Source organism: Miniopterus schreibersii (genome assembly GCF_964146895.1).
Source record: "Miniopterus schreibersii genome assembly, chromosome: 4".
Taxonomy (NCBI): Eukaryota; Metazoa; Chordata; class Mammalia; order Chiroptera; family Miniopteridae; genus Miniopterus; species Miniopterus schreibersii.
The window spans coordinates 81,618,138-81,841,405 of NC_138105.1; the positions used below are offsets into that span (position 1 = coordinate 81,618,138).

Consider the following 223,268-nt stretch of genomic DNA (forward strand, 5'->3'; position numbering starts at 1 on the left):
CAAGAGCTAGCACCGTCCGTCAGGAAGCTGAAATGCTGTAGAGCTAGAGCACAGGCGTGGGTAGGGGTGGTGGGTGCAGCGAGAGATGGCTTAGGGAGGTCAACATAGTAAGGAGCTTTGGTTTTTATTCTGAGGGCCATGGGGTGGGGGGGGGGACACACACTAAAGGGTTTGAAGTGGAGGAGAGACACGCCCAGGGCTGTATTTTAGGATGCAAGCTCTGGTTCACCCAGGAGTCTGTCATGTGCCTCAGGTGATAGATGTTCTACACATATTGCTCAGATGAACATCCCAGAGGGGAGGGGAACATGGGAGCCCTGTCTCTGAGGAGTCTCCCAACCAGCTGGGGGGGCAAGGCACATGAGCACCAGGCAACAGTTACCTGGTACCACAGGGCAGGAGACGAGGGAGATTTGAGGGGGCTGAGGTGGTCACGGAGGCTTCTCGGAGGAGGTGGGGCAAGTGGGATAAATAGAACTGGGGAAAGCAGTGTGGCCTTCTCAGGCCTGAGAGGCAGTGTGGTGGTGTGAGAAGTACCCAGAACTTTGCCTTAAAAAACGCGAGTTCAAGGCCTAGTTGACCACAGGCAAGTAGCAAATGCACTTATCTGCACGTGAAGATGTTTGATGAGGTCCCCTAGTCTCACCCTTCCCCTCTACTTGGTCCCAAAGTGCTCACTGTAGAGTTCTGGCTTATCTCAAGGAGCCCCTGGCTCCGTTCTCCAGGACCTAACTTCCAGTGTAGAAGAGTCCTTGAAGCAAGGACTGGGGTAAGGACAGAGCTGGTTTCTGCTCCTGGCAAGGTCACAAGGAGCTAGGATCCTGAACAATCCATTCACCGAACCTTGCTTGTCTGTTTTATTTATTTCAATTACAGTTTACATTGAATATTATTTTGTGTACAGCATAGTAGTTAGACAATCATATGCTTTACAAAGTGTTCCCCTTGAGCTCATCTGTTTTCTTTTTGGTAATTTCTGAACTTACCTTTTCTGTTTTCTCATCTGTAAAATGGGCACAAGTCCTGTTCTCACAGCGTGGGTGAGAGGAGTAAATGAAACAATCAGCACAAATGTTACCACATGAGGAGCATCAGAGCTGTGCAATAGGGAAGAGGGGAACTGTGACCACCAGATGGCAGTAGGGCTCTACAATTCAACTGAAGGAGGACCCAGAGGCACCACGGGGTCAAACTGGGCAGGTGGTGCAAATCAGAGGAAGGACCAGATGAAAGACATTAGGAAGCGGTGGAGGCTGTGCTGGACCCAAGCATTCCTGCTCAGTCTAAAGGAGCAGCTTCTTGCTCTGGCCGGTGGGCTCAGTGGTTAGAGCATCGGCCCTCACATCAAAGGGTTGTGGGTTAGATTCCCTGTCAAGGGCACTTACCTGGGTTGCAGGTTTGATACCTGCCCCGATCCGATCCGGGCTGTGTCTCTCTCACATTGATGTTTCTCTCTCTCTCTCTCTCTCTCTCTCTCTCTCCCTCCCTCCCTCCCACTCTCTCTGGGGGGAAAACTATCTTCTGGTGAGGATTAACGAAAATAAATAAAGGAGCAGCTTCTGAGCTCCAAGCTGTGTTGCCACATCAGAATGAGGGCCCAGTGGTGCCAGAGAGTCTGACTTTTTGAGAGAAGCAGAAACCAGATAAGAAACCAGATTTGAGAGAGAGAAAGAAAAAAAACATCAATTTGTTGTGTCACGCTCTTATGCATTCATGGGTTGAATGTGCCCTGACTGGGGACTGAACCCACAACCTGAGCACACCTGGAATGTGCTCTAACCAACTAAACTACGGGGTCTACAGCCACACCACCCTGAATGTGCCCAATCTCATCTGATCTCAGAAGCCAAGCAGGGTCAGGCCTGTTAGTACTTGGATGGGTTTTGTTTTAATCTTTTGATGTGAAGTCTTCCGTGTGGAGAGTGTGTGGGCTGCCATAGGCCCCGTCTCCGTATCTTCTGCCTGAGTGTGGGTTGACCGTCCCGGGTGGAGGATCTCTGAAGAATTAGTTTCACATTTTTACATTTCCTGTGAAATGCCTTTACCCATCAGATGTTCCTTCCCCTTTGGTAGATCTCTGGGGAGCACTGTTTCCTTTTATGCTGCCATTACTTGTTGTCTCAAGCTTTTATTAGATTGTGCGCCGTATTTTCTGACTCACCCGTGAGGATCTCCACAGCACCTGTCTTACAAGACTGTTGAGGATTAAATGAGATACTGATGTAAAATCACTTAGCCCAGCATCTGGCTCATTAGTGCTCAACAAACACAGTTATCATCATTATGGGGATTGTAGAAGAGATGGCATGACATTTGAGAAAGGTTTGCAGGGCCTGTCTTTCTCTGGGATGGTGACAAGTCCTGGCCATTCCCCTATGTAGATGAAGCCCCATGGTCCTGGCTCCTGAGGGCCTGAATGAACTTGGCCGTCACACTCCAAAGACATTCCTGAGACTTTCCCTTCTTGGCCATCACTGCCAGCTGGGTCAGGGCGGGCAGGTTTCCCATCCAGGACAATGCTCATGGGTGCGAGTGGCCCAGATTCCCCCACCTCTCTGCAGCCATAGGACTTCCTGCTGCCTACTGCACCCAGGCATGCCGGGCAGGCACTCAGCAATAATCAGGCACACTGATACTGCCGGAGGCCTTGCAGCCAGGAGCATCCTCTTGGGGTGTTTCCAAGGGACCCAGCAGCTTCGGGGCCCCAGATTCCTTGCTAGGGAGTGAAGAGAATGAGAGGACCAGGTTGTCATGGGCTCTGACTATGGCTGGGCTCATGGGCATCAGCAGCTGCTGTTCAGTTAATACTGAGGTCTTAGGCAGCCACTCTGTATCCAGGACATTCAGGGTGGTCCTGGGTTCCCTACCTCGGGCCCATCTGCCTGTCACCAGGGGTTCGGGCATCCTTGGGCCCTGTGAGTGGAAAGAGCTCTAAACAGTGGCTGCAGGTTTGGGACAGTCCTGAGCCCCAAGGAAGATTGGACTAGAGTGGGCATAGGAGTTGCAGCCACCCCTCTGAGCATCTCACATCTCCAGGGGTTAGATGTTTGTTCGCTCTCATAGTCATTCCCTACCCTGCTCGGCTCTGTAATTCAGAGAACTACATTTCCCAGGCCCCTTTGCCCTCTGATTTCATGGTGGGTTTGGCCAATGGGAAGCACTGGCAGGCAGGAGGTAGGGAGAACCCTAGGCATTCCTCCTTCTCTCTGCGTCAGGCAGCATCTCTGCCTGTGGCTGGTCTTCTCTGTGGTTCTAGCTCCCACCGGACCGCCCCTTCCTCAAGGTCTCAGGTCCTGTTGGACAGGTCTGGCTATGTGTCCCATTTCTGTTGGGTGGCCCTAGATACTGGACACTAATAAAAACTGCCTCTTTTTCTTCTCCCTCCAGCCTAAGAACTGGAGTGTCTTTTTGCTGTTGTTAATCTCTGGGGCACTTCTCAGATCTCCATTCACCTGTGTAACCTCCTCCATGTATTAAAGTCCTGTTAAACATGAATAGAGTGGTTCTCTCTGACCGGACAGTGACCAGCATGCTGCTCAGCAGCTGGGGATACAGGATGGGCCTGGGCAGTGAAACTATGGGGCTCCCAGGTACCTCTGCACCTCAGGGAAGACTGGGACCATCTCCAGGTCAACTGCACCTCCCCTGGATCAGGAGACTGTCCTGCTTTCCCCACTTAGAACTCGTGGAAATGCCTGCAGCTGCACAGAGCAGCCAAGTGGGTCACACTCCAGGTCCAGTGGCTGTGAGGGTCTGCTGAGCCGCCCCTAGTCATGACCAGCTGAGGCCATTCCTGCAGGGCCCAGAGCAGACAGACACAAATGAGGTCCCAGGGGTGCTGTGTGAGAGCAGAGCCAGGCTATGGGCAGGGGAGAGGCAGCCACCTCCTTCCAGCCATATTGTCTCAGCAGCATCTGCGTCTGGCCCTGGCTCGGGAAGGGGTGGGCAGCGAGCCCAGGCAAAGGAGACGGGAAGTGGGAGCGGGGCTCCTGGCCAGGGAAGGCTGCTCGTCTTGATTCTGTGGTCTCTGGGCTTCTGAGCACATCAGCCGAGCCTCCGCCTGGGGAAAGACCAGTGTGCTGATAGCATTCACCTCGGCTTTCCTTCGCCGCTCACGGGGCTGATGGAGCGTTACAGGAGGGAATCCACTTTACGCGATTAACCCAGTGCCTGACACATAAGAAGCTCTCAAGAGCTGCAAGCTGAAAAACAAACGCAAATCTCTTCATCAGCCAGCTACCCTGGACCTCATTCTGCAGGCATTTCACGGGATGGGCTGGTGTTGCAGTTGGGATTGAGGTCCTGGCCTCTCCCCTGGGGCAGAGCCGGGGCTGGGGACACAGATCCAGCTGCCAGTCCTAGAAGGGGGTCAAGGCAGGTGAAGGAGTTAGGAGGTTGGGAGGCATGGTGATCCTAGGGCGCACTCCCCAGGGATGCAGGGGGAGGCAGCTGGTATCCGGCAGGCAATTGGAGCCCCAGGGGGGCACCTGATGACAAGTATCTCTTAGTGTCCAGGCAGGACAGAGATCAAGGTCACAGAGTGGGCAGTAAGGTCCCATCTTTAGTTTGAGATTTGAGTACCAGGTTCTGGAGACTCTAGGATCAGGCCCACTAAAGATATGGAGATCATGGCAGAAGACAGGGATGAGAGCTGGGTGCAGGGTTAGGGGCCAGCTTTTAGCACAGGGGACTTCATACTGAGCCCCCGGGGGTGCTGCCTAAAACCCTCCCACCTGAGGACAGCATTGAACCTAGGGCTCGGATAGAGGCAGGGGTGGTCGGGAGCCCAGACTTCACATTGCAAAGTGCCTGAGTTTCAATCCTGACTCCACACTTCCCAGCTGTGTTGAACAAGTTGCTTCATCTCTTTAAAACCTCACTTTCCTCTTTGTGGGTAAACCAAGAATAGCCCTACCTCAAAGGGTTGTTGAGATGTTGAAATGGGATAAGGCATGAAAGCATTTAGTACTGTATCTGGGCCGTATGGGAGCTTAAGAAATGATTGATCCTTGATCGCAGGAGCCAGTGTCGCTCCCTCCCACCCCCTCCTCGGTATCCCTTCCTCACTCTGCAGGCAGTGACCCTGCCCCCGTGTTTTCTGGGCTAACACTCGCTGGGCCTTCAACCTTTCCTCTAACGTCTGTGTGCTCCTGACCCTTCACCACCTCGGACTCTGGAAAATAGCCCCTTTCTGCCTGAGCTCTTTCAAAACTGAAAGCAAGTGGATGTCATAAGAGGCCAAAGGTTGTAACTGTGACCACGTCCTCAGATACTCTGCGATTAGAGCCGCCCATCTTGGACTACTTCTTCCTTCCACGGCGCACTTGTGGATGGCCCTGCTGATAAGACCAGTGTTTGTGGGTCTACCTTCCCCCTACTTTTTTCCACCTAAATTTCTAAATGTTTGTATCACACTTTTTTTCCCCATCCCTCCTGAAAAAAAAAAAAACAAGCCAAAAAAAAAAAGCCATAGGTCAGAACAGGAACTATAAAATAAAACAACAGCACAATGACATACACACAGACTATTGAAAACATTTCAACATCCATCCCCTTCCCTTTCATAGCAGCCCCCTGGCCACCTCCCAGGCAAGAGATTCCAAGGTGTGGCACCTCCTTAGGATTGATGTGTCCCCACCCCCAACTGGAGAATCAGTGACCAGCCAAAACCAAGAACACTTGATACAGATTTATCCCCTGTAGTTTGCATTGTGACAATGATGTGCTCTTTGTGTTTCTTAATGTATTGCAGAATGCATGTAATATGTTATTTTTAATACAGTTGAATGTGGAATTTGAATTATATCACTTCGTCCCCCTAGTCTGACACTTCTTGGCCTCCTGTAAGGCACAGCGCCAGCCAATACCTAACCTGCAACCACAGCTTCTCTGCCCACCGTTTTTCCCCTCAGTAAATGGTGCCACCATCCACTCAGTTGTTCACACCAAAACCTGGGATTCACCTCAATTCCTCTCTTCCTCTCAGCCCTTCACATTTTATCCGTCAGCAAGGCCTCCAAAACCTTCACCAAACTGGTCACCGTCTCCCATGTCCCCCATCTCCACTCCAGGTAAAGCAGCGTCATCTCTCACCTGGGCTCTCGGTTCCCACCCTTTCCTTTACCCTCAGTCCACCCTCCACACAGCACAGTGATTCTTGGACAAAGCAAATTATAGAATGTCACAACTCTGCTTGAAACTGAACAAAACCCAAGCTCCTCTCCTCTAAAAGGCCCTGTGTGATGGGCCCCTGCCTCCGTCTCCCCATACCCTCCCCCTTGATCACTGTACTGTGGCTTTCTCACTGTCCCTGCTTGCTTTCTAGTCCCCAATGACTGTAAGCTCTTTCCTGACTCGGGGACTTTGCACTGTCCCTTCCCTTCCCTGGGGCACTCTTCCCCCAGATCTACCCAAGGCTGGTTTCTTGCCACGCAGGTCAGCTTCTCCATGATGCCTTCATTGACCACTCCAACTGGGAAGCCTCCAACCCTCCCCACCCCAATCCCTGTCACTCACTATGGCACCAGCCTGTCTTACTGTCATTACAGATGGTACCACTCCCTCTTATTTTCCTGTTTGCATCTTGTCTGACTCCCCCGTTAGAAAGTAAGCGCCTCAAAGGCAGGGCTTTTATCCATCTCATTCAATGCTAGATTCAAATCCTCTGTCATATCACCCAAATGAAACATGCCTATATTGAAAAAGGACTCATGGTTTATCTGAAATTCACATTTAACTAGCTGCCCTGTGTTTTAGCTGCTACACGCACATCAGGTTTGTTCAGCTCTCAGCCTTGCAGGCCTCTCATCTGTAGCAGTGTCTTGCAGAATAAATGGGATCCCAACTCCTTGTTTGAATTCTGTGGGATTTTGAATAAATAAAATAACGTTGCTCCTTCAACAAGAAGAATTTCAGGCGAGAGAGGGCTTACTTGCTGGTGAAGGGAGGAGGGAGAGTCGGGGCCTCAGCCCAGTTTCAGGATGGCCTCAGTTGGCCCCGGACTGACTAATAAAGTGTGAAATTGACTTCATCCTGCGCCACATCTCTGCCCAGCCAGTGTGTCCCTGTAGCATCTCCCTCTGCTACAACTGATGCAGGCGCTGCGACATCCCCTCTGTCACCAGCAGACAGGCGGTCATCAACGCCCACGCATCCCAGGGCCTGGCGCTCTGCAGAGCCCACAAAGCCTGTTGGCCTCCAGCCAGGATGGGCTTTCAAAGCCAGAAGCATCCTGATGTGGCATGTCTGACGCCCCTTCTAAGTCAGCCACTGGCCCCTCTTGTCCCTATTTACTCCAGGGGAGCCCCTGGGGACCTTCAGGATTGTTTGGGGGACGATGGGAAGCCCCAAACCCCTCCCACCAGCGCAGGACCATTTTTTTATCTATTTTATTTTCTCCTATTTAAGAATTCCTAGGAAGAAAGGGATTCTGTGGCTCTAAGAAGTCCTAAAACAAGTGTTCTCATCAGAACTCATTCCCAAATGTGTCTATGCAGCAGAATCAACTGGGCGACTTGGTAAGAAATACGGATTCTGAGCCATGTTTGCCTGCTCAGTACCCACTCCTCTTCCCCTGAGGATAGCCTGTGTGTTCCCTTCCAGAGCCTTCTTTGCCTCATACACAACCCATGTGGTTTGGCTGGAGACCCACTCGCTTGGTCTCCAGGGGTGAGCATGTTTCTCAGACTGGGCCAATCACAGAGAAAATGATTAGCCCAAGGTCAAAGCTTGGCTGGAGTGGCAGCCCCAGGATCTTGGCAAAGCTGTAGGGGAAGAAATGCTCTCTTTTTCAGAGGCCTTAGGCTGGTAGCTGTCAGGTTGAAACTGCTGGCTAAGAATGAAGCCAGTACAGAGGCAAACCATGACCTGGAACGAGAGACAGACAGGCAGACATACCTCCAGGCATGTTGTGACCACCTGGATCCAGCTGTGTCTGAAGTTTATCTCCCTAGGCTCTTCAGATACATGAGCCAATAAATTGCCTTTTTTTTTTTCTTTCCTTCAACCAGTTTGAGTTGGGTTTCTGCCATTTGCAATTGAGAGAATCCTGACTAATTCACAGACCCCATCTCAGATCCATTGAATCATGATCTCCATGAATGGAATCCAAAATCTGGACTTCTCAAAAAGCTTTTGAGGGAATTCTGATAAAATGTCACCACTTTATAAGTCATTGTTTGGACATCATTGAGATCCTGGTCCAAGGCTATGCAGAAAAAAGCGATCCTTCCATAAATAGCCATTATAATTGTATGTCAGGACTCTATGCATGGTCTCAATCCTCACAACTCAATGAAGTGCGGGTTATTCTTCCATTTTATAGATGAAAACACTGAGGCCTACAGGGGTGAATTAATGTGTTCAAGGGCATGGATCTACGAGCATGGGCCTCTGAAGCTCATCCTCTTTCCACCATTCTACACTTCCCAGCATGGCAACGTGGCTTGCCTAGAGCCTTAATAGTTAGTGTTGAAAGTTTCAGTCCTCTCTCTTTAGAAATGCTCTCAAAAAGCAAAGCTTATTCGAGTCACTTAGTGTGCTACCGCTACAGTAAGAGAGGGCACCAATAGGATTGGCCTAAACAACAAGAGATATTTATTACATTAGGTTTTAAGAAGTCCCAAAGTAGGATGGCTCTAGGGTTGGTTAATTCAGTGGCTCAATATCATAATCAAGGGCTAAGGTCCTTTCCATTTTTCTGTTCTGCTCTCTTCTGGTTTCAACCCGCCCTCAGGTTGGCTCCCTTCTTGGTTACGAGATAGCTGCTCCACTTTCAGACATGACAATGTCCAACATAGGAGTTTAGTCTGTTTCTTCTTGTGTGTTTATCAGTGAAGAAAATTGTTCTGAAAAGCCCTCTGCCTCTCATTGGTCAGAATCTCATCACATGTTCATACTTCGTCCAATCATTGGCAAGAGGGGCGGGAGCATTGTGCTGGGCCTGGACTAATCCTGTTGCACCCCGTGCCAGGTGCACCCCTGAACAGTTCAGGGATCTTCAAGAGAAAGGAAGGAAACAAAGGATGTTGGATACTGTCTGGGCACAATTTCTCTCCTGCTCCCTGGGTCTCCCTCTCAGATTCTGGGCCCAGGCTCCAGAGGCATCTCTCTTTTCATTAGTCATGATCCTTGCAGTAAGGTCAACTTTCGAAGTTCAAAATTTTCCCCACGGTTCCTTTGCTCTTTCTTCCAGTCTTCTCCCATAGCTGGTAAGGCATCCTGAAGAAATGTGGATGTTCCCTCCAGCACCCAGAGTGCTCTTCCTGGCTTTACTTCCTTTACTACCAGTCTATGGGGTTGTTGGGAGGACTGATACCCCTTGTGCTGTAGTGGGCACATCCCATCACCTGGTTCTCCTGCTCTTAATTGCAAAATGCAGATTGTCCCTTAGCGACTCACTCTTTCCCACTCTCAAGCCCTGTGGTGTAAGCAACATTGACCCTCATGGAATCCCCAACTCTTAGGAGGTTTCATCCCCTGTAGCCTGGGGTATGTGACTTAGGTCTGTTCAGTCACTGTGTTTAAGGTTTCTTGCCACAGGACTTGATTTGGGGTGGACAAAGCTCGGTCCTGTCACTAGTTTTGTAACTTCGGGAAGGCCACTTAATCTATATGCGCCTCAATTTCTTCTGTAGAATGAGAATAACAATTGTTCTCACAAAACCCCAGTCTGGCCCAGCCAGCTTGGCTCAGTGGTTGAGCGTTGACCTATGAAACAGGAAGTCAGGGTTCGATTCCCGGTCAGGGCACATGCCTGGGTTTTGGCTCGATCCCCAGTAGGGGGTGTGCAGGAGGCAGCCCATCAATGACTATTATCATTTATGTTTCCATCTCTCTCTCCCTTCCTCTCTCTGAAATCAATAAAAATATATTTTTTAAAAAAGAACCCCAGTCTGTTCTTTGAGAGTCAATTCCTGGGCCTTGGGCTCAATCTCTTGGGGGAGAGAAATTCTATTTCTATTTAGGTTGTTGAACTGCAAGCTTTTAGCCACCATTTTGCAACTTCTGAGGGGAAAGCTGGTCTGAGAATGAAGTTAACATAGAGCTGAGAGACAGAGACAGAGACCCTAAGCTGCTGGATCCAACTGGGCCTGATGCCAGCAACCCTGTACATCTCAGTCACATGAGCCAATAAATTTTCCTTTCTTGGTCAACCCAGTCTGACTTGGCATTCTGCCCCTTGCAATGAAAAAACAACGAATATAGCATGTTTTTTTTTGAAAAGCTGAACTGTGCTCTCCTTTGGCTGAGTCGTGTATGTGTAAAGGGGGGTAATAGAAGATAAGGTTGGGAAATTAGGCTGCAGATACATGGCAGGGGGCCTTGAAGTCTTGGAGATGGACTGCGCAGTCTCAGAAACCACTGGGGGGGATGCAGGATCTCCTGAGGCAGGTGATCCCAGCAGTTGCCAAACAGGCTAACCTTTGCCCCCAGGGATCGAGTTAATGTTTTTGTAGCTGCTGATGAAGTAGAATTCTTGACCTGCAGCAGCAGGACTCATTTTCCAGGCATGCTTTCACCTGGAGAGAGTTGGGTGAGTTCTGCATAATTGAGGATGTTTAGAAGACAGGAGCTACTGGCACTTATCAATTGCTCCTGATGGCCAGGGATAATAAGGGTGAGGAGAAACCCAGTGCAACTAATGAGAAGGTCTGGGGATTTCACCAAATGTGTTCAAATCCCTTTTAAATTGCCCGGGATAGGACATGAGCTGGACAGAGTAGAGCAAAGGACATCACCTCCCTTTTCCTACAAGACCGTCTTCTATTAATGCTGCCTGGGATTGCACTCACTTAGGTGGCAGCACATTATGCTTTGTATTTAAATGATGTCATATATGCTCTACGTCATGTCTCTCTGGTCACCTCAAGTCTTCCAGTCCCTCTCTCACCTTGAGAAAACGGATTCCACCTTCAACTGCTTTTCAAGATTGCATGAGTCAAAAATCTTTTCCTCTTGCGGAGGTGAAATGGTCAAGGAGGAGACAAGAAACCAGCTCTCATTTAAAAAAATTCTTCAGTGTAGCAAAAAACAATAAAGCAAAACATATATGAATATCTTTGTGGAATACCTGGCCACACTTAGGTTTTCGCCTCCAAATCATCATCTCTATACGCAGCGCATCTGTTACCGACAGAGCCTGTGGGAACCCTATCGTCTCTCCCCGTGACTCCCACTCACCTGCACACCCTCAGTGCATTCTACCTTCTTACATCAGACGTCTACATTCGAGCGTCTGATTTTAAAAAAAGTTTTCTGGGACAGTAACAGGGATGAAGCCGCCATTTTTTTATTTTGCTTAGTTCTTCATACATATGATCTCATTTTTTATTTACATAATACTAAGTCCAGACATTGGTCCTGGTGCTCTACAGACATTAACTCATGTAATCCTCAAGACAACCCATAACCACAATTATTAGTCCCATTTTACAGAAGAAGAAATTGAGGCACATGCAGATTAAGTGACCTTCCCAAAGTCACAAAATTAGTGACAGAGCAGAGATCTGAACCCAGGCAGTTTGCCCTCTTAAATCTGTGACAAAGACAGGCAAACTTTTTCTATAAAGGGTCAGTAGTATTTTAGACACTGAGTCTCTGTCCCAACTACTTAGTTCTGTCACTGGAGTCCAAAAGCACTTGTAGACAATACATACACAAGTGGGTGTGACTGTGTGCCAATAAAACTTTATTTAGAGACACTGAAATTTGAATTGCATGTCATCTTCAGTGTCATAAAATATTACTCTTCTTTTGATTTTTCTCTCTTCTGTTTAGAAATCAAACTCCTTTCTTAGCTTGCAGGTCACGTAAGAGCGGGTGGCGAGCCAGATTTGCCGGCAGGCTGTGTGTCGAGTGCCCACTGCTGCTCTGCGCTATGCTGTTGACCATCCTGATCCTTACAACTGCACCTCACTTCTCATCACCTCCATTCTCCAGACAAAGAAACTGAGGTTCGAAGAAGTTCATGACTCGCTCAAGGTTACACAACAAGGAGGTGGGGGAGGCAGGATTGGCATGAGGTCGGACCCCAGAGGCCGCAGCGGCAGGACAGCTGGCAGAGGCCGGGATGGGCAGGAAGGAGGGCTGCCCTGGGGGCATCAGTGCTGCCACCTTGGCTTGAAGCCATCAGTCACCAAGTGCTGGAGGATCCCCCTACCTTTCTCTTCCCCAGGAGCTGACTGTAGCAGTCTGGGGTCTCTCTGCCCCCATCTGTCACTGAGGTCCCCTTTCCACTCACTCCTGGGACTTGCAAGAGACTGAAATGCCCTGCCTTCTAATCCTGGAGCCAGAGCCCCAGAAAAACCCAGGGGCTGTTTTCACTTAGTCTGATCTTGCCAATCACAGTCATTAGGGGAGGGAAGAACTGATTTAAAAGGGCCCTGAGCTGCCACTTGTGTGAACACCTCAGCTCTGGTCTGGCTACAGCTGGGAAAAGGTGGGGGAGGAAAGGGGAAGGAGAGAGAGAGCTGGGGGCAAACAAAGAGACAGAGAGACAGAGACAGAGAAAAACATGGAATCCGAGAGAGATGGACACATACACACATAGAGAGTAAGATCCCTTAGCAGCTCTTTTTCTGAACCAGAACCCTATTTCCTAGTTACTCAACTTTGCAGACACAGAAAAGCCAATATTGCAGCAGAAAATCTCCCTGTGTTACATATTGTTAATAATTCTTTGTTTATTTTGTCTTTTCTAGGCGTCTACAACCTTAACTTCATTCAAACCAGTGAGCAGGCCCTGAGATGGGCAGTGCAGGGGTTATTTGCCTGAGGAGGGATGTGGGGCTCAGAGAGCTCCAGCAACTTGCTCAGGATCACACAGCAAGCTAATGGCTAAGCTGGGATTAAGGATCAAGACTCCTGACTCATACATACTGTCCCTAGAAGCAGCAGCCCCCAAGCGCTGGCTCTCTCTATGCTCACTAGTGGGTAGCTCTTGGTTTGGGACTGTCCAGCACCCATTCCCTTCCTAAAGGCATCCCAGTGTCATTGAGGGAAATTGTCTCTCCCCGACTGCCTTGGGGCAGGGGGTCATTCTTGTTTCCTTCCTCCCACTGCTGGCCTCCTCTAGCTGAAATCAAAGGGGCAGCTCCCTCATCTCCTCACCTGGGTGCATCAGTGGACAACGTGACTTAAGATGGTCTTTCTAAGGATGTTGACTCTGGCAAGGACTAGAGAATAGTTTCTGGCCGTTCCCTTTGTGGCAGTGCAGCTGTGTGTCATTGATAGCACCCTCATCTCTGCCCCTGTTAAAGGCAACGACTGCTTTGCCTACCTCCTGCTTCTTAGCCCTCAGAGTTCCCTTAATTCCTGCTGACCCAAGCCTGCTCTTAGCGTCTTTCATCAATTATGTAGGCTTCCACCGGCCTTTGAAAAAGTCCCCTTTGCTTTAGTTTCTGAGGCTCACTCCAGAACCCTGTCTGATACAGCCCCCAAGAGTGGAAGGTCTCCCTCCCACTCCCACTTCCAAACCTCACCCCAATTCCTTCCTCAGGAGAATAGTTTGAGTCCCTCAGGGCTAACCCCCACCTTGCCTGATTTAAATTTTTTAGAAAAAGCAAACAAACACAAAAGAATATGCTCCCCAAATCTCAGTGTCAGTGCACGTGGTGAGGTTGTCTGAGGATTTCATTTTCCCCTTTTTGTTCATCTCTGTCTCCTGAAAATCTTTTTCCATGTCCATCCACTCCATGTATGATTAAAAACAATTTATGGGCTTGTTGGTTCCATTGCAATTAGAGAAAGTGAGACACAGAAACGGCAACAAAGCTCTCTTTTGTGCTGAAAGAGTGAGCCCCTGTCCCTGTGTGGGTGTCCTTGAGAAGGAGACCTGGTCAGCGTTTTGGCACCGCTCCGCTGGCTGCTATCACCCCACTGGAAGCGGTGTATTTATTGACAGAGCCAAGCACTGATATCCCATTGGCTTTGTTGTGTGGTTGACCCAGGATAAGTCCTCACCCCTCCTTGCCCCCCCGTGCCCCCCAGGTCTCCCCACATGAACGAGGAGGGGATGGGACTAAGTGACCTCTAAGAGTTCTGCTGCTCAGTTCTGGGGCCTTTTTGAAGGTCATTGCCTGATGGAAGCAGCATCCAGGAGAGAAGCTAGAACCCCACTCTCTGGGGGAAAGACGCTTAAATGTCCCATGTAGTCAGCACTCTTTAAGTTGCACGGGACAAAACCCCACCTCAATCTGGCTTAAGCAAAAAAGGACATTTACGCTCATATAACTGAAAAATTCAGCTCTAGAGTCAGGTTTGGCTGGATCCAAGGAGAGAGGGTGTCGTCAGGACCTGGTCTCTCTTCGGCTCCTGCGTCCCTTGGCTGCCTGATCCTCTCGCGGTCCTTCTCATGCAAAGGCAGATGGTCAGCAGCAGCTCCAGGCTTACATCTCGCCAGCTTAGTGCCTCTTCCCGAGGGTTCCAGCAAAAGTCCCAGGGCTAAGTCTCACTGGACTTTGCTAAATGACATGCCCGCGGGCGAACCAATCACCCACTGGAGCGGGGGGATGGACTTGGGTGGTTGGCCAGACTTGGCCATGTTTCCACTCCTGAAGCTGGGGGGCAGGGTGAGTATCACTTACACCTCATGCCCTGAGAGGTGAGGGGCAGGAGTCCACTAAAGGCAAGTCAGGAGCTGTTACCAGAAAAGGAAAGGATGGCGGGAAAGAAAACCCCATCTCTGTGGGCCTACTCAGGTTCATCGACATCAGCAGTTATCAATCAAAGTGTGTTCCACAGATCACCAGCATCACATGGTAATTTGTTAGAAATGCAAATTCACAGGCCCTGCCCCAGACCTACTGAATGGAAGGGGCCCAACTCTACAGGTGATTCAGATACACTCAGGGCGGTCTTCAAACCCGTGGCTCTCACACCTAACTTCAATTAGAATTACAGGGCAGTTTTTAAGCTGCCTGGACCCCCCTCACAACCAATTTGACCAGGATAAGAGAGGCGAAGGGGCTCAGTCCTTGGTGTTTTGGAAACATTCCCCTAAGTGATTCTAATGGCGACAGGTTGAGAGAACCACTGAACTCAGAGGAAATCTTGTTCCCAGCTCCTTCCACTTTACCACAGTGGAGATAAATGAGGGTGTGGACAGTCACTCTGCTGTGAATGGTGATTTATTAAAGAACTTGGGAGGCAGCAACTCAGGCCAAGCCAGATGAAGTCACGGTGATCCCCCACCTGCGTGGAGCCTGACCTGGGAATTTCCTACACTGTGATAAATTAATCTTTATACCCTTACAGCTGATTCACCAAGAAGAGAAGTAGAGGGAAAAAACAATAGGCAGTTTATTGAGTGCTTACTGTATAACCAGGCAATGCATTTGGCTCATTTAAATCTGACACTAAACTGCGAGATGGGTAATGTTAAATATGACTATAATCCTGTGAAGTATGATTATAATCCTGGTAATATTAACTGTCAAAGAGGAAGACATTTCTGGCCAAAGGGTAAAGTCACTAGGCCTCCGTGACTGAGACGGGATTTGAATCCAGAACCGTCTGGTTCAAAAACCAGGACCCTTAAGCTCCACTCTATGCTGCCTTCTGGGAAAGGTCATGGTCTCCAGTTAAGAGTAGAGGATCTCAGAGAGGGGCTTTGAGGCAAATCCTTCGATTCCACACATTTTGAGGAAAGAGCACTGGCTTGGAATCAGAACCTGGGCTGCACTCACAGCTTCACACCCAATTAGCTGTTCGACCAGGAGCAAGTCACTTCCCTAGCTGGGGCCTCAGTCTCCTGATCTGTACAATGGGATGGCTTTCACTGACACCTAAGGTCTTTTTCAGTTCTGTTTGAATGATGGTATGAGGATGTTTCCAGCAAAAGAACTTGCTTCTCAGGATCCTAGGACCTGTTCTGAAACACCCCTGTGTTCTAGCCTGACCTAGACATTCTGCTGGTTACTAATGAAATGCTCCCTGGACCAGTCGAGAATTGTGGGTTCCTTCAAGGCTTGGAAGACTACACAAAGTTCTGTATGAACTGCTGTGGCATGATCTCTAAGACATATCACCAAGTGAGAAAATCAAGGTCTAGAACAGTGTGGATAGCATGCTCCCCTCATGTAAAAATGAGAGGAAAGAATGATCGCGCACACTTGCTTCTTATGTGGCTAGACTAGGTGAGCAAACTACAGCCCATGGGCCAGATCCAGCCTGTTCTCTGTCTTGGTACAGTCAGTGAGCTAAGAATGATGTTTAGATTTTTCGGCTGGAAGACAATCCAAAGAGTAATAATATTTCATTACATGTGAAAATGACATGAAATTCAAATCTCAATGCCCGTAAATAAAGTTTTATTGGCACACGGCCATGCTCATTCATTTGTGCGTTGTCTATTTATGGTTGCTTTCTCAATACAATGGCAGAGTCGATTAGTTGTGACAGAGACCATAAGCCTGCAAAGCCTAAAATATTTATGATCTGGCCGCTTACAGACAAGGTTTACTGACTTCTGGCCTAGCTTAGCTGGAAGGAGGCACTGGAAGCTGGCGATCTTGACCAGCTGCTCGGAGGGAGCATTGAGCAGCTGGGGGGTAGGGTAGGAGGAAGACTTTTGCATCTATTTTAAAAAGTCAACAACACAAAAGCACTATATGTCAGCATGTGGACATATTAGGATGTCTATACGTAGACAAGTATTTTAACAGCTATTTACCAAATGAATGAGGTTACTCATTTGCTGTATAGCCATCAAAATACTTTCTGAGTATTTTTGAGAAAGAGGCTGGCTGGAGTTGGGAGTCAAGCAGTTTCAGTAGTAAATATGTTGTTGGAATATTTTACAAGGAGAGTTCATGTCATGCATAACCTGTGTAATTAAAAGTAAAGAATGCTCACTTTCTAGAGCTGTGTGCTCTGTGAGGTTGTGAGCTATACCTGGGGACTCACTGTAGCTGCAGGCCCAGGGCATGGCTCCCTGTAGGCACTAGTCTAGTTATTGAATGAATACAAGAACCCAAGGGATGTGTATCAGGAGTGAGGGGGTGTACTCAGAGGAGGAACGCATAGTTCAGAGGGTGCTAGAGTGGGGTGGCCTGGGAAGAAGGGGGAGAGGCGAGAGTGTCTGAGCAGGGTCATTACCCCTAACCCCTCCCCAGCCAAGGCTGCCAGCTCCCCATAATCTATGGGTGCCTTGGCTGAGAAGCTCTAGGCTTTTGGAGAGCTGGAGGCATTTTGGCCTCTCCCCACTCCCCACCTCCATCACCTCCATCAGGTCCCTGAATTTCCTGTCCTTTACAACCTCTTTGAAGGACACTAGGCGAAAGTAGCTGAAGGCTTGCGCAAACCAGCTGTGCTTGCTGCTCCTGGAACTGCCTTTTCAGCAAGTACCATCTGCGGTGCCATCGTTCTGGGGGGAGAGTCTCCTCCTACCTGCCCATCGGTGCTGCAACAGTCCCCCACCCAAGGAACAAGCCTGTGGTGGCCGCAGCAGAGCTACACGAATGTTCAGGTGCCCAGGTGCTTGGCTCCAGAAACAGCAGACCACACAAGTGTCTCGCACACAGACAAACTGAGGATACCCCTTGTTGTGCTTGCTCTCATCCCTTCTTCTAGAAACAGGGCCCCGATCTTATTCAGGGAACTCCAGGGCTCAGTTCAGTAGTTTGGATGGGGCTGCTCCCCCCCCCCATTGGATATGTGACAAATACCTGGCCAATCAGAACATTCCATTTCACTGGTCACAGTGGTTGATTCGGAGATGGGCCTGTGACCCAAGCCAAGCCAGTGACTGTCAGCCTCAGGATTTCGCTGGAGCAGTTGCAGAAGAGGTGCTGTCTACACTGGGGTTGCTACCTGCGGAACTACACTTGGAGCTGCTGGTTGACTTTGGCCACTACGAAGAGCAAGCCTGCCTGAGGACAGAGTTAAGATGGAAGAAAGTAGAGCTGAGAACTGGAGAGTGATTTCTGATGATCCTGTAAAAAGTGGATTCGGCTACCCCTGACCTTTTTAGTTAAATGAACCAAATATTCCTGTGTGTGTGTTTTGTTTTTGCTTAGACTGATTTATAGTGGCAAGAATTATGACTGTTATCTAGAGTTGGCAGAGCTGAGCTTCCTATCAGATTCTCTGAACGTTTCATGGAGATTTTATTTCTACCTCCTTGTGCTGTGCAGTTGGGACCCTCTGTTACCCTTCGCAGCTGCCCAGAGGCAGTCTGCTTGTCTGTCCTGCTGGCTCTCACCCTCCTCTCTGGGTAACCTGTCTGACACCCCTAGGCCTTCTCGCCTCCCTTCAGCATCAGCCTGCTCCTCTGGATGTGTTCAATCCTAGATTCTAGCCCCTGATTATCCAGGTCTGCTGCCGTTAACCCCTGTGCCCACTTATGACTGAAATGGGGCTCAAGACATGACCGTTTCTGCCCTTAATCTTTATTGAGCCCTTCCTGCATGCCAGGCTCTGAGCCAAGGCATCGAATGCATGACCGCATCTACTTCTCTCAATAACACTGTCAGGTACAGACTATGATTTTTAGTCTCACTTTCAAGAACAGGAAGCAGTGGCTTAGGAAGGTGAAGTAACTGGCCTAAGGTTGAGATGAAGTAACAGCCTAAGCTGAGCCGCACGCAGGTTGAGGCAGGGCTGGGACTGGACCACGGAGGGAATCGTCCCTGAGTCTGTGCTCTGACCACTGCACCTGTGCTTCTAACCTCAGTGAGCAGCAGTCACCTGGGGCACTGACGCCCCTTCCAGGGCCACCCTACTCTGAGTGAGGACTGAGCAGGCCTGGGCTGGGATCTGGGAGGACGCTGGTGCAGAGTCCCAGGACCTCACCCCGAGAGTAGCCATTGTCCCCCCTCAAGGACTTTGGCCCTCGAAAGGAGTTTGGCACTCCCAGACCTATTCTTGCAGGAGCTGAATCTCTGCCCTGGCTTAGGAATGATTACAATGTGAGGAAAACTTCTTTGCTGACAGAAGGAAAAGAGAGATCAAGGGCATGTGGGACGAGCAACTCGTGCCTGGGAAGAAGACAAAAAAAAAAAAAAAAAAGTAACATCATGCTACCCTTGGAGGGGGTGGTTGTGAGGGTATGGACTCTAAGAGGAAGGGGTGTAGGCCAGAGCCTGGAAGAAGTTCAAATTCTATAGTCTTCCTTAAATTTTCCCTGAAAAGAAATGGCTCTCACTGCTCCCAAGGATGAAGCTCAAAGTTCTTAATAAAGCTTTTAGACTTGCTGTTCCCTCTGCCTGGGAGACTGTCTCGTCCCTTCCCCTCCTTTGCTTAATGAATTTCTACTCATCGTTCAGGTCCCAACACTGATGGCACTTCCTCTGGGAAGTCTTCCCTGACCATTGAATCTGGTTTAGGGGCCGCCTCCTCTGTGCTCTGTAGCTCCCAGTGATATGTCACGAATCTACCCTCATATTGGATTTTATGTGTGTGATCCCCCCACTAGGCTAAGAGGCTCCTCAAGGAAAGGCCATGTCTCTATTGTTCTCTAGTATAGTCTCAGCATCAGGCCACAATAACAATCGATTGAATGAACAAATAAATGAATGAGGTGTAATGAAATCAAACCAGAGCCTGAGGCAGTTACTTGCAGTGATCATTTTGACCACTAGGTGGCAATGGGCTGGGAGTGGGGGTAAAAATTGAAGAATGAACCGGTTGATGGGGTGAGGCTGGACTTCCCAGTGGGCCTTCAGTGTTTTCCAGACTAATAGCTTGAAACCTTTGTGAACCCTAACTTTGTATGTATGGAGATCTTTGCTCGGGTAACTGCCTTACTCCAGGACTCCATTTCCATCAATGGTTACATCTCCCTGCCACCCATCAAATACTTTTTCAACTACTAAGTTTCTTCTCTTGTTTGCCAAAGAGATTTTTTTTTTGGTTATTGTTATTGCTGTTGACTGCTCGAAATGGTTTAACAAATTGCTTTTTAGAAAATTACTGTTTAGAGAAAAAGAAGAACTTTGTCACTTTGGGGATCTGAGCCCCCACTGGGTCCAATCTTCCACTATGCAGTTTACCCCAAACTTCCATTTTCTGGCTTAAAGACCCACATAAATTTAAACTTCTCTTACTTTTTCCTTCTATCACCAAGACAACTTGACTTATTTTTCAAGGGACCATATTTTATAGAAAGCTAATTTAAAAAAAATATTACCTCTTGAGAGTTCTAGGTAGATGACAAGTGGCACCAATGCAGTAAAGTTGAAATGTAGCCGCTGGGCAGCAGTCTGGGCTTACTTACTGGCTGTTAGTATTTCCAGTACACCAGCCTCCAAGGGCTGTGATTTAAATTTGGGCCCTGCAAAATGACACATCAGTACATGCCATGAGCATTCTGGTTCACTCACAAATCATTAAAACCAAAAATTTTAACTAAACAATGTCAAGAATCCAGCGTAACAAACCGATGGCCAGCTAGTCTGCCCCTGAGACCCCAGCAGTCCCACACTGCTATTACAATGGTGGAATCATTTGGAGCAGTTTTTTCCTCTGGAAGGTAATGAAAAACCTCAGTTGAGTAGGCATTCAGTAGCTTGGATCCTTTAAGAAGTCGGGGATTAGGGATTGTTCTACTGAGGTTAATTCTTGACTACCCTATTTACATCCATGTGACTGTGTTCACCTCTCTGCCTCTCTGTGTCTTTTCTTCTTTATCTCTCCAGTGGAGGCAGCAAGGCGGCCAGGCCTGACCCAGCAGGCGGGGTTCGAGCTTCCTATTTGTACATATATTTGACTTGGAGCTGGTTCCAGACCAGTACAGGCACAGTAAGCAGTTACAAAGGCCTCTGGCAATCTCGCTTTGCCTGGCTCCCCAGCCCATGCCACCCTCTGCCCATTACAACCTTCATATCTCAACGGTTTGGGAATTATTTAGAAACAGGCTTATTTGTACTTCCTACAATCTAGCTAGTACAACAGCCATAAAGATTGCTTTGTGGTTCCTTGAGCTTGATTGAAGGGTGTGGGAAACAGAAGCTGAATTAGTCAAGGTTGCCCAAAGTGGCACATTGGTATCGGGGCCCAGGTAGTGCCCTTGCCCTTCCCTGGGCTGTTTCCAAGTTCAGTGTGTGTGTGTGTTTAGAGGGGCTGATTCGAATCATTCAGTCACAATTCTCTCTCATTGAGGATGTGGGCTGCCACAAAAATGGATTCCATGCTGAGCTCACTGTTACTGGCTGGGGCAATGAATATAGCACAAGAAGCAATGAGCCCCAGTCCCTGGCCCTAGAGAATCTATAGTCGAGCTAGGAACGCAGAGTGTTAATAAACAAGAGAGATAGTAACACAAAGCAAAGCTCCTTGTAACTCCAGTGTTGGCTGAGGTCACGTGTCCTTTGAGATTAAAATTGACTGGAGCTGTAGTCCTCCTCCGTGGGAAGCCCTGATACCCTCTCAAGGTTTCCGCAAGTTCCCAGGGCCCTTCGTCCTCCCTGTGTCCCCAGGCCCTGGCTTCCTGTTCTCTCTGAGGCTGTTTGATATCAGGGCAATTAGACCTACCTTTCCTTGTTTGCCCCCCAAACATTCCCTCCAGGAATTTGAGTGCAGCCAACTGTACCTTGATGGCTTGCTGTGGCCAATAAGGTAAGCAACAATAACTTAGCGCTGGCCCTGGGCCTGGAGGTCCTAGGCCACCCTGCCCTTCACACACCCTAGAAGTCCATGTGGATGGTTGGTCCTTTGCCCTTAGGGTCCATTTTTCCACCCTTGGAGATTCCCCCAGGAATGCAGTGTCCCTCACTGTCTCATTCCAATGAGACAATGGATTCTCCACCCCCACCCATACCTCTCTCAGCACATTCAAAGATTCCTTAATGTGGCGTGCAAAGGAAAGGCCATCTGCTGTTTGAATTTTGTGCCATGTGCAAATTCTTGTTTATTTAAAAACCAACAAAACCCAAGTAATTTCTTGAAAGAGGCCTTCCTCTTAGGATCCCACCTTTACTTCAGAGAAAAACCAAAAAAGGCTTTGTAATCTCAGCCAGTTGTCTCTCCTCCCACCAGCCTCTCTAAGGAAGTAAATAGTTTAGAGATTTATTGTTTCCACTGACAGGAATTATGCCTTTCCTCTTAGAAAGCAGAAGTCGTTACAGTGACTTTGAGTTTTAAATGGCATAGTTTTCTCACTGTGCTCCATTTATAATTCATTCATCCATTCAGCAAATAAGCAGATGCCACAGGGGTTCTGTGGAAGGTGGATTCTGTCTGGGCTACAGTCATCAGGGGTGGCTTCCTGGCAGAGGTGGGAATTGACCTGGAGCATCGAGGCTGGAGAGGGAGCAGTTAGACGAAGACAGAGGGGAGGGCAAGTAGGAAATGGGCGTGGGGATCGATAACCCTCCACTCAATCGACAAGAATTTCTGGGGCTCCTCTCAGTCCTGGTCCAGTGCGAGGCACTGTTTTAGCGTGGCGAAGAGACACAGGTGATTCCAACAGAGCGTGAGAAATGGGAGAAGCGCAGAGGCATTCAGTGGGAGGGGGGCTGCCTCCAGGGAGAGCAGGAGAGGCTGCTAGGAGAGTGACATTTAAGCGGAGACAGGAAGGCGGTGTGGGTGACGGCGTGAAGCAGAGGAAACGCTGTTTATGAAATTCCCAAGTCCGAGAGAGCCTGGAAATGAAGAAATCCCACATGGTGCCGTCCTAGAGCCGAGGCAGGAGGTGGGAGGAGTGGGGCTGGGAGAGGCGTGGGCAGGGCCTCCTAGGCCTGCGAGGAAAGGGGTGGTCCTGAGAGCAGGGGGAGACCCGAAGGGGGTGAGCCAGGGAACAGCATGGTCAGATCTGAGCTTCAGGCAGGCACCTGGGCTGGGCGTGGAGGACAGGAGAGAAGGGGAGACCGGGAGCAGGTGGAAGGGGTTGTAGCAATGAGGCGGAGGCTGGGTTAGAGAGAAGAGCTCGGGCCGGACATGAGTGGCAGGGATGGAGCCTGGGGCCTCACAGCGGGGAGGCAGAGGCCGGGGGACTTGCAAAGGTCAGCTTCTGAGGCAGGTCAGGGTGGCTGCTGGGTTGGTGCTTGGGGGAGCCAAGTTGAGGGTTGCCAAGGGCGAATCCTCTCCTCTCTAGGAAGGGAGCCCCGGTGCAGGTTTCCCCAGGGGCGAGACTACAGCTATTGGTGTGCAGCATCCAAGATACAGGCCTGGCACAAGTTCACTCGCATAGCAAGAAAGGTCACCCTTCCTCAGCTCTCCTTCAGCCCTTCAAGGAGAAAGCCTCAGGGGGTGCTAGCCTGTCTCTAGCGCCTTGACACTTGCTCTTCTCCCTTTTTTACGAAGAGAGAACAGGCCTCAGGCTCGAAGCCTTCAGCAGGCAGCCCTGTCTAGCTAGGATTTGGTAACATTTGTTTGCATTTAGTCCTATGTCTGCCTTCCATTTACGGTAAGTGAAACCAGATTTCCAATTAGGGCAGTGATATCAACTTTCGTTTTTAAATGAAGGCATTTAAGCTAAGTGGTGGGGGGCAATGGGCCACCTTTAAAAATTATCAAGTAAATAATGGTCCAGGTGGTCCAGAGATATGGCAAAAGTCAGAGGGAGGATTTGAGTGACAGAAGGTTGGGGACACTGGGGTGGCAGAGAGCACTGACTTGGGAGTCACGAACCTGTGTGTATGTATCGCTCAGCAGATGACCCGCTGTGCTTCTCCCATGTGTCCTGAAGACGGGCTGACATCATGGACAGCAACAGGACTCCAGGACTCGGAGGTGCAGGCCAGTGAGGATGGCTCTTGGGACAGTCCTTGTGTCAGGCTCACAAGACGAGGTGGTCTCTGCCCCGATCCTTCCACTGGCTTTGAAGGTAGGAATTAGAGGTGTGGAGTGAGATCAGTGCCGTCTTATTCTGGAGACCTTTTTGGATCCTTGAAGAAATTAAGCCTGAAACACAAATCTCCCCAAAGATAAACTATTTCAGATAAGTCGTCCAAACAGTACCAGGTAGACTTCACTTTCCTGGACTGATGTCTAAAAATCAAACCACAGGGAAGTTCTGAATGTCAAGCTGGTGCTGGCGCCAACTCAGGACAGTTCCTGGGGCACCGAGGGCAAGATGGCCTCGCTCAGGTCAACAAGGGGAAGTGGCCCCTTTGTGGCCCGGAACTGCCATTGTCGCAAGACTGAGAACTCCGTGGCCCCGGCCTAGGGGCTTCCTGTTGTAAACTTTCAGTGCAGATGGTGTTGGGGGTGCTCCTGCCCACTCCCCAGGACCTGGCGGCTGGGAGCCTGACTGGGCATTGGTGTTGCCTGGCCAAAACCCAAGGGATGTCCTGGAGAGCAAGTGGCCGTAACTTATCCATCTCTTTGTTTCCTGTTTATTGGCAGTTGTCACCCCTAGGAGCTAAGCAGAGCGAGGACTTGCTCTGCCTGAGCCCCCAGCGCCTTGCACAGGGCCTAGCCCTCCATCAGTAAGTGCTGAACACGGGCACGGAAGGGCCAGAGACGTGATCTTATTGTCGGCTTCCTTCCAAGGCTCCAGGCAGACTAGTTAGAGCAGGACAGGACTAGGGAGCTGGGACGGAACTGCAAACCGGCTTTTTCTTTGCCCTGTGACCCCATCATCTATAAAAGGGATTAAAGAAAGAATCCTTTTCAAATGAAAGTTTAAAGAGTTTAAAACTGCTCTGAGTTAAAAAAGCTAAAGCAATATTTTAGGAGCTTTGGTATGCTTTCATCAGCTACCGAAGTCACAAGAGTGTCCCCGTTGTGGCAGGGCCTGGGATAAAGAGAGGGTCCGCATGGTTCCACCTGACGGTGAGGCTGGAGGAGGGGAGTTGGTCCCAGTCAGTTCATCGTGAGGCGGTAACTGCTCTAGAAGAGAGGTGACTGGAGCCCGATTTTCATAGCCAACCATCCACCCCTTTGCTCTCGACCTGGGTTCAAATCCTAGCTCTGCCGCTTGGTAGCCATGGGTCCTCAGGCAGGTCACTTCACCTCCTCGAACTTCAGTTTTCTCACCTGTAAAATAAGGATAATAAAAGTACCTATGTCCCAGGGCTGTCAGAAGGATTCGATGAGCGACGGCATGGAAAGTCCTTAGAACAGTGGCTGCCATATAGCAGATGCTCAGTAAATGTCAGCTTCATTTTAGATTCCAACAACCTAAGAGCACTGCAAATTGTTAAAAAAAAGTGTGAGTTACAGTCACTAGAAAACAAACATACACTTACAATGATGAAATAAGTTCCAAGGGACAGCTGTTGTCATCAGTCAGTTGGAGTTTTTCCTCCTACACTGTCTTGGAAACTTCCTTTTTTTAAAAAAATGTTTTTATTAATTTCAGAGAGAGGAAGGGAGAGGGTGAGAGAAATAGAAACATCAGTGATGAGTGATTGGTTAGCTGTCTCCTACACGCCTCCTCCTGAGGATCGAGGCCACAACCCAGACGTGTGCCCTGACTGGGAATCAAACTGTGACTTCCAGGTCCATGGGTTGATGCTCAACCACTGAGCCACACCGGCAGGGCTTGGAAACTTTCTTAAAGATGAGTGGCCTCTCTTTATAGACCCTTAAAGTTCACAATATCAGAGGCCTTATTGAAGTTAGGTGTGGGAGACCTCTGCTTCTCTTCAACAGGCAAATTGAAGAGATTCCTTAAATTTAACAGCTAAAGCTCCATTTGTGTTTTTTTTTAATTCAATAAATTAAAAGTCAATCACAGATTTAAAATTATTGCCTGACAACTAGGATTATACTTTGAAATGTAACATACTGATTGTGTGATAATTTGCAGCAAAATCAACTTACACATAATACATTTTTATGTCCCCAAATTAATAAGATGTTTTTGATCTGAAAAGGACTGTATATATTTTAATTTTCACTTACATTTTCATCAACCCCACTCCATTGCTTCCAAATGCAGTAGAGCCTTTCCCCATGGAGTCAATATCAGAGGAAATATTAATTTCTCCTCTTGAAGGCTTCCCACTTCCTCTGGGATTTGCTTCCCATGACTACACTCACATAGGCCCATCGTCTCTCTAAAACTTAGCTTCCCTCTGGAGAAACCAGGAGAAATCAAAGCCCCAGGATGTAAGTGGCATATAGGATTGCATCCTATAAACCATGCCTTCAAAAGGGTTTTGCTTTGTTTTGTTTTGAGCACCCACTCTGGGCCAGGCCCTGGGTCAGGCACTGAAAACACAGATAAGCAAGGCCCACCTGTTTTACTGCAGCATTAGTGTCTTTATCTGTATAATGGGAGCAATAACTATGGAGTAATAACTTAGCCCATCTCAAGGGGTTGCATGGGGATCAGATGAGCTAATGGACGTGTAAGTGCTTTATAAATTATTAAAACACTCTATAAATATAAAGAGTGATCAGGTGTAGCGTGAAAGATGTTAAAAAGGAAGGCTTGGTTTTCTACACCACTTATTGAATGATAATAAAGCAGCGACAGCCGTTTATTAAGCACCTACTATGTGCTAGCTATTTTACCCACACTCTTGCTAGTCCTCAACACAAGCCCACAAGAGAGCTTTACAATCTGTTGCAGGAGGCAGGCCATCTTGCCCCAGGCCACGCGGCTAGTATGTGGTGGAGCCAGGATTGGAGCCAGCTTGGCCAGATGGTTTCACTTTTGCCAGACTCTCATGCGGGCTGCGGGGCAGGGCCTGGGTATCCTGGAGAGAAGGGTCTAGGGAAGGCTGAAAGTAGAACTGAAGAGGAAGTGACAGATACATTTGTGTCTGGATCACAGAGGCGAAGATAAGGCCTGGGCTCCAGGGAACTTCTCAGAAAAGAGGTAGGAACTAGCAACCAGTGACAATGACTTCAGGGTTTTGTAAGTTGCTAAACCACTATAACTTCCCTTTATCGGTTCTTCCATTATTCAGGCCTTTTGCCTATAGGGAGAAGCAGTGAAATCCATCCTTCTGACTCTACACTTTTCAGTGTCTTCTCTGGTGACCGGCAGGCCCAAGGGGATGTGCCTGGGATACCTCTTCAGAGGCAGGAGGAAGGGGGTGCTGAGGAGCCCTGTTCCACACTCACCTTATTTAAGTACGACAGCCCTAAAGCATCAAGGGCATGGGGGTGTCTGGAAAGAGGGATAGAAGACCCACAGTCTCTAGGGCCTTCAGGGGCAAAGAAAAGGGGAACACGGGGGGTCACGAGTCCAACCTGGCCCTGAGTTGGGGTGAATCGAGAAGGGAGAGGACTCGGCCCTGTCCTTGCAGGAGGCTGTCACAGGGCTGAGCTAAGGGCTTAGCAGCCGTGTCCTCCCTGGCCCTCCAGGCCCTGAAGTTTCCCTTCCTCCTCCCTCCTCCCTCCCCCTGCTCCACAGTGGCCCACCCGAATTCTTGGGGAATCATAGGCTAAAAATAGACCCTTGCCACTAGACTCTGGGCCTGGGGAAATGAGTTCAACACGAGTCATGTGGACAGTGGGCTGGCACTGAGCTAGGGGATGGAAGGGATGACAGCTAAAGGTCCTAGGACCCCCCAATTGGTGATGCAAATAACCTCCCCACCCCAGCCTGACCCTTTGAGAACCAGCCCTTGTAGCCTTCAGCTCCATGACCTTCTAAGGCTGGGCTATTTGGATCCCAAGCAATGTCACTGTGCCTGCCCGAGAGATAGAGCATGTGGCAAAAAATAGCTTCACCCCCTTGCAGTATTCCTACCCATAACTGGACACGGCGCGTCTTTATCAGGCCGAAGGCACGCTCCCACTGGAGCAAAGGTGCTTTTCTGGGCAGGCAGAACCCGTGACTCCTCCGCCCAGAGAGGACTTCGTGGGGCTCTCATTACCGACAGCATCGTTGGAATCCTTTGAGGCTAAGTCCAGCCTCCATGGTGGGACGTGGGGGTGGGGGTGGGCGACAGTCAACCATCAGCACCCATCTGTCAACTAAGGAAACTTCCTGGGTCTTATCTGTCTTCTACTCTCCAGCCTGTGTCATTGACAAATGTGGGTCCACAATCAAAACATACTTGATGGATTCAAAGAATGTCTTTCCAATGGAGTCACTCCTTGGACTTTTGCCTACAGGAATCCAGAGGCTGGAAGACCCTCCCTGGCTCTGCGTTAACTCCATATTTGACCATATAGAGATGGCTCCTCCAGGGTCAGGCACCCTCGTGCCTCTCCTAATAACAACACTAGCTCCCATGGACTGAGCATTACCGAAGCACTGTGATCATGACTTCACACAGCTATGCGATTATCTCATTAAATCCTCACATGTTACCGGTGGGGAAAATGAGGCATGGAGGCAATAAGCTGTGGCCCACCTGCACACACATAGTGAGTGACAGAGCCCAGGTCTGATGGGTTTCTATCAGTCTGTCTCCAGATCCCATACCCCGGAGCCCCTAGAGGGAGCATTCTGTTTCAGATGCAGGACTCTAAAAGAAAGGGCAAGAGAAGCCACAAAGCCAGTGGCAGAAGTTCCCAAAACGCTTCCCTGGAGAGCTGTCACTGTGCCCTGTCCACTTCTGCGACCCCAGCTCCTGCTGGTCCCCACAATACATGTGAGCCACCCTGACCTCTGGGTCTGTGCATGTGTAATTCCCTCCACCTCTAATGCTTTTCCCTCTACTCTGCACAGGGCCAACTCCTGCTCATCCTGCAGGGTCTCAGCTCAATGGCCCTTTCCTCAGGGCAGCCCAGCCTGGCCACGTTTATCCTCACCATGCCATGTAGTTCCATTCTCTAGGCTTTAGTACAGTCACTATTGAACTGCGTGTTAGAATCATCTTGCAGTTCATTGCTGCCTCTCTCACTAGAATGGAAGCTCCGGGAGGGCAGGGACTGTGTGGATCTTGTTCACTAAGGTATTTCTGCGACTCAGCACCGTGCCCGGCACACATTAGATGCTCAGTAAATATTTTGGAATGAGGGAAGGGACAGATGAATGAATGATTTGTTGAACGTTGACCAGATGACCCAAACAGTGATTGCAAGGGGAGCTGGCTGAGTGGGAAGTGGGGGGGGGGGGGGGGGGGGGAACAAAGGCGCCATGAGATACAGAGCTTTGGGCAGAGAGGGACAGGAGGGACTGGCTGACCTTTAATGAACTAGATCACCCTAAGATTCTGTCCAGCTGTGAAATGCTTTGACTTGATGTGAGAATGGGCCGGCGTCCAGGATGTTCCTCTTTCAAGGTCGGCTCCCCAGGGCCCTCCCTGTCTCCCTGAGCAATCAATCGGAATAAATCCCACCATATGGGTTCTGAACCTTGTGAGGAAACAACGGCATAAAATTGCTTTGAAATGGTTCTGGTGGAAGCTTCTCCCAGCGGCGAGTTCTAGATGGTGGGATTCCTGAGGACCTGCGCTTTCTGTTATGATTGAATCCTCCCCCCCTCCCTGCCTTCCTCCCTCTTTCTCTCCCTCCCTTCATTTTCCCCCCCAACAAAAATGTATTACCTTCGTATGCAGAGTAACAAAACCAAGTCATATAAGGATGTCTTCAAATATTTAGGGGGTAGAAATGTTTCTTTTAGAAGATTCTGGTTGCAGAGAAGGAGGAAAAATGAGGGAGGAGGGACTGGAAGTGAGTTAGATAAACAGATCATCGATCATTTTTTATTTTGCTTATTTTATAAATTAGCATGCAGCAAAACTGACTTTTTGTGTACATTTCTATGGATTTTAAGATATGTGTAGATTTGGGTGCCCAGCACCGCAGTCAGGATACACATCAGTTCCAGCAGCCCCCAAACCACCGGGGGAGCCCCTCTAGCCGCAGGCAGCCCCGGAGCCAGCCCCTGACAACCGCGCTCTGCGCGCTGTTGTTCTGGCTTTGCCTTGTCAAGGGTGTCTAATGACTGGATCGCGCAGCGTGTGGCCTTTTGAGACTGGCTTCTCTCCCACGGCACGGATCAGTCGTTTGTACCTTCTTTTATTTTTTTTTCCTGATAACTTTCTAGTGGTATTGACTTACTACAGTTTATCTGTTCACCCCTTGAAGGACATTTGAGTGGCTTCTAGTTTTTGATAATTTCAAATAGAGCTGCTATAAACATCTGTGTACAGGTTTTTGTGTGAATATGACTTTTCACTTCTCTAAGGTAATTACCGAGGAGTGGGATGGCTGAACGCTAAGTGTAGGTATAGATTTATGGGAAACTGCCAAGCTGTTTCTAAGATTGGCCGTACCACTTTGCACTCCCACTTTGCACTCCCACTTTGCACTCCAGGAGGGTTGCAGTTTCTTTGTATCTCGCCAGCACTTGGCATTGTCAGAATTTAGCTTTGTTTTTTTAAGCCATTCTAATAGATGTGTGGTAGTTCTCATCATGGCTTCATTTTGCATTTCCTTAGTGACTAATGCTGTTGAATATCTTCTTATGTATGTTTTTATTGTTGTTGTTGTTTTGGTTTGGTTTTGGGTTTTTTTGCTACAATCTGTCTTCTTTGGTGAAGTGTCCATTTCTTAATTGGGTTGTTGTTTTGAGTTTTGAGAGTTCTTTTTATATTCTGGATGTCTCAGCCTCTTGTCAAATGTGTGATTTGCAAATATTTTCTCCCAGACTATAACTTGTGTATTAATTCTCTTGGCATTTCTGTCACAGAGCAAACATTTCTCATTTTGATGAAGAAAATTTCTATTGGTGTTTTTTTCTTTAATAGATCATACTTTGCCTAACATCATTTTTTGGATCACTTTCTAAATGCTAGCCTGGGCAGCCCACATTACCTAACTCATTTAGTCTTCACTGTGATCTTATGAGAGTGGTACTATTATTATATAACCTCATATTACAGATGAGGAAACTGAGGCACAGAGAGCTGAAGTAATTGGTCCAAGGCTCGCCCGGCTTTCAGTGGCAGAGCTGGAATTTCACTGCGTGTCCCCAGACTTCAGAGCTCACCCACTTCACCAGGATCACGTTGAAACTCTGCCCATAAAATCTCTCTTTGGAACGTCATCAGAGCAAGGAAACCGGTAACATTTGCTCCTATTTGTCATTCAATTTTTAGCTTAAATGTCACCTCCTGAGGGAGCTCTTCTCTGGCCACTCCATCTAAAGCAGGTCCCTCTCTTCCCCTCCCTTCCCCTTGCTGTCTCTGCCCCTGCCCCTGTATCTTAACAGAGAATGAGTTTCTCCAAGGCACATTTCATCACTTGAAATTTGCTAATTTTCTCCTATTATTTGTTTTCTTCTACATAACTTGTTTCTTCCCCACGAGAAGTTTAGCTGGGTGAGAGGAAGGATTTATCTGCTCACCTCTCTGTCATCGTCAGCTGCTAGCCTGGTGCCTGGTGCAGAGTGAGTGCTCACCAAGTACTTGTTAGTGGGTTTTAGCGGATGGATGGATGGATGGATGGATGGATGGATGGATGGATGGATGGACAGACAGATGGGACAGATGGATGGGTAGATGAATGAATGGACGGGGAACTGCCTCAGCTGGGGAAATTCGGCTTCTCAAGCAGGAGGGAACTGCAACTTTGGAACTAATTAGGGAAGAAATGAAGAGGTATCTCCCATATGAACATATTTATTTGTGTGTAAAGACATTATATACAGCATTTGTGTTTTTAAAAAAAATAGAACATAGCCCAACCAGGTGGCTCAGTTGGTTGGAGCATTGTCCCAAGCACCGAAAAGGTTGCAGGTTTTGTTCCCAGACAGGGCATGCTCCTAGGTTGCGGGTTTGACCCCTGGTCGGGGTGTGTGCGTAAGGCAGCTGATTGATGTTCCGTTTTCACGTCAATATTTCTCTCTCCCTCTCTCCCTTCTGCTCTCTCTAAAATCAATAAAAAAGAAAGCAAACCCTCCAGTGATGATTGAAAAAAAATAAGACATATACATGTATATGCTAGTATATGCCTAGAATGTCTCTGGAAGGATATACAAGGAACTGGTGTAGAACTGGGTGGCTAGGGTGTGAGGGAGGGATCAAGGCTCACTTTTCACTTTTCACTCTATACTCTTTTCCTCATTAAAAATTTTTCACCATGTGCATGAGTTGCATATTCAGAACTTACATTTCTTTTCAGAATAACAATAGCAGGTGTCCCCCCCTCCCCCCCCAGCAGAGCAAGCCAGGAGGTTGGCCAGGGGAAGTGACTCAGAAGACAGTGAACACCTTCATCCAACCAGCGGCATCGTTTGTAGGAACTGCAGCAAGGTCAGGGTTAAAGCAGAGAAGGGTTTACAAGAGTAGACCGGCAGACAACACGTATGAAGTCATTTTTAATGAGCAGGGCTTATTAATTAATTTTTAAAGAAAGCACATGCTCATTGCAACAATAGAAACTTTAAGATGTATCTGAAACAAAACTCTTTTGATACTATAATTAGAAATTTGACTCCCCTACCACTTTCTTTGCTTAAACAGGGCTTCGGGGCAATTTGCGTATGTTTATTTTGTTTCCTATGAAAATGGAATCAAACCATAGGCATTGTTCTTTAACACCCCCTTTTCGCTTTATATGTTTTAGAGATAATATTAAGTTGGCACACATGGATCTACCTCATTTGTTTTAATAGGTATGTAATATGCAACTGTATTGATGCAATCAGAGTGTTTCTAGGTTCGTGTTACTACAGAAATGTTGCAATGACTATTCTTGTCTGTCAGTCTATCTATTGATCTGTATCACTATCTATTATTGCTTTCATTTCTGGAAGTTGTCGCACATGTCTTTTTTTGACATAGTATTTTGGAAAATTTTTCCTAGAAGACTAATTTTTTTTAGCGAGAGAGAGGAAGGAAGAGAGAGAGAGAAACATCGATGTGAGAACGAAATATTGACCAGATTGGCTGCCTCCTGCACACCCCCTACCGGGGATCAAGCCCACAGTCTGGGCTTGTGCCCTGACTGGGAATCAAACCAGCGATCTTTCGGTCCGTGGGGTGATTCCCAACCAACTGAGCCACACCAGTCAGGGCTGTACATTTTTTTTATAGCCCAACAGTGGGTATGGTAGTGTTGGTTTTCTTATGCCTTCATCAGCCATGAATGTTACCAGTATTTTTCATTTTTGCCAACATTAGGAGACATGTGGGAGCTCATTATTTAATTTTCATTTCCCTACTCACACATACATTTGCTTCCCAGTTTCATTTCCTCTTCTGTACACTGTTCACATTCTTTGCCCAGTTTTCCATTGGGTGTCTGCATTTTTCCAGTTTATTTGCAGGAGCACTTTCATACCAGGGATAGTAAACCTTTGTTATATGAAGTTTAAATATTTTCTCCCACACCCTCATTTATCATTTGACCTCATTCATAATGTCTTCTGTTATATAGAAGTTTAAGATTTTTATGTAATCAGATCCCTCTGTTTTTTCTTCAGAGCTATTAATAACCAGTGGTTTTCAGTTGGGTTTCATGGGGATGAATGGATGTCAAGGGGGTGGGTGTGAATGGGGCTATTGGCTGTTAGGAGCTCACCACAGCCCCTTCCTCTTTTTTTTTCTTTTTTTAATATATATTTTTATTGATTTCAGAGAGAGGAAGGGAGAGGGAGAGAGAGAGAGATAGAAAGAAATGATGAGAGAGTCATTGATCGGCTGCCTCCTGCACACCCCCTACTGGGGATCGAGCCCGCAACCCAGGCATGTGCCCTGACAGGGAATCGGCAGGGATCTCCTGGATTGGCTGCCCCTGCACACACCCTACCGGATGCTCAGCCTCTGTGCCACACTGGCTGGGTCCCTTCCTCTGTTTTTATTGATCTTTCACATGCAGCTGTAGTGGACAAGGGCCTAGGATCTGGAGCCAGAATTATCGGGCAAAATATTTTACCTTCCTGGGCCTTAGTTTCTTAATTTCTTCATCTGTGAGATGGGAACGTAGCACAGTGCCTGCCCCTGGGACTGTGGTGAGGCTTCAATAGCTGATACATGGAAAGCCACTGCTTAATTAACACCATGTGCCCATTGCTGTAGGCAATGTACATCCATATATTCTCACCCTGTCCCTAAAGCCTGTCTAAGAGGCCAGCAGCATCATCCCTGTTTTACAGAGGAGAAAACTGAGGCCTAGAGAACTTAAGTAACTTGCCTAAAGGCCCACAAGTAGTGAGTAGTGGGGCCAAGATTTGCACCATTGCCCCAGTGTCACTCAAAGGCCTTGGCTCTTCTCTTATCCACTCTCCATGCTACATGGATATTTACTGAACACCTACTATATCCCTGCCCAGCAAACATGCCCGTGTCAGTCTCTTATTGCTCACAGTTCTCTGGGCGAGGCAATCATCAACAACCAGACAATTTCAAGTTGTAGTTAAGTGCAATTATGAGCCGTGCAAAGGAGACCATATTGGTTATTGCTCTTTTAGACTGGGCAATTAGGAGAGGCCCTCCTGAGAATTTTCTCGTTGACCTGAGACATAGAGAGTGAGTCAGAGCTGGCGAGTGGGAAATGGCGGCACATCAAGCAGGAAGGTCGGTACAGAAAGTTGATGTGGCGGGAAAGTGGTCTGTGCAAAGTTCGAGGTGGGTAGGAGGAGGTCAAGGGGTTCCAGAGCATGCGAGGCCTGTGGAGGTTGAGATAAAAAGTTTGGACATGATTCTAAAGGCAAGGGGAGCCATGAGGGTTTAAGGGAATGCTGCTTCTGATTATACTTCAAAAATATCACTCTGTGGACATATTCAGACCCTATGACGAAACAATTCTACTCCTAGGTAGTTACCCAACAAGAATGCATACTTATGTGCATCAAAGATAAAAATATCGACAACTGCACTCTTTGTAATAGCCCCCAATTATAAACCACTCAAGTGACTCTCCATACTCATCTAAATAAATAATGATATAGTCAAATGATGGAATACTACACAGCAATGAAAATGAACAAACTAGAACTGCTTATAACCATGTGGATGGATCTTACAAACAGAATGATGGGCGAATTAAGGCAGATGTAAAATACTACATATTGCATTAATCCATGCACATAAAGTTCAAAAATAGGTGAAACTAACCTATGGTTAGAAGTCAGGATAGTAGTTATCCTGTGGAAGAAAGAGGGGTGGCTAGGAGGGGGCACACAGGGGCTTCTGAGATGCTGGTGATGTCTGCTTCTTGACCTGGGTGTTGGTTACACAGGTGTGTTCAGTTTAGGCAAACTCATCAAGCTTAATGCTTATGATTTGTGCACAGTTGTTGTATGTTGCATTCTGGCCAGGACGTGAGCTCTGAGCTAGAAGAGGGGTAGGCACAGTCTGGGTGAGACGAGGTAGGGCTATTGCAGAATCCAGGTAAATGACGGTTGGCCCAGAGGGTGGCTTGGAGAGAAGAGTCCATGGGACTGGCGGTGGTGGGAAGAGTAGGGGCCTATGAGCTGGAGGAGGGTGGTGGGTTCAGGGCTGCCTCTCCAGCTTCTGGCATGAGCACCGGGTGGAAGGAGGTGTGAGAATGAAGACGGAGAAGGTGGGGGAGGCACCGATTTAAAGAGGATGGCAGAATCCAAGGCCTTGGTTTTGAGATGTAAAATTTGAGATGTTTCCAAAGGCAACATCATGGGAGTGGATGGATATACAAATGTACAGTAAGATTCATTTGATAAAAAGACTTCTGCTACTTCAGAGAGAGAAAAATTAAAAGCCACTGTTCTAGCCCCTTTTCCTTGTACAAAGCACTTTCAGTTCCATTATCTCCTTCCATTTAATTTCATGACAAAGACTGTTGTATGGGAGGCTAGGTGGGGGTGAGGTGTGGGAGTGCTGTTTCTTTCTGTAGAGAGTAGAGATATATTCGCGTGTACGCTGTTCCGTGAACATGCTGTATTTCTCTATTGAAAGAGCAGGCCCTGGGATAGGAGCCTGGGCTGACTCGCAGGGGCATGAGCCACGATGAAAAGGCTGGCGGAGGCCCTGGATTAGGCTCCCGCTGCAGTGGGGCTGAACTAAGGGGCCTGAGACCCAAGGGCAATGGACAGAGAAGAAGCTTTCAGGTAGCCTTGGGCCCCTGGGACAGGCCACGAGTGCCAGAAAAGTTGGCCCTGTGACTTTTTTATATTTTATTTTAAATATATCTTTATTGATTTCAGAGAGAGGAAAGGAGAGGGAGAGAGATAGATAGAAACATCAATGATGAGAGAGTCACTGATCAAGCCCGCAACCCGGGCATGTGCCCTGACCGGGAATCGAACCCCAATTGCCTGGATCCGCTGAGCCACGCCCGGCCGGGCTGGGCCCTGTGACTTTTTGATTCTATCTGTCCCTGCCTCTCTCTAAAGAACATGGTCACACCTCTCCCCTGCTGGACCCTCCAGAGCTCCCCATGCCCTCAGGGAAGAGTCCTGAGCACTGGCCTGGAGGAGGCCTTACCAACTCTGCAGCCTTGTCTTTCACTCTATTTACTGGCTCCCCCTTGTTTCAGCCATGCGGGGAATTTCTTTCTGTCTACTGAGTGCTCGCCATGCTTTCCTGTTCCCAGGACTTTCCGTGGTCCGTTTCCTCTGCCTGGGTACGTGCTCGCTCTCCGCGGGTTTACCACGTCTTCACGTCTCGGCCTGGTCCATTTTTTTCAGGGGGCTTCCCCCCTCCCTGAACAGGATGAGCTGCCGACCTGTTTACTCCAGGCCGCCAGCTCTGCCTGATGAGACCCTCACTTCTCTATAGTAGGACACATTCAGCATCTGCCTTGGCCACCAGGCTGAGTTCCAGGGCAGTGGGCACTCTGTCTGCCTTCTTGTCCCCTGTAATCTGACACAGTGTTCAGCACAGGGACGGTTGACTGATTTGTCCCATGACCTCCCAGACTGAGGACTGTGCCCTGCTCCCTGGCATCAGGTGCCAAACATGTCCTCACAGCCATGTTCTTTCTTTGCCTTCTGGAATAAACCCTCGGGACCCAGTTGATGACCTTGAAGCTGGGAGACCCAGTGTCTGCTGTGCACTCAGGGACTTGTCCTTGTGTTTCAAAATCCCCTGAAAATGCTCATGACCATGAGTGACCCCATACCTACTTTTTCAACACAATACTTGGACACAGTTTACAGGCAGATTGGAGCCAAAACCTGCCCTCACCCCTTGCAAAGGACTAATTAGGGTCAAACTTACTGGGGCCAACTCAGTCTGAAATAATGTAATCCAATGAGGACATCCAACGACAGTGTCAACAGTGTGGACAGGACCCTGAAGAGGCAATAGTTACAGAACATCAAAAGTTGTGTCATAAAGCCTTAAAAATATGACTACCTTTTGCTGCAGTAATTCTACCTCAAGAAATTCATTTTGATAAACTAATGCATGGGAAAGTGAGAGAACTCCATCTCAAAAAGGAAAAAGCACAGGGAGGATTTGTTTATCCATGAGATCCAAAGGGGAGTTGGACAACCAAGTTTTGGGAAGGACACTGGCCAGACCTTAAGAATAGCTGGGATCTGGATTTGGACAGCTGCAAGGCGCCCTGTCTACCATCCATGCTTGCCTCTCCCTGCATGCCCGATTCACTTTCTCATTGCACACTGAGAGTGGGGAACAAGATTTGGGACACAGAAAAGAGTCTTCCTGAAGCTGTCTCTAGCGCTTATTCCAAAAGTCCCAAGCCAGGAATATATTGGCCACCTTAGGTCAAATAACCCAAATCAGAACCAGTCAACTGTGAGCAAGGCAGCTGGGCACTGCAATTGGCCCAGCTGGACCAATGCCTCTGGACCAATGAACTTGGATGGGCGAAGGGGTCTCCTTGGCCTAACATGGGAGCTCCTGGGTTAGACAGAGAAGGACATTATTTCCCAGGAAAGGGAACTGGGCTGATAATCTCAGTTATCCTCTACCTATTGTTAAGGGAAATGGGTAACAAAACAGTAAGCACAGTGAGGTCCTATTTCTGTGAAAATGTGGGATAGAAGAGAGGCCGTAAGAGGAGAAAGAAGTCTGAAAAGATGTTCTAACATGTTAAAAGTGTTAAAATGTTCTTGCAGCTGTGTTGTGTATTCCACAATGAACACCAATTTTGTGAGATTAAAATTTTTTAAGAGAGGAAAAGCTATATTGACTCCACGAGTATTTGGAATGTCAACTCAAGAGGCCATCGTCCCTGTCTCTTGCCTTCGGATAGCCATTGTTAGATTTGAAATACAAGTGATTCTGTGAACCGCAGAGCTCATTTGTGTCTTTAGTCATCCATCCATCCATCCATCCATCCATCCATCCATCCATCCATCCATCCAACAGATAGACATTTACAAGGGGCCCAGTAAGTGCCAGGCAGCAATCCATGCTGGGGATACAGCGACAACTAAGGGCCAGACCCTGCCCGCAAGGAGCTCACAGCCTGGCAGAAAAAACAAATGAGTTCATAATCAGTTATGTTATAAGAATCTCAAAACAGAAACGTGAACAGTGTGCTAGGAAAATGCAGATCAAAGAATAGCATTCTGTTTAGGGGGATCTTGGAAGGTGGTCTTGAGCCAATCGTTGGGCTTTGAACTGGGCCCTGAAGGTAAAGCATGAAATGAAGGGCTTATTGGGTGAAGGAAACAGCATAGGCAAGGGTCCGGAGTCAGCAGGACTTGAGTTGGCAGGTAGTTGGGTGTGGCAGGTCTGAGGGAGCAGGTGGCGAATTCCATTCCCTAAGCATTTAGTGAGCAGCTGTTGTATGCCAGGCTCTTGGCTAAAGGCTTACTGATGAGGTTGGAAAGGACCTTGAATGCCATTCTGTTTCTTCTCCAATAAAACAAAATTTAGATTAAAATGTGAACTTATCACTTGTCCCCTAGGAGAGGCAAAGCTTCCCCTTCCCTGGGCCCCCTCCAGTCCCTCCAGCTCGCTCACCTCCACATTAGGGGAGGGAGCGAGACTGGATGTGTGTGTGGAGGAAGCAGGATGCCAACACCCTGCTTCCTGGATTTGTAATTCCACTCGAGGGCTAAGGATATTGGGGAAGCAGATACTTGGAGAATTCTCCCAGGGGTTGTTCCAGAAGTCGAGCCGTGTACAGAAGGCCCTACCTGGGCTTTGCAGTGGAGACCCGCAGCCACCATCGTGGCACTACCCTCCCAGCTCTGGGTCTCAGGAGGGGCTCTGGGGAAGGGGATCATTAAGTCTGAAGTGTCTTTCATGCACTAAGCCAAATGACCTTGGCCTGAATCACTGAGGGTTATGTAAGGTTAGGTAGCCACTTAGTCAAAAATAGCTCTCATGCTGACTCCAGCCCACAGAACAGCATCCAGGCGAAGGGGGCACAGATGGAACAGAGCTGGGCACGCACAGGGAAATCCCCTCCCTGGTCTTCAGCACTGGAAAATCACTCAAGAATGTGAGATGGGACTTCAGGGCTGCTGACAGATGATGTCCCATGCTCCTATGGCAGCAGAAATGTGACTGTTTCGCTGACACACAGAAACCAAGGGACCATAAAGACAGAAACCCAATGCAAACATTAAAAGTGAGTAAAGGAGTGCAGCAGGCAGAAAGAGCACCGAACTAGGAGTCTTGAGATCTGGGACTACCATTGACACTCTAGAGCTGGGCATTTTTATCGAATCACTCTACAAATACTGAGCAGCCACTATATGCCAGAGACTGTGCTAGCACAAGGGACATGAAAGATGATGGCAGGTGCTGTTCCTAGTCTCTTGGAGTGGAAGCTTGTGGTGAGCTGTCTTGGACCCCATCCTAATGATAACGAACATTTTCTGAGATCTTCCCTGTGCCAGGCACTTTGTCAGACATTGATGAACAAACCCGACACAGTCCCTGGCCACATGTAGCTTACAGTCTAGAGGAAGAAACAGACAACAGATGAAAAACAACAGACAAATTGTCTTTACAATAAAAATTCCAAATAAAGATTTGCTAAGGGCCCTTCCAGATCTAAGAGTAGGACGTCACTGTTGAAGTGGGACTGTTACCAGCTTGTTCAAGGTCTCTGCCCAGTGAAAGATCATGTCAGGGCCCCTCCAGTGTCCCACCACCCTCCCCCCCCAGTAGTGACATTGGAGAAGTCATTGGACCCTGTGTGAGGAACAGGCACCTCTTCCTGCTGTTCAGAGTGGGTGTTGGTTTGACATTTTTGGAGGACAATTTGGCAACATTCACCAAAGCTTTAAAAGTATGCCTCTCCTTTGACCCAGTAAGTCTGCTTCAGGGTTTATCCAAAGTAAATTGGATAAGTACACAAAGATGTATATTATAATAAGCTCATTGCTTCCTTATTTATGATAGTTAAACATTTAAAATAACCAAAATAGCCAATATGAAGAGATTGCTGAAACAAATTGTAGTATATCCATAAACTGCTGTGGAATGATTAGGGAGCCCTCTATATCGCTGAATTGGAAAGATATTCATATGTTAAGTTAAAATGTTTGGTTTAAAGAGTTGTGAGCAGAGAAATTTAAATTCCAGTGTATACTGTTAGTGAGAATGTAAAGTGGTATAGCCACTGTGGAAAACTGTTATGGCAGTTCCTTAAAAAATTAAAAATAGAATTACCATATAACCCAGTATACTTCTAGGCATAGACTCAAAAGAATTGAAAACAAGGTCTTGAAGAGATATTTGTGCACCGGTGTTCATAGCAGCATTCTTCACAGTAGATAAAATGTGGAGGCGACCCAAGTGTCCATTGACAGATAAATGGATTAACAAGATGTGCTATATACACACAGTGGAGTATTGTTCAGCCTTAAAAAGGAAGACATTTCTGACATGTGCTGCGACATGGACGAACCTTGAGAACATTATGCTAAATGAAATAAGCCAGTCAGTCACACACAAAAAATATTGTCTGGTTCCACTTATATGTGCCACTTGGAGTAGTCAAAATCATTAGGACAGAAAATAGAATGGTGGTTCCCAAGGCAGGGGGAAGGAGGGATGAGAGTTACTGTTTAGTGGGTATTGAGTTTCAGTTTTATAAGATAAAAAGAATTCTGGAGTTGGACAGTAGTGATAATAGCACGGAATTATAAATGCATTTAATATCACTGAACTGTACACTTATAACTGGTTAAGATGGTAAATTTTATGTGTATTTTGTCATAATTAAATATTGGAAAAAAGCATGTGCAACAGCACCAAAAAAGAATAAAACATTTGAAAATAAATTTAACTACAAAGATGCAAGACTTGAATACTGAAGCTACAAAACATTACTGAAAGAAATTAAGAAGACCTAAATAAATAGACATCTGTGTTCAGAGTTGAAGACATAAAATTGTTAAGATGACAACACTCCCTAAAGGATTCTATAGATTCAATGCCATCCCTAAAAAAAAAAATCCACAAATTCCATTTTTCAGAAGCAGGAAAGCTGATTCTGAAATTCATATGGAATTGCAAGGAACCCCAAATAGCCAAAACAATCTTTAAAAAGAAAAACAAAGTATGAAGACTCACACGTCCTGATTTCATAACTTACTACAAAGCTACAATCATCAAAATAGTGTGATACTAGTATAAAGATAATCTTATGCACGTATTGATCAATGGAATAGAACTGAGAAACCAGAAATAAACCTATACACCTTTGGTAAGTTGTTTTTTAACACAGTTGCTAAGACCATTCAATGGAGGAAAAATAGTCTCATTCACAAATGATGCTGGGACAGCTGGATATCAACAAGTAAAAAATGACATTGGATCATTGCCTCATACCATATACAAAAATTAACTCAAAATGGGTAAAAGACCTAAATATAAGAGCTAAAACTGTAAAAACTTTTAGATGAAGACATAGGAGGTAAGTCTTCATGACCTTGAGCACAAGCAACAGAAGAAAAAAATAGATAAATTGGACTTAATCAAAATTAAAATTTCTCAAAAATTGAGATATAATTGATATATAACATTATATTAGTTTTAGGCATACAATATAATGATTCTATATTTGTATATATTGTGAAATAATCACCACAATAAGTCTAGTTAACATCCATCACCACACATAATTATGTAGTTACAACGATTTTTTTTCTGGTGATGAGAACTTTGAAGACCTGCCCTCTTAGCAATTTTCAGATGTACAGTGCGGTTTTGTTAACTATGCCTGCTCTGCTGTACGTTACATCCCCGTGACTTATTTATTTTACAGCTATAAGCTTGTACCTTTTGGCTTCCTTCATCCATAAAATTAAAAACTTTTACGTATCGAAGGACACTACCAAGAAGGTCAACAGAAATCCACGGAATGGAAGAAAACATTTGCAAATTATATATCTGATAAGGTTTTTTAAGAAATCCAGAATATGTAAAGAAGTTGTACAACTAAGCACTGAAGAAGTAAACAACCCAATTTTTTAAATGAGCAAAGGTCTTGAATAGATATTTCTTCAGAGAATATATACAAATAGTCAGCAAGCACAGGAAAAGATGTATAATATCATTTGTCACTAGTCTTAGGGAAATAGAAATGAAAACCACAATAAGATAACACTTCACATGCACTATAATAAACAAACAAACAAACAACAAAAATGGACAATTACAAGTGTTTGCGAGGATGTAGCGAAATTAGAACTTTTGTCACTGGTAAGAACGTAAAATGGTCTGGTGTCTCCTAAATAAGTTATTATAGAGTGACCATTTGACCCAGCAATTCCACTTCTAAATATATACCCAAAAGAACTGAGTCCTGGCCGGTGTGGCTCAGTGGGTTGGCCGTCACCCAGAGCACTGAAAGGTAAAGATCTATATTTTTTCTCCTGAATACCTGCTTTATGTCATAAAAAGAAAGTTTCAAAACATAGGACCATATATTTTTAGGTAAAAATAAAACACTTTTTGTTTGTTTTTACCCTATTTGGTATTTACCAAATCGACAACAAGCATTACTTAACATAAATAAGGCAGGTATTCCTTTTAACATTCAAACAACACAAATGTTTAAAGTAAACACAGAACACTCCTCATGGCTTACTCTCAAAGGAAAAATATATTTAATAATAAAATGTACTTTAAAATAAAATAAAGGTATCAGAGAAATGGCCTTTTTTTCTACATTTTCTCTAATGAAATCTATTATTCTATGCTGGAAAAGGCCCGTAAGTAACCGAGTTGTTCACCAGAAAGCCACCGGTTTTAGGCAGCCGGGGAAGCAGTCCTGACCTGACCTTGACCTCCGAGCAGCCCTGGCCCCTTCTCCCTGGCCTGCTCTGCGGCCTCCTTGGCCCAGGCTCCCGCGCTGCCCTCAGACGGCCCGGCCTGCCTGCCAAGCTGGTCACCGCGCCCCCCCACCCTCGGGACTGGCTGGGGGGCTCGGACACGCGGAGGGCACAGTGCTTCCCGATTCCTCTCTAGGGGGGCGCGGGGCTGTTTTCAAGGTGTGTGTGTCTAACAAGCACCATGTTTTACTCTCATAGTATGTTATAGACAAAAACAAAGTTTTCAAGAGATTTTTTATTCGTGCTTTATGTTAGGTTGAGCAAACAATGCTTGTCCATTTTAAAGAAGGGGGTACATAGCTCTGGTGGGGTGGCCCAGTTGGTTGGGGCGTCGTCTACACTAAAAGGTTGCAGGTTCGATTCCCAGTCAGGGCACATGCCTAGGTTACAGGTTTGATCCCCGGTCAGGGCCCTTATTGAGGCAACCCATTGATGTTTCCCTCTCACATTGATGTTTTCTTTTCTTTCTCTCTCTGTCTCTTTCTTTCCTTCTCTCTCTAAAAAAAAAAAAATCAATAAAAACATAGGGTGAGCATTAAAAAAAAAGAAGGGGGCACACAGATGTTGGGGGAGAGAGAAGGAGAAGTGGGCTAGCCCCGAGACCACCTGCCCTGCCCCTCGCCCATGGTGTGGCCGCCTTGGTGAGGTCCTTGCGGTGTGACTGCCAGTCCCCACCCTGCAGATGGAAGAGGGAAACAAAGACGCCTCCAGCCTCCCTGTCCCCAAATATGTCATTGGAAAACCTCCCTGGGTTGCCCCCATGGTCTGAGACCGAGGGTTTGGAAGTTTTCTCCTGGGATTGTTCTCTGAGCCTTTCCCTGTTTCGGCTTCTCTGCTCTGCCGCTCCCTGCACATTTCTGAGGTGAGGCTGGGTCAGACTGAAGTGGGCCCATCAGAAACTTTCACGGTCCTCTGGCAGCTGCTGGGAATTCTAAATTCCAATTTAGAAATGAACAAAAAGTTCATTTTCTCCCTGAATTATAAAAATATATAATGTGCGAAGCAGAAAAAAGTAGGAGCTCCTCCACCTCTCAGAGTCATATACCCAGTACCTAGAGAACCAGTGTAATATTATGAAGTATTTCTTTGAAGTCTTTAAAAATAAATCTCAGAGTCATCTTTATTATTGTTGTTGTTGTAGAGTGTTGTGATCATTCCATATATCAGCTTGATCTTTTTAAATAAAAACCATTTCAACAGAGCAGTTGTTTATATTGTCATGAATCCTGGCTCTGCTGTGCTGTGTAATCTTGGGCATGCTGCTTAACCTCTCTGTGCCCCCATTTCCTTACCTGCAGAACGGAGGTAATACCAGTATTTACCTTACGGGGCCCCCCCGCAAGGATCCAGCGAGATAATGCAGGAAAAATGTCCTGCCAACAGCCCGATGCTGTGTTAGCAACTCGTCCATTGCTGGTGTAGACATGGTTGATTTCGTTTTCACCCAGTGTACACGCCTGTGTCCAGAGCCTCATTCCTATTAAAGGTTAATTCCTTAGGAGAGATTCCTGGAAATGGAATTGCTGGACGAAAGTTCTAGAAGCTGTTGATACAGATTGCTATCGACACTGCCAGAGAGGAAGGATCCTGGTTTGGTTTACTATGTATTTGTTTGTTTGTTTATTTTTAGCTTTATTGAGACCTAATGGACGTAGAACATGGTGCCACTCGAAAGTGTCCCATGGCCTGATTTGATACATGCACATATTGTGAAACGGTCACCACGTTAAGCTTGGCTAACACCTCCGTTGCCTCGAGTAATGGCCATTGTGGAGAACCCCGGCTTTAAGTGTAACCCTGTCCTCTGCCGGACAGGACATCGACCCGCACCCCTGCCCACACGCACAAGTGCAGCGGGTGTGCGCTTAGAAGCCGGCCTGCCTGGGAGTCTGATAAGACATCTTGGCATCATCTAGGGACCTGTTGGAGTAACCCTGAGACCTCAGTTTCACACTCCCTAAAGCCGGGGCAAGGATCCTGCCCAAGGTGTGGTGACGAGTAATCAGTGGCTAATGGCTGGAGCTGACTTTTGTCCTCCTGGTCATAAAAGACCTTTGAAATACTTAAGAAAAGCGATAACGCTGGGCCAAAGTTCGTGCCAGTTGGCCACAGCCTGCCTCCCTCTCCAGCACCCACGAGGCTGAGGGGAGAGGGGATGATCGCGGTCCCTTGTGTGTTGGATGGGTTCACTGGGGTGGGGGTCACGGGGGTGGCAGGCATTTCCCTGTTGATCCTTTCACACATCACACCCCAGGAAACATCCCCACACTTTACCTACCACCCCACCCCTGATACAACTGAAGGGGGTAGGTTTGGACACACCGGAGACAGAGGACTTGGCATGAGATGAGGCTCAGCCTTGGTACGCGGAATGGGCCAAACCACGTTCGTCCCTCCCTCCACCACTCAGCCTCCCACCAGCACCTCCCAGAAAGACTTAATCAAAATCCTCTGCAACCTGGGTCTGGGATCTGTATTTTATCAAGCTCTCCGGAGGGTTTTTATCATCCAGCAAGTGTATGAAGGAAACATAGGGACCTACATACCCAAATGATATCTGCTCAGATGTCTCTGTGCTCAGAAACCTTCAAAAGCTGCTTATACTTCAAACGGAAGCCTCACTTCTTAAGTGTGGCATGCTAGACTTCAGTTCTCCTGCCCAGACCCTTATCCCACCTCTCCCCACCCACTGTAGGCTCTCTGGGCAGTCCCTGGTGCCTGGAGCAGGCAACGTTGTTCTTGATGTTGTATTAACTTGGTGAAATCCTTCCCAACACTTAAGGCCCAGCTCCGGTGCTCCATCTCCAGGAGCATCCCCAGGCCCAACCCAGAGAGAAATGACCCCCTTTCCTCTGAGATCTCGAGGACCCTCCTTATCTGTACCCTCACATGGCTCTGGTCACTTTCCACCTCATTTTATAGGCTCTGTTGACCTCATCTCCCCAAACAGCCTAGAAACTTCTGAAGGACAGTCCCCAAATCTGGCTTGTCTCTGTGTTCCCCGGAGACCAGTGCAGGACTTCATGCCCCCTAAGGCAATTAGTAAGTATGGCTGAAATGAATTAATTCCTGCCCACCATACCAAAGAGATACCGGTAGAAAAAGTAAATTAAATAGAGATAGTTACACTTCTTTCTTTCCAGTCTGGTGCCTCTTATTTCATATTCTTGCTTAATTGCTCTGGCAAGACCTCAAGTACAATGTTGAATAGAAATGGTGAGAGCAGACAGACTTGCATTGTTCCTGATTTGGGAGAAATCATTCGGTCTTTCATTATCAAGTGTGATGTAACTGTGGGTTTTTTGTCGATGCACATTATCAAGTTAAGGACTTTTTCTTCTATTCCTAATCTGCTGAATGTTTTCACCATGAAAGGGTTTTAACTTTTGCCGACGGCTTTTTCTGCATCAATCAAGATGGTCGTATGGTTTTTGTCTGTTAGCCTATTGATAAATGGTATATGCATTACTTGAGTTTCAGATGTTAATCCAACATTGCCTTCCTGGGGCTAAATCCTACTTGGTCATAGTGTCCAATTCTTTTTATGTATTGCTAGATTCTGTTTGCTAGTATTTTGTTGAAATTTTTTTTTGGCACCAGACAGGGCTCAAGCTACTTGAAAAAAAATGAGCTCAAAGCAAGTGGGGTAGGAAAAAAAGTCTATGGTGAAGAATTGGAATTAGAACACTGATTTCTCATCCTCATTTCCCTTCTAGGAACCTAGTGTGAGCAATGGTGCTGCCGAACTTTTATAGAATGTGTGTTGTGAGCCAGGCCTAGTGCCTGATTGGAGTAGGGAGTGGGTGGGTAAAAAAGACCAGTCACCACTCTCAGGGATAGATAATAACAATACAACCCAAAGGAACAACAGTATGGCGGCCCATGGGGCTCAGGAGGGGAGCTTCTCAGTTGGAGGCAGTTGGAGAGGGTTTTCTGGAGAATTGCTTCTGGTTGGGCCTTGAAGGATGAGCATTTGCTTTGAGGAGCCAGTGAGATAGTAGCATGTGAAACTGTAAAATGTAACAATGTCACAGTGATCTTTATTATTAGGATACTATGATGCTACAAAAACGCTTAGTCTAATAACTATTGGCCTGCCTAGGAAAGGTTTTTTCAAGAAGCACTAGCAAATTCCTATGCAAAATTTTAAGACAAATTTGCTAGGAGACAAGACTCAAAGCTCATGTGGCTCAAGCTGTTGTAAATTCATGTTTTCCTCTTGAAAAAGTGTTTTACTTTTCTTCTTTTTTTCATTTGTCACCCAGTAACCAAATATGTAACATTGGGAAAATATTTTTTCTTGACCTTTACCTTCCTACTTAGTAAAATCTTTTTAGATTGCCATGACAAAAGCAAGATTGGTCAAGGGAAAGATTTTATTTATTTATTTATTTATTTATTTATTTATTTATTTATTTATTTATTTAATTTTTATTATTTTTAATTCTCACCTGAGGATATTTTTTCCATTGCTTTTCAGAAAGAGGAAGAGAGAAAGCGAGAGAGAGGAACATTGATATGAGAGAGACACATTGACTGGTTGCCTCCTGCACACACCCTGTGGGGATTGAGCCTGTAACTGAGATACGTGCTCTTGGCCAGAATTGAACCCAGGACCCTTCAGTCTGCAGGCTGATGCTCTAACCACTGAGCCAAACTGGCTAGGGAAAGGGAAAGGTCTTTGAAAATAGTGCAGTGCAAACCAGAGCCACAAAGATGTTCACTTCAGCGCTGTTTACCACAGGGAGATGGAGAACGGGAACTGACATAGATGCCCCAAAAGAGATGACTATTAAAACATGTTACGAGACTTCCTTCAATAAGGTTGTAAACAATGAAGAATACAGGTCCCATGGGAACCAAATTATTTTTCTCTTGTTGAGTGATGAATCTCTCAGCACCCAAAATACCTGTCATAGCATAGGTGTTTGGTTTTATTGAAAGAATGAATAAGTGCTGTAAATTAATTTCCAAGGGACATCTGGAAGGATGCCATTGACTGTTGTTTTACTGCAAGGCATATATGAGTGGACTAGAAGATCCAGAGGTGGTTTTGAGAGGCCGTGGGAAGGGGGGAGCGGGAAAGTTAGATTATAGAGAGAACAGAGCTATCGAGTAGGGTGTTTGAGGGTGTTTACCGGCTGAAGAGCAATATGTCTCTCCTCCACGGCTCACAAAGTCTTCAGTAAAATATACGGTGCCTGGCAGTGCTTTGGGGATTGGATGTTTTTTGAAGGGTGAAATGAAATACAGAGACTGGCCTCAATCAGAGAATACCCATGGGTATCCAGTTACATCTGAGTATCATAATGTGGAAGAAAATGTAATGATGTGGAAAGATGTCCACAATATATTGTTAAGGAAAATAATTGGGTGCAGAAGGGAATGTGCAATTGCAACCCCATTTTGGTTAAAATAGAAAAACATCTGTTTGTGTCAAAATGGTGAGATTAAGGAATATTTTTTCCTTTGTGATTATTTATACTTCGCATTTTCTTTAATGAATATGTACTGCCTGTGAAATTAAAAATAATGTGAAATATTTGATGAGCTTGAGCTGTTCTTACTGTGTGTGAATGGTTGGTAAAGGAACTGAGCTACAGCTGAAGTGACATTGTCAAGGTCAAGCCAAGGCTCAGTGGCCCATTGATTCATGGCCAGTTCAGTGACCTTTCCGTTTGACTGGAAGGAAATACCTCCCCAGCAGTGTTCTGAGTGCTTCGGGCAAACAGCATCTGAAATACCTGAAAAATAGGACCATTCCCTCTCCCATTCACTCCCTTTTGCTAGATTCCAGGAACAGTCATTGTCCAGGAAAGTGCCAGTGGTTATAAGTGCATTCCTTCTTCTTTCGTTTCAAAGGACACTCACCAGGTTTTCTTTTGCACTTCAGGTCAGTAACATGACCCTCGAGCTCCTCTGGGCAAAGAATCATGTCAGCAGGATGGGCTGTGAAGCCTCCTGCAGACTGAGCCAGTTATAATCTGTGACTCATATCTGCAGATAAAAATTTTTCTGTAAAGATGTCTGTTGAGCGAGAGGGACACCCAGAGAGGCAGAGACAGAGGGGCAGCCAGGGAACGTACCTAGAGCATAAACTTACAGCTCTGGACCTGAAAGGGCCCTTCGAGATCACCTGTGCCATCACCGATGATTGGGGAAACTGAGGCGTAGGTGGCTCAGACCAATAGCACAGCCAGGGCCAGAACCCAGGTGGTTTTCGCTTCCTAAACATCTCTCCATGCCATCCATTCCTATCCCTCCTCCCACACTTGTCACAGGGATACCACAACACTCCCTAGCTGATCTTCCTTCTGCCCAGGGCTGGGTCACAAAATGCCCTGTAAACCAAATTGAGGAATTTGGACTCTAACCAGGGGCAATGAGACACCATGGAAGAATTTTGGGTCAGGAGAGCCATGGATCAGGTGTAGCTGTCAGGTGGCTGCTGAAAGCCTCTGCTGTATAGGGAACGGGCCCAAGGAAGTTAGAATGGACTCAGGAAACCCCTGAGGGAGCTGCTGTAATTGTCCAGGTGAGAAGCCATGGCAGCCTGGACCAAGGCCGTGGCAGTGGAGATGGAGATACGTGGGCGTTCTCCCTCACTCCTTTGGGCCCTCGCTGATCTCCTCCTTTGGCACTTATAGGCCGTATCACCCAGTTCAATACTTGGTAAAGGGCTTATGTTTGTTGGGCTTCTTTTAGGTGTGATTGCACAGAGCCCCAACTCAAACTAGCACATGGTCTGTGTTCAGTAAATGATGAATGAATGAAGGAATGAACAGCTCTTGCCTCCTAGACCATTGTTTTTGCTACTACCCATTAGGCAATACTGACCTTAAGCCTAAATTCCATAACCTTAAGTACTCTAACAGCTAGTTATTCTGGGCTTCCACCCAACTCAGGAATCCCCTCTACAACATGCCTGACAGATACTAATTTGGCCTGTCTTTGGAATTCTCCAGGGACAGGATACTCACTACTTCAAAAAGCACTCCATATTTAAAACAAACAGTAGAAATGTATTTTAAAACTCATCTTTGGTGAAGCATAATTTACATATGATAAAATGAACCAGTTGAAGTAGAAAATTCAGTGAGTCTGACAAATGTATACAGTTTTGCAACCACCGCCACGATACAGTTTAGAACATTTCCATCATGTCAAACAGTTTGCTTGTCCCCCTTTGTAGTCGATCTGCTCTTTCCACCCCTGACCTCTACCTCCGGTCGCTACTGTTTTGCCTTTTCTAGAATTCCATTTGAGTGGAGTTATACACTGTTTGGTCTTTTGAGCCTGGCATATGTCACTTAGCATAATGCATTTGAGATTCATCTATGTTATCACGCATGTCAGCATTTTCTTCCTTTTTAACTGCTGAATAATATTCCACTGAATGGCTGTTACCACAATTTGTTCATTTGTTCAGTTTGTTTACTCAACCCACCATTTAGGTCCTTTCCAGTTTTTGTTCTATTGTTAACGATGATGCTATGATAATTCACATATACACTTGTATAGACATACTTTTTAAAAAATTTCTATTTTATACACACCTAGAATGGCATTTCTGGCTTATATAGAATGTATAAGTTTAACTTTTCTAAAAAAAATGCCAAACTATTTTCAAAGCGGTATCATTTATGTTTGTATCATTTGTATTCCTGTCAATATTGCATGAGGGCTCCAGTTGTTCCACATTGTCGCAAACACCAGATATGGTCAGTTTGTAAGATTTTAGTCAGCATAGGGAATGTGTAGTGGCATTGCACTGTGATGGGCATTTGTGTTTCCTTAATGACTAATGATGTAGAGTATCTTTCCGTGTGCTTATTTGCTATTTGTAAAAAATCGATGAAATTTTAAAGCAATATTTTCTGCTGTTAGAAATCTCTAAGCTCTATTGGTTTAGTTCAGTTTAACAAAGATTTATTGATCACTTACTTTATGTCACTCACTGTGAGGTCTGATGTACCTAAGATTAAGGCCCAGTCCCTGACTAGAAGCACCACCTATGGAACAGGTGTCGTGATTACTTAAAGGTTTGTCAAAACAAAGGTAGAAAGATTAAAAAGCCAGGCACATAGATGGGGGAGAACAGGTTGCAGAAGAGTTCAGATCATTTTCCCTTTGGGCAGAACTTGGTTAAAAACAGCTTGGGTAGAAAAATTAGAAGCAGAATTGGAGAGTTTTATTTTCATTGATTTCCTTGCTCCAGAATAGGGCTGATCCTTCCCCATCTCTCTGTCCCCTGCTACCTAAGATTTGGGTTTGGCGTTACCAGACCGTCAAGCTGTCCGGTTTTGGGCGCAGGCTGAGCAAAGCCAGTGAAACTTATTGAGCCAAATCCAGATCCTCAAAGCACCTCAGCCATGTGGCCTTCTCTCCTTAGCCTGGACCAGTGTGGTCTCCCATGGCCAAGAAGGCACACACCAGTGACAGAAGGCTTCACTATCACAGTGGTAACATGAGTGATCTCACGTCCAATGAGAAAAAGGGCTTAGATAGGAGCAGTTGCCTCCAGTTACAGGTTGGGGCAGAACTAAAATTTGAACTCTATTTGTAAAAACTCCAACTTCTATGTTTGTCTTCTATGTTCCTCTCACCTTCCTACCACGCGGCCAGAGGCATTTTCTTTAAGCCCAGTATCAGTATCTTTTTGTATGTGCCAATTTTGTTACCATACCCTGATGAAGTAAAGCTGAAAATTATTTTAATTTTGTCCAAAAAAAACCCCACAAAAAAACAAACAGTTCCTGGCCTTGATTTTCTCAGTCTCATGGGAAATGGATACTTAGAAATTTTCCTCACTGAAGGCGTTAGTGCCTTAATAGACGTGAGCCCAGGAGACAGGGAAGAGCACTCTCCCCAGCCAAGGGTGATGCTGGGGGGGGGGCAGTGGCAGGTGGGGCAGGGGGCTCAGGGCAACTTCCGCCCTGGCTCTGAACTCTGTCATTGCAGCGATGCAGGCATGGTGTCATTCAGTTCTCGCTGAGCACCTACTTGAGTGGCCCAGACACTGAGATGTCCATGAACCAGAGAGACATGATCCCTGTCTCAAGGATCTTACAGAATGAGGACAAAAAGTTCACTATTTTCTTCTTGGCACCTTATATCAAAAATATATATCCATCAATCAAAGAATTGCTGTGATTAGAAAACACTGAAACATATAGACTTACGTTAATAGTATATGTTATATAATTTTATATTGATGTCTTATTAAATGTCTTTTATTTATGATATATATATTGAGCATTTGGTTCTTTCACATGGGTTATCTCACTGGATCCACACCTGTTGTTCTTTGTCCTGTCCAGTTTAGTGTTTGTCAGAGGCAAAAATCCTCCTAATTTGTATAGTAAGTTATATGCTTACTCTACCTGCCACAGAAACTTGGGTAAATAATTTTTCTGCTCTGAGCCTCAGCTTCGTCATCTGTACAGCAGGCCTGGCTACCATTTCTACAGAGATGTGGATCACTTAATAGCATCCTGACATATGGCAGGAACTGTACTAGGCTCTGGGGGATACTGTGGGTAACAAGATACTGTTCCTCTTTGTCCGCCTTCCTTGTTTTACAAGTAGACAGGCAAGATAATGTCAGAGATTTAATTTAGATCAGATAGTCAGTGAAGAAGGTCTCTCTAAGAAGGTGAGCTGGGACTAAAGCATAAAGAGTGAGAGCAGAGCACAAGGGGAACCCAGGGAACAGCATTCCAGGTTAAGGGAACAGCAAGTACAAAGGCCCTGAGGCAGGAGATAACTTATTACAAGGAATAGAATAGAGTTCATGAGCAGGATCATGTTCTATAAACAGTGAAGAGTTCTAACAATAATAATACTACCACATCCCTTATCTTAAATGATCCTCAGAATAATTCAAAAAAGGTTGGAGCGATATGGCAGACAGGTATTATTGAGTTTGCTTTATAGAACAAAACATTTCTTATGGATTGCCTTGCATATTTTTACGAAATGGTCCACTCTATTTCCATGCTTAAATTTAATTTGATGTGTCTCCATTATCTTTTATTGCTTTTGATGATGGAAATCTTCTGGGAACTTGGAACATCTTATATATATCTATTTCACTTCTAATATTTAATTCTGTGGTTAAGTCTTCATGTATACTGCTTCTACATCCATACTCATAAGAGATACTGGTTTGTAGTTTTTTCTTGTAATGTCTTTGTCTGGTTTTGGTATCAGAGCAATACTGCCCTCGTAGAATGAGTTGAGAAATGTTCCTTTCTCTTCCAAGTTTTAGAACAGCTTGTGAAGAATTGATATTGATTCTTTTTAAAATGTTTGGTCGAATTCACCAATGAAGCCGCCTGGGCGTGGGCCTTTCTCTGTGGATAGCTTTTTGATGACTAATTCAATCTCTTTGCTTGTTTTAGGTCTATTTAAGTGTTCTCTTTCTCACTGAATTAATAGTTGTGTCTTTTCAGGAATTTGGCCACTTTACCTGATTTATCTAATTTACTGGCATATGGTTGTTCACAGTATCCCCTTACAATCCTTTTCATTTCTGTAAGGTTGGTAGTAATGTCTCCTCTTTCATTTCTTATTTTAGTAATTTGAATCTTCTCTCTTTTTTTCCCTCTTAGATAAAAGTTTGTCCATTTTGCTGATCTTTTCAAAGAACCAACTATTGGGATTTTCTCGAATGTTCTGTTGATTTCATTAATTTTGGTTCTAACTGTTATTATTTCCTTTCTCTGCTTGCTTTGGGCTTAGTTTGTTCTTCTTTTTCCAGGTTATATTATTGATCTGAGATATTTTTAAATAGAGACATTTTATCCCTAGAGTAACAAATTTATGATATAGTAATATATTTCTTTATTAACACCTTAAATAACAAGATCTAGTGAGTCTAATAGCAACCATCATTTCAAAGTCCTGATGAACATAAATAGTATTTTGAGGTATCTATGACAACGGAGATGTGATATGAAATATCTGTGATTTCTATTGGTGATAAAGTTATAGGTACTTTTAATAGTTTACTGTGACTTATTTGCTATTTTCATGATAGAAGGAAATGCTAAATTTCAGTTAGAAGTTATCCAAAAGAGATATAAATTTTTCCCATTCAAATTAATGGTCCCCTGTTAAGAAACCTTGGTTTTGGAGGTTTGTATAAAATGGTTTGATTCCTGGATTCAGAAGTAGGCATGTAACTCAGTGCTGGCCAATCAAAGCAGGAGTTGGCTTAACGATGGGCACTGGAGCCAAACTGATGCGATCAGAATGAATCCTGGACTTTTGCTGGACAACTGGGATGGTTCCTTTGTGCTGAACCCACTGAGGGGACTGGATTTGGTCCCGGAGCACACCACCTTGCCATCACCCAGACTCAGAATGAAGCAAACACATGGGAGAGCAAAGCTGAGAAATGATCATTCATATCTTGGCAACATTCCCCCTTTTAATGTGTTAATTATGGAAGCCGATACATTATCTGTTAAAGCCAGTTTGAGTAGAGTTTTCCATTCATTGCAAGGAAAGCAGTTGACTAATGTAGCCCTGCAAAGCTTAGCAGCATGCCTGACACAAAGTACTTCGCCGAAGAAAGAATGATGAATTTCAAACAATGTAGCCACATGATTAATATATTGACTAAACTCTTCTATGCAGACCCGACTTGATTCTGTATTAAAAGATGAAGGATATACTCAAAGGAAGCATTCCTTGGGCTTTTGTGGTTGAATGAATAAAGGAACACATCCATTGTCATTCTTTTCTATCCCAGTTTTCCATAGTCTTCAGTGACATCACCTGGACCGTATAACCTCCTGAAGAACATAAGTCTAGAATCAGGACGGACAACAGGTACAAATCAGTCCCAGGCAAACACACTGGGGACTACCACACAGAGACTTAAAGACTCAGGTGTACCTATATGTGCTGGTATGGAAAGAGCCCCGAGACACATGAAGAAGGAAATTACAAAGCAGTAATTACAATAAGATTCTACTTTCATTAAAAACAAAATCTCCCAAGCAAAACTCTGAGTTCTTTATAAACATAATAAGTATGTAAATCAAAGAAAAGGTCTGCAAAGCCACTCATGAACCACTCTATCAGTGGGCACCTCTGAGGAGGGAGTGGTATTGGGTGGGGGTGGTCACAGAAACTTACCCGTTTCCTGTATTATTTACATTTTTTGTGCAAGGATAAAATAAATATGGGTCAGCTGTGTAATTTAAAATAATTTATAATGAAAAAAATAATCTAGCAACTCTGATAGAAGGTGGAATATTCCCTTTTAAGCTGTTTTTTTAACCCTCTGAGGTGTCTGTCAGTATTTTCAGGAAAGCTGAAGAGAGCGGGGCTGTGCCCATGCTGCTCTGCTGTGCCCATGATACCATCCTGTGCCCATGGTGCCTTGCTGTGCCATCTATACCTTGCCACGCCTGTGAGGCCATGCCCTTTCCCTAGGATTCTGCAGTTCTGGCTGCTCCAGGAGCCAAGGAGATTCCACCCCATATAAAGCGGCCCTGGGGCGGCCTACTGACCTAGATTCTCCTCTCAGTATCCTGACTCCAGCCACCTCTGCTGCCAAACTCCTCACGGCCCAGATGATTCTCCCGCAAACGCAAACGGGAGAGGGAATGAGAGCATCTCACGTCAAGGCAGAGGCCCAGGGAAGACACCCACCTGAGGTACGTTCGGGATGGCTGATCCAGTCTGAGCCCATCGCTGTGCAGACTGGGAATCTGAGTCTCAGAGTGGAGAAGAGATTTATCCAAGTGAGTTCATGCCAGAGTGGGGCTCCATCCTGACTCCCAGTTGACAGCTCATTTTAAGGAAGGTTCCCAAAAGGTCCACCATCATAGTTCCTCCTTTATGTTGAGATCTTGGTCAACAAAATATTTGTCACAGTGTGTATCTGTTACTTAAATAACACACTTAGCACCTGGAAACAGTTTATCAGAGGAGCTGGTTTTTAGTATAGAAAGCAGAGAGTCAGTTACATTTTACTTCACTTATTGCAAAAACAAAATTGTAACAACACAAGTGAAAATATGAAAATAAATTGTTTCTGCCATCCTAGTCATGTTTCATTTGTTTACATTTATGTCACTCTAACATACATACTTTACATGTGCATTTATGCTTAGAGCTATAAACACTTACAAACATTTTATAATCCTGTTTCATTTAATATTGTACATGTTTCCCTGGACATTTTCCATATAGCTTTCTACCTTCTGCAGAGTATTGCATCATACATAACTATATCTTCACTGTTCTTATATGATAATCCACTTCAAACACACAGAAAAGCATAAGGAGCAATACACTACACAGATTTAGCAAGTATTAATATTTAAAAATAGTTTTGAGATTTTTTAAGAAAATGAAACATTACAGGTATAGTTGGAGCTCTCTTCCGTACAATGTACTCTAAGCCTCCTAGGACAAGGTACATAAATTGCGAGGCCCAGTGCAAAATGAAAATACAGGGATGTATTAAAAAATCATTATGAATTTCAAGACGGCCATAGCAGAGCATGCGGCCCAGCATGGGCCCTCTTGAGTGCAGGGCCCAATGAGACCGCACAGGTCACACCCCCCTGAAGCCAGCCCTGGCTCCCCTTCTCCTCTGTCTTTCTTAACACTGATCTGTGTCTCCGTGGTCCCATTTTTATGCTTTTATTTCATATACATGTATTGACCAACATAATGGAGTGTTATTTTGTGTATTTAAAAATATTGCATAAGTCGCATAGCACTGTATGTGTCCTTAGGCTTCTTGCTTATCTCCTTACTGTTTTTGTGATTTATCTGTGTAGATTGGTATAGATTTCACTGATTTTCTTCATTGTCTCATATTCCAGTGTGTGATCTCGCCACAGTTCATTTTTTCCAGTACCTTCTATTTTTCTTTTTTTTTGGGCCACAATTAAAAATACCGCAGTGAACACAGTTCTTTGTGCATGTGTGAGCTTTTGTCTACTGTCTGTAACTAGGTGTAGGAACAAACTGTCTGTCTTCCTAGGTGTTGAGGTTATTTCCAATTTTTTGCTTGGCATCAGTGTGCTTTGCTTGTATGCCTCCACTTGGATGTCCCATAGTCATCTAAAAATCTCCCTCAGGGACTCCCACCCCCCAAGTTGCCTCTCCTCTGAGACTCATCCTTCATGGAAGACAACAACAGGGCATCCTGACTCTTCTCTTTAAATCCTGTACCACTTCTTACCTATGGCCCAAGCCTATTGATTCCCCCTCTAAACGATGGTTCTAACACATCCACGCCTCCACATCTCGCCTCCTTTCATTGTCTTGGCTCAGGACTCCTCTTCTCCCCTGGGTCGTCTCTGAGCTCCTAACTAGTGCCTCATCCTCTCCAGCCCCACAGCTTCCTCCACTGAAGAACTTATTCCACCCTAGCAAACTGCATGTTCACTCGTCTCTCTCCTGCACATTGCAGAGATCAGAGCTGTGAGGTACATGAGCAAAGACTGCAACACTTGTGCTACATGCAGATTCTAAAACTATTTATTGAATCAAAGTATAGAAAATATATATCAAAGTATCTGGCATGCTATAGTTTTCCCATCTTTTGAATCAGACCCTTAGGATAAATTCCCCGAGGGAGCGTTAATGATGGCTTAGGATAATGAATGTAAAGTTTAAAGCCCTTTGTAAGTGACCTTGATCCACACAAACTCTAGGTGAAGTAGTACAGACAGGATGATCCTCACCAAGGACTAATTTTTACAAGGTTCCAAAGTCAGTAAGTGACAGTTGTAAACAAACAGGTAGTCCAGTATTCTTGCCATCTGTTTGCCTTATTTGATAGGGATACTAAATTTAGATGTTGCCCTTTAATGTCAGTTGACTGTCTGTTTAAGTGTTGCTGTTCTGGCACACACACACACACACACACACACACACACACACACACTCATCTGATAGAATTTATGCCTCTATTTAAAAATCTCACATAGCTGGACCTTTTTTCCTCCATCTATCAAATGGGCTTAAGGAGGGTCCTGTCTAAGATCTTTTTGGGCAGGTGAGAAAGAAAACACATTTCTCTCTCTCCCTGCTTTATTATTCCACATTCTTGGACCTGGACAGTAAAGTCAGCAGCCAACATGCTCTGCAGTGCCCCTCCACAGGCCTAAAGTCTTATCACTCCATGGAAGGTAGAGATGGCTTTCAGAATTAACAATACAATACAGGTGCCTTTTTAATTCATCTTGGCTGGAGTCCCTGCCTCCTGGACAGAAGCTGGGAAGTAGGTGTGTGTCTGGCTCGCTGGCCTGGGTCATAGAATTACAGAGTTGTGGGTGGCTGGCAGGAAACCTCAGCGATTATCAAGACTCACGTCCTATCTCCCTCACTCATTCAACAAAAATTTACTAAGCAGTTGTGTTGAATAGAATGTGGGCAGGAATGGCAGCTGCTGTGTTCGCTGATTTATCCATGGCACCTATCGCAGTGGCTGGCACATAGTAGGGGCTCCTTTACCACCTGCTGAATGATGCGTAGTTTCCTGCAGCAGATTCATCTAGGGGAGCTCATTAAATGCAGATTCCTAGGCCCACCGCAGACCAACTAAATGATAATGTCTAGTGACAGGGCCCAGGTGACTGTCATGCCCTCCGGAGTTGGAGAACCATGGCTGCAGTGTATGTCTGATGAAAGCATTCTCCTATTACCAGAAGGGAGAAAATGCTGATGTTTTTACTTTTGAGCATTTGTCGGTAGGGACTGCAATATTAAAGTCAAATAGGTTCATTTTGCTGTAGCCATTTCCGTGGAGCCTGGAGGAGTCTGGGCTTTGCCCGGAATATGCGCAGGGCGAACTTTCACTAATCTCGGGAGAGGCGAGGCCAGTAAAAAGGCAGGGAAGATAGGAGTTGAGCCACATGCAATCCAGGTTTGGCATTATTATTGTCCTTCACTTGAAAGTCATAAAATAAGAAATGTGCCACCAATCCTGGGAGTGGTTAGCTAGTGTGAGGCTTTTCTCAGTCACTTTCCAGGGACTGTGCCTTGGACCGAGCACAGTCCTGAGTTCAGATCTCAGTGTGTCTTTAACTACTTGGTCTTGGGCTCATCACTTTAACTCCTTTTAAGCTTTAGTTTCCTCGGTCACAGAATGGACATCGCAATACTGATTACTCAAGATTGTCAAAAGCAAGCTGAGATGATATACACCCAGGTGTCTGGCACATGCCCAGGACAGAACAACTGTCAAGTTTTGGTTGATACCTATAAACTGCCAACATCTTTGGGCTGGAAGGTTCAGTAGAGGATCATTTACCCCAACTCTTTCATTTTACAGGTAAGGAAGTAGCCTCCAAGAGGGTAAGCAAATTGCAGAAGATCGTCTAGTACCTTAGGTTTCTTGAGAGCTTCTAATTTCAATGAAGAATCTCAAACTCCTCCATGGACTAGAGGGGGTGATGAGGCTGAAGCTGTGGGGGGCCTCAATGAAGGAATTTCTGGAATAAGATGATTTTGAAAAGGAAGCGAGACATCCCAGGTGAGGTGGCTCTCACCTGAGTTTCTTGCTAGCCAGAAGTCCATTCTGAGGATACAGTGATTAGTGAGAAAGTTCCTGAAGCTGGACAATTTCTGGCTTTTCTATCAACACTGGAGTTTTAAAGACGAACACTTTTGGGTGAGCACTGTTGAGGCCTTCCCTGGGAATCCCTATCTGGTCTAGCAGCTCTGCAAGGTCACGGCTGGAGATGGCTCTCCTTGGGAACCCTCCAAGTCCAGCCTCTGGGCTATAAGGGGCACAAGCCGAAGCTGGATCGCCCAGAGACATCTCTGGAAACTATCCTGCAGGGCTCTGATTCTGGTGGCAGTGGGCAACAGCAGAAAAGCAGGGCTTTCAGAGAGTTCAAGTCCCAGTGCTCATGGTCATGATGTTGGTGATGGTGACATAGTGAGGATGAGCATTTCCACTCTGCCAGGCGCGGAGTCAAGCAATTTATTTTACATGCATTGTTGCATGCAAATCTCCCAAGATTCCTGCTTGGAGGAAACAGAGGCTCAGGGAGGTTCAGTAAGTAACCAAAGGCACGTAGCTAGTGAGCACCAGGGTTCAAATCTAGATCTATTGGAGACCAAGATAGCCAACAGCCTGTAAGTGCTGGGGGAGAGGAAAGTATCACCCACCAGTGCCTTCACGGGATATTGCCATTTTTACAGATGAGGAAACAGAGGGCCAGAGAGTTTTGCGTATCTCCCATGAGGTCAGGCACCATGCCAAGCACTTTACATGTATTATCTCCTCATTTATCTTAACAGCTCTACGAAGTAAGCAATTTTATGATCCCCATTTGTGTAGGTGAGGAAACTGAGGCCTGAAACTAAGTGACTAAGTGTGGGGGTTCAAAACTCAGCAGTCTGACTAGAGGGCCCATGTGCTTAACTTTCTGAGTTGCCCAAGACTGGAACAAGATATGGCAGGGCTGGTCCAGCCCTCAGGACTCCTGACTCCCAGGCTAGTGCTCCAAGGCTAGATGTGAACTCTCTGTTGTAATTAACTGTTCCTTAAAAGTGTGTTGGCCTAAAGCCCGAAGAGGGAAAGCACACTCCGTGGTTCTGGGAAGTTCAGGCCTGAGAAGGAAGCTCTTGCTCTGGTGTTCAAGTCTGAGCAGGTGTACTGGGACTCTCCCTGTTTCTTCTTCTGGCTGCAAGGGAGTCGGTGCTAGGGCAGGGTGGGGCAGCCCTTGTGGGTGCAGGTGGGGGAAGAGCAGGAGGCAGGCATGCCCAATGAAACAGGTCTAAATCTTCCCGCCTTCGTGCCATTATCCTGCCTATGCCCTCATCTCCTGCCTGGCAAACAGGCATCACCATCATCATGATGAGAGTTCAAAGCAGGAGTCAGGAAGCCTGAGTTCAGTTTCTGGCTCAGGTGCTCAATCTATGTGCACTTTTGACTCTGGGCAGTTTTCTTATCTATACAATGTGTGGTGGTGGTAATGGGGGTGAGGGGTGGGAATTAAAAACATCCTGGCTTTTCATTAACACATTATTTTTGAACTACCTACTATGTGTGAGGCACTGGAGTCATGGCAGGTGGAAAAGCAGATTCGAGTCCTGCTTCCGTGGGTCTTGGAGTCTAGTAAGGAGGGATATGTAGATCAAATTTTCACTGAAACAAATGTCAAATGGCAACAGGGACCAGTGCTTTAAAGGAAGGTTTCAGAGCTAAGAAAACCCATGATGGTGGGGATGTGGGAAGAGGGAATGGGTTGAGAGTCTGAGGGGCAGTGGGGGAGGATGCCCTGAAGATAAGGTTATTAGGTGAATGGCCATGGGGCAGGGGACAGCTCCCCCCGGAGCCTTGAGGCCCATTGTGAGATGGTTGGTGAACTCAGAGAGGGCTAGTGGGCCTGAGGAAGCCGGCAGAAGCCTGGCTACTTCAAGGCATTGTGGGCCACGGTAAAAGAGGTTATTGGGGTTTTGTTCTGTTTTGGTTTGTTTTTTTCTTGAAGGGGTTTAGGGGATTGAAGGGAGACTTGAGAGAGAGAGGTTGCCAAACTTAACAGAATATGAATCAATGCATCTTCAAATTAAAGATAAAAACGCACCCCTTCCGAGGAGCCTTCCCTGATTTTTCCACCTACGAACTATGGTATCCCCCCTTCTCTGGCCTTGCAGCGCCGGTGGAGGAACTCAAGCCTCTGGGGCAGTCAGACCTAGGCTTTGTCTTCCTTCTAGTGAAGGGTGCTGTGGCTTCAAACGCGGCCCTACGCTTTCCGGGGCCTCAGTTTCCCTATCCGTGCACAAGCAGGTTGTCTCCACAGACCCGCCCAGCGCTAAGGCAACGTGATTCGCTCTGGCAAAAGCTGGGGGCTGCCCGCATTGCTGCGCAGGCATCGGGCTGCAGGCTGGGGGGTACCGTCACCCCGTTTCGGCGGCTGTCCTCCAGGCCAGGGGGCTGCCGGCTCCGACCGCGGCTCCAAACCTGGATCAAGAGCGTGGGGGCGCGACCCCCGCCTCGCCCGGGCCCGCGGGCCCCGCCCCCGCAGCCGGCGGCCCTGCGGCACCGCGGCCGGAGCTCCGCCCTCCGCCTCCCCGCTCCCTCCGCCCGCCTCCCCTGCGCGCCGGCTCGCTCCCTCCCCCCGGCCGGCTCGGCGCTGACTCCGCCGCACGCTGCAGCCGCGGCTGGAAGATGGCGGGGAACGACTGCGGCGCGCTGCTGGACGAAGAGCTCTCCTCTTTCTTCCTCAACTATCTCGCCGACACGCAGGTACCGCCAGTTGGGGGCCGCGGGCCCGGGGCCAGGGGTGCTGAGGTGCAGGGGTTGCCGCTGCAGCCGCGGAGGCTGGGAGGGAGCGGTGGGCGCATTGAGGGGATCGGGGGTTCCAGGCTGCAGAGCCCCCCTTCCGTGCACCCTGCGATACGCTCGGTGCGAGGAGCGGGGAGCTGGCGGTCCCCCCGCGCAAGCCGGAGCGTTGTGGGCGCCACTGCCGCTGAGGAGGGTCTAGCCTCGGTCTCCTGGAATCCGCCCCCCCTCGCCCGCAGAGCTGGGGGGGGAGTGTACCGCGTTTCCTTGGGGAGATGGAGCCGCGCCAAGGTGCGGGGGACCCTCAGGCTGGCTCTGGGTGCTGGAGGCGCGCCCTCACGCTCCCAGCACTTGCTGCCGTACTTTCACGTGGACTTGTGGCCCCGGCACGGGCGCCTACCCCCGTCCCCGGAGTCACCTGCTCCTCCAGTCTCCAGTCCCCCCTGACTCCCCGTCGGCCCAGTGGCTCCTCAGCGGCGCCCTCAGCGCGGAGTTTCCTGCGAGTTGCCCGCTAAAGGCACAGGGTTCTGAGGGGCACGTGGACATGCGGGCGGGTATAGCACCTTCCTGGTTACGCTACTCGGCGGAGCGCCGCGGGGAAAGCGCGGCGGGATGGGGGCGGAGAGGCTGTCTGGGGGCGCCTGGGTCCCCCTGCGGCGCGCGGCCCCGGTGCGCGCTCGGCGATGCTGGGGGAAGGGAAGACGAGGCGGCAGTCCGGGCTCGGGCAGTGCCCCGGAGCCCCGCTGGCTACACGCGCGTGACAGGAGAGGGTGCTCGGGGGTGCGGGGGGCGGGGGGTGGCGAGGAAGCTGTTGACTTGGAGACCGAGGTGGGGGGCGGGGGCCGCTGGGACGAGCGGCCACGGAGAACGCCTGAACACAGCGTGCGCGCCCCCCACCCCTTCCCTGTTGTCCACATCCCCACGCCTGTTGAAGGCATAAAGTTTGGCCCCGTAGTTAGGGCTTTTTCTCGGGGCGCCGGGTTGCAGGAAGCCGGGAGAAGGGGGCTGCGGCGGAGCCGAGAGTGAGACCCCGGATGCGGGCGCACGCCCGGGGCTGGGAGCGGGGCCGCCGCGCGGAATTGGGCGCGGCTCGCGGGGGCTGGTTTGGTACCTGGAGTCGGTGCGCCGGTGCCGGCTCGTTTTGCATAACATTGGAGCGGGGGGGGGGGGCGCGAGGCGGGAGGGAAGGCGGAGGGGGGCGGGGGCGGGAGGGCAGAGAGGGAAACTTTGCTTCTTGTTGTAATCCGCCTGTCTTTGGGCGGCAGCAGCTGTCATGGGACCGGGTGGGCGGGGAGAGGCTTGCAAGCTGACTCCTTAGCCGCGAGACGCGACTTGGAGGGGACGCAGCAGCCCAGACGTTCAGCTCCAGGAGGACTCCCGGTGGCGACTCGCGGCCGGCGGCGGGGATGGCGCGGCGCGGCCGGGCGTCGCGGAGAGGAAGCCCGCGGCGAGCGGGAGGAGGCCGGCCCCGTCCGCCGCAGACGTCCCTGCGTCAGGGAGGCGCGGGGCCGCGTGGTCGGTGGCGGGCGCGCTCGGGTGGGTTCCGGTCCGGGGCCGGCGGGGCTGGTGGCTTGTGACTGCGCTTCTCCAGGCCGGGGCCGTGTGTGCCGAGTGGGCTGCGCGCGCGGGGGTGTGCGTTTGTGTGCACACGCCGCGCGCGCCGGGCGCGTACCTTTCCCTCTGACGAAACCGCAGTGGAGCTCCCGCGGCGGTCACCCGGCGCTGTCACACGCCCGGAGCGCGGAGCCCAGGGCTGCGCGGACTGCGGAGCCTGGCCCGGCTCCACCGCGCCCCCGTGGACCGCGGGGGTTGGGGGGACTGGGTGCGGGCGGGACAGGGTTGCCCCTGGGAAAGTTCTGCCCTCGGCCGTCGCACTTGTCTGGGAGTGTTTCCAAGCCTCTGGATTGAGACGCGGGTGAAGAAGGCCTGAAATAGCCCGAGACTTGTTCAGGGGCCCAGAGCAAGAACTGGCGGTGCGGGGGACCCGACTCCAGGTTTTAACTCCATCTTCAGTGTTCTTTGGCTCACCAATAAATTATTTGCCCTGTTAGCCGCCTAGCGGGCCTACCCAGTAGGGATATTTCACCCAAGGAAACTAGAAAATTGGGTAATCAGGTGTCAGCAGAAGCAGCGCAGTGAAAGTTAATCTGGGACGTTTGCTTTTTTTATTTAACCACGTGACAGGCCGAGGATCTTCGGGTGATCTTTGCCGGCCCAACTTGGGAAATGTAATTGATAGGGAGAGCTTTGCAGCCTTCCCTAGAAGGCTTAGGGAGCCCAGCGGTAAGAGGCCTTGGGCGTGCCATCCCCAGCCTCCTCATTTTACACCTGGGGATAGAGGCTGTGAGGGGTGAGGGCTTGTGCGGGACCACGCAGCCAGCGGGTGACAGAGCCACCCAGGGCTCCTGACTCCAGGTCCTGTGTGTTACCTCGAAATAGCACTGGACTTGGAGTCAGAAGGCCTGAGTGGAGTCGCCTTCCCCACTCTCTGGCTGGGTGACCCTGGAGCAAGCCATTTTAACCCTGGGAGCCTCTTTTCCTCCATCTGTCAAATGGGGCTGGTGGTATCCTGCGAGAGAAGCCAAGGGCATGGCCCGGTGGTGGGGGTGAGCACTCTTTGCATGTGAGATGGCTGGTTCCTGCAATTCCCTCTCCTACCCCAGACCCTTCTTCACCGTCCTCTCCTCCCATTGGAAGGGGTGGGGAAAGTGAATAAAAAGATTATATTGTTTTTCTCCAAAAGACTTAAGTTGTCTTTGGTGGCTAATCCAGGGTTAGACAGAGGGAAGACTTCTGTTTAGGAGACTTAACTTTCACACATTTGGGCCAAAGTTCAGAAATCCAGCAGACCAAGGATTGTGAAAGTTTCTTGGAAAGATTTCGGACATGTATTCCAAAGGACTTTGGGTTGGCTTCACCTTTGCTCAGGCTCTGCCCCTTGCCTGCAATGCTCTCATCCGCCCATCCTGCATGGCCTCTTCTCTCAGGCCTTCCCAGCCTGGCTTGCCCTGCTTTCTTTCTCCTCTGGTTTTCTTAGTTTGTGTTATACAACCAGGCACTTTGTGTGTGAGTCCCGTGTCCCAGTAAGATTCTAGAGCTAGAGTTCTGCCTTTCATCTCTTTGTGCCCCCATGGCACCTGTCGCTGTGCTGAGTTCCTTTTCTCAGCTCTTGGCTAGGCACGTGAATTACAGGGGAAGCTCCCAGGCTGGCTAGGGTGACAGCTGGGCAGAGAGTAAGGAGAGAGAAATGCAGAGGGCTTTAGCTGTGGGCAATGACTTAGGCTCCAAAGGCCACACCAGAAGCCCACGCTAAATATAGGCTGTTTGAAGTCAATTGGGACATCAATCATAAATGTCATAGTTGTCAGGAACTTTATAAATCATCTGGTCCAACCCCTTATCATTAGAAAATATAAATTTAATTGTAGAATTAAATTCTAGCAATCTGGCAAGCATAGAGAAAGAAATTGAAAATATGTAATCTTACCCAAAGATAACCACTGTTAATTTTTATGTATAATACTTCCAGACTTTTTTCTTTCCTGCCGATTCCTATTGATTACATCTTTGTAGAAAAACGGAGTCATTCCTTATATACTAATTGTAACTTGGAATCACACTGTTGTAACTTGTTTTCTTCCTCTCCTCCAAACAAAATACTGTGACTATCTTGCCTGATTATCCTACTTAATATCATAATATCTTAATGGTTATATTAAGTATTTCTTTAAGGGTTGAACCGAAATGTATTTAATCAGTCCTTTATTGTTAGTCATTTAAGCTGTTTTTATTTTTTTGCTATTTTAAGCCTTGCTGAAATGAATGTCTTTGCATATGTCTTCTTTCCTTCATTTAAATTGCTAGAAGTGAAATTACTCTGTCAAAGGAACTATGCAGGCGTTTGGTAAACACATTTCTGGATTGCTTTCTAGAAAGATTGTGCTAATTTACATGCTTCCCAGCATTGTGTGGGGAACACCTGGTTCCCCATTCCCAGATAACTCTTGGTATTTTCATTGTTTTTCATTTTAACCAGTCTGTTCATCAATAAATTCTCTGCCACCCTTATTAAGTTTTAATGTGCATTTTTGATTACTTGTGATTTCTGAACCTTTCCCCCATATGATTATGGACCATTTATGGTTCTGTTCTGTAAAATGCTGTGCTTGTAAAAACTTGGCCCATTTTTCAATTGGTATCCTCTCCCGTTATTGTGCTAAAGCTGGATCTGGGCTCCCAGAAGGGACCCCCACCACACGGAGAATTGGGAAAATGGGTTGAAGTCCTAGTGTTCACTTGTGAGGAATATTGCTGCCTCCACAGCTCTGGAAGCAGGGCCAAATCTTTTCCAAGTCAAAGTTCTAGCCTAGTCACCTGTAGGAGCAAATTGAAGTGAAGCCTTTGCTGGGCGCCTTTGCCCACCCTTCACCTGTGTGAGACCAGGGGGAATAATTTCTTCACCTGAGCCCAGAAGGGGGCAGGTTTGCTGGCTTTATCAGAGGCCTGGGAGGCTCCATTTTCACTGGGGCTCACTCACTGGTGCTAATGATTGGGATGCCTATGAAACCCAGGAAAGGTAATGGCCCAGCAACTGGGCCCCCAGGGGCTCATATTTCCCCTTCACCTTGGGGCCACCCTCTCCCAGGTGGTGCAAGCCGGCCAGAAGCTCCCCCGTTGCCAGGATGTGAGTCACCCTGTTCCTTCTCTCTGGAATAATAGGATACTTCTTTGAGTCAGAAGCAACCTTGCAGATGGGGGCCTGGGCTTGGAAGTTAGGTCATAACAGGAACGCTGCAGGTAACAGCTGTCTCCACCTTCATCATTATCATCATCGTCAACAACGTTTATTGAGCATCCTCTAGATGCCGTGCACTCTGCTGAACCTTCTATATGCATTATTATGTTTCATTCTCAAAAAGATTCTACAAGGGTAGGTGCTATCTCCATTAAATAGATGAGGCTTTACAGTTTCAGCGAACTTACTGATGAGCTGATGACCATCTACCTACACTACCTTTTGAGTAAGTAGAAGAGGCAGGATCAGCGAGTGAGGTTTCCAGACTGCTTGACTCCAGGCTCCATGAAGACAGGGACAGCTTTCTATTTCTGTCTCCACTGTATTGCCAGCACCTTGACCAAATGGAGGCATAGTGTATAGAGTGAAAACAGTACTCAGAAATCCCTTTGCTTCTCTAGGCCTCAGTTTCTCAATTTGTGAAATGGGGCTGATAGGCCCTAACTATCAGGGTTGGGCATTAAATAATATAATGTATGTAAAATGAGCATCTGCCTGCTACTCAGAAAACTTGGTATTCTCTTTGAAGCACTTCAGAGGGACAGGATCCACTAGAGATGACTCCCATCCATTCAGTCTTTTTATGTAAAAAGTGGGAAGCATAATTCTTGTTATGCAAGGGTGAAGGGAACCCAAGTAAAGTCATTGGGAAGAGAGTGAGCAGTGAGTACTCTCTCTCCTCCTCCAAGGTAGTCAAGCACCTCATAGTCATCCTGTGGACACTCAGTCGATGTAAAATCCACGTGACTGGATTGACCTTCCTGTTCCTCTCCCCCTCTCCTGGTCTAGACCCTTGCCCATTCATAACTAGGTTCCTGCAAATACTACCAAACAGATCTGGCCACATTAGACTTTGCCTTCTTCCACTTGTCTTTGGCCCTGATGGCAGATCAGTCCTCCTAGGGTGGATGTCTGATGTCACTCCCTTGCTCACATACCACCCATGGCTCCCCACTGCTTTTAAATTAAATTAAAGCTTTTAAATTAAACCTGCTGTTCTTTAAGGGCCTTCAGGTACTTGAAGTTGGAGAGTTAGGCCCCCACTTTTATCCTCAGTTGTCTGCTTTCCCTTTGAGATCCTGGTCCACCCAGTATTATGAATTTTCTTCCTGGAAGCTCAGGCTGATGTTCTTCTTTTCTGTGTCCTCTGTCTCCATTTCCACCATTTCCATCATCCTGCAAGACCCAGCTCCCAAACCACTGTTTTGGGGAAGCCTTCTTGCTGACTTCCAGGCATAGCTGCATCCCATGTGTGGCAGCCTGCCCTTACTTCGAAGTCAGCCTACCTGGCTTTGAGTCCTGGTTCCGCAAAGTGTTGGCTGTGGGACCTTTGGTGGGTTCCATAACCTCTCTGAGCTTCCCTTTCCTCATCCATAAAGATAAATGTTACTTCCCATATAAGGTTGCAGGGAGTCGATAAACATCAAATGACAAAATGGATTTAAAGCTCCTAACAACGCCTGCCATGTACTAAGCACCAAATAATAGAAGCATCCCATCTAATCCAGGCCACCTTAAGTGTTATTCAGGAAATCACTCCAGATTATTAAGCTCCACAAGGGCAAGGGTTTTTGTTTGTTTTTCTCAGCATTTTTCCCCCACAGCGAATAGACAAGTGCCTGAAACACAGCAGTCATTCAAAATCCTCACCGAGTAAAGAAATACGCAAGACCACGAGCCTCTTCAGGGTAGATGCTGCTGCTCCTTCTGTAGCTTCAGTCCGTGTGTTCCCGAGAAGGGACAGACTAATCGGTGCTTGTGGAATGACCTGGAATATCCTCCCTATACCCCCACTCCCACCATGATCATGTATTCATAGCCTGCCTGCACTTTAAGCCTCTGCTCACACTTGTCCTCTCTGGAAAGCCTTTTAACTTTTAAGCTACCTGTCTGCCTCTACACCAACGTGGAGGGTGCCACTTACTATCCTGGGCTGCCTGTGTTCCTTCACCCTACAACTAGGTTGACAGCTCTGGGAGGGCAAGAAATAATATTTTTAACCTAGACTAGCATTTTGGTTACCCATTAAGTAAACGAGTTTTTGAGCACAATAATGTTTTTTATACGACGAGGTGTCAGGGTCTCTAAAAAGAACTTTGTATTTAAAAACATTTTACTATGGAAAATGTCAACGTTATACAGAAGGGAGCCAGTGGAGGGAATGGTGTAGTGCATCCCCATGGCCCTGTCACCTGGCTTCAGGCGTTTTGGACCCGTGGCCACTCTTGTCCATCCACCCACACATTACATGTCATCCATGACTTTTGCAAAGAGACTCTTGAGTACTGTCGGATGGGGTTCTCCCAATAACTGTGAGCTTGGTTCTGTTTTCCCCATTTTGTATGTGATGACATTGAGGCTCAGAGGGTTAAGTCACTCAGGGTCTTGTAGTAGTAAGTGTCTAACCTGGAATTTGAACCCTGGCCCCTGAGCAGCTCCCTCTCCCACTAGGCTTGGGAGGGTCCTTAGAGATCGTCTTCCCTGGCCCTTTCCCGAAGAAGGTGCACTGAGGCACAGAAGGAGAAGCCACCCGCCTGGACAAGGCCCAGGTCCCTGGCTCCCTGGCCAGTTCTTTTTCAATATCAAGACTTGTGTGTATGTGTGGTGGGGAGGGGACAGAGTGGAAAGTCTTTGGAGAGACACTGTTGTGGGACCCTGGGGTGCAGTCCATCCACCACCCCTGGACAGGCAGCATTTTTTTTCTGCTCTCACTGTTCCTAAACCCCAAAGGCCTCACCCAGCCCCTTGCGTTTGACCTTGAGTTTTCTCACTAGGTGCTCAGGACCACCCAGTGGCCGAGAGAGGGCTGCAGGAGCAGCAGCCTGGTTCACAGAGCTGAGAGGAGAGGCCTGGCTTGATGTCACACTGCTGGTCTGGGCACAGGATCTCCAGGCTCCTGGTGGCAGCTGGACTCCTGGGCTCCCGCCTTGCCCTTTCCTTAGGGCAGAAACTGAGTTGCTGCCAGGTCTAGAGTAGGAGACCAGAGTGACTCCTGGGAGAGCAAAACCAGTTATCCCCAAAGGTTATAATTACTGCTCAGTCTTAGGTAAGAAAACAAACATTTGCCCTAGTTATTCCTTTAGGTAGCTGAGGGCTTTGTATCCCAGGATTCAACTCCGGGCTTGGCACAAGATTTCTTTGTGCCTCAGTGTTTTCATCTAGGTAATGGGACTGGTAGCAGCACACACTCTAAAGGGTTTTAGTGCAGATTCATTGATGCCTGTCAAGTGTTTACAAATGCTCAGTCAGTAGGAGCCATGGCTAGTATTAAAAACAGTCACATGTAATGCACACCCAAACTCTAGATCCTTGATCCTGTCTGGGCCCCATGGTTCCTCTTTCCAAGTATTATATTCTTTTCCCTAAACCTCTGGGGGAACTGAAGAGGAATCCATCCAGCCTTAGCAAGTGTTATAATACTGGCTTTGAGGAAACCAAATTCAGTTAGATGCCACTTCAAGAGAGTAGAAATATCAGATAGTGGTTAAGAGCTCTGGGCTTTGGAGTTTAACTGCCAAGGGTTTAAATCAGGGGTCTTCCACTTACTAGCTGTGTGACCTCGAGCAAGAGTCTTCTCTGACCCCAGTTGCCTCCTGAGAATTGGAGATAGTAATAGTAGGTTCTTAGGCTAACTGCAGAGGATAAATAATGCCTGCAGCTTTGCTGGACCTACAGCAAGCGCTCAGTAAATGGCAGCCACTGTGATGATGACCAGGACAGTGATGTAAATACACTAATGTAAATTTGAGATTTCAGGGAGTCTGGAGTGCTTTAGAGACCATCTTGCTCAGTTCCCCTACCTTGAAGTGAGGAGGCAGACTGGGAGCAGACCAGGGGATGCCTTTGGATCACACAGTCGAGGCAGGACAGGACCCCCATTTGCTGTCTGCTTGGCTAGGGCTGGCTCTGTGTGGCAGGGGCTCAACTGTCTGGGACCTACTGTCTGGGAACTCAGCCGGGCGAGCCCTGCTTGGCTGAGATGGATGCTTCCCAGCAGTTCTTCCGCCGTGTTTTTCCCTTGTGCTTGCCTGGCAGAACATAGTCATGTAGCAGAGGGAGAGCGAGGAGACGGTAGAAACCTGGCCCTGATGTTGCCATGGCAAACAGCCTTGGCAACGTGGCTGCTTGAGCCTTTATTTCTAGTCTCAGGCTCCTCGCAGGGGAGTGTGGTACCCAGGACACTGGGGAGGGCCCTGTCCTGGCCCCTTGGCACTGAGAATGACCTGGCCTTCATGCTGCTCGTGATCCCAGGCCACAGAAATCCCTGGTCAAAACATCTGCACCCTGCACAACCTGCAGAGCAGACTCCTGGGTATGGCATTCAAGGCCTCAAATGCCTATCCATCAAACTACTCATCAAATACTGAGTGACCACACACCACTGTACCCACTGCTACAAGAGCAGAACAACATAATATTCTTAACATGGACCCTGGAGTTAGGTATTCTCAGCCTGGCCTCATCTTTGACGTATCTTTAACAATTATGGTGATGAGAACAGCTAACAACTACTAACACTTTCAAGCAATTACTCTTCTAGGCCCTGTGCTAAATTAGCCACATGTATAGTCATATTTAATTTCAGAGGAACCCCATGAAGTAGTCCTCACTGTTATCCCTATTCTACAGTTGAATAGACTGCGGCCAACTCCAGAGTTTGTGGTGCTGGTGCTGCTCTGCAGTTCCTTCCCTGAACCAGGCAACCATGAGGGTCCCTACCATGAGACTTCTGTCTCCACCCTCATCTCCAACTGTATCCTTCAAGGACAGCTCAAGTGCCAATTCCCCAAAGTCCCCCTCTCAGAAGTGGCCCCTTTTTGTTCTGTGATCCCACAGTTTGTTACAGATTCTTTGTGTGCCCCACCTTCACTTTGTATCTGTCACCCTGATGGGTTTCTATCTGCCCTCCAGCTCACCAAAACAAAACAGGGGAAACAAACTAAAGGGGAGAGCTTCGAATGTCCTGGTGAGGAGTTTGGACTTGGCAGGCAGTGAGGAGTCAGCAAAGGTTTCCATTAGTATTGTGATTAATAACAGTCATCATAGAACATAGTGCACCTTTAGTGACCACTTGGAATGCGCTGGGTACTAAGCTAGGCCTCAGGTACATTATCTTGTTTAATCTTCAACTACCTGGTGAGGTTGGTACTATGACAAACAAGAGGACTGAAACTATGAGAAGTTCAGGGACTTGCCCCAAATCACCCAGGCAGATAGTAAGTAAAAAGGCTGAGATTTGAACCCGGGTCTGCCTGGCTTCAGAGCACATGGTGTAAACCACGGCAGTGTGGCTAATCTGACTGGGCACGTAGGAAGGACTGGAATGGAGGGAGGAGGCATCTGCACGAGGCCTCGTTGCGGGCGGCTCAGTAGAAGTGAGTAGGATGTGGGAGGAAAGGCACAGTGCAGGGGGCTCAGAGTGGCATCCCTCCAGCTGAGAGAAGACTGCAGATGAGGATTTGCTTTGGGGGGATTTGTTTGGGGAGAGAATAACCATTTATTCAGGGTCCACTGTGTGCCAGGTTTGTGCCTGGAGCCTTGTTAAATGAAAAACTCTGATCGCAGCCGTGATAACCTTTGTGCATTTATTCTTTACCCTTCTCTACCCAGCCAGGACCGGAGTTGCCTAAGCAAAAGGACCTCATCAAGCTGGCTCACCATCAACCCCCCCCCCCCATTGCCTTCACAGTTCCTGGCAGGCACACTATAGTCCCCCCAATAACTATTTGTTGAATATTTGATGAATATTGAATGAATGAACAGATGCTGTTTGATCTTTCAGAAAATTCACCAACCATTTGTCTGGCTCCAGAGGCCACATCTCTGTACTAGGATGTGTGAATGAGGGGAATTTAGGGTGATTGTACTGGTCTCCATGGGAGTCCACTGCCTTGTCTCCAAGATCAGCCTTGCCCACAAAGGAATGAAAGGCAAACACTTTTCGGAGTCTCCAGAACCCTCTATGAGAATACACTTCCAGCAGGTAGGTCTTTGTGGAATGTTAAACCACTGTTAGGAATCTAGTCTGGTCAGACACAACTGGGAAGGAGCTCAGAGCTTCCGGAGTCTCAGTATCTGCCGGGAGGTATCTGGTCAAATGTCCCTACACCTTCCAAAGAGATTGAAACCAGCACCTTACACTGGGCTCATGTCCATTGCCCAGTGGGACTGGGCAGGCTGGCCTCCACTCTGGGGGATCCAGGGAGGTAAAGGGGTGAGGGGGTACTTGGGGACCAGTGACTGCACTCTCCAACCCAAGAGGAATAACTCCATACCATATGGACCTTTCCTTGCTCAGAATCCCATCAAGACTCGGTCCCTCCCACATCTGATCACCCCTCATCCTTTCTGCTTAGGACCAATTAGCTCTTAGTTTATGCATCATTCTTACAAGCCTGGCAGTCTTGTCCTGGCCTCTGTGACATTAGCATCGGCAAGTTAGTTCTGTTAGTGTGTCTCTGCAGGCACGGGTCAGGGGTGTGGTTCCACTAGAGTCAGAAACACGTGGACTGTGGCACTGAAAGCCATTTGGGGCCTTTAAGTGAAGGGGCAGGGAGGCGCCTTGTTCTTGAGTACATCACTGTATGAAAGTGTAAATAGTGGGTCATTGACAGCGTGTCATCCCGAGGAAAGGTGTATTTTGTCCAGTGTTCTCTGTTTAAGGAACCAAGGAAGAGTGAAATACCTTTGGGTATTACCATCTAAAATAGGAGGCCTATTAAAAACAGGAAAAGTTTCATAGTTAGCCATAAACGTAGCTATTGCATGAACACTATTCCTTGAGAATACCAGATGATTCAGGAATTGGTCTAGTTATAACAGTTTCTTTGAAGGTGAGTGCTGTCTCCTAATGTGATGTCTTTTGTATTTCCAAGACTGCACAGGGTGGTAGAAAAAGTATGTGGCAAATGCTGATTGGCCCTGGCTGGGTAGCTCAGTTGGTCTGAGTGTCATCCCAATATGCCAAGGTTGTGGGTTCGATCCCCAGTCAGGACACATACAAGAATCAACCAGTGAGTGCATAAATAAGTTGAGCAACAAATCTATGTTTCTCTCTTTCTCTAAAATCAATTTTTAAAAATGCTGGTTGGCTTCAAGAAACCGTGTTGCTTAGTGATTAACGAGCACAGACTGGTTCAAATATTAGCTTTATGACTTAATAGCTGTGTAATCCAAGGAGTGAGATAGCTGCTCTGTGCTCTAGTCAGCTCCCAAATGGGAATAATAATAAGGTCCTACCTTCCTTCCATTGGTAGAACTAATCAGTGGTTGTCAACCATGTAGTTAAAAAAAAAAAAAGTTATACATCTGGGGCCATCCCAGACTTAATTGATTGAGAATATTTGAGAGCAGGCCCTTAAGCTTCTTTGTTTTTAGACAGCTCCTCATGGCACTCCCTGCTTTGGTCCTAAATAATCAGATACTATTTGTAGAGTGTCTGGCATTAACTTTGTTGGTCCCCTCCCCTCTCTGTCCTTCCTGTCTTAGTCCAGATTATAGGGTAGCTCTTAGGATCCAGTTGACCAGACAGCAGATAGAAGGCCCCTTTATAAGGCCTGTGTAAAGCAGGACAGTGTCTTTATCTGGCATAACCATTTGATCTTCAGTCTTGCATTGTGGGCAGGAGGAAAGGAGTGTTCCCATTTTACAGATAGAGACATGGAGGCCCAGGGAGGGATTTGATAGGATCCTGCAGTGAATAGATTTTCAAATATTTGTCATGATCCCTGTATCTGATCTCTGTGATCCTCAGACACATATCCACTGGTGGGACAACTCAGGAGGTCAGGGGACCACCATGACCTCAGAGGGGGAAAGGAGGGAGCCTGAGGGAATGCAAGCCATCTATGGACCCTCAGACCAGTGATCGTTTTATTTATCAGGACCCTGAAAGACCAGAGGGTGCTGGCCATGGTCCCAGGCTGTCTTACGGTGGTTTAGGGGTAGCAAGGGGATTAGAACCCACTTCTGATGCCCAGTTCACTTCTGATGTCCATCCAGCTGTGTTCTGCTTCTACTTAGTGGGTGGGGCGTGGCTTAGTGATAATAGAAGTGGTCTTTGAATAGAAGTGGTCTTCGAATAGAAGTTGTCTTCGGGAGCTAACGTCCCTGCCGTTCCCTCTTCTGGGAACGCTGTGGCTTCAGGTGACTAGCCACTCCCTCACCTCCTCCAGATCTGCTGAGACACCAGCTCCTCAGAGAGTCCTTTCCCGACCTCCCTCTCCATCCACTTTCCATCCCAGTACCTGTTCCTTCTTCTGGAAGGCCTGTAGCACTCCCAGACACTTTATTTAGTTTATGGATTTGTTCCTCACTGGTTGCCAGTTGCCCCTGTGGGCATGGAAGCTCCATGATGACCGGACTTGCCGGTCTGGTTCCCACTGTATCCCCAGGGCCTAGCCTAGGGCCTGGTACGTGGTTGGTGTTTGTTGGATGTTTCTTGAATGAGTAAATGAGTTCATTCAGTTCCGGTTGAGCTCTTATCTGTACTGGCCTCTGTGCTGAGCCCACTTGGCTCTTCCAACAGCCCCAGAAGATAAATACTATTAGCTCCATTCTTCAGATAAGTGTCCTGAGGCTCCGAGGGTGAGTGGTGGGGCCTGGGGATTTAGATCCTTTGCTGACCAAGCCATGCAGAAGCCCCCAGGGGCCCTGCAGGCTGGTGTGACTAGGGCCTTGCCCCAAAGGAGGCATACCCCAGTGCCCTGTTGACCTCACACCACTTTCTCCTTAGGGTTGGGCAACAGCTCCTCCCTGTCCTGTGGGTGCAGTCACAGGTACCTTCGAGCCTTCTCTAGCACTTGTTCTTTGTCCTAGTGGGCGAGGGAGTGGCTGCCTGGCTTGAACTTTGTGGACCAGTGCCCAGCAGGAATGTGGCAGTCTCCCACCTCTGGGGGTGCAGGTGGGAGTGGTGTGTAGGTGGGGGTGGTCTGAAGCTGGGCACCATAGCAGGTGAACCTAGAGAGGGGAAGCCCTTCTCCCTAGAGCCAAAGTAGGCCCATATTAGTGGGTCAAGTTGGGGGGAGAGTGAGGTGGGCTCAAGGATGTGGGGAAAAGCATGAGAGGGAGGAGGGGGATTCCGAATCCACCCCAGAATGAGATGGAAGACCACCTTTGCTCATATCCTCTCTGTAAATTTTTGGTGATCCGTTTGCGGGACCACCAGAGGAGGAGCAGCCAGTTCCAGGTGATAGACTCAGCCCAGGTCTGGGTTTTGAGGGTCAGTGGGAGGCAGACTAGAACAGTGATGAAGACCAGAGCTCTGAGTCAGCGTCTGTCATCTAGCAGCTGAATGAATTAAGGCATGTCCCTGAATTTGCCTCTGCCTCAGTTTCCTCACCTGTGAAATAGAATAATTATATGTGTTTCACTGAGTGGTTGAAATTACAAGAAGATACACTGTCCGAAGAGCCTAGTGAAGTGTCTGAGTGTTATTAAAAATAATAGTGACAATTAGTGACTGGATGGTTTGATTACAGATTGGTGGGGGAAACTGATAGACCCCATGAGTTACAGACCATGGATTCTCATTTGGTGCCTTTTTTCCTATCTGTGCAGCAATCACTCCCTCTGCGCGGGAAGCTAGGATTGCAGATTTGAATAAGGTTTGTTCCCTGTCCTGGAAAGAACAGATCTGCGGTGACCTTGGAGGGTGGCCAGTGCAGAGGAAGTGTCCAGACGGCTTGTGTAGCAGAAAGACTACTGAGGGATTAGTGGGAGCTGCGGACAGGATGGGGAAGGGCATCCTAGGCAGAGACCAGCCTGTCATAAGGCCCAACACATCCTGTGGCTGTGCCCGGGGGGAGACATGAGCTGGAGACGACTCCCATGAGGGTGAAGAACAAACAGTTGGACTAAGTGCCAGGAAGAATCACCAGCGGGAGCACCAGGATTTCCAGCCTGAGAATCTAGCTGGAGGCTGCTCTGGGGGAGTGGGGGAGGTCTCAAGACAGTGACTAGGTTTTCCCCAGGCCTCACAGGCAGGATGGAATGACTGGTATCATCCTGTGGTCACCCGTAGGTGAAAATCAGGCCCTAGGCGGGGATTGGAGGTGCAAGGCTGGGACACAGCTTCTCACCTGCAGTCCTGCCACCAGGTATGGGAGGTTAGTAGCTTGACAGAGTAAGCCCTCAATAAATTTAATCATGCCCGGCCGAGCGTGGCTCAGCGGTTGAGCGTCGACCTAGGATCTAGGCGATCGGGGTTTGATTCCCGGTCAGGGCACATGCCCGGGTTGCGGGCTCGATCAGTGACTCTCTCATCATTGATGTTTCTGTCTCTCTCTCTCTCCCTCTCCTTTCCTCTCTCTGAAATCAATAAAGATATATTTAAAAATAAATAAATAAATAAATTTAATCATGAGAATTATCGCCGTAATGATAGTTACTCCTTTCACCACTACTGTTCCCCGTTAGCATGTGACTGAAATTCACATAGCATTTTCACATCCAGAGTTCACATCCTTGTGAAGATTTCCATTTCCATTTTACAGATGAAGAAACTGCGGCCCAGGGATGTTGAGGTGTCTTGCCCAATAAAGTCACTGTTGCAGGGACTTGACAGGAATGTGGAACTTGTGGCTCGCCAAGTCCGCCTGTTGGAGAAGAGATGGTTTTTGACCAGGGCCCCTCAGCCATTCATGTCTGTGCCTTGTCTAGACTGAGTTCCCAAGATTATCTCCTTGGAGCAATGATCCCCAGTCTTTTTTGGAATTGCAACATCCTTCTATTGTATGATTTTGCAATAGTTGCAACTCCCCCAGAAAAGTGTAACTTCCATTGATTCCTCTTGAAGTGAGAGTTGTGAAGAGAAAATCTCCGTGAGAAAATTTTGTTGCTGCACTGGAGATGGTGAAAGCATTGCACCTGGGAGTCCAGGTTCAGGTCCTGCCTGTCCCTCTTTGCTGTGTGACCTTGGACAAGTCTGGCCCCCTCTCTGGGCTTGCATTTCTCCATCTCTCCCATCTCTGCCATGCTGTGATTCATTATTTCTCTATTGTGGGGGCTGTCTTGCTTTTGTAAAATCTGCTTGAGGCGGAACTGCCAGGACGTGGATAGAGAGGGAGGAAATTAGTTACTGAAGATGGAGGAGTTTGGGAACTGTCACATCTCCATCAGGCCACGTGATTTCCCTACATCCAGACTGCAAAGCCAGTTGCAGGTTCTGAACTCCCCAGGTTGCGTCCCCTTTCCCAGTGACAGGTACGGACTTCTCTTTGAACTGCAAGTTGGAAGAAATTTGTCATGGGAGCATGTGCCTTAAATGAGTGGGTTTGGAAGGAGGCGAAGGCAGAGGAGGAACTCCAGGCAAGAGAATCCCCGATTTCCAACCTCTCCAGTGAATCATGGAACATTTGGATAAGTCACTCGTGGGGGTGGAAAGATTAGGTGAAAATCAGGAACTTCAGGCCAGATTTTGTAAAAAGGAGCCAATTATTCAAAATCCTCTACTGATAGATTCTATCTACAATGGATTTCTTCCTTTTTTCCACATTAGTGTTTTATCCATCTTGGATCATTTTTTGTAATCTGGAAAGATGCCTCTTAGCTCTCTGTTGCAGCTAAAACCTATTTTAATAGGGGAGGCAAGGTGTCAGTGAATTCTCAGATACCCCAGGGGACTGCGGTCTTGGCCTTGGGTGCTCTTTGAGGCTCGAGATGGACATTCTTGGGCTCTGGTCACCAGCAGAGCTGCTGCTGGCTCAACCTCGAGGTCTGCAATTATTTAAAGAAAGCTCACATCAAGTGGAAAAACAGCAGCCATACTTACCATACCATGTGGCCAGTAGGCAATTCAACACCAGAGCTACCTAACTCCCTCCGGCCCTCACCAGCTGCTGCGCTCTGCAGCCGGGTGGATTAGGTGACGGCGGGACTGACTGACGGGCAGGGCCATGTGCACACAGTGGGTGCCCGCAGGAGGCCTGGCCCTGCTTCAGCCTGGAAGACAGGATCTGCCTACACTCGGGGGAAGCTCTGCTCTGAGCCTTACAGAACAATTAATTTAAAAGCAATTTTGTCAGGGAATAAGGGAAGCTAAAAGATTATGGAATTTAAAACAAAAATTCTCTATTGTTATAACTCAGACAGTTGTTTAATTGCTCCATAGTTCACCATTGACCCCAAAGGCTTTGGAGAAATAACTGATTGTCTTAAATCCTTTTTTCATTTTATATTTTAGCTGGTTGTTCAGCTAAATTTATATTTATGTTTTTAAGTTAATATTAAAAATCTTTTTTATAAAAAAATTTAAGTAGTAATAAAAAAATTTCCAGTGTTAGGAACTAACTTGTTAGAGAAAGTGAGACCACCTTCATCTTATAATCTCCTCCCCTCAAGAAACAACTACTCTTAAATGCCTTTCAATTGAATATCTGGTTATCTGCTTAACATTTTTATATACATTATATTTTCTTATTACAAAAGTGACAAGTGTTAATTTATTGCAATTTGAGAGAATACAATTTTGGGGGGAAAAAACCCAGCTCCCAGAAACAGCCAATCAAACACAGTGTTTTTTTTTTAAGTAACATTGTAGGTTCCACCTCCAGCCAAACTTCCCTCCTTGGGCACACTTTTCCTGTTTCCTAGCGGTCATTTATGGGCTGATTTCTGCCTGTGACCTTGAGAGGGAGAGAGCCCAGATTGTAGTCATGGTTTAACTGTTGCCCACCATGTGACCTTTTCCAGCCTCTCTTCCTCTTCATAAAATGGGAACAATCCTTGCAGTGCACAGATCACGGATTTCGAAGCTATTTGCAGGTTGTAGAGTCACAGACAGAGGGAAGGCCTCGTAAGGACTTTGCCAGCCTGAGACCACCACATTAACTGCTGTTGTTTTAACTCAGATAGTATCTTATCACACTATCTGATCACCTCCAAGCATTTCACATGACCGATCACCATTAAACCCCAGAATTTAATCACCCCCGAGATTTGGCTTTTATTCCACTACTGCGTACCACATTGGTCTATATATACATTTGCTAATATGTACCGAGCAAGATAAACACCCTTGCTGGTAGAGAAGGCATTCAAACCTGGGCTTCCTGATTTAGAATCTATTACTCAGCCAGGCTGTTTGAAGTGTTAACTGATCCACCTTGTGATTGAGGCTGCAATTGGAGCCAACCCAAGGGGAAGAGATTTGGGGGGGTAGGGTCATGCAGAGCACATCCCAGGAAAATCCAGCTGCCTAACAAGTTAATTTTCGTATTGGTTTCAACATACAGCATTGTTCAATGGGCAAGAAACAATAGATTTGCTTGTGTTTATTTTAAACATGTAATAGGTGATCTTTCTTGAAAAAATTGTAGAAGTTACAAGTGGAAGTCCTCTCTCCCATTCTTGTGTTCCTATCCCCAGAGCAACCCTGCTACCAATTTCTAACATGTTCTTCCAGAGATAAACCGTACAGACACCAGCGAATATATGGTCTTACTTCCTGCCTCTATTTTTGTGCACAAATAAATGGCATTAAACTAAAAACACTGCCATGCAAATTGCTTTTTTTTCTACTTACTAATCTATCTTAAAAATAATTTCATACCAGTATACAAAGAAAGATCTACTTCATACTTTGGTTCAACTGTAGTTTTTTTTAACCAGTCCTCAGTTGGGACTTAGGTTATTCCTAATTTAGTGCTGCTATTAGTCTGCATGAATATCTTTGAGTGTCATTTTGTGTGCATGTGAGTGGATGTGTAGGGTAAATACCACAGAGGGGCACTGCCCAGGTAAAGGGTGTGTGCCTTTAAAGTTTTGGTGAATATTGCCACATTCCCCTTCATGAAATTATCCGTTTTACATCCCCACAAAAAGGAATAAGAAATGTTTGTTTCCTCCCACCTTCACCAACACGGCATGGCCTTAGATCTTTATCAGTCTGGTGTCTCTTTGGAGTTTTGTTTCCTTTCCAATGAACTGCCTGTAGTGTTGTTGACTCTTTCACTGTTTTCCCCACCGTTCCCTCACAGTACCCTGGGACCGTCTCAGGCTCCAGCCTCCCTCTGGCGGCCTGGCTTGGAGGAGAAAGCCCTCTGGGATTCGGTAGATCTAGACCCTTGTCCTGCCAACCTGCCCGCTCTGTAACCTTGACTGACTCACCTACACTCTTGAGTCACTGACTCCCACTCAGAGGGGTGAGAATATTAGTTCAGCAGCAAGGTTGGTTGGATAGATGAGATAATCAGTGATAGAGTGTTTTATAAACTGTAGAAAACTGTAAAAACATCACATCACATTAATATCTACTTAGTTTTGTTGTAGGCGGTGGGAACAGCCCTGGGGTGGGGGCGGGGGGGGGGGGGGTCAGACCAGGCTTGGGTTCAGCAGTCTCGGTGCTTGGGTTCTGGCTAGGAAAGAACTCAGAGTCAAGGCCCAAACTGTGAGAGAACATTTACTTGGTAAAATTACAGAGGTGGAAAAAGTAGTTCCTAGAAGAAATGGGCTTAGGAAACAAGTTATAGAGGTAAAGGAAGGGCCCTTGGGGCTTGGGAGTGAGGAAGCTAATGGTAAATCCCTGAGGGGGTGGGGGGATGAGGCGGGGGAAGGGAAAGGCTCCGACGAGCTCTCCGGAAGGAGAGTGCGCTGGGTCCTCCGTCCTAAAGGTTTTTTGTTGTTTTTTTTAAAAATATATCTTTATTGATTTCAGAGAGAGGGAGGGGGGAGAGAGGGAGATAGAGACATCAATGATGAGAGAATCATTGATCGGTTGTCTCCTGCACGCTCCTGACTGGGGATCAAGCCCACAACCAGGGCATGTGCCCTGACCAGGAATTGAATCTTGATGTCCTGGATCCTAGGTCCATGCTCAACCTCCGAGCCAACCGGAGGCTGGGCCGTCCTAAGGGTTTTAAGGGAGGAGATTTTAGGGGCGGCCCCAGGGGAAGATCTCAATAGAATATTCAGCAGTTTTCCAGGTGTGTCCTTTCAGGGTTGTGGTCTCCACTGATTGACTGGTTGTCGTCCAGGTAGGGGGGGTGTCATTATCCAAAGCAGCTGGTCCTGAGGTCAGCTGTGGCTGGTTTTGTTGCTTTTCTGGGCCTGGAGCTGAAACACAACTGAGGCTTAGATGTTATCTCTAGGAAGGAAAGATCAGGGGGTCCAAACCATAGGACCAGTGTGATATGCTAGGGGAGGGAAGGCCACCGTGGGGGCGAGGTTCCACCCTACGATTGTCCTTTGTTAGGCATCCAGGGCTTCCCATCCTGGTGACCGTCTGTACCTGTCCCATTGTCCTTGCTCTGCTCATGTCTTCCTAACTGCCTATCAAAGTTTCATATGCATGATAAGATTTTAGATTCCTAAAACTTTCAGGCTCAGTCATTTGGTTAAAACAGGTGGGCAAAGTGTGGCCCAGAGAGAACGGGCCTGCCAGAATCCTATGCCAGAGGCTGGCCTGAGCGGGAACGGGGTCCTTGTCATGTTACATACAGTAGGAGCCATGGGCGATGTGCAGAGTTTTCGAGAGCAGCCTGACTTTTATAGTAAATTATACCAGCTTCCACGACAACATTTCCCAGGAAGCCCATACCTCAGAGCTGAAAAATACCTGCTGTTAGTTGCCGACTCCACACCAGGAGACTTCACCTTTTGGGCCACAGTTGCCCTCTGTTGAGAGGATTACTGTGACCACAGCGGTTCCCCATTTGGCACATGATAGGGCTTGGTTGATGATGTCATTATTACTCTTTGGCTTTGCAGGAGGCATGCTGCCTGTAGTCAGGGAGCCAGTCACTGTGGGGTTGACACCCTGGGTTCAAGGCCTTGCCCTGACCGCCTTTGATGGTTGGGCATCTGACTTCGCCTTTCTGAGGTACTGATAGGAGTCCTGGCTGTACAAGGCTGATCGGAAGAACCAATGGACTTTGTATAGAGAGTGCTTACCACGTAGGAGGCACTAAATAAAAGAATGTTATTAAAGAGATAATTACCTCTGTTATATGCCCGCCCTGGTCCAGATGTTGGGGATTTAGCAGAAAAGAAGCGGGGCCCCTGGCCTTGGGGAGCGTATATCCTAGTGTATTTTTGCTTTATGTTTCGTCTGTTCTTGGTCATAATAGTGGCAGTGTAGTCTTCTGGCCAGTGTTAGGTTCTGATGGAGATTTTGCGTGTCCCCTGCCTAGAAACGGCAGGACACACACTCTGAGGGGATTCAGGGATTTCTCCTGCCTATAGACTCAGTAGATCACTGCCTATAACCTTAGGGAACTTGACTCAGCCGGCCTCCCTTGACTTCCCACAAGGAGAGGGGGGCCTCACCTGCTGGCTTATGAGCGGAGGGGATCAGAACCTCCTTGACTGGGCCAGCAGCCCTATCGTCCTGTGCCTTGTCTGATGTCCCACTGAGACTGGATCTGGCTTCACCTGGGTCTCTCTGGCTCATTCATTGTTCGGTCAAGGGGCATTTCCCTCTCATCCAGCCCATATTTAATGTACTTTTCCTGTGTGCCACCACTGAGCTTGGACTTGGGGACACAGCAGTGAGCTGGACTCAGTCCTGCTGGTGACAAGCTAGCATAGGGATGCAGAAAATAAACAAGATGACTGCAGCCTAGACATAAGTCCTGAGAAAGGGAATCAGTAAGACAAGAACATGTGATGATGAGGGTTGTGAGCCACTTTGGAAGGGGTGGTCTGGAAACCCCTCTGTGATGATAGTCACGCTGATGTCCCAGAAACCAGAAAGGAATTAACGCTTTGGGGGAAAGGGGTTCTTGGCAGTGGAGTCACCAAGGGAGCTGGCCATGAGTAGCTGAGCTTGTCATTCTCACAACCTACACCCACGACTTGTGCAAACCAGATCCAGGGGGAGGCTGTGTAGGGACTTGGGGTGTTTGAGCATCTTTTCAGAGTAGGTGACGTGTTAGTTATTAATCAGAGCAGACCCCACCTGAGGGGATCATCAAGTCAGCCTAGGTGAGGTGAGTGACTGAGTAAATGCGTTTTAGGCCATTGCTTGAGGTACAGTATTTTTTTGAAATGAGTAAAATCTTCAAGATCTTTGTAAGTTGCAGAATTGAGGCCTTCTGGAGTTCAGAGTAGCTCTGGCAGGCTGTCTTAACGAATGAGGACTTCCTCACTGGCTCTCCATCTAATGGTGTCAGCATCCACAGCCACTGCGGACACAAAGTCAATTTCCACTCTTGGATCCGCGATTTAACGCCTGGCTGCTCAGATAGCTGCAGAGAGTTGAGGTCAGTGGGGCTAATTGGGTGGCTTAATAAGAAAGAGGTTCTTAGAATTGGAATAGCTGGGCCCAGGGCAGGGTCAGGATGCAGGGAAGCCAGCAGGGCTAGACCCGGGGGTGGGAGGGTGGGGGGGTGTAGGCCCGGAGGAGGAAGGGAAGCCCTGCCAGAGGGAGCCCCTGGTCACAGGGCTGGAGTGACACAGATTAATATGGAGGCATTGGACTCTTATGGACACCCCTGCCCAGGTGGGCAGCTTGGGGCATTTTCTGGCCTGGATTAATCTCCCCTAACAACAGCCTGGGTGATGGGGACCTTTCTCCTTCCCTCCCCTTTATACTATGACTCTTGTCCCCCATCTCACACATAGCACTGTCTGTGGTCTGTGCCAGCTGGTGTTGGGGACCATGATGGCCGTGTGAGGGAACATGGTGGTAGGGCTAAAGGTCACTGTGCCAACTCATGTCCCACTGTGGGTGGATTCTGGCTGGGTAACTTGCCTCTCACCTTACTCACATCCTTTAGACTGATCATTTGGTCAACAAATACTTATTGAGCTATAGTTTGTGCCAGGCTCTGTGTTGGGTGCTAGGGGCAGTCACAACAGGACAGACCATCCCACTGTCTTAGAGCTTAGTGTCTACTGGGTTGAGGAAGAAGTGGGCCTGTGCATTGCATACATTAGCATCATTATGATTGAAGCTGCACACGGCAGTTACTGTGGTGAGACTTACCTCAAAAGACAAGTACCAGGACTGGCTGGGGGATCTGAATCCAAATGGGATCTCCTGGGTGGTCACTAGTTCTGCCCATTGTACTCTAGCCTTCCTCCCAGGCTCCATGGCATCTTATGTCTCCACTGTGGGGTCATAGCCCGCTTTAAAAAAAAATAACAAATATTTAATAATTACAGTTTTTTCACATTTTACTCCCAGTTTTAAAGCAGATATAATCAATTGAAGAATTGGCCATTAATTTTATACATTCACAATTACTCTTATTCTTATAAGAGTTACTTCTGCTTTATGTTTTATATATTTAAAAATTTTTTATTATAAAAGAATTAAATCTTTATTGAAGAACATTAAAGAATATACCCTCCAAAGGGAAATAAAAAGCACCCTTAATTTCACTACCTAGAAGCGACTGTCATAAACATTTCTTTTGTCCTTCTTCCCATATACATTTTTCCTTTACAAAAAAATCAGGTTATATTGTCTTTGTGACTTTTTCATTTAACATTCTACTGGATTATACATCTTTATGAAAGTCTCATTAATCTTTATTAAGGCTTATAGTCGGTCTTTCTCTGTGGCCTTACATTTTTTAACTTGCTGTTTTGATGACAGCAGGTGATGTTCCTCATGGATGTAGATGGAGAGTCTGTTTTTTTTTTGTGGTTTGGTCTCTCCCCTTGAGAGTCGGGTCTTACTCATACCTTCAGGCAAGTAATTGACTCCTCTTTGCCTCTTCATTTATTTGTAAAAATGGGAAATAACTACCTGCCCCTTGGAGTGGGCGTGGGAGGGTTAATCTAGAGATGAGCCCCCTCCAGGAGAATGCCCTAACAATAGCTGCTACCTAGGAGCCAGAGAGAGGAGGTGTTGCCACCATACCTATTTGGTGGCCAGGAGCTTGAGACTCTGAGGGTTAACTTGCCTGCTGACCGGAGTGGAACTTAAGCATGAATGAAAGTTGGGCTATGCCCCTGACCCTTGTGCTGGTTCATGCAAAGATGGCACTCCTGCTGCTCCTCCCTCCTCCCAACCAGAGGAAGTGCATTTGGTTAAGAATGACCCACATCCCTCACTGGGCTTGCTTCCAGCAGCAGTGTGGGACAGCTCCTTGGGAGCTGGTGGGCCTGGTCACCAAGAGTCCCTCAAGCTGAGGGGCATTAACACCTACCCACACTTGCCCTGGATATTGAGGCTCAGAGACTAAGCTACTGGCCCATCAGGTGGTGTGTTAATAGCAAAGCTGGGATTCGAACCCAGGGCTTTCCTACCACATCTTCCATGCTAGATTCTGTGGGGTCCAGAATGACTCACCCCAAAATGTGTCTCTAGTATGTGCATTGTTTTGAGGTAAAGGCAACTTTAGCCACAGGCTCAAGAGAAACTTCTGCCCTCCCTGAACTACCCAGAAGAACTTGGATGAGAGGCTTTGCCCATAATAAGAGATTAGCAGAGATAACATCTTTTGATTTATCTATTGGGCAGGGTGTGCATTGGGGGCTGTGTCTCTGACTCTCTCATGTATTCGCGTTTCCATACATATGTTTGTATTAAATTTGGTTATTTTCTCATGCCTCTTTGATTATTAGACCAGCCAAAAGGACATTGAGGGTAGAGGAAAGTTTCTTCCTCGCCTGTAATTCCTTCACCCCATCGGATGGAGCATCTATAAATGCAAGGAGCTATGGGGGGACAGACAAAGTAGGGTTCTTGCCGAACCGGCACACACAATGCAGGAGAGGCTGCAAGGGGCCAAGGTCATGGCCGGGATGTCCACTGGTTCATTCCTTAGGCATATGCTGATCCAGGCCCTGTGCTCAGCGCCTGTATACAGCCATGGGCCAGCAGACTGCGTGGACCAGCAATCAGCAAACTGTCGGACAGTCGAGGCTGATGGGCCCAGGCAGGAAAAGAATATTGTGTCGGCGGTTCCTGGAAAGAATTCCTGGAGTGGGACTTAATGTTGGGCTGGAGACTCGCTGCAGTGCCCCTGAAGCCAGGGGCAGGGCCCCTTGGCATTGGATGGTAGCTAAGGGCAGGGCTTTTGGCTCAGACCAACTTGAGTGCTGGGTCTGAGAATTCTGCCATTTAATGTGCTCTGTGGCTTTGGGCAAGTGACTTGGCTTTACTGAGCTCCCTACCCTGTTTCAAAGGGTGCGAGAATGAAATGAGAATAAAGGGCCCTCATGTATCTATAGCAGCCACGTGGTTATCATCACAACTTCTTTATGTCATTGTCCCTCACGGCGGTGACAGCAGGTGTGCGGAAGTCTGGGATCCGCTTGGGATTGGCACTGCTTGTACATTGTGGAGTGCAATATAAGCGGAGCCCAAATGCTATGCAAATATGACAGACACTGTCCTACTAACAATCTCATGCACCTGCCACACAAATAAGAAAGGGACAGAGGCCTGCTGTGCCTGGCTGCCTCTTAAGAGGAGGAGGGGCAGAGTCATTTTTGGAATTTGCCCTGAGAGGTAGCAGATCCCAGTTGACCTGGTCCCACTGTGCACACCTCGCTGAGCATTCAAGGAGAGCCTGTCCATCCTTGAAATAAACATAAAAGAAAAGGCTCATGCCCTGAACTGGGGGGGGGGGGGGGGGGCAGGCCGGGGGAGCAGGAAAGTTTCTGGAATCGGGGCATATTTCCTGCTGCTCTAGTTAATAAAGCAGCACGGGCACCTGGGTAAATTTGTTCAGTGACTGGTGCTGGCCCAGCATCCAGTTCCTTCTCACACTTCACAACCTTGTTTTGTTTTGTGGGCCCAGGAGGGGCGGCTTGGGGTCTAATCCTCTGTGGCTTGTTAACTTGACAGGCTACGGGTCCCCGCTGTCCTCAGGCCCCTCCTCCATAACAAGGGGAGCACACCTTACCCCGCGGATGCCAGTAGCACCGGCTTCATGGCGGTGCCCTGAGGGTGAGGTGGGAAAAGGCGTGCTTAAAGAGCCTAGCACAGTGCTTGCCACCACGGGCACTTGTGTTTTGCTCTGCCTGTCTCTATCTTGCTGTTCCTCCTTAGCTCAGTCTACTCCCCATCCTGTTCTCTGGCCAGACCCTCCTCCTCCCTGGGTTCCTGCCAGGACTTAGGTGAGACGGTGGGTGTAAAATGCAAGGGCAGTGACAAGCGGAGGAGCAGGTGCGGTGACTTAGGTCAGGAGATCCTGTGACAGCCTCCCTGCGGATTCCCCACCAGCGCCTCTCTCTAGAAGTCTCTCCCGCCTTCCCAGGCCCCAGCCTTCTCTTTGGCCATGAGGGAGGGTTCTGAAACTCTCAAGAGTGGAAAGGTTTTTAGAGGGCATCTCATCCAGCATCCTCCCGGGCAGGGCTTGGATTTTCCAGCCGCTGCTTGCCCATGTGGAAGGTCAGGGTCACTGTCTCTGGAGGCCGCCTATTATGTTTGGGGGACAGTGTTGGTGATGTGTGGGTGTTGAGCTGAATCTGTAACTTCTGTCCCTTGGCTCTCCTTGTGGGCTGCCCCTCAGGTCTCTTCAGGGAGGTGACCTGCCTGTCCCCTGCTCCCTTTCTTTCTCCTTCCCTGGCCCTGCAGCCTCCCTCCCTCTGGCCCTTAGCCCAGGTCCTGCAGTTTTCATTCTGGTTTCTGGGGAAACCACAGTGGAATTGAGAGTTTCATCATGGCCCCAGGTCCTGGGGTGACTCTTCACCTTTTCTTTTTATCTCTTATTAAAGTTATCACTCGCTTTGGCTCTTAAGTTGAATGAAAGGCATTAAACACTTGGTGTGTTTCCATTTTTTTTCCTGTACTCAGGGCATGTTGACTGTGAAGGGTGGAGTTGAGGGCAAAGAGAGGGTGTTTTATTCTCTTATTGATGCCCATTGCTCTCGGTCCCAGGTGTGGAATGTGTCTGGAGACAGCCCGAAGGCCTCAGACACCATTGCTCCTGGGGCTTTTTCCCTTTTGGGGGGCAGAGCTTCTGTTCAGGAGTCTGAAGACAGTATAGACTCTTTTTAGATAAGAATTTCAAAACACAAGATAGTTTGCATGTGATTTCATAGACTGATAGCCAGGCACAGGCCCAAAATAAGAACTTCTATTTGAGTCCTTGTGCCTTCATTGGATAGAGAAACTGAGGTCCAGAGATGCACCCCCACACTTCACAATAATGGTAGGGCAGACGGGCCCGGGGATCAAAAGCAGAAGTAGTGGTAGGGTGGCTCATCCAGAGGCAGGGCTGGTGGGATGTATGTGGGAGCAGGATTAATGGGGCGATGAGCAAGGACAAGAACCCACAGGGACATCAGCCCTGGGCACGGTGGCCTTCAGCCCTGCAGAGGAGGCTGGATCAGTCATGGAGGCTGGAGAGCGGTGGTGAGAGTTGGTTAAAGATATGGAGCCAGTGAATTAATTCGTGGTCGAATTAAGACAGGCTCTGGTACAAGGATGACCTGATCCTTGGCCAGTGAAGGTAACAGACCCGGGGAGACAAGGTATTAGGTTGGAAAGACCTCAGATGCTACCGTTCCAGAATTTTCCCAGAGAGGAGCTGAGGCCCAGCAAGGACTAGGGGCTGGGATAAAGTCAGTGCGCTCGTGTGAGGCTCAGAGAAGAAGCAGCTCCTTAGGGCTTCTCTCCAGAACCTGAGCTGAACAGGCAGCCCGAGTCCAAAGCTTGTGTGTGATCTTAACCTTCTTTAGTTTTTTAATTAAAAATTTTCAAATGTGCAATATTTGAAGGCCACCTGTTATGTTTGGGGGACAGTGTTGGCAATGTGTGGGTGACTATAGTCACCATGCTGTATATTACATCATATTTTATTTAATTTATTTATTTTTGAAATATATCTTTATTGATTTCAGAGAGAGGAAAGGAGAGGGAGAGAGAGAGATAGAAACATCAATGATGAGAGAGTCATTGATTGAGCCCACAACCCGGGCATGTGCCCTGACTGGGAATTGAACCCTGATCACCTGGGTCGATGTTCAACCGCTGAGCCATGCCCGGCCGGCTCATATTTTATAACTGGAAGTACTTTTTGACCACTGTTACTCACTACCTCTACCACCCCTAGCCTCTGGCTACCACCAATCTGTTTTCTGTATCTATGAGTTCGTTGTTGTTTTTTTTAGATTCCACATGTAAATGAGATCATATGGTATTTGTCTTTTCTGTCTGACTTATTTCACTTAGCATAATATCCTCGAGATCCATCCATGTTGTCACAAATGGCAAGATTTCCTTTTTTATGGCTGAGTACTATTCCATCGTGTATATGTACCACTTCTTTCTCCCTTCACCCATTAATGGACGCTTAGGTTGTTTCCGTGTCTTGGCTACTGTAAATAATGCTGCAGTGAACACGGGGGTGCAGATATAATTTTGAGTTAGTGTTTTTGTTTCCTTCCTGTAAGTACCCAGAAGAATTCATCTTTTTACTGCCTCTCAACCAAGCCCAGACCAAGTATCTATCCAGCTCCTGGATCCCAGAGAGTTTAATGTGCTCTTGGTTTCTGTCTGCCGCCAGCCTACAGAAGCAGCGTGGTCACCCCCCTGCCTATATAGTTCTGCCCGTGTCCTTTTCAGAGCCTGGCAGCACCCATCATGTCTTCATTGGATTCCATGGAAGGCAAATGTGAGATGATGGGGTGATCTGTTCTCCTACTTCCTGTCCCCTGGCCCCCTTAAGTCAGGTGGCCCAGCCTCTTTGGGGAAGGTGGGTGTTCTCTGAGTGGCTCTGAGAAAGAAGCAGGTTTCCTGCTTGCACTTTGAGACCCTGACTGTGGACCCAGCCCTCACTCAGGGGAGGTGGCAGGGGTGTAAGGAATAAGCATGTTTCTTTCCAAGTCACTTTGGCTGGTGGTGCTGGCCTGGTGTGGCTGGTGTGGCTGGCGTGGAGATGAAGACAAGGTCCCTGCTTTGAGTGGGTGGAGAGCTGTCCTAGCAACTTCCTGGCCCCTGGCAAGGATGCCCTGCGCTGGGGGAGGAAGTCTGCCCCGAGCTAGGGAACAACAGTCCTCTTTCTGTAACATTGGACTTCTCGGCCCATTTCCCACGCTGGCTTGGCTCAGAGGGAAGGGTAAGGGCTGGGTGGGGTGTAAAGTTCAGGGAGGTGGGCTCTGGGGCCTGAGGGGGTGTTTGTGCAGGGAGGTACGAGAGCCCACGGGGACATTCCTTTGTCTCCAGCGTTTTCCCCGGCTCTGGGTGAGGCTGGCTGCAAAGATTCCTTGGTAATAAAATTACTGTTTAGAAATGATGGTTTATTTAGGGTTCCCAGGGGAAGAGTCTTCCTGCTTTTTTCTCTGAGTCAGGAGGCTTTGAGGATGTGAGGAGGGATGCCTTTTGGATGTCTCACAGGCAGGGGGTCTCAGACTTTATTGAAGGGCAGAGGCGGGTCTTAGAACTGCAAGGGCAATCTAGAGCCTTGTTCTCAATGTAGGGGAATTCTAGAAATCTAGAATCTTCTCAAATCATGAATTTTTGTGGCTATCCTTTGGTCTACCTTTCTTCCCAAAGTGAGAAAGCTTCTCTTAGCATTCCTGAAAATGTTGTACCCACTCAGCTGTCACCTCTAAGGGCAGAACACTTATTCCCACTGGGGGGTATCACCTTCCCTTTGGGCATCTGACAGCTTAGGTGTTCCTTTCATTGAGCTGAACTGTGCTGCTCTGGAACTTTCTAGCATTTGTTCACATTGTTCGTTCTGTCCTTTGTTTCCCCTTTACAAATGATAACCAAGAAGGCTAAATGATGAGCTGTGGAGTGGGTGGGTTCTCACTGGGACTGGAAGCCCTCCATCTCCCCTCTCCTTGGGTCTTTCCCCAGAGTTGAGGGACACCAGCCACTCCCTTCTTTCTGGGCCTTGGTTTTTTCACTTACACATCAAATGAGGGTTGTATTAGCTTTCTAGGGCTGCTGCAGCAATTAACCACAAACTCAGTGGTTTAAAACAAATATTTATTATCTTAGAATTGTGTAGGTAAAATCAAGATGTTGACCTTCCTGGAGGGTCAAGGAGAGAGAATCCATTTCCTTCCCTTTTCCGGCTTCTAGAGGCTGCCCATATTCCTTGGCTTGTGGTTACATTGCTCTGACCTCTGCCTCCATCATCATATCTCCTTTTTTGACTCTGATTCTCCTGTCTCTCTCTGATAAAGACCCTTGTGATTATGTGAGACCTACCCAGATAATCCAGGATAATCTCCTATCCCAAAACCCTTGATTTAATCACATCTACAAAATCCCTTTCACCATGTAAAGTGACACATTCACAGGTTTGTGGGATTAGGATGTGGACATCTTTGGGGGACATTGCTTGCAGTAGGGGAGAACTCCATCATCTCCAGAGCCCCCTCAGCTCTATGACAGCTCAGCTTTCCTTTGAGAGTTCAGCCAGGGTGACAGATGGGAGCATGTATCTGGAGAATGTACCAGGTGGAAAGATACTTAGAATGTTGGGGTGGGAGAGGGGTGGGGTGGAAAAGACAGGTCCCAAAGGGGCCAAGAAGAACATTGGGATGGGAAACCAGACTTGTGAGTCCTGGTCTTCTGTGTCTATGGTGTGTGGCCAGGATGGACCTCATACAGCGTGGGCTCAGCAACCAGTGGAGTTAAGAAGCAGATTAGGAAGAAGCAGATTAGGCAGGCTATAACTACAGTGTTAGGGTGGAGAGCCCTCTGAGGGGCCTGCTCTGATCTGCTCGGTGTTGGGATCACCCCGTGATCCTTGGATACGCAGGCACAAGCATAGCGCTAGATGTTGGGTCAGAGTTCGTTTTAGTAGCTTTGGTGGTGAAGGCCTTTGCTGTGAGCTTGGGCTGGCAATTGAGACACATTGCTGTGAGGGTAATTTGGCAGGGACATTGTTGTGCTTTGTCAATGGTGGGTTAGGGTGTGATGGCGTTTGTGTCATGCTGGCTGTTGTGGGATGTAGGGTTTATGCTAGAGATGCATCCATCGTGGTGTTTGGTACAATGGATTTGGCTATGGGGATTGTGTGGTATTGCTGTGCGTTTACTATATATTCCATAACTGCTAACTGGGTGACAGAGGTGGTGGCATTGTGGTGAGGTTTGGTGCAACAGTGCTTGTGACCTTGCGTAGGTGTTGTGGTTTCGTATGATGGTGTCCCCGGTGATGGTCACACCATGAATGTATCTGGTGTGTAAGGTAATGGCCTGGCTGTGGTGGGTTTGCAGGATGCTATTTGCTACTGGGGTGTGGCACCTGGTGTTTTTGGTTAGCAGTGCTGGCTGGGCTGGTGCTTTCAGTGTGTACCTTCTGGTGGTTGTGGGCAGACATTGCTGTGGTGGTTTGTGCAGCCAGATGAGATCTACAGCTTCTTCGTAAGCAGCCTCCAGAGGAATCACAACCATGTCTCCCAAAGCCTGACGTTTCCTGTGCCCCTTGGTACCCTGTTACGGTCTCTGCCTAGTGTTTTGTGTGGGCTAGTATATGACTCAGTCTGTCAGTTGACGTTTCTCAACTATTGCTGCCCACAAGAGGGAAGACACCGCTGGATCCTTCTGTGGCTGGTGGGCAGGGGTGGGGCGACGTAGCCTCTACTAGAGGTTGTCTCAGCTTGGTCCCCGCCCTGCGGCTCTCCTCCAGCCTGATCCCCTCCTGGTCTTCTCTCTACCTCTGCCTTGTGAAGTTCCACTCTCTTAAAATGACTGTTGAACTCCTACCCATCTTTCAAAGCCTAACTCCTCTTCCAGGAAACCTTCCCTGACTGACTCCCTTTTTCCTACCTGACCCAACCCTGAGTGATCTCTGCCCCTTGGGGTTCTGTCAGTCCCTTGCTGTTGGGACCACTCACTCTTAACTTTGCATGTTGCCTCCCCATTGAATTTACTCCTTTCTTGAATAAGCATTTATTGAGTGTTCACTGTTTGTCAGCACTGGGTAAATGAACAAGATAGACAGCATCCCTGCCTTGGTGGAAAGGGATGGGGGGGGGGAAGATATAAGACAGACAATAATTAATATACAAATCAATGTGTAATTATGCGTTGCACCAGTGCTTTGAAGCTAACTGATAGGGTGGTGGGAGGCCGAACAGCCAGGGAGATGGGCTGAGGTGGGGTTGGCACTGTGGCTGAAGCGACAGAAAGCAGGTGGAGAAGTGGGGCAGGTTTTTCGGGGAGGGAGCTGAGTGTGAACTTCTGAAGGAGGGAACCTACTTGCCTGGCCTGATGGTGACTCCCTAGGACTGGGTGACTATGGACAGGGCCCGGGGTGCCAAACCCTCTTGCCAGGCACCCTGCTGACGTTTTCTGTAGGATGTTGGTGCTCTGTCCCCAGGATCTCACCCAGCCCTGAGCAGGGCCCCATGGCAGCCTGCATACCCTGTCAATCAGAAAGGAGGTGTGTCTACAGGTGTGCCTCAGGGCTCCAGCCCCAGCTTGCCTGTTTGGGCTATTTTAGTATCACTTAGGAGAGCAGATGAGGCACTTGTCCTGGATTCTCCTGAGCCCCAGCAGAAGTCCAGGGGTTGGTACCTTGCAGCAGCCATAAGGCAGAAAGCCTGGTAGAATCCCCTGCTCCCTCTGGTGAGAGGCCAGGTGCCATAGTAGAGAAATTCAAAGCATGGGCATGGGGCTGGGGGTAAAGTTAGTGTTGCTGCTTATGGTGTGCACCAGACCCCAATTTTTTTCACCTGCAAAATGGGGCTGAAAATATTACATGCCCCTGAGGGGTAGTGAAATTTAAATGGGATGATACAGGTAAAGTGCTTAGCAGTGGCCTGGCACTGAATAAGGGCTCGATAAAGATTTGATGCTGTTGTCATCCTTCTGGAGACTGGTCCCATGATGACCTGCCTGACTACAGGTGCCACATCTGAGCACTGAGGGGGGATTGGGGTGACCTCTGAGGTTCCCAGCTGTGACATTTATTCATACGGCATGCAGGCTATATCCCTTATAAGCCAGGCCCTTTTCGGGCTTCCAGGTGTTCAAGGATGAGCATGGCTGGGTCCCTGCCCCACAGGTGATCTGAGTCTCACGTCCTCTCCCTCCCACCTCTGCTCTGTATTGGTCATGGACACTCCCCTCTGTAGCTAGGCCCTGTTGACCTCCTCAGAAAGTGGCTGAGATTCTCTGGGACCCGCTCACGGGAGTCATGGAGATGAGGCTGCTGGTCTGGGAGCTGTGAGGGCCTTTTGCCCAGGGGTTGTGTTCTGTCCCCAAATCTGAGTCCTTTGGGGAACTGGTTCACAGTGCAGACTCCAGGCTCTGGGCCCAGGTATTTGCTCGGGTCTGGGATTGTGATTGGCCTATATGTGCTTACACAAGTCCCCGTGTGTGGATGGCTCTGCTGTGGCTGGTCCATGGAGTGGCTTTTGGGGGCCATGAATCTTCATTGAACAGAGAGGAAACTGAGTCTCAGGGTGAGGTAGGGACTTGGCCAGGCCCCAGGGTGGGTGAGTGGCAGAGCCCAAACCTTAATATAAGTCTCTGTGGACTCCAAGTGCAGTGTTCCTTGCTGTCCAGCGTGACCTTTTGATGTGGTTACTCCACCTTGGTATTTTCTAGGGTCTAGGGGCTCACCTGAGACTTGGGGCTATGACCCAGCTGAGGGACATGTCCCTACAGTCAGAGAGGAGGGAGAGCTGCAGCTGGTGCTAGCAGCTGTTGGGTAGGCACAGACGGATGGAAAGGGTCACACAACTCCACATGAACTGGTCTCCCCTTTCCTTCTTTGGTGAGGTGTGTTCGAGGACAGTTGAGGGGTGGGGTAGGGCAATTCCCTGCTGTGGAGGCCTCTAATAGCCTCTTGATAGCCTCACGTGGCTGAACTCTCACCCCTCCTACAGAAGCCATAACTACAGGCCCATGAAGCTGCTGAGAAGGCACTTCTGTGGGTCCCCAGGGAGCAGGGGGCAGAGCAGTAATAGGAAGAGAGATGGAGTCCCAGGTTCTTGTCTCCATGATCATCATTGACTCATTGTGTATCGTTGGGCAGTTTCATTGGATCTTCAGGCCTTCACTTTATTTCCTTTCAAAGCGGCTCAATCATTCTTGCTCTGCCCACTACCCAGGTTGCTTGGAGGATGCAGTAGAGTGAGGCCTGCCGAGGATTCCTGGAAGGGAGAAAGTGATGCCTGAGATGGCACAGGAGCTGAAACTCCCCTTTCAGCACCCATGGCAGACAGAACTAATCAATCACCACATTTCCCCCCCTGAATCTGGACAGGCCTCAGAATCCTTTGCAACAGTGCCTTAGGCAGTCCTCCCAATCAATTGGAGCTGGCACTTGAGATAAGCATTTTTTAAGAGATCTAGGAAGGGATGCTGAGTCTGCAGTTGGGCATCTCTTGTGTTGAAGGCTTCAGCTAGTGCTACCTGCTCCCCTACTCTGTCCTAGCATGGGAGCTAGGAAGTGCTCAGGCCTCTGGGTCTCTGTGGCTTTACTGATCTGCATCTGTCTTTGGACCTCTGTCTCCAATTCATTCATTTTCTTGTAGCTCTCTCCACAGGCAGCGTGGAAGGGAGTTGGAGCATTAGGTGCACTGGATGGTTTATAAGGAAAGTATGTCAAGTGAGGTAGAAATCAGTGGATAGGGTTCTCCCGTCTTCCCCTCTCTGGTCTCCTTCTAACATTCTTCCAGCACAACCAAGCTGGCTGAGGCCAACAGTACCCCCTAGTGATTAGCATAGAGAGAGCACTGACTGCACAGCCCTTTGCCCACCACCTCCTCTCTTCGCTGACCAGCCATGACTTCACCCCTTTTGCTCCATCATTGTTATTAGCTTCCTCATACATAAATATTTATTTATTTATTTATTTTTACTATATCTTAATTGATTTCAGAGAGAGGGAGAGAGAGCGATAGAAACATCAGTGATGAGAGAGAATCATTGATTGCCTGCCTCCTGCACACTCACCACTGGCGATTGAGCCCTCAACCCGGACATGTGCCCTGACTGGGAATTGAACTACCATCTCCTGGATCATAGATCAATGCTGCTCAACCACTGAGCCAAGTCAGCCGGGCAAGTATATTTCTTTTGGACCACTTCTGCACTCTGTTTTAACTCTTACAGGTATTGTAGAAAAGACAGCAGAGTAGAGCACAGGACGGGAGTAGGAAGAGCCTCATTTCCATTGCTACCTTATTGTGTGACCATGGGCATATTCCTTTCCCTCTGTGAGCCTTAGTTTCCCTATCTACACCATGAAAAGTTTGCCTGTGTTCAGTGTTTTGCAAAAGAAATGCCAAGCAGCTTTTTTTGTATGGGACTGCCTGTATATCCAGGCAGCTTTTTGTTGTATGGGACTGCCTGTATATCCAGGACATAGAGCATCCCAGGCTCCCAAATCAAATCATTGTGCCAACCTGGAACTCCAAAATGACCCCAGCAGTGGTACCATCCATGGCTGGCATTCACAGATCTTGCAATCATGTGTGAGGTGGGTGTTGGTGCCAGCCACAGCTAGGCTGCAATGACTTCATCCAGGAGCCCCAGGAGTGAGCCACCCAGAGGCCGGTGCTGTAGAGTAACAGAGGGACCTGAGCAGTTAGACCTGAGTTTATATCCCTGCTCTGGCACTTACTAGCTCTGAGGCTTGAAACAGGTTTGAACAGGACTGTGTGTAGTTCTCAGCGGAGGGTGGAAATAGCCCAGTAACCTTTTTCCTTTGGCAGCAGACAGGGTGAGGCTCTCCCAGGCTGCTTATATTCTGCACGTGCACACACACACACGTGCACACATCCTCACGTTCCTGCCTAGCTCTTGCCCTGAGTCCTAACCTCACCCTCCACCCAGCTCTCCGATGACAGAAACAACCATTTCCTGGTCCGTTGCACTTGGTTCACAAGAGGGAGGTTATTATCTCCATTTTGCAGATGCAGGGCCGGAGGCTCAGAAAGGTGATGGGACTGGTCTTCATGAAGCAGCAGGGCCAGGGCCAGAACTCAGTCTGCATCCATTTTTGTTGTTGTCATTATTGCCAAGGAAGTTTTGTGGTTTGCTTCATCTACTTTTTATCAAGGACTTCCTATGTCCAGGGCTTTAGAGTAATTTTCTCAATCATCTGAAATGCACACACACATAGTCTGCTCACTTTACAGATGGGGAAACTCCTGTTCTGAGAGAAGTCCCCAAAATCATGCCAAGGTTGCCCAGGTTGACATAGCAGGATCTGAGGCCACTCTCACTGTCTCCAGAGTCTGTTTCCCTCGTCCCAATGCTCTCCTACCTCCTTCACAAAGCCCACCACCCCTGGGCCATTGCCAGCCCTGGGCAGTAGTAAGGCCTGGCCAGAGTAGTGCTAATGGTCAGGAGAGGGAGGGGGTTTGCTGGCTCCATGCCCAGGAATGTGTTGGGAAATTCTGTTACTGTCCCATGCTGGCAGGGAAGAGTTAAGTGTCTCTCTTGTCCCTCATGGATCACGGAGGCCTCTTCACTCCTTTTACAGCCTGGGTCTCCTCAGGAAACTGCCTGTGGCCTGCCCCCTCCCCCTCGGTCCTAACTTCTTGCCTTCTTTGGTCCTCTCTCCCCATGAGAGCTGCACCGCCCCATGCTCCTCCCAGAGCTCCAGCTTCCCAAGAGGGGAACACTTGGATATAGGGATTTAAAACTCTCTTCACACACACACACACACACACACACACACACACACACACACACAGCACCAGGCTGCTCACACGCATGGACCAGCATTAGCTGGGTCTCAGCAGATGCCCCTGAACTAAGAGCGGTGAGGAGGCCCACGCTCCTGGCAAGAAAACTTTAGTCTATTTCTTACCCTCAGCCTACAACTTGGCAGGTAGGAGGGGGAGGGGTCTGTGAGGCATCCTGACTTTACCTAGAACTCCAGTAGCAAGAGGGACCCCAGAGGCAGTGAGTGAGAAGAGGCTCAGAGCAGGGCTCTCAGTCTCTTTGGGTCAAGGGGACTTTCAAGGCTCTCATGGAGACCGCCCACCATCCAGTGCTTGCAGCCCCTCCCGTCCCGCCAAGGAGCTCAGGTTTGCATGCGCCCAGTCCCAGAGCCCTCGCTACCTCACAAGGCTGCCTGTGACCATCTTTGGTCGCTACCTCACAGACTGACTGTCACAGGTGCTTCCTTAGGATACATGAGCTGCAGTCTCAGCTCCCATCCTTGGCCGTGGCTGAGCCCTGTGGGACCTCAGAGTGAAGCTCACCCTTCCTACAAGTCACAGCTCTTCATGCCCTTCCAGGTCCCCCTGCCCTCCTGCCCTGACATCCTGGATCTGTAACTACCTGGAGGTGGTTTAGGATCTCAGGCAAGACCCAGCCCTTGTGCCCTCAGTATCCTTGTTTGAAAAAATGGAAGTCTGACTGACTCTGTGATCTTAGAATTATCCTCAGTTTCCAGGATTTTATGGAAAGAGAGTATCCAGAAGGTTCTAGAAACATCTCACAGGGGAGAAATGACCTGTGCCCAGTGTCTGTGTTTGACAAGGAGTTTACTTACAGACCAGTCTTTTATGGAGTATGTGCCCTAGAAAGCTGTTACTCTCTATGAGACCTATTTTTTTAATGTCACAGATCGAAGGGCTCATGTCAGCCCCTTCTCAGTAGGGTCTTTCCTTGGTTTCTATTAGCTACTAGGTAAAGTCTAGATGGGGGCCAGGCTCCAAATCTGAGTGCAGCTCATGGAAGAGTCCTGAATTTTGAATTCCGTCTCTGCCACATCGTGGGTACACGTCACTAAGCCTCTCTGAGCTTGAGTTTCCCCATCATTTAGATGGCGGTGAGGGTGGTTAGAAATCTGCAGTGAATGCAAGTACCTGGTGTATCATAAGTGCTTAGTAACGGGAAAACCACAGGCACTCCTGCATCTGGGAGAGGGGCTGCGTCTCCTGCCTTCAAGGTCAAGTTTGGTACCCCCTTTCCCAAAAGTGTTATTGGACCATCTCAGGCACCATGCAACATTTGTGCCTTTGGGTTTTTATTGAGCATTTACTGTGTGCCAGACTCTGAGGATACAACTTCATGTAAAGACTGATAGGTTGCTGCATCCATGAATTCTCCAGAGACATAGAGACAAGAAAGCAAAATTGTGACAAGCTCTGGGATGATGAGGGGGTGCATAAGGAAGAAAAAATCAGGGAAGGCTTGTTTCAGAATTGACTTTTGAGACCTCTTGGAAAGAACGTTTGAAAGAGCTGAAGGGATCCCAAGACAAAGCTGGTGTGGTAGGAACACAGGTATGCTCAGGAAGAAGACACAGTTGGGGGGGGGCACGCAGGAGTTGGGGAGCCTAGCCATGTGAGGTTGGAGCATCGTCAGCCCACACACCTAGGAGGGTAAAGCCCCAAGCACGAGTTCTAACACAGGATGAGCCCTGTGTGGAGACCAGCGGGAGCTAAGTGTGGCCCAGGGCCTCGCCCCATGCCTGCAGGGCTCAAATTCTCATCCTGACCTGTCAGCAGTCCTCAGTATGACCCAGGCTGACTCGCCTGACCTTGAATTGGGTGCAAGATTTCAAGCCAAACATTACCTAGTGTTTGGTGGACAGAGTCCAAGACTGGGAGGAAGATATTTAGGTTCTAGTCTGGCACCATCTCAGCATTGAACCTGAGACAGGGCCCTTCTCCCTCGTCGGAGGAGTGAGAAGTTTGAACCTAGGGGTCTCTGAGGCCCTTCTTTCTCTAACAGCATTATTCTAGTTGTGTAGATAGATCCCTGGCAGAGGAAGGGTATTTGGAGGAGATGTATAGTGTGAAGAATGGGGAAGCTAAAAAAATTATTATTTTTAATATATATTTATTGATTTCAGAGAGAGGAAAGGAGAGGGGGAGAGAGAGAGAGAGAGAGAGAGAAAGAGAAACATCAATGATGAGAGAGTCATTAATCGGCTGCTTCCTGCACGCCCCCGATTGGGGATCGAGCCCGCAACCCGGGCATGTGCCCTGACGGGGAATTGAACCCCAATTGCCTGGATCCTAGGTTGACGCTCAACTGCTGAGCCATGCCTGGCTGGGCTCAAAAAATTATTGATAGTTCTGAACATTTGGCTGTATTAATAGAAGTCTGGGGTCTAGAATGAGGGAGGAGATGGTTCTGTTACCAAAATAGGCAAACAGATGTGCTCTTAGAGGAAGGAATGGAAGCAGAATGACTCTAAACCAGGTGTTCTTCCAAATGGCAGGTGCTGTAGAAGTGTGTAACTTAGAGGAAACAAGATTCCGGGAAGGCATGAGAGCTGCCTGCAAATATTTGACATGGGAGAGGGGTGGCCCTGGCCAATGGAGGTCATGAGGAGAGGTTCCAGCTCAGGCTAAGAAGGAGCTTTCCAAACAGCCAGAACTGCCCCCAGATGGAATGAACTGGCCTGCATTGGATGATAGGGAATTTCCTGCCATGGGAGGTATGAGAGGGCAGGTGGAACGGTCACCTGGCAGTTTGGCTGTCCTTTGTCCTTTAGGGCACTGGACTGGATGATTTCTGCCAGTTCTGGATGGCTGCCATTCTGTGACCTGGGTTCAGGTCTGAACTTGCCAACTCCTGTAGCTGACTGATCTATATAGCTCAGCTTCTGTCTTAACTGAAAGTTAAGTCTTAGTTTAGTCTTTGCGGGCAGCAGAGTGAAGAGTAAATGCTAAAACAGGGATAGCAAAACCTGGCATGAGAGTTGACATCTTCTGTGACCAGGCAGACATCACTAATCAATCACTGCACTCTTTCCTGCTGATTTTGGATATGGCCTCACAATTCTTACCTGTATGATGACAGCTACTACTAAGAGATGGACTCTTATTCACTACTCCTAAGTAAAGGAAAATAATATTAATGCCACTTTTGGTCAACTCCTAGCAAGTGACTCAGTAAATGCATTATTAAGGGGACTATATCTGTTGGTGGGGAGTAGGGTTTGGGACATCTGTGATGCCTTCCTGGTGGAGGTGGTAGTGGGCTAAACCCAAGAAGGGTGATATTAAGAGAAGGGGAGAGAAGCAAGAAGGGCACTCCAGGCCATTGGCACGGCATAAGCAAAAACCCCAGTTGGTGTTGGGCTGGGAGTAGGGCTCGTGATCAGCTTGAGGCTGGGTGAGTTGCTGACCTGTGAGTCGGGTCCCTGCTCTGCCAGTCGTTTACTTCGTGACCTTGAGTAAGGCTTACTTATTCCCTTTGTGAAAGGTAAGGGGCAAGGGTTGGTCTAATATCCTCAAAGCTGTAAAGGAGCTCTAAAATTTTTTTCTGCAAAGACCAGCATCCCCAATACACACACACACACATACACATGCATGCACACACACGCACACCCTCTTCCCCTGGGAGTGGCCAGTGGGTCCCTAACGAATACCTTGTTAGTGGCAGCGTATTAAAGTGTGATTCAAATGACTCAGAAATCTGGGGGCTGGAAGCAGTAGCTACACCAGGATAGTTTTTGGGGAAAGAAACAAGATGTGGGCTGAGCAGGGCCCGGGCTTTGACAGATCCTCAGATTTCTGGAGGATGGAGCATATTCCCTGAGCTTGGCAGAAGGTTTGGGTCCAGAGCAGCTGAGCTGGTTGTCTGGGCCTCTGCACCATTTCAAGGCGCCCTTTCATTCTTGGCCAAGAGGATGGGGAGGCTGGGTATAGGCAGGGGGGGCTGTCAGGTTCTCATCTATTTATAGCTGGGATTTGGGGTCACGGGGCCCTGGGTGCTGGGATGGCTGGATGCCAGGTCTTTCCAGCCAATCACAGGGCGGCTGGCCCCAGGGTCCTGCACATTAGCAGGTGCCCTAATGTGAACCCACAGGGCTGGCCTGGGCTCTGGCCAGATGCTCAACATTCCCTCCTGACTCCCAGCGGGCCTCTGGGGTGCTGCCAAGTGCCTGCTGGGACAGAGGTGGGGAGGGGGCAGAGATGAAGAGAAGAAAGGGTTTGTGTGAAGGCCGCTGGTTCTGAGCTCACAGGGTGGACGGAAGGTCAGGGTGCTTAGGGCAGAGGTTCTGGAATGGGCATCGGAACTCCTGGGTCCTGGTGTCTATGTCACACTGGAATAAGACAGAGCAGAAGAGGCCATTGGCCCACTCAGGCCTTCCTCACCCTTGGGACACATCTCTCGCCCTCCTGCCACACTCAACACCCCAGAAACCAGTTACTTAATTTTCATCAAGACTCGAAGCCACTGACGGCATAAAGGAACTTGTCTTTACCAGCACATCTGCCCCATTTTGCTCCCCTGGAGACTCAGTTAAGGCTGTGCAGAGTTTTTCATAAAAGAGTTAGGGGGAATCAGTGACCTTCATGATTACTGTGTGGGGCCTAGAAGACAGCACACATGGGATGGAGTTGTGACCTTGGGGCGTTCATCTGATCTCTTGGGTTTTAGGTTTCTCATTTGTGAAATGGGGAGAACTCACTAGGATGCTTTGAGGACCAGATGAAAGGATTGGGGAGTGTGTGAATCTGCTCTGTAGCATTATATGAACAGGAGCATGGTAACAGCCATATTCACACCCCCTCCGTGCACATGCACATGCACATGCACATGCAGATGCCTGGCCCAGTCTGGGCAGGGTGGGCACTGGAGACTGCCTGCCCCGCCTGCTTGAGGCTGACAGCACTGCTCATCTGCTTTTAGGTGCCCCAAATCTAGCAGGCCCAAGGTGGAGCTCCTTGTTGCATTTCACCCCCACCCCAGCTCTGTTCCCGCTGCCTCTTCCACCCAGGTTGCCGCAGTGCTGAACCAGGGAGCCCTCAATTTCTCCTGCCTACTTCCCACAGTCTGGCTATCACCAAGTCTTTTCAGTCCCACCCCAGAATATAGATCACAATCCATCCAGTCTACCTGCTTCTCTTCATTTTACTCCTTTCCACTCAGAGGCCACTCTGTCACACTGGGCAATGAGACAGCCACATAATTGGAGTTCCTGCTGCCATTTTGCCCCATCTCTCCATGGCAGCCAGAATGCAGATTTGTCATGTCCCTGTCCAGCAGAAACCCCTCAGTGAAGCCCCGTGGTCTTAGGGCAAAGGCGAGCTGTACCACCGCTGTGGCCTAGAAGTCCTTCAGGCTCTGGCCCCCCATATATCCCCCTCCTCCCTCCCAGGCTCCCTGACCCTCACTCCAACCAACTGAACTTCTTTCAGTTCCTTTTCATGTTTTGATCACCTGAGCACTGGTCTGGGGACTCCCCCACCTGATTGGATGGTGGGGACCCCATCTTTCTATCACTGCTGTAGTCCCAGTGCTAGGTAGTCGCCTGATACAGGTTAGCACTGAAATAACTGTTTGGGAAAGAGAAAGTGCTTCTATACTTTCAGCAATAGAGAATTCTCCATACTGATATTCAGGGTTCAGGAGATCTGGGGAGAGGCCTCACCCAGGGCTGCAGGAACCCCGGGTCCCAAGCAGGCCTCTTCCTTTGAGGCCTCAGTCTGGTCTGTGCAGCAAGGGGTTGGACCGTATGCTCTTGTCCGAGGGCTCTTTTAGTTCTAAAGGTAGAACAAACATAAGGCAAAGAGACCAAAGGCATGAACTTTGCAGCCAGACAGACCCAGGTTTGAATCTTGGCTTTCATCGCTTGTTGGCCAGGTGATCTTGGGCCTCTCTGAACCTTGGTTTCTTCCTCTGTGAAGGAGGGGGTGGAATAATAATTTTTTCTGTCTCCAATGATACAGCACAGGGCCTGACACTTAGTAAGCACCCAATAAATGCGGGCTCCCGCCTTTATAGTTTATAGTCTGATGATGGAACGTCGCAGTTCAACTGACTCATAAATCTTTATCATTCAGAAGTTATTTTCTCCCCATATATTTTAGTGCTGAGTATTTATAAAGAGCCTGCTGTGCATTTGGTCTTGTCTTCTACTTGATGGTGCCACACAAGTGGTCCAAATGTGTCTGTGGAGCCTGCTGTGGCTTAGAGTTGTGACTGTCGGGGGCAGGTGGCACCCCAACTCAGGATGGCACTAAAAGAGGCCAGAGAATAGAATCATTTGCTGACCCTCCCCCCACATTTACAAGGCTAGTTGCCCAAGGGTCTGGGCCAGGCTTGGCTTAGAGTGAAGGCAAACTGAGGTCTGAGCCCGACACCCGTTCTTTGTGGGAAGACACTCCAGGGGCAGGATCCAGGATCTGGAATCAGGTGTATCTGTGCAGATGCTTGCCCAGACACCCCGCGTGGCCTCAGGTCTAACCGCAGCTACTTGCATGCTGCAGACTCTGCAGAAACCAGAAATTGAGATGGTCAGGAGGAATGTCTTATGTGGATGTCTTAGGAAAGGTAGAGAAGAATTCAGAGGGTTGGAGTGAAGACCGTTCAACAGCAGTAAATGTCAGTAAAATGAGTAAAGCAATGAATGAACAGATGAATGAATGAAGGCCTCCTGCCCACAGAAACAGAACCCTTTCCCTGGCCTCAGAAGCAGAGCACGAATCCCTTCGGCCGAAGCAAGCCCTTTCAATTTTATTAGGTGCCTAGAGTAGAAAAAAGACATCAGAAAAAACCCATGGGGTTATGCTCAATGATTTTGAAACATTTTTAATTCTACCCCAACATGTGTGTAAGAACACAGGCTCACTCCCCTACTTACCAGCTATGGTGTGGATAAGAGGAGCTGCAGGGCCACGCTCCTGCTCGATTTTTCCCCCACCCACATCAGAATGTGAGTATTTAACTGCCAGGATTGTTTTGGTTATAAGTGAAAGAGAGCTGTCTCAAAATGGTCACCCCACAACCCCGCCCCCAAGAAAGGGAATTTATTGGGTTCAGAAGCTCCATCTCTCAACTGTGCTTTGCTTTGTGGGGGTTTCATTTCCACAAGCTCTTCCCAATCAATGGAAAAAAAATGGCCACAAGGCTCAGCTTAGCAACTGCAATAGGAGGAGAGCATCTCTTTTCCAGAAGCACCAGCTAGCAGCCTGGGGCTGTCTCCTTGTCTAGATTGGGGCACATGTTCAGCCCTGAGCCAATCATGATGTCTGGGAAATGTGGGTTCAGTAGCACTGGTGCATGATCTAGAATGGGAAGGTACTGTTCTCCAGAGAGGGTGGAGGGATAAAAATCCTGTTGAGGGTGCCCCTTTACTTAAAACCAAATCATTCTCTAGGTTGGAGTTTTAAAATATGATTAGTAACTAGTTACCTACCACACCTTTCACCGGTGTCCATAGCCACAGAGAGCAGACCTGCCTATGTCTGCTAAGAACAGCTGCTTCCCCTAATAGCTGATGCGATTGCCAGCTCTAAGCAGGCCATCTGTATTGGGCAGTTTTGTGGATGTAAGGAAAGACGGATGTTGCTATGACCACATTCTATCCACAGGGACACTAACTTTTGGGAAGGATCTGCAGGGATGTTGACACATGTAGTGATGTGACTGAGCTATAGGCACCCCTGTCTCCCAATCATAACTAGATTTGGAAGTAATCTGAACTTGGATAGAAGAGCCTGTTTATACAGTGGAAGGGCTGGGTTTGACCATCTACCATCTGTGATCGATTGGTCATGACTATCAAGAATATTGTGTTGAAGAATCCAAAGCTTAGATGCTGGCTCGGCAGGAAAGAGGCCTGTGATTGATTGATTAGCAGTGTCTGCCATGGGCACAGGCACTGAAGGTGATAGTATGATTGTCAAATAGTAGGCAAACTTTTTTCCCCCTAGCTCTCTCCTTTTAGACATGAATCAGCAGAACAAATAGAGGCAACTTTGGGGCTCAGAAGAGAAACATGCAAAGTGGGAGCCTGCCTGGGAAGTGACTTGAGACCTCACAGGCTTAACGTTGTTTGTTTGCTGTGTGTCTTTGTGGGAGTTATTTTTCCTGTTGAAGCTCACTTTTCTCATCTGCAAATGGGGACAAATAATCCAGCTGTCTGAGCCAAGCAGGGTTGTTACAAGGATCAAATCAAGTAATAAATGTGAAATTCCTTGTCATACATATAAAAGCAAGCAGTTAAATGTGTCAGACACTGTTGTAAGTGATTTACTTCTATTCTCATTAAATTCTCAAAACAACCTTATGAAGTGGTTAATATCGTCATTCTCATTATATTGAGAATGATACTAAGTCACATGCCCAGGGTCACATAGCTGTGGGAGCAGGGTTCAAACCCAGATAGCCTGGTCCTGGGGTCACTGCTGGGAATCCCTTCATTATGGTGCTTCTCACTGTAAACTGTAGAGTGCTCTCACCTGGAAGGGATTACCTGAAGCAGCATCTCTAATTCCTTTCTTGCTCAGGCAATGCCTCACTAACTCACGGCCTCATTAATACCCATGGGGGTGAAATTGTTCTGCTGGTCTGCATGTCAGCCTTTTAGGGCTCAGTGAGACCTTTTTAAGACTTTGTGGAAGGTAAGAAAGGGGAAGCAGGGGCAACCTAAGAGTCTGGCCCAATTGCCAGTCAAACTGCCTGGGTTCACCTGGTTCTGCTACTTCCTAGCTGTGTGATCTTGAACAGATTACCTAACGTCTCTGAGCCTTGGTGTCCTCATCTGTAAATAGAGCTGATAACCGTACCTATTGTATAGGATTATTCTGAGGGGTCAAAGGGATAATGTTAGGGATTTGCTTAGTCACATATTAAGTACTCAGTATGGGTGGGGTGGGGTGGGTGGATTGGGCATGGACTTCTCTTCTCAGGACCAGGCAAAGGACCAGAGCCTTTCTGCAGCATCATTTATTATGACACCCTGGTCAGCCCTGAGCTGGTTCTCTCCACTCAGGTGGAAGCTACCACCACTCAACCCAGGCTCCCAGACTTGAGGCTCAGTAATCCCTCTCCTCTGGGGCGTGCCTCTGCCCTCACCCCTGCATGCCTCTGCTGGCTCTCCCGTCTGCAGGCAGCTCGACAGGCAGCCACACTCCCTGTCCAAGCAGCAACAGCCCCAAGACCGCCAATTCCCGAGTGAGCTGCTCTGCAGCCTGTGCTTCCTGGGGGCCTCTGAGGCTTAAAGAATTATAACAAAAGGAACACAATTGGTAGAGGGTCTGACTCTAGGATGATGCACCTTGAGAGTGTACAAGTGCCCTTGTTTTTGGACCTGACGAAATAAGCAAAGACATGAATGACAAAGCTCATTGGTGATTTGCTTTCCTGTCAATCACCCTTGGTGCATTCCTTCTGTTGGGAGTGGGTCTCAGTGAAATGGAACCTGATGATTCAAAAGGAATATGTGAAATATAGATTCCTAGGCTGGGGCAGGAGTCTGGACAGTGGACAGTGATGGTTGTATCATCACTTGGGAGCTCGTTTAAAATGCTGATTCCTGGATCTCCTCCAGAGATGGATTCAGAGCTTCTGGGGTAGAGCCCAGAAAATTATTTCTCTCAGCTTCCCTAGGAGATTCTGCAGCAGGGGTTCAGGAACCAAACCTTGGGAAATGCTGAGTCTCTTAACTACAAACTTCCAGTTATAAAATAAATAAGTCCTGAGATGTATTGTACAGCACAGTGACTATAGTTAAAAATACTGTATAGCATATTTGAAAGTTGCTAAGAGAGTAAATCTTAAAAGTTCTCATCATAAGAAAAAAAATTATGACTGTGTGATGGATGTTAACTAGACTTACTGAGGTGGTCATTTTGCAGTGTATACAAATATTGAATCATTATGTTGTATACCTAAAACCAATATAATGTCATATGTCAATTATACCTCAATAAATAAATAAAAAGACTATCCTTTGATTCTATGAGGTTTCTCCTTGGCCCATTCTCTGAGCCACCTACCCCCAGCTCTTGGGGCAGCCAACAGACCTTAAGATGCCCAGAGCTCCATCTTAAGAGTTTTTTTAAGATGACCCCCTGCTTCCTTATTAGCTCCCATCCCTGGAGGTGTGCAAGGAGCTGCAGAATGTGCCTGCTCTGGATTGGGGCTGGGGAGCCACTGAAGTGCAAAGTCTCCTTTGGTGCTGTGATTCTGTGATTTCATTGCCTGAAGAGGCTAGTCTTTTAGAGCAAAAGTCTATATCTGCAGAAAGGGTGGTAATTAGAGAATGTTGGAGCTAGAAGGGAGTTCTTTGTTTTTGTTTCTTTCACTGTGGGAATGCTTTTCTTCCCTCTGTGTACAGAATCTTCCCCCAAGACCCAATGAGTTAAGGAGTCAAGGAGAGCTGGTCTGATTGGACTGGCACCCAGCTGTCCTCTTTCCCCCTTTTTACAGCCTTTACAGATTAAGATGAGTGCCGGCCCCTTATCCCAGTGCCTTGTGGTTTTTCTGTTTAAATATAAAAGGATACACCTATAACAGTTTCACTCATTCAACAAATATAAGATGAATGTGTACCTGCTGGCCTCAGGGCTCCCCAGGTGACCCCAAGACACACACCATAATCCCCTGGCATTGGGTTCCAAGCCTCCCCACTGGGAAGTGATGCTGAGGCACTGGAGGGGTGGAAACAGGCCAGAGGGTGTCTGTCTTCCAGTAATACTTGGAAGGGCAGGGCCTTGAAGACGTGGTGCAGAGAACAAAATCACCTTAGCAGGGAAGGCGGGAGTGGGCTGAGTGGTGAAAGGTATGTACAAAGGTGATGAAGAGGGAACATTCAGGGTGTTTAGAGTAAAGGGTAGGGCAGGGCAGGGCAAGAGGCTGTAAAATGGGTATTAGCATGGCGAGTCCTGGAGCCAGCAGGGCTCTTCCTGATCTCTGGTGGAGACTTCTGATCCTTGGCAGTGTGTGTGTGTGTGTGTGTGTGTGTGTGTGTTTGTGTGTGTACACGTACATAAGTCTTCCCTCTTGGGGCATCTAAGACGTGGATTCCCTACCCCATCATTTCTCACATCAGCAGCTCACCCCAGAGGCAGGAGGGGTCAAAGAAAGACCACGACCACCTCCCACATGAATTCATTCCACTCTGGGGATGGAAGGGGATGGGGTTCGAATTCTGAGTGTCACTTAAGGAGCATGGCTTTGTGCAGGTGCTGATGCTGGGAAGCTGCGGTCTTATCCTGGCTGGCTACCCTACTTTCCCCTCTCATTACAACCTTTTTGAGCCTGACTTTTCCCATCTGCAAAGTGGGACTATTAATTTCTACCTGAGGATCGTTGTGAGGCTTAAAGAATATACTAATGAAGGATCAGAAACGGAAGAGCACAGACTTGATCCACGTTAATTAAAACCGCGTGCATTCTTGGGTGCCTGAGCGCCCTTTGCTGTTCACTGTCGACCTCTGTACTATAAATTGCAGCAAAAGGAGGACTTTATTGGAACATTCTTCCTTGTACAGAAAATATATGACTTCCCCGTATTGGTGTCTTGGATCTGCCCTTGGGGCCCCTTGAAAGAAGTTCATGGGTCTTCTCCTTGAAGACCTTCAGAGATGTGCAGATGAAAGGACAGGGACCGCAGCATTGGGACCCAACATCCTCCGCTTCTTCATGCTGTCGGAGGGAGCCAAGGCCACTGGGTTTGGTGGTGGGTGTGCCCTCCCTCCCTCGGGGCTACTGGTCTGCTGGATCACCCCCAGGACAGCCTGCGGGGGCAGCAAGTGCTGCCTGCTCTTGCCTCATCGCCTTCCCGAGAACTGGGTGGAGGGCTGGGTGGAGACTGTAGGGAAGGTGCTGGGCTGGGCAGTGGTTTCTGCTGGCCAGGGGAAGCCCCTGACTCATGAGATGTTTTCCTGTCAGAAGGGAGAAGTGGTTATAGCAACAAGTCCCAGGGGAAAGACTGAAAGAAGTTGGTTCGGTTCATCAGAGCAACCTCTGTCTTCTGAAAATCCCAGGGCACTATTAGTAATAGCATAAGTGGCCCCTTGTTTAAAAGAATGCCCATCCATGCAACAGATGTTTGTGGGGAGGACAGCCCACAGCCCGGCTTCCTCACGCCTCCACACACATCTCGTCCAGCAGCCTCTGCCTTTGGGATTCTAGTGCAGAGCCTGTGGTAGCCAGACCATTATCATGGAGACCAGGTGCTGTTGTTCCCCAAGGGGTTCTCTTCAGAGCCCACTGACTCTTGGTTTAGAGTGGAGCCTCCACTTGGAGATCTGGTTGACCAGTCCGCTGAGGATTGGAACTGGCCCCTAAGCAGACAGAAGTGGAACATCTTGAAGACAGCAGGCTCACAGAAGGAAGACGCACAAACCAAGAATCCAAAGGCCAGGAGATGATGACCGAAGGGCAGAGACAAGCAGCTCTGAGGACGCCAGGGCCCCAAGGGGAGGGCCAGCGCTGTGTCAGGGCAAAGGACCACTTTGAGGGGGTGGTGGTTAAGATGATGGTTCTGGGGATCAGCCCCAGAGGCCCCGAGGGCCAAATTCAGTCGGCTGCCTTTCTTTGTAAGAAAGTTTTATTGGAACCCAGCCACACCCCTTTGTTTCCACATTGTCTGTGGCTGCTTTTACATTACTGCCACGGAGCTGAGCAGCTCACTTTATGGCTTAAAAGCCTCAAATATTTACTATGTCTCTTTACAGAAAAAGTCTGCCAACCCCTGATGACTTGAGTTATCAAGGAAGGGTAAAAATTCAGCCCAAATTAGAGCAAGACCAGGAGGTGTGAGGGGGAAGGATGTGCAGACAGACTGGCTGATGGCGTTGTCACTCATGTGTTGGTGCTGTAATGAGTGGGAAAGATTTTTGGATCATCTGGATTTCATAGAATTATCAAATGTTAAACCCAAGAAGGACATTAGACAGTGTCTCGTTTGAGTCTTGCATATCCATATGGGGAAACTGAGGTCTGGGGAGGCAAGGGGACTGGGCTTGGAGTATATGGTTGCATCTCAGTCTGAAACCCAGGCAAGAGCACTTTGTTCTGATTTGCTGTTTTATGGCTCACGCCTGCAAGTGCACACACGTGCGCGCAGACACACAGGCATACACTTCTCTAAGCAGGAAAACGGCAAAGAGATGTGTTTGCCTCTAAAGGGCAGTTGCTTATTTTGTCTTTTCTGTGTCCATTGCCTTTGTGTTAGGAGAAGGGGGGCAAGGATTCCTGCTTTGCCCTATATAAGGAGACTGCTGTCCCAGCCTGGCTCATCCCATAGCAACGGGGCTAAAATGGAAACAGGGAGTTCTGTTTAAGGCAAGCTCCCGCACAACAGCTGCCTCCTGCCCGCTGTGGACGCAGCATTGTCTGCCGAGCACCTGCCCTTCCTGCGTAACAAGATTGGAATGCAGGCTCCAGGGGTGCAGTCCTGGAGTGGGTCCTTTGGGGGGGGGTCGGTGCCTCCCACTCCCAACATGCCCCCTGTACACCCCGCCTTGTGTCCAGGGCCACAGGAAACAGTGTGATGCAGTCAGAGGGTTAGTCAGACCTTCCCTTCCTGAGCCTCAGTTTCCTCCCATGGTAAACTGGAGAGTTAGAACCAGCTCGAAGGGCCCCTTTCATTCTGTTCTCTAATTCTGGCACCTGTGCCTCCTTTGAAGTGGCTCTGAAACAAAAAGGGTCTTGTTTTTATTCTAGCACGGGGTGAAGTGTCACTGCTTAGGGAGTCAGATTGCCTGGGTTCCATCCCAGCTCGAGGATTTATTTATCTGGATGGCTCCAAGGGAAGTTAGCACACCTCTCTGAGCCTCAAGTTTCCGCATCTGTGAAATGGAGATAAAGAGGTTGCCTACCCCAGGAAGTACCTGCAGCTGTTGTTTGGTTAAGGCATAAGGAGGAGGTGGGACTAAATGGCTGTCCGGGTCTTTTCCTACCTGCGGTTCTACGATCCCATCTCTGGCCTCTTGGTCACGTCTCCCGTCTGCCCCAGAGTTGACTAGGGAATTTCCGAAGCAGAGGACACTCCACAGCTCTGGAAACAGATCTGGAGATTAGAGGCTGGGAAAAGGCAGGTGAGGAGAAGGGTGCTGTGGGGAGTTTCCCGGGCACTGCAAGCAGAGATGAATCAGGTGTGGGCGCCACATCCCTGCCAGTCGCTCCTCTAGGCAGAGTGGTCCAGGAGGGGACGGCTTCTGGGCAGGATGAGGCCACGGCATCATGAGGACTGGGATACCATCAATTTAGCTCTACCCCCCTGCATCTTCCTGTAGAGTCATCCTTCCCTTGTCTTCTGTTTGAGGATGATTTTGGTGGGGTATTTTTTTAAAGCAGTATAATGCAGTGATTAAGAACCTGGCTTTGGCCTCAGACCTCAACCAGCTGAGGAACCTCCTTAGGCCTCCTCAGTTTCTTTCTCTGTAAAATGGAAATAATAGCAGCTGTGAAGGTTAAATGACAGTGCATGTCAAGAGCCCAGCCCATTTTCCTATGCAAAATAAGCTTACTCAGTAAAATCTGAAGAGTGCCTAATATGTGCCAACATATAGTAGGAAGTAAGATAGACTAGTTCCCAGCAGTCGGGAGTGCCCATGCAAGTGGGAGATGACAAACATAAAAAAAATAGATAAGATTATTTCAGCGATGTGGGTAGTGCAGAAAATAACACAGCCATGTGGTGGGGAGTGAACTTGAGTAGGGAAGGGTGGCCACTTTATAGTGATTGGTCAGGCAAGGCCTCTCTGAAGAGGTGACATTTGGTCTAAGTGTTAGAAGAAGACAGCCATGCAAAAATAGCTTGTGCAAAGGCCCTGGGGCAGTGACCAGCTTTTAAGCTCTCATGTTAAGAATGCCAGTATGCTGGGGGCATGGTGAGTGAGGCAGAAAGTGGCTGGAGAGGGTGCTGGCAAGGTAGGGAAGGGCCTTGTAAGCCATGGGTGTTTGGATTTTCTTCTAAGTGCAATTGGAGAGTCTTTGAAGTTTTGATTCGGACATGATCTGATTTCCATTTTTTAAAGGTGATTTTGGCTACTTTAGGAGAGACCAGCTTGGGGTGAGATGGGTAGGTATGAAAGTGGGAGACCTGTTAGGCAGCATTGTAAGAGTCTAGGCAAGAGATGATGATAGCATGAGCTAGTATGCTTAGAGCAGAGATAGAGGGAAGAGTACTTTGGAGAGGGAGTAGACAGGACTGGCTGATGGATTGAATGTGAAGGTGAGGGAAAGAGGAATCCCAACTTTTGCTTCTGAGCAGCTGGGTGAAGGGCGTGCTATTTACTGACAGAGAGGACTGAAGGAGAAACTGCCTTGGATGGAAATAGAATTCCACTGGATATAAGCTTGAGATACCAATAGACCACCCAAGCAGAGGTGTCAAAGAGGGAGGATTTGAAAGGGCTTTTTTGCAGGAGTAGCTGAGGACACAGGCAGGACATGGCCTGTTTTGAGCTGAGACAGCCCGAGTGTGTATCTAACTGGGGCTTAACCCTCTTCCAGCCCTAAGCTTCCGGATTAGCTTTAAGGGCCTCCCTCCCTCACCCAATAACCAGGCATGACCCTCAGCCCTCCCTGAGCCCCTGCAGGGCTCAGGGCTGCTCAAGCCACTCCCCTAGAGGACTTCTAAGGGCATGCTGGTGGAACCTTGGGCCCTATTGTGTCTGGGGGCAGAGGCTGGCATAGCTTGAACCAACTTGCCCTGAAGAACCTTTACAGAGCAGGCCAGGCATATGTAACGTGCTTTACAACTGAGCCTCTTAACCTCATGTCCAACCAACCTACCCCAGGGGATAGAATTCAAGGGGGTCTGTGAACTTGGATGGAAAAAATTATTACATTTTTATTTTCGCTAACCTCTGAGTGAAATTTAGCATTTCCTTGCATTGTGAATGTAGGTGACAAACCATAAAAGTCTTAGGGGTACCTGTGATTTTTGTCACGAATGGAAATTATAGATATTTTCGTATTACGTTGCAGTTATTTCAGATATCTAGAAATACTGATGTTCATCGCTACTTTGAAATTACTGGTGATCATTGCACTTGCTACTAGGTATTATTTAATACAGTAATAAGGAAGCCTGTTATATTACTGTAACATAAATTTACTCTTTTAAATAGTTTATGAATGTATTTTAATATTATTGGTTTCCTTTATAATCCTGTTTTATTTTAGGCTTCCCAGATTGCCAGTAGGACCCAATGGCTCAAAAAAGGTTTAGGACTCCTGCTTTAAAAGCATGATCTTATTCCCATTTTACAGATAAAGATGCCAAGGCTCAGAGAGGTTGAGTATCATGGCCAGGGTCACACAGCCTGTTAGTGACTGAGCCCACCTTAATGTAGCTCTTTCTGATTCCAAAGCTGATGCACATAACAGTCGTGTTGCTGCCTCCACAGTAGCCGCATCAGCGAAACCTACAACCAATTTAAGCAGAATCTACAGCACGAAAACCATTCATAATTTATCTGAAAAAATTAATACAGCTTTTGCCTTCTAGTCTTTAGCATATTTATTTATTTTTTTAAAAAGAATAGAAGACAGATTGTCTTACTAGTGAAAATATTTAATTTCCTATGATGCTGAATCATGGGAGAGAAATGGAGGTCTGAGAAGAGGCACCGTGCCTGTCCTGTGCCTTCGAGTGTTTCTCAGCCCACCCCTGTGCGCCCAGTGGGTATGTGCAGAGACAGAGAAGCGTGATTCAGCCCAGTTGATTCTCATGCTTCCTTGTTGGCAGGCAGCCCATTGAGCAGATGAGAAAACTGAGGCTTGGGGCCGTTGGGTGGCTTGCCTACAGTCACGTAGCTTTTGCAATGAAATTCTAGTTGAGGCTCTTCCTTGCCTGCAACCTTGGTTCAGTTCCAAGGTCACAAACTTAGCCGTGGGATCTCAAGCACAATACTTACCTTCCCTGACACTCAGTTTCCCCATCTGTAAAATGTACTGGCCAGCGTGTCTGCCTGTCTTTACTTGGTTGTTACACAGTATAAATGAGATGTCTGTAAAATGCATGGCACAAAAGGGAGGCTCAACAAAGGATGATGATTATCACGGGCCAAATTTCACCAAATTCTCAGAGGTCCTCAGGCAGGGGCTGGGTGCTGAGGAGGGCAGGGACCCCGTTGCTACCTGGCAGATGGGACTATCACCCAGTTCCTGCCAAGACCAAGAGCCAAGTCCAACCTGGGGTCCAACCTTAGCCCAACCCTTCCTAGGTGAGCAGTCAGGACTGGGGAATAGGGGACAGACTCTGCCTCTCATCCCTGTCTCTTTGTTCCTTCCTCAGAGCCCCAGGACCAGAGTGGAGGCTTCATTTCACGCACCTCTATATTTAATAAGCAGGACTATGACAAGGTTTGGTGACCTCAGGGCCCAAATGGACTGTCTGCTGGCATCAGTGGTGCTTGACTCATTTCCCAGGGACGAGCACTGGGCAGGCTTCCAGGAGCTGAATTTACCCTCTGATCCTCTGCTTTCTTCTCCCCACCCCCAAGCTCCATTTTAGAGTATTCAACTTCCTTGTTTTCAGAAGGCCAAGGACCAAGATAGAAAGCAAAACAATTTTTCATTCACCAGGGCTGTCCACGCCCCCACCTCATCAGAGGCTCAGGCTCAGTGTTGGGGGAGACCCTAGAGGCCTGAGACACTGACCCAAGCCCTGGGGCTCCTGCTTGGCTGGGGGCTTCCATGTTAACATGCATGTTGAGGACACAGGTTCAGTGACCTATGTGCCCAGAGAGATGCAGGCAGAAAACGGTAGGAACTGATAGGAAGAACAAGCTGGGACAATCAGGGCAGGCTCCACGGGGGAGGTGGCATATGAATTGGGCTTTGCAGGATGGGTGGAAGCATGCGTATGACTAAATAAAAATAAAATCTTCAAAGAGTAAAGAAACACGTAAAATAGAAAGTCAGTATTGTCTGACCTCCCACTGTCTCCAACAAATTCCTTATTCCTGTTCCCATACTCTTAATGTTTTCTTGTGTGGTCTTTTAGCAATAATCTCTGAACATCTAAACAACCCATCTGTCCTTCCATCCATGTATCATTTTTATTAAAAAAGTAAAAACAGGATCACATAACGTTGACTTCCCCTGTTTCTTAACAGCTCAGCTTGGCGATCTTCCCATAGAAGTGCACATGAGATAGGTGGCTTTGACCAGTGGCGTGGTCCTTACAGATAGCTGGAGGGGCATGGACCAGATGAGAAAACCCACAGTATGTAAGAGGACCTTTGGCAGGGAATGAGGGAAGCAATACTGCTGAGTGGTTAGGAGCCGAGCCTGACCTTTGAATTTGAAAGATAAGGGGTCAAATCTCAGTCCTAGCACTTTCCAGCTGTGTGACTCTGGACAGGTTTCTTCACCTCTCTGAGTATCTATTTCCCCATCTTTCAAATGGTGCTAATAATATCTCCCTTTGGTACTGTTGGGGACTTTCAGTGAAAGCACTTACCATTCACAGAGGCACTTGGCACATGAGAACAGCCCTCCATTTTTGCTGCTGTCGTGTGTCAGATGGGACAGGGGGCAGCTGAGTCCTGACAGGTAGGCCAGGTGTGTGTTGGGTGTTTCTGGAGCGATATTTTGAGAGAGGAGGGGCAACAGATCAATCTGAAACTTAAAATAGCCTGGAAGTGCAGGAACAACAATAAATAAATGGGTTCCGATGCTTTTAAATCTTGGCATTTCCTCATCTCAGCTTAGCTGGTCCAGACAGCTTCATCAGCGTTTACTGCTGAGGCTGGCAGCGCACGCCTCCCCTGGCCATGGCCCAACACTGCTTTCAAGAAAATCAGATCTAGAAACATTTGAATCTTTGGTGCTGGGCCTGTCAGTCATGGATGTAAGTTGAGGATCAGGCAGCATTGGGGATTGTCCTATGTGTGTGGAGAGTTAAGGCCTAGGGGATCAAGTGAGAGGGAAGGTGGGACCTCCTAGGACATGGGGGTGAGGTGGCTGTCAGAGAATGGGGTTATTTACTTCCCAAGTATTTATTAAGCACTTACTATGTGCAAGGTGCTGGGGATACAGTGGTGGGCATTAATCAAATGCCCAGGCAAATAATTACCAATTGTGATGCGCTCTAGAAGGCTCAGGACCTCCCGATAGCTGAGAGCGGGTGAAGTAGGGGTCCTCATTTGGTCTTCGGGGCTCAAGGAAAGCTTCCCCCAGGATGTGGAGTGAAGGATAGATAGGAGATAACTAGGCAAAGCAGATCTATGTGTGGGGATGATGTTCCAGGCATAGGGAACTGCATGTGCAAAGGCCCTAAGTGGGGGAGATTCTGGCAAGTACCAGGGGTGGAAAGAAGGCCAGTGGGACCAAAAGTTGGGATAGAGCGTGGTACATTAATACTGGGAAATGATACAGGACAGGTAGGCAGGAGTCAGATCATGCAGGACCTTACGGACTTGAGGGAGGGTTTTGGTCTTTATCGGGGAGAAATCTGGGACAGGCCGTTCTGCATCTTGGGAAGATGGCTGTGGCCCCTCTGTGTCCAGCAGCCTGGAGGGAGCTGGAGTGGAAGCAGAGGCTGTGGCTGCCATTAAGGTGCGAGTTGATTGTGGTGTGCACTGAGTCAGTCAGAGCTTAAAGAGTTTACCCCATGATTATATGGTGAGGAAGCTCCAGTGTCACAGAGAAGCTGCAGCTGTTCCAGCAGTTGCTTCAAGACTCCCATGTAATCTCACTAATGGTCCTTGTCTTTTGAGCACTTGCTTTGCACCAGACACTATGCAAAGCCCTTCTCATTAAATCCTCATTAGAACCTAAGGTGGTGGGTGGGGCTATCATCCCCTTTTTACTGAGGCCCAGAGAGGTTAAATCACTCGGCCAAGATCACATGGCTCAGCCTCCCACTGTCCAGTTTCTCTGGGTTGACAGTCCCCTGGATTGGTGTCCTCAGAGCCCAAGCCCTCAGCTTCTGTCTGTTGCTGTAGTGACGGTCGGCCTTGTGTCTGCCCTGGCCATAGAACTGGTTCAGAGCTGGGCTGGAAAGGCATTGTCACGTGTGACCTGAAGGGACACAGGCTTGTGGCCCTTGCTCGCTCGTCCATCCCTCCCAGCCCGCTGGCTTCTGGCAGTGCTTGATAGCCCTAGTTTAGGACATGAGCTGAAATGGCCATGTCTCTTGGTTTCACATGTTGCCTGCCTCCTGGGAATTCAGATAATCTCTGTTGCTTGTTTTTATTTTGCTTCTTTATTTCCTCTCCTCTCCTCTTTCCCTCTGCTCCCACCGTGGCCCCATCTGTTGCTGCCCCGTGGGGTCTTTCCTCACCTCCCAGATGTATAGGCAGGACTTGGAATGGAAGCAGAGGCCTTCTTCCTTCTGGCCTTTCAGGAAGAAAGAAACTGGCAATTTGGGCAGCTGTTACCTGCCAGGCACTGGGCTAAGCTGTGGGCATGTGTGATCTTACATAACCCTCACAGCGGTCCTGTGAGGTGTACAAATCATCTCTACTCTACAGGTGGGGACATTGGGGCTCAAAGGATTTAGGTGTCAAACCCAAGCAAGGTCATGTGCTATGATCTGACTCCTGATTTAAAAATTTTTGCTTCCCAAACTGTGCATGTGAGTCACCTGGGGATCTTGTAAAAATGCAGATTCTGATTCAGGAGTTCAGGGATTCAGCATGAGGTTTTGCAGAATTTAACAAGCTCCAGGGAGGCCAATGCTGCCGATCTGTGGACCATGCTTTGCGTAGCATCTCAAGGAGCTAGCAAATCGCCGATACTTCCTCCCCAACATTAGTGCAGACACACACCACCATGACACTCCATCCCACAGTGCTCTCCACCTCCACAGGCTTTCCCACCATGCTTAGGACATCATGGACTGACTCTGTATGTCCCAAACTCCATGCTGACTGACAATGGTCTCCAAGGCTGACCAGGTGGGAATATGGGGGAATGGGGACTCAGGGAAGTGGAGGGGGCTCATCCAAGGTCCCATGCCCATAATGCAGAAATTCGGGCTTCTGACTCCCAATCAGTGCTCTCCATTATTGCTTCATTTAGGAGTCAGAGGTCTCGGGATTCTAGTCTTGCTCCTCTTTAACTTGCTTTGTGACTTTAGACAAGTTATTTCCCCTGTCTGAACTTCAGCTTCCCCATCAGAAAAATACCTTTACCTCTGTCCTGTTGTGAGGATCAAATGGGAGAATGTCTGGTTTACAGCATAAAGGGTTTTTATAAGCCTCAAGACCCCCAATCTCAGTAGGTGGGAGAAGCCTAGTAGGGCAGGAAAGTGGGTTCAGGTGGCACGTTCTTGTAGGGATGGCAGGAACCTCACTCCCTGAAAGATCTCACTGTTCTCAGTTTAGAGCTCCCCACTTCCTGCCTGTTTTCCATCAAGCTTTGGTGATAAGCACTGTCAGATGGTTACCCTTTTTCACAGTTCGGTGCCTGTAATTCCACCATTCATGCATAGTACAGAGGACCTGGCCCCGGCGGGGTCGGGGGGGAGGGAGCCTGTGGCAATACCACCCCATGGGACACATCCCTGTTACATGAAAGAAGGGAATGAAAATGTGTTACTTGTTTTACACAAATTTACTTTACGTGCCCAGTGAACATGGTTCTCTACATAAGGCAGGTTCACCTGTGGCTGTCAGGAGCCGGGGCCTGGGCCACACAGGACATGATTGAGTGGGGGTCTCCTAAGCAGGCCTCCTTGGCCTCCCTTCTCCTCTGGCCCTCACTGACCACATGACCAGGGAGGGCCTGCTGAGGCCCAAGAGAATCTGTTTCCCACCAGCTTTATCTGGGAGCTCAAGGATCTGGGATTCTCATCATCTGACCTACTGGAAAAGCAAAGGCAGGGATTTCCATAAGGGAATGAATGGATGGGGAAGGAAACCAACACCACCCCCAGTGAATAGGAGTGCATGAGAGGGAGACCTTGCAGGCATCATAATAAAATGAAGCAGAGATGCCCAGCTGACCTGGGAAATGGGGGCTCTACTCACTGCCCCACCACCTGCCCCACCCATCCCACAAAGGTTTAGTGATCACCTACTCTGTGCCAGCTACTATTCCAGGTATTGGGAGTCAGCAGAGGACAAGCCCACTGCCCTCATGTAGCTTACATTCTAAGGGGACGCAGACAGTCCCTGGGTTCATGCTGTGGATAATACATGGCCATATAATCTACAGTGACTGGGTGGGATAGCTATTGGGGAAGGTCTCTGTCACTGAGATTGAATGCTGGGCAAGTGGCCTAGGTGTCCCAGGTGGGGCCCAAGCCAAGAAAAAGATCACTATGTCTGCAACGGGGGGAGGGCAGGAGAATCCAGGAGATGGTGGGAGAAGAGGCAGACCCAGGCTGCGCCAGGCCTTGCAGTCACAGCGAGGACTTCGGGTTTTTGTCAGGGGCAGTGAGGAGGCAGGGATGGCTTTTATACAGGAGACTGAGCAACTAACTCTAGTCTCAGCTCTGCCTCCAGCTCCCTGGTGATGGCTGTCGTGTCCCCTGCCTTGGCTCACTCTTTCGCCATCCACACCAGCGACTTGTTACCTGGGATTCCTGAACTCAGAAAGACTCGCAAAGTACTAGCAGGGCTTTGAGAACTACTTTCCCCTCCCCCTTATTTCAAAGTCTGGTCGATAAACCTGCTCCGAGTAACGAAAAGAGGTTTCCCCCCACTGTGTTATTAACAGCTGTGGTCAACCTGAGTAGAAGGCTGGAGGTTGTGGCACAGCTGGAGGCCATGGCAGCAAAGAATTTGGGGATTGAGTCTGGATTCACACTTTGCTTAGCAAAGTCATGTTACTTTCCTGAGCCTTAGCTTCTTCATCTGTAAAATGGGTGAATTTAAATTTTTTTTTCAATCTTCACCTGAGGATATGTGTTGTTATTTTTTTAAATTGATTTTAGAAGTGGGGGGAGAAACATCAATGTGAGAGAGAAACATTGATCCATTGCCTCCTACACATACCCTGACTGGGGATCAAACCTGCAGCGTTTTTGGTGTATGGGACGACACTCCACCTGAGCTCCCTGGCCGGGGCAGAATGGGTGAATTTTAAATACCCGCTTTGCTGGGCTTCCATATGCCACTCAGGAACTCTGAGTGGTGGATACCACCTACTGGGGGAATGGCTTTTTAGTTTGAGGATTCAAATTAGCTTCCTAGAGCCCTTAAATTGCCATGAAATAGTGTATGAATAATAGGTATGGGCACGTGGGCATGGGAGGCTAAAGAATTCCTGTGCAAAATACAATGCCACTGTATTTCTAATACGTAAGAAAGAAATAGAGATTTGGCTTTTTATGTGTTTGTTTTTTTGCCAAGCTCCTAACATTCAATTCACTCAGGCTAAATAAGAGTATGATGGGTTGCCACTATATGGTTTTTAGTTCATAAAAATGGAAAACCTAGTTAATCAGCTCTCTCATAATCCCTCCCACTTCAAAGCCCAGCGTCCTGGTGGGCTGCGGGGGTGGAGATCCTGCAGGGGGTTCCCCTGGGAGCCCAGCGTGGGAACCACAGGGCCAGATGGGCTGTGAGGCCCCTCCTGGCTCCCACGCTTGCAGCAGCCTCAGCAGGGGCAGTTGCTGAGTCATCTGTCCCTCAGCAGGATGGTCCTGTGTTGGCTGACGAGCCGAGGCTGGTGTGTTGGTGACAGAACCCTGGTCCCGGGTTCTTGTGGAGCTGATTTCAGCCCTTGTCCTCTGGACTGGGGGAATCCTTAGGTATCTAATGCCTTTCCACCCATGCAACAGTCTCCTCCCTGCTCAGATCCCCCAGGAGCCAGCCACCTTGGGGCTGCCCTTCCTGGGTGGCAGAGCTGCCCCAGGGGCTCCTGGCACGATCGCAAGGCTACAGTCGACCCTGGGCAGCACTGCGCTGAAGATGTAAGCTGGCACCATGCTGGCCTGTTGAGCATGACATTTCCTCAAATGCCATGAAGGGGCTGCCTGACCTTCACTCTCCTGCCAGGACCCCCTTTCTGCCTCTTTCTGGGTTATTTATAACAGTGTTAACAGGTTAAAAAAAAAAGTTGCTCAGCCGAGCCCTGGCCCAGCTCCTTCAGTCTCCCCTGCCAGCCAGGGCAAGAGACACATAAATAGAACCCAAGAACACAGACACTGTAGGACCCCAGAGAACACCTCCACATGGAGTATGCTGGGTACTTTTCTTTATTTTTTTCTTCTTCTTTTTTTTTTTAGGTCTCTGGTACTTTTTTAGATTTATTTTTATTTTATTGTGGTAAAATATACACAACATAAAATTTGCCATTTCGACCATTTTTAAGGGTACATTTCAGTAGCATTAAGGTTATTCACAGTGTTGTTAGAAGTTACCACTCTCTATTCCCAGAATTTTTTCATTATCCCAAAACCAGGTACTTTTTGGTCCATCTGACATATGAGGATGGCTGGCACGTGCCGGCCCCCTCACCCCTTGCCCCTGGGCATGTTCAGATTTTGAGGAAACCCCACAGAAGGAAGGCGCCTGCCAGTTGATCACCACAGCTCAGTTAGATTGTCAGTGGGTGCCCCTTTCAGCCGTGTGGGACAGGCATGCTTCCCACGGGCATCTGTACCCTCTGCCTTCCTTCATTTCAGGAAAGGGATCTGAACGGATGGAATAGGAGGGGATGTCCTGGTTGCAGGGAGACCCTGAATCTGCTCTTATCTCTCTCTTCTTAAGCAAAACCTATTCATTTAGCAAACTTCATTCCTTTCATTATAAAGAGGGCAAGTATTTTGCAAAACTGAATGCTACTCGCCACTCTGTTAGACCATTGATTTTTACCTTAGATAAAAATTTAATAACAGTGTCTTATATAGGGACAGCACTTTAGAGTTTTCCCATACACTCTCCCATCCAAGAATACCTCATTGGACCAGGCAGGGACAGTTAATTCCACAGCAGCCAGAGGGTTATGGGCCCCATTGTAGAGATGTGGAAACTGAGGCATGACATGATCTAGAATGCGATCTAATGTTATTTTAGTCACTTGCACATATAATAACTCTCACTGTCTCATTCCACCCAGGCCGGGATTAGAGTGAGGCCAAGGAGATACCTTGGCTCAGGCACAGAATTTACAGAGATGCCAAAACAGTAATCAAGATAAATCATATTTTAATGCAGCATGTTAAAATAATAACAACGGATGCCAAAATATCTATGCTGAGCAGAATACCAAATTAAAAAGAAAGAAAAAAGACAGGAACAATAAGAGTGCCATGCAGGGACAGACAGGTGCCTAAAGACAAGGCACCTATCAGTACCACTGACCCTGTCTTTATTGAGAATATTGATATTTTGCTTAGTGTGGGGTTTTTTTTACATTAATTTTGATTAAAAAAAAATTTTTTTTTTTTTTTTACAATGTTGCCTTAAATGTGATCTGTCTTTATTATTGAGTTCACCCTGATTCTGGCTCTGATTCCACCTTCCAATCTCTGCGCCCTACTGTGACAGAGAAGCCCCCTCCTGGGTTCCCAGGCCTCAGGTCCCCATATACTAAGGCCTTTTCAGCCCACCCCTGAGTGTCAAGAGAGCAGCTGAGGGTGGCATTTGATCCTGGCGGTCTATTTTTGTGCCTGCCCTTCAGCAACTGATAAAATGTTGCTCTCTGTAGAGCTGATGTGTTGAAATGGTGAGTGTCGATGTCAGGTGGTTTGTGTGATCGAATATCTTCATTCTTGACCTCACAAAGGGGCCTGGAACCAGGAACGTAGCTCTCGGCAGTATTGCTCCCCCACAGCTGGACAGGACTCAAATCGCAGTCTGGTAACAGGCTGCCAAGCAATTTGGCCTGGTCTTGGGATTGTTATAGAAAAAAATGTCTATGTTGCGTTCTCTTGCTTTTGTGTACTGCCCTTTACAAGGTGCTGCCACACTGATCTCATTTGGGTTATTGAGCACCTGCTATGCACTCAGTGGGCACTGGTGAAACAGCAGGGAACAAGACTCACGGCCCCTGCTCACATAGAGCTACTCACCAGAGAAGGCAATGATATTTTTCATTTTAGATAAATGAAAAATGGGGGAAAGTTCTGGAGAGGGACAGTGGCCATGGTGGCACAACATGAATACACTTAATGCCACTGAATCACACACTTAAGATGGTTAAAATGGTAAATTTTATTTTAGGTATATGTTACCATCATTTTTTAAAATACTGGGAAATATCAGAGAATTAGAAGCACTAATTGAGGGAATTACAGCATGGTGATGGGTAAGAGAGAGACAGGCTGGCCACTTTAGGATACAGTGGTCAGGAAGGCCGTCTGGGAAGGACACTTAATCAGGGGTGGGGTTGGTACGAAGGGGCTAGCCATACAGAGATGAAAGACCGAGGAGGCATCTCAGGCCCAGGGAGCTGCCAGCACTGAGGCCCCGGGATGGAAACTCAAGCTTTACAACAGTTCTTGAGGGAGCTGATCTCTGGAGATGCGCAGAGGCTCAGTGACTCCCTGGAACTAGCGAGTGATGAGCCAAGGGCAACGCTGACTCAACAGAGCTCAACAATGGATACCTGCACAGGCTTTGCAGTTTACCAAGCACTTTTCCTGCCACTCTCCTTTGAATTCAAGGGCTCTTGAATTTAAGTGCATAAAATTGACCGCAATCACAGGCAAACAATTGTGCATGTTACGCTGCCCCTAAAACACCTTGGCTCCCTCACTCACTTGTGTCACAGAGTATATTTCAAGCTTTTGTTGTTTTAAAATAAAAAAATGAAACATACACTACCTTCCCAGGCCTGGGGCAGCCTGTGCCTGCTAAAAGACAGTCCCCAACAGATACCAGGAACTACAGTGGGGAGGGGAAATAGCTGATGGCCCCCTCTGAGACCTTAGTGCCCTGGGAGAGGAGTCTGGGCTCTGCACAGCCACCTGCCAGGACACCCAAGAGCTGTTCCATCCCAGGTAACCTCACCTGGGCACAGCTACAAGAGACTTTACAGATCTCTCTTGGATAAAGGGCTGCTTGCAGGCAACAGGGAGTGGGAAAGGAGATGCCTGAGTAAGATAACACTCGCCCCAGGCGACTATGTTCTTGTTTTCCCTTGCCTTTTAAAAGGGGATAGATATAACACAAAACATGTTGGTGTACAGGCCACAGCTGTGGAGGAAGTGGCCTATCATTTTGGAAAGAGCTTTGGATGGGGACCCTGGAGATCCCAGTTTGTGTCCTGGCCCTGCCAGGAAGGAAGTGGCTGTGTGGATCTCGGGTGATAAGGCATTAGTCTCTTCCAGGGCCCCCACCCTTGGTTCTGTGGTTTTGGCAGTTCATTGTATGGATTTATTTCCTGTGCTGTGGAGGTGGGAATCTATATATAATAGTCACCTTATCTGATGAGAGTGGGAACTATAGCTGGGGGTAGAGGTATGGAGAGGGGAATTCCGAGGAAAATGTCAGTGAAAACAGAATCAGAAAGCGTAATACCTAACATTATCTTTTAATGAAGCCATAAGACATGTCCATTCATTTTGCCAGTCTTTTGCTACAGGACAGCTTCTGGTGCTGGCACTGAAAATCCAGATTGTCTCTCTGCATAGTCTACACCCATAGTTCCAGGGCTCTGAGTTCCAGAGTGGGATTCAGTCAGTGGGATCAAGAAGTTAGGCTCTTGGCAAGCAACCTGAGTGCAGAATCCTTCCAGATTCTTGCCACTTTCTCCTAACCTTTTACTATTATCTCACCAACACATAATTTTATAGCGCTTTTTAAAAACATCGCAACTTTATTGAATCCTTCCAAAGCCTTCATCTTAGTTTCCCTTGAAATCACTTCTTTTGTAGTCGTATTTTCTGTATATGAACCATTTAATTAAATTTTGTAATTATAGTAACCAACGGATTTGGGAAGAGACACAACTGATTCCCAATAAACAAACAACGCAGCTGGTGGGAGCAGACGTGCAGGTGACCTAGAGCATCTTCTGCAGCTCTGTGGCACGTTGGGCATTTTTACTGGACGAGATGGTGGAGTTGGTTAACCTGGCTGGTTGGTTAGGTGGAGGCTGGTCAGGGGAGCTCGCCTTGTACCAAAGTCCTGAGGGGGCCTGGTTAGGATTAGCATTGGCTGCAAGTAACAGAAAAGCCCCCAAAATGACAAAAAGTTCAATAAGCTCCAAGTTGAGACCCTCTCACATCCTAAGTTAGATGGATGTCCCAGGGCCAGTTTGGCATGTCACAGCACAGGGACCCAGACTTCCTTCATCCTATTGCCTTGCCTACCATACAGAGCTGCCTTCCCCAGTCACTAGTAACTGGTCATCCCCCCTGGTTGGCTGGGTCTGGCCTGGCCTTGCGGCCCAGTTCTGAGCCCTGGACCCCATTTTGCTCTCTGGACTGGAGAACCCACTCTCGCCAGAGCTGGCCACCTTCTGTTGGGTCGCCTGACACTAAGCCCTGAGTAGGCAGCTGCAAGACTGGGGCTTGGAGCCCCACTGTACAGGGCTGCGCATCACGAGGTTGTGCCTGGCAGGTGTGGCGCCAGATGCTTCCGCATGGAAAAGGTCTTGAATGCCAGGCTGAAATGTTGAGCTGGGAGGGTTTTTGTGGGAGATCCTGTCAATGATTTGGTTTATCTCTAAGTTCAGGGTCTTTTGTTCTTTTAAGCTGGGCTCAGAGCCCCTCCATTTGCTACTTACTTTTTCTGGAACTAACCTTGTGTTTCAGGATCCTGAGCCTTATTTCAGAGGATGCTGTAAGTATTCCTGTGGGGACTAAGACCAATGACTTCCTACTTTTCTCCTAGAAGCCTCTTTAGGAGTTTTGAACTAATTTGAAAGACAGTGGAAAGATTCAATTTTTTTTTTTTTTTAATGTAAGAGATATGAATTAGTCATAACTTTTTTACTGATAGGTGACAGAAACTCCAACTGGCATGTAATCTAGAAAGGAAATTTACTCACAGTACTGCAGAGTACAGGGAATAGCCCAGCTTCAGGCACAGCTGGATCCAAGTGTTTATATTATTATTAATTTTTTTATCTGCGGACTCTACCTCTCTCTGCTTCGTGGTTCTGCATTCCCTGTGCTGGCTTCATTCTTAGACAGGCTTTTCCCAGGTAGTGACAAAGATGACCGCCAGCCTCTCCAGCCCCCTTGTCCAGATGCTCCAGCAAATTTCTGCATTTCACTCTGACCCAGTCAAACCAGTTGTTGTGGTCACTAGACGAAGCACATAAATTAGCCAGATTATGCTTACTTGGACCTCCTGGGTGGAGCAGAAGGGGGCTTCCCCAAGGAAAAATCAATGGGCTGCCACCATTAGGAAGGGCTAGGGTGGGGGGCTAGTCAAATCACAGAGGTGGGAGGAGAGAAGATTGTCTAATGAAATGGCTATGTGAGGACTTCATGAATACTTACGTCACTTCCTTCCTAGAAGGCAAGTAGAGGCACAGGGTCACAGGTCTAGACCAGGCCAGGTCTAATGGATTAATAGTGGCTGCTAAGGCTCCATGTTGGGCAGGCTCGGGGCTCAGCAACAAGTAGAGCTGTGATCGCTCCATCAACAGAAACCGTGAGCGCTGATGACACTGGGATCAGGGGCCGGCCAAGGTTGAAGGAACATGGGATGAGAGAGCCAGTAGGTTTAGAACTGAGGGGAAGGGTCAGAAGACAAATTTGAGAAGCAGTGACCCTCTGAGAGCCCCCCTTTTCCCGTCAGTCAAATGGCGATGCTGTGATCATTGACTACTTCCTGCATCTTGGGGGAGGGTCCCAGTGAGATCATGGCTGTGAATGCCACTTGAATGTCAACTGTGCATGCTGTATGCTTGGCTCCCAACTTACGTTACTTTATCTTTATAAAAACCCTGTGAGGTAGGATACTTTTTTCCTCCTCGTTTTGTCAATAGAAACTGAGGCAGCAAAAAGTATGTCCTGCCCACAGAGCATTAGTGTTAGTAGCAAAGCCAGGGCCCAGCTCTTTGTCCTTCTGTCTAGGCCTTTTTCCATTTCAGCACCGCCCTTCTCTCTGCACCCTTGTCTCCCCCTCTGCAAATGATTTGCTCATTAAATACTGAGTTTTACCTAAGTATTTTCCCCAGGCCCATGTGGATCTCAGAAACTAGATACATACAGAATTGTATCAAATGCTTGAGCAAAAGGGGCCCATATGGTCTGTCTGTTTGATGTTCTCTTTTCCAGAAGGGGCAGTGAGAACCCTAGTGAGGAGGTGACTCATAGAAGGATGCATAGTGAGTAGGGACAGACCCAGAAGCCAAGCTCTGTCGCTGTAGCCACCCCCTCCCCCTCCTGCTTCCTTCCACTCAGTTAACTCAGAAAATGCACTCTGGGCCAGGCACTAAGCGAGGCGATTTGCTGATTGCAGTCGGCAAAGTGGAGCCACCAATTTCTCTTGAAGATGCATTCTTTCCTAAGCAGGTAATCGATTTCCAACAAGATACACAGGCTTCCAGTGAAGCCACTTATGTGAATCTGGATGAAGCACCATTAAGTCACTGCCAGGGGCATTTATCTCCCTGGCTTGGGTCAGCCACAGCCCTTTTCAGAGTAGAGTGTGGTGTTGCTGGAGAAATGGGTGTGGAAGGCCCAGCAATCAGAAGGGTCCCATGGCAGGGATGTGAACAAACCTATGGGGGGGTCCCTGAGGGGCCATCCAGATGAGGCTGGTGCACAGTGCAGCGCGTCTAGCCCCAGAACTGTCCTCCTTGGCCATGAACTTACCGTGTGATTGCGTCTTTCTCAGCCCTCGCCTGGAGCTCTGTCTCCCCATCTCTAAATGGGAATAAATGGTCTTGAATGGTCCTTCTCACATTCAGAAGCAGGATATTGGGTGATGACAGGCTTTGTAGGGAGTGAAGAGAGTTGGACTTGAATCTGAACTTCACCTTTCTGGGATCCTGGGTGCTATGGGTTGAACTGTGCCCTCCAGAAAAAGATATGTTGGAGTCATAATCCCTAGGACCTCAGAATGTGACCTTATTTGGAGATAGGTTCTCTACAGAGTTAATCAAGTTAAAATGAGGTCACTAGGGTGGAACCTAATCCTGTATGACTGGAATCCTTATTAAAAGGGGAAATTTGGACAGAGAGACAGGCAGACATAGAGGGAAGACATGTGAAGAGATAGAGGGGGAAGACAGCCATCCACAAGGCAATGAGAGAGGCCTCAGAAGGAGCCAACCCTGCCAATGCCTTGATCTCAGACGTCCGGCCTCCAGAACCATGGGGCCATACATTTCTATTGTTTAAGCCCCAGTCTGTGGTGCTTTGTTACAGCAGCCCCAGCAAACTAATACAAGTGACTCAGTCTCTGAGTTTCCTGATTAGCACGTGGGGACCGTGACACCTGCCCTGCAGGGGTATTTGAAGAATCTGATGGGAGGATACATGCACTGCACTCAGCGTGGTCCTTGGCATATAGTAAGCGCTCAATAATAGCAGTGGCCTGGTCCTGTGCTGTGACCTCCCAGTTCCACTGCTGGGGCCCACGGCAGGCGGCCGGTGCAGAACAAGGCCTCAAGTCAGACCTTTTAGAGAGAACTGGGTCATCCCTAGCACCCTTTCAAAAGCCTCTCCAAATATGGAGAAGGCCAGAGAGATCACTACTCACGCAGAGCTTAAAGGTTTTACCGAGGGTGGCCTCAGCCCTGACAAGGCCAAGGAGCTGAGGCTTCTTTATTTTTATGTCCTGGATACACTTCGAGTGTGTCGAGCTGTTATGGGTAGTCAATAAGTGCAGCAGTCATGGCCGTTTTATGGGTGTTTCTAAAGGAGGTGGCATGGTTTTGATGGGAAGGACCCTCACTGGATGACCCTGAGAGAATTCATTATCTTTCTTGGGCCTCAGTTTCCATATCTGGAAACTGCAGAGTGAGGGAAGGAGATCAACCAAGTCGGGAGTCCTTAAGCTGCATCTCTGAAGGCTTAGAAGTTAAGTATCAGTTCCTTGCGCACATATGCATCACACACACATATTTTATGGATAGCATAAAAGCTCTCCATAGCTTTTATCTGGTTCTTGAAGGGGCCTCTGACTTCCAGATTGTCTGCATTAACTCTCCTGGACAACCTCTCAGGGCTGCTGGTTCCTGGCCTATCTGGGATTCTGGGATTCTGATGATAAAGTTGTTTCTGAGCCTCAGGGAGCAAGTCCTACAGAAGTGGCTGCTCTGAGTTACTGGGATGAAGGGGATCAGGAACATACAGAAAGAGCCCCCCACAGGGTTATTGTTAGGGGCTTTGCTGGCCAGGGAGGCCCAGCTGCCCAGCACCCTTGTGTCTTTGCTTTGGGCCCTCCCTGTCCCACCTCCTGTACCTCTTGGATGCTCCACTGGCGTAACCCATCTGGCTGCTTCTAGGCTGGCCCCGCCCCTATCATACTTGTAGTAAACCCCAAATCCCTTACAATCCCTACCTGATCCGCCTCCACCTGCCTCTCTGAAGGCATCTGCACACCCCCCCCCCCCCAGCTTACTGAGCTGCAGCCTCACTGACCTCTGGTCAGTGCCTCATGCTCTGGGCTTGGTCCACACTTGGGCCTTTGCCTTTGCTGGGCCCTCTGCCTGGAACGTTCTTCCCACGTCTTCTACCACGTGGCTCCTCCTTCAAGTGTCAACTCAAATGACAGCTTCTCCAGGAAGCCTTCCCAACCCCCCTTCCTCCAACTAAGATAGCACCCCCCCTTATCCTCCATCAGCTCACCTGGTTTGTTTCCTTCGCAGTACTGACATGATCTATAATGAAATATTTATGTATTTTCTTCCCCTATGAAGATGTCAACCCCCTGAAAGAATGAACTGAGTCTTCTGTGTCACTGTACCTGGCTCATAGCATTTTATAAGTGCTGGAATGCACCCACTAGCATGGCTAAAATTAAAAATGAGTGACAATACCAAGTGCTGGTGAGGGTGTAGAGCAATTGGCACTCTCATACAGTTGATAGACGTACAGTGGTACAACCTCTTTGGGAAACAAGTTGTAGCTTTTATAAAGTCACACACATACCATAGGACCCAGGAAGTTCATGCCTAGATATCTACCCAAGAGAAATGAAGACATGTTCACACAAAGACTTATGCACAAATATTGCAGACTTTTCATAATAGTCCAAAACTAGCAACAAACCAGCCTTCCATCTAGAGCAGGCAAGACAGCAGTCCCCCTGGGCAAGAAGGAGAAGGGAGCCCCCAGAGGTGGCTGTGAATCCACCTGAGTGTCCCTACAGCCATAGCAGTTGAGTGGTGGTGACTTGTGGTCAGGGTGTTGGCAGGGCCCAGAGTGATGCGGTGCTTAGTATTCGTGGTTGCTGAATTCGTGGGTTGGAGAAAGACTGGGTAGGTGGAGGGCAGGGTGGTTAGGGGTGTCCCTGGAGACAGAGACTGCCTGAGCACCGTGGTTCCTCGCCTGAGAGCAGAGGGCGGACCACTCGAGAGAAGCTTGCCCCGGTGTAGCCCACGCATGTAGGATTCTTGCAAAATGCCAATTAAGACATTTGACCTAAATTCGGATAAAAGCCTTTTTCCTGTGTCAAGTTGAGCTAATAATATACATTTATTCATAATTTATGAGGCCTAGTAAGTGGAAACAATTAAGGAAAGGCCTGGCTAAACCTATTTCTTCTAAGTGTCACACAAGCCCTCTTTTCATTCTCTAATGCAGTTCCGCCCCCTCTGCCTGCCAAAAAATGCTGTTGTTTTTATTATTTTTAAAAAATTTGTTACCGTGACTGTGAGCTACAATTTCTTGAACACTTGCCAAGCCGGGCTATACCATTGTTTCATCTTAACCTTATGAGGCAGGTGGGGGTTTCCCATTTTACAGATGAGGTAGCTGTGCTCCACAGAGGTGAAGGGACTCGTCCAAAGTTTCACAGCTACTGAGCAGGGATCCACCCAGGGCCTATGCTATGCCATTTCAGTGTCAGCCTCCGAACTCAGACTATTTCTAAATCGGCAGGGCAGCCCTTCTATTGGTAACTGTTAAATTTGGGAGATTGGGATGAGAAAGTGATTGCCTCTGATTCAGGGCATCTGGGGTTCAGCCCGAGAGCCTGCATTATTTCTAACGTGGTCCAGCTGCTGCTGACACCGCCAATCCTAGGACCACAGTTTGAGAAGCACTGGTTCAGTCAGTGATGTTATCAGAGTCCTCCAGAGTCCACACCCGCCACTGGCAGGTGTGCTTAGGGCCTTCTCGACCTTTTCCTGTGTGTTGCATATGTGTTAATTATGCAGAGAAACGTGTAGCCTGGTTTTGCTCTCTACATGTATGGGATAATATTCTACCTACTGATATTCTGCAGTTTAGTTTTTTGTCTAACATGTCTTTTTTTTTTTTTTTAATATATCTTTATTGATTTCAGAGAGAGGAAAGGAGAGGGAGAGAGAGAGAGAGAGAGAGAAACATTGATGATGGGAGAGTCATTGATCGGCTGCCTAGCCCACAACCCGGGCATGTGCCCCGACTGGGAATCGAACCCCCATCTCCTGGATCCTAGGTCGATGCTCAACCACTGAGCCACGTCTGGCCGGGCTGTCTAACATGTCTTAAAGAGCATATACACCCGCCTCGTTCTCTTCAACAGCACCGTAATATTCCATGATGCAGGTGATATTGGTTTTATTTACCTGTTGTCTAATGTCTTCCACATTTTAGACTTTACAGATACTCCTGTAGAGTCCTTGGGAACATGAGCAAGTGTTTGTCTACAACATAGTAATAACTCGATAACATCAGGCATTATTATTATTGCTGTTTTTGTTGTTTCATTATTAATATTGAGGGATTGTTGCCTTCCAGAAATCCCCTTTCAGCTGGGGGCAAGTATGTAAAGGAGTACGTCTCTATTTATAGGTTCTCATAAAGTTTTCAATAAAACATTGCTGCTAAGAAAAAAGAGGTGCTACGTGGGCAGGCCTTAAGGGATATATAGGAGTGCAGAGGAGAGGAGGAGAGAACAGCGGGCAGTATTGTATTGCTAGGGCCTGGCTTAGCTCCTGGTACATTCCACAATTGCAAGAGAGTGGGGCAGAACTTGACATTTTTTGGTCATTTGGCAAAATGGCTTTGGCCAAGGGCAGCTGAAGGTCTGGGCTGGCAGCATCATGAGTAAGATGTCCCCGCTTGGGTTTAGCCAAGCTTTGCTCTGACCAGCCTCCTTCCTTCCTGTCTCCTCAGGGTGTAGAGTCCGGGGAAGAGCAACTGTGTGCTGACTTTCCGGAGCTTGACCTCTCCCAGCTGGATGTCAGTGACTTCGACTCGGCCACCTGCTTTGGGGAGCTGCAATGGTGCCCCGAGAGCTCCGACACCGAGCCCAGCCAGTACAGCCCCGACGACTCGGAGCTCTTCCAGGTATGTCCTCCGAGCCGTGCCACCTCTTGCCCAGCCAGGTCCCTCTCTGCCCCTGGAAGCCTGGCTCCACTTGCACCACCTTCTTCTGCACTTGCCTGTGCAAAGAGGTCCCCTCTTGGGACCACCTAAGCTCTTGGGATCGTGTCTCTTGTCCTGGATCTGCACTTGATCTTGGGCAGCTGTCATCCCTTGCCGGGCCTCTGGAAAGTGAGGGCTGGGAAGAGCTGCTCTCTCTGTGCGCCCCAATCAGAACCAGTCCCTCTGTGGGTCAAGGCAGGTTCCAAGTCCTCTCTTCCCTGTAGTATCTCATGCAGTTCTCTTCTCTATCCTGTGAGACAGGCGTGATTATTTCCCCATTTTGCAGATGAGGAAACTGAAGCTTGAAGAAGTAAAGTCATGTGTGCAGAGCCATTTACCTAGACAGTAGCGAGCTAGATTCAAACCCCGTCAGCCTGCCTCCCAAGCCAGGGCTTTATAGCCACGATGATGCCATAATGGGAGTGCCTCTCGTTTACTGAGCGGCTGCTCTGTGGCAGGACTGTCCCTGTTTGTGTAATTACTTCACTTAATTCTCTTAACAACTCTCAGACATAAGTACAGTTATCTCTGTTTTTCAATTGGGGCCTAGAGGGCCTTTAAAATACTCAGTGCTGAGAACTGCTATGTATCCATATGCCTCTCAACCCATGTGCTCCCACGCCCAGCCTAGGGGCAGGTAATGGGTGGCGTTTCCTTTGAGAAGCCCTCTAACGAGGAATGATATGTCTGAGGTTTGCTCCAGAATAAAGCAAGCCCAGGAGCATTTGGGATCTTGCTTCCCGGCACATGTCATCAGTTTGGCTCAAATGAACTTATAAAAAAAGATAAATAAAATACATTCCACATTAATTTGCGTGTGCGGGTGTATTGGTGGCTCGGGGGGTAACAGATGAAAGAAGGTTGGCAGAGTTGTTGAAGCTGGGTGACGGGTGAAATATGCTCCCCCATGAAGACTGGGGAGAGACCTATCCCCCTGCGCCTGGCTGGCAATCTAGTGATAATAATAACAAATACTATGTGCCAGTTGACATGCAGGTGCGCCATAGCATCATTTCAGATAGTCCTGAAGATTATATCTTTGCTTCTAGAAATGTTTATGGAGCTCGCTCTGTGCGTAAAGCACTGTGTTCACCAGTGGACTGGACAGTCTAGAGGGGAGCGTGACCCTAGATCAGCTGACACATAAACAAACAGTGGTCATTGTGATGGGGGCACAAAAGGAAATAAACCTGGGGCGAGAAGGGGTCTAAAGATTGGGTGGTCGAGAAACGCCTCTTTGGGGAGGAGATGCTTCAGCTAAAGGGTGAGAGGGAGGAGCCTCGTGAAGACCAAAGAGCAGGGACAGAGGAAGCAGTAAGTAAAGAGTTGGGAAGCAGGGAAGCTTGCCCTGTTGGGGAATGGAAGGGCTGGAGGGTAGAAGCTAAGGGGAAAGTGCCCGGAGGTAAAGTCAGAGAGATAGGCAGGGGCCATATTGTGCAGGGTCTTGTGGGACATGGTAAGGAGTTTGATTTTTCCCCCTAGAGCTATTCTAATCTATAAGTAAAGGACTATTAATAACCCATTTTACAGGTGAGGACAGTGAAGCTCAGAGAGGTTAACTAACTTGTTAGCCCAAGATCCCACAGCTAGGAAGGGTCAAGGTGAAGACTCTAACCCAGGAACCCATGCCCCCCACTACTATACAACCTCTCTGCCAACGCCCTGAGGATCAGCAGGGCTGGGCTCCAGGGCTGGTTCCATTTGGTGACCTTCACTCTTTACATGAACAAAAGGAATGAGACCTATGCTATGCTGTTCCCTCCCTTAGAGGGTGCCAACTTCCAGAAAATGCTGATGTAAGAGGGGTTTAAATGCTGTGTGGAGACCATCCCACCTAAACTGTACAGGCCCCTGCCTACTCAGAGACTGGCCAGTCTCACTAGCAAGGTCCTGCCAAGGTCCTACCATGTACATGACATGGTCTCAGACACAAGTCAGCCTGGCGCAGCCCCCCCCCCGCAGGCTCCCAGCCCAGCAAGGAAGGCAGAATCCTCACAGCCGGTTAGGACTGTGCAGAATTCCGCCCACCCAGCCCCTCGCCCCTTCCTGGCCTGTGCTCCCCACCTGCTCTCTCAGGACCAGGCCAGCCCTTCCCATTATGCATCGATGCACGTCTGTGATGCATGCAATTGGTGTCTGATTCCTCCCCTGTCCCTGTCATCAACCCTACGAGCATGGGGGCTATGAGGCATTGTGCACTGTTATAGTCCCAGGGCTCTGCACGGAGCCCGGCACTTTCTCAGGGCTTCATACGTATTTATCAAATGACTACGTCCTTCAATTTCCAGCCATCAGGTTGGCTCCTTCTAAGGCAGTTGGTCAGTTACTTCCTCTCCTGGGCTCCCATCTTGTGTGTGTGTGTGTGTGTGTGTGTGTATGTGTGTGTCTACATGTGTGTCCTTTAGACTTTGAGCTCCTTTAGGACAAGCAGCATTTTATTGGCCGATGGGCCCTCACACATTGTCAAGACTCAATCATATGTGTTGAATGAAGGCACCGATTGTAATATTTTCTTTCCTGCCAAGGACCAGACATGACCCATTTCCACAACCCTGTGCTGGGACTCACGCGCCATAGGTTCTGTCCTTCTGCCACTAGCTGGGGCAGTTTCTTCATTTGACCAGTGGGACTCATAGAGCCGCACTGCCTTGTCAGAGCCATGTTCTGACAGTCAAATGACACCATTGCTATGGAAACAGAGTGGGAGAGTGGAGAACACGCTGCTGTGACAGGTCTGACAACCCCTCGGGGCAGGAACGGTACCTTCCATTTCTCTCTGTGCCCGGGGTCCCAAGGTCCTAGGGTCCCGGGGTCCCTGGGTCCCAGGGTCCTAGGGTCCCGGGGTCCCGGGGTCCCTGGGTCCCAGGGTCAGGGCCACAACACGCACTTCGTAAGTATTTTTAGAGAAAGCAGGCATTTGGTTGTCTGTCATGATGTGCTGCATGGCCCTGGGCAAGTAGTTTCTTTTGGTTGGGACTCAGTTTCCCCATGTGAGGAATGAGGAAGGAACATGGATTCAATCAGTGGTTCTTAACCTGTTGGGGGAGAGTCACAGGGTCCTTTAGACTCTGATGAAATCTATGGACCAACTCCTGGTACAAAGGGTGGGGAGGGGGAATGGATTTCCTGGGTTTCTGGAACCCCAGTTAAGCCCCTTGGACAGCAGAGGATTTCTGAGCATCCTCCCAGCCCCGATAGCATAAATTCTGTTCTGTGTCATTTCTTCCAGCACTCTCCGCCCAAAATGAAGCGTTTTCCCTCAGATTTCGTAAAGATTCCTTTTCCTCCTTCTTGACATCAGCTTAGGAAGGTTGGGGGTGGGGCTGAGGCTATTAATATCCCTTCCTCAGCTGATTAACTCTCCATTAATTTACACTCCGTTTCCAAGCAGAGCTGGGAGAGTCGAGCTAATGGGCCCAGGAAGAGGAGAGGGCTGGCCCAGCTCTCCCTGTTGTATTATTCTGTGGGGCCAACTCTGTGGTCAGGAGTGGCCTTTCTTCCCAGGCCAGGTCAGAGCCTCCAACCCCAGTTGGAGCAGCTCAGGGAGGGCTGGGGAGATCGTGGACGCCTTTTGTTAGTTATTTTGTTTATACCAACCTGTTAGGGGCTTCTTGAGGTCTCTGCCATTTTGTATTCATTTTAGCACAGTGCCTGGCACACAGTAAGTCCTTGACCCCCGTCTGACTAGCTGTCTTGTGTGACCTTGACAAGTCTCTTTCCTGGACCTTCATATCCCTACCCTAAAAAGAATGGCAAATAAGTTTCCTCATGAGTGCCATGGGCAGTTGTTGCCTGGAGGGCTGTGTTAAGAAAGATGCTGGTGAGGAAGGAACAGCCCCATCTGGTTAGCAGTAAGGGGAGTGCGAGCACTTGGGTCATGGTTTAACATCCCTGGTCACTGTGTGATCCCTGAGGAATCAGCTGATGTTTGATAATTCATAATATCTCTGGGCCATCAGCTACCTCTGTGAAAGGGAATTCTCATTCCGTCCGGTGCTCGATGACATCATTTCTGAGTAACGTCCCTCTAGAATCTATTCTTTGAAACCCTGATCACAGTCTCTCCTCGTGGCCAGAATTCATTTTTTGGTTCATTTCTTCTTTCATTCAAAAAATCTGCCTGGGTGCCCCCTGTGCATCAGGCACTGCACTAGGCATGGAAGCACTTTCATCATTACTTCCAGACTTGCCTTCTTAGTAGACCTGGGAGGGAGGCTGGCCTGGGATCATGGCTTCCCATTTTACAGACAAAGCAGCGAGGCTCAGAAGAGGGAAACGACTTGTCCAAGATCAGCCTGTTGTGGCAGAGCCCCACGTGGTCAGCCCCAGGAGTGTTCATTGAGCCCCAGCTTCCAAGACATTAACTCCCCATCAGGCTAGACAGATCGCTCTGGGAACACGGGGGGACTCTGGTCTTTGGGCGGGAGTGGGACAAGTCAAGTGAGCTCCTTGCATCCTTGAGCCATAGTCCTTGGGTCCAAATCTACCCTTGGGCTCCCCCACCCCCAGGGCCTGGGTCGGGCCCAACCAAAACCTTTTGACCTTTCTTTTATTCTTAGCTGTGTTCCAAAAATTACAAATCCGTTTGTTCTCTTCTCCCCATGTTCCCCTTGAGTTACTCAGCTGCTGCTCCGGCTGCAAGGCCTGGAACAGATTTAGTGGGGCCAAAAGGCCGTCACGAGATGGGTATTTCAGATGAACTTCCTGAAGAAAGGATAAACAGCCTGACCTGGGATGGGAAAGAGTGCTGGGGGAGGCATCATGTGACAGAATGTGCTTCCTGCCAGAACAGGCCCGGCAGCCAGGGATTACTAAATGAGGTCCTCGCTGCCTCACCTAGAGGCAGTGTGATCACCATGCTCCAGGCCCTCTGGGCGTGGGGGGTAGGGGGTGGGGGGCTAGTGTCTGGGTGGGCTAGAGGTGTGCTCGATGACCCTCCTTGTTATAGATCTTAGACATCAGAGAAGGAAGGGTCTTGGTTCATCTGTGCGTGGTGTGCTCAGTGTAAGCCCTGCCTCTGTCCTGGATTTGTTGTATGACCCTGGACACCTCACTCAGTCTCTACGAGCCTCAGTTTCCTCACCTGTAAGATGGAGATTAGAGCAGTGCCCTGCTCTTAGAGGTTGCCGTGAGGCACTATTTCCAGAGCCTTTCTGGTCCTCTTGTCAGCCAAATCCTTTGTCCCAGGCCTTTGTTACTCGCTTTTCCCTCTGCCCCGAATCTCCTTTCCTGCACCCTTTGCCTGGCCGGTGCCATCTCAGCTTTCAGCCTATACTAGTTTCAGTTTCAGCTGCTCAGAGCAGCCTTCTTTGACCCTCGAAATGGCTTGTAAATCTTCGCCATGTTCTTTTCCTCACGGCTTCCTTCTATTTTCCTCCCAGCCTTTCTCAGTCTCCAAAATGATCTTGTTTGTTTCCCTGTTCGACTCTTCCGCACTGGAGTGTAAGCTCCCCGAGGGCAGGGGCTGTACCAGTGTTGGCACGGTGTATCACCAGTGAGAATGGCTACTCCACGCCAGACGACGCCACGCACGGAGTAGCCATTCAGTACGTATGTGTTAGGGGAAGGCAGGGAGGCAGGAGATGGGGGAGGAATGGTCGCTACCACCACTGCCACAATCATCATCGTCTCCGTCGTCATCACCACTATCACTGTCGTCACCACCACCACCACCACCACCACCGTTACCGCAGGAATTCTCGTAGTAGCAGTGAGAGCAATGAGTGCCTGCTGTGTGCCAGGTACTCTTTTATGTTGACTTGTTTAGTCTTCAACAATAACCTTATGCAGTAGGTACTGCTGTTATCCCATCTGACAGATGAAAAAAACTAAGTCACCTGCCTAAGGACACAGAGTTGAAAAGTATGGATTCTGGGATTCAACCCCAGCTCCAGAACCTAAACTCCTGACCATAACACTAAGTGCCTCTCTCTGAGTGAATTAGAGAGAGCCCACAGGGAAGTGGTAGCTGTGGTTGTCATTGTCGTGGCTGAACCCTGAAGCTTCTAGCCTTTCCACTGCCTGCCTGGGCCCAAGGGTCAGAGGGGCTGGCACCTGCCGTGGGATGCTGCTACCAGGGGCGTAAACCAGCCTCAGGGCTGTGCCCCCGGGTGGGATGCAGGAGGCTGTGGTGCAGAGCCACTTTCCTTGTTGGAGGGGACGGGTGTCTCCCACACCCCCGATACTCCCGGGACTCCCAGGGCAAGGCCATTTTCAGCATCACCTGCTGCCTGCTCCTAAACTTCTGAGATTTTTAAAGTCGATAACACGTTTCCCGGGCATCTTCTGCCACAGCACCGAGAGAATCTGATAGGGAGGCATCCGAGGGTTTGGCAGGAGGGCGACGATGGTGCCGCTGCGTGTGCACAGCGGGCTTCTGCCGTGGAGACGGCTGAGCCCAAGGTACCGACTAATCGTGTTCTCTCTCTGCCCCCCCCGCGTTCCAGATCATCGACAGTGAGAATGAGGCCCTCCTGGCAGCGCTCACCAAGACCCTGGATGACATCCCCGAAGATGACGTGGGTCTGGCTGCCTTCCCGGCCCTGGACTATGGAGACGCACCATCCTGCGCTTCAGTGTCGCCTGCCCCCTCGTCTGCGCCCTCCAGTCCCTCCCTGGAGAGCTCCCCGGTCCCGGCCCCTGAGGTGGACGAGCTCTCACTGGTGAGAACCTGTTTCCAGTTGACAAGATGGTGGTGGCCTGGGATATGGTGCCTGTTTGTAGGGCTAGTGGGTATAGAGAAACCAGCTCCAGACCCTGCAGAGGTCTCTGTGCATCAGTGGCAACAGGGTTCACAGCAGACAGCCTGGGTGGGGCATGGGAGGCCTCCCTGGGCCTCACCTTTACCACCTGTACAGCTGGACTCGTCACAGAGTCTTCACGTGCATTCTGTAGGCCCTTGGGGATTTCATGGATTGACCTTAATTGTGTTGCAAAACCTTGAAATTACATGCAAGCATTTTCCTTAAGATTATACATACACACACAGTAAAAACTCAGGCAGCAAATGTGAATAGTTAGAAGCAAAACTTCCTTACTCATCTCATCATCGCTTTTTCCTTCGCCATCTGTTACCATGGTTACTGATCTGTTATATAACTTTCCTCTTCCATCTTTTTTTAAAAAAAAAATCCAAAAAGGGAGCCTACATTATACTCTGCTCTGCACCTTGCTTTTCTCAGTGAACTGTGTGTCGTGGCTACGCTTTCAGATGAAAACAGGTAGCTCTGTTCCATCCTTTTTATTGGCTGCATAGTGTTCCTTTGTAAGGACGTACCATAGCTTATTTAACCAGTCCCCTTGTTGATGGATATATATGTTGTCCCAACTCCTTTATTGCTACAATGCTGTGACCCTTACTACATGTAAGTGGATAAATTTCCTAGAAATGGAATTCTTAGTTCTACAGATATGTGGGCTTCTTTGGTTTTTTTTTTTAGTTTAGACACGTACTTCCAGATTGCCCTCCAAACAGGTTAGACTGGTTTATACTTCCATCAGCCAATGTTAAATGCTATCTGTGTGAGTATATGTGGAATGTGGGAATGTGCACATGAATCACAGCTTTCTGGGGAGAAGATCTCAGCTTTTATCAGATTCTCAATTGTGTCTAGACCTCAAGAGTTGTTCATAGCAGTTGCCCTTGATTCAGGCTGAGGGTACAAAAGCCGAGATAAAGTCCAGCTACACTCGCCTGTGTTGGGATCCTCACGTTGGTGCTATGGCTCCTGGGGGCTGGTGAGACTCAGAAAATCAGAGCCTGTTGGATCTGGGGAGGGGCCTGGGGTCATGGAGAATTTTGAGCTGGAAAGGCCCTTGGTAACCATCAAGACCATGGGGAAATGGAGACCCAGAGTGGGGAGGGCCTCTTCTGTGGTCACACAGCAAGTCGGTGTGCCAGTGAACACTGGAACCCAGGTATTCTGCCTCCTAGCCCAGGATGCCTTTTCTTCTTTCCTGCTTCCTTTAAGTTCTCCAAAGGAGTATGAACCATTTGGTAAGCACCTTGTATGTGCAGTCCCACATTGTGGCTCCTGCTGATAGGGGTCATGCTTCCTTTCAGACTGGAATCAAACCTCCTGGATTTGAATCCCCGCCCCACCAATGAATGCTTGTGTGTCCCTAACCTCTCTGACTCAGCTCCCTGGTCTATAAGGTGGGGTCAAAAACAGTGTCTATCTCAAATTGGGCTGCTAGGAGGAATACAGTAGGTAGTACATGTAAAGCACTCAGAACAGTGCCTGGCACATAGTAGTTGCTCAATAAATGCTCTCTAAGTAATAGTTGTAATATACAACCATTAATAGTAGTAACAAGAATTATTCTCAGTGCCATTTCTGTATGGGCCTCTGGAGAGGGACCAAACCTCTGAGAGATAGAGAGCGACCCCTGCTGGCCACAGGTTGTTCCCTTCTGTGCCTTAGATTACCTTCATTTCACGTTTTTGAGCACCTCTGTTTCAGGCACTGTGCTAGGCACACAGGAAACAGATTCACCCTCTAGACTCTCAATATACTCAGAGTTCTAGAAAGGCCCTTATATGGCATCCACATGCTCAGTTCTTAACCTGGTGTCATGGATCCCAGAGAGTCCACCATTGGACTGATAAGGACCGATGGACCTCTACATTCCTGTGCGTTTTTCTGAGGTCAGCAGCTTCTAGCGTATTCTTAGAGGAACTCCTGAGTCAAAAAAAAGCTTCAGATATAGTCATTTAATCTATCTGCCCCTGTTATACCATTGGAGACACCAAGTCCCAGAGAGGGAAAGGACTTGCCCAGGGAGGTTCTCATGATGAGTTGGGTCTGAGCTGGGCCAGAACCAGGTCCCTTCCCTCCAGTCTGCAGAACTTTTCCTGTCCATGTCAGAGAATCACAGATGTGTGTGTGTGTTGGTTTGGGGTCTAGGTGGGGATCCTCCAACTCCTAGGGTCTTTTCTGTGTTTCCTGGGCCTTTGGCACTTCTTGCTGGGATGTCCTGGGGGGCATGACCCCCCCAAGATCACTTGGTACTTTAGCAAAAACCTGTCATACTTCCTCACTTGCTCTCAACCTTGGCTGTGATAGGATCCCCGGTAGGACTCCGTTTGCACCTAGCTGCCTGCTTTCTTGGCTGGGATACGTTGTGCATCTGCCCTCTGGGTGCGGAAGTGTAAGGTCTCAGCAGTCATTTTAGAAAAATTAGAAATCCCAGACAAGCTGAAGTGTCTCGTTCTTTCACTTGTGTAGAAGCAGCTGGGTGGCCGGAGGTGCTATGTACATAGTATTAAGTACGGAGAGCCAATTGTCTAACAACCCCAAATACACATAAGCATCCCAGTAAAATGTTACTCCTTTTCAAAATTAATTGCCTAAGAAGAATATCTGTGACTTTGAGAAACCCAAACAGCCTTGAGTAATGCCTGCCCATTCTGTTAAAATATAATGTCTAGGGTGGGGCAAAAGCAGGTTTCTAGTTGTGAGTATGCAAAACACAGAGTTTATTCTTGTGTTATTATTTATTAATAATTGTATTATTTTTCATACAAACAACTGGAAACCTGTTTTTGCCCCACCCTGGACATTATATTTTAACAGGATGGGCAGGCATTACCCAAGATCTGTTCGGGATTAGAATATACTATTGGAAACGTATTTTGGGTCATTAAATGCCCATCACATGCTCTTTCCATGGTCCTGTGATGACCTGGGTCAGGGTGTGGTCAGTCCCGAGGGGCCAGCTGGGGCTCGGGCCTCTTCCCTTCTCCATGGCTGTGGTCAGCCCTAGCTCCTCTCCTCTCTGCTTCTCCCGCAGCTGCAGAAGCTCCTGCTTGCCACATCCTACCCAGCGTCAAGCTCCGACACTCAGAAGGAAGGGACCACCTGGCGCCGGGCAGGCCTCAGGTCGAAAAGTCAGCGGCCTTGTGTCAAGGTATTTCTATGCATGCCTGAAAACCCACCTGGCCCCAGGTGGCTTCGGGGGGTGCAGCCTTCAGCTCTTGTTAGGGGTTTCAAGTTCAATCAGCTTCCAGCTTCCCTCCTCCTCCTCATACCATCCTTATAGCTGGTGTGCTGGGCGCTTCTTGAGACCCAGGCCAGGTTGGGGTTCTAGAAAGAGCCCCAGACATTCTCACACACATCCACGTTCCAGGCACTGTGTCAAACACTGGGCTAGAGCAGGGACAGGGAAGATATGGCCTGTCCTCAGGGGTTTTTTTCTATGGGGTGACAGTCCGACACAGAAGATCTCATGGTTGTAGAGACCACAGTAAGGAGCTGGGATTTCTTTCAGGGAAGCCACTGGAGAGTGGACAACTCTACTGGGAGCACGTAGGAGTGAAGCCAGCCCTTTTTTCCCCTTCGGCTCCGTCTTCCGAGACTTCCAAGGAGAGGTTTCAGGGGCAATTTCCCAGTGTTCCTGTTCCTCAGAGCCTGCACACGGCCCTTCCCCTCTTGTCCTGCAACATTCCTGCAGGGACTGGCCTGCAGTCCCACACCCTCACAGCAGAGTCGGATGGCCTCTCTCTCAGACAGTGGATCTGTGTAGGAACCTGTCCCTGTGCCCCCTCCCTGGCTGATCTCCCAAATCAAATGTCTACCCCTCGTGTTCTGTTCTGTTGAGGGGACAGCAGCTAAGCTCCTTGGTGAGCCAGCTTTTTGCCCTCTGGGGAGCTAGAAAGTGCCCCAGGGATGTGAGACACACCTGACAGCCATTCTGGCCCCAGCAAAGAGACAGGTGCCCTGGAAGAAAGCCTCTGTATTGACAAGTGGGGACAGGTAAGGCTGGTGAGAGCTGTCCTCGGGCCACATTGCAGAGGTTCCCAAATGCCTGGCCAAGGGGCCTTCCCTTTATCAGATGGGTACTGTGAAGCTATTGAATTTTGCTTTTTTTTTTTTAACAGCTTTATAGAGGTGCTACTTAAATATAAAAGGCACCCATTTTAGTACAATTCAGTGATTTTTAGTAAATTTACAGAGTCATGCAGCCACGACCACAGTCCAGTTTTAGAGCATCTCTACCAACCCAGGAAGATCCCCAGTGCCCCCATTTATAGTTAATCCCTGCTCCCACGCCTGCCCCAGGCAACCGCTAATGTACTTCCTGGCACTCGTACTGAAGGCTGTACACAGGGCTGCAGGATGCTCAGAGCAGGGCTCTGCTGTGACTCTGGAAGGGGCGAGACCCATGCTAGGGGGCTGGTCATTCTTTCGTTCCTCATCACCTGAGCGCAGCCAGGTGCCAAGACTCTGTGCTGGAAGCTGGGGATAAAATGGATGAAACCTCACAAGTTTTGAGGATCTTTGCTGAGCCCCGCCCGTGGCTACAGGGGTGAGGCAGAGGGAGGAGCAGTGTGGGCCTCCCTCCTCACTCTGGTCTCTTTTCCTTTCTAGATGGACAGCACCCAAGAGAAGAAGGGCCCCACGACGCAGTCTCAGAGCCGGAGCTGCACAGAACTGCATAAGCACCTCACCTCGGTGCCATCCTGTCTCCAGGCTAAAGCCCACTCCCCTGATCGGGGCCTGCAGCCACCAGCCCCCCTGAGTCCCCGGCTCCCTGCCAAAGAGGATGAGGAGCCTGGGAAGGACTGCCCGAGCCCCCAGCCAGCTCCAGCCTCTCCCTGGGACTCCCAGGTGCCAGGCAGGGCAGGCCCTGGCGCCCAGGTCTCCCCTGAGGACATGCAGGCAGTGGTGCAGCTTATTCGTTACATGCACACCTACTGCCTCCCCCAGAGGAAGCTGCCCCCACAGGCCCTGGAGCCCGCCCCTCAGCCCTGCAGCAACCCCTCCAAGCAGGTCAGACCCTGGGCCCGGCCCCAGCATCCTTCCAAAGCCGCCTGGGCTGAGTTTTCCATCCTGAGGGAACTCCTGGCTCAAGATGTCCCCTGTGATGTCAGCAAACCCTACCGCCTGGCCACGCCCGTCTATGCCTCGCTCAGGCCCCAGCACAGGCCCCGAGAAGGCCAGGTGTCCCCCGGCCGCCCGCGCCCTGTGGAGGAGGTGAGGGTCGCGGCTTCACCCCGGGGCGCTGGGCCCAGCCCCAGCCTGCGCCCGCTGAGGCTGGAAGTGAAAGGCCGTGTCCAGCAGGAGGAGGAAGAGGAGGAAGAGGAGGAGGAAGAAGAGGAGGAGGAAGAGGAGGAGTGGGGCTGGAGAAGGCCAGGCAGAGGCTTGCCGTGGACCAAGCTGGGGCGGAAGCTGGAGAGCTCGGTGTGCCCCGTGCGGCGCTCCCGGAGACTGAACCCTGAGCTGGGCCCCTGGCTGACATTCACCGACGAGCCGCTGGGCCCCTTGGAGCCCCCGGAGCCCCAAGGACCTTCGCCCTCACTGTGCCCGGCTCCTGAGGCCTCTGACACAGAGGGGGAGCTGGGCAGCCCCACCGACGAGGACAGTGGCCGAGACCAGCAGCAACTCCGGGGACCCCAGATCCCAGCTCTGGAGAGCCCCTGTGAGAGTGGGTGTGGGGACACAGATGAGGACCCCAGCTGCCCACGGCTCCCTTCCAGAGGTAGTCGGCTTCTGTCTGCAGGAGAGGGCAGGGGTGGGATGGGGTGCACCCCCTGTGCTGGGAGCCAGGAGCCTTGCATTGGGCAAGTTCCTTCTCTCTGGATCTCAACTTTCCTTTCTGTACAATGGTCTAGCTGGGCAGATCTGCAGGAATTACCCATACATCATGCTTGGGCCAGGTGCCACTTCATGAGCAAGAAGTGGGATGCCTGCCTCGATGGGGCTTGTGTTTCAGTGGGGGTAACAGGCGACCAAAAAATAAGCAAAAACGGAAGATGATTACATATTGTGATAAGTGCTCTAAAGAAGACTCCGTGGGTGATGATGCGACAGAAGGTGTGTCTATAAATTCGGCTCCACAATGAAGGTGAATTTTAAATGGTAACAATAGGAGTGGTAATAATCACAATTATCTGTTGTGTACTTACTATGCCAGGCACGGTCTAACACAGTGTCCCCGTTGACTCCTCTCAGCAAGCCTGTGTGCAGGTTCTGTTATAATCTCCATTCTCAGACAGAAATGGAGGCACAGAGATACCTAGTGATCCCTTCAGCTAGATCTGCCAGCTGTTAATGTTGCTAAGATCCTGGGAATGGAGGTGGCTCTGGGTTGTTCCTGCCCTTCCTTAAAAATGGCAGAGGCTTTGGGTCACATGCCTGAAGGGAGCTTTGCTTGGTACCCGTGGGAGTTTGGGTCTCCTCCTGAGGGAGACATTTGCTGATGGTGCCGTGTTGAGGAATCTTAATATTTTTCTTTTTTGTCTTTTCAGACTCTCCCAGGTGCCTCATGCTGACCTTGTCACAAAGGTAGATTTTGGAAATTATTGTTTTATTACTCCATGAGACTTTGTCCTGTTTGGGGGGGTCAGGGGGTTGGGTGGTTCACCAGCCCTGAGCCTGGCCCTGTTCCCACTCCATGCCCTCATTGCCCAGTGGGGGCCCTCAGGAGCTGGGCTTCCTTAGAAGGGAGTTTGTTATTAGAAGCTGGTCTCTGCGGGCCCAGGGAAGGATGGGGAATAAAGGCCTCTGCCATTTTGTAAGCTGTCCTCTCCAGGACCAGGGAGGTAGCTCTTTTCTGAATGGGGAAAAGCTGGAGATGCTGTGTGGCTTTGGGCAAGTCTTTCTCCCTCTCTGGGCCTCAGGTTCTCAATCTGTAAAATAAGGAGGCTGAGGATCCTTGTTCTCTCTCCACTCTCTAGTAGATCTCTTTTGCGTTTTTGAATTCCTCTAAAAGCCAGGATGGGAGGGGAGTCCCCAGAAAATTCTCCTCAGCCTCACTTCCATGGGCAGCAGAACCAGCGTCTTTTGTGGTGTCCCTGTGCCCTCCTGGAATGCTTGGGGGGGGCAGGGGGCTGCTGCTGACTGGCCTCTTTCCTTTCTGTGTTCCCCGCCCCCACCAGTGACCCTCCCTTTGGCAAGAAGAGCTTTGAGCAGACCTTGACGGTGGAACTCTGTGGCACGGCAGGTGAGCCGGGGGCTCCGCTGTGGGTTGCCATTGGGGGAGCTGGCACAATGCCCAGCAACGAGTCCCCCACACTGAGCAACCCCTCAAGCAGGGAGGGGTGCCCCGTTGAGCTCTCCCTGTCACTGTGGCACTGGCTGTGCTGGGTCTTGAGATCTACAATGAGGGTGTTATCAGGAGGAGAGTCACCGGCCTGCTCAGCCATTCATCTGCCAGCTGGCCTGTGAGCTGATGTCAGGGTCAGAAAAGACAGAGCCACGCATGTCTTCCCCTGAAGGAGTCATAGTCTTATGTGGGAGACAAACACACCGTAATGAGGACTGTTTTGTTCTCACTAGTTCCAAAGTATGCATAAGAGCTCTGGGAGCACAGAGGTGGGGGGGAGGTTAAGACGGGAGCCTGGGCAGATCTGCAGGGCACCCAGTGCAGGGGGCATTTGAGCTGGGCTTGCAAGATGAGTAGTAGTTGGAGAGACAAAGAAGGGTTATCCCTGGCAGCGGAATCAGCGCGAGTAAAGCACAGAGTGAAAAGTACAGATGCACCTGAGGAGACTGCTCACCTGGTGTAGTGACATGGCAGGACATGGGGTCAGGAAAGAGCAGCCACAAAAGACTGCAAGGAATACCAGGCTGAGGGGTTTGGTCTTGATCCTGCAGACTTCGGCAGCCCCAGAGAGGAATTGATCTGTGGTATTTTACCAAGTTCCCTCTTGTGCATGGGGGAGAATGGAGGCCAAGGTCAGATGCAGGAGCACTAAGGACGCCTGGTGGTCACCTCCGGGTTGCGGGCAGTTGGGAGGAAGAGTTAGGAGGTCTTGTTGAATGACTGTGGAGCAGGAAGAGTTATTCTGGGTGACCCGGAGGCTTCGGCTGCCATTGCCAGGCTACAGAAGGGAAGGCGAATGGATTTCATCACATGTCAGCTCCAAAAAATGGATGGTGGACTCTGAGGAGTTCCAGGCCACGTCCAGGCTCAGCCAGCAGTGCAGTAATCCATTAGCGATGCCTGCTGGGTTTGGGAGTGGAGTCACATTTTGCCATCCCAAACTAGGTGCCTCTTAGAGAAGTGATCAGTCTCCAGCTCATGTTTCTTCTCTTGCACGGGTAGGACTCACCCCACCCACCACGCCTCCGTACAAACCCACAGAGGAGGACCCCTTCAAGCCGGACATCAAGCACAGCCCAGGCAAAGACATAGCTCCCAGCCTCCCCACCCTGGAGGGCCTCCAGCTCAGGGCTGCCACAGGGGCGGCCCACAAGCTGCCAAAGAAGCACCCGGAGCGGAGTGAGCTCCTGTCTCACCTGCGGCATGCCACAGCCCAGCCCGCCTCCCAGGCTGGCCAGAAGCGCCCCTTCTCCTGTTCCTTTGGAGACCATGACTACTGCCAGGTGCTCAAGCCAGAGGGTGCCCTGCAGAGGAAGGTGCTGAGGTCCTGGGAGCCATCTGGGGTCCACCTTGAGGACTGGCCCCAGCAAGGTGCCCCGCAGGCTGAGGCGCAGCCCTCTGGCAAGGAGGAACACAGAAGCTGTGACGCAGGTGCACCCCCCAAGGACAGTCTGCTGCTGAGAGACCACGAGATTCGCGCCAGCCTCACGAAGCACTTTGGGCTCCTGGAGACCGCCCTGGAAGACGAAGACCTGGCCTCCTGCAAGAGCCCTGAGTATGACACTGTTTTTGAGGACAGCAGCAGCAGCAGTGGCGAGAGCAGCTTCCTCCTGGAGGAGGAGGAGGAGGACAATGACGAGGACTCGGGGGTCAGCCCCCCTCGCTCTGACCACTGCCCCTACCAGAGCCCCCCAAGCAAGGCCAGTTGGCAACTCTGTTCCCGCAGCCGCTCCAGCTCTGGCTCCTCATCCTGCCGCTCCCGGTCACCAGCCATCCGCAGGACCTTCAGGTACAGATGGGTGGCCTCAGGAGGGACGGTGGGCACCTGAGAACCCCAGTTTCCAGGGTGCCAGGGGAGGGAGGAGCCTTGAAACTGGGTGTGCATTTCCCTGTGTGGTCCATGGCCTTGTTACACGCCTGAAGGTGTCTCCTTGGGGGAGCCGCGGGCAGGTGCCGCAGGTGAGTGAAGCCTGCTCAGGAAGTCAGGAGTGGCCCAAAGTTCTTACTCATCTGTTTTCTGCTTACATATTTGTAAAATGGATAGATTTTTGTGGAAACATACTTACCCACACAGTTTAATATCTATGTGACACTAACGTGTAAAAGGAAAATCAGCATAATTCTATTCTGTGTTCTGAAAAAGACCTGGGTTTAAAGCAGTGAAAGGTTTATTCCCATTTCTCGGTACTGCTGAGCTGCGCTGTGACTTTCCACAGCCAGCCACCCCCCGGGGAGCTCTTCTACCTTTGCACAGCGATCAGGCGGTGGTGCGTCATGAGCCTGTTCGCTCACCCCATCTTTGCTCATTGAACCGGACTGCAGAGGGAGTCGGTCCAAATGTCAGTAGGGAGCGGGGCATAAAGAATGGAGGTTTGACAGGTTTTGGTGGAGACAGGTTGCTTCTCTCCCGGATCCCAGCGGGATCTTCCTGCGGGGAGGCCTGAGGTGTGCTGGTGCTGGTGCTGATGCTGGCGCAGGTCCCAAACCCTCTGCCTGAGGTGCACCTGGGTGACCACTAGATGGTGCTCAAGCCGCGCAGCTGAGTCACCTGGAGGGCTTGTTAACAGCAGATGGCTGGGCCCCATCCCCAGAGTGTCTGATTCTGTAGGTCTGGGAGGTGGGGGAAGATAATTTGCATTTCTCACCAGTTCCCAGGTGATGACGCCCAGAGTTCCCAGAATTTGATAATAGAAAGATACCTTTTCTTAGAGAAATTCAGCTTTCTATTTACATATTTACACCAGCTGTTTGAAAATCTGATTAAAGCAAAGGCTTCTTCTCCCCCATTAAAATGTGCATAGACATCTAACTGGGCATTCAATTTTAAGGGACTCCCCAGACACTAATGTTTAGAAGCCCTGGGCTGTTACTCAAAATGAGTTCCCCAGTGATTTCTCTAAAAGCCCTTCTATAGAATAAGCCAGGGTGATCAATCAGAACGTCTTCCGGCAGACCTCTGAGCTCTCTTTCTTTCCGGCTTCGCTCTCCTTTCCCTAGGGGTTGCTCTGAGCTAAATGACTCAGTGTTTACATTAGGCAGTTTCTCTGCCACGTTTGCTCAGAAGCTACTGACGTTCCATTTCTGTTGTAACCCAATGGAGCTGGAGCTGCTCAGCCTCCTCCCCCCCCCCCCCCCCCCCCCCCCCCCCCCCCCCGACAGGTTCAGGGATGTTTAGGTAGGGCCTGCATTCATGGGCTTGCTGGCAAAGAGTTGGGAGCCTCTCTAGAAACCCCCATGTCTTCTCGCTCTTTGGCCAAGTTCAGGCCTGGCTTTTTCTTCTCACTGGGAAAGTTCCTGCTTGGCTGCCTGGCAGAGCTCAGCACCTGGTAAGCCTGGTAAACTTGTCGTCAGCCTTCTCCAGACCCACGATTCTTTCCCTGTGCTTCACTACCAAACATTGCTCAACCTGAAGCATGTTGAACTGGTTTGAAAACACAAACCCCAAACCCCTCAGAACCTTCCAGTTACTCTCGACTCTTTATGGGAAACTGCCAATTCTGTTGCAAATGGATGATGGTACTATTATTGTTTAGCAAGCACTTCAAAGTTCACAGGTTACGCCCCCTTCTTTTACCCTATTTGAGCTTCACAGATGCATTTGGAGGGTGCATCTGCTTCTTATCCCCATTTTATAGATGAGGAAGCTGAGGCTCAAAGAGGTTCAATAGAAATACATAGCAAGCAGTTACTGAGCAGTTCCTGGGCTCAGCACTGACGTGCATTTTCTGACTTGATCCAGAAGGCCGAGGAGGTGGAGACCATTGCTTTTTCCTATTTTGCAGATGACCCGACAGGGCTTACTTACCTGCCCCAAGGTCACCCAGCAGGGAGGTGGTAGAGGGAGGATTCAAGCACAGGCTGTTTGATTCAATAGCCCTGCTCTTATCTTCTGTGCTGTATCGGATTCCCAAGGATGCAGACAGCATGTGGCAGAGCTGGACTCGGCCACACCCCACATGCCGTGCTCCCTCCAGAGGGTGGGGTAGCCTGCAGACAGACAGGAAGGCACAGGCATGAGGCACCCATGGGCCTCCTCGGGCTGTGCATCTGGACTGAGTAGCCTGATATCCAGACTGGACATGGGGCTGTGATGGCCGGGGTTGCTTCTGGGCCAGGCACCAATAGAGATCAGTGGGTCCTTCTATCTCTGGCTTCCCTGCTCTCTAGTTTCAGCAAATTCCATATTTCCCCTGAGCCTCAGGGTTTTCATATGGAAAATGGGGAAACATAAGACCTCGTTGGTTTTTTCCATCAGATCAAATACTAGAATGAAGTAAAAGGGCCTTGCTATTCCTAAAGGCATGGAAAGGCCAGGTTCAGAAGGGTTATGATCAGCGATGCAGTGGTTCCCAGCGATCTGGTCCCAGAAGGGGGCAGAAGTTGTGTGTCAGTGTTCAGCCCCACTTGAGGGGCTGGCAGTCGCTGCTGAGGCCAGGGGGCCCTCAGTTCTGCCCTCATGAGTGAGTTCCAGAAAGAAGCGGCCCTTGCCTCCTGGAGCAGCTCCACCCCTGCCCCTCGTGGTCCCTCCTGAGAGTGAGTGCCTCTGCTTTGCTTGTTCACTGACAGATGTGAGAGCAGAGGGCCGTGTTCAGACGGAATGCCAAGCGTCCGGCATGCCAGGAAGCGGCGGGAAAAGGCTATTGTAAGTGACCTGGGGTCCCCAGATCCCGTAGGGAATGGGAATCAGCAGGGGTGTCAGGAAGGGCCGGGATTTGGTAGCTCCAAAGCCCTTTGAGGTTGTCTGTGGCCTGTAGAAGATAATTATATTTCTCATTTGGAAAAGCACAAGGGTCACCAAAGGGCATCAAAGGTGGCACCATGCAAAGGAGCTGGCTGTGATGCATACAGTTGCTGGTGATTTAGGGCCCAGCATCTGGGGCTGCACAGGACCCAGAGGGCAGGTGCCATGGTAGGGGGAGCAGAGTTGGGCTGACCAGCCCCGCCACCACCTTCTGTGTGACCTTGGGCAGGTGTCCCAATTTGCTCATCTGTACATAAGAGAGTTAGGCCTTATGCTTCCTAAAGGTCCCCCAGCTTGATCAGGTCTAAGGGATCAAGAGAGTCTGTCCCTTATTCCCCATTCTCCATAATCCTTCCCCAAAGTGAGTCCATAGACCCAGCCCTGCCTGGTGAACCTATTGCCGAGCACCCACCCCACAGGGAAGATTAATCGGGAATTGCGGGGGATGTGTTAGGGTGCAGCCAGCCCCTCTATGTCATTGGAAAGGAGGGAAGGGATAGTAAGACAGAAGCACAGAAAGAAACAGACTCTCACTTGATTGCTTTCCCCATGACGGATGCCTCAGGAGGAGTCAGGGGGCACACATGGGCTATGCCTGCGCAGAGCTGTCCACAAGCAGGTGCTTATGACCATAGGCTGCGTGGAGCATCTTCTTAGAATCTCTGTGAGACCATTCAGCAGTTGTGACATGCCCGGCACTGTCCTAGGCCTGGGCGACAACAATGAACAAGACAGATGAGATCCCCACTCCTGTGGTTGGGGCAGAAGAGAGGGAGAGAGAGACAACAGACTCATAAACCAAAAATAAACACTTAATTACAGATCGGGAGAAGTGCGGTGAAAGTAGTCAGTCAGGACGGGACGCTCTGGCTGTCCGGGAAGATGTATTTAGGTGGTGGTCTGGGGTGGGGGCATCTTTCAGGAGCTGGGCCCTCAGGGATGAAAGGTGCCAACCAAGCAACAATGGGGCCAAGGCAGGAAAGAGTGTGATGAATTCAAGGAACTGCCAGGAGGCCGGGGGAGGGGATTTTCCCATTGAGCTTAACTGAGCCCATTGTATCCTGGTGTGGGATGCATGGTTCCCATGGCTGTTGACAGCAGAGCCCTTCTGTAGGCCCCAGGCCTTTCCTCCCTACCTATCCGTGGTATAAGAATGGGGTGGCTCCAGAATCACTGGCCTTAACCTGTTCCAGAGAAAGCCTGTCCAAACTATGGGAGCACAGGTTTCCAGGAACATGGCTGGAGTTTCTCCAGCAGGTCAAAGCCATTCTTCCAATGGTAGTACTGGGCTTTTAACTGGATGCCATCAAAGATCATGAGGAGAGGCCAGGCATCCCCCGACCCCTTCCCTTTGCTGGGCTGTCCTAGGGGCCCTCGGGCATGGTCCCGAGCCCACCTGAAGGTGATCTTGCTTCCAGTGTCTACACCAGGGGGTGGGGAACATCCACCAGCCTGTGAAGTCTCTTGGTCTGGCCCTTTCAAGGCAACCACAGGCGGGACTCGCAATTCAGTAAATCTAGGAGCTTTTTTCATAGCTAATTTTAAAGATGATTTTGTATGGCCCACGAATGATGTTATAAATATCCAAATGGCCCTTGGCAGAAAAAAGGTTCCCCACCCTACACACTGCCCTGGCAGAACCAAGGCTAATGTTGGCTCCAGTAGCCCTGTGACCCCGTCCTATCGCTTTTCTCCCAGCCCACTCTGACTCCCAAGGCTTGCCCGCTACCACCTTGCCTTTCCACCTCAACACCTACCCCACTACCAAAAAAATGTCTCAGACTCAAAAGAAATGTGGAAGCTGTTGAGTACGCAGTTATATTAACAGCAGTGAGCCCCCCTGCTTTCTCCACCCAGTCTCTGCTCATTTTCTTCAAGGAAGCAATTGCTTCCCTTGGGGGGTCACTACCCCATTCGACCTTCAGCAGCCCCCTTCTCCAGCAGGACAGGTCCTCTGGGATAGTGACTGTCAGTGTCCTCTCTCTGACTCCAGCCCCAGCTGGTGTCACTTGCTCAGCCAGGTGTCATGGACTGGGGATGAGGAATCCATGGGAGCCTGCCACCAAGGGGGCCCCGGGAAGGCAGGCAATGACTGGGTCCCTCTGTGTCCCCCTTCTTGAGCAGGGTGAAGGCCGAGTGGTGTATGTTCGAAATCTCTCCAGCGACATGAGCTCCCGCGAGCTGAAGAGGCGCTTCGAAGTGTTTGGCGAGATTGTGGAGTGCCAGGTGCTGAGGAGAAGCAAGAGGTCAGTGGAGTCAGGCTGTGGTAGAGGAGGGGGCGGGGAGGGCAGAGGCCCCCATCCAGGGCTGGCCACACAGGAGGTGTCCTAGAAGGTTTGTGGAACAAATTTGATGAAATCCACTGCCTGGACCTGGACCAGTAAGGATCCTGCAGCCCAGTAATAGCAGCGAACACCTGCTGATGGTTCACTAAGTACCAGTTAGTTTCCTTGTGCACTCTCTTAAACTTCCCAACACTGTGCCTGTAACGTATACATTCATTCTTTCTATGACTGTCCTTTCTGGGGGAGCTCTAGACAAGTTAATTGAGCATCTAGTTTGTGGCAGAGCTAGATCTGCAGCCCACGTGTCTGCTTCAGGTGGCACAGGGCAGCAAACAGCCCCTGGGGGTTAAAGGCATACGTGCACTGGGACATCCCTGTGCTGCAAGCCCTACGCTTCTCACACCCCCTCCGTTCCTCTGCAGCAGCCACTCCCAGACCTTCCATTCTCCCGGGCAACCTGGTTTTTCCTCACTCACCTGGGGAAGCAGTGTTTCATCTGGCAGGGGATCTGCAAGAATAGGTTATATATAAATGCACAACTTAGATGTCAAAAACTTGATCACTTTTGAAATAATTCTAAAGTATCTCCTATTATACTTGCAAGCTAAGTTATTATGGTTTTTAAATCCTAGTTTAATAATAATTTTTTAAAGCCTCAGTGAGAAAATAGTGTCTGCATAAGAATCATTGCTTACCTCACATCCATTAGGATGGCTACAGAAAATAACAACTGCTGGCAAGGATGTGGAGAAAAGGGAACCCTTATGCACTCTTGAAAGGAACGTAAAATGGTGCAGCAACTATGGAAAACAGTATGAAGTTGCCTAAAAAATTAGACATAGAATTACCATATGATCCGGCCATCCCACTGCTGGGTATATACGGGTCTCAAAGAGATATTTGCACACCTATGTTCATAGCATCATTGTGCACAATGATGGTGGGAACCACCTAAGTGTCCATCCACAGATGAATGGATAAAGAAAATAATAGTAAAAAAAAAAAAAAAGAAAATAATAGTATATACATATGATGGAATATTATTCAATCTTAAAAAGAAAGGAAATCCTATCACATACTATAAGCATGGGTGAATCTTGACATTATGCTAAGAGAAATAAGGCCAGTCACAAAAAGACAAATACTGTATGATTCCCTTATGTGCGATCCCTAGAGTAGTCAAATTCATAGAAACAGAAAGTAGAATGGTGGTTGCAGGGCTGGGGAGGGGGAGTAGGGAGAGTTGTTGAAGGGTACAGAGTTTCAGTTTTGCAAGATGAAGTTCTGGGATCTGTTGCACAACAGTGTGAATATATTCAACACTACTGACTGTACCCTTAAAAATAGTAAAGATGGTAAACTATGTTACGTGTATTTAGCACAATTTCCAAAAAAGAGCCATTATACAAATGGCACTGTTAAATTCTATGCAGTCTTCAGGATACCATATGGCAATAACATACAAAAGCAAAAAGCAAATCAGTATTTAAAGAGAAGGGTCAGTTTGTTAATATTTTAAAAGCACACCCAAGTCTGAGACATACTACCAGTCTCAGACATATTTAAAGAGGCAGAAGGGGTTCGACTTTGGCCTGACTCAGAGAAGTGTCAGGAAACATGATTCAGTGGAGTATTTATTAGGTGCCTACTGTTGGTAAGCCTGTCATGGGTGGTAGGGAAACTCCATATTGTCTCTGCCCCTGAGTCTTCATCGCAGCCAGGTATATCAGTCAGGATTCTTTCTCTTGTTCATAGAACTGAAGAGTCGGGGTTGGGGATAGAACTGACTTGAGGCTCCCCGAGTCTTGGCATCCTTCTGTGGCAGGCTTCCCTCATGGTGGCAAAGTGGCTGCCTCCGCCTCTAAGCTTATCTCCTCCCAGTGGAAGCAGGAATCTCCTTTACGGGTCCAGCAAAGACCTGGGGTGGATTCTCTGGGGTTCTGCTTTGGATGACAGGCTCACCCTTGAACAAATCACAGTGGCCAGGGAGGGCCACAATCATGTGACCTATTCTGGTGCCCCGAGTCCAGCTGAGCACGTGGTGCTGTTGCCTGAGAAAGGGGAGTGGACGCTGAGCAGGCAGACGTAACAGATGTCAACCATGAAGGATGAGATGTGCAGAAAATTCCAGGGATAGGGAAGGTGAGGCCAACTTAGCAGCCAAGGAAGTGGTAGCTGGGGCTGGCTTTGAAGGATGGGGGCGTAGGCGTGGCAAATCCGGAAGATGGGGATCCTGACCGAAACGGGAGTGTGAAGCATCAGCCTTCACGGCGGGAGGCCTGAGTTCGGATCCCCTGCTCTGCCACCGCCTCTGGGCAGCCTCTGAGCTCCACTGAACCTGTTTCCTCCTCCCCGAGCAGCAGCCACTCCCAGGTGGTCCTGGAGAGCACGTGGGGCGCTGCGTGCTGACCGACACTGCCAAGCGTTCAGTAAAGCGCCTGCTTTTACTCTTGTCACACTGCAGAGGTCAGCGTAGCATCGTCCTCACCATCTCTGTTTGGGGGGTCCTGTGACATGGGTACTGAATCATTGGCTTTCCGCTCCCCATCTCGTCATGGGCGGTCTGACAGTGTCGACCAAGCAGGCCCAGTGACACGGCCCCCTTGTCCCATCCCCTCAGAGGCGAGAAGCACGGCTTCATCACCTACCGGTGCTCCGAGCACGCCGCGCTCTCCCTGAGGAACGGCCCTGCCCTGCGGAAGCACAACGAGCCCTCGCTCCAGCTGAGCTACGGGGGCCTCCGGCACTTCTGCTGGCCCCGCTACACCGACTACGGTAAGTCCGCGGGGCCCGCTGCGTTCCTGCGGGACCCGAAGCGCGAGGGACTGAAGCCTCCCTTAACGAAACCCAGGCCCCACACCCAGGCTCCAGTGTGCTGATTGGTGTCACTCTGCAGCCACTCTGCCTAGAGGCTGCTATCTTGCTTTCCTTCTGGCCTCTGGCCCATCTTGTCCTGTCCCAGGACTGGTACCAAAAAGAGAGATTCAAGTCTCCCGTGGCCTCTTGGAGTGTCCAATCTTGTCTTCACAGCCAGGTGGCAGAGTTTCTTTGCCCTCATAGGGCCACTAGCTGCCCGGCCCCCTTGAGGGGCATTGCATGGTGGCCCCAACAGGCAGCAGCCTTGTCCACTAGGGGCCACAGTGAAACAATATTGTGGCCATGCCCTCACCATTTGGGGGGGAAGTTGGTGAAGAAAGACAAAGAAGTTACCATCTAGGAGAGAATTATTTGTGGGGGAGAGTCTGATGCAGCCTTCGTAGAGCAGGGCCGAGTGTTGGAAGACCTAGGAGGGCTCCAGGCGAGACAGCGCGCCCCCTGGCTGCACATCCACTTCTGGGACCCAGATCCATCCAGACAGTGCGGTCACCCTAGTTTTGTAGGCTGCCTTAGGTGACATGCACAATGATTTGCTAATGGGCAGAAAGCTTTTAGGGGAAGTAGAATTATAGGATAAAGGAGCTCTGGGGGGCTCTAGGTCAACCCCCACCCCATTGTACCAGAGGCAGCCAAGGCCCTGAGACATTGGCCACACAGCGGAGGTGTGACAGCGAGTGGCAGGGCCGGTGCTCACTGTCCAGGGCTCTCCGAGGCCGTGGGCCGCGTCCGCTCCACGATGGCCGATTTTCTGATCGTCTGTCCTTTCTAAGTTGCTCACTGCCTTCCCCACTCACTGACTCCTCCACCCCCCGCCCAGATTCCAATTCCGAAGAGGCCCTTCCTGCGTCCGTGAAAAACAAGTACGAAGCCATGGATTTTGACAGCTTACTGAAGGAGGCCCAGCAGAGCCTGCACTGATCACAGCCTTAACCTCCGAGGAATACCTCAATACCTCAGACAAGGCCCTTTCAATATGTTTACGTTTTCAAAGAAAATAAGTCTATGAGAAGGAGAGCGAGCGAGCGCGTGAGAGGACATGAGAGAGAGAGAGAGAGAGACTTGAAACTGCTGTCCTTTTAAAAAAAAAAAATCAATGTTTACATTGAACAAAGCTGCTTCTGTCTGTGAGTTTCCATGGTGTTGACGTTCCACTGCCACATTAGTGTCCTCGCTTCCGACGGGTTGTCCCGGGTGCGTCTCCAAGTGCTGGGTCAGTCACCCACCGCCCCTTCCTTCCTGACTGACTTCCCCGCGTAGACGTGCAGCTGTATTCACCATAACATTTCTTGTCTGTAGCGTGTGATGATGAAATTGTTACTTGTGAATAGAATCAGGATTATAAACTCATTTTTAATTGAAGAACAAAAGAAGTATATCCTTAAAATAATGTATTTATGGCTCAGATGTACTGTGCCTGGGGTTATTGTATCGCTTCCTTGATTTTTTAACTATGCACTGTCGTGAGGTGTTTGCCACTGAGCTGCTCTGCTCCCTTTGCCGGAATGCCCCAGAGGTGCCGGGTGGCTGGGGGGGTGCGGCCTGCAGCCACAATGAGGAGCAGTGGAGAGAGGTTTCTGGGCGTTATCTGCCAAGCCCTGCCCTGTCTCTCATTGAGTGAGTTCGGGTTCGATTACAATCAGAGCCCTCAGCAGGTGCCCAGCTCACACTTAGAGGTTCTGCCTGGCCATGAGTCCTTAGATCCTCATGAGGAAGGCAGGGTGAGCTTCCTTCCAGGTGAGGCAGGCGGTTCTCCAAGAGGTAAAATGACCTGCCCAAGGTCCCACAGCCAGTCAGTAGACAGAACAGCAACCCAGCCCAGGCCTCCCAATCCCTCGTCCTATACTCCCCACAGTAGCTGGGGTAAAGATGCAGAGTTTCAGGGCTGGTAGAGGTGAGTTCAGCTAAATTGGACAACAAACTAGAAACCTGAGGCTCATCATGGGGGTTACATCAACAGCTGATTCGCCAGCTTAGGTGAGTTCAAGCTCTGGTGTGTGTTTTGATCCAAGGTGTACTGTGGTTTGCTTATACCTGTGGACATGTTATCAGAGCTTCAGTGACACACCTGGAGTGTCCTGGACAAGTGATCTGGGAGCAGTCATCCTTTTGGACCAGTCACCAACCCATCTTACTCCCTCCAGCTTGTCTTTCCTTTTCCTCAGCTGTAAGGTTGTTTGGGTGGCATGGGACTGGGAAGCAGGCAGAGGACGTGAGGGTTAGGGATGGATAAAACAACCTCCAAGCTAATTTTCAACTTAGAGAACATTCTAATTGGGCTTTACTTTAAAATTTGTGTTCTTGAGTAATGTCAAAACCATATCCAGCGTGGATGTTCTGCAGGTGCCTTGGGGGGCGCCATTTGTGAGGGAGAGCATGGCCGGGCAGAGGATGAGCATGTAGCTTCTGCTTCAGAAAGAGCAGCTCCCACTCGATCTCTTTCAGACATCAGTGCTCCTTGGTAAATTTCTGTATTGAAAAAGAAAATAAAAAAGGTCCTGCTGCTTTAACAAAGTTGAAATTGACTCATTAAACTAAATAAGCGAAATTAACCTATTGTTAATGCCAGGCCTAGTCCTTTCAGAATTGATAGTTGATTTTTTTTTTTTTTTTAAGATTTTCAAATACCTCAGTAGGTAAACTGGGCTGATGAGCTTGTCCTAGGTGGTGTGCATACTCCAAGCCCACACAGAAGGCTGGAGGAGACAGGCTTTGGAAGGAATAGGGAATCTGAGCTCCTGTGTGTCAAGTCACTTTACCTCTTTGGGTCCCAATTTTCTTTTCTATGAAATAGACTGGGGGAGAATTAAGCAAGGTGATCTCCAAGGTCCCTGACAGCTCTACAGTCTTAGCTTCTGCTAAGGCAGTGTCTAGCTGAAGATGGCAGATACACAGCATGTGCGCCACTATAGCCACATCCCTGGCCGTGGCAGACATAACTAATTGATCACAGCACACATGTTCTTTGAGCCTGGCCATGCTATTAGAATCTTCATCACAGTGCCTTGGGCAAACATTACTAATTGATCAGAGTTTAACTTATTTGACATCTTGGGCTAATCTTCTAAAGGTTTCCATCACACATTAATATGGTGGCTGAGTTTCATGCTGGCCCATTCCTGTCTGTCATGTCCTGACCTGTGAGAGTAAATTTCCCTAAAGTCATTCCTTGGCACAGGACTCCTGATATTACTGTGACACAAAATCCCACTTGGGGTGGGAGTGGAGAGTGGAATAGCAGACATGAACATGTTTGGGGGAGGTGGGGTTTATGAGGATGGACCAAGAAAAGGGACTTTCCACAGCACAGGCCTGAACATTCTAAATTCCTTTTATAGCTATTCACTGCCTAGCACACAGTAGGCACACAACAAATGGTTATGGAATGGAATTTAATCTGTCTGCTGCCTCCCCTGAGTCCTTGAGATTTCACCATGTAGAAGCCAGTAGGAAAGAACTCTAGCTTCAGAATTGGACTAGATCACCTCTAAGCCCCTCCGATTGGCTTCTTCCCTGATTGCACTAGGCCAGAGGTTCTACCATGGGCAGGTGGTACTTCAGGGTAAAGAAATGCAAATTTAGTGAAGGACAAGTCTGTCCCCTCTTCTGGGTCAGCTGAAGCTGTCCTTTCACTTCAGATTAATACAGGGCCCTTGAAGTTACTTATACTCGGCCCTTGAGCAGAGCAGAGATCTGAGCATGGCAGTGGGATGGGATGTGCCTAAGGCCAGAGCTGGGGCCGCTGATGGGAGGGGATGCCTGCCAAGGACGTCCAGCAGTTTCTGCTCACTGTCCCGTACATAAAAGGCTACAGGTTCTAAAGCTGACTGACCCTGCAGACCACCTCTGTCCGGAAGACTCATTCGGTGCTGCGTATTACTTACCAAGGAGACTCCCAAGGTCTCTCCAGGAAAACTAGTCAACTTTGGGCTCTTTTCCACTAACTTAAGGAATAACCCAGAGGGAGCAGCTGCCACTGGCAACCATCTCGTTGTAGCTCTGCCCTAGTATTTGCTCTCGATGATGTTTACATGTGATTGCCATAAAGCTTGCTGTAGGCTGTGCCGGTAGCTGCCGCGCCGGGTAGGTTGTACTGTCCGTCTCTGTGCTGTGCTGGTGTTTTCCAAAAATATCCGATCCAACCGCTAAGTGGAATTCTTCCATCTCCTTCCTCAGTCAGTAGAAGGCTGAATCAGAATCCTCCCTCTCGGGGGCTCTGGTTATGAAGGAAAATGCATCAAAGAGGTAAAGAATATGCGTGGATGGAGTGTAGCTAGAGCTCCCACCCCCGATCCCTTCACACCTTGTTCTCCCCAATAAGAGAATTGCTTGGAATCCAAAAGCACCCTTGGGGGCTCTGCAGCTACCCTGAGATCTGGCAGCACTGCATGTGGGACACGCTTGGAAGAGGCAGGGCTTCGGGGGCGGGAGGAGGAAGGGAGGAACGCTCTGAGCTCCAACACTCAGCACGCAAGCTCTGATGTGGGAAGAGATGACGCAATCAGGAGCTTTCATTGCCTAAAGCCTATGCTTGTTGACGTTCTGACAGCGATTTCTTCTAGGCAATACATGCCCAGGCCGCTGTGCAGGTGGGGAGAGGAGGGAGCAGGGAAGACATTGACAGCGAGATTCTAATGCCTGGACAGGTCAGGACCCCACCCCGGCTTCAGGGTCAGTTGAAACCACAGCTGAACCTGCAGCTCGAGAGATGGGTCAACTCCAATGTGAAGTACAAGCCCCCCCAGAGGATTTGCTGATCTGACTCACTTCACGTCAAAACCGCGGTAATTCTCTTAGCATTTGCAGTTTAGCTATCACTGTTAGATATGATCAGGGAAGGAAATTGGATGTACAGTAGCACATAAAGTGAACTTAATGGTTTCATTGGCCAAAGAAGAGGGGCCCTCTCACCCCTTCCCATTGGGGCGGAAGGAAGCTGCTTAGTACTTACGTGCAATATGTTTAAGCTGGTCCCCAAGTCCCTGAGGCATTTGCACACACAGATGGGCTCCAGGGCTGTGTGCCAAGTCGGGAGGTACAGGGTAAATGGAGGGAGAGCGTGGGAGCTAGGAAACCCACGTACACAGAGATGCCCTTGGCCCAAAACACATCGGAGGAGGGAGAGCCCTTGGGAGCCTGCTGCGGGATGCCCAGGAAGTAGGCAGAGGCTGACTTTGCATTGAACCAATAAAAGCACTTTGAGAAAACCACAACACTTCAGCCTGGCTCCCTGTGTCTACACTGGAAAATATGGTCGCCTCTGGCTGTGTGAGATACTCTCCTAGGGACCGAGATAGGGGGTAGGGAAGGGGGCTGGTGTGAGGGAGAAGAGAACGGAGTTACCTTCTGAGATACCAGCAGCAGGAGAGCCAATCCTGGGCCTAGCCCTTTGCTGGCCTCTTTGTTGGAGGCCCTAGAAACAGGGAACGATGAGATTAGATCTTGGTTCCTATCTTCTTTATATACAAAAATTAAAACAGCCCAGCTGATTGAAATGGATTTGCAGACCAAGTCATTTAACTATAAGCCATCTCAGAGCGAAAAAGGCAATGTCTCTTCCCTGCTATGTGAGCCGGGGCCTGTTTCCTCATCTAGCAAATGAGAATATTGGGCAGGATGAACACTCGAGTCCGTTTCACCTCTAATAGGCTCAGATTCCCTTCTCTGGCTGTGCCCAGCTCATGTTCAGGGTGAAATTCTCCGCAAGGTAACCAACCAGCAGCTGGTTCAAACCCACACAGTCCTGGCAGAGCTTCCCTATACCAGGAGGCCAGCTCCGCAGGACAGATCTAAGCCATAGTTTCCAGTGGGGATGGTGCGAAGTTCCGCCCCAGCTTGGCTTGGTGGCGCTGTCGAACCTCACGTCAGCCTTGTCGTCATCCCCACCAAACAGCTTTTAACCTGAATGTTCTGACCACTTGGCTGTTTCTCTCTTGCTCTCAGACAATTCTAGCAATACACTGGTTTGTTTTTTTTTCAAAACAGCTTAACTTAGGCACTTTTCACGCATTTCTTTCAAATGATTGTAAAACATATGGGGCAACAGGAGGCCTCAATCACACTGCGTATGTTTAGGGCAGCTTTGGTTTTTTGTTTCTTTAATGGTTTTGCAGCGGTGACTGAAGCTTCTTCGTGATTTGAAGGGTCAGATTATCAGATATTCTGTTTCATCAGAATGCCTTGCACGCCTGGAAGCAGCTCAGAAACCCAACTGCCCAAATTGGGGGCTTGGAAAAATACGGTTTTGTACGTGGTCAGCCCTTGGGCTGTGCAGCAGCACCTCAGAGAGGTGTTTATATAGCTAGAACCCCCTCTGTGCTGCATTTTTTGGCCAAAGGATCCTTCAAGGAAGCCTAATAAAACCGTTTCCACTTTGCTGGCCTTGCTCTGGGTGATTTTTGAAGGGATTGGTTCGCTTCCACTTCAGCACTTTGCCTTATCAATGTCTAGTCGCCATCTAGTGGCCAAAGACTGTATCCACCAGCTACCCAGATGGAAGGCAAATAAATCCTTCAGGCCACCTTGCTGCCCAACACCCAATTTGGGAATGAAATGTGATGTTATGGGTGAACTGTCTTTAATATTTAGAGCCCCGTGATTACCACTCAGGAGGATTAAGGATCAACCACATAGATGCACACAGGCTGAGCAGCGCACTGTCTGCCGTGGACAGAGGAGACAGGAGTGGACCCTACGTCCCGGTGCCCGGGAGGGGTTTACTGTAACTGCAATACCAGCAGCCCGGCTGCTGACCTTAAGTGAACCTCTGCCAGGTGGCCCACACTGTACTCTCAGTACAAGCAAAGAGGTTGGGTGTCAGGATTCCGTGTGGGGGCTGGCCATGGCCTGTGATAGGGTCCACCAAATAGCCAAACAGGTTATATATTTTTTTGTTGTTAGTTTGTTTTGTTTCTGTTTCTATATTTTGTATTTTAAAATCTTGTCAAGTGTTTTGTGTTAGGAATAAAAAGTCATAAACTATCCCCAACTTTGTTTCTTGAGGGATGTTCTATTCCGATAGAAACAGGTTGGAAATCTCAAGGGGTGCGTGGTCAGGGTGGTCAGTGGGACAGGGAAGTGGACCACTTGGATTTCCAGGCGGTTTCTGGGGAAGACGACCATCCAGAAGTCCGGCTCAGTGCCATCTGCTCCGGAAATTCATACTCACCCCCTTCAGCTCCTTGTGCCACGGTCTTAGCATTGGCTTTGAGCAGCTGCTTCTTCCAGGGGCAGCTGCTAATGTTGAAACCAACAGAAGATCTCTCTCCCCTCCCCCAGGTTCCTAAAGAGACAGTATTTGTAGCTAGCCTTAATCGACTGGGCAAGGTGGTCCCCATGGTCCCTTCCAGCATTTCCAAATCTTGGACTCAAATCCTTTTCTCTTGGTGTGACTATGCAGCCTGGAGAATTCTGAGCAATAGGAAGCCAGGGCTTTCCCCGGCTCTGTGACAGGGTCAAACCAGGGAATGGCTAACCTTGTGAGGTTTGGGCATCCCCAGGGGTACTCCGTAGGGGGCATTATTTATTAGGAAGCTCAACAAGGTAGCTACAGCCTGGGGTGCATGAGTGCAGGGCTGTGTGTGTGTGTGTGTGAGTGTGTGTGCACCCACATGCCTGTCTGTGTTTGTGTATGTGTGGAATTACATTGATGCATTTATTGAGAAAGGTGCAAGAATTTCACCTACACAGAGGGACACATCGCTTTGTTATTTATAATAGAAAGCTAAATTTTAATTTTTTTAAAGGACACTGCTAATGATTGGGAATGGAGTTTTTAGTTTTGCTATTTTTTTTAATTGGTAGAGGATTTTTATATATTTTTTTCCATTTCGTTGGGTTGTGTCCTTATTTATATAAATACTTTATCCGTAGAGGCAAGGAAGAAACCTTCTTTGCTTTTAATTATCGTGGTTGTCATGTCCCTATTTTATTTCTGGTGTGATTCATCTGTCTTACCTTCTAAATGAGAAAATGTTTTCCTGTATTTGTACATTGTCAGATTCTATAGTTTCATAGATAATTTAACCAAATTGCTCTATGTATTATTATTCTGTGAGTATAAAGTTCTATTTTAACGTCTGTAAATACTTCAGAACTGGCTTCTTTTCTCAGACTCCCACTGTGGAGTTATTGTTTACATCACAAAAACTGTAGAATCTCTATGCTCATGTACTGTAAATAGTGAAGTGATCTGCTTATAAATAAACTTAACAAATACACTATGGAGATTAAAAAGGAAATACTACCCACAGCCCTGCCCAGGCGTGTCTTCCTTTATTGGTCCTGTGTGCTCGCTGAGGGGCTGGGGAAAGGATTCTGGTTTTGGCGTCACCTTCTCAGAAAAGACCCTGGTCAGGGTGTGTCCCGGGCCCATCCACAATTTTCTGAGCTCACTTTTCCTTCCTTCACAGCACTTTTCATGGATCATAATGAATCATTCAGACTCCCCTCACCTAACAGATGTCCCATTCCTGGCTCTGGCCGTGACTTTTATGAAGCGATGCCACTTTCTGAACAAGGGCTCCTTATTTGGGCGTATTAGCTTTTTCACACAAGCACACTAAACGAATGTGCTGCAGGAGGTATTTTGACGTGGTTTCAGCCAGAAACACTCACCGACTGACGACTCTAAAGCAACTTTGGTTAGAGGATGTGGAGAACAGATTTGAATCGTGCGCTGTATTTGGGGAACTACAAACGTTTTCCTTTGCTCACTCCCAGCCAGAGCGCCGAAGAAGTGGCATTTTCCAGGACTGAGCCTTGGATGTGTATGTATTTCCTCAGTTTCAAAGCACTCTGGGGTTTATTGGCCTTTATTTTGCCCTAAAGCTACTTTAACGTGAGTGGGTTTTTTAACATTAGTATTTTTAAGTGCTGTCCAAGTGCACGATACCCACGTGCCCCCAGAGGGCTGAAACGTGGATGGAGAAGGTCATACATCAAAGGCAGGCACAGTGAGCATCCCACCTCCTGATACGTGCAAACTAGTCTCTAATTGTCTACTGCCCGCAGGAATCCGTAGTTTGTCGTTCAGGTGATCTATTTTTTTAATCTGGAAATTTTGGATTTCTTTGGTTGGAAGGGAACGCGTCGTAACTTTTCTCTTTAAAATGATTGGGGTGTTGGCACTGAGCAGCAGGGTTCTCTGGCAGGAGTGAGGTCCTTAGAGACGTTATGTGATTCGTTACTCAGTGATGTCTCCCCCTTACTAGGTGCTAACCTCAGGAGAAGGGTGCTTCTGCGTTCATTGCAGGGGCCAGCCCCATCAATCAGGAATTCATGAACCTAGTGAGAGGTTCCCACTGATGGCCTGATGACTGCACATAGCCGGGGAAGCAACCACGCCCCAGTGTCACAGAAATAGTCCCTTCAATGGTACAAGGAATAGAATGGGAGATTTAGAGCCTCCAACCTGTGTTTGAGACCCAGCTCTGTCACCTCTGTATTGTGCAGACTTGGGCAAGGCACCTCTTAGGCCCCTGGCGTTTTCAGCTATGAAATAAAACATTTTGCATAGATGAACTCCAAGGTCCTAAAAATGGCTGGTTCTCAGAAGCAGTACATTGCAGGGGAAATGATTACAAGCCAGGAGTCTGGTGTCAGGCTGCTTGGCTTTCAGTTCTGACTTCACCACTTATCAGCTGGGTGTCCTCGGGCAGGTTCCTTAACCTCTCTGAGTCTCTTCCTCGTCATGTGATAAATGGGGCTAGTAATTGTTTCTACCCTGTAGGGTTGTTATGAGGAAGAATTTAGATCATGCACAGTACCTAGGACATTAGAAACACTTAGTCAACATGAGACGCAACCCTCATCGTGAGTGGTATCATTTGGTGCTAACCATAGCCCTGAGTCAGGCATGGCAAAGAGTGGAGGGAACCTGCCCGGGGGGCAGAGCCTGCACCCGCAGCATCACCTATATGTTCCCTAGTGACACTTCTTTTCTTTACTCTGCCACTTAACCACTGCATGTGATGTGCTTAGGGACATGCCTTTGCTTAAAAGACCACTGCTCCGAGGGTGCCAGTTTCAGGAGGGCAGAGAAATTGAGCTTGGGAGTTAAAAGATGAGGGCTCCAGGCCCAGCTCCCTATTGACATGTCCTGAAACTATGGGCAGGGCTCATGCGTCAGGAACTCGGATCGATCTGCTGTGTGAGTCACAGGGACATGTGCCCTGTACACCGTGTTCTCCTGAGCTTGGGCTTCTGCTGCTGGAGGGAAGCCAGGGAACTGCCATGAACTTCGCACAGCCCATCCCCTCGCTGGCCTTCGATTTCCTCATTTATCTAGAAAAGGGGAGGTTAGAGTAGATCAGTGGTTTACAAACAGTTCAGAGGAACTACGTATTCTCTCTCCTCAAAGCAGCTAGAGCCAACACCCGCTTATAGGAGAACCAGGGACAGAAGCAGCAAATGGATAAATCTAGAATTTGGGACAACTGGTACTTTCTGCAACAAGAAAAATGGGGGAGCACTGTTACAGATTAAAACACACTTAAGAGACATACCGACTAAAAGTGTAAAACTTATTTGGATCAGATTAAGCAAACCAACTATTAGACATCTTTGCGACAATGAGAGAGAAGGACCACTGTCATGAGGTGGGTTCTCCAAAAGGCAGCCTCTGCTTGGACCTAGTCTGCAGGGTGGTTACTAAGGAGTGCCCCTAGGACAATGCCTGGGGCAGAGGGAGAAGCCAAGCTGTCATGCGAGCCCAGTGACAGCCTTGGTGGGCCCCACGAGGAGTCCTGGAGCTGCAACGGCCCTGCAGAGCTGTCCCGAGTTGGGCCAACATGGCCAGACCTTAACTCCTGGCTTGGATCAGTCATTGGATGCATGTCACCCAGGGAAAGGATGTGACCTTGAGCCAAGTGTTTCTATGCAGGTGAGGTAATCCCCAAGGGGCTGCCACTGAGGGCTGTCTGCCCAGCATTCACAGCTGCTGGGACCACGACTCCTTCACGCTTCAGTAAAGAGCCTGACAACTTGTCATAGCATCGGCCACAGCTGGATTTCAGGTGCTCATTTGTTGCACGTGATAATGATGTGGTTATGTTGGAAAACACCCGTATGTCTGGAGTGATATGTCTGAGATTTTCTTTTAAATACTTCAGCCAAGAAGTTGAAAGATACAAAAGGACAGTTGAAACAAATGTGGCTGAAGCTCCATATCGGAATAGGGTCATAGGTGGGGATTCACTCTATAATTCTCTACTTTTGAGAATGGTTGAAAGTGTTTATAATAAAGTAGAAAAAGCATGAGGACAAAAATGATTCTAAGTAAGCAGGTGAATTTGGCATTAATTAGGTATTTAATTAATGACTACGAAAGCTAGAATGTTGGCTTTAGCTCAATGAAAAGTTCTCCAGCCTGAAACATAGTTTGAAAGCCCCTAGGTAAGATGTAAGCTAAGTTCTCATTCAGCTTCCAAATCCTATGACTCTTTTACTTCTCAAGAAGGTGTCCCATTTGCCCTGGCTCGGGTGATCTCTTCCCACGAAGAGCAGTGCCATTCTGGTCAGCGGATCCCGCGTGGGCTACTGGATGCAGCAGGACTTGGATGCAGGGGCGCCTCCTCCAGGGCCGGGATTCCCCCCAGGCCCATTTCCCGCGGCTGCAATCAGACAGAAGGAGAACACGCCAGGTGAGGGGAGGCTGCAGAAGGCTTCTCCTTTGCGCTGGTGTTGACCAGGAGTTGCAAATGCAAGGGTTTTCAGGGGCCAACAGATAACCACACATGAGGAAGGCAAGCCAAGTATAAGGGGAATCAGAGCAAGAATGTTTCTCGAAACTAAGAAAAATAACAATTATGGTAAATGGCAACCCGCACTTGGCACCAATGTCTGAGAGACAGCAGGGGGTGGGGGGACTGTGGCAAATGAGAGATTCCACTGCCCCACCTAAAGTGGTGGGGGTGGGGTTGCCACTCAGCTCCGCTTAATTGTTATCATGCAGAAGTCCCGACAGGTGTGGCCAGATCTTGATCTTTTAAATAGACATGCTGGAGATCTGGATTTTAAAAATTGGATATATCCCCATTTTAAAATGCAGACAGCAAATTCACATTTTAAACAAATTCAGGCCAAACAAAAGACATCGTGCAGGCTGTAAGTTTGCCCAGACCTGCCACTAGCCCGTAAGACAATCTGTGCAAATTAGAAAAAGACACTTCTTCCTCTGGACACTTGACTGCCATTTTCTGGAAAATTGTGTTTATGATACAAGTCTGTGGTGGCTGTGATACATCGTACACCTCCTGGAGCTGTGAAGATGCAACTTATAAACCCCTGAGTGGTGGCCCCACATTTGTAGCCGCCAGTTCAGAATCACCCCACACAGAGGAGAGGGGAGCTGGAGACCTGTCCATGCTAAGAACCATGGAAAGAGGGAAGGTCAGTCAGCGTGGGGCGGGAACCAGAAGCCATGTCCTGTGAGGGAGCTAGAGCCACACAACCAGTAAAGGAAGTGGCTGGGGGAGGGGAGGTGCTGTTGACTGGGGAGAGAAGGAAGAAACGAATCCCATTCGATTCCTGAAGGCAGGACTGGCCATTAAGTGGAAGTTTCAACAAGGAGAACAGTTTCAGTTCAAGGAAGAGCTAATAGTGAGGTTTCATGTAAGGTAGTGAGCCCTCTGTTACTGGCAGTATGCAAGCAAAGGCTCATGATGGTATAGGGAGGATTCAAACATCAGACAGAAGTTTGGAAATATGGCCTTTAAAATTCCTTCCAACCAATAATTTTGGGTTTTCTCGTTTGTCCCTGAGCAGGGCCCTATGTCCACAGCCTTCAAATTGGAACCCGTCCTACACTGGTTGCGGGGCAGTCAGGGAATCCTTGCTGGAAGCCTCAATCTTGGGAACCAGGCTCTGCCGCTTACTGATGGTATGACTCGGCTACAGTCCTTCTGGAAGCCTCAGTGCCCTCCTACGGAGAATGGGGACAATCATGGGAGGCGGCGAGGCCTGAATGGCACCCCGTGTGGGGGGCTCTGCGGCCAGGCCAGGCACTGCGAGCACTCGGCGTGGGGGTCAGGGCTCCCGTCCCCTCCCTCGAACCTTGCTTGGCTGCCTGCTGCTTCTGCCTCTCCTCCTCCAGAGCCTTCATCTTGGCCTCATAGTCGTCGGCCAGCGCTTTCCACTCCTTGCGGTTGTTGGTGATCCCGTCCAGCATGGGAGTGATCTCCTCGTGGAAACGGGAGAATTCCTGGAAGAGAGAGAGAGAGAGAGAGAGAGCAGGGTCGGGCTGCAGGCGGGGGCACAGCTGGATTTGTCTGCCCCTGGAAGGAGCTGCCTGGGCAGGTGGCAGGCTTCCCGCCACCCAGCGGTGTGCATGCTGATGCTGTGTGGCCTCCAGGGAGCAAGATCCCATCCCTCTTCTGCTTAAAACCCTCCTGTGGCTCCCCCAGCCCTTCAAGATGAGCCAGACTCGTGCACATGGCTTTCAAAGCCCTGCAGTCCCTGCGCCTGCCCCCTCCCCCCCCCCCCCCCCCCCCCCCCCCCCCCGCCACCGTGAGCCCTCCAGGCACCCCAGCCTCTGCCCATTGCTGGAGAGAAGCCCGCCTTCCGTGGGCTGCACACAGGCCCTTCCCACGGCTGGAGCTCTAACTTGCCCTCTTTTCCCGTGAGGCCTCCACCTAGACGGCACCTCCTCCAGGAAGCCCCTTCCCACACAAAGGCACTCGGTAAATGCTTGTTGAGCGAAATGAAGCTGTGGCGAAGGGGATTCTTCAGTGCTCCTAGCTCTGAGAATAACTATCATGCCGCTGAGCGCAGTGCATTACAGTTCACGGAGCGCTTATCTCCCCTCAGAAACTCCTGGGAGAAGGGAAAACAAGATTCATCACCCCCAGATTTTTTTGGTGAGGAAACTGATATGCAGATTGACAGGGTAGATTCACCCAAAGGGAGAAGGGTGAATCCAGGGCCGGCTGTGCTCAGAGCTGCCTGGGTCCAGCTCCAGGCCCTGCCACAAGCTGTGTGACCTTGGGCAGGTCACTTACAGAGCTTCACCTCAACCATGAAATCAAGACGATAATCCCTACCTCGCAGGGCTGTGGTGGTAACTGACACGCATAAAGCCCTCAGCCCAGTCTCCTCGTTTAATGACATTGCTGAGGGTGATGGAGAACATCGGCTACTCTGCCCTGGTGCTCAGAGGCCCCCGTGAGCCTGTGTTATGTCAGAGAGGCCTGGCTCACCTCTGAGAGCACTTGAACTTCCTAACAGAAGGGGTACAGCTCGCACAACGGAAAGAGCCCTGGACCCAGGGTCAGGTGCCCTGGCTCTCTGCCCATCTCGTGGCTGACTTTGTGACCCTGGGCCTGTCATTTTTCATCTCTGACTTCTGTTTCCTCATGTGTAATCATGGCCTAAGTAACAAGCGGGAGGTGAACAGTGGCCCAGATAATGGAATTGGGGGCAGTGGGTTTCTAAAGAGGGAGACGTTAGCTTTGAGCAAGAGCTCAGAGAGAAATTCCAGGTCATCTTCTGACACTTGGGTTACTCTGACCTGTCACGTTTCCCCAGCTAGGGAGTTAGGAGGGTGTAAGTCCGCAATGCTTCCTCCTTCCCTGTCTGAAACCATGCTTAGTCATTTGTCCCATGTGACCCCTGAGGGCTATCCCTGAGGACCAGATGCCACTGCAGAGGAGAAGGGCTTTGGAAAATGCCACCCACTGGTCACGTTCCAGGGTTTAGTATTCCCGATGGCATTTGGGAATCCCAGCTTTATCAAAGGCAAAGACAAAGACTTGGGCCCGAGAAAGCGGAGGACCCACCTTGTACACAAAGGTGCAGACAAAGTCGATGAAGCCGACCTGCAGCTTGGGGAGTTCGTCCGCCTTGTTTCTGTCCATCATGGGCTGTCATGGGGGAGACAGAGTTCACGGCACTGGCTCCTTCTGGCAGCATGCGGCCATGGGCCCCATACTACCTATGAAGTATTCTTGCCGAAAGACAAAAGACCGAACCTCAAACTCATCAAGTTTCCAGATCTAACTAGCAGATTGCAGGAAATACAGGGATAGAGGCCCATATTAAATAACACCACGAGGGCCAGTCAGCCAAATCCAGAAGGTGGGAAACCCAATAGCAGAGGACCCACACTCTTCAACAAATAAAAGGCACACAAGAGGAAAAAAAAAGGCGAGGAAATGACTGTTGATTGAAAGGTACTTAAGAAACACAACAACAGGAAGGTGTTTGTTCCTTGACTGGATCCTGATTTGAGCAAATCAGACTAAATGATTTTCATTACTCAGGGAAAGTGGACAGACTAGGGATTAGGTGCTATTAAAGAATTATTACTAATTTTGTGAGTGTCATCATGATACTGCGGTTATGTGTGTTTGTTGAAAATTCTTCTCTCTTAGAGATACATACTATAAAGCATTTATGGAAGAAATGACATCTTTACTTTAAAATACTTCAGCCAAAAGATTAGCAGTGCAGGGGAAGGGAGGGGCGTAGATGAAACAATGGCAGGCCGTTGCTGATGGTTGGGTCTGGCTGGTGGGTACCTAGAGTCCATGAACCGTGCTCTCTACACTGTACGGTGTTAAAGGGAAGAAGGGAGTCACAGGTGCCACCAGCCCCTGCTGTTCCTGCTCTGCCTGCTCCTCACAGCCTGCCACTCGCGCTCAGGCCTGCCAGAGCCTCACCTGGTGCCCCGGCATTTGCAGCGCTTCACAGGTTTAGCCCATCCCCATACCTGTGATTCTGCCCCCAAAGTGTCTTCCCTTTTACTCCACCTTTACTTACTAGCCCTGCCCTACCTAGTGCAAGGAGCTGTCAGACTGTCCAGCTGATTTCAACTATCGACTTCGCTAGGTTAGCAGCTTGACAAACAAGATCTTTCTTCCCCTGCACGCTCTGTGCTGTTAGAACAGGGCCGGGGAGCGGGGAGGGGGTGGGTGCCCAGGTTGTTGGAACTAGAAGAGAAATCCAAGTTTTGGTGTCCGCTTGTCAATGTCTATTTAGCTGAGTGACATATACATTGGACACATGGCTATGGACATATACATTGGATCAGGGGTCCCAAACTCTAGGAGGGCACACTTGCTGGACTCACCCCCACAGTTTCTGCTTAGGTAGGTCTAGGGTGGGTCCTGTGAGTTTATATCTCTAACATGTTCCCCAGTAAGGAGGCTGACGGCAGCCCGCACTTCGACAAACCCTGCATTACGGAAAGGTCATCTCTATGGTAAGGTCACACATCTCTATGTCCTTATAGGGAATGGACACATTTCTCTGTCTCAGCAAGGTCACAAATGTCCATCAGGATGAGGTCACAGGCCCAACATCAGGTTGACGTCCGCTCTCTACTCACAATGGGATTCTGCTGCAGCTCTGTGCGCTCCAGGTCACCTTGTTCCCAGAATTCAGCAGCAACCAGCAGAGCTACCTGCAACGGGCAGAACCCCCAACCCAAGGAGTTAAGCCCCAGCCCCAATCCTCCTGCTCCTCTCCCTTGCTTCTATTCTACTCTACTTGGATTTCCAGCTCAGCACAAACATAAACCCCACCCTGCCCCGCCACCCCCACTGTGTTGTCATCAGGGGAGGAGTCCTAAAGTGACTTCCATGTCTTGCCAGAAGAGAATGGAGCCAAGGTGGACTGCCTCTGGAGCTGGGGGATCCAAGCTACCTTAGCTGCTGTCACCAGTATTGGAATTCCCCTCCTCTTGGGTCAGGAGGAGTCCATACCTTGCTCTGCACCTCCCAGGGCTTGGTGATGGCTGAGAGATCACAGGCGGTCATCATCATGGCCCTGGACACAAGGACACCACCCATCATCAGTCCGGAGCTATTTAAGGCTGCACGTACTAGTTAATTCCATCTATCTCTTCTTTCTGTCCCCCCATTAGTAGGTCTCACCCCATTATGAGGAGAGGGGTGACTTCCTCAGCATGTTTGAGGTGGGGTTTTGAAATCAGACAGTGATTCAAATGTTGCCTCTGTCAATTTCCAGGAGTTTGACATTGAACAATTAAACCAACCTCTCTAAGCCTCAGTTTCCTTGTCTGTACTGATAGTGGTAATTTCTATATGGAGAGGGTGCAAGATTAAATGAAATAAGGTGTGTAAAAATCTTAGCATAGTGCTTAGGCATAGTATGTGCACAATAAATATTGATGATTATCGTGAACATATATTGGGTTTTTATTATATGCCACACACTGTTCTAGGCATTTCATAAACATCAATTTCATTTCGATCTCATCACATCTTCAGAGTTCCTTCTCTCCTGACTAGTATAGAACAATGTTTGTCAACCTTTTTCCCATCATCTTCCCCTCTCTACTGTCAAAGACCCTTTTTAGGCATTTTTTCTAGAATGGCTCCACCATGAAATTTTAATGCCACAGACATACTGTATATCTGTTTGGAGGGCCACAGACCATGGTAGCATCTAAGATTTTTTACTCTTCTCTCAAGAACCACTTTTTGCCCCATGGGGGAGAAGTGTGGCTCGGTCATTGTGAGGAAGCCTTGCGTTAAGAAGTAGAGGAAGGATTTGTCAAAACTTCTAAATGCTCACTGTCAAATAGATTAAGCAAATGAATGCTCAGCTTTGCATACAAGAATCACTGGCTTCCTGTTACCAGTTGTGTCCACATTTTAAGTCCACAGCCGTGGCTTCAGGAGAGCACTGGATGTTTACTGTCCTTGAGAGCACTGGATGTTTACTGTCCTTGGCTGGAGAGATCAGGTGACAATCACTTCCAGCCGTTGGGGAAACACACCTAAGTGTTTTGTAGACAGATTGGTGCATGGGGTGGATGAAAAGAAGTGTCCAGATAGACAAGGCATTAGAGAAGTAAACGCAACAGGGCTTGCGGGTAGATTAGACGTGCAAAGTGAGGAAGAGGGAGGTGTCTGGGTGGAGGAGAGTAAGGGACAACTTGGCTATCGTGGAGAAGAGCAAGAGAAAGTCGTGAAGACTCTGTATGCTGAGAAATTTGTACCTATCCTCTTGGCAGGCAAGCCATCAAGAGCAGGGGATGGAGCTGAACGGGAGAACAGCATAAAATGCCGCACAGAGCTTTGGAATCAGAGCAATTAGATCCTCAGTCTTCTTAATTGCTGCATTCAAGGCAGGCGAGCTAATGTGTTTGAGTCTCCATTTGCTCATTCGTAAAATTAGATAATCATGTTGGGCTGGATCATATGAAATATGGATTTTGTGGGTCAAAAACAGTCGAAAAAGTCAGCCGTTTCGCATGGTTCGATGTAATACATCCGTCCTAAGAGCAACGTGACCGTCACATTAGATGATTTTGCTAATGCAGGCATTACCCTCGTCTTCATTACTGTCACCTTCATCACATTGCCCATGTGTTCAGGGCACCCAGGTGAGTCCGCTTGGCGGCCTGAAACAAGCTGAGCTGCTCACCTGGCCCATCCCCAAAGCAAATGCCTCTTCCACTCAGCCGTGCAGCTCAGTGGCCCTGCTCTCTGACCAGCCAAAGCGCCCAGGGCTCACAGATACCCCCGGAGGGTGTGGCCTGCGGAGGCCTCGGGAGCCTGAGAAAGGTGTGGGTGTGCAGGAGAGGGCGGAGGGACTTGGGCTCCAGCCCTTGGTGCTCCACTAATGTCCATGTGACAGTAGGTAAGTCACTTTTTCTCTCTGGGCCTCACATTCCTCATTTGAAAACCACTAGACCAGGAGCTGGCAACTTTTTCTGTAAAGGGCCAGATAGTCAATATTTTAGGTTTTGTAGACCATAGGGGTCTCCATAGCAACTACTGAACCTCATGATGTGAAAGCAGCCATAGAAAGTCAGGGTCACTCATCTGTTTGGCTCAGTGCCTAGGGCCTATGATACTTTCAGGGACCCATGAAAATGTTTTCATTTTAATTTCTTTTAAAATTAGAAGAAAAAAGAGAATATAATAATGATGGATATATAATAATTCAGCCTGGATTATATATTTTTTTATACTAATACAATCATAAAATATAAATTTTTAATTAATTAATTAATTAATTAATCTTAATGGAGAAAGAAGCCATGAAGGCAAAGTGCCCAGGGCCCACAAAACTCATAATGCAGGCCTCCGTAAAATAATAACACTTTATCAGTACTGAAATTTGAATTTCTTATAATTTTCCTTTGCCAGGAAATATTCTTTTGATCTTCCCCTCAACCACTAAAAAATGTAATAGTCATTCTTAGCTCAAGATCTGTACAAAGTCAGCTGGCAGGTCTCACAGCCCAGCACTAGAGGATCTCTGAGCCCTCCCAACTCATGCTTTGGTCAGACTGTCCAGAGTAAAATCTAGAATTTAGTGGCAGTAGATGTAAAGGGTTTTATGAAGAAAGGGAAGTCACAGCCACACTCAAGAGTTATTTTAATATCTTGGCCCTAGAGTAAAGATAGAAATAGGGCGACCCAAGAAATAGTTATGTGGGAATCTAGGAAAGTCAGTGGGCTTAGGATGTGTCAAGGGGTTAGGTCTGGACCTCTGACTAGAGGAAGCTCACTGACATATCCAAGTTAATCAAAGTACAGGAAAGGAGTGTTGGGTTTTTCCCTCAAAACAACCAATTCTGACACCAACTGGGTGTCCTACCCTTACCACAACCTGGGCACGTGCCCTGACCAGAAATCGAACTGGCAACCTTTCGGTGCATGGGAGAACACTCAACCCACTGAGCCACACCGGCCAGGGCTATTCTAATTTTTTATATATGTGTGTGTATACATGTGTATGCATATATGTCTGTATATCTGTATATGTATCAGTGAAAGACTTTTGAGCATGTATACGTATAATATATATTAAAAGTCTTTCACTGATCTCTTTCATATTTACCTGCAACTAAATATGTCCATTAATTGAACTTATGTGAAGAATTTTCTTTCTTTGACAGTAGGCTTCCAAGTGTTGAATTTTTTTCTTTTGGATTAAGTTATCATTTTTACACAATTAATCAATACAATAAAATATACATATTACCTATTTTTAGAAATAATTATTAAACACTCTAAATTTTTTTTTTTTGAAATTCACCTCTTACTGAGACAGGATGGGGCTATTTTTAAAAAATCAGTCAATGAATGAATATTTCTTATTGTTAGGCTGTGATAGGATTTAATAGCTATTTTATGCTATTTTATTTAAAAATTTTTTTTATAGATGCAGGTAATTAGAAACGTTGGCAATGGGCGGAATTTTGTTACAACAATGTCACCCGATTCTTTGAATTCCTCCAAATTAACCATTAAAAATCATACCAGGCTCATTATTCTGAATGACCGATCAGCTGACGATTCAATGAGATTCTCCTTTAATTTCGTTTAAAGCTAACATTACGATCACTCACTTCCTCAATTTCTGTGAAGCATGCCATAAAGATTTGACCAAGACTTCATGTGACTATAAATTACACCCTGACAGTTTCTCCACAGCACTCTGGTTAACCTGAGATCCTCAGAATGAGTTAGGTCTATTAAAGCACCCTGAATTCTAATATATCTCCCAGTGTTAAATTTTTTGTATATATTATAACAAGTTTTAACTATGTTTCATCAAAACTTTGAAGCTATAGATTTGACTCATTTAACTTACGGGAATGTTTGTCATACAACATACTTGGAATTGCCAGTCTTTTACCTTCAACAAAAGCAGGTGAGTCAGACTTGTTTCTGTCAGGAAGAATTTGATTTTATTTTTCAATTCAAATAAGTATGTTAGTATGCATCCCGATGACACCCACCTAATTTTTTTATTTTTAATCCTAAGAAAGGTAGAGGTAGATAGATGCTAGATGTGTAGGTAGACTAGATAGATGGGTAGGTAGGCAGATAGACAGACAGGCCATAGAGGAGTGGATGACATGAGCTGCTGCTGCCTTCAGTGCTTATTGCAGGTGCCTCTTTGTCCTGATATCAGGACATCCCTGGACAGCAGCACATTCTTCGAAAGAGGTAGGATTGTTGCATGAAGAATGCCTCAGCTCCTGCTGCCCCGCTGTACAACCCAGGACAAAATTCTCTTTTGCTAATGCCTTGTTTTGCTTTTAACAACAGCAAAAACATCTAAGACAGAGAAGGCCTGAAGCCCTTCCTTGGGTTTACAATGCCTTGATTAGAAGCCGCTTTGAGGACACCAGTATTTCAAATATCCCTTTGTTGTTGTTGTTTTTCAATCCTCACCTGAGGGTATTTTTCCCATTGCTTTTCAGAGAGAGTGGAAGAGAGAGAGAGAGAGAAACATTGATGTGAGAGAGACACATCAATAGGTTGCCGCCTGCACATGCCCCAACCAGGGCGAGGGATCGAGCCTGCAACCAAGGTACCTGCCCTTGGCCAGAATCAAACCCAGGACCCTTTAGTCCTCAGGCAGATGCTCTGACCACTGAGCCAAACTGGCCAGGCCTCAAAGAGTCCCTCTGTTTGATGTCACAGAGGTGTTTGCTCCATAGGAAGATTCAAGAAAGGGCGAGTTTGCCTTTATTTTGTAAGGTGGGAGAGGAGTGAGGGAACTGATAAGGCCTCACCCACTGTGCTTTCTTAGGAAGATAATATTACAAAAGAGAACCCCGGTTCCTGTGAGGCCATTCTTGCCACTACACCTCTTGGAAGGCTTTGGGTTGGGGAGGAAGGGGGAGGGATCTGTGGGCCTCAGTTTGAGGACTTCCACTGAAGAATACCTTGGCTTTCTCAATGATTGAAGTCTGGCCTTTCGCTTTTTTAAAAAACTGTATCTTGGAAATCCTTCTTTGTAAAGTCTGTATGGCATTCCATTATACGAAAGTTATCTATGTAGTTGTGAAAAAAACTAGGAAACAAAAACTTTATTTAAAATGTAATCGGGAGGCCAGAAGGGGGAGCTCTCATGCCCTGCATTGACCTCAAAGAACCACAGGGAGATCTCTGTTTATAGCAGTCCTCCACCTTCCTCCTCCCTCTCGGGAAGAGTTCCCTCTCCTTTGTTTTAGCGGACTTGTATGCGACCCTCCATGGTTGCTTGTTCTGGACTGCAATTTTTTGTTGTTCCCTAATCAACCCATTTTGCTGGTGAAATATCTGGCTGACTTTTTGTGCCCCAAAATGGATATTTAAGTTGCTTTCAATCTTTTTTGTGATTACAAATAATGTTGCAATGAGTAACTTTGTGCATACTCCTTGGCATAGGTGGGAGAACACCTAGAGGGTAAATCCTAGGTGTGGATTGCTTTCCTAGGGCAGAGAGTGTGGGCATTTAACATCGTCGTGGGTGCTGCCCACAGTAAGGGCTGCACCTATTTACATTCCCAGCAGTGAATGAGCTTGCCTGTTGCCCTCACTCTGCCCAATTGCACTGTGTTATCAAATGTTTAAATCTTTGCCAATAGGAGTGTAAACAATTAATTATGTCTCAGTGTAGTCTGACTTTGCATTTTTCTTAATATGAGTACGGTCATCATCTTTTCACGTGTTTATACCCCTCTTTAATTCCTTTTCTGGGAAATATCTGTTCGTGCTTTTTGCCCAGTTTTCTATTGGATTAGTCTTTCTTGAGTTGTATTAACACTTTACATACTAAGGAAATTAGGATAGCATGATTTCTGCAATTCTAGTTTGGCATAACTTCATTTTTTCCCATATGTTGAAGGCCTCCAGAATGGAAAGTGTCCCGGGGTCTTCAGAGGGCAGCAGGGCCTGTCACTTTAGCAGCTCATCTTATGACCCTGAGATAAGAGGGTTTAAGCTCCACCTCAACTCACATAACGATCTCCTTCCGTGTCTGCTCCAGCATCATGTACTGCGTCCACTCCTGCCGCGTTTCAAACGTCTTAGATTGATCCACGATCTTCTGGAACATTGTCCTCTTCCTACAAACACACCAATTTGTTAACGGAGCAAATCTTAGAATTAGGCAACACCTGGGCTTCTAACATTGGCAGTTTCAGAGAGAGGCTTCTTAAAACGGCATGATTAACAAAACAAGGTTAAAAGAACCAGGGCCTGGAAGTGGCTCTAACCCAGACTCTGTCAGACTTGGTATCTGATCTTAGCAAATCTCTCCCCCTGGATCTCAGTTTCCCATCTATGCAATGGGGGCAATAATATCTAACTCACAGAGTTGTGGCGAGAATGAATGGTCCATCGCATAGGGGTTGTGCCTGGCAAACAGCACATATTAATCAATTGGAACTCTGGTGTTTGTTATGATTATAATCCTTGCCATTGCTATACTTATTCTTAAAGCGAGAAGAAATACTAACTTGAAATACAGGGCGAGGTCTGTGGCAATGATGGCTATGTCCATCATGTGGATTGCATGTTCATGCTGCCTGCGATTGAGGTTTTGAAAGATATTCAAGCCCTAAAGAGAAGATCAGAGGAGAGATGTGAGAAGTGATGTTGGCGGTAAGGTCACGCAACTACTGATGGTCAACCCAGATGGTGGAGAGGCAGCCCAGGCCAATGGGAAGAACGCTGCCTGGCCACTCTCGGGTTTCATGTGAGACAGGGTCCCCTGTGCAGGCCCCAAAGCCAGTGCAGAGGGCCCTCATCCTACCTCATCTCGCAGCAACATTTTGCCAAACTCCAAGTGGTGTCTTTCCAGGATGGAGGAGCCATGGAGCTTGGCCAGTGGGTTCTGGGACCTGAATGGGAGAGAAAGAGAGAGGCACACACAGAGAGAGAATCAACATGGAATGGCCAAGATGAAGGTTAAGGACATCAACCAGCCCTGCCACCAGGCAGAGAGGCTGACATCCAGAGTGAGAGGAGCTTGTGACACAGTGAGAGAGTGGGAGCTGGGACCAGACATCAGGTCTCCTGACTCTCAGGCTTTAGCTTTCTCCACAACTGATTCTGAGGGTCTCCTTGGGGTCACAGACTCCTCAGAGAATCTGTTGAATTGTGTGGACTCTCATCCCGAGAAAAAGGCACAAACACACACAATGACAAATGCAATTTTAGAGATTCATGGATCTCCTATAGCCATCCATGGACATTGGCACTGGACCAGTCTTTAATGGTCACCAAGCCCCAAATCCTCCATACCTGAGCCTTAGGGAAGCCACTGAATTCTCTAAAGCCATGTGTTTATTCTTGTCTTTATTAAGTTGTTCAGCATTTACTATGTGCCAAGCACTGACATCAGTACTTAGCTTCTCACAAGATAAAGTGAAAACACAATCTCTAGCTTTGGAGCAGCATGCAAGTATTGAGAAGACTCGGGGAAGCATGTTCTAGTGTTTGTTAATGACTTACAGGTTATGGGCGCTGGGCAGAGCCTCAGTTCCTCATCTGTAATTTGGGTATAACAAGGTGGTCATGAGAGTCCACCAAGACCATAGTTCAAGGACTGAGCTTCAGAGGCTGCCTGGAATATAAGCTCCGTGGGACAGGAACTGTGCCTGTTTTACTCAGCATGGTACCTCTTCTGCCTAGCGTAGGCCTACCACACTCGTATTAGGAGCATTATCAATACAAGGTGGACGAATGATTATCAGTGACTAACCTCTTGGCTTAAGTTTTCAGCAGTAGGAAGGGAAGGAAGAGAGTAGGGGAGTTTAATGTATTAGTTTCCTGTTGCTGCTATAACAAATTACCACAAACTTAATGGCTTAAAACAATAAAGATGTATTATCTGACAGCTCTGGAGTTCAGAGTCTAAAATGGGTCTGCAGGCTGCCTTTCTTTCTGGAGACTAGGGGAGAATCTGTTTCCTTGCTTTTTCTAGCTTCTAGAGGCCACCTATATTCCTTGGATTTTGTAGCCTATCTTCCACTTTCAAAGCCAGCAGTGTAGTATCTTCTCTCCTCTCTTACCTCCTGCTCCCTCTTATAAGAACCCTTCTGATTACATGGGACCCACTCAGATAATCCAGGATAATCCCTATATTTCAGGATCCTTCACTTCATCATAGCTTTGAAGTCCCTTTTGAATGTAAGGCAGCATATTCCCAGGCTCCAGGCATTGGGGTGTGGACATAATTGGGGATCATTATTGTGGTTGTCACAAGAGTTTACCCAGACCCAAAGGGCAGGAGGAAGTGGGAAGCTGTGGACAGTGCGATTTACCCCCTGGCCAGTGAGTCTGTCTGGGAGCTGTTCAGACTTGGGTAGTGAATCCTGCCCGGGGTGGGTGGTAGGGAGGCGGGTGGGGTTAGGGCTGCCTTACTTCATCTGGTAGAGGTTGTTGGTGCCTCTGTGGTCAATGTCATGGCAGAAGGCAGCGGTGACCATGGCCAAGGCCTCCAGGTCTGTGAAGTATTGTTTCAGCTTTCCAGTCTGGAAGGACAATCAGAGGCGCCACTCTCTTGTGAGGTTGAAAGCAGGGCCGAGAGGGCAGGTGGAGGGCCTAGAGCTCGGAAGCATCAATCTGACCTTGGCTCTGCCCCTGTTGTTGCAGGGAGGCCAGATGCTTGCCAGGGATGAAGGACTTTCTGTGCTTGAACTAGAACAGTCCCAGGCAAACGGGAATGGTTGGTCACCCTCCCTACTCCTCAGTGACCTTAGCCGGTCCCATCTCTCTCTGGGCCTCAGTATCCCAATCTGCACACTGGAGGTGGAGGACATCAGGCTAGATGATCGTTGAGAAAGTTGCAGCCGTCAGGTTATAGGATTCAGAGGGCTTTGAACACAGCAGGACTGATAAAATTAACCTTCCCAGCTTGATCTGCGGCTCAAGTGCAGCCCAGAGGAATCTTTCCCTGAGCCTCCCTCCGATACTTAACTCCTTGTTGGGTTTTGGAGGAGAGGGTGGGAAATAAGCCTGATTCTACTCAGGTTCATAAGGACAGAAAGTAGAATGGGGGTCACCAGGGGTGTGGGGAATGGGGAGTTGCTTTTTGATAGGGACAGAGTTTCAGTTTGGGAAATGAAAAAGTTCTAGAGATGGATGGTAGTGATGGTGGCACAGCATTGTGAACACACTTAATGCCACTAAACAGAGCACCTAAAAATGATTAAAATAGTAAATTTTATGTTGTGTATATTTTTACCATAATAAAAAAATATATAAAGCATGTGATTGGTATTTTTACCTATTTTCAAGTAAAAAAGAATATTACAGGATAATATTATTCAATTGGTTATCAACAAAATAAGGCGCATGTGTGTACAAATATGTTTCGAAGCTTCTAGTAGAAAATTTGGAAGGAGCTGCGCCAGGGTTGCCTCTCAGTAACAGGACGGGGGTTGGGGGTAGCTTCCTTTCACTTTTTATTTTATATGCTTCTCTAGTCTTGGAATTCATTTATGCTAAGCATGCGCTCTTTTGCATAATTTTAAAAGCAATGAATAGAGAAGAACCCCGCTGCCGCTGTGCGTGGAGCTGCACAAGGCCGGTCGTGTGACGTACCACCAGCAAGGAGAACATGGTCTGCCCCACGTTGAAGCCGTGCCGCCAGTTGTGGTAGGTGATTCTGCGGTAGCCCTTGCTCAGGGAGTACATGAACCGCACCAGCGCCTGCAACACACACACATCACTCAGGCTGCGCCCAGGCCCGCACCCGGCCTGCTGGACCGGGAGGCGGGACCAGCCAGAGGGGCAGCAATGCCCTGCGAGCTCTTTGCAAACTGCCAACCACTATGGAAACAGACGTTAGGAAATCAGGGGACAGGAGTCACTCCACTTGTTTCCACCGGCTGAGTTTCAGCAGTGAGTCCCACACTGTGCCCCAGAGAGCTCCTGGCCCGGGAGAAGCTAACATGAACCTTGCTGGGAAGGAAAACAAAAGGGGTATTTAAATCGGTGGTTCTCGAACTTGAGTGCACATCAAAGTCACCCAGAGGGCTTGTTAAAACACAGGCTCTGATTTATTAGAACAGAGAGAGAGAGAGAGAGAGGGAGGGAGAGAGAAATTATATTTCTGATACATTCTCAGGCTGTGCTGATGTGGCTTGGGGTAACACTTTGAGTCAACAAGTCTGGGAACTTCTGCACACAGTACACCCCCACTTCCCCCTGCTGTGTCCACTTCCATCCCCCTGGTTTAACAATAAGAAACCCTGCAGGGAAAAAGTCCTCTTTAAATTGATTTAACCCACATTTCCCACCTCTGTTGGACTATAGCCTGAGAACCTACCTCAAGAAACCAGTGCCCAACAAATGCCACAGTTCAGAGGAACTTTGTGTTTCATTTTTGATAAATGACTCACCTGTGCAACATGGTTAATATATTAAATCCCAAAATCCAAAGGTATACGCTTTTTAAGTATAGATTAAGTTTAAGTTTCCAGCAAGCAAGCAAGCAAAGGGGAAATCAAAGGGGTTGGACCTTACCTCCTGCGGAATATGAAATTTATCCACCACTTTGAGCTCATAGTACATCTGGATCCCACACTTCACCAGCTCCAGTTCGGTCAGGGGCAGGTCGCTGAAGTGGAATTTGTTAATTTCATATTTCTCTGCATCTGGCAGCTCTTCTTGCTGTGGATGGACCAGAGTCAAGTGATTAGGGCCAGTGAAGTGTTCCTGGGTCTTTCCCTGTCTCCACCCAGGCCTGTCCTAGATCTGGGTGTACCGGGAGGATCAGAGCAGAATAGCAAGGGTCACCCTTGGCAGAGACCCCCGCCCCCGCCACACACACACACTCAGAGGACACCCTGTGCTTGTGATGTAAGGGCCAGCGCTCACCAGGATCTCAGCCAGCTCCTCTTCCTCGCATTCCCACGGCTCCTTCCCATACACCTCTCTGGTTTTCTGCCCAGAAGAGCAGAGAGAAAAAATAGGTTACTACAGCCAAGGTCTAAATATGCCTCCGCTTTTACATTTTCATTTTTCTCCTTCCTCTGAAGTCCTTGCGACAGAACCACCAACTCAGAGAAGCTGCTGTTTAACATTCACGGATGAGCAAATTCAAAGCTGTGGGCTTTGGAGCCGGCAACCAAATTTGAGCCCCGCCACTTACTAGCAGTGTTATTGAATGCCTCTGGCCCTCCGGTTCCTCATCTGTAAAACGGGGTCAATAGAAGTACTGGTAAATTGAAGTTCGATTATGGTAGACTATCAGCTCAATGTCCTGATAAAGGTTAAGTGAGGCTGGATGATTTGGGGACAAGTTACTTCCCCCTTCTGGGCCTCAATTTCTCCATCTCTACAATGGGCATAGAAATCATTACCTTGCCCACCTCACCGGGCTGCTGTAAGCATCCAACGATGTAAGTGTGAAATTGCCCAATAAACTGTAAAGTGATGAAATTTAAGTGAGGGCTCCCTACTACCATCTAACTCCCTCTGTCTCGCTGCCTTGCTCACCAAACTCCTCTTTGGCATCCTCGTCTCTTCTAAGAGAGCTGGCCCCAGGGAGAGGTCCCTGAGAGGCCGACCATCATCCTCTGGCCAGCCAGAGAGGGCATCTATCTCACGGAGGTCTCAGGCCCGCCTTACCCCGACCTCATCGCCAGGGCAAAGTCTCTGCTAGAGAGAGAACAAGAAAAGAGCTTCACCCACCAGGATTTTCTGGATTTCTTCATTGTCACACTTCACGTGATATTTTACCATGTCCTGGAAAATATCCTTCCTATTTTCAAGTTTGTTTATTGACTCATAGGTGTCAGGATTTAAGACGGACCAGCCCAGGAACTGAGCCAAAGACTGAAAAGAAAAAAAAAGAGGAAAGATTGGAGGGGGAACAGCCAGGTTTGTTCCTGCCTCTGTAACTGTGGGCAAGGTTCTCTAAGCCTCCATTTTCTCATCTGTAAATGGGTTTGATAAACCACGAGCTTTGCAAAGAGATCTAGTGAGGGCAAAATGACGCATAGAAATGCACTTTCAATAAAGCACTGATGTACCCAAGTGTCACAAAAGGGGATGTGCTGTGTGTAAGCGGGGACAGTTGGTAGGTGGGAACTCTGTACTTTTTGCTCAGTTTTGTCGTGAACCTGAAGCTGCTCTGAAAGGTAAAGTTTACTGATTTTTTTAAAAAAGGGAATGTGGATTTCTCTGACAGCATGTGGCAGTGCAGGAGTAAGAGCGAGGAAAGTGGGCCTGGGAGCTGAGTGAGGGTCACGTGGTCGGGGTGAGCTCCCCCCTCCACGGGAAAGGCCGCAGCCCTCGGGGTCCCCGCCGCCAGCTCCAGAAGCCGTGCGTGGGGCCAGCTGGCTCCGAGTGTCCGAATCTCAGCGGCAGAGGACCCCCTTGCAAACGGTACCTCCATGAGGGCCTCGTCCATTTCATCAAAGGGCTTCCCATCTTTGCGATTGTAAAACGTGGCCACCCCCACAATTTCTTCCTTCTTGTTCACAATAGGCATAGAAAGGACGTTTTTAATCATCCATCCAGATTCGTCCAGAGGCTCTTTCTGCAAGATAAGAGCTGGAGTAGGTTTCCCTGTGATCGACCTCATGCTGCGTCATGACCCTGACTGGCTAAGGGGACAGCGAGAGCACAGACCCTGTTGGGTTTTGCATGGTTTCGGCCACCAAGCAAACGCCATGAGCAGATAGCCCATGTGGTTGGAGCGCCTTAGGCCAGAGAGTCATATTGTTTTCATTCCTCAGATGTCAGGGCCATTCTATGCCAGGCAGTGTGCACAAATAGTTCAGGGAGCCAGTGTTTCCAATACAGGCACCGACCACAGGAGACTGGCTTAGAAGGAGCCATGCTGGGGATTCTTATAACTTGGAATTAATTAAGTCCCTAGAAACCTGTGCCTTTGCCTCTCGATTGACTTTCTGTGCTACTTTGGCATGTCATTTTATCTCCCTGGGCTCTGTATTCTCATCTATAGATGGGGACAGTAGTAAGAGTATGTGCTTCGTGGAACCAGTGAGAAAATAGAGGTGATATTTCTTGGTCAACCATAAGGTGCCCATTGGGAGTCCCTTCTCATCTGTCTGAGCCTTACTTTCATCATTTATAAAATGGGGATCACTGGACTATATCATTTCTAGATTCTGCCCACTGAGTCATCAAATATTTATCAAATATCTTGTGCAAAGAACCGACATCTTATAATGTGCAAAGAACTGAGCTAGAGGCTGGGGAAACCAAGACAAATAAGGCACAGATGTCCTCAGGTGGCTCATAATCTGGAAAGTAAATGAGCAATTACATTGCGTGTGGGAAGTTCTTTATGATACAAAGGGAGCCAGAGAGGGAAGAAAGTCAAGGAAGGCTTCCTGGAGTTGGAGAATCTTCCAGTTCAAAAGTTCCAAGATTCTTATAGTGGTAAGATGATAATTGTTATTAGTTAAGTAACACTGGAACCCAGCACCTTGTGGGAGAGTGTCCCCAGAGGAATACAGAACGCCCCTCAAAGAGCACAGGGCTGTAGTCAGGGAATGAGTTCAAGGGCTGCCTTTCCCCCGACTCTTTACCTAGACTTCAGGGAATCTTGTCCCTATGAAGGCCATGATAAGGAAACAGATTTTATTGAAAGTGAAATGGTAAAACATTAAAGATTTTGAAGCAGGGACGTTACTTGATATTACCTATGTTTTTGAAAAAAATTACTCATGTGACTTTACGGAGGATGAGTGGGATGGGGAAGACTGGAATCTAAAAACAAGATCAGATTTGATTTGTTGATGTGGGGAAACTGTAATCCATCAGATGACTTGGGTAAAAACCACGTTCTGTCTGGTTATAATCAGGGTAACGACTCTCAGTAGCAGTTTGGGCTTGTTGCGCTGATATGGTCAAAATGGCAAGGCGAGACGTGAAATTTTAACTTAGGAGTATGTTCCCTCTGAGCACTTTTGTAATGTTCTTTAAGGAGTAAAAAATAATTCACTAATTTTCCTAGTAGTGGGGGTTGCCCCCCCCCTTTTTTTAAAGAGGGAAGTTGAATTAGGTTTTTAAAAAATATATATCTTTATTGATTTCAGAGAGAGGAAGGGAGAGGGGGAGAGAGATAGAAACATCAATGATCAGAGAGTCATTGATTGGCTGCCTCCTGCACGCCCCCGACTGGGGATCGAGCCCACAACCCGGGCATGTGCCCTGACCAGGAATTGAACTACGATCTCCTGGATCCAAGGTCAATGCTCAACTGCTGAGCCATGCCCAGCTGGGCTCCTCTTCTTAATGATTTCCTGATTGCTAAAGATTTGTTTTTCATATGCTTAGTATGGGAAACTCAAATATTGACAGGACACCTAGAGCTGAAGAGGTCAGGAAGTATAAAATCTCACCTCCGACCAAAAGAAGACAATATTTTTCTGAAAGGAATTAGTCTAAAAGACAAGGAAGGCTCATACAACACGAAGGGTGATACACTAACAGAGAGGAAAATTCCTTGGCATGGCCTTCAGGCTCTGCGTGATCTGGCCTCTGTCTATATCTCCCGCTCCTCACCTCATCAGTCCCTCACTCAGAGTCACTGGCCTATCTAGTTTCTTCCAATAAGACTTCTCTTTCTTGAAATCTTTCCTTTCTTTACTGCCAAATATAATGTCTCAAGGACACATTCCTTGAGTCTTCTCAGGTTAAGTCAGCCCCATCCCCACCCCGAGAGATTTCCTCCTCTATTCCTTGTGCCTTGTCCTGACCAGCCTCTCCCTCCATGTGATCAGAGCTCCCCGGAGACAAAGCCCACGCCTGCCTGGTTCACCACTGTAACCAGGGTAGCACTGTGCCTATATGCCTGGCACAGAGCATACCCTTCATAAACATTTGTGAAGGAGACATACAAAATCAACTGGAATACTAAACAATATTTCATGAAAATCCCAAGGAAGCAGAAATAATATTCAGCCAGGGGAAATAAAATAAAACTTCATTGAAATTTCATAGCAGCTGAGGCTGTCATTGAAGGGCAGAGGGGATTTGGGCAGAACATGACGACTGGAGAAAGAACAGCATGAGCAAAGGTCCTAAGGCCAGAAACCAAAGGGTATGAATGTTTAAACAGAATGGGACCTTGGAATTCCACCAAATGAACTCCCTCCACGTCCATGGGCACATGGCCTTCTTCCACTCGTGTTTCCACGTTGTTGAGACTGCTTTCCAATACAGTAGATGGATTCTAATATGTTCTAATCTTTCAGGGGGAAAGTGTCATGTGACTAATAGAGAAAGTAAAAATGACCTACCTGGAAGTCAAAGAAGTCCTCCGCAGGTGCATTCATGATGTTACAAATCTGAACGCCATTAAGAGGGATAATGGAGCTGTTATTAGACTTGACAGAGTACCAGGCAAAGCAATGCATGCTGTTTCCAAAACACCGCATCCTTGCCCAAGGCATTTATGTCATCAGGTAGACGTGTGCAAGGCAGCTTTGAATTATTCACTGAGGCTACTGGACAGAAAGGCTACCTTACAAACATTACCTCTTAGTCACTTTGCTCCTGCGTCATTTCCAAGCTTTGAAAAAGTAATGGTTACAAGTTGTCGTTATTAAGAGCTGTACAGTATCCTGTTTTGCTCTTCTCCTTTTGCTGCAGATTTGGGTTGTGTCCTGGTTTTTTTTTCTTTTTATGGACATAAATAATGCTATTCTAAGCATCTTTGAATCAATTACATGTGGGTTCTGTTTTGTTTGTTTTCCCAGGAGGGAGATTTTCCTTGCTTGGGGTATAAACGGCCAAGTAGGATACTGAATATTCAACCGCATGTTGCACTGTGTTCCCCTGCACAGAGCTGTAGCTCTGTGGTGTGTTGCCAGGCTCCTCTCCTGAAGATCGGACCACCTTACCTACCATGCAGATGGCACTTACCCGGTCCCTCCAGAGCCCTCCTGTGGGGCCACCGTGTACAGCTGTGTAGCGTGTGTGCTGCACAAAGGCTTATGGCTGAGGGGACGCTGGGAGTTGAAATTCTGTCTGGTCCTGACTTGCGGAGCCATGTCCCCAGCCTTTCTCTTCTCATCATTGAGAAGGGACAGATTTTTCTAGTTCTCAAAAAAGGCATCATATGGACTTGCAGTGACCCTGCCTGTCCCAATGGGCCTGACCACCCTATGGACCACCCAGAGGGTGAGCTGTCCCTGCTCCTTTGAGAACTGCGCACCCACTGCTCCATCCCTCGGGCCTCTCCTTGGACCAATTCCATCAGTTGCCGTTATTTTCTCCTGACCTATGACCTCTCCAAGGGTTCTTTCCCCTTAGCCCATGAGCATGCTTGAGTCTCTCCCATCTTTTTTTAAAATATATCTTTATTGATTTCAGAGAGAGGAAGGGAGAGGGGGAGAGAGAGTTGAAACATCAATGATGAGAGAGTCATTGATCAGCCTCCTCCTGCACGCCCCCGACTGGGAATCGAGCCTGCAATCCGGGCATGTGCCCTGAAGGGGGATTGAACCCCGATCTCCTGGATCCTAGGTTGATGCTCAACCGCTGAGCCACGCCCGGCGGGCAAGTCTCTCCCATCTTTGACAATGAAACCCTCCCTTGGCCCAGTGCTCTCCGCTGCAACCATCCAGGCCTTTCCCTCTTCTCTTGCATCTCTGCCTTCTCATTACCCCTCCACGCCTCAGCAGACTCCCTCTGGTTTCTGGCCTCACCTCAACACCAGATCTGCTCTCAGTGGGCACACTAGTGACCTAACTGCCAAACCCAATGGGGTTTTCATTCTCAGCTTACAGATCACTTTTGTTGCATTTGGCTGTCTCTCTTCTTGTTGAAGCTTTTTACTTCCTTGGTTTCCATTTTATTTCCTATGCTCTCCTAAGTCTTCAGACACCTCCTTCTGTTTCTGTGCGTGCTTGGGGAATGATTTAGGGGCCACCAGGCTCAACTAGGGGGGTGATGTGCAGCTAACAGACACGACCCTTCTCTCTGGAGCAGGGGGTGCTCTCACTCCACCCTGAGTGGGTGGTACATGGTGGGAGGCAGAGCTTCTGAGTTCTGCTGTCCATGGTGTGGCTGGAAATGTGGCCGAGATGAGGGGTTGGAAGCGGCAGCTAAGGCTCTGGCAGGAGAGGTTGGGATTTAGTCCGTGGCGAACCTGGAAGACCAGCCAGTCACGACTTTGTCTCTGACATATGCATAAGTATCTTTGTCAGTGAGACTATTTCCATGTATCATATTTTCTCAAATGTCAATTTTCTGTTCATCTCCTTGGACAAACTCTCAAGTGAATTGAGAAATGAGAGCATCAGGCTTTTATACATCACACTTCTCATCATTTCGCCCCCCTCTCTTGATCTGAAATCCTTCCACTCCTCCACCTGATTTAAAATTCTCCCCCATCAAAGTTGTATTACTTACCAGGCCATTTTGGGCAACATAGGTGGGGAGACCACTTGCTAAAGCCCAGTGGTCAGGAGGTGGATTCCTGTAAAAGCCAAAGACAAATGGTAACTTTTGCTGTAGGAACAGTTGGACTAAAAACTTGAATCAGGTACTTTGCCCTCCTTCCACACAATGGCTGCTCCTCGCACCTGCTTACGTTCACTAGACCTGAATGAGTCCCAAATCTCACTAAGCATCTTAACGTCCAATTTAGACACTGGAGCCAGAGTGATAACTACATTTTATTGATTGCACACTGAGTTTGACTATCCAAGAAAAGAGACAACATTCATTCAACAGATTGTTATTGGCTGCTGAGCAAAAATGGATAGCATCATTTCTCTCCATTAAGGCTTATGTAGAGAGAGTTAATACCATAGAGAGAGTGGGAAAACTCCTCCATGGTGAGCTCCCACCACATACCAAGCACTAAGCGAGGTGCTTTACATGCTTATTTATCCCTCACAACAATATTACAATTTTTAGCGTTGTTATCTTTTACTTGTTTACTGTGAGGAAAAATATATATGTAGAAAAATTCATTACAATCTTCATCAATCATTTGAAACTTAACATCCATGAAACCATACCCACCTCAAGAACAACCTTGTCCATACCTTGGAAGCCCCTGACCAGCCCCTCCAATGACAGCCTTCTCCCTGACCCCAAAGATAACAATTGTTCTGACATTATATGTGAAATTCTTGCTTTTCTATAGTTTTACCATCTAAGTATGCTTTCCAGTATTCTCTAGTTTAATTTTGCCTGTTTTTCAACTTCCTTTGGATGGAATCATACAATATATATTATTTCATTTGGCTTCTTTTCATGTTGCTATAATTCATTCTTTTTATTCAATTGGAGTTTTCTCTTGTATGATTGTAACACAATTTATCCATTCAACTACTGGTTGACATTCCCCCTCAGTTTGGAGCTCATATAAATAGTGATGCTATCACCTATCTGATGTATGTGTGCTCTCAATTCTACATGGTACATGCCTAAGAGTAGAAGTGCTAGGTCATAAGATGTGCATATCTTCAACTTTACCAGATAAGGCCAAACTGTTTTCTAAAGTGGTTGTACCAATTTACACTCCCATCAGCTGTATATTAGAGTTTTCTTTGCTCCACATCTCTGTCAATACTGGGCATTTTCAGACATTTAAAAATATTCTTTTTAGAAGATTAAGAAAGTTCTCTTCTATGAGGGTAATTACATCATGTTTCTTTTAATGTGGCAAATTGTATTGATTGATCTTTTAAATGTCAAACCAGCCCGGCCGGGGGTGGCTCAGCGGTTGAGCGTTGGCCTAGGATCCAGGAGATCGGGGTTCGATTCCCGGTCAGGGCACATGCCTGGTTGCAGGCTCAGTCAATGACTCTCTCATCATTGATGTTTGTCTCTCTCTCTCTCTCCTTTCCTCTCTCTGAAATCAATAAAAATATATTTTTAAAAAAATAAAAAAATGTCAAACCAACCTTGCATTCCTGGAATAAACCCAATTGGGTCATGAAATATAATCCTTTTTAGTTATTACTTGCTAAAATTTTATTTAGGATATTTTCATCTATGCTCACAGTTGAGCTTGGTCGGCATTTTCTTTTTCATACAGCCCTTGTTGGGTTTGGGTATCAAGTTTATAATAGCTATCCCCCCCCCATTCTCTTGGATATTTTGTATAAGAATTGTTTTATTTCTTCCATAAGTATTTAGTAGGACTCACCCCTGAAGACATCTGGGCCTCTGGCATCCTTGTAGGAAGGTATCGATTTATTTTATTGCTATAAGACTATTATGGTTTTTTATTTCTTCTTGATTTGTATTTAGTAGGTTTTATTTTGCTAAGAAGTTGCCTATTTCAGCTATATTTAAAATATTTTTGGCATACTATCACCCTATTATCTTTGTAACATCTGTGTCATTGTAGTTATCATCTCCCCTTTTCATTCCTGATACAGCTCATTTGACTATTTTTCTTGTTTGGTCTTGCCAGACATTTGTCAATTTTATTAATCTGTTCAAGGAACAAACTTTTGGCATTTGTTTATCATTTACCTTTTGCTATTTCATTAACTTCTGGGCTTTTCTTTATTATTTTCTTTGGATTTATTTTTCTGCCTGCTTGTTGTTAATTTCTTGAGCTGATGTGGTGAATTGCTTCTGTTTGTCACTCTAGATCTACTTGCCAACCTGTTCCTCTGGGTCCCAGGAGGCCAATGTGTCTATGGCTCATCAATAGGGCTCCTGGCCGCCTAGTTTCTGGCTGAGTTTGGCCCAGTGGGGAGACCTGGCCAAAGACTGGAGAAAGGTAGAGCAGCGAGGTCAGGTTATTTATTTCCCTGGGTCCCCCCGGCAAGGTTGCTTTGGTTCACTAAGTTCCTTGACTGAAGGGCACGGCTTCTCTCAAGGTGCCCTGCTCTACACGACTCTTTCTCCTCCCAGGTTCTAGAAACATCTCTTTTGGCCCAGGAGTGGTCACAACAACATCACTACTAGCACATTATCTTGGGGCTTCCTTCACTTCACCCACACCTCTGTAATTGGTTCCTTTGTAAATAATCCCTCCTTGAATTACCCTAATTTGAATATGACACCTCTTATCTGTTAAGAACATGACTGATAGAGGTGGGTACATAGTTCATTATTTCTCAGCTTTTACTCTTTTCTAATATGTATATTTAAGGCTGGAAATTTCACCTTCAGCATGATTTTACTTCACCACATAGGTTTTGGTATGAACTATCTTCATTAATTTATAGTCCAGAGTGTACCCTAACGTCCACTGACTTACTCTTTTACCCGTGGGTTAGTTGGGAGTGCATTCCTTTTTCCCCCCAGAAGAATATTTTCTACTTGCGTATGAGGATTTTTAAAATCAGATTTTTATTATTGTTTGTCACTTGTGTTACTCAAATATTCTATATTCTATATTTGCTTTTTTAGTCTGTTCCTCTTATCAGTTAGCACACATGAATTTGTTATCTTATATTTCTGTCGACTTTTTCTTTTTCCTCTTTTGAGGCCCTCTGCTATAGTTACATCAGATTTCTTTTGACTGATATTTGCATGTGTACCTTTTTTTCACTCTTTTACTGTCAACCTCTCTGTATTCTTATCTTTTAGACCCGTCTCTTGTAAACAGGACCTAGAGTATTCCTTCATTTCTAGGAAGTTATCAGTTCTTTGAAAAACTATATTTTATATGCAACGGAGAAAGATAAAATGCTCCCAATTAATCTGTAACGCAATTCTTTTTGAACTTATAATTATTACTTTCGTAATGTCAACACAGCTCTTTTAGAGTTTAGATGTAGATTTTTAACATAGTTTATACCCTTTTCCTGTCTTTTTGTGCCATTCAAAGCAACTTTGGTTTCGGTGCTGCGTCATCGCATAATCTCTTTAAGTCACTTTATATGGCGATTAAATTCAGTATGGATACAACCGATAATGCATGAAGCTCAGCGGCGGGTGTAGCAGCGTGAGCGGTCGTGCCGAGTCCTCGCCCGGGCAGGCGCGCAGCGGCATCTGACCGCCGTCTGGGCCGCAGCAGCCGCACAGGGTCGTGGATTCTATTTCCGAAAAGTCAAAAAGTAGAAAACAGCGTACCTCAGGATCTGTGAAAGGGGAGAGGTTTCTTACTTGTCCAACACGGCAACATTTGTCATGAACTGGAACATTCAGTTGATATGTATTTAAAGTAATTTGTGGTGTATTTCGATTGAAATAGCATCCTAATGGTCACTTTGTATTTTTTGCACCTGCTTTATGTTCTTCCTAAACTTTTATTTTGCCTAATATCTCCTGGTCTGATAAAGCATTTACTTACTTACTTACTTATCAAATCCCCCCGTTAGTTTGGATGGCACACACCCCGGCAGCCGTTCAGAATGTCTACAAATATTCTGACTCTCGCTTCCCTTGGGGACCCTGAGAGGGTGGCATTCCCTGTCCTCTTGAAGTTCGGTGTGGTCGTGTGACTTACGGGATTACTTTGATGTCTTCCTTGCCATGCAGGATGTAGTCGATGACCTTGTAAAAGTTGATTTCCTAGGCAAAAGAGAGAAATATATGCCTTCAGAGTCTGAGACAGAGCTTCAGCAGGAGCGTGCCCCTGAGACGGGCCTCGTTTTTCACTCTGTGCCCCGCGGTTTTCTGGAAGCCCCAGCCTGACTCTCCCAGGGTGCACCCGGCTGCCTGCGCAGCTCAGGGTCCTCAGCTGGCTCTCAGGATTTAGCGTGTTCCTCCTTAGGCCCAGCTCGCGGTGGCCAAGCAGCGGCTGGGATCTGGGGCTGGGAAGAAGGATGGGACGTGTTCCACGGGGATCTGGAAGTTGAGCCCAAGAAGAAGGAGAGAGGGAGAGACTGCTGCTGGAGTCTAGGGAAAAAGAGGTTGAAAGGAGGCTTCTGTCCCATTTAGAATCATTGTCAACCGAGTCATCCTCCATGCAGGACTCAGCTCTGTGGTCACGGCCCCCTTTCTCATTCATTCCTGCAGCCCAGCTGCTCTCTTTGAATTGTCAGCTCTTTCCGACCTATCTTCCCAATCACGCCTCGTGCCGTCTAACTCACTTTCCACCTCTTTCATTCCTCCCACCTCCTTGCACCATTGAAACTCCCGATCTCTCAGAATAGATCTGTTTAATTACGCGACTTCCTCACATACAGTTGGATACTGACACAGCTCCTTTCCCTCAGCTCTCCAGGGAAAGTGCCATTACCTTATCAGGTAGCAAGCATTCAAAAATGCGGAGACTGAAATGCGAAGAGAGGAAAGGACTCATTTATAGTGAGCCAGGACCAGACCTTGACTTTTATGCTCAGAGCTCATTCTGCTATGTCACCTACTGCTAATAGCTTAATTAAATAGTGTTTTACTCTCTGCATCACTCTCACCTAGAACAGGGGCGTTCAAAGTGGGGCCCCTGGACTGATACTTGTCTGTAAACTATTTGTTGCTATTCCACGAAGATAGGAAAACAGAAACCGAGAGTCGGCAGTTAGAAACTTACAGCAATATGACTGAGTTAAGTTAGGTCTCTTGAAACTAATAAAAAATGGAGGGGAGGGGCTGACACTTTGTATGTCTTTTTAAATTTTTATTTTTCTAGTTATATATTTTAGCACATTTTTAAAAGTATCAGCTCAAAATGGGTTAGAAATATGCAAAGATCACAGTTCCTTTACTACAGATATTTTGAGAAGTGGAGCTCTGGACACTGTCATGTAGAAACCTGGGCCCTACCCAAGTCTCCTGACTCAGAACCTTCATGACAAAGAAAACTTCCTGATCCAGTCAAGGGTGTCTGAAGGTCCATCTGGTTGACAGGCGATCATGACCTTCTTCAGCCCACGTGGGGGAGGCTCTGCTCTTCAGTGACCAGCGTTGGCAGCAGCAACAGTGACGGAACCCTTCCAGGAGGCACACTCTGGCTAATCAGGAGGCAGAAGCCTGAGCTCTTCCAAGGATGTCCGCTGCCCCAGGGTAGACATGAGCTCCCTCGAGTACGAAGCGTCCAAGGAGAGAGAGACTCGATGAACCCCACAGCTTGATGAAATGGAGCTAAGAATAGCTCTAGAGTGAAGACTTATGCTCTACTCTTGGTTTGAGTATGTGGACTCTCTGGGCCTCAGTTTCCCCAGCTGTGAAATCAGTGGTGTGTGTTTGTTGTTGCTGTTAAGCAGCAGAACTCTTTCCCCAAACAAGGCCTGGGATCTAGTCATAAAGGGCAGATGAAAGCAGAGCTGCCCTAATGGCAGCAGAGTTGGGGACAGAGATCCTCATTGCTATTCTCTCTCATTCCCTTTCCTGTCCTCCCTCCCCCATCAGCCCCTGGCCAGGGCAGCCACTGTGGAAGTCTAGGGTTCTAAGATAATCAGAGAAATTTAAAAACTGGACTAGAGCATCCCTAAAGGCCCTCCCAGCTATGATTCTGAGACTATGGCTGGACAGTTAGCAATATCCCTCAAAGGTTAAAATGCACACATTCTTTGACCCAGGGGTTCTGCTTGTAGTGAGTAACGAATCCTATAGATAAACTCCCAATGTGGGTAAAAGCATTGTTTGCCCCATCCAGGGGTCTCAGTCAGACTGTTTTAAAAAGACTGGAGACAACCTAATGGCCATCATTTTGTGTGCGTGGTTCTATTACACTTATTAAATAATGGGTTTTCACAGGTGGCTTTTTAAATAATCCAGGAAGGGGGAGAAGGGAAAGGGTGACACAGTTGAAGATCCCTTTCCCTCATACATAGCTGGTTACATGTCAGCAACTGGCCAATCCTGGCTCAGAAGGAGGCAGCAAGAATCCAAAAAAGGTGGAGGGGGAGGCTCCAGGAGAACAAACAGCAAGACTTACACACCCCCCCCCCCCCCAAGCAAACTGCATGCCTGAGTACACTGGCCACTCTGCATGTCTCCAGAATGATGGAGCTATATGTGTGCTGATAAAAAAGATGCTAAAATATGGTCGAGCAGGAAAAGTAAGGCACAAAACAGATCATCCCATGTGTAGAGGGTGGTAATGGTGCAATGCATATCTATAGCCAGGAGTATCTGGATATCCACAGACACTCCTGAAAAGGTGGACTGCAGGCAGTGTCTGCCTCAGGAGGCTGCATTTCCGTGGTGTCCCTTCTGTACGGTGTGAACTTCTCACTGTGCTCATGCATTGCTTATTCGGTAAACATAAACAAATTGTGCTAAGAACATTTTTAAAACGTGAAGTTGGACCCTGTAGGCAGTTCTGGAAAGCAAAGGTGGCTGCTTTAGCTGCTGGGGCTTTGGTGGAGCTAAGTTTCCACCTGGGAGGAGGGGGAGGCTGACTTCTGTGACCTTCTCAACCTTCTGCAGGTCTTTGCTGCAGGCTCATCTGTCCCTGGGCCTGGGCTGCTCACTGCTCTCCCAGGCAAGCTGCCTGTCCTATCCAGGGTGTTCACGAGACCCCTTTAGAAAGGTTAGAAATGGACGTGGGTGTTTTTTTTTTTAAACCTACAGAGAATTAATTTGCTTTCACAGAAAGCAACAAAAAAGTCAGTGTACCCTAGGTAAATAGGGCTTTTTCCGCATACTAGCTCAGTTAAGTTGCCTTCAAGGCCATATTCATGAAGGAATTCGCCAGCCTTTGGAAAATCAAAACTAGGCCATCAATGAGCACCTTTGTTACCTTCCACCTGAGCAGCTAAGGCTATGACACAAGGGCCTTTGAAAGAGCCACAAATATAGCCATAGGCAGATCATTGTGCATGGAAATGTACTAGTTTTAAAACAAGTGCTATTTTTCCCCATAAATCCTAATCAGCCTGTATAACTTTTTAATAATCAACACACACACACATTTTTAAAAGGAAGTGAAGTGAGGGGCAGCTGCTGTTGGGGAGCTTTAGACCCAAGATTTGGGGAGAGGTTAATTGGTCAAAATCCAGACAAAAGCTCTATTTTTAATATAAAAGTGAGGCAGATAAAGTAAGGGAGTGATGTTAGAGGACAACCGGGAATGTTAAAAAGCATGACTGCAATGTCAGTTACCAGAAAGAAAAGCATCCTGCGTTTGAATCTGTGCAAATTATTTGACCCCTCCCAACCTCCATCTCCTCAGCTGCTAAGTGGGGAAGGTGAGGGTGCCTCCTTCATAAGCTCATGGAGAAGGAGAAGTTACATAGTCTAGGTACAGTGCCCAGCAGATAGTGAGATTCAGCCCACGGAGCCATGATGACTGGTGTGCCTACTGTGTGTCAGCCCCTGATTCGCTTTAGTTTCCACAGCCCTACTGGGTCAGCTTGATGACCCAGATGGCACAGATGAGGAAGGTGAGGCTTGGAGAGGTTCCTTAAGGCCACAGAATTAGCTGGTGAAGCAGAGATCTGAACTTGGACTTTTTTTTTCTCTCCAAGCCCATGCTCTTTCCAGAACATCCACTTTTGGCCAATCCTGTCCTGCTGTGTCTGGGCCCTAGCTTGGGCCTATGTGTGCCATCCTCACCAGCTGTGTCAAGACCTGGAACTAATTTTGGGGATGAGTTCAGTGACAGCTTCCTCTAGACGGGAAAACGGAAGGCCCGAGGGACTATCTGGCCAAGCTCACCTTACAAGTTAGCAACCAACCAAATCCAAAGTCCTTTGCCTTCTGGCCCTTTCCATCTCAGTGTAATGACTCATAGCCTTGCAAGAACTGACTGAGCCCTTGCTACCTGAGATGAGAAGGGCTTAGGGAAAGAAAAGTCTGAACCATTACTGTGCTAATTACCTCAGTGAAACCAAAATGTCTTGAATTGATCAAATGATGGGCAGCTCTTCCTGGGCTGGCGCCCAGTGAGAAAATATCCTGTTCAGTTCAATCTTAAAGATCGGGGTACTCGAAGATGAACAGCCAGGTAACTTAGAGCCGGACATTTCTCTGGCCATCCTCGAGTTAGAGATGACCATTGATCTCGGCTTAGCTCAGATTGCTGAATATCAAAGCAGCCAAGGAAACTGATGTTAGTTGAAGCTGGTGGTGTCTGAAAGCCATGGTGATCTCTACTGTAGTTCTTCCCCTTCTAAATTTCCAGAAGATACAAGTCCAGCTCATATTTTGGAGGAAAAAGTCATAACATGTCAGCCATGCCAACATGAAAAGCTGTACTTAAAAAGGAAAAGGGTAGCCAAATCATTTGTGATAGTAGTACAGGATGCAATTCTTGAAGACTGTCTCCCCAAATGAAATTATGAACTTGTATGGGTAAAAGAATAGTTTGAAACTGGATGACAGCAGACTATAAAGGTCATTTTGGATAAAGCACAGCAGAACATGTGGATTTCTAAGTTGAGATCTCTTCTGGAGTATAAATAAAGCTCAGAGGCAAGGGTGTTTATTTTGAATTTCCAAAGTATGAATTGACTAAATAAAGTCTATTACATACACACACATACACACACACACACCCCTTTATTTTGGTTAGGGTTAGGGCTGGCTGGGTGGGATCAAGCCTCCCGGCAGAAATTGACCTACCATTCAGATAGGCTAAAAGGGCTTGTGGGACGAGCACTGGATTAAAACGCAGTTCAGGGCATGACTCTGCTGCTTACCTATCCCGTGTGACCTCAACTGAGGTTATTTAGTCATTCCACAGGTTCTATAGGCCATTTGAGTACCCGGTCTGTTTACCTTGGATCATTTCCCCATTTCCACACATATCATTTCAGCTTCTCGAATAAAAGCAATGGTATGAGACCAGCGGTCATGAACTCGAATGCCCAGAGGCCTGACAGAAACAAAAATGTGAGCAGGGGACCAGGTGTTCACAGGAGGGGACTGTGGCAAACTGGAGAGCTCAGGCCACATTCTAAGGAGGTAGCTACTGCTCAGCTCCAAATAAATTTACCCTGTGGGATTGTGGGCCCAGATTTGACTGATCTACCTTTCTAAAAGAAACTGAGAATATAAGTATTTATGGGAAATAGCTTGACTTTTTAAGAGCTAAGCTACCAATTCAATTCTTTTAAGTAAAAAGATAGGTTTTTAAATATATGCAGCCAAACAAGTTTATTTATTCACTGGAATTGACCTTTGGCTACCAATTTACACACTCTCAGTGAGATATTAAGGATATTTCCAGGTCTAATTGTCTACACTCTGAACTCCTGCTGGGTGGATTCTTGAGCAGTTGCTTAACCTTTCAGGGGCTATGTTCTCCTTTGCGGAATGAGAATTTTGAATCCTTCTTGGCCAACCCCACTAGGTTACTGTGAAATTCTGACAAAATATTTAAAACACCTTGTAAATTACAGGACTTGGCAATAGTGAGAAATTATAACTTTAAGGGAGACAACCCAACCCAGAGAAGATAAATACCCAAGTATAAAAATAAAAAAAAGTCAGCAGTTTGCATAGTACTTTACATTTGCATTTCATTAAACATTTTATCATATTGAGCAGGCCAGAGAAAAACCTACCCTTCCATCCGGAGTCCTGGGACCAGTGTACGGTGGAGCTTCACCCATCAGGACTGGCCACACGTCAAAGAATTCCTAGGAATGAAAAAAACAATAATTACATGTCTTGAAAATACATGATGGGAGGTTTAGCTAAAACAGTGTTCTTTGCAATATCATTTATAATAGTGAAAATTTAGAAACAACCTCAGTGTCCAGTAAGGAGGGGAGTTATTAAATCATATTATAGTACCTACAGTAACAAAGCATTAACAATTGATTTTCTCTGGGTGATTGGAATGAGACTATAATTTATGTAGCAATTATTCCATAGTAAATTGTATTGCTTTTGTAATCAGGAAAAAAAATATATTTTTTCCAAATAAGAAAGAAAAAACAATGGTGCCAAATAGAGACAGATAGATTTGTATCTGAGATTCAACATGAAAGATGACACCTGGCAAAGATGGGGACAGAAAGAAGAGAGCAAAAGGCCAACAAAGGTGCTGCACCATCATCCAGGCTCAGGAGAAACCAGCTGGGACACTGCATGCAACAGGCTCCTCCCTGCCGCTCCCCAGCTGGTTTCCTGCTGAACACGGAGCTGCACAGCTGGCGTGGGGTCGAGCCTGGGCCTGGCGAAGGAGGCCTCTGCTCTCCAGTGCCCTTTCTGTTCATTTGTTAATTTTTAGGGACCCTGATAGATTAGTGCTTGGTTATTGTGAGTAGCATGCCAAGCTTCCTTCTCTTGGCCTCTCTCTTATTTGACCAATTTTGTCACGGAGTTTTGCCTATTCTAATACCACCCAGAGGACAAGAAGAGGGAGTCAGATTTTTCTTGACTGCTGACAAGAGGATGAAATTCAATTCTGGGTGAAACATGAACTGGGGCCCCACCTGAACCCCAGAACATGCTAGCTGCTAGGTATACAGAGATGGACAAGACACGATTTGTGCCCTGGAGGAACTTACAGCCTCATGGAAGAAAGAAGCAAGCACTCGAGTGACTATAATAAGGTGGATGGGCTAAGAACCAAAACAGCAATGGAAGGAGAACACCAATGTTAGAGGAGCCCGGAAGGACAAGTACTCTGGGCTGGCACTATCTGAGTCAGACACTGAGAGGCTCTGAAGATGGTCCCGAGGAGAAGCAGAAGTCGTCGGCAAGAGGTTGGTGGAAAAAGGGGCATGTTTATGCTTGCTTCCTCCCTCCCACCCCTCTTTCTTTTATTTTTAAACAGCTTGGTTGAGATATAATTCACATATCATACAGTTCACCCAGTTAAAGTGTATAATTCAGTGGCTTTATTGACTTCTTTCATAATGTCCATAGCTCAGGTAAGAGCTTAGCTCTCTGGGCAATAGGTTCTCAGAGTGATTGTATGCAGCCCAACCGCCTCTAATTGCGAGGGTGTTCCATGTTCCAGGGATCACTAAGTTGGAATATTCCTGTTGAAATGTGACTTCACCCTTTCAGAGGATGTTTAAAGAAACAGGGGGTAGAAGGCTGCAGCATAGAGCAAGTAGCCTGCACCTGGGGGCAGATCCTTTAAGGTGCAAACTGGGCACCTTAGGATGGAGTCTTCTGATCAGCCACTCAGAAATTCTTTTGATTTAAAAAAGAACCATTCATTTGTATGAATTCATGCATATGCTACTTTCTGAAGGATTATCAAAGGGTTTGTTGCTACACCAGATCTAAGGTTTTTTTCCAACCCCAAATTCTGCAATTCATTTATTCATTCAACCAAATACTGGCAGAGTCTCCATTGCTCTGTGCACTGCGCTCAGCACAACAAGGCATTAAAGTGAAACCGACAGGAATCCTGTACCTTGGACCTTTGGGATAGGAAATCACAAATCTAAATAACTCTGGAAATCTGTTCCAAGGCAGAAAACGATTAGGACGCAAAGACAGAGAAAGAGCAATGTGAGAGTTAGCTCAGGAAAATCGAGCTGGAAAACAGTGCTAGGGGCCTTACAGGCTCTTCCCTCTTGGCCAGTGTATCTGGGACAATCCTGGCCCCTGAGCACCCGGAGGGACCAGGCCTAAGCATTTGCCTCCACTTCACTGCCTGGGTCAGTCCTGGGCTCTCCAAACCATAGGAGAGGCTTTTGCCTTTGGGCTAATTCTGAGAATTCCTGAAGTTGGCAACTTTCTTCTTTCTGGACTTTCACCCCGCATAGAAACTTCCTTATCACTCACCTGCACCAACTCTTCGAGCCTTCTTCTCATGTACACGCGCTTTTCTAGCAGGCTAGGGGAGAGACAGGTTGTTTTCACTCACCTGTGCCCTAGGTTAACTTTCCCCCTTTAAATGTCGGTGCTCCTCTCTTCGGTAGAAAACAATGAAAACTTCCCACAGCTGTGCACACCCTGCCAGCCTCTGCCCCGTGCAGCTGGAAGGGCCGCCACGCCTGGCTCCTCTCGGTGCCTATTGAACGTGTTCTTGGAAAGGGCCGCTCCTTTCTCACCTTCTGCTTGGTCATGTCTAAGAGCCCCACGGAGTATCTGTCGCAGTTGAGGAAGGCTCGGACCGTGTACAGGGCTTTGTGGAACTGTCTCTCGATGTCCGTAAGCTCTTCAAAGACTTTGCTCCCAGACCACAGCAGTATCTGAAGAAAGCGCAAAACACACGCAAAGGGTCTGAGGCACAAAGCGGCAGCTCCCCGAGCTACAGAATAATGGCAACTCTGCCAGGTTCTCTAGAGTTTATCTCATTTCACCCTCACAGCGCTGAGCTGGAGACGAGGTAATTCTCCCCCTTTTACAGACAGAAACTGAGGTTCAGGGAGGTGAAATAACTGGCCTGCTTATAACTCTTTCCATTTCTTTGATCTCATAGGTTGTTAAAGAGAGTAATAATAACACACATCAACTGAGCACAAGTGCTCTACACACATCATCTCATTTACTATACAATAATCTTTTGAGGGTGGAAACATAATGATCCCCACTTTTCAAATGGGGCGATTGAAGCTTGGCAAGAATAAGTGGTTTGCTCAGGGTCTTAGATCTAATAAGGGATTCAAATCCAAGTGATCTGACTTGAAAACTTGTGCACATAATCACTCTGGAATAGAGCTTTTTAAACACCCACTTCCTCCTGATGCCAGGGGCATTGGGAGGAGACTGTGTGCTGGTTCCCAGGCACTTTTATCACCACCTGCCTCTCCTGCCTGATTACATCAATGTATCGTTCCCTTGAGCCAAACCCCTTACCTGGCCCCGCCGAGTCTCACAGTTGTGCAGGTAACTCAGGTGGAACACCTTCATAATTAGATTTGCGAAATTGAGGTACTTGAGAAGAATCTGAAAATCAAAGAGCATGTGGGGAAATAGGTGAGAAAGAGAAATCCCTCCTCTGGCCACTTCTACCGTCAGCAAATGCTAGAATGTTTTAAAAGCTTCATCAGAGGCAGTGTGAGCAGATGGAGCGTGGAACGCTGACTCATAACATGCTGCATTATAAGAGTAAAACTCACAGAATGTAGAATGTCAATGTTGATGGGGGTGGATTAATGAAAAATAGCTACTATTTATTGAGTTTGCAGTGCCCGGGATGGGTCATTTAGGTATGTTATCCTATTTGATCACCACAAGTACCCGAGAGATGAAGAGAGTAAAATAATCCCCATTTTAAAACTGTTTATGTTAAAGCCCAGGAATCAGACACCCAGCTAAGGAAAACCCCACGTCAATATTTCTTACAAAACCCCTCCACAAAAACAGAGGTTCAGGCAAATTAAGTAACTTGCCCAAGTCAAACAGCTAGGTGCTAGCAGAGCCAGAACAATCATCCCTACATTCCTGGCTCCAAAGCCCAAACCCTTAACCATGACCCTGTCCTGCCTCCCTCAGAGAGAGCTTTAGGCCAGCCGCTCTGTCTTACAGATGGGGAAACCGAGGCCAAGCCAAATAGCAAGGTTCAGAAGACTTCATGAGCTGGGAGAATGGGCTAGCGTGGCCACCCCAGCAGTTTCTAAAGCACTTACCTCTTCATCGCTCTTGGTGAAGTGGGGCCCATCCACTTTGTTCACAGCCATGATTATGGCCACCACGTCCTTCCCATTCATGATGGGGGAAGCCAAGATGTTCTTGGTCTGGTACTCTGTGAGGGTGTCCACGAAGTCACAGAAGTGTTCATCCTGAAAGAAGGCAGAGAGACAAGCATGGGTGGGCAGATGAAGGGCAAAGACAAAACATCCCAGAGCCCCAGGTGCCCATGGTAGGGGCGGGGTGAGGGGGCTCACTGTTCTCTGTTGACAAGAGAATGGAGATATGTCCTCCGTCTCCTTCTGCAGGGCAAGGCAATCAGAGAGAATTTCTGCCCTGGAGACCCCTAGAGTCTAGTAGAAGAAGAAAGTCTGAGATTGAACCTGCTAAGGGCTATGGAGGAGATGAGAGCATGTGGGAGCCTGGGATGGGGGCGTGAGGACTTGACTTTGCCTGGGGAGGGAGGTTTAGAGAAGGATCTCTTGAGGTGATGACAGTTAAGCCCAGAATAGAAACTTGACTGAGAAGAAGACCTTGGTGAGTGTAATAATCACAGTCGCTAGCAGGCATCGTTCCTGGCACTTCAGCTGCATCATCTCACTTTAATCTTCCCAATAACCTAGGAGATGGGGACCATTAGTGCCCCATCTTATGGTAGGGAAAACTGAAACTCGAGAAGGGTAACTTTACTTGTTACTTGTGTGCTTGACTCCTAAAACCTGCCCTTGACTCTGCTGCCTTTTGGGAAAGCCAGGATAAGGTTAGACCTGGGTTCCGGTCATTGAACAAAAGAATGTGTTACTTTCAGCTTTTTTGACAGTCCAATTCTAGCACCAGTGGATAGCAGTCCAATGGATATCCCCATTCTACAAATCTTAATGGGAGCCCCACTATGCCTCAGGCCTTATGCTAAACACTAGAAATTCAGGGGAGACTAAAATTCAGGCCAGTTCATTGATAGATCCATAATAGTGATACAGGGCCTAGGGGTTGGCTCAAAGTTGTGAGAGTACAGAGGAGCACCCCTCACACCCTCCATCCCTAAAGCAGCCTGGGAGACCAGTATAGGGCAGCGCGGTCTGTGTGGTCAGAAAGAGGAGACAGATCCTGAATTGTTGTCTCAAATCCAAAAGAATCCACCTTTCTGTTTCCTGGTAGCACTGGAAGGTTTACCAACTGTCAGTATTGCTTGGGGCACATGCCAGCCCAGGCATGCCCAATTCATGCTGTTCTGAGAATGGAAATGTACTTCACCGAGCCAGTTCAGAGAACTTTGCAAGAAATGGCTGTGCAGAATCTTTCCCACGATTCAGAAATTCAAAGTGAGATTTTCCACGTCTTTGGATTTCTTCCAGGCGGACTGAGATGAAATGAACTGGCCACGGCATGGCTGCCAATGAAGCTGTTTCAAACCAGGTGAAGGGTAAAGGAATTAAGAGAAGCCTGCCCTGCTGTCCTTGAATTAATTAGCATTGGCAGATTAAACAAAACCTCTAAAGAGGCATTAGCCGCAAAGCATTTTCCGTGTCCTTCTCTAAGGACACTGATGTGTCCCGGAACCCTAGTCTGGGTGGGGTGTGCTCAGTTCGTTTCATGGGGTCCGCTCAGTCTTGCAATATCCACTTCGCCTCTACCAGGGAAAGCAATACTTGGGCCTCCCCGGCATCTGAGAAGGCAAAGGCAGGGGGCTGGCAGACGGAAAGGTCAGTGTGGCTGAAGCACAGGGAGGGACAGGGAGAGTGGAGGGCAAGGAAATTAGAGACATGGGCAGGGCCTGCCCGGCAGGGCCGCGGAGGCCACTGTACAGGGTTTAGATTTTATTCCAGTGCAATGCAACACTGCCTCTCATTTCCAGATTACTCAATTCCTGTTTTTCAATGTTCACAGTGCCAAGCTCCACTGTGTCCCATGATGAGATCTACTATTTACTGAATAATAGTGATGTACTAGGCCCAGAGCCAGGTAACTTACATATATTTTCTCCTTAACTCTCACATCAACCTGTCACCTAGAACTGTCACTTTCCCTGTTCTACAGATAACTCCCTTGCTGGCAAGTGGTATGGCCACTTTGTTCATTCACTGATACTCTGATTCATTCATTCATTCATTCATTCATTCATTCATTCATTCATATTGCTAGGCATTGGATATGCTGAGACTAGTAAGAAAGATGAGGTTGTCCCCATCGGGCTCTCACAGAATAGTGGGGACATCATGTAAAAACATGAACCCACAATTCAAATCATGATGTAGGATGCCTCATGGGATGAATGGTACCCTGGAGCCCCAGGGAGGGAGAGACTTGTTCTCTGAGTGGCTTCAGGGGCCAATCAATACATTGTAAGTAGCTGAAACCTCTCCAGGCCTCAGTTTCCTCTTTGGTATAGACAGAGTGTTGGACAGGCTATCCTTGAAGTTTCTTTCTGATCTAGAGTGCTGGGTTCCCAGTCTCATGGAAAGAGAGGGAGAGCAGGAAAGCAGGACAACAGATGTAAGACTCTTTGAAATGACAGTGCTCTCAGGTTCAGTCTTCAGAAATGGGACTTGTCAGTGTCTCGGGAAAGCTGTTTTCCTTTACTGTCACATGGCTACCACATTCCTTATGCCACTCCTGCAACCAGATGTGTGCGTGTTTTCTCCACCACTGACCAGTTCTCCAACACCAGCTGAGTGTCCTACAATTCAGTTCAGTTCTGACACTATCTACCCGGAGCCAGCATCAGGTCCCGTAAGTTAAGGGTTCAGTCCCATAAGTCTGCCCCCACTTCAGACCCCCATAGTAAGTCCCAGGGTGTCACCTGTGCTTCTGACTGAGTTCCCATGACCCTGTCCTTGGGTTGGATAATTTGCTAGAATAGCTCACAGAACTCAGGGAAACACTTAGGTTTACAGGTTTGTTATATAATAAAGGATCCAGATGAACAGGCACGTAAAGAAATACATAGAGCAAGGCCTGGGAGGGTCCTGAGCATGGAAGCTTCTGTCCTCATAAAGCTGAGGTGGGCCACCCTTGAGGCATGAGGATGTATGTGTTCACCAACTCAGAAGCTTTCTACAGCTAGTACTTTTAGGATTTTTATGGAGCCCTCAGTATGTAGGCATGATTGATTATACTCCATTTCTAACCCCTCTCCCCTTTCTGGAAAATGGAGGGTGGGGATGAAAGCATCTAGTTCAAACATCTAATCATGGCTTTTTGGTGAATAGACCCCATCCTGGAGTCCACCAAGAATTGTCTCATTAGAAGAAAAGCACACCTACCACCCAGGAAATTCCAAGGGATTTAGGAGCTCCATGTCAGATGCTCCTAACACTCAGGGAATTACAAAGGTCTTGGGAGCTCTGTGTCAGGAACAAATACCGAATGTATCTTTCGGATTATAGAGCACAACATCACCATCCACTAGAAAAGAGTCATCATTTATTCACTCACTCAATAATCTGTACTGAGTGCCCATGCTGTCCCAGGCACTGAACTAGGTGCCAGAAACCAGTGGTAAATAAGACAAGAGGAGACAGTCCTCATGCTTTCCTAATAGGAGAAAGGGTAAAGAATTAATATGTGCCCTGACTGGTAACTCAGTTTGTTGGGTGCCATCCCATGCACTGTTGAGTTGCTGGTTCAATTCCAGATTAAGGCACATGCCTGGGTTGCTGGCTTGATCCCCAGTGGGGGCCTGCAGGAGGCAGCTGATCAATCGATGTTCTGCTCTCACATCCATGTTTCTCTTTCTCTCTCCCTCTCCCTTCCTCTCTCTATAAAAATCAATAAAAATAGTTTTTTTAAAAAGAAAGAAATGAATTTATCTCAGGGTTCAGATGGCCACTGTCTGCAAAAAACAAAATTTGATAAATACCAGTCCTTAAAAAAAAGAAGAATTAATATGCAAACAGATACTGAATGGCAAAGAGGGTTGCCAGATTTAGCAGATAAACACAGATGCCTAGTTACATTTGAATTTCAGGTGAGTAAATAATTTTTTAGTATAAGTGTGTCCTAAGTATTGCACAGACTTACTTATACTAAAATACTATTCTTTGTTTACATAATAAATGAAACTGGGCATCCTGTATTTATCTGGCAATCCTGATGGCAAGCCTTCCTGAGAAGGCCCAAGGATGAGCAGGGGTATGCTAGGGCATGGGAACCACATCACAACCCTGGGAATCCTCCATTCATGGCTTCAAACTCCACAGATGCCAGGATTGTGACCATTTCCCAGGTGTATGAGGGCACTGAGGCTCAGAGGGTCACTTAGTGGTTTAGGGACAACTGAGACCCCAGCCTATACCATCTTCCTTCGCCTTCTCCCACCAACCCCCAGTCACTGTCAGAGCCCCCAAAAGAGTAAGATTTCTCTAGAAGGAACAACAGAAGTAAACACATGCAAATGCCAAGTACACAAGGATTGCTGGCCTGGACTGACTTCATCCCAGGCCTGGGTCACCAGCCAGGGAGACTGCCCAAGGCTGGAAAATTTCCAGAGAAACATAGGCCTGACTTCTTGGGCTTGAACAGGACATGGCAGGCCGTCCCTTAGCACAGGGCTCAGCAAACCCTTGGACTGGGATCTTTCAAATCAGAGAACTTTCTTAAACCCTCAGTCCTGCAACATCAGAGTCTGGAGGAGCTCTGGGCACCTCCGTTCTCTGTTTTTCCTATAAATAGAATCTAAATCGAAAGCTCCAGAAGGGCACTACTGGATTCTTCTCCAAATCCCATGCAGACCAGGTATAGCATCCATCCCAACAACAACGAAACAAGAAGCAGAAGCTGCCACTGTGAGCCACTATCATGTTCCCAGAACCTTGCTAGATGAGAAATAATCCTCTTGTTCAATCCACCAGCAGCACGGAGAAATAGGTATTCTCACCCCATTTTATAAATTAGGAAGTGAGCCCCGACAAGCCACACAGTGTGCCAAGGCCATGTTCTTAGAAAGTGACTGAGTCATGATTTACACCCAGATCGGACCTCAAAGCTCAACATCTTCACTTTCTGCCGTATAATGTGAAGTGACCTTTGGTACACGGCACCTAGCCTAGTGCCGTCGTTTTCTAGATAAGGAGGCCTGTAGCACAGCGGGGCAGTGAAGAGTGCCCGAGTTCAAATCCCCACTCCGCCACTTTCTAGCTGCATGACTCTCAGCAAGTTACTTAACTAGCTTTCTGGGTTTCAGTTTCATCTTCTGTAAAGCAGGTATAATCTGAGTACGTCATAAACCTGTGACAATTCATGTTGGCTACAATTAAAGTCTAGAGAGACTTGAAGGGAGAACATACTCCAATCCAGTTACAGGTGAGTCCCCGGGAAAGCTCCCTGGGTGCAGAACCATTAGCCCTCACCCTGGATGTCCAAGGGGAGGCGAGGGAGAGGGAAATTCTATGGGAGGTCCAGCCCAGTGTGTTTCAAAGAAAACTGTCTCCCACACAGGCCCAAGTTCATGCTCCTTGACCTGCCAAGGAACCCAAGTCAAGAAGATGACGCATTTGAATTCTGCATCTATGGACATGAAGTCCTGGCTCTGCCCTAACTCCTTAGTGACTTTGAGCAAGGCCCTTCTCAAGCTCTCCTAGCTTCAGGCTTCTCATTCATCAAAGAAATTCAGTTGGATGAGATGATCTCTGAAGCCCCCTCCCTCGCCTCCTTTAACCTTAAAATTTTTAATCTGAAGTAAGGTCAGAGGTCAGGTGAGCACAAAGACAAAAATATCCAAGATAGAGCTTGGAAATAGCTGAGCACAGGCTCCTGTTTTGTCCAGTACAGCAATAAATGAGGCCTGCATGGACCTTGCCATCATGGGGCAAACATTCTTTCAGGTGAGACAGATGCAAAAGGAATTAGAGCTGACCTTGAACAACATGGGTTTGAACTGTGTGGGTCCACTTACGCATGGATTTTTAAAACCCATGCAGTTCAAACCGTATTGTTCAAGGGTCAACTGTATGGCATAATTACTTGACTGTGAGTCTTTTGTGCCAAGTGTTTACTGAGCATCTGCTTTGTGCCAGACATTTGCTGGATCCTGGGTCCCGAGATAAAGTAGAGAATAAGGCAGGCATGGTCCCTGGCTCCAGGGCTTATTTATTGTGATAACTGGTGTTAGGAAGGAGACTGTAACAGAGGGACCTGGGATGGCCTCCCTGTGGAAGTGACGTTTAAGCTGAGGTCTGAAGCTTGGCCCTGGCAGAGGGCTATGGGGAGAACTTCACTTAAGGGATTTGCTCCAGGAGATCAAAGTAGTCTTTGTCAGAGCTGCTAGTAGGATCCTACAGAACACTGGACTCTTAGATGAAAGAGCCAACTACTCAACAAGTGATCAACGCTAACATTTCCAGTAATGAGGCAGACTGTCATCCTGCCTCCTGGTTTAACACACGAAGAAAAACACCACATCACCTCTGTGATATCCTGCCAGAAACACATAATCTGAATCTAATCATGAAAGTGTGTCAGACAAGCCCAGATGGAGGGATATTCCTGTAAAATATTTGGCCTATACCCTCCAAAAACATCTGCACTGAGACAATTGGCCAAATGGAATATGACTGTTTATTAGATAATAGCATTGTGTCACTGTGACATTTCCTGGATTTCATCATTGTGCTGTGGGTGTGTAAGATCTGTCCTTGTTTTGGAAATACGCAGCGAAGTGCCCAGGGTTAAAAGGGCATGTTGTCTGTGATTGACTCCTAAATGGATCAGAAAAACTGGAGACATAAAGCAAATACCGCAATATGTAAACAATTGGTGAATTCAGATGAAAGATATAGTTCTTTGTACTATTTTTAAAGCTCAGCTGTTAAATTTTTCCCCCCCAAAATAAAATGTCATAAATAAATAAGTAAATAAATAAGTAAAGAGAAGCACCAAGTCATCACCAGCCCAGTCTTGGTGGCCAGCAGCTTCCGACCCCACTGGCGCCCCAGAACCCCATGGAAAAATGCCTCCCCGCCCTCCCTCTCATGGGGAAGAAGGTACCTCTCCTGTGTTGGGGACGTTGATGAGCTTTTTAGAGTGTGCCACGTGGCCCACCACGCCCATGTCCAGGGGGAACACAATCTCCGAGTCGGGCACCACCAGGCACTCCTCCAGGGCAGCATCTTTGTGGACGTTGAAGAGCCGCGTGGCCAGCTCGGCGATGCCATTTCGGGCCCTGTACATGAACAGGCTCATGCGGTCTGCCTGCAGGAGGAAGCACAGCTTCTTCATGACATTGAAGATGCATTTCTCGGCCTGCAAGTTCTCCTGGAAGTCCCGCAGGAGGTCGAAGATGATTTCGCTCTCCTCCACGCTGCTCAGCGGGTGGTAGCTGCTGAAGTCCACGGCCGCCTCCTTGGCCCCCAGCAGGTCCGAGATGACCTTAGCTCGGTAGCGGAGGTTATAGTACTCTTTGGCAAAGCCGACATTCAAGTCCAGGAACTTCTCCACCTCCTCTGCTGTCACCTCACCCATGGCCGGGGAGTCCGATGGTGACGTCTGCGGAGGGGCTGAGACTGGCCTTCTAAGGACAGTTTTGCCGCCTGTGGCAAAACTGAGTCAGGACGCGCTCTACTCCACCTTCTCTGGGCCTTGTCTGCAAATCTCACAGATATGGCTGCAGAGAACAGGGAGTGAGCTTGGGAGATTAAATCATTAATATTCCCCAAGGATTATTATGAGGATTATGAGGATCAGAGTGTTCCGGATGCTGCTGGGCCCCAGATGGGAGAAGGTGAGAGTTCTCTTTTCACCTTGGTCCACTAATAACTGAGAAGAGATTTCTGCCCAGGGCTGGAAGTGAGCTCAACTAAAGAGCAAAACCCTGAAGCAGAGGCTGCAAAGTGGTGACACAGGGGCCTATTACTGTGGATGTTTTCTCTGCCCTGCATGGTGTTTTTCAACAGCTGACACAGAATCCTACATTTACTACTTAGATTTGTTTGGCTTCTCTTGGAGAATCGCAAGCTCTAAGAACTGTTCTCTTTCCTCCACAGCAGGAATGATTCCAACTGAGAGGGCCGGCCCACCCAGCTCCCATCCTCCAGCCCCTCACCCTACCCTGCAGGCCCCCTTCCCCAGGGCCTCCTAATTTGGGGCTTCATGTTGCACGCTCACCACTCAGCCTGCTTCTCTTGTGTACATTGTGAGTCTGGCATCTCTGGGCCCCGATCTCACGATCTCTGCATCAAAGTCTTTCCCAGCTTCAGATTTCAGATCCTCTCACTTTAGAATTTGCAGGGCCCTCATGGAAACAATACCTTTCATAGTTTTTCTTTTATTACAAAAGACATATCACTGTAGAAAATACGCAAAAAGACCATTAGCCGCTCATAATCCTGCTACTTAGAGGTAATCTCTAGTTACCATTTTAGTTTCTATTGTTTTTGTAAAGGTTTAACTTGATTTAAAATCCATCAACCCACCCCCACCCCGATCTTTTCCTTGGCGCCTTAATGTGTTTTTTCTGGACACAGTATCTACCTTCATGGGTTCGCAGTCAGAAATGCACACAATAACCGAGATGCTATCAGCTCCAGTGGACCAGGAAACACCAGATTGCTCACTGAAGTGCCTCCTCCCCAACACGCTAGGAGAGGAGGACACTTTGTGGGTGGATGTACTTGAACTTCCCTGAATATATCTGCTGGAGCCCTGCATCGCCACAGTGTAAACACTGAGGATGGCAGGATTATGGATTGGCTGGTACTTTTAACTTTGTAAATGAACTTTAATGGAAAGTGATTACTTCCTTTACTATAGAGTATAATAAATTCTTAGGCCCAGCCGGGCGTGGCTCAGCGGTTGAGCGTCGACCTAGGATCCAGGCAATCAGGGTTCGATTCCCGGTCAGGGCACATGCCCGGGTTGCGGGCTGCAGCAGATCAATGACTCTCTCATCATTGATGTTTCTCTCTCTCTCCCTCTCCTTTCCTCTCTCTGAAATCAATAAAGATATATTTTAAAAATAAATAAATAAATAAATAAATAAATAAATAAATAAATAAACATTCTTAGGGCGCTGCATCCATTCAGCACTGTGTACACAGGTGACCCCTGGTCTGGGCAGGCCATGCAGCAACCTAAACTTCTCCACACACTCCCACCGCCATTGACATGAGCCTCTGTCTGGAATGCTCTTCCCCAGCTCTTCAAAGCCCACCTTCTCCTCAGCCTCAGGTCTCAAGGTCTCAGTTCATGCTAGTCGTCCCCAGCTGTCTTATCCCAAGTGGCTCCCAACTGAACCCCACCCCCCCACCCCCCGGGTCCCGCCTGCCATGCCGTCCCATTCATTTCCTTTACTGCCTTGATTACTGTTAGGAATCACCTTGTTCGTCCTTTGTTTGCTTGCCTGTTGTGTGTCTTCACCTCGATACTGTGAGTTCCATGAGAGCAGGGCTGGTTCCCTAGGCCTTGCAGCTCTGCCTGGCACTTCGCTGTAAATGTATGTTTTTTCCTTTAATGCTCAGTAAGTTTTTTCTTTTAATCATAAGTCTGTGATAGTTAATTTTATGTGCCAACTTAACCGGGCTAAGGGATGCCCGGATAGCTGTCATCCAATCCACTGAGGACCTGAATAGACTAAAAAGGTGGAGGAAGGCCAAATTTGCCCTCTGTCTGACCTGGGACATTAGTCTTCTCCTGACCTTGGCCGCTAGCACTCCTGGTTCTTGGACTCAGACCAGGACTTACACCATTGGCTCTGCAGGTTCTCGGGCCTTCTTTTAGAGTCAGGCTAAATATATCAGTGGGTCTCCTGGTTCTCCAGCTTGCAGACGGCAGACTGTGGGACGTCCTTGGCCTTTGTAACTGTGTGAGCCAGTTCTCTGTAGCACCCTAACTAATATAAAGTCCTACATATTCTTGATTAAAATTTAGAAAACACAGAAAGACACAAAGGGAAAAAAATCAAACATAATTCCAGATATTACCATTGCCAATATTTTTGTATATTTAAATATTTTCTTGGAGAATATATATTAATTAATATATAAATATTTATATTCTCAGCCTTGGCACTATTGACATTTGGGGCCAGGTCATTCTTTGTTATGGGACACTGTCTTGTACATTGTAGGATTTTAGCAACATCCCTGGCCTCTACCCACTAGATGCTAGCAGTACCCTCCCTCAAGTTGTGACAATCAAAAATTGTCCCCTGGGGGCAAAATCACCCAGGTTGAGAACTACTGCTCTATAGTTATATATTTAGGTTGTTTCTAACTTTTTAGTATTATAAATAATGCTGTAATGAACATCCTTATATTTCTTAGTAAAAATACCTAGAATTGAAATCCCAGGCCCAAAGAGCTTGCAGCTGTCTAGGGTTTGGATAAATAAAGTTAATTTTGTTCTCCAACCCAATACCAGAGTATATAAAAGTACCTATCCCAACTTCCACCCCATCCCTCAAAAATTAAGCAATTAAAAAAAATCCTGGCCTGACCGGGCGTGGCTCAGCGGCTGAGCGTCGACCTGGGATCCAGGAGATCAGGGTTCGATTCCCGGTCAGGGCACATGCCCAGGTTGCAGGCTCGATCAATGACTCTCATCGTTGATGTTTCTATCTCTCTCTCCCTCTCCTTTCCTCTCTCTGAAATCAATAAAGATATATTAAAAAAAAAAAAAGTTTGAGTTTTAAAAATAAATTAAATTAAGTTAAAAAATAAAAATTAAAAAGTCCTGGTATTGATAGCTCTCCAAAACTTGGCCCCAAGTCATCATCTAGCTTTGCTTTTCACAATTTCTCTACTTACATCCAAAGCTCCACGCTAGTGTTTTTCACCCTTCCTGGCATCTGCATCTTCATTCTTGCTGTGCCCTCTGCTTGTCCCTCACCACCAGGTCCAAATGCCATTCCCTGCATGGGTTCCTGATGCCCCAACTAGACTCTTTTTCTACTTGGAACCCCAAACTATTGGTTTCCTTCCATGTCAGTGGGAGTTTCTACACTCTAGGTTGTATTATTTCTGCATGTCTGTACTCTCCTTAAACTTAAGCTTTTTGAGGAGGGGAATAAAATTGTATCCATTTTTAAATCTTCCAAAAAAGGAAAGCCCAGCCCAGGTTCTTTTCTATAGTATGTCCACACCAGATTTAGTTCTGGTCAGTAATATAGGCAACTGTTTTGCAGGAAATCTGCTGAAAACCTTCAGTCCTGACTGTTGGATGGACACGGATAAGCTGGTATTTGAGGGGGAGGGGGTACCTCCTAACAGGCCTGTTAAATGGGCCTGATTTTAAACATCAGTGGAAGGAAATCTAGCTTCTTTTATTGGGAGCAGGGCTAACAGTAGGGTTGGGAGAGATCTTTTTGTGTAATCAGTCTAGAAAAGCACATGTGCTGCTGGATAGAAGAAAACAGGACTGTAGGCCCAACTGTGCCGCTGACTCATTCTGTGACCATAAAAAGTCTTGTCCCCTCTCAAAGCTTTATATTTCCCTATTAATGAAAGAAGAGAGTTGAACAATGTGTCTCTAACACTACTGGACCCATGACTCCAGATGGGCTTAGAGTAAAAGAAGATGGGCCAGGAATGGCTGACCTCTCCGTTTCTGACCACAAGCCTTGCTAAAGGATTCTCCTGGAAGAATAGCTGGAACTGTTTATTTAGAATGATCATTACTCCAAGATCCAAATTTCACAGATGAGAAAACTGAAGAGCTTTGAAAAGTTAGGTCACTCAAATCACAGGTGATTTTTTTAGAATTCTTTTTATTGAGATATAATTTACATAACACAAATTCACCGTCTTAAAGTGTGCAGGTCAATGGTTTTTAGTATATTCATTATGCCGTGCCACCACTAATCTATTTTCTCATACCCTGGTAACCCACTAATCTATTTTCTCTCTCTACGGGTCTGCCTATTCTGAACATTTCATATGAATCATATAATACTTGGCCTTTTATGTCTGAGTGCTTTCACTTAGCATAATGTTTTCAAGGTTCACCCATGTTGTTGCATGTATTAGTACTTGGTCCCTTTTAATGGCCATATAATATTCCACTTATGGATAAATCACTTTTTATTTATCCACTTATTGGTTAATGGACATTTGGGTTATTTTCACTTTTTGGCTGTTATAAACCTTTCTATACAAGTCTGTGTGGCTAATGTTTTCAGTTCTCTTGGGTATATATGCAGGAGTGAAATTGCTGGGTCCAGAGGTGATTTAAAGACTGAGCTTCAGAATGAACTGAGGTACAGGGAGAGGCTGGGTTATGTGGCTTCAGTGAGAGGGCTGAAGGGACAGCTGCCAAGGTCCTGGGCTGAATCCCTCTCCCACACTGCCTACAGATGCCAAATTTCCTGGGTTGAGCACTCCCTTCCATAGGACATCAGCTTGGGGAAATGCACTTGCCCCCCCTCCTACTTCCCTGTGGCCCCGCCCTGCTGAGATCACACCCTGCAGAGGAGTCCAGCCTGGATTAAAGAGAGTGAGCTCCCTGTCACTGAAGGTATGTAAGTGGAGGACATGGCAAAAAAGAACACAGACATCAGTATTTAAATAAGAATTTGAATCTGGGGATAGCAAGTTAGTATGGAAGCTGTTGAGGTCTTTCCAGAAATATGCGGGACTGGCCTGGGACGGAGGTTAAGAGAATGAAGAGAAGGAAGTGGGCATAGAAGCAAGAAGAGTGTGAAAGACTCTTCACAGAAGATTGTCTGATAGGGAGGCATGAGAAACAGTTGTGCAAGCCTGGGTAATCAGTGTCTCATTGGGCCCCAGTAGGAAACTTGGCACTGAGTGTCCCCCTTTAGGGCATTTCAATGGAGTTAAATGTTGATTTAGCTTCTATTTCCTGATCAAAGGCCTTTCCCCTCCTGGCTCTCCAAACCCCACGTCCTCTGGCCCCACCAGCTAGCCCTTAGAACTGCCAGAACAGCCTGGTTGGTCTCCACCCTCATTTTATACTACCTGGTGCACTCCCATATTTCATTTAATTTTACCCTTAACCCAGAGTTGATAGCAGTTCCTAATAGTTTGGCCACCTGTTGACTTTGTGACTTTATTCAGTTACTTGGGTCTGTCCCTGGAGCTAGTCTTTGAAGTTCTCTGTTTTACCTTGAGGGTCTCACCCAAGTCGATGAATGAGCCATGTAAAAGTTTGTCTTTATGTGCATTTTAACCTTCTGTGCATTTTTGAAAAGCTCTGATTCTAAAAGGGATCTGTAAGTCAAAAGCATTTAGGAACTTCGGGAATCCTGAAAAATCAGGTAAAATTAGGCCCTAAAAAGAAATTTTGTGACCATACTAATAGGAAGGGCTACAGGTAAAAGGGTATACTTGGGCTTTCAGACTAGAGTGAGCTGAGTTTTAATCCTCTCCTGTAATTTACAAACTTTGACATTGGGCAAATTACTTAATCTCTGGTCTTAATTTTCTCATTCGCGAATTGTGGCTAGCAATGATACTTATTTTAGAGCGCCGTTGTGAGGATTAGAGGCAGTATATGTATTGACTTTGGTTGATGGACAGTTCTCAATAAATGTAGCCATTAATAATGATATTGTAAGCTGAGTATGAAGCAGTGATATTTGGTAAAAAGCAGAAGTAATGTAAATACATCTATTTTCATATTTTTAAACAAAACTTTTATTTTTCTCTTTAGAAAGTAATACATCTTTGTGTTGTAGAAAACTGAGAAAATTCAGGTAAATAAAAAGAATGGTTATCACTCAGAGAAATATTTTTATATACATCTTCCTTTCCCAATCATATAATTTTAAAAACAAAACTGTGACTGTGCAATATACATTTTGTATGTTGAACCATATATGTAAACATATTTCTGTGCATTAAATATTCTTTTACTATGTGATTTTAATGGCCTCATAGATTTCCATTGGGTGGCTATAGCATAATTTAACATACTTCAACTGTTAGTTACTTAGGCTGTTTCTAATTTTGATATTCTTAATGAACATTTGTGTTGTTAAATCTTTACTCACTTGCTTGATTATATTCTTATCTTCTTAATAAAAAACTTGACCAGAAAGAACAATTTCATTACTAATTCTTTGATTTGTCCTGGCTATTCAAAAATGTGAGAGTTTAAGTAAAGAGATAATGGGAAAGTAAATATTTTAATGCAAAGATCATGTTCCATTTTGAATGACAATCTCCCACAGCACCTTGTGCATATCCCTGAAAGGACAAATCTGAGACTCTGGGGCGTGTGATCGCCATGAAACATCAAATAACAGATCACTTTCTGTACCTAAATATTTGTGGCAAGAGTGAATTCTGCTCCACCTCAGGTATTTCTTTTCTTTTTCCAAATCAAATTTTATATGTTCCAAGCTACCATCCCACAGTGTAGGCAGGATATTCAATCCTGATAATTATGGTGACCACTGCCTCACCCCAAGGTCATGTGAAGGTCTGTTGGTCTAACTCAGTCCAGCCAGGAAAAAGCCCTCTGGCCTTCAGTCCACACTGCTACCATGAATGTGCCCCTCATCCAAGCTGGTATGGACCCTGAAAGGGCAACAGTTCTGTTCTTCACCCAGGCTCAGGGTCATTGCTATGGCTCCAGCCTCCCAGAGCAGGGAGAGGCCCAGATCTTTGCCACTCAAGGATCCTATAAAACCTAGGCCCCCGTCTCACTCTTGGGGAGGCTTTTAAAAATCTCCTTTCCCCCTAACCACATGGCTCTCCTTCCTTTCCTCCTCCAGGACAATTCCTAATTTCCCTCAAAGGTCTATAGCAGGAGGGGATCTCTTTTTGAGCCTGAGAATGGTTGTTTCTTGCCCTGCCACACAGTGGCCTTGAGAGGCAAGAGATCTAGAAGGGCCAAGCCTGCTCTGGGGATTAGGAGAGAGGTGATAGAGAAAAAAAATACCTATAATCCTTCAAAGTACTACTTGTAATATTTAAAAAAAGGAAACAACATAAATATTCCTGAATGTTTAAATGACAGTACACCCAAACAATGGAATACCATGGAGCCACTATATATATGTGTGTGTGTGTGTGTGTGTGTGTGTGTACACACAAACATATATAGATCTAATAATTACCAACTGTGGGTATTCATTAGAATCTCCTGGGAGGGGGGGATTTAAAAAAATGTCAATGCTTGATCCCACTCTATATCAATTCAATCATAATATCTGGGGATGGGACCTGAACATTGTTATCTTTTAAAAGTTCTCCAAGCCCCGCCCGACATGGCTCAGCAGTTGAACATCGACCTAGGATCTGGGAGATTGTGGTTCGATTCCCGGTCAGGGCACATGCCCGGGTTGTGGGCTTGATTCCCAGTCGGGGGCGTGCAGGAGACAACCGATCAATGACTCTCTCATCATTGATGTTTCTATCTCTCTCTTGCCCTCTCCCTTCCACTCTCTGAGATCAATAAATATATTTAAAAAAAAAAAAAGTTCTCCAAGAGCCCTGGCCTGTGGCTCAATTGGTTGAGCGAAGTCCTGTGCACCTAAAGGTTGCCGGTTGATTACCAGTCAGGGCACGTGCCAGGGTTTTGGGCTTGATCCCCAGTAGGGGGCCTGCAGGAGGCAGCCAAATGATGTTTGTCTCTCACATCAATGTCTCTCTCTCTCTCCCTCTTCCTTCCACTCTCTCTAAAAATCAATTTAAAAAAATTATTTTTAAGTTCTCAAAGAGATTCTGGTGTGCAGCCGGAGCTGAGAACTGCTGGTATAGGATAACCTGGAAGGCAACATAGGAAATTGATGCTCTGCTTCCCTCCGGAACGAGACGTGGGATAAGAATGAGCAATGTGGGAGGGAGATTTACTTTTCATTATAAACTCTGATTTTTAAAATCTGTATATTCTACTTGCACGTTACCTATTTCCAAGAACAATCAAAAAAAATTTTTAAGTAAAACACCTATAGCAGTGAGAATGAATCAGAATAGCAAATTAGGAACAGCTCATTCAGTAATGGGAGGCAGTTCGGGGCCCACTATTTGGGGGCCTCAGAGGAAGTGACCTGTCCTTCCTGGGAATAGTGGGTGTCCAGAGTGCTGAGGAGGTGAATCCTGAAGTGGCCTCTGACCTGAAATGACTTAGTTGCTGCCCCCCCCCACTTACTACATCATTAGTTACTCTTTGGAAAGCAGCTTCTGACAGTAATGGCTATAATATGTCAGCCTCCGGCTGCTAGTCACCTCTGTGAACCTTAGACCAACAGGAGGAAAAGTGCCCAGGCTTAGATGGGAGGGCAAAGAGGTCAGGGTTCTGGTTGGTTGGGCTGCTTACCTGCTGCTATTGAGGAAAAGCAGATTATTAGCCAGCTCTCCATTAGCAGGGATTTGGTTATCTGGTTCACCTCTTGGATGCCCGCTGCAGAGAACTGGGACATTGATCAAGGTAAGGAAGGAATGGCAGACCACAGTTCTATTCCATGGGGCCTCGGGGATGTGTACATGAGGAGATGGGGGGACCACGGCATTAAATAGCAGCCTGAGATGCTGAACTAGAAGGGAGATAGGCGCCAACAGCTGACCTAAAACTTCCTCTCTAGAACCATCCCCTTGCATTGGGTCATTAACACATGCTCTTGGGTTTTAGCATCTGACAATTCTGTTTGCAAGGTCACCTCAAAATTCACTACTTGTCAGTTGCATGACCTTGTTAAGTAATATTCTGAGCCTCAGTTTCCTCATCTGTAATGTAGATTAAAACATATGTAATAAGGGAAAGAAAATAACCATTATTAAAGTGAGCCAGTCTTTATTGGTGTCTGTTCCAGGCAAACATGGGCGTGGATTCTACATTTGACTAACATATTGAGTGTAGTGGTTAAGAGTGGGCTTTGTAGTCAATAGCAATAAAATCTATTGTGACTTATTAACTATGGGACCTAGGGGAAGTCACCTAACATCTCTGAATCTCATTTCCTCACCTATACAGGAAGAATCATAATATAACACCTCCTTTTGTCAAAAGCTGCTGCAAGGATTAAATAAGATAATACGAAGCGTTTGTGCATCCATAAATAAATGTCCAGAAACTGGCAGCTGTTGCCATTCTGCTTGTCTTGCAGCCTATAGGTGTTGACCAGGTACTTTACCTCTTATTGTCTTACTTGACCCCTTCCAAGACTCTGGGGCAGGCCATTATCTACCCTTTACAAGGTGAGAGCAGTGATGCCCATCGAGATGAAGTGATCTGTCTCCAGTCATAAGGGGTAGAGTCAGGAATGAACCCAGGTGTTCTGGTTTCCTGATACAGCTTGTGACTCTGGAAGCTCTGAATCTGGCGGGTGACAGAAACTTGAGGATCATCTCTAGGCAAGAAAGGGAGTTCTTTAAATGACTGTGTAGAGGGTCACTGGAAAAGGAAGGAAAGGAAGTTAACCATTTTGCTTCCTCCACAAGTCTTCTTCCATTACCGTCTGGTGGGTCTCCACAGGCTATAAACAA

General features: G+C 47.9%; 2 protein-coding genes across 3 annotated transcripts; one reads left to right on the forward strand and one right to left on the reverse strand.

The window, feature by feature from the left end:
• Nucleotides 1-62,110: 62,110 nt before the first annotated feature.
• On the forward strand, nt 62,111-159,218 carry PPARGC1B (PPARG coactivator 1 beta). 2 transcript variants are annotated; one of them, XM_081137505.1, is made up of 12 exons: nt 62,111-62,219; nt 133,661-133,834; nt 140,359-140,574; nt 143,705-143,821; nt 145,282-146,392; nt 147,162-147,198; nt 147,792-147,856; nt 148,961-149,747; nt 152,525-152,600; nt 154,824-154,945; nt 157,605-157,759; nt 158,679-159,218. In XM_081137505.1, the coding sequence occupies exons 1-12, from the start codon at nt 62,142-62,144 to the stop codon at nt 158,777-158,779; spliced, it is 3,039 nt and encodes a 1,012-aa protein (XP_080993631.1). In that variant the 5' UTR covers nt 62,111-62,141; the 3' UTR covers nt 158,780-159,218. The 2 variants fall into 2 exon arrangements, with proteins under 2 accessions (XP_080993631.1, XP_080993630.1); XM_081137504.1 differs by having other exon boundaries at nt 62,131-62,219; nt 154,821-154,945; nt 158,679-158,939.
• Nucleotides 159,219-169,146: 9,928 nt separating this feature from the next.
• Nucleotides 169,147-213,348, reverse strand: PDE6A (phosphodiesterase 6A; the record flags this gene model as incomplete). The annotated part of the gene is made up of 22 exons (XM_081137506.1): nt 169,147-169,470; nt 170,912-171,059; nt 172,633-172,716; nt 174,183-174,257; nt 174,559-174,622; nt 180,570-180,677; nt 181,071-181,171; nt 181,367-181,454; nt 182,980-183,089; nt 184,162-184,269; nt 185,086-185,232; nt 185,440-185,505; nt 186,256-186,399; nt 186,956-187,105; nt 189,840-189,887; nt 191,956-192,022; nt 195,968-196,032; nt 201,915-201,989; nt 204,369-204,509; nt 205,117-205,206; nt 205,890-206,042; nt 212,875-213,348. 22 exons carry the CDS (start codon nt 213,346-213,348, stop codon nt 169,394-169,396), a joined length of 2,583 nt encoding a protein of 860 aa, XP_080993632.1. The 3' UTR covers nt 169,147-169,393.
• Nucleotides 213,349-223,268: the final 9,920 nt, after the last annotated feature.

Bases quoted from the DNA above. Each gene is read 5' to 3' on its own strand.
- PPARGC1B (XM_081137504.1), top strand. From the start codon at position 62,142: ATGGCGGGGAACGACTGCGGCGCGCTGCTGGACGAAGAGCTCTCCTCT. The intron at 140,575-143,704 runs GTGAGAACCTGT...CTTCTCCCGCAG, and splicing joins AGGTGGACGAGCTCTCACTG to CTGCAGAAGCTCCTGCTTGC. The intron at 149,748-152,524 runs GTACAGATGGGT...GTTCACTGACAG, and splicing joins GCCATCCGCAGGACCTTCAG to ATGTGAGAGCAGAGGGCCGT.